Below are 288,358 nucleotides of genomic sequence, written 5' to 3' on the forward strand. Positions count from 1 at the left end.
AGCCACACCCAATTTGATCTTAAGAATGACCTAAGGAATATAAAGTTCTTTTGAAATAATGAAGTTGTCGGAGGCAATCCGGAGGATAAAGTAAGGGTGGGAACTCAGAATGCAGCATAGAAATATGTTATCCCACTGACACCAATCAATCAAGCATTCTTTGTATCAAGCAAACTTCTGTGAGACACAGTCACTGCCTCGGAAGAGTTTTAATCTTGTTAGATAGAGGTGCGTAAACTTTTGAACAGATGAGTAACGGATCAAATCATTAGATGCTAAGACCAAAACCAAACTGAAACCAAAGATTTAAACAAGGAGCTCAGAGGACGTCACCTTCACCTGGACAAACTGGTCTGTTCAGGGAGGGAAGTTCCCAAGGAGGAAAATAAAAGGTGAATCTTAATGGCTGGTAAAGATGTAGATAAATGGAAAGGAAGGAGAAAATAGAGTCCTTTAGATGGGTGCAATATTGTGCACAAAGTCAGGGAAGAAGCAATCTACATGGTGATTTTAGGAAATTATGAATGCATGTATCTTGTTGACTTCATCCCAGACTTTCAGTGCCGGTGTGTACGTGTGTATATGGTAAAGACTTCGGACACACGCGTTCCCTCTCCCACCCCATGTGCAGCCTAGAATTACAGTTGCATTTCTTCCGTTAAAGCAAGTGAGAGTGACTTGTGATGTTACGAGAACTTGTGATTTTTCTGTTAACCTAGAACAATCTATATTTAGTGTGTTCTCACTGTAAGCATTTTACGTACTAACTCCCTTAAGCCTCACAACAACCCTGCAAAGTGGGTGTTTGTATTATTCCCATTTTACAATAAGAAAACTGAGCCTCAGTGAAATTAAGTAACTTGCCACACTGGCACATCCAGAGTTCACATTCAGAACTGGGATTGCAAAGCCCGTGAACCAGAGCACCCAGTCACCATATTGCCACCAATGTCACAGTGTTACCTCTTCTATATTCCTTAATGTTTGCCTGTGGTAAACGAGTTGCTATTCCATTTATCTTCTCAAATTTTTCAGTTTTCTGGCTAAATTACACTAGAGTGATGGAATGTATTTTCATGATTGAAACTGAAAAAATTGGGGAATAGAGTTTATCAGCATTTTAGACTTTTTTTGGCGGGGGGGCAGACTTTGACGAGTCTGTGCACTTTGGTCAGCATGAAATCTCAACTGCTTGAGAATAAAAATAGCAGGTGGAGAGAGCTTAAGGGTCATCTATCACAGTGTCCTTTTCTGTAAATGTGATGTGGTAAATCCATAGAGTTAGAGTCAGGTCCAGGAGCCACGCCCTCACAGGCTCTTGGAACTACTCCACCCCTACCTCAGTGAAGTGTGAGCTTGACGTTGATCAATGAAGACGTTCTCATCTGGGTGGTCAGGGAGCTTCGTACCTAGTAGATTGCTTCAACTTTGTACCTCTGACTTCTTACCTCAATGTGAAAAGTAACTAGCTATGAACTGACATCTTTAGATTCAGAGATGGTCAGTGGTCCAGCCGCAAAGACCACTTAATGGCCCAAGTTATGTGTACAATGTCTTCAGTGATACTTCTTAAGTTATTTGGAACTCTTAGTTCACCTAAACAAATCAGAACTCCTGATACGTGTTTCCTTAACCAACTGTATGCGTGGCATAATATTTGTAATAGCTCCTACCTGTACATTTAAACATGAATGTTTCGAGAGTCCTTGTGCTTTTGAAAATATCAGTGGTTATTTGCTATTTTAATCCTCATTTATCCGTATAACAAAGTCAAGAATACTTCAGTCGTAAGAAGCTAGAATTGAGGAAACCTCACTCTTCCTTACCAGCCCCTTTGCCTCCAGTTGGCATTTAGTAATGATTAATAAAGTGGGCGGCTGGAGAGCGCCGAGGTTCAAAATGCAATTCTGTCTTGAAGGAGTCAGTTCAGCTGTGTCTACTAAAGGGCAGACGTCTGGATGTTTAGGAGTTACCTGCAGAGCTGGCTGTTGTAAATTTCCACTCAGCTATCTGGCGCTGTCGGACGTAGACCTCCTGGTGGCTCAGGTCGTCCTGTTTTCAAAATGAGGGTCGTTGGCCATCTCACACAGTTCTCGTTAAGTGAGTTCATAAATAAACTTTTTTTTTTTAAAGAGTAGCCAAGCACAAAATGTGACTTTGTTGACGTTTTATGAGACTTTGTCATGTGTCCCCTGAACCCCCAATAAAAACAATGTTGCATCAGCTGTGAGCTTGTGTTGATTTTTTGGAAGAGCATGCTCTCATAATTTGTATGTTTTCACTAGTGTGCAGCAGAGCTCGTTTCAGGATCCGTGAGATGCAAACAATCTAATATGATGGGAAAATATAAATTTAGAGGCAGTTTCTAAATGATCCTGTGTTGCTTTTCAATTAACGGCACCGGCATCTACCCAAGTCAGAATCCAAGGTGTGAGCCTTGTCTTTTCTCTTTTCACCTATCATGGCCAATCAGGTAAATCTTTTTGATTGTTTCCTTCTTTCTGTTTTGAATTATGTCTTGCTGCTTTCCATCTTTCATGCGACTATGTAAGACAGCTCTCATTTCTCACCTGGACTGCTGCGTCATGCCTCCAGTTTCTCCCTTTCGGACTGCCAAGTAGCAGCTGGGGAAATTTCTCTAAGCCGCAGACCTAATCGTATCATCCCACAATTTCAAACGTTTCACTGGCTTCCCATTGCCCTGTAAGTATCATTACACTGAAAGTCATTTGTATCCTGGTTCCTGGCCCCCCACATTCCTCTCTGGGCTCATCAAGCACCTCTTTCCCACTGCTTTTGTAGGTTTCTGCTCTACATCTTTGCCGTTTCTTACTGTCCTCTTCATCTTCTGAGCTTTCTCACACACCTAAACCTTTTACCTGGTGCTCCATTACCCCTTCTGGACCCCACCTCTTGTGCCCCGGGTCTCATCCTGGAAGTCATTTCCTTTGGGCACCTTCACCCCAACCCTCCGTGACCACGTGTGGGTGGAGAAAACGGCACCTGGGTGCGTTCATAGCATCCTGCGCTCACCTCCTATTCTGTGTTTATCGCCCAGATTACGATCACTTACATGACAGTCCCCTCCATTTGAATATGAAATTCTAGAGCTGCCTTGTTCTCCCGAGTATCCGCTCGCCATATGTGACGACTTCAATTTAAATTAGTTAATATTAAGAAAAATTAAAAGTTTGATTTCCCAGGTACACTGGCTGCATCTCAAGGGCTCAGTAGCCACATTGCCTAGTGGCCACCGTGTTGAGTAACACTGACAGAGAACAGTTCCATCATTGATAAAGTTCTGTCGGGCAATACTGTCTAAAAGACGACTACTGTGTTTTGTCATTTTCCCCCAGGCATGCTTATCTTGAGTTTGTAAAAAGTAAAGTAAAAAAGTAAAAAAGATTATTTTAGTGACCATTTTTCAATTCTCCCAATGATACTATATAACTAAAATCACACCATATGCATAGGAAGAACATCAATTCATTACAACATGCCCAGGGTACTAAGGTTTAATTGTAGCATGAAACCTTCACTGAGAATGTCTCCAATAGCTTATCGACATGTTTAGCCCAATGTAAGTGCTCCATAAATACCTACTGAATGAATGAATGACACATTTGGATACTCAGGCATTTTGTTTTATTTATTTTCACCTAGATGTGTGGAGTCTTGTAGGAGGCATGTCTTTAGATTTCCAAGAGCCTCTTCTCTTGAGGATATGGAGACAGATGATTCCCTTACATCCAGCCTAAGGATAACTGAATAGTGTCACTGCAATAGGATTGCCCATGATTTTATTTTCCTTTCTTATCTTCATTGGTGAATGAAGGTTGAGGATTGAGCTCTTTCAGTGAGTAAGATCAAAGTGAAAATGATCAAAGTAGATGCCAGATTTGAAAAAACCCTGTTTTTATAGGGCTTGACCAAAGCTCACTAATAACAAAAAAGCAAACAACCCAATCCAAAAACAGGCAGAAGACCTAAACAAGCAATTCTCCAGTGAAGACATACAAATGGCCAAAAGACACATGAAAAAATATTGCTAATTATCAGAGAAATCCAAATCAAAACTACAATGAGGTATCACCTCACACCAGTCAGAATGGCCATCATTCAAAAGTCCATAAATGGTAAATGCTGGAGAGGGTGTGGAGAAAAGGGAACCCTCCTACGCTGCTGGTGGAAATATAGTTTGGTGCAGCCATTATGGAAAACAGTATGGAGATTCCTCAAAAAACTAAAAATAGAGTTACCACATGATCTAGCAATCCCACTCCTGGGCATATATCTGGAGGGAACTCTAATTCAAAAAGATACATGCACCCCGATGTTCATAGCAGCACTGTATACAATAGCCAAGACATGGAAACAACCTAAATGTCCATCGACAGATGACTGGATAAAGAACTTGTGGTATATTTATATAATGGAATACTACTCAACCATAAAAAAGAAATAAAATAATGCCATTTGCAGCAACATGGATGGACCTAGAGATCATCATTCTAAGTGAAGTAAGCCAGAAAGAGAAAGAAAAATACCATATGATTTCACTCATATGTGGAATATAAAAAAAGAAAAAAAGAGGCCACCAATGAACTCATCTACAAAACAGAAATAGACTTGCAGACATAGTAAACAATTTTATAGTTACCTGGGCAAAGAGTGGGAAGGGATACATTTAGGAGTTGGAGATTTGCAAATGTTAGCCACCATATATAAAAGTAGATTTTAAAAAACCAAATTTCTTCAGTATAGCACAGGGAACTGTATTCAATATCTCATAATAACTTTTAATGAAAAAGAATATGAAAATGAATATATGTATGTATATGCATGACTGGGGCATTGTGCTGTACACCAGAAACTGATACATTGTAACTGCACTTCAATTGAAAAAGAATTAAAAAAAATAAAAATGTTAATGATTTCCTGAGCACCTACTATATAGATGCCAGACTCTTTGTTAGGTCCTGAAGGTGTAGGCGGGATCAAGGTGGACACAGTTCTTGAGTTCATGGTAAAACAATATGGACCATCATTTTAGTTCCTCTCCCTATGTTGTGCCCAAAGCAGGAAGTTCTCAACCTTGGCTGTGCACCACTGAGTGGGTTTAAAAAAATACTGATAACCTGGGTCCTTCCTCAAAAGAAGGATATGGCCTGGGATTTGGGATTTTTTTTTTTAAAGCTCCCTGGGTGACTGTAATATACAGCCAAAGTTAAAAACTACCATCCTGTGGGGACATAGACTGAACTCAGAAATGAAGAGCTTTTGGTAGTGATAATCGATAGCATATTAGAACCAAAAAGAGAACTTTGAAAATCATCTAACGTATCCTCATTTTACTTTTTTATTCTTCACCTTAAAAACGCATACTGAAGAGCAACTTGAGTTGTCCGGGTCAAATGGCCAGTTCATGACTGAGATAAGACCTGACCCTGGGTTTCTGACTCTTAACTCAGCGTTCTTTTTGCTACGCTAAGCTGTCTCCAGGAAATGGAAAATATAATTATCTTCAGGAGACAACCACATCCACTGTGGTCATAATTTTTTAAAGGAATAATTGAATTTCGACCACTTTTAATTCCACGTACTCAAAACTCTCTGCTAATCAAATGTGAGCACTATAGATTGCTTTTGTTAGAGTGCAACTTCTTTTTTGAAAAAATGTACATTTCATATATCTACATATATATATATACATACATGTGTATGTATATGTAACACTGTAAAGAGAGAGTTCAGTTTCCCAGCAGCCCTAACCAGATTCTTATAGATTCAAAAATCAATAATCAATATCCGTATGTTAAACTCCACACATAACTAGGAAGGACACTTCTGCCTTTAAACTTGAACTGCTCAATGGCAGAGATGGCAGTGGGAGGAGAAATAACACTGCATTGCGCTCCCGCGTTCTCCGTCTCCACCCACCTTATTACATGACATCCCATTCAGTTTAACGTTTCACATACAGGTAAACGTGGCCAGCCCGTCCCCATGAGAAAAGTTGACTTTGAAAAGTAACTACTACTGAAAAAAAAAATTTACTTCTCTTAGCTAGCATCCCCCGCCCCATTTTTAGATTTTACTCATAGATCAAGAGAATCCAGGAACCATAATCGTGGTCCAGTCTTCTTCATCCATGTAAGATCACATCGTGAAAATGTGCCTTTCCATTTTTTTAAAGGCATTAAAATAAAACTAATGTCCACGTACTTACTTCAAAACACATTTCAGTGTTTGAGAGCCTGTGCAGTTGGGAAATTCTGTTTTATTTCGATCCCAAATCCCTCACGCTGTAGTTTAATCCCATTTTCTCTTGTTCCCTGTGGAGAGAAAGAACAGCTGGTCTCCATTCTCTCTAAACTCAATCCCTTCAAGTCCTTAAAGACACCCACCTCCCAGCCTTCTCTGCTCTGGAATAAGTAATAACAGTTCCCATAAGGGACGTGTCTCTCTTGGATTGTGCATATTCACTGCCAGCCGTATCACATATATTCATGCTCATGGCATAATGTTTGTAACTAAACCACGCCAAGGCCGAGAGCAAAAACAAGCACATGTATCATTGTTTTCATGAATGAAGTTGCAGATCCAATAATAGGCACTGAATACTTAGTTGTGAATGGTAACCTTCCAATAATTACATGCCAAAATTATCATAATTTCTTTTACAATGTATTGGCAATCTGTTGCTTTTGGAGAATTAAAAATTCAGTGATTAGGTTTCAGTTTCCTTTATGCAACTCCTCCCCATGCCCTGTAATGGAATATTCCATTCGGCATTCCACAGCAGGAGCCACCATTGCTTTGACAAAAATAGATACAGTATTGGAACATTCAGTCAATGGAGTAATGCAATTGTCTGAACATTCTTTTCTGCTTTATCATTTACATTTTAATAAATCCCCGGATATGTCAAGCTGCATCGAGTTGTACACAGTGTAGCTAATAGCATGCACTTACCAGATGCAAAGAGGAAATCACACATGCAGGGCCTGCAGTGCATCCGCATTTGGCTTGTCTGTATTTTTAGATTCCTACATTTTAAGCAGGGGGACCCTTAAAAATAAAAAATGGCTATTTAGCAAAATCTTTGCTATTATCAACATTCTGTTAGTATATTCAGTTTTCTTAAAGGATACTCTGGGGAGGGGGTCCTCTAAATTGATCTAGGAATGCTAGCTGGTACCTGCTAACACCAAGGACGGCACTATATAGCTAGCAAAAAATGTGAAATCTTATCATCTTAGGCCTATTTCTTCGCCAATTTATTATTGCTCCATTCAAGAGGCTCAGATAATCACATTTTGAAGTCCTTTGACATTCCATGATGCCAAGATTTCAGGCAAACCAATCCTGTAAATGTGTGTGTGTGTGTGTGATTATTATTAACCTATTTGCATAACTTACTGCATGCATACATTGACCGCCAACTGTTTTAACATTTGAGAGATTCGTTATGCTGGTTTGACAGCACCCACCGAATATTACAGTATGGCACAGCTGCAATGGTGGAGTGAGTCTCCGCACATTGGGGGGTCCCTAAGTGGTTTAGGTATGTGCCTAGGGAGGAGGGTTCTTCCAAATGAGACTATTCAGATTAGTCTATTCTAGTAAAAGTCACATGGAGCTAGAGGCTTAAACTTAGCTCTAGTTATGTCCTTTGTACCTAGTTGCCTAAATCATTTAAGTTAGCGCATCAGAAAGCTCTCACTTTAGGCTTCTCCCCAAGAGACCAGGGTGATTTCCTGACATCAGTATATCTTAGTGTTAAACTTGTAATAGAATTAAGGACTAAAAGGGACCTTTTGTTTTTTGCTGATGCTCAGAACAGGGTCAGTGCTTGCCCCAGAGACTGTGAGCAGCATACCTCTGTCACTCCATGGGGTCAAGTGTGGTGTTGAGGAGGGTGGTATTATAGGTTATCGTAGTGGGACAGAGGAACCCAAAATGCACGGGTGCAGGTGAGGTCTTCAGTGTTTCTTGATGCCCAGAGTTTTCTCTTACTCTGCCCATAGTCTGATAACTGGTAGATTTGATGGAAAAGTGTGACACTGGCCACTCACAGCCGATAGCCAGCTGATAGTAGAATGATCACAATACCTCGTGACCTCTACAACTTCCCCATTCACTTACAATATGATCAAACACTTACTCTCATGAGGTGCTGCCGTGATTATGAAATAATGGGCTATGGCTTCGGATGGCAGTCAGTGAACCTGACCTAATCAACTAATGATCTCAGTCAACATGAGGGAGAATTTAGGAGGCCTGTCAGATAGTGAAGGTCCAAAGGCAACGTTGCAAGTTTGATTTTTGTGAATCAAAGGTTCTATGTTCTAGCGCTAACATTACTGATAATTATTTCCTTAAAAATTTCTGGAGTTGAGTTAGTGCTTCTGTAAAGTAAGAAACATGGTAATTGATGTGATCACTTCACAAAGATACTGAAAGAAAATTGGTAAAATATTTTAGGAAGACTCTTACTGCTTTGAGCATTCTCTTGTTTAACTTGTGACGTTTTAATTTTAACGTGTCCTGGTGTGGATCTCTTTAGGTCATGTTATCTGGAACTCTGTGGGCTTCCTAAATCTGGAGGTCTGTTCACTTCCCCAGGTTAGGGAAGTTTTCAGCCATTATTTCTTCAACGAGATTTCTGTCCCTTTCTCTCTCTCTCCTCCTTCTGAGACTCCTGTAATGCAAGTGTTCGTTCATTTTATGTTGTCCCATATGCCCCTTAAGCTATCTTTACTTTTTTAAATTATTTTCCCCTTTTTGCTGCTCTGATTGGGTGAGTTCCTCTGCCTTGTCTTCAAGTTGACTAACCCTTTATTCTGCTTTATCTAGTCTGGTTTTGAACCCCTCTAGTGTATTTTTCAGTTTTGTTATCGTATCTTTCAGCTCTGTGACTTTTATTGAGTACTCTTTTCTGTCGTCCATCTCTTTGTTCAAGTTTTCACTGTGTTCATCCATCCTTCTCCCCAGTTTGGTGAGCACTTTTATGACCATTACTTATAGTTCCTTATTAGGTAAATTATCTATCTCCATTTTATTTTGTTTTTCCTGCGGTTTTATCTTGTTCTTTCATTCAGAACACACGTCTCTGTTTCTTCACTTTTCTTGGCATTCCATGTTGGTTTCTATACAGATGAAAAGAACCACATCTCCCCGTCTTGGAGGAGTGGCTTTGGGTAAGAGGTGAACCTTGCTGGCTAACTCTGCCCCAGCCCTGTCGTGTCTCAAATCTTTGTACCTGTCCAAGCAGCCTACTATACTTTTAATAGCTCCTAGCAGTTGAGGATATGCCAAGACCTGTCAGTGTCCCAAAGGGGAGGATCTCAGCACCTAGATTGGCTGGAAGCCAGTTGCTCATACATCAGCTTTTAAAAGCATGCAAATATATACAGTTCTGTAGGACCACAAGTGTAAGTCCCACTGGCCAGTGACTTGGCTGTGTCTCCTGGGTGGCATTCACAAAAATTGAGACTCCAGACAAGTTTACAGGCATACCCTGGTGACGTTGTGGGTTTGGTTCCAGACCAATGCAATAAAGCAAGTATCACAATAAAATGAGTCACATGAATTTTTTTTCTCCATGCATATAAAAGTTGTATTTGCACTATGCTGTAATCTTTTAAGTGTGCAATAGTGTTATGTCTAAAAAAATGTACATACCTTAATTAAAAATAATGCTGTTGGGAAAATGGTGTTGATAAACTTGCTCAACAAACCTTCAATTTTTAAAAAGCACAATATCTACAAAGTGTAGTAAAACAAGGTCTGCCTCTGTTGGCGCTTTTCAGGAAGATGTTGGGAAGGGGGTGCCTCTGTCTACTGCTTGGGTAGTGCCCTGGGCATGGCCACCTGCCAAGAGCCATCTCGCCAATTGCCACAATCCTGCGGGACCCAGGAATGCAAGCCCCACTGGCAGCCAGAGCCAGGTGATCAAGATTACATACCATTGGCTTTCGACTACCCAGATTAGTGGAGAAGAGCAGCAAAGCAGATGCTGCTTTAAAAATTAGGATAGTTTTACAGGATGTACTTTCGACATTTGCTCCAGCCAGATTTCCTTTTAGATTCTAAATCCATAGACCCCCAATGACAAAGAAGCCATAAAGGCCATCTGGTTTATCTTTTGCTTGAATTTTCTCTGCTGGCCTATCATGGACCGCTTCACTAATCAGCAATTCCATCTTTGGACAACTCAGATAATTTAAATACTTTTTTTCTGATATCCAATTTCAAGAGGCTCTTCCATCATGTCTGCTTTTAGCCTTGGACTGTACAGTATAAGTCTCATCTGTTCTACTTATCAGTTCTACAGATATTTAAAAGAAGAAACCATGATCCTCCTAGAATCTTCTTTTCTCTGGGCTGCACACACCTTGAACCTCCATGTGCTCCTGCTGTGGTGTTGTTTTAAATACCTTGATCATTCTTGTTAGTCTCCACACTTTGACTTGTCTGTCTGCCCTTTTAACATGCTACTCAGGACTGAATGCGACTTTCTAGATGCGGACTGACAAATGGAGAGCAGAATGTGATGATCACTTTAAAAACTGTTTCCTAAGTACTGGGCTTCTAGGAATAAAACCGCATATGAGTCTTCTTGGCAACCATTTAGCAGTGTTGACCCGTATCATCTTACTATCTATTAAACGGCTTAAGTCCGTTTTGTACACTCCACTGTGAAGCACCATTTTGCTCATCCTTAGATTCAGCCCATTATTCCATCTCCCAATATCATTTTTGATCCTGATTAAGATATCTGATATTTTAGATATTTCTTTCAGAGTCATCTTATTCGCATGTTTGACTAAGGGTCGTCAGAAGCCTTCCCAAGTAACGTGTTGAGGTTAGGATCCCAAATGTCATTCCTCAAAACTATCAGCCTAACAACTGTTGAAGAAAGAAGTGAAGTTAATCTGGCTGTTTTTTTTTTTTTTGGCTTGGTTTGCTTTGGTTTAATCTCATATTCCCAATAGTTTTTCTCATCAACAACTGACGCTGGGAAGCAGCCATCCAGATGAATGATGAACAGGAAGGGAAAGTTTGGGATCAATAGTTTGCTTCAGGTAAATCAAGAGAGGGAACATATCATTTGTGAAGAATTGAGATCACTACTGCGTATATGGATGTTTTAAAATAACTGGATTTTCCTCTTTCCTGCTTTCTTTGGGTCGATAAATAAGGCTCCTTGAAAGAGGAGGTCTAGGGCAAAGGGAGCTGGGAATCTTTTGTCCATTGTCTGTGGGGATATTGATACGTCCATACCTGTTAGCTCTTATCTACCGCACATAATAAAATACAAGCAAATATGATTTAACAAAAGAACTTTGGTTCCTCACTGTAGTAACAGTTCCCTGTAGAGCAAAGGGAGTTATATAAGGTGAGTATGGTCTGGCATCTATTCAAAGGGTTTAGTTACCAGCATGCCAAAAGATACTCATCATAAGGCATTTTCAGCTCAATTCAAATTGTTAAAATGAATTGAAATTCATGAGAAAGCAGCTTCACAATCTAGCCCCAGAGGACGGAGTTCATAGCAAGGCTCCAGTGCACTCTGCTATCTGATGGTAACGTTAGCCAGAAACACTGGGAGTCTTCGTTTTCTTTCTCCTTCTGTGCTAAGGCTTGGCAATTATTTTTCTGAACCTCATTTTCTTTAGCCCTTTCCTTCTTTCCTTCCTTCCTCCTTTCTCTCTCACTTTCTTTCCTTCCTTTTTTGGTTGGCATTTCTTCTCCCTTTTATTGTTTGTTTGTTTGTTTGTTTTTTAATCTGATTTTCTTTCCACTAAATAGGAACTGTTTAAGAGCCATTGCTACTTGAGTTTGGTGTGTTCATATGGCTTTATTTCTCATGCTACTACTGTCCTCTTAAGACTTCATCTTTGAACAAACTGATGTTAAAATTTCATCTCAGCATAAAACCACATGTAGTCATCAGAGTTCTGAACTTTCTCTGAAAGGAAAAAAGAAAAGAAAAGAGCCCCTCCTTGGAGGGTTTCTGTGTTGTCTATTTTTTCCAAGTTACTGCCTCACTTTCTTTTTTTTTTAATATTTATTTTGTTATTGAAGTATAGTCAGTATGCAATGTTGTGTCAACTTCTGGTGTACAGCACAATACTTCAGTCATATAGGAACATACATATATTCATTTTTCTTTAATTACTTTCTTGGTTTCTTGGACAGGGGGTAAGAGTCAACATTTAAGGACACACTCATCCCTTTTTTTCTGTTCTGATAGCTAACACCACTCATTCTCATTCATCTCCTTGACACCACCCTTCCTGTTCTCTACGTCCCTAAGTTCTTAAATGGCAGTGTGCATCAGAATCATCTTGGAGAGCTGGTAAACCATAGATTGCTGTTTCCCATCCCCAGAGTTTCTGATTCAACAGGCGTGGAGTAGAGACCTGGGGTTTGCACCTTGATCACGTTCCCGGGTGATGCTGCCATGACTGCTCCTGGGACAACACTTGGAGGACCACTGCTCTAGCTCTAAGACCATTTCGTTCTCCTTTGATCATTTCTGCAATGGGACAAATAATACTGCTTCCCTTCCTCTTCCTTAGTAACATATCTTTCCTGAACTTCTCATCATCAGGGTGGTCTTCTTTGAACTATTTCCAAATCCACGTTTTGCTGGAGGGCTAGAACTGGATACCAGACTACAGCTAATTCTGACATAATAAAAATAACAACCCCTTATATTTCTGTGATGTATAGCTCCCAAAGGGTTAGAACAGTACTTTATAATCTATTATCTTGTTTGTCTGCCTAATATCCGTGTGATACCTCATTTTGATAAGAGAGATAGTTGAAGGAAGATTTACTGGACGGTTACCATGAAGACATGCAGGAAAAGGCTTGAAGTCAGCTTTTCTGACTCCGAGTTCACAGTTCTGTTTGAATTCTTGAAGGCTTTAATTTCTAAAATCCAAAGTCTAGTTCAGCTCATTGAATCAAGGTGAACTGCTTTGATCTGTTAACACACTGTCAAAAGAATAGAAAATTGCTTAACTCTGAGTAAAAGTTGTCAGCTATTCAGATACAAAATAATTTAAAGAATTCCTCTCAAAAAATACGAACATTTAAAACCCTTTTACCTGGTGCTTTATTTTTATGATGGCAAATAATGGCTTTTAACTGTGATCCCTTTGGCTTTCAGTGCACTAAACATATTAATTTTGGTGTAGTTTTCCCCCAGTTTTTCCTGCCGTAGTAAACTAGCCTTCTACCTGGTTCTACAAACTGGTTATGACATTGTTTTATTTTTACAGTCTTATTATTCTACATGATAGTGAGGAATTTCTACATTTGTCATTTACCTGGTTTTATGTACTACACATTCGCGAAAACACAAGTGAGAGAGAGATAGGAGGGAAGGCATTTTCTCAACATACCAATTTTATTATTCATGTACGGTATCTCGAAGTTTTTTAGCTCCTTAAGTCCCAGGGACCTCTCTCTGCTTTTATTATCCTGTTCTGTCCTCCCATCATGGTAAAGAAAATGAAGTCTGACAGCTTATGAAACAGTAAAGCTGGACTAGATGCGTTTTTCAGGGCCCTACTGTTTGCTCCTAAACCATTGTTGCACAAGTGAAGGGTTCGGACTGTTCAACTGACACACAAATTGCCATCAGCAAGGTATTAAAAGGAATCTCATTTATTACCTCCAAGGAAATAAATAACACCAATGGACTGAGTGTCTTTCATCCAAATTAGACTAACCAAATCAATTCAGATCATTAGAATACATTATATGCAATTATGTATAAATTTCCCTTGTAAATAGCCACTTACCTGCTTGCCCAGAGCAATGTAATGCTTTATGCTAAATCAACAGTTTAAAAAATTGTAGAATTGACTGGCAAAATATTTTAATGGGTTGTTACATATTTTGTATTTAATTCATTCAATAAACATTAATTGAGGACCTACTACATTCCTGGGAATACAAAGATGAATAATACATGATCCTGGTCCTCAAAATACTCACCTAGTAAAAGGAAATAGACATGTAAAGAAATGATTGCCCTTCTCTGGCTCTTAACTGCATTTGATCCAAGGAAAATTAATGGTGTGAATTTCTGGTTGATTTATGCATTGGGGGAAAAATGAAGAGACTGGTGAGTATCTAGAGAAAACTAAAAGATGAGAATTTGCATTAAGGTTCATGTTCAATGCCTTACAACGAACTTCTCTAGCAAATGCAGGTTTCGGGTTAAGCAGAACGTAAGGAGGAAGGTGGATGTGTGTAGGGGTGCTGAACGCTGTATTCTCAAGTCAAGCAGAAATGGCTTGTGGATTATCTGGACTGCTATGACTCCACTCCATCTGTTCTCATGGATTATTAAGTTAAATACATTAAAAACATTTCCAGGGGAATCCATAGCAATGGGTAAACATGTTCTCTGTCCCTAAAGACAGTTGATTTACTTAAGGAAAATATGTGGTTTCCTTTATATGTGACCATAGTTGGACTGACCCACATTTAGCTAAACATGTATGTCAAAGATGCGCTTGGATTCACCTATGCTTTCTTTAAACAAGAGTCCCATCCCCTTTAAACAGTGACATTTGCTAGCTGGACCTAGGCTGGGCTGTCTAAGACCGTGGCCCTAGTGAGGACAGACAAGGGTTTATGGAGTAGAAACTAACCTTGGCTTATTTAGGGCCTGAACTTAGAACCTCATGAATACAAAGTCCAAACCAGCCACATAAAGAGCGAGGAGATTATCTTCCAGGCACAACCCTAACACAACACATTAATTGAGATGAAATGCTGATCTTGAGACGCCCCCGCCCGGGGTGTGGGGCGGCTTGGAGGGTCACCGAGGCCTTCTTCAGACCTTTAAGAGAAACGTGGTCCTGCAGCCTGTGGGTGTCAAGCCCGTTACATGCTCAGCCAAGGGACCCGAGAAAGGAAGTGATAACCCTCTCAGGAGGAGTGCAGAGAGAAATTTTACAAGTGGCGTTCGAACCCGAAAAGTGAGTCATACAAAAACCACAAATAACTTTTTCCCGCAGTCACTCCCTTTTGCCTTTTTAAACATGGCGTGTTTCCATTTTCAGCCCATTCATCCTCTTGCATTCTCCAAGAATTTTTTGCAGTGATTATCGTCCTATTATTAGCTAATACCCATGAGTAAAAAATTCTCCTTTTCAACTGATTTTTGCTGTTGTTGTGTATAAAGTTCTCTTCTAGAGAGCTTTTAAAGTTTCGTTACCGGGCTCTGAAAACTGGCATCTCTTGCGTCGGCGAGCAGGCCGGGATCACGGCGTTGCTGAGGTTTGATTGGCTAAGTTGCCGATGGTCTGACTGCCAGTCGGCCATGCCCATTCACAGAAGCGTGGGATGAGGCAATCGCGCTTGCAGGGCGGAAGTCTTGTGTGCTTTTCATTTTGTGCGTGGCTTAGAGCCACTTTTTCTTGCATCTGGTGAAATATGTGGCCACGTGAATCTCGTGAATACTCAAGAGCAAATGCTCCAAGTATGTGCACATTTTAATTTTACTATGTAAGTGACGCAAGTGTCACCTCTGTGGGGGAAAAAAAGTGTTTGCACGTACAGCGACTTTGTGTCAGGCCAGGAGCGGTTTTGAGGGGGCCAACAGAGGTGCGTGTACAATTGAGACCCTGGCTGAGCCTCGCTTGTGAAGTTGGACGGAGCTTTCTTTAGCGTCATCCCACTTAGCGGGGACTGTGCTCAGCCGTTAGCTCTGGCACACGTCTCTTCTCTTGAGGGTCTCAGGCTCCCCCCTCTGTGCCTGTTAGAAAATAGCTGACAGCTAATGCTTCTTTCAGGTATTATTTAATAAGGTGGGGTCCTCCTGTGGGTGTTAGTGATTTAATAAAGGAGCCTTGGACCCAGAAAAGACTTAGCATCTCAGGGAAGAATTTTCCCACGATAGATTTTTCTGACACGATGGCGGACTGAAGGGTGAAGAAGGGACCTCAGGGTAAATCACTTTGATTCATGTTTCTCAACACCACTGGCCCAGGAAAGACTGGTAAGCAGACAAAGCTTATCTTTTGTACCCATAGCTTCTACTTTTTATACTCTTTGCTCTCGGGACTCTGAACACACAGTTTCTTCCACCTGCCTGCAAAGCCAAAGCCACTGAAGTTGAAACAGTGATGTCCCAGAAACAGGGTTTCTTCCTGCCAGTAAACATCTCCATTATTGCTATGTCAGCAGAGCTAGAAAAGTTCATTTAGTCCACACCGTGGTGAGGGGGTGATGGCGTACAGAAAACAGGCCACTTTTTTGGCATGTCCGTGATGTCTCCATTCTGTATCCTAAAAAGTTCACTGTGGATGTGGGATAGTGGATGCAGTGTCTCAGAATTCTGGATGCACCTTCTCCCTCTGCTTTTTCAATACATACGAATCTTGACCACTGGCATGGACCTGAGATGTCATCTCTACCACGCCACCTGCCTCCTCCCACTTGTCCAAGGGTAACCTTTAGCCATCCCGTTTGTTTTCATAAATTCAACATGACTCATATTTCCAAAGAGATAACCAGCCAGAGCCAGGGGCACAGAGAGACCAACTCTGACCCTCACATTTAGTCCCATTGAACCCCGACTCTGCTTTCCACACTTAAAAAGGGTGAGAACATTATTACATTGGTCCAGGACCCAGGCAGAGACACGCCTGTTCTTACGAAAGGCTAGGTTAGGATTTCCTGCCATCAAAATTCTTTCCTTAAATTCTAAATGGGAAAAGTTTAACTGCAAACAAGATATTTGTAAGTTAAAGGTTTATAGGATTTATTTGAGACATCACGATGCAGAGTGATGGTATAATAATCATTTCCTCTTTTTGCCTTGTGTTTTTTTCTCAGGTTATTATTCAGGTTTATTACTTATTCATTGAGCTATTTTCGCCCTGTCTCAGCCTTATCGCTCTCTTTATCATGTTCTCTGGACCATCCTTCTTACTGTCTGCCTACTTTGTTTTCAGCATACACTCAGAATTATTAGCACTGGTGCTCCACTACTTGTCATCCTCACACAGTCCTAGAAACATCTGATTGCAGGGTAGAAATGCCTTTAAATGGCTGTTCTGTTCAATCCCCTGCTGTCTAGTCACTGCTCTGCCCATGATCAACTGCCGTCATCATTCAAATCTGAACAGAAACATCGATTTCTCAAGGAAGACTTCCCTGACCTCCCCCCAGTTAGATCCTCTTCCTTTGTTTGTGTCCTTGAACTTGCCGTAATGTTTGTCTTTCTACCGTTAATGGTTTATTATAAATTATATATTTAGGCAACGATTTGATAAAGGTACGACCCTTCCACAGGACTGTGAGCTCCAGAAGGGAAAGATGGGTCTGTTGTTTCACTCACCACTGCATCCTACCACCTGGTTCAGTGCCTAGCTCATAACAGATATTGATAAATGTTAATTCATAGTGATCATTATTATTACTATTACAAATACCAAGGCTAGGATCAGCCTTGTATTTATTATAAAACAAAACCTGGCTATAGGTAAGGGATTTATAGATGTACCTACCTTTTCCTCCCTTCCTCCCTTCCTTCCTTCCTTCCTTCCTTCCTTCCTTCCTTCTTCCCTTCCTTCCTTCCTTCTTCCCTTCCTTCCTTCCTTCCTTCCTTCCTTCTTTCCTTCCTTCCTTCAATACAGCTGTCAAACAAACAACAACAAATAAACATTGCCTAACATGTATGTTTAAGCCCCCTTTCAAGCAAAGAGGAGCTAAGGAAGACACAAAAATGATTCTAATACAAAGCAGGCGCAGCTAGGTGCAGAGGCGAGCTAGAGAGCATGCGCAGCTTGCAGGACTGGGGGCAGCCGCACAGAGGAAGCTGCCTTTGCTGAGGCTGGAAGTTTCCCAGTAACTGGGACAAGCAGAAATAGAAGGGACTGTGTTCTAGATGGAGAGACGGTGAGGCCAGAAATGCGTGCCTCTGTCCCTTGAAGGCCATGTGCGCGGATAGGGAGCAGCCAGTGTCGCCCAGACTGTGACAGCAGAGACTGCAGGGAGGTCCTGGAAGGACCTGGACGCTCATCACAGGAGCTGAGATTTTTATTCTCAGGCCAGCGCCGAGCAACTGGAGGCCTGTGAGCGTGATGATCTCATCTGACGTGTGTGTTTGGAAGATTAATTTGGCCTCACTGGGTCTCAGGGTTAAGTTGGCTGCCAGGCTGATCTCGGTGACTCCCATCTCTGATGCGGGCCCTGGTCCTGTCCCTGTGTCTCAGTCCCTGAGGGCCTGGTCTCTAGCCACTGCTGCCCAGGCCTGGGGTCAGCTGCTAAGTTTCCCTGATACAGGTTGTCTCCAGTTTGAAAGTCTGCCTATCACCTGCAGAGGTGGTCTCCATGGACACACTGAATCTTGGTCTCAATACAGGGACCACTCACGACACATCTTTTGAGCCTGGTCTTGTTACTTCCATTTTCAGGTGATGAAACAGAGACTTGGCAGTGGCAGGACTGACTTTCAACCCTGTGTCTTCTGATCCCAGGCCTAGAGCTCTTTTCTGTCCTAAGTTCACAGTCTCTCTTAATAAAAATAAAAAGAATGAGTGAGTGTGAATCAAACCACAATAGTGAAAATTCACTGAGTACTTTCCACGCGTGCAGGCCCTGTGCTAAGTACCTTTACAGCCCCCAAACCATTTAATGACCAGAGAAAACTGTGCACGGTAGGTGCTATTGTTCTTTTCACAGGAGAAGAAACCATGGTGAGAGAATTTAAGTAACATGGCGGGTCAGGAAGCTGTTAAGCAGGATAGTCTAGCTAGAAACCCCGGCAGGGGCAGGCTGACTCTTGAGCCTGTTTCATGCTGTGAAATGCTGTCGCAGTTAAGGGCTGTGTCTGTGTGAAAGCCCCTCTTCATGGCCCCGGACACAGTCACTGCTCAGTGAATACTGCCTGAATGTCGGTTGACGGCTTGCATCTCAGCTAATGCTGTTTGCCTCCCACCTGTCCTGCCGCAGCCCAGTTCTGTGTCCAGTTCTCTAGATGCTCACACACGGGGGTTCATCCTGAGATGATTGGCTCAGCTGCTGGGCACTTAGGTTTGGTCCCTCACCTGCTGCCCAACCCAAGAGTCTATCTTCACCTTCCAAGCTGGTCTTCTCAATCACATTCAGCCTTCCCCCTTCTAGTGAATTACAGAGGACATTTGTCCTTCTGTACTAGCAACAGACATGGTCTGTTGGAATAGATCCACACAACCTTTTTCTGGGGAGTGAACCTTTTGGAAACCTGCGGGTTCCTCGGTCAGCATTGCACGGACTTCCAAAGAGGATTGGGAAATGTGTTTTGGAATGGCGAGCAAGTCGCTTAAAAACTCAACAAAAGGTAGCGCATTAAAAAAATATATTGCATGCTGCTGTGTAATGCTGGGAACTGTGTGTTTTCACACACATATCTCATTTATTAGTCACAACAATTATTTGAAGAATTGTCATCTCATTTTACAGATAAGAAATCAGGCTTAGACAAGTAACGATGCCCATGGCTGGAACTGGCGAGTAGCAGGTCTACTGTATAAACAGAGGTGTGGAAGAGCTCACAATCCAGCAAGCAAAACAGATAACTATATAAATAACAATATGAAGCCTGATAAAGGCCGTGATGGAGACAATGACATCCCTGTGTCCTTTCTTTGATTCCCTAATGGCAAAAAGTGCAAGCCTTAAATTAAAAAAAAATATGTATATAGATATAGATATAGATGTGGAATCTGAAAAAAAAAAGAAAGGAAAAAGACAAATGAACATAAATACAAAACAGAAACAGACTCATGGACATAGAATACAAACTTGTGGTGGCCAATGGGGAGGGGGGTGGGAAGGGACAGACTGGGAGTTTGAGATTTGTAGATACTGACAGGCATATGTAGAATAGATAAACAAGATTATACTGTATAGCGCAGGGAAATATATACAAGATCTTGTGGTAGCTCACAGCGAAGAAAAATGCGGCAATGAATATATGTATGTTCATGTATAATTGAAAAATTGTGCTCTACACTGGAAATTGAGGCAACATTGTAAACTGACGATAACTCAGTAAAATAAAATTTAAAAAAATATATAGATAGATATCACATTTAATGAAACAATGATTCCTTCCCCTCAAATCTTTATTCCTCATCTTTTAAAATCAGTAAAGAGTTTATTTAAACAATTGAGGGTCAAAGTGGTCTGCAAAGCACCCTACTGTCTACTGTTAGAAATTTTAAAAACGTGAGCAAGTATGGTCTCAGGATAATAGATGCTTCGACAAAACTGCTACAATAGTAGCAAGCAATGTAGATGCTAGAAAATTCTACAGGGAAGCTCGTAAAGCGGGTGTGTTTCGGTATGCTAGCTTCCCTTTGCACGCGCAGTCAGGGAAGGGCGGCCAGCGTGGGACAGTGCTCCGTCTTGGCAGCCGTGGTCCGCGGGCCGTGAGAGGAGCTTGCGCCCTGGTCTTGTTTACAGTGTGTCTGAGGCTTCTTGAGACCAGCCCAGCCAGATGGACTCTTCCTCTCAAATATCAGACCTGATCTTTTCAAATAAAACAGTACAAAGCACATTAAAAGCTTTGATCCAACTGTTTACTTTGTATTTGTGTGTGTTGGGGGAAATGGGGACAAAGGGAGGATTTATTGGGCCTTGCTGTGGGTGGCCAGTGCACCCACCGGGCACACTGGGGGAGAGCTGGGAGTGCTCTGAGCTGACATACTGGATCTGCGTCAGTACTCAGATTCCCGGCCGTTCCGGCTGAATTCTGTGGCCTTGCTCTGTGAGCCTCGTACATTTCAATCTTCCGCTACACGAGTCCGGGGAGCGTGCCTGAGCCAGGAGCCCTCGGAGTTTAGCTGATCAGTCCATCCCTCTTTCTCAGGGCAGGTCAGAGTCAGACACCGTCTTTAGGATTCACCTGGAAAAGAATGTTCTCAGCATCTCTGAGTGATACTTCCCTTTTCCATGAGCATGCCATACTTTCGAAGCATTTCATATAAATTCACTTATTTGATTCTACAGCCTTCTGAAACAGGTGGTTATGTATTCTTTCCCTCTCTCTCTGTCTCTCTCTCTCTCACGCACACACACTACAGACATTTCTACCACACAGATTAGAAAACTGAAATTTTAATTACAGATTAGAAAACTGAAAATTTTATTTTAGTGTTTTTTGCAGGAGGCGACTGAACCCAGGCCCTTGTGCCTGCTAAGCACGCGCTCTACCACTGAGCTATGCCCAACCCCCTCCCCAAGTAGGAGGAATCTTTAACTAACTCCTACTATATATCAGAAACTCTCAACTCATGAGATGATCCCATTAATTTTCTCAAAAGTCCCATGAAGTAGGTAAGATTTGCCCATTTTAGGAATGAAAAATACGGAAGCTCAGAGAAGCTGAAAACTCTCTGGCTCATTCCCGGTAGATATGACACGTTATCCTATCACCAGAGGGGTGGAGCTAAGATGTAAACTCAGTAGGTTGATTCCAAGGCCAGTTTCCCTGCTCCCCTCCCGCGCAGACTGGCCTGACACTACTCAGCGTTCTCTGGCTCCACAAATAGCCAGTGCAGAGGGACGATTGCTCTCAGAAAACCCTCCTTGAGGTCTGTTTCCTTTTATATTTGCTTTCGGTAGGGACAGAGAACATCTGATAAGAAAGCTACCCTAATGGTCCTTTGAGACCAGGAAACGAATGGAAATTATATGGACAGAATATACAGTGTTCCGAATGGGGATTCGGGAACCTTCTTACGCTGAGGGATGAGGAGACGGCAAACAAAGTCCAGTGTGCTTTTAGCTCAACGGAAGAGCAGCTTCGACTGCTTAGCAAACGCGGTGGCTGCAGTACCCGGAACCCCCACCTGTGAATACAGACCTGTCCTCTGACTTCTCAGCTCCGGTCACCTTTCTGCCTTTGTTCGCCCTAACCAATTCAGTCCCCAGAGAAAACTGTTGCACATAAGCCCTGGGCCTCTGAATAGCTCAGGGATGGGCACTAGAGAGGAAAGGAATTTAGGAATTCCAGTACAAACACAGTCCATAAAGCTGAATAAATTGCAGTGTCTCGTGAAATTAAAGCTGCTTCTGGGGAAAAAAACAACAAAATAAAACCCCAGTTATTCCTAGATTCCAAAAACAAATGAGGCATTTTGACAAATAAAGATAAAGCATGATTGTTGCATGTTTATCAAATAGAATTTTTAAATATCTAGTCAGTGTGTGTGTGTGTTTCAGTGTGTGTGTGAGTGTGTGTCCATGAGAGAGAGAGACAGAGACAGGGAAACTAGTACTGTAATTTTAATTGCTTGTAATCTAACTTGCCTTTTTGTTCCTTTTTTCTTTCCTTCTTTCTTTTCTTTTTTTTTTTTTTTTGTATCAGTTAATCTGTTGGTTACATTTTCAGCTTTTCTTTGCTTCTGGTTTCATTTTCAGATGAAAAAATGCTGGGCACACAGCGCTGCTGTCTGGTTGCCATGGCGACCACAGGCTATTATCCTGCCTTGTCATTCATCAAGAAAGAATTGCACTTGACAGAGGGAAAGGAAAATGCCTGCAGTCTGCAGCAGAGGAGGGAAAAGGGGTTTTCTTTTCTGCCATGCACGTAAAAGCTCTCTAATGCCCGTTTAGTTACATGTTTTATTTAGCATTATTTATTACTTGTAACGACAATAATTGATACCTGTAAAAATGCATCCCCTCCCCCCAAAGTATTTAACTTGCAATTTGTTCATTTGCCTTGCTTTCCTGTTTCAAACCTACACCCCGTGTTGCACTGCCCCCCCACCACTGCCACAAACACTGCTTCCACTCCAGTAACAGAAACAGCCCAGAGATAATATTTCCCACAGAGAGTGATCAGTGTAAAGGTAGCTAAACCAACCACTTTTTCTTCCTAAAATTGTGTTTTATATTCAACAGTTCTCCTGTCCTTCTAGTCCTAAAACAAATTAGTATGATACATAATCAATCAATAATTGAATAGAACTTTTGATTAAATGACTTCTCCAAGTGCGTAATGCCTATGAAATACAGTATTAGCAGAATGATACAAAAGTCCAGTGATCTTTCCATTAGATAATTGAATATAAGACCGTGATTTCCCTGTACACATTTGGATCCATCCCAAATCCATTGTTCTCCAAAGGCAGGGGAATGTAATTACTTGTTATTTGACTATTCCTCATCATGGCCATTTGAATTAACCCAAATTATTTCCCCAAATAAATGGCCTAATCAATATTGTATATTTAAACACTTAGGCTTATTCATTATTTTTTAAGTCTGATATTTTCCACCTCATTATTCAACTCAAAATATCTGTGTCCGGGGCGGGGGGTGGGGGCTGTTTTCAACAGCTTTGCTCTGATTGTTTTCCTGGTCTTGAATTGTTTGACTTCCTTGTGATGGTGGAGAAAGTAGTTGTCAAATAGGCCGTGATTTAAGCTGAGATCTTCTGAGCTTGGTTTTTGAATATTTGCTTGATCTTTTGTCTGAGTGATGAGAGAGGAGCTGGACAATGATGACACTTCACCTTGAGTTGGAAAAACAGCAGCATTTGGCGTCACCCGTGTGCATTTCAAATGAGCCATCCCACCTGGAGAACAAATGGGCAATGAGAGTGAGGGATAATGGACTTCTGAAGTTCAAGTTCGATTCTGTCTGCAGACAACATTCCTGCTGGAGGTCAGACTTGACCGGCACACACGGAGAGTCTGAAATCACACGTCTAGATTGCAAGCGAAACAGAGAGTTGGATAATGATCTGGTCACTTTCGGTTTTGAGATAGTTCAGATTCTCACCTTCCCACTACTTAATTATCTGGATAATTCTAGCGAGAGGAGATTTGGGGGCGGAGAGGGATAATTCTAAAAGAATTAAATCATTCCAGCTGTCAGGAAATCTGTCCTGGATTTTAAGTATTAAAATCTACATAATAATTCAAAAATCTCTTCATTTTCATCCCATCTCAGATAAGTTCCAAGAAGGCGTCCTTGCCAGCATCCTTTATATACCCTGGCCCCATGTAGAAATGTAGAAACCATGGAATGTTTTTCTTTAATCTTGACATTTGGGAGAGCAAAAGGAAACAGCTAGAAGGAGCAAAGACATGTTGCGTTTAGAATTGTGGCTGTTTCCTATTGGTTCTAAACTTTGACTTTAATATTGCAGCAACACCACTGTTCATTTCCTGTTAAACGGCAAGCCTACCTTTTGATTTTCAAATGTCCCTTAGGCTAATGTTTTCACTGAAGAATGAAATGAACAGGCAGAAACAATTAAGCGAGCAGATACAGTGAAAAGGAACACCACACCGCACTTTCACAGAAATGGACGTGTATGAAGGAATTCTGCTCGGAATTTGATCCTCTGGCGGCAAAGCTTTTTTTGCTTCTTGTCATTTTTCCTTTGCCCACCCCCGAGGCACACCACTTCCCCTTTATGGCGCGGGGGTGGGAAGAGATCTAGGCACACAAAGGAACTCCTAAATACTCACAGGCATGGGAAATATTTTCTCTGCCTGTTACTAGTACAGGATAATCTCCAAGAAAAAAAAATTCATCTAGATATTCTAAACTGCAAATGTCTTCCAAAGCCTGTTAAATGTTCACATATGTCTTTACGACATTTGTAATATGGATTGTTTATATACTCTTGATTAAGAGCATGAACATCATTAGGAAGGACCAAGTCAAAGATGGAAAATTATAAAATCAGATAAGATTGTAACCTAAAGAAAAAGTGCCTTTCTTAAAAAAAAACTTAATAATCTATGATTCTATATGTAAAAAAGAGAAATTGACACCCAAAAGTGAGCTGTTAAAGAGCCTCCTAAGTTCCATCAGGAATTAACAAGGAAGTAATTAACTCTACCCCAAACAAATCTGCCATCACATGTTTATAGCATTTTTGTCACTCTATGAAACCTATATCTTCTTTTTAGCACCAAACTGAGAGATTTTACATGGCAGGAGCTTGGCATTTCTATTTTTGGGCTTACTTTGTTAAAACAGAACCAAGTCATATGCTGTAATACATAAGAGACTGGTTTAGCAAGGTCAGGGTGCCGGAAATGCGATATCCTTGTAAACATTGCGGGAGACTCCATATTCTGATCTGACATAAGACCTGTATGACAAGTTCAAGTTTGGTTCCCATTCAAATTCAAACTTTATTTCTAAGGTAGCATGCAACAGGAAACTGCCTTATGAAGGACAGCAACACCAGAAACACGCGCAGTTTAAACCTTGTGGATCTCTTTTGTAAGGTGAGACAACACCCCAGTAATGAATCTGGAAGATGCAGGGCATCCCTGAGATTATACTGAGCGGAAGGCAGGGTTTTGCTTTTTATTGAATCCATCCCTTAGTATTTTCCCAATAAAACACCTCTCATAAACCAGGGACTTTGTATTTTTTGTTGTTGTTATGGGGATTTAAAAAAAAAAAAGCCAGTATAATAGTTTTACTCTGCAGTAGTGAAGATTTAAAGACAGCTGCTAGTAAACATAAAAGCAGCTATATAATGGCATTACAATGGATTTTTTATTTGAGATTCCAGGATGGGGTAAATTTGTTACCCTAACAAATGGCTGGTTATGTGGAAATTGACTTCACATAACAGGGAACATTTCCCTGGAAAAGAAGGCAATTTATATTGGTTAAAACACCAAACAACCACACACTTCCTCTTCTTTGTTACTTATAAAAAAAAATGACAACAACAAAAAACCCCACCTATGTAGCGTCTAGACATAAGAACTCGCCAGTAAACCATTCTTCTTTCAGGTGTCATGGTACTCGTCCTGGAGCAATTACAGAAGCACGAATGGCTTTTCAGGTATCTGTGGGAGTCATACGTGGAATGGGACATTTTCTTAATCTTATCTACAGTTATCTGTCCCCAGGATCTTTTGAACTAAGCAAACTGAGATCACCTGATGTTCTCGTTTGTCTCTGTAACACAAGAAAAGGAAAATCTGAGATATCCATGGAGGTATGTATATGTTTTGCAACACAATATTATTTTTCAGACTGCAATGTTGTATTTGCTACATGTCGAAATGACCTACAAGAAAGAAAAATACGGCAGTGGTGTCAGGAGAGAAAGTGTAATGAAATGATATACAGGAATTTATTGAGGTGGATATCACGAAGTCTTGAAACTAGTCACCACTACAATTCGAGGTTCTCTTTTTTCTGGATGTTCGTAGCAGCCTCCCCCAAAGATATGCCCACCCAGAACCTAAGAATTTGTGTAAGGGGGCTTCACAGATGTAACTAAACCAGGGCCCTCAACAGGAGACCATCCGGGGGAAGAGTGGGCTCCAAGTTGAATGTCAAGCTTCCTTGTAAGAGAAAAGGAGAGAAAAGACATAGAGACACACAGAGGGGAAGGCTGTGTGAAGACAGAGGCAGAGGTTGGAGTGGTAAGTCTCCCAGGCAAGGTGTCATCTGTCTGATGCCGTAGCTGTTTTTCTGAAAACCCCCAGCGTGGTATTAGCAAAGACATTTGCTCTACGGGCAAGATCTGCAGGTGAATCCAGGCTCCGTGGTTTACTGGAGCTGGGATGTTAGCCAGTCACTGGACCTTCCGGATCTTCCCAATCTTCTTTTGAAAAATGAGGATAGATTCACTGTACGTAGGAAAGGATCTCAGTCACTTGTGTTGATGACGATAACACACACATGGGACCCGAGTGGGCCTTGAAGACAGACGAAGGCCGATCCTCTTCATTTCTGTAGCTGCCATTTCCGAGGTTAAGTTGGTAAGGAAACCAGGGCGAGAATTTGGGTTACTTAACCACCAGATTGGTGCTCCTTTTGTCATTTTATAGGCTCTGTCCCCGTCCCTGTGGATATAAAATAAGGTCTCACCTGAAAGGTGTCATTCAACTCTGTAAAAAGGCATCTGTCTTAGAAAGGACACTGATATTAGGGTTCAGGTTAGATAATGACACTGGGACAAAGAGGTCAAAACAGAAGGTGTGAAGAAGTGGGTTGAGAGTTAAGCTGCGAGGGGCCCAGCCTCCATGTTGGCAAAAATCACGCCTGCCCCGGAGCATGGAGAGCGCAAGTGTTTTGCGGCAGCTTTCAGAAAGGGGACAGATAAGCCCTGGTAGGGTGAGAACCCTCCGATTTTAAAGCCATATTGTTTATATCCTGTCACCCTGTGTTTATTTCCCTTTTGCCGTTTCATTATAATATAATGAAAACATCTTGAAAGGGTCCACTGGCCTCAGTTTTGCAACGAGGAAATCAAGAGAAAGGTGTTGCCTTCTTTGGACCAAGGCTGGACCAGACTATGAACACCTACCGCTGCGTCTTGTGACTGTCATTCCGCTCGGTTCTTAAGCTTATGGCACCTTCCTGCTCATGCCTACGTTTCCACATTTCTATAAGCTCAGCTGCATTCAGTTTGCCCTGGACCCAGAGGATCGACTCCAGTTTCTTCAGGATGCTGTCCATAACCAGTGAGACCTACATGTCCTGGTCCACGTGTGTGTGCAAACACGCATTCACATACACAGGACTTGTCGTAGGCAGCAGTCACAGAGAAGAGGATGCTTTTTCAAGGCCCAGTTCTGTCAGAAATACTGCTTAAAATGACTACTCTGAGCCTGAGAGTATTACCCACATTTGTTAGTAAATAATACACATTTTTACATAGCTCTCTTAGGAATATTTTGAAGTTTCCTTTAACAGAGAACTTTATGAATATAGTGAAAGGATTACTTGGAAATGGAAGAACACATGCCTCGGTGTGAAGCCCATGTTAATACGCGGTTAGTCCTGGTGTCGTTGTAGATCCAATAAGTGATGGATGATTCAGTCTGTGAATATGATCATTCAATGCCACCGCCCTGGTTAAAGAGACACACGTTCACCAAGGAGTTCCAGCACTACTTGATCCAGTCTGAAACCTCGTCGGCTATTGCCTGTCACCCTCCTCCTCACTGTCCCTCGCTGTCCTTGACCCGTGGCAGGCTGTGCTGAAATGGCTCCCTCGTCGGAACGTTTTCAGGTAAGTTTCAGCCTCTGGGTCTGCAATTTCTCAATGCTCAGAGTTTGTAGATATAAAGTCACAACCATTTTATTTCTCAGGAATTTACTGTCTTTCCATGGCCTTTGCAGAACGTGTACCATTTTATTTTTTGGCCCAAGAATGGGTTCTCTGTGTGTGCGTGCGGCTCTAATGCCTGTCCCTGCTTCTGCAATGCTCTGCAGAAGGAGGGCTCATGCATTCCTTCAGTGCTCCATCCATTCAGCTCATTCGGCGAGTATTCATGGAGTCCCTGCTGTGTTCCAGGTGATGCTCTAGGTGCTGAGAGATGGTAGCACACAGGGCAGACGAAACTAATTGGCCTTCATGGTGCTTATGTTTTATTGGGTAAAATAAACAACAAAAAAAAACCCCACAATAAGCATCATAAATAAGCTTTTTTTCTTGATTAGTATAGGTAGAAGTTTATCAATTTTATTAATCTTTTTTAAAAACCAACTTGCGATTTTATTATTTTTCTCTATTATTTGCCAATATTATATTTAATTGACTTCTGCTTTTATCCTATTATTTCCTTCTGTATTCTTGCTTTGGGTTTATATTTTCTGATTTTTTTAGCTTCTTAAGGTGGACTCAGGTCACAACTTTTAAATCATTTTTATTTCCTCATATAAATATTTAAACTTGTAAGTTTCTTTGTAAGCACTGCTTTAACTTTAGCCTATAAATTTGTTGTGTTATGTTTTTATTTTTGTTTAGTTCAAAATATTTTTAATTCCTTTTAATTTTGTCTTAGACCTATGGTTTAATAAGAAGTATTTTGATTTACTTCTAAATATTAGAGGATTTTCCAAATGCTTTTTTGTTACTGATTTCTAATTTAATCTGGTTGTGCCCAGAGAATATACTCTAAGTGATTTAAATTATTTTAAATTTATTACGACTTGTCTTATGGCTCAGCAAATGATTTATCTCGGTTGTGTTTTATGATCTCTTGAAAAGAACATGGATTTTCCAATTGTTGGAGAGGAGTGTTTTATACGTATAAATCAGGTTGTGTTGATTGTTAGGGTTGTTCAAATCTTCCATGTGCTTACTCATTTTCTGTTTAATAGCTATTGTTGAGATAAGAGTGGTTTTTTTTTTTTGAGATAAGAGTGTTGAAATCTCTAATTGTGAATTTGTCTGTTGCTTCCTCCTTTTCCATCCTTCTTTTTTCTCATGAAGTTTGATATTCTCTTATTAGATACATAGCTTTTTATGATTACTGTGTTTTCTTTATAATTTTACACTTCTGTCATTATTCTCTTTATTTCTGGTAAAACTATTTTTCCTGAAGTCAGTTTTGTCTAATATTAACATACCCAGTTCATCATTCTTAGGATGAGTGTTTTAATGGTATATCTTTTTTCCCACGTTTTAACTTTTAAGCTATCTGTGTCTTTATATTACATGTGGGTTTGTCATAAACAGCGCATACTGAGCCATGCCTTTTTTAACACAGTATGACAGTTTCACCTTGTTAATAAAGTATTTAGTCCATTTACATTTCATGTGTTTATTTAAATGGTTGGAGTTAAGACCATTATCTGGCTGTTTGTTTTCTATTTGTCCCATCTATGTTTTGTTCCCTTTTGCCTCTTTTCAGGCTAATTTGGGATTCATTGAGGGTTTTATACTATTGCATTTTATATCTTCTGTTGGCTTATTATTCATACCTTTATTTATTTGTTTGTTTAGGGAGAGAGGTAATTCGGTTTATTTATTTATTTATTATTATTATTTTATTCAATGCAGGTATGGGGATCAAACCCATGACCTCTTGCATGCTAAGCATGTGGTCTACCACTGAGCTACACCCTCCCTGCCTTTATTTAGTTTTAATGATTATTCTAGGACTCACCTTATGCATCCTTAACTTATCATAGCCTGCCTTGAATCAATATCAGCCCACCTCAGATAAAACATAGGAACTTACAGTTTTCCTCCCTGTTTTGTTTCTGTTCTTCCCTATTGCCATTATGCATTTAACATCTACCCTGTGACTCCGTGCATTTTTTCCAACCTTTTCTTACCTGCTTACCTTACTACAGTTTAGATCATTTCTACTTTCCTATAGTCAAATCTGATCATCTTTCCCTCCGTTGTTAAGCTCATCCAGTGAAACTTTTTCCTTTTGGATTCTCTTTTTTTTTTAAGTTCTAGGATTTCTTTTTTGTCCTTTTGTGCTCTTCATAAGATATTCATTCTCTATTGTGTTTCTTTACTTGATACTCCGCTGCAGCCATGTTTTTCTTTACGTCTTTGGAAGGCAGCTGTGCTCGCCATTATACCACCAACGCTGCACATGTCTTTGAACATATTTATAACAGTTATTTTGAAGTTCATGCCTGTTAGTTCCATTATCTCTGTCATTTCTGTGTCTGGGGGATTTTTCTGGTTATGGGTCACGTTTCCCAGCTTCTTTAGATGTAGTAATTCCTGAGTTGATGCTGGACAGTATAGATTGTATGTTGCTGCGTGTCTGGATTTTGTTGTCTTTCTTAACCGAGTATTGAATTTTCCTCTGGAAGGGGATTAAATCAAGGTAGCTTGATTCTTTTGGGTCTTGTTTTTAAACTCTGTTAGGGCAGGTCTAGAGGAGCCTTCACGCTAGGGCTAAATTTGCCCTTCTCCGAAGGCATGACCTTTCTGGACTCTCTACCAAGCACTGCGGGTTCTCTGAGAAGCTTTTACACTCTGGTTGGTTAGAACTTGAAAGTCTCTCAATGTTGTGTGAGTTCTAGTGCTTGTTCTATTCACAGATCCCCAGTGTTTTTTTTTTTTTCCCCCAGTAGCTGTCTTTGCTCAATGGTGGTTCTGCTCACGACCTCATGGTTTCTTGTCCTGCACACGTGAATCTTCGTGTTCAAACACTCCGGGCTTCCAGTGCAGATTTCTGAAGCTCCTTCTCTGTACAGCTCCCTTTTAGCTGGTACCCTGACCCACAGGTTCCAACACAGGAACTCCAGACTCTGTTCCTTTTCTCTTCAGCCAAGCAAGACCATTGTTTTCTGACTTCCCTTTCCCTGCACTGCAGTTCAGAAAGTGTCTGCAAGCAGAAAGCCGGGGAAATTAAGGAGTTCCCCTAATTTAGCTTTTTTCCCACAGTAATCATGGTTCTACATTGCCCGTTGTTCAACAATTGAAAATGGTGATTTCCTATCTTTTCACTAGTTTTATCGTCCTGTACCAGGTACTCAGTTATCACTGGTAAACAAGTATTTTAATGCTAAATCATTTTGATTGTCAAGTTCTTTGAAGAAAAGGTATGAAACTTTTTCTTGATAATAAGAAATACTACTTTAATAATTATAATCTAGCAAATTTGGCTTTGTGTCTATGTTTGTATAAATGTACGTGTGTGTCCGTGTGTGTGTAATAGGGATTCAGTAATCACAGGGGGAAACAATCATTTAATTTTATGTATGCAGTCTTCTTATCAACTTTCTCTTAGCTCAGACCTTACTGAGGCCTGTGAGAATTATAGCTATGAGACCCAGAATGAAAGCATGTTTTTTTCTATTTTCTTGAATGCTAAACTATTTCTCTTTTCAGAATGTTAGTCACCTAAAGTGGAGAATAATTCTATTGGTGGGAGAGTTAAGTAGAGTCAATCATACCCTAATAGACCAGATAGACTTTTACATGGACTGAAAAGTAAAGTGGATTTGTTTTTTGTATGCATATGGTTGATGGAGAAGATCATTCACAATATTTATGAGACACCAGATGGAGTGTCCAGGTCAATGGAACCAAAATGGATTTATTTGATTCACAGGGGTTCCTATTGTTCAGATAACAAAAATCCATATGCATTAACTTGTAAGCAACTAGAACCAAAAATGTATCCATTATATTGAACCATATATTTTCTGGTACTTTTTGAACCTCACATTTATGATACTGTCATATTTAGCAATTTGTCTGGAGATTTCTCCTAGTATGAACAGTTACAAGATTTCTCCTTGTAAATTTTTGGTACCTAGTCATACCCTAGTAAACATGGTGAAAACCAATGTTGCAAATACATAGACTTCTTCCATAATGTAGATATGAATATTTATTGGGTGCCATTAATTTAGTTAGTCATTCAGCAAACACATTTTGAATACCAGGTACTATGTTAGGTGCTAGGAAAACAATGATGAACTGTTGTAGGCACATGATAGAATAGCTTTTAGAGAAAACCTGTATCTATGTCAAGATGTGAATACAAATGACCATTTCCATTATCTACATGTTGGACAAACCAAAAACCTGAGAACCCATCTTCCCAGTCTCCCATTCCAGAAACATGAAAGCTGTCACTCATCTCAAGGAAAAAAATCACCTGGCCAAAGAGAACTTTCTTTTTCCTTAAAGTGGAGTTGCTTTGGTACTAGTTGTTGCTGCATTTTATACCCACTAACCTGAAAATCAGTTTCAGCAATGAGTGAACGCTACAGGTTGGTAATTTTTTGGAAGCCGTGATGTCTTTGGCCTAAGTAATGGATGAAGGAGTTTGGTACCAGGAATCTTTTTTCGTAATGCTACATGGAATCAATCTTAGTTTCTACATCACTTCCAGAATTATTGTTAAGAGCTAAGTTAATTTTCCACAGTATAGCGATGTATCACATCACATACACTTGAAGACCCCTCTGGGTAATAGACTGCAGGATGGTGTATATTTCTCATCAGATGCATCTGTTAATTAGTTAAAGTTGGTAAGGCATTTTCAAAATTAAAGAAAGAAGATAATTCATTTTTATCAGCTTTGGAGTCTCTCTTCATGGGAAGTGGAAGTATAATACATTGAATCGCAGTCATAGATCTCATTGCAGCTGGCACTTGAAGCTTGTGTGGGAAGCAAATGCCAGTCAATTTCTGTGATTCTCATCTGAAAATACATGAAGCCCAAGTTGTGCTCTGGAGATTAACTGGCTTTGTCAATAGCAAATGTCCTCCTTCACCTGAGATTAGCAAGAATTCAGACCTGGTCAGGCTGCTTCTATAACTGCCCTGGATGACACTTTAACAGATGCCAGATTACAGAAACAAACAAACAAACAAACAAACAAACAAAAACCAGATGAGTGTTTGCTTTTTAACACTTTCTTTGTGTGAAATTACTTCTAGATATTTTAATTCAACTCTATATATTATAACTATAGATGTAATCTAGACTACATATTCTTTACTTTTTCCTGAAATAATTCATTGATGTCTGGGGATGTGTATATATAGTTAATAATGAATACACATATACACAAAGATAAATGTAAGCACTTTAAAATTTTGTTAATTAGTTTGTCCTTGAAGCCCGGATATCCAGGTCATGTCATGTCAACATGAAGGAAATACAATTAGTTGGAGAGGAAACATTTTCAGTATTCAGTTTTGTTTCTGCAATTTCTTTTGGTTGTTTTTTTTTTTATGAAACTGACCAATTGTTTTGATATCATATAGACATTTTGAAGAAATATGTTTGCTTGTCATTATTAAATAATTAGCTTTGTATGCAACACATGTTAATTTTATACTTTTCCAAAAGCCTTGATGCTTAAAAGACAACTTGTTAAGTTATTCATCCAACTGCAGCATATGACTGTGTTTAAAATCAGTTAAAGCAGGATGATGCCGCTACACATCTTTGGTCTTAAAAAGATAGCTAAGAGAAGAATTTCAGTTAATGTAAGGAGGAGAGTTTTTCAGGACCCATATGGCTCCATAGAGACTCTCAGGAGGTGAAGTCTACCTAGATATTTAAAACTAAGAATGATAGAAGGGATATTTTCTTTAGAGGAAATTTTCTTTAGAAACATAGAGAAAAATAAAGCTGACTCCTATAAAATCAAAGGAAGAAGCAGGCCAAAAAGCATACTAACAAGGAATTATTAATCAGATGTTGTTTAAAAACCACCTGAGAATAAGCATTATGAGTAAGAGAGTCACACTAACGTCATCCACAAACACAGAAAGTGATACGCTTTCAATACGTAATTCGTATTTCCATTTTTTGTCCTGTATTTTAAAAGCATTTTAAAAGTCAACGTGTTTTGATAACATGCTTTAATTTTGAAATAAGTATTACATATGATAAGTGATACTAATCTAGCATCTTCAGTCCACTTGGAAGCTATGAATAAGACAAAGTGTTTTGGGGTTTTTTTTTTTTTTAAGGTCCTTTCACTTTTGTCCTCAGCCTGTGATGAATATAGCCTAGGCACACTCCTACTTTTTATTTAGCCACTAGCATATAGACAGCAACTTTAAACAATTGTTTTCCATTGACTCTCGTCTTTTTTATTTTTGGAAGCCTTCCAATAGTCTCATGAAATGTAATGGCCATCATCAGTGTTGGCAGATCCTTCAAGTATGACGTAGGGTGAACAGCTTCCCTGACTTGCCTGAGACTGAGCAGTTTCCTGGGACAAGGGACTTGCAGCCCTAACACTGGGATTACCTGGGCAAATCAGGACAGCTGGTCACCAAAACTGAGGGACGCTGACTAAGGTGGCTAAAACAAGTACAACTAGTATTTTGGGGAGCCACAGCATGGATAAACCTTGAGGATATCATGCTTAGTGAAATGATCCAGTCACGAAAGGGCAAATACCGTAAGATTCCACTCCTATGAGGTACCTAGCGGAGTCAAATTCATAAAGAGAGAAAGCAGAATGGTGGTTGCCAGGGGCTGCAGGAGGGAGGAAGGGGGAGTTATTGCTTAGTGATTACAGATTTTTTTTTTTACAAGATGAAAGAATTCTGGAGGTGGGTTGCGGTGTTAATTGCACAGCTATGAGGAAGTACTTAATATGACTGGACTGTACGTAAAAATGGTCAAAATGAGAAATTTCATGTTACGTGAATTTTTAACACAATTTTTTTTTTACAAAAAAGAAGAAAGACATCCCTAGGCCATTCAGTAGGCACAATTTCTGGCACCATTTAAAGAGTCCTATATTTTCACCCGGGTTCTGATAACAGGTCCAACGAGGCAGTTAAACAAGCCCCTGACTTGACTATTCTTGGGATTTTTTCATCCATACAATGGGGAAAAAAATCCTTATTATGCAAATACTTTTTTTGAAGTATAATTGGACTTTCTCTTAAAGGCCAGCTGGATAAAACTCATCTTTTCTGCTGCTGCTGCCTCACTCCCCACAAATAAAGAAGAAATACTTAGTCGTGAAGCCAGAATGTGGTCCAGTTCTGCTGGGCTGGGTGGAGGTAGGAAGGCGCTCTGAAGCTCCCAGGACCACCAGTACCAGTGTCTGCCAGTGGTCAGAACATCTTACCCAGCAGCTTCTACCCGCATGGAAAGGCCTAGGAAAGCTGTGATTCCCCTGCAGCTCCTGACCTCACTTCTCAGATCTTTGTACTAAGTCTCTCATGTGGCAAAAATCTCTGTATCCTGATCCCAAACTGTCCTCTTCTTTGAAAATCAATCCCTGAGGCAACTGACTAGTGGAGGCACCAAAACAGAGCAGTAAAGAGCGCTGCAGCCCGGAAGACCTGGTTTTGTTGTTGTTTTGGGAGTTTTAGGGGGAAGGTGCTTTCAGAAGGAACTAATTCTTTAACTCATTCATTATTTTGTTGAATAACATTAGTCCAGTATGGCTTTTTTTTCCCCTGATTTTATTTATTTATTTTTATTGAATGAAAGATTCTTTAAGTCTATAGTGCTTTACAGTTTCCATAAGTTTCACACCCAGGACTTCATAAAATCCCATAATCACCCTTTTTTCCCCTCTACCCTTCTCCTGCCCCTCCTTCCTTTTCTCTCCCCACTAGTTTATTCTCTGTATCTATGGGTCTACTTCTTTTTTTGTTATATTCTCTAGTTTATTGTACCTTTTAGATTCCATGTATAAGTGATATCATACAGTATTTGTCTTTGTCTGACATTTCACTTAGCATAATGCCCTCCAAGTCCATCCATGTTGCAGCAAATGGCAAAATATCATTCTTTTTTATGGCTGAGTAGTATTCCATTATATAGATTATAGATATATATACATGCATATATAAAATCACATCTTTTTTGTCCATTCACCTGTTGATGGACATTTAGATTGCTTCCATACCTTGGCAATTGTAAATAATGCTGCTATGAGCATTGGGGTATCTTTTTGAATTAATGTCTTTGTTTTTGTTTGATCAGGTATATACCCAAGAATGGATTTGCTGGGTCATATGGTAGTTCTATTTTCAGTTTTTTTGAGGAACCTCTATACTGTTTTCCACAGTGGCTGCACCAATTTACATTCCCACCAACAGTGTATGAAAGGAGGACGTTAGTTTGAATTCTGGCTCTGCCATTCACTAGCTGTGGGTCCTTGGCAACACTGCCAAACCTCTCAAACCTTAAAATTCTCACTGTAAAATGGAGATAATAAGAATCTACCTTTTGGAGAGGTGGCAAGGATGGTGTCACAAATGCCTAGTGTCCTTAGTTTGTAGAAAGTGTTCAATACACATGAACATTTATTAAGATTACCTCTAGAATAGGAAAAGGCGGGCAGAGATTTTGGGCCATGGTATCAGATGCCACATAAAAATCTTCCTCAGTATCTCTGATCAGACTCTTTTATTGATGCTCCTTAAAGACATATGCAATTACCCACTGTGTTTTGGGTCTATCTCCATCGTTCCCTAATTCTGTTTTATCCCTTCATTCTCTCTTCATCTCCAAAAGAACTCCTTGTATTTCCTTTTCTTTACCTGTTAAAAATGTCATCAAAGTTTGTGATGAACCACAGCAGTCTGGCTTGAGAATTGGTCCACATAAAAATTCCAAATATAATCCAGCCCTGGATGATGTAGGTAGTGAATTATTCATACAATCTAATGAGGAACACGAGAGCATCTGTAGTCAAATAACAACTTTTCTCCAAATGACATAAAGCACATCTGAAGCAGATCACAGTGATCTCGCTTTGTCAGAGGGGAAACCAAGGCCCGGGAATGGGAAAGGACTGGACCACGTTGACCAACTTGAACAAGCAACCTAGATTCAGGCGGCACAACACTTCCATCAGGGCTCGAGACTAAGTGGTAAATCCCCATCAGCTCCCTCTCTTACCCCTATTTCCTGTAGGATAAATCGCATTATATTTAAGAGAAACACATAGATGAAAGAAAAATGCAATCTTATGAGGACACGTGGTTAGCCCAGACGCTGACGGTATAGAAGATCAACTAGAGAAGACACATGTAGCTAAATGTCTGCCTGATCTGTGCTTCCTAACCTGGCAGACGAAGTCCTCTGTGATCTGGCCCCACCAGCCCACTTTGCCAGCCTCAGCTTTCCCCACTCCCCAGCTGGAAACAGAAATCCTACGTCCCATCCATACTAACCTCTCTCCAAAGTCCCATCATTTCACACCTGCCTGATTTTGTGCATCCTCACCCTCCACCACTCTTCACTTCCTGACTTAAAATTAAAGTCTTCTTACCCCTCAGTCTTTGGCCTGAGCATCAGTGCCTCTGGGAAAGCCCCCATCCCCCTCCACCCCTCTTGGGAGTTAGGTTCCCCTCCTCCATGTCCTCAGGTCCCCAGCGCATATTCCTGTCATGGTGTCTCAGGCTATGTTAACATGACCTGCTTCCTGATCTGTCTTCCTCACCAGACTGAGCGAGAGCAGGGACCAGAGCTTTGTATCTTAAGTACCTGACATCTACGAGGCTTTCAATAAATGTTTGTTAAGGGAATTGGTACTGTTTCTAGCTGTCTAAAATGCAAGCATTTCTTGCTTGATTTCTTTTCCTTTCACTAGTAGGTGACAACCCTCACCCCACCACAGAGTCAGCATATGACCTAGCAGACTTGTATGGAATCAGTATGACTTACTTAAATTTAAAAAGAATGACAGATTGCTGGACTTGAAAGGATGTTTGGAGGTCGTTTGATCTGCTCCCCGTCAGTGGAAAATTCCCAATGTGAATTTTCTGGAAATTCAAAAATATTTTGGTAATGAAGATACCCGAAAAGGAGTAATCAGCATTAGAAATAAGGGAACGTTAAGCTTCAAGTGGGCTCAAATAGCATGTTCAGATAAGTTTGGTTTTCAGGAACCAAGAACAAAGCTTCCAACTTGTTACCCCTTCATGTTGAGACATGAAAGTGCCTGGAAAGTAATGTAATTCACATACCTATGATTCATCTACTGTTTATTCACCAGGATGCTTAGGTGTGAGAGTGATACCTGTTTAAGTTTCCTTTTCTTGACAAGGAAGTTTTTTTTTTTTTTCAGGAGAGAACTCACGTCCTAAAACTTGGGTCCTCATAGGGAAATTCCAGGCCTGTGAAGTCAATTAGACATTGGCCCTAAAACTTCCTCCCAGTGCAGGTTAATAATTCAGTGGAGGGGAAGGGGGCGTTGGGGCAGTTACAGTGCTTCGATGAGAAAGGTCACTGGCTGATTGATTTCCCAAGAGCTCAGTGATCAACATCAGAACGTCTAAGTTTCCCCACATCTGCTGTACTGTCTTCATTGGCTTCAGGTTTATGGCGTGAGGCTTAAGTGTGTAAACATGGACAAAAGCCTTTGCAAAGAAAAACACTGAACTGAAATCCTGATCACTTTGAAAAGTGGTCAGGATGCATCAATTCAAATCACGGATTGCATTATTACCTCTACGAAAACCCCATACTCAACTCTCAGAGCCTTAAAATGCCCCTGTACAAGCAGGGGCTGGCTCAGATCCTGGTTTCTGTTTCTGCATGTGGTGGAGTTCAAGATCAAAAATGCTAAAGTCAAATCGTCCAATGAGAGCATCGTTCAGAAGCTGGTGTCAGATTACCAGCTCTGCCTGACACAAAACAAGGCAAAACGACAAAACCCAGATTTCTGAAGCTGGACCGGATACCCGCAAATAAATGTGACGTCCAGCACTGAGGTCTGCTTCGCAGCGCTGATTAAGCCAGGAGCAGCCAAGGTCAGACTCATGCTGAGGAGAGAAGGCCCTTGCCGTTCATAACCTTGGGCTGAACCAAAGGAAAATCAGTACATTCAGGTCAATCCGAATGACAGGTTGAGACCCTAGAAATCTAAGAACCCATCTTGTTCTGGAATCATCCCATGCGTGTCTCGTGGTGCTCCAACCCGGGTCTGAATGCTTCTGGACTTACAAAACCCTTTCCTTCAACTGGCTCATTGTATGGATGACTCTTCACTTTAGATGATTGCTCCTTATAGTTAAGTCAGTATTGATTGCAGCATTTCTTCCATCCATGGTTCCTTTTTGAAGTGTGCATGATAAATGGAATCCTTTCATTCAACATCATTCTGTGTGTTTTAGGACCTGTTTTGTTTTGTTTTGTTTTAAATGGAGGTACTGGGGATTGAACCCGAGACCTCTTGCATGCTGCGCACACACTCCACCACCGAGCTGTGCCCTCCTCCTAGGACCTGGTTCTTGAGGTCTCCTTGGTATTTTTCTCCAGATGAATGCTTCTCAGAAGCTTCCAGTGTCCCTCATATGATGTGACCTCAATCCCTTCACTTTCTTGGTTGTTTCCCTCTGAAACGCTTTGTCTTTGTCATTCCATCCTGTAAGTGTGTGAGTTAGAATGAATGTATGGGTCTCTCTGTGCCCAGACCTTGAAGAAATCCCCAGTAGAGATGTATTATCTTCAAAGTGAACAGTAGATACACTGTCTTTCATGAGCTCTTTCCCTCCTTAGTCAACACTTGTGATTTTTCTGTGCTTATCGCATCTCAGTGGCATGTTTGTAGGTATGCGTTTCCTGGAAAATTCCTTTCTCATGATTTTCAAATTCTTACAGACTGTTGGGGGAAAGCGCCTGCCTCGGACCACATTTAAATCTCACCTCATTGCAGGCCATACAATTCATGGACAAATGAACCCCAAATGAAAATAAGGATGAAAAAGACTCTGTCCATCATTCAAAGGCCAAATGAAACATCATTGTTTTATGTGAGTGTAAGTGGAGAATGACAGGAAATTCAGGGCAGGACTAGAGAAGGGACAAAAAGACTTAGTGGTTTAGTTTTCCACAGAGAAAGGCAGATTGGGTAGAAATAGGGTATGTCTGGATCTTGGGTATATATCCACAAACAATGGTTCAAGAAGAGAATGGACAACGGTATCAATCTGTTGTTAGTTTTATGGTGATTTATTGAGCTTTTGTCTGTGTAAGAGAGAATGGTGCATTGGTTCCATGGAGAAGGTTTGCATGACATCCACTGTAGCAGAAAACAGATGGTCATCTGATCTTAATAACTGTGTTTAAACACAGTTGAACTGCCATTAGTGATACCATCAACAAAGATTTATTTGGGAAACATGGTAAAGGGACTTTCACCCTCATGGAATCTCTTCTGTTTCAATATTTTTGTGGTTGTCTACACAACACTGAAAACATCTGGATATAAACTAAACCTTTCAGTCCATCATCTGCATGGCTGGCACATGCAGTGCCAAAGAAATGAATGCAAGAGAGGAAAAATGCAACTGATGAAGTTATTTAGAGATATATAGATGGCTAGATCTGAGTCATTATTCAAAAGGTTGGTTCGTATAGACACCCACTGGGACAAAATACAAATCCAGTTCTGGTCACTTGGTCTGTTAAGACCCTACTGGTTCCTCATTACTTTCAAGAGAAGAGTCCAAGTGCTCTGTTACGGCATCCAGGTCACTTTCTTATTTGGTCTCACCCTATCATCCCAGCCCCCTCTGTCACTTCTTTTCACTTAACAGATTCCATCATCCAACTACACAGATGATGCACCAATTAAAGGAGCTTAAGTTTTTTCATGATTTCAGCATCTCTTTGTTCATGTGCGCTTGCCCTGATGTTTTCTTCTCATTTCTCTGCCTGATAAACTTTCTGTGCTCCTGTCCAGCTTTTAAGACCATGCCCAAGTATTAAGTCGTTTGCTGACGGCTTTTGCTGCCTTCCCTGAACTAAGCAGTTGTCTTCTCCGCTGTGCTCCTGTATGGCTCTGCCAAAGGACTGCTATCCCACTTTGCATTGTCATGATTTGTCCTCACTTCCCTCTTTTTGGACTATGAGCAGGGCTGGAGGCATGTCTTTTTGATCTTGACTCTCTTGTGCCTAGAATAGTGGCTGACTCATAACTGGCACTCCACAGAGGATACTTGAATGAGTTAATTCTGATTTAAACTCCTTTTCTTCAGTGAGAGAAGTGTTATCTGAATAATTCGGGGTCCTTATTCAACAATTCACTCCAGCTACACAGATGATAGCTAAAGGAATATATCTCAATCCAATATTGATTTGAGTACATACATTTAAGTAATGTGTTCAGTCAACATTAATTCATTGACTGCGTATTTTGCATTTCAGGTTTTGAAGCAATGGCAATGGAAGACACATTTTTTTCTAGTACTTGAATTATCATTCACAAAATACACTTCAGTTTGTGCGTATCTGTGATACACAGCTTATGAGGATGCCTGAACTCTCTTCGGGGATTTTCCAATTTCTCTATAATGCATACTGTTAAAAAAAGATGCAGTGAATGTTAACTTCCTAGTAACCTTCACAGAAGCTGTGTTCATAGCATGAAAAGCTATACAGGGGTTATAGAATGTCCTAAGCACCTGTTCAATTCTGGGCAGTAAAGAATTTTCCTCATATCTTTTTTGCTTTATATTTCAGTATTTGGTAAGAACACAAGTTCCCATGTTATTGTTTCATGTCTGTGTGTAGTAACATATATACCTATGTGCATATTCTGTCTACAGTGGGTATAATATATAGACACATGCATTTACATACATGTATGTACATATAGATATACATTTGTATGCAGTGAAACCGGAACAAACAGAACCACAAGAGAAAGTTGCTTATCCCTCCGACTTAGAAACATGCCAATATTTTTCATTTCTAGCCACCGAGTGTCACGATAGAACGGATGCTGTGGAGAGAAGGTAACACAGGAATACTTCCACCAGGCTTAAGGGTATGAGATAATGAACCCAGCTCCTGGGATAAGCATATTTATTGGGTTTGTTGTGTATCAAATGTAACAAAAGTAGAGGATCTGAAGAACACCCTGTGTGGTTCTCTTCACACCCTTTGATCACACAATTCCTCTTTAATTCAGATGCAGTAGAGCTTAAGTGGCCTCATTGATGTGTTAAGCGTGGAATGATTTTTGTATAAAATAAAAAAGGCTCCATTATGTGTCCAGAAAAGCCTGTGTGTGCTCGTTTGTTGAGACAGGAAGTCGGTTTCCCACACAGAACAACGGTCCTGCGATACTGCAGCACTGTGTCTGACAGAGGAGTGAAGGGAACGGAATTCTCTACCTGGCAGAAGTCGGCTTCTGGAGGAAGGGGCAGACAATGCGGTAGGGCTTGCCCTGAATGAGAGGCCTTGATTGATCTTCAGAAAACGCACCGTGCCACGTAGAGCGAGGCTGCCTGGAATACTTTTGTTCAGAAAACGTACGTTTTATAACAGACACCGGTTTTCTGAGTCTTGTTTAAAGTGATGCATCTTAGGGAGCACTTGTCACCCCCCTGAAGTCTGGTAGGGAAAGAGAGACGCTCTTTTGGAATTTTTCCTCCTAGATTTATCTCCAGGTTGTTTTTAGTTTTTCCACTTAAGTTGGTTGCCATTGTTTCTTTCTTGTTGTTTCTTTACTTTCTTTCAATTTTTAAAATTTTTTGGTTGCCATTGTTCTAAAAAAATTTTTTTTTTAGGTTTTGATTTGTTTTGTGCAAGCGTGGAGAATAGTGCTGACACCTTCCAAGGTGAAGCTGAAAAATCCATTCATGGTTTAAATAACCAGGCGTAGCTGGAGTTCCTACCTGCTAGGGGTGGACCTCGGTCTTGTCCTAAACCCCTGGAATAAACCTGATGCTGTGGTCACAAGATGAGGAGGAACAAGATTAGAATTCACCTCCGTTTCCTACTTGAAAGCTCAATCTTTTTCCTCTACCTGATGCTGCCTGAAACCATAGGAAGCAGCTAGATTCTCGCCGTCCTCAGCATGACTCGTGTGACCTCATTTCCACCCCCACCCCGTCACGGCTCTTGTCATTGCTGCCTGCCTCCTTGCGAAGAAGCCTACAGGCTTCTGTTCCTTCGCTGGGAGCTGCTGCGAAAGAATAGAGTGCATCATTGTTCCACTTGCCGGTTTTATCATCTGAAACAGGCCACAGTGAAGTGGGCCTCCTGAGAAGGACGTATGGGGACTAGAATGAGCCCAGGGCGCTTTTCCATTGGTGATGTTTACCTTATTAATATTTCAGAGGTAAGTAAATGTTCAGGGTGAAGAGCTCCATAAAGGGCAGTCATAGCAGTTACAGGTCCGAGAAAACAGTCATTAGGCTGCGTCAACTGTGTGGAGGGACAGGGTCAGAAAGGCTCTTGACAGAGGCTTCGTGAGGGAAGTAAAAGGGGTAGGCATTCCAGGCACAATCAAACTATTTCCCTGGATTATTGGATTCTTCCTGTATAGCTGTATTCCTTTCTGTCCTTCCTTTTTTTCCCTTTTTTCTAAGTATAGTTGACTTACAATATTGTGTTAGTTTCTGGTTTACAGCATAATGATTCAGTTATATATACATATGTGTATATTCTCTTTTATATTCTTTTCCATTATGTTTTATTACAAGATATTGAGTGTAGTTCCCAATGCTATACAGTAGGTTCTTGTTGTTTATCTATTTTATATATAGTAGTGTGTATCAGTTAATCCCAGACTCCTAATTTATCCCTCCTCCCTCCCCATTCCCCTTTGGTAACATACGTTTGTTTTCTATGTCTATGAGTCTGTTTCTTTGTCGTAATTCATTTGTGTCATATTTTAGATTCCATGTGTAAGTGATATCATATGGTATTTGTCTTTCTCTTTTTGATTTAGTTTACTTAATATGATAATCTCCATCCTTGTTGGCCGTATTTCATTCTTTTTTATGGCTGAGTAGTATTTCATTGTATAAATATACCACATCTTCTTTGTCCAATCATCTGTTGGTGGATATTTAGGTTACTTCCACGTCCTGGCTGTTGTAAATGGTGCTGCTGTGAACACTGGGGCTCAGGTGTCTTTTCCAATTAGTGGGAGTGGGATTGCTGGGTCATCTCTGCCCATTCTTCTTTACTTTTTCCAAATCTCTTCCTGATACAACTTCTCCTATTTCTTCCCATCATGCATGGTTGAATTTTCCCTTACATTTGAAGTTGCAATATTCTTTTGATCATTGTAACTGTGTTTATGAAAGGTTTCAGAGTCAAGGAATTTGAGGGCTTAAATATTGGGGCAGGACAAGGAATATTCTTGGAGAAGGTTCTAGAGAAAGGGTGACAGCCATTAGCTTTCTTCCTCGTGGCATCCAGATCATTCTGGATTCACCCCCGACTCCTTTATCAGCCTTTTCTATTTCGTCACAACTCACAGCAGCGCTGCCATTGCTGTGCTCCTGGTGGTTTAATGCTCCTTCTCGTGCACGTCTGGCACTCCTCTCATGCATGTCTCCGAGCCCCATCTCTCGCCCCCTCCATCTGTGTGTGTGATGCTTGGTGTGTGACTGGTGCCATGAACAATAGGACCAAATCACGTGACTTGAATTCATCATGTCAGACACCATTTTTCCTGCAGAGAATCAGTTGCTGCCCTAAAGCTAATTCTCTTACCTTGATATGATATGGTTTCTGATAACCATGGATAAAAACAAACCTTTTAAAATCTCTCTTCACCTCATGCTTATACCCTCCGAAGGCATCCTGGGCCTTTAGCACCAAAGGCATTAACCCAGTGAAAAGGTGGTCTGGAATCTAACAGCTGGATGCTACTCTTTTGGTAATGTAACTGACTTCTTACAACTCAATAACAGTTGCTTTAATCTCTCTGACCTTAAATTTCTCTATCAGAAAAATGTGTCCTTCCTCCTTCCTTCCTTCCTCCTTCTATCTTTCCTTTAGCTCCTATTTGCTGAACATCTCCATTCTCTAGGAGAGAACAGAAAAACCAAATGAAACATTAAAATAACAACACAAAGCCATTGTAATTAAATGACCAATTAACAAGAAATAGACTCCATACGCGTTTGTAAAGGGCGGTGTAAGACTATGTTATTGTCCTGGGAGAATGGCTTTCTTGGGAAGACTGGGTAACATAGAAGTTAAGAACTTGGGCTCTGGCATTAAAGAAACATGAGTTTCAGTCCTGCTAGCTGCGTGACCATGGCACATTAAAGTTTCCAAGTTGAAGTTTCCTCATCTGTAAAATGGGACATGTTAATGAAAGTATGTAACTCAAGGAGCTGTTGTGAAGTCACTGAGTGAGACCGGACACGTAAGACGTTAGGCACGAACACCTCGCATGTCCTACACACTCAACAAGGTTATTATTGTTGTTCAGAAAGGCAGATACTAGCCCTATGACCATTTCATTTCTGTTGTTTAAAAGGACAGTGATAATCCCAAGGACACAAAGGTCAGTGGGGGCTGGAGGGGGCAACACTTCTCCTGAGGGGTGTCCGTTTCGTCTGCAGAAAGGAATTCACGGAAGTTGAGGCCGGGCTGGGCCTGGGATGGGGGCGCAGTGATGTGCTGGTTAAATCTCACACTCGCGAGCATCCTTTTCTGGCTGTGAGCTACCTGAAGGCAGGGATGGTATTGCACTCGCTTCGCACCCCGTGTCTCAAGTCCTTGTGCTTAGTATGGCGTGGAACTAGACTCGCGAACTGAATTTGTTTCTGTCGGATTGCATTTGGTCTTGCCAAAGAAGAAGCAGTGAGTCTGCTTCCCTGAGGGTCATTAACGTCCGGCTGGAGCCGACTTGGGCACACACAGCCAAGGAAAGGGCCCAAGGGCTCTGAATTCCAGCTCAAATCCCCACGGCCACCACAAGCTGCCTCTGGATCTCAGAGGCCGTTCATTACTGACTAGGTGGCCTTCGGTCCGTTGAAGCTGGAATGAAAGATAACCCAAGTGCAGTACTTGGATAAATGCCTTAAAAACACAGACTCTGCAGATCATGAGGCAACGGAATGTTCCATTTAGCTTATTTTTGCTGCGTGCTTATCAGAGCCTTGAGCACGTGTCCAGGACATTCAGATGGCTGGAGTTAAAATGATTAAAGGGTGTGGCGCCTGCATTTGGCTGGCTGCTGCTGAGAAATTCCTTGGCTAAAGAAAAATAATAATAACAATCTTTCTTTTCTTCTTTCGTTCTTTTTATAAACTTGTATAAGTTGATCAAAAAAGAATCTTTGCAGTTCAAGATGGGGTTTCTTTTTCTTTTCCTCTCTGTCTTGGGGGCCTTATCTGATTTTAATCAGCACGGGCCTGAAATGATTTAAAACAGCTGAGACTGAAATACCCTTTAAAAAAGATATCTGAAGTTGGAACTGTTGAAACTATCTGCCTAGTCTACAACCCGTGTCCAAGGCGGTATGTGCCGTAAAGTGTAAATATTGGGGAGTATGAATTTACCCTTAAAACTTTCCAATGCCCTGCAGAGTTTTCTCAGCAATTTTCAAGCCCCGTTCACCGTAATACAGCCAGTTCTTGATTATCCAAAAAAAGGAAATGAATAGTGGCACAGATAATCCGAAACAGAAAAATAATCAAAATGTTTCTTATATTTCACTTTGGAATGCTTTGTATAGCTTTGGGGGATCCAGATTTTCCTTCCCAGTGACGTTGCGCTCAGGAAAAAGTTAAAATGAGTTTGCATTCCCTGAGCCCACACTAAATGGCAGAGGGGGGTGTGGCCCAGCCACACACTGGGTGGCTGGGAGAAGGAGCCTGAAATCAGGGGGAAGAATTCCACCGATAACCCAGGAGTGGGAAATGCCCACGTGAGTAATTAAGCGCTGACTGGAATGTAATTCAGTCTTGTAAATTAGTGTGGGCAATTTCCCAGCCCACGTTTTTGAAAAATCAGGTTATCCTCTTCAGAGAAGTTACACTGGTAGTTTTAAAACAAATGACCTCAGCGTCCTTTATTGCTCACAGTCCGTTGGCACTGGCACCGGGTGAAGGAGTCAGGACCCACTGCTAATGCATTCCAGCTCCGTCCCACACCCGTCTCCAGTTGAACATACGTAGGTTTCCAAAATGCCAGACTCTATACTGTAAAGTGCTGTCTCATCTGCGGAGGTGGTTACCCTTATGGGTCCTGTTTCACAGGTGAGTCAGCTGAGGCTTAGACACGCCCACTGCTTACTTAAGGTCACAAGACTAGTCACTGGGAGAGACTAACTTTGAGCCCAGGACCATCTCACCTAGTCTGGGATGAGGGTGGGGGAAAAAAAAAAAACCAGAAAGGATTTCAAAAAGGAGGTTTAGTGAACGAAAGAATGCAAGTTAGTGGGTCATTTCAGTGTCACGTGGGCGACCTCACTGCAGGACCGAGTGCCCCATGCCGTTGAGATGGGTCATGACGATCAAGCAGCATTGGATTGAGGGCTCTGAAACGGACAGGGCGGGGTTCCCGTGGAGGGAAGGGCTTCGGCAGGTACGCACAGGTGGGAAGACATCCGACGTGTTCAGAGAACCATGAGTTGAGCTGAAAAAAGAACCTGCTCCAGGTGAAGAAATGTAAACAAAAATGAAAGTGGTAACAAACAAGAAGTGTCTAAACAGCATGACAGGTCTGCCCTAAAGAGGCAGCGTGGGGAACAGGAACAGGAGGGAAAGAGACCACAGGGGAAGTCCGTTTTTGAAACCCCCTCATGTCTTCTCATGTTTTCAGAAAAGCAGTGCAGGACAATGAGTGCATCTTCCAATAATTGTAGTATTGGGAAAAGACGAGGAAAACAGGTAAAGATAAAGAATTGGTGAGGTCAAAGGCATCTGGCTGACCAAGAATCCCCAGACTCAGGTCTCCTGACTCCTGCCCTAGTCACCTCCCACTCGCTAGGCTGGGACCACGTTAGCACTGAGGCCAAGTCTCCAGGAAGCCTGGGAGTAGCTTCTGGGAAGAAAGCAGGGACTCCAGGATGCTTCAAAAGTAACTCAAGGCCTTTGGATTTTGTTAGCTGTGGACATTTCCATAGGCATCTAAGCTAATTCATATTCCTTTCCAGAGGTAGCCTGGCTTCTCTGCCCTTGACCCCTTCTTTGACATTTCTCCATCATCACCACCTTTCGCTCCATCAAGCTTGATTTATTCCCCATATAAAAAGGTAGGACCCACCGCGTGGTTTACCTCTGTGTACCATTGTCATCTTCCAGGTCTCTGCCTCTTTATCTCTGGAGCCTGAGATGTCTGTCTGCCCCGTTCCTTGGTCTAGGAGCTAATTTCCATCACTGTGGACATAACCTTAATGAAATTGGCCCCAGAACTCTGGGTTCTTGACAGCCAGTTCTGCCTCTCCTCCCGCAGGGGAGGCTGTGTTGCCTTTCAGGACCAAGGTGTTCCAGCTGCCAAGAGTGCTGACTGCTGACCTCCCACCGCGGAAACTTGCTCCCTTGCTGTCTGTCAAAGGAAACATCCTTGCCCAAGGTCATGTCCTCTCCCCAGAGGTGGCTCATAGGTAATGATCGTCCAGACCCTGTGCCACAATTCCAGACAACTGTTTAGGGCCAGCAGTGCCCCAGCATTTCCTGCAGGATCAGTTGAGCCCTTTGTTGTGAATGCACCGCCATCCCGCTCTCCTTACTCTCTCGAGGGTATTGGTCCTGAGAGCCCCTCCTAAAGAGTCTCCATTTCAGTCCGTTTCCCAAAGAGCCCGATGCGTGGCTTTCCCATCGCGCACTACGTGTTGTGACATCTGTGTTGCTGCTGTGGTCACCTGCCCCATAATGAAAGAAAAACTCACAAACTTTGAAGGGGTCAGAGACCAAGTTTTTGGTGGATTATGTGCAACAGAATTCATCAAGTCAGGTTTTTAGCCCAGTCCAGCCATTTTCTTCTTGGCCTCGGGTAAGAAGTTTACCAGTCCTATGTGCTAACATCCCCCAGTTCAAAACGGACAGTAATCCATAGGGTGGGGGTGATGGCGGAGAAAAACGCACAGATGGCCATGCAATTCCTAGAAGCCCATTAAGTGCTGGGGAACAGTTAAACTCTGTGCTGAAAGCTCCCAAATCCAGCCTCCACAGCTCACTTCCTTGGAGGTAGTTTTGAAAATCCCCTCTGCTTCATTTCCTGTGAGTTGTGCAACCACAGAATTTCTCGGGAGACTCAGCCACACCCCAGATCTTAGCCTAAACGACTGAGTTTGACACAGATTCACAGGAATTTGGCAAGGCGCTCACCCAATTTTTCTATCAAATTGGATCCAAATGTTGCCTAGGTTGGCTGAGAGTTCAGTCGGAAGAGAAGGCGGCCTGGGCCCCGCAACTGCTAAAAGGTGACATTTGAAACTCAGATGAGTTTGCCTTGGCTCTAAGAGTGGGAGGAAGTTTTGAGCCATAGTAGAGGGCAGAAGCTCTGGTCCAACTCAAAACAGTTTCTGTCTTTTTGTGGTTGTTATTTCAGCTCTGGATCTGACCCAACCTACGCACCAGGTCACCATGCTCGTTCCAAATACCGAGGCCGGCGGCAGGGAGCTTTGGGTTTCTGTAGGGTCGTGGTGTAGTGAAGAAGCAGGTTCTCATCACCTGTTACTTGAAGGCCCTCTGCAACAGAGCTGGCCCGGACAGAGGATGCAGAGCGGGATGTAGGATAAGGACTCAGGGAAACCCCTGGTTCAGCTCCTGGGAAGAGTCCCCCGAGGAGCTGGCTGCCCTGACTGAATTCTCTCTGGGTTTTCAGAAAGCGCTGGCCCCCTGCTGCCCGGAGGCGTGGCCGTGGCTAGTCCACGCAGCGCCGGTTTGGATAACGTTGTAGATGAGAGAAAGCGAGGCTCTGCTGCTCACATCAGATTTTCTATTACAACTTCTCCTTAAAAACTCCTTTTTCTTATTCTATTTTTTTTCACCCTAAGAGTGTCCATCACACTCTCCCTTCTTTGCAGGCCTCATCAACAGCTCCTCCAGAATCCCTCACCACCCCAGCACCCAACCACCGGGCTGGCCTTTCCCAAGCAGTGTCACCTGCTCTGGGCCTTTCTCCCTGCCCCCACCCCTCACCCCCCCCACCTGATCCCTGTCCACCTCCCACCACCAGTAAGATTCAGCTTTCATAGATCCTGTCTCCTAAGGCCCTAGAGGCTTCGACCCTTCAAAGTTCTAAAATATATATTTATGGGAAAATCCACTAACACTGTTGTCCAAATATGTTTGAGTCTTGACTTTGTCACTCAGATAGCAAGGAACATCGGGTAAGACTTTTTGATTCAGGATGCAGTTTCTTCATCTCTAAAATAGAGATAAGAAATACTTAACTCATAGGGTCTCAGATTAAAATTTCCTCCCATCAAAAAACACCTCTGGAGCTTCCAAAATAAGATTAAGTGCCCCTGCTCTATGCTGCTGTGTCACCCTGCAATTCACAATCTTGGAGCATGGGACTTTGCATCCAAGGTGCCTGTTCCCTTCCTAAACCTTCACTAGCCTGAGGCTCCTGAGGGCAAGGACTATAGCCAATCACGCTTAAAGTCCAGCGGCTAAAATGATGTCTAGCGTATAGTTGGCACTCAAAATATGTGTGTTGAATGAATGGGCCACCTCTGAGAGCATTTATAAATAGTGGAGATTGTTTGTCCCGGAGAGCATATTTATATTGGACCAAGGTCCTTTTCAGACCACGTCTTTCCCGGAGGAGAGACCATAATGGAGATGTCAGGTGCAGGGGGATGTTTTGAAACAGGTGGAGTTCATGGTGTCCCTCAGATGGCTCCAAGTAGGTGGCCTGGTGCTCTTCCCAGACATTCAGCTGGCCCTGGGCCCGTGCACCTGAGCGGGGATATGTGAGACTCTTAGAACTTCCTGTTCCATTTCAGTGACACCAGTTTGGCTCAGTTTTTGCCTCTAAGCTGGGATCAAATGTTGCCCAAGTGTGGAGAGAAGAGAGCGATGTCTTGGTCTCTCCCTTGACTTTCTTCCCTCACCTCAACCCCCCTCTTCTCCCATTCTTCATGGAAGTTTGCACTGGATTCCCAGGGCAAAGTCCCGTCCTGGTGGCCAGCAGCCTACACAGCTCTAAGCAGCTCACGATGGAGACCGAAAGTTGCTGATGGGGATGCACGGACATGACGGGGAGAAGGGAAGAGGAGTGAGATGCAGGGCACGTGTGATGTGGGAGATGCCCACATTCACAAGGCTCAGTGATGTCGTACAGAAAGCCTGCCTCTGCTGATGAGCCTGGTAAAAGGACAGAAGGGAAATGGATTATTTCTGTCTTGCCTTTGGGGAGACAGTTTTCCATGCGTCTCACATGTTCATGTCTGGCAAGCAGGGGCAATGACTGCCTTTGTTCTGAGCTATCTTTTCAGGGATGGTTCTACAGCAAGTAGCCTTGAAAGAAAGAGTTTGGGGTGCAGGGAAGGTAGGCTGACTACCTGTTTTACAAAATTGGGGTTCTCTAGGCTCAGGCTCCTCTCCCATAGTGCGCCCCACAGTGTGATCAGTTATCACCCGGCTCTCTCCCCATCGCCCTGTGGAAGTAGGGCCCAGGGAAACAATACAAATATATTGATGCTCGTGCTGCTCGCTGGGCTAGGAGTAGTCAAACCCTTTGTCTCTGATCCAGGCGTCTCATGTATTCTGTCCGCATCCATGAAATTGTGTCAGTTTAACATTAGCTTAACAGGAGGATGAAGCTGCAGAGCCTTCATTGTTCTTGATGCCCTCTCCTCTCTGCCTAAAGGCAATGATGAAAGAATTCACACCCTTTTTGAGATTATGGGAGCCCTGTCTCCTCTGAGAAAAAAGGAGAGACAAAAAGAACTTCTATTTACTGAATGTCTGTTTTCCAATCTGGACTGGGTTGAGCTAAGCCTTTAATACGTTAACTCATTTAATCTTCAGAATAACTTTAGAAATAGGCATCATCCTACCCATTTTACAGAGGAACACTAGGCTCCGTGAGGCAAAGGGCCTCTCCAAGGTCACACACAGGTAAAGTGTAGGTGCAGGATTTCAACCTAGACCTGTCTGCTGGGAGAGCGTCTGACTTCGGTTGTACCATTCCGGAAAGTCAGTCTTCGCTTTGTGTTGACCAGGTGACCACCCAAGGCAGCTTGAGAGATGCTAGCAAATCTGCAATCGTTTGTCTCCCTGCTCTGTTAGCTGCCTGACGATTTTGCCTGGTTCTAGCCCTGGGCCGTCCTTCAACCCCAGCTTAACAGAGCACTCTTTCCTTTTTAAATCTGATCAGACCCCCACCAATGTCACTCCTAGGTCTTAGCCTTGATCTTCTTAATCCTGGCTACTTCCCTTGTCTGTGTGTTTCATTTTTGTTTCCTACTCAGAAGCAAGGGTGTGAAGCCATTTCTCTGATATCACCACTGAACCAAGAACACTCCCCAGACTTCACAGTCCTTAAGAACCAAATTTGGTTTTCAGATGTGGCTGGAGTGATCTGCACCCAGATGCTTAGGCTCACCATCTGCTCAGAGGCTGCTCAGAAAGACCCGCCGCGTGTTCTCCTGCTGCGGACCAGCCTGCGCCTGCTCTGCCTGCAGCTGACGGCTCTTCCAGGACCTCATACCTGGGCCACATTGTTGGAAGCTGTGCTTCAGAGAGTCATAAGAGCGTCTGCCTGGACCTACCGCACAGCCGAGATGCAGCCTACACTGACCTTGTCTTATGGGAAGTGGGTCAAGGGATGGGACTCTTTTTTTGTGTCGTGCCTGTTTGGTTTTTCAATTAAGAGGGGACACATCAGGCAGATACGTGTGAGGACAAGGGAGGCAGAAACATGAGCAGCCCTCTCCATCGAGAGGGTTTGCTGGGGTCTCAGCTCTTGAATGTCACTAATTCTCTCTGAGATGCGGAACCACTAGACAACCAGATTCTTGTGGAGCTTTCGTGAGGATTATATTTCACTCATAAAAATAAATTTTGCAAATAATCTGGATGTTTGGCCAAGGATATATATATCTTTCTTTTTAGAATAGACTTAGCTTAGCAATAAACGAATATAGCTGACCTAACTCTAATTCTCTTGGAAAGAAAATTACCCCCCCCCGCCCTGTCCTACAGTACTCACCCAAATACAACAAGAATGGGCTAATTAGCAATTAATATTTTTAAATACTTATTAGCACTACCTAGACTCAGGGTAAGCAAATTTTGAAATAAAAAGAAAAGGATGAAGGGACATAGACCATGCTTTATGGCGCTCATAACCAGACTGAAGAGAAAGACAGTAAAACATGAAAAGGAAATAACCTACCGCAGACTGTAGGCGAAAAGACACATATGAACGGCAGAGACAATAAACAGGTTTTGCAGAAGTTGTGAAAAAGTGTCATTAGTCTCCGGTACCAAGACTCTTAAGTTGTGAAGACATCGTGAAATCCCACCCCTACTTCACTCCCACACTCCCTTCAAAATCCCTCTTACAGCCTCCTTTGGAAACGTCTAAGAGTCCACACAGAATCGGGCTGGGAAGACAGGTCACGACTAGCGGTGGGACTCATGTACACAAGGTGATTGTTCATCACTGAAGCCACAGCGATGAATGAGACACTAGAGAAATCTCGGGGAGGGCAAACAGCAGCGGTCTTTGACCTGAGCAATGGGGAAAGGAAAGCCAGCCTTTTTCAGAGACCAGTCTCAAGAGGAACCCTTGAGAACAGCAGAGAAAATCAGAGGAGAACAAACAGAAGACGAATCATGGAAACAGGAGGGAAAGGAGATTTGTCAGGAAATACAGGGTCCCCAATGTCAAAAGCTGCAGAAATATCTTGGAAGGGGGCGGTGAGGCAGCATGATTTGAGGGAAAGGGAAGAGCCTGGACCGCAGCAGATCACCTGGGTTAAAACCATCCTTTTGCTTTTAACCTTGAGCAAGTTGCCTTAACTATATGAAATTTCCTTGTTTATCAAATGGTCATCATATCCATTTGGCAGGATTAAATGAGATCATGGAATAAAGGGCTCCAGGCTTGCATCATGGAATATGTAATAGCTGACAATTATAAGGCGCCAGGTGTGAAAGCACTCCACATGCACTGATTCATCTAAGCCACACAACAACCTTGCTAGCTATGTTCTGTTTTCGTCAGCTCCAGTTTGCAGATAAGGAGACACAGGCTTGGAGAGTTTAAGTAAATTTCTCAAGGTCACACAGCCTGTGAGTGGCAGAAGCTGAGATTTAAACCCAACCATTCTCTTCCCAGAGGGTGTGCTCCCAGCCACCATGTTATGCTAAACTTTGGTGAATAAAGTATCCGTAAATATTAGTTCCTTTCCTTTCAAAAATAAGTGAGCTACGTTATTATTTTTTTTCAGTAGGTAGATTAAAAGTATTTCAACTAGGGCTGAGGAGACAACGTACCATAAGCCAAATATGGACCCATTGCCTCTTTGTGAGGGTTTTTACACTTTTAAATGGTTGGAAAAAATTTTGCTTTAATGTTAAGGATAATTTAATGATGAGAAAATGTCAACAATGAGAAAAATTTTAATAATATTTTGAGAGAAGTTAAAACTATATAAAATTGGAAATTTAATCGCCACCAATAAAGTTTTATTGGAACACAGGTACTTCCATTTGTGCGTGGTCTCTGCCTCTTTTGTACTGTAAAAGCAAAACTGAATAGTTTCGAAAGAGGCCCTACCGCCTACGAAATCTACAATATTTATTATCTGGCCCTTTACAGGAGACGTTTGCTGACCCCCTGGTAGAACCAAAAACTCCTTGGCGCAGGAAGAGAGGCGGGTCTGAGGGCTTGAATGTCTCAGGAATGTTGGTGCCCGCCTCCCCCCCACGCACGTCCCGGATGGGCCGCTCCCGCACCTGCGCCCCCTTAGGGGCTGATGATGGGGCGGGGAGAACGCCCTGAGCCAGGGGCTCGTTGAGTTTCTCGGGTGGAGGGAGAAGGCGGAAGGAGGCTCGCTGGGAAGGGGGAAGGTGAGCCTTTCTTTTCAGTCCCGCATTTTTTCCCTTAGTCCGAGGAGTGCTAAGTGTTAAGGCGGGCGGTGAGCGCAGGCGCCCCGGAGCCCGGGAGGAGAGGCGGGAGCCGCGCTGCGCCCCAGGGCCCCCGGCCGGGGGAAGCGGCGGTGCGTCCAGGGCCCCGCACAGGCCTGGGCCCTCTGCTGAGCTCCGTCAGCCGCCCTCCAGCGTGGCGGCACCCAGTTGCTTCCTTTCCCTCCGTCTCACTTAACGCAGTTAAACTGAAGCCAGGCCGTGGTCAGACTCCTCAGCGCGTTCCTGCCTCCAGCCCTAACAGGTGAACGGTGGAGTGCCAGCAGCAGGGCTGGGGCTGCTTGGGTCGCTTCTCTTTTAAATGTTCTCAAATTGTTGTAAAATACAGATAACACTAAAGTTGACCATTTTAGCCATTTTTAAGGGAGCAGTTCTGCGACATTAAGTATGTTCACTTATCCATTATCACCGTCCATCTCCGGAACGGTTTCATCTTCCCCCCTGAAACTCTGCATTCACTAAACAGTAACTCCCCATTTTCCCTCCCTCCAGGGACCGACAACTGCCTCCCGACTCTATGAATCAGGCTTCTCTAGGTGTCTCAGGTAAGCAGGACCATCGTGTATTTATCCTTTGAGTGGCTTGTTCACTTAGAATAATGTCCTCAGCGTTCATCCATGTTGTAGCATGCGCCAGAATTTTCTTCCTTTTTAAGACTGAGTAATATTTGATTGATATAATTCTGTTTATCCATTCGTCTGCTGAGGAACACGCGTTTCTTCCACCTTTTGGCTGTTGTGAATAATGCTGCTATGAACGTGGGCAGACAAATATCTGTTCAAGTCCCTGGCTTCTTGGTTTTTCTTCTTTTGGATATATATATCCCCAGATGGCATTGTTGAGTCATGTGATAGTAGCTCTGTTTTTAATTTTTGGAGGAGCAACCATACTGTGTTTTGTAGTGGCTGCGCCATTTTGAATTCCCACCAGCAGTGCATAATAGTTCCAGTTTCCCCACATCCTTGCCAGTACTTTTTGTGTCTCTTTGTGTGTGTGTGTGTGTGTGTTTGTTTCAATAGTAGCCACCCTGATGGGTGTGAAGTGGAATCTCCTTGTGGTTTTGATTTGCATTTTCCTAGTGATGTTGAGCATCCTGTCTGTGCTTATTGGTCAGTTGGGTGTCTCCTTTAGAGAAATGTCTGTTCAAGTCCTTTGCCCATTTTTTAAAATGGATTGTTTGTTTTTTGTTGTCGTTGAGTTGTAGGAGTTCTTTCCAGAGTCTACATATTACCCCCTTATCAGATGTAAGATTTGCAAATGTGTTTTCCTATTCCATGAGTTGCCTTTTCAGTCTGTTGATAGTGACCTATAATGCACAAAAATTTTTGATTTTAATATAGTCCAGTTTATCCGTTTTTCTTACTGCTATTGCTTGGTTTTTGGTGTCGTAGCCAAGAAATTGTCGCCAAGTCCAACGTTGTGAAGCTTTTCTGCTGTGTTTACTTCTAAGAGTTTTATGGCTTTAGCTTTTATGTTTAGGTCTTCATTCCATCTTAGATTAATTTTTATATACAGTATAAGGTAAGAGTTCAACTTCATTCTTTTGCATGTGGATGTCTAGTTTTCTCAACATCATTTGTTGAAAAGACTGCCCTTTCCCCACGGAATGGTCTTGGCAACTTTATCAAAAATATTTGACCGTATATGTAAAGATTTATTTCTGAGTCGGCTGGAGTTTTGATACTAGCAGACATGCCTCTCAAGTCAAGACCCAAGTTGTATAAACTTTTCATAGATAATCTGATTAAAGAGTCAATATATTCACGCTATTAGAACATTGGTGATAGTTCCGTTTGTGCTGGAGTTTCAAATGCATGAATCTTTAGCACCACTAGTTCATGAGTTCCTAGGGAGCAGGAACTCTCTTATAACTCAAATTTAAACTTAATCTGTATGTATCCTCTGCCTTTTATGAGTCCAGCATCACAACAGCAGTAAGGATGCAGAAACTTTTTTTTAAGAACTTGCAAATTAGTGGAGAAGCAAACATGCAAACAAACTAATGTCTTTTTGTGAGAAGAATACTCCAGAAGGTAAAATAGGGGTGTAAAGATGGAAATGGTGACATCCAACTGGAGAAGAGAGAGAACTTTCTCAGAAGTGGCCACATGTGTGCTGAATTTTAAAGGATGTTTCATTAAGAATTTGCCTGACAAACTGAAAAAATGAAGGTCAAAGGGACATTCAGAACAGAGGAACCACACATGTAGGGACTTGAAGGGGGTCCACAATATGGTTGTAGGAGGACTGGAGCGTATAAGGCCAAGAGCAGGAGAATAGCCTAGCGGGTAGGCAGGAGACAGATCCTAGAATTTGAACTTTATTATGAATGTGATGAGAGGAATTTGCATGTCTGTCCCGTAGATTCGTCCTTAGCACCTCCTCCCATTGTTTATTGAACTGAGTTTAGTCCAGTGAAATGATGGTTAGTGTTTCTTTTTCTTCTCTTCTTTTTTCTTCTTCCTCCCTCCCCCTTTCTAATATAATTTTGATGGCTTTTCTATTTTTTTCTTGGATATATCTCTCAACTAGAGTGGAACAGAACATTGGGGCATGAATTTAGACAAAAATAACAACAAAAAAGTGAACTCCTATGAGAAAACATTGAAACTACCTAGGGTAGGCTCAGTTGAGTTTCCAAATGTGTTTTACATTAGGTCGTCTCAACCATGACTACAAGTTCAAAATATTCAAAGCAACCTTATTGGAATTGGAACAAGGCATATTTGGTTTCCTCTAAAGGATTTTAAAAAGTGTAGTTAAGAGCTGAGCTCTCAGTGTAAAAATACATGAAAAGAAAGCCCCCAAACAAATTGTCCTTGTAATAAATGGCATTGAAACTTCCAAACCATCAAAAGGTGTGATCTTGTAGTTACGTCTCACTTCTAAGAACAATGCCTGTTCAAGTCTCCTCATTTATCTGGGTGGGGCCAATCAGCTGGAAGTGAGCCAAGGAAGCATTTGGTGCCATCAAAACAGATGTCAGGGGTCCATAAACTCGGATAGATTTTGCTCTTGTTTTGCACAACAGACAAGCAAACTTGGTTGCCTCATTTCTTAAGAGGATAGCATATGAGCAATATGTTAAAAGGTCACCAAAAGAGAGATGGCTAGACACAAGCACAAGAGTTCCTTTGAGAAAAAAAAAAATACTGTTGGTTTGACAAGGAGAAGAGAGAAAAAAAATTGAAATTGAAAAGTCAAACTTGAAAGTCAAAATCCACAATCTCCAATAAGAACACCCATGTACAACATTTAAGCATCCTTGGATTATTTCATAAGGAAATAACCCACCTGACCCACCTCAGTGGACGCCAGTGCATCTCCAAAGGGAGACACAGCATCAAAGCTGATGTTCATAATGATTCCTTCCTTCAGTGAGTTACGCTTGAAACATTTAGGCTCACAAAGTCGTAAAGATGAGCTATTCTGGAAAATTCACTTCTGCAGAAAGACCCGTATCTCATTCTGCCATGGTGCCTGTTAAATGAAGCACCAGACCACCTCACCTAATGTTAGCATAATTTCCTATTTAAATTTCAAAACTTTCTTGTCATAGAGTTTATATAATTTTCCCATATACTAAGTATGACCTTGGTTAAGGGTTAGTCTCCTTATCGATGAAATGATGGGAATGATACTAAGTATATCGTAGATCTGGTGTGAGGGCAAAAAGAGATAAAGTAGTGCATGGTAGCCAGCATTTTACCCAGGCAACTCTTCATAAATGCTAAATACTCTTCATACCACCAGCACCACTGCTGTTGTTGATCTTATAACAGGACTGGACCTGGGTTCCTATCCTGACTCACCACTTATGAGCTATAAGATCTTGGGAGGGTCGCTTGTTTCCGCTTCAATTTTCTCACCTGGAAAATGGAAACAAGGCTGGATAATCTCTGCCTCATGGGGTTGCTACAAGGATTAAGATGAGATGCTCTATGAAAACCCCTTAGAGACAGGCATGGGGCAAGGATTTAAGTAACCGTAGCTGCAGTTAATATTGTTGTTGTTGATATCCTCCGTTAAACTTGTAAGGATGTAGCTCTCAAAGAGCGGTTTGGGGACCCCTGGTGGTCCCTTTTGCAGGCAGTCCATGAGGTCCAAGCTGTTTTCATGGTAATAGTAAAATGTGTCTCTTTGAACCAACATTAGCATTTCCTAGAGACAGCATGAAGTGTGATGTCACTACGTTGAATGTTGAATGCAGCCTCACATTTGAGGCTCTTGCTGTGTTCTATTAAATAATAATAAGATTTGCAAAACTGTTAAATAATGTTCTTCTCTCTAGGTTTTTTTTTTTTTTTCAAAATGTAATTATTTCTCCAGAAGTGTTTTATGGTAGCCCGTGATGGGTTCATTGCTGTTATTTTTAAATGAATCAATAATTCTAAGGCTTAGTTTTAATTTCTAATAAGTGTAATGTTGATAGATATAATCCACATAAACCAAAATTCTTTGGGGCTCTCAGTAATTTTAAGAGTATAAAGGGGTTCGGATGCAGAAGTTTGAGAACCACTGTCTTAGTACATGAAGCTTCAGGGCTGTTGACATCCCTCAAGGTCACTTTCTTGAGAGTTTAGTACGGGTAGAGTCAAGTCTCAACCAGAGTTTCCTGATAATGAAACCTAGTGGTCATCATAATACATCACACTCCAAGGGCCAAGGAGCTCCCAGGTGGGGAGGGGACCATGGTCATCACAGTGCTTTTACAGTTGAGTCCTGTTGCAGGGTTCTGTGTGGTCTATTTAGCAAGACTTCACTCTAAACATGGTATTCAATGCTAATAGATGTTTTCCAACATCTTAAACTTAATTCCATGTGGCCACGCACTGCGGCACTAAATTCACATGCAGTTCTTGCCTGGTGATTAAGATGAGGACCTAGTGTTAATAGTCTTGAATTGTGGCTTTAGAGTCTAAACTGATTCCCATCACGGGTTTTCAATCTCAAATGTCAGGCAAGAATTCTCACCCGTTTGTAAGCCACTTTAAATACACTTTTCAGGAGTTCAAGACCTAATCCCTGAAGAAACTGGGTCAAGTTCTTCCCAGTCCTGTCCCCATACCACAGATAGCTAAGCTTCAGTCTTAAGGAAATACTTGGGGATGCCAGGGCACACTTCAAGGAGGGAAAGTAAACAGGGACAGCCTTCCACAGGAAAGACATTATGTGTCTCTCTTTGATTAAGCATTTGATACTTGAGTCTATTTCACTGGAACAAATTGGTTCAAGTATGTACTATTCTGACTCAGAGTTCCCACCATTGTCTTAATGCAATTTTGACACCTGCTCTGTTGCTTAAGACCTTTTGTCTCAGAGGTTTCAGATTTTTACACACATATACACATGTATATCTAATGCAGTGGGTTGGGCTGGATTGAAATCTTCAGTAGCAATTCAAAGAGTCTGGCTTATGGGGCAATGTCACAGGTCTGCATATATTATGCAGAATTTTCTGTTAAGTGCAATAGGCTTTTGGAAATTGGTTTATTTCAATCCAATGCTTATTTGACATAAATGTCACTTTTATGCTGAAGAGTCATATCATTCTTCTATTTCTGCTCCAATAATGTTAATTCTTAAAGTGTTACCCTACATGGCTACGCGATGCCAAGTATCCATCTGGAGATTTTTTTTTTTAAAAAAACCCTTTATTTTATTATTCTGATGTTCCCAAATCTAATATTGATAAGATAGAGTCATATTACCTGGATGTTTAACTATTTTCCTTTAAAGCTAGATGCCACAGTGTATGGTAGGAAAGCAGAAGTAAGCGGTATGAAATGAAAGTCATTTTGATCAAACACTCTAGCACCACAGAACGAAACAACCCTGCTCCAATATTTTGCTCAATTTAATAATTTCAACCAAATGTTATCAGATCAGTTTGTGTGGGGAACACGACGTGCCAAACAAAATAAATTGACGATTTTACTGTTGAAATAATGTGAAAGGAATATGGGGCTTGGGGGAATAAGCCTGAGCTGTACGGGGCGAGGCGAAGGCGGTTTAATTCTCTCCTCCTCCTCCAGGGAGGGTCTGAACAGAGCTGGCCGCCTCTAGCAGTAGAGCAAGGACACTGGTCCTCTCATCTAGGACTCTACAGAGGAGGCTGTTCCTCTGATGTCTTCAACCCAGCCAGCACTGCGGTTTGGGGAGAGAGGCACTCAGGGTAGTTCTAACAGTACTGACTTACAGTGAAGGATTTGCCCGCCCTCCGTTTCCCAGCCAGTATCTCAGTGCGAACGGGACACACTCCAGGCTTTAGAGATGATCCACTCGTTGACTCCTCCATCACCACCTTAATCTAAGACTTGGACACTCAGGCAGCAGCCCACTGCGACACCCACAACTGCTGGGTACCAGTTTATCTTGTCCTAGAGGGGTACCTGATTTAGGTATTTCCTGAGACACAAGACTGCACAGAGCAGGCTGCCCCGTAGGAGACTAGTCCTGGAAAAGCTGTCCAGACTCAAGGTGTGCCATCAGAGTTGTTGCGGCATGTAGGTTTCCTGAGATTTCCATTTAATTCCACTTCTGTCCTGCTTACAGTTTGGCTTCATTGTTCCGCCTTCTCTAATCAGATTTCCAATATTCAAGTGGAAGTCCAAGTCATTTTTCTGATAAATCTGGGAAAAAAAAGTGAAGTCATAATCCTGTTTCCAAGCTCCACTCTTTTCTCGGCTAGCTGGACCAACTGAGCCACGAAGTGGGTTTGGCTTCATGACCCGACTAAATAATTTATGCCTGTGTAGTCTTGGTCTTTGTCTCCAATGGGTGAAAACAGAAATGGCGATGGAGCTTTTAAACACTGCTGGTCAGTTGCCAAAAATGAACATACCTATTCAGACCTCATAAATGAACTTCAAAGATGGACGTGTTATATACATTTATGCAATTTAGTTCAACAAATAAACCATATAACCCATATTTATTGGGTGCTTACTGTGTTTTAGTTCTTGAAAATGAGTTAAGGACAGAATTACTCTGATTACCATTAACAAGCACCCTATATAGAGATGCACAGTACCCAGTAGAAATAGACTAAGCATTCTGGGAGATGCCCTGTTACTCCCCAAGTCTCCGTTGCCAAGGCTGCAACAATTAATCTTCAGAAAAGCTACAGTTTAGCACCTGTTGAATGATATTAGAGGGAATCATCTGTGTTGCAGATAGAGAATATGTTAGGGGGGCTGGACTCAAATGCATCCAGGTTTTGGTATCTTTCTCCTTCTGTTTCAGCAGACAAATAATCTGTCGCAACTTTGCGGCTTCTCTTCCGCAGCTTGGCTCCGTTCCCACGCACCGTTTTGTTCTAGGGGATGCCTAAACTGATTCCTCAGCGTCAGCCAAAACAAATGAGGAGCTTGGCTCTCGGTCTGGTCGCAGCAGCTGCTGTGATTGAAGTGCTCTGCACCTAAGACAGTGGGGCAGCTTTCTGTTTGACAGATGAACACATTTTTCATTACTAGAGAAACAGGAAGCATTGCATACTGGGCAAAAAAAAAAGAGAAAGAAAGATTTGGGAAGTTGCTTTGTTCTTTCTTCTATCAATTGTGGTTATTGTTCAGCTGAAATGTTGGTGAGGAGGTTGACGGAGTGGGAGCCTCTGGCTTCGCATCTCCTTAGACTGTAACTGTGAGCTGACAGCTGTGGGGTTTCTTGACCTCAGGTGGCCTCAGCCAGAAGGCTCCTTTGCAGATCTGCTCCGGGAGGCAGCTTCTGTTCCTGCGTGCAGCAGAGGGCATGGAGAGGCCGGGAGGTCTAGGGGAACCGTGCAGAAAGGAGGGGGAAGGAAACATTTGGCCGTTTCCATTAATTCGGTCATACAATGGAGCTGAGCTGTAAAGTGCGTCTTTGAAGGTCTTCAGAATAGCTCCTTGAGACTTCCGCGGTGATTTGGGAGCTTGTGACAGGCTCAGCGGCAGGGGGACTGGATCCAGGTTCTTCAGAGAACAGAGTGAATCTCTGGTAGGGCAACCTGGTGACAGCCTTTCCTTTATAACTTCATACTCCAATTCCTTTCATCAAAATGGTAGCCTCGGGAAGCAACCTTGATTCCCTGATTTTGTGTTGAGCCCCTAGATAAAGGTCAGTACCATTCCCTGCTAAAGAAATCCAAAAAAGCAGAAGAATATTATGAGAAGGAGAACTGAAGAGGATAAGAAAATACATAAATCCAAGGTGTGAAGTTGCAAATGACATGGCAGACATTTAGTTTATGTACTGAAGGATGTCTTCGGGGACGACAGGGGTCTAGAGTCCTCACAGATGGATGATTTCCAGACCCTCATCTACAAAGATCACTATGCCAGGAACCTCCTGGATACTGTCACCTATGGAAGTTGGATAGCCAGTCAAGGAAGCTAACGTATATTGACCAACAGCTATCTGTAAATCACTGTGCTGGGTGCTCTGTACGGTGATGCACCTACAATAGCATAGAATGTAGGCATTTGATACTTATGTGTTATATACTTAGAGAAGCTGAGACTCAGGCTGTCCTAGGTCACATGGTTAAGTGACAAAACAAGACTTCCAACTCAGTTCTGTGTATCTCCAAAGCCATCTTGGAGTTTGAGAGGTTCTTCTACACACACACACCCCTGCCCTTTCTCTCCAATATAGCAGGTCATGCATTGTACTTATGTGCTCAGTACCTTCATTAGCGGGTTCCGTGAGGCCTCACGAGCACTCTCTCACTCTTGCATCCTTGTTGCGTAACGTGCACAGTGCTTTGTCTCTGGTCCTCAGGCTAACGACTCAGACTTGCTCATCCAAATTACAAGTCTCTTCCTGTCTATGATTCCATATTCAGAAAGCATTTGATGAGGGCCTATTGGTGATGGTGACTATAATGCCAGAAAGTGAGGGAACTTAGTCAACATTCTGCAGGAAATAAGTTGCAAAACCAAGCAAAAAAAAACCCCCAAAAACCCAACTTTTCTGTTCCCCAATGAACTCCTTCCTCTTACAGATCAAGATTTAAAGAATGTCACACCTCACAGAGGCTTAAGTTTGTGAAAGCTTCCTAGGATTCCTTAGGTTTTCTGCAAAAAAAAAAAAAAAAAACTAATCAAAATTTGTTTTTATTAAAGTACTACATTTAGAATCAGCTTCTCATAGGCTTTTTTCCTTCTTGGTTTAGTTTCTCTTCTTATCTCTAAATTACCCTTTTATCTTTCTCTTGCAAATAAATTTGTTGCCAAGTTCAACCAAAGGCATTTCATGAGAAAAAAAAATTTGTGCAAACATTGCTTCGTATAAGCAGAAAAGTTATACGTATCAATTACTAAGCTGCTCAGACTCAGTTTCCTCACTAGTGGTACGGGACATCAGTGCCCACCTCTCAGAGTTGTTGTGGAATGAAATGAATTATTTTATATGAAGCATCTAACAAAATGCCAAACATATAGTAAGTGTTTAGCAAGTGTTAGCTTCTGTTACCATTAATATTGACATGAATTGTGTAAGGAATGATGCAGAAAGGATAAAGAAAAGTACAACCCTGTGGATTGAACCCAGGACCTCGTGCATGCTAAGCATGCGCTCTGCCACTGAGCTATACCCACCCCAGCCCTGCTCTGTTCATTTTTGTTCCTCCAAGATGGCTAATAAATGTCTGCTGGATAAAAAAAAAAAAAAGAAAAGTACTACCACCATAGCTTCAAAACCTTTCTACGTTTTTGTTCTGTACCTATGATTTCCTTTTACCGTAGTTTATTGACTACAGATGAAGTTTGCTTTGATACCTGTCTGCCTAAAATCCATCTCTCTATCATCAGACGAGTCAGGGTCAACTATTGTGCCTGCAGTACCCTTTTCTCAGGGAGACCACTTTGCACACAGCTCTTTTTTTTTTTTTTAATTGAAGTATAGTCAGTTACAGTGTGTCAATTGCTGGTGTGCAGCATAATGTCCCAGTCACGCATATGCACGCAGCTCTTCCTGAAGGACCACAGGAGCATCCTGGACAGAGCTGTTCTCCACCTAGTTGTCCTGTGTCCAGCTCCACCAGGGCCAACTGACTGACTTGAGAGCAAGCAGTCCACAGGCTGGCAAGTGGCCTGTGAAATTGCTTGATCTCTGCTCAGGAATAAGCTAAGCTAATCAGATCCTCTCAACTCTGCAGTTCGTCTTGGGAATCGTGGAGAAGATTAGGCTTTTAACAGTAAGAGCTGAATTCTGAAGGGAGACACACAGAGAGAGCTCATGAAGCAGAGAGAGGCCACACCCCGCAGTTGGGAGGAAACAGAAACTAAAATTGAGCAGAAGCTCTTGCTGCTTATGACTACACCCTCTCCGTGGCCTCCGGTTAAAAATCCGTGCACCTGTGAGGCTACGCTGGGCGGCTCTGAATACCCAGCCGCTTTGCTCAGGCCATGTGGCAGGTGCAGGGACGCAGAGCTGCCCTCGTACCCACCTGTTGGCTTGCTTCAGCAGTCGCCTTGCTATCGCTCAGATGCCACGTGGGAATTTCTCTCCGAAGCTTGCAGCCACCCAGGCTGCACGTGGCAAATTAGAACAGGATGCCTTCTATTTTCGAATCCTCTCAGCTTGTCTGGTATTTCTTTCTGGGGTTCTGTCATCTCCAGCCGCAGCTGGGACGGGGCCACTTCTTGGCAACCGAAGAGTGTGCCTGTGAATCCCCCTCTTTCTTCCTCCTTTGATCAGACCGTCCTCAGATACTGAATCCCAGTGTCCTCACACAGTCTCCCTCTTACTTTCTGGCTTATGGTATATGTAACTGTGGGGTTTGGTTTGTTTGTTTTTCAGTGGTTGCCCTCAAGTTTGCAACATGCATTTATAACTAATCAAAGTCCACTTTCAAATAACACTGTGTTCCTTCCTGGGTAGGACAAGTGCTTTATAACAGAGTATTCTCAATTCTTTCCTTCTGTCCCTTGTAGCACCACTGTCATTTTTTTCACTTACAGATAAACTATAATCTCCAAACACATTGTCACTATTATTATTGTGAACAAACTGTTGTCTGTTAAATCAATTAAGAATAAGAAAAATAAAATATTTAATTTTACCTTCATGTATTCTTTCCCTAATGTTTTTCTGCTCTTTCTGTAGGTCCAGGTTTTAACCTCTACCATTTTTCTTTTCTCTGAAGAATTTCTTTCAACATATTTTACAAGGCAGATCTCCTAGTAACACATTCCCTACATTTTTATTTGTCTGAGAAAGTATTTATTTCTCCTTTACTTCTGAAGAATAATTTTACTGGACACAGAACTCTAGTTTGGTGTGTAGTTTTTTCTTTTCACACTTGGAATGCTTCATTCCACTCACTCCTTGCTTCTTTGATTTGTGGAGCAAAGTCACATGTCGTTCTTGTCCATATTTCCTCATAAAGAGGGGAAGTTATTTTCTCCTCTGGCTGCTTTCAAGATTTTCTTTGTCTTTGATTGTTTTGCATTTTGAATATGGTATGCCTAGGTGTAGGGGTTTGTTTGTTTACTTTTTGTTTTTTGGGGGGGTTTGGTATTTATCATGGTGGGTGTTCTCTGAGCTTCCTAGATCTGTGGTTTGGTCCCTGTTTCAGAAAATTCTCGGCCAGTGTGACTCCAAGTATTTTTTTTCTGTCCCTTTGTTTCTTCTCTTTCTGGTATTCTCATTATACTTAAGACACCTTTTGTAATTGTCCCACAATTTCTGGATATTTCCCCCCGACCGTTTTTTCATTCTTTTTTCTCTTCATATTTTTATTTTTGAAGTTTACGTGTTGACAGATCTTCAAGTTCACTGATTCTTTCCTCAGCCATGCTGGTGAGACCATCAAGGCCTTATTCATTCTGCTACAGTGGTTTTAATTTCTAGCATCTTCCTTTGAGCCTTTCTTAGAGTTCTCTTCAGTCTCTCTGCTTACTTTACCCATCTGTCCTGGCTACACTGTGTTTTGAATCTTCCAGGCCTGACCACTTCTACATGTAAAGCCAAGGAAGTCAAATAATTCTTCTATTTTAAATACGTGGCTCTTGCAGTAAAAGGCATGGTTTTTGAAACTATTTTTCCTTGCTTTAGATCTACCCAAATCTACATAGGAGCTCCAAAGTGAGAAATTTAACTTTTTCTTGGGTATCAGCCCTCCCCGCAGGCAGTATTTTAGCCAGTTCTTGATGCTGCTTGAACCATTAGAGGTTGGGGATGATAAGGTAAACAGACTTCAGTTTTAAAATATCCTCCTGCTACATTTTTCCTCTTAAGGGATTTGCACAACTGGAACACAAAGGTGACATTGCACTGACCCAGCTGAGAAGCAAGACAGCCCTGATCAACGCTGGGCAGATGAGATGGAAGGGGCACCTCCACCCCAACCCTGGGCATCACTTTTGCAGCCCATGTGCCCATTTATTTGGCCGATCGATTTACACCCTGCTGGTCATAATCCATAGAAGGAAACCCAGACATAACCCACTTCTCCTCGAAAAAAAAAAAAAAAAACACCACAGAGAAATTTGATATACTTGGGATTGAGGAAAACTAATTGATGTGACAGCTAATCTAAAACTCCTAAGGGAAAAATCAATAAAGAACAAAATAATCTAGTCTGTAATTTTGTATGCTGTTCCCCCTACTATGTTGATCGTCTGGCATCAGTGTCATCTATTACAGATGGGAATGTTACCAACTCTAATGCCTCTGTTGATATTTCTAAAAGATTCTAATCTCATTTCAGTAATAGCTTCTGTCATTCCTAGAGACACATATGCCATAACACTCTTGGTTGCATTGACAGAAATATTAATGTGCTCAGATTTCGTATTATTTGGACCACTCCGTGTCTCTTTCTTAGTGTTCAGTTGCTTTCGCTTTACACACAATGTTGGAGCCTGGCTGCCCAACCCCAGTGCATTAGGTGTGATTCCTAAGGAACATTAGTCTTCTCATCTCTGTGTGATTTGGGTCCTTCTCTAGCAGGAAACCTTTCTATAATTCTGTGGATTTTCTCTTTAGGCTTAGTACTTCCCCATCTCCTGTTACTCCACTGAACTTGTTATGTACCGTGATCCTCATCTTCATTTTATTTCCTGAGAGTTACTGCCTCTCAGATTGGAATGGATTTATGGTCCATCCATGCATCGGTCTGATGTTTGAAACTTTCACACACCTTCTGTGCCAAATTCCTACTCTGTCCTTAAACTCATCGCCTTCCAGTTCTGTCTTTGCTGTTACTGTTACATAGACCTTACGTGAGCAGATGTATTTCAGTGTAGTTTTCACCTTTTATTCCAGTTTCACTTTCTAGTGTCATTTAGAACAATCCAAACCTTTCTTCTACTCCACGACCCTTTTGATATTTAAAATAGCTACTGGTAGCATTTACTTCATTGGGCTAAATATCCTTAGTTCTTTCTATCAGTAATCATAGAACATAGTCTTGAACTATCTCATCATCTAGTTAGTGACTCAGTATGCCTTTGAGTTACACGTCCAGCAACATTGTGGAAGGGCTGTTAGGAAATTTCCCCACTGTGGCATCAGAATTCTGGAATGATTAAAAGTACATGGCTATCTCTAACATTTAAAAAAATTAAATGGGGCTTTAGAAAAGTAAAATAAAAAGATTAAAAAAGATAGGGGTTAAATGAAATTCACTAATTCATACAATAGAGTAAAATCTCATACAATTTTCTACAAATTTGATAATGAGCATTTTTAGATGTCGTGAAACAATGGTGATCAAGTTCAGTCAGTCTGGAACCTAGTAAGTACCAACGGACTGCTCCGGAAGGCTTGGAGAATTACCTAGAAGATTCCACGATGGCTCCAGAGTGTCCTTAGTGGAGACTGGGTCGAGGGTGGTGGGGGAGGGCAATAATGTTAGAGGAACTAGAGAATTTGTCTTGAAACTCTGTCTGCATAGTATATTATGTTTTTGCCTGCATTGTATATGACAGATCAGTTAATGTAGTAAGATTCTCTAAAGATACCTTTACTCAGACTTCACCTAAGGTTAAGAAATTGCCCATTGTCCATGTCAAAGGCTATCATTTTTGTTTGGGGTAGCTTTAGGAAGTGATGGAGATTCTGGGAAGGTAAAAGCCATTCTCCCACCTGGGCAGCTGTTCGAGCCATCATCACTCTGCCTCCTCATGTGTTACTGCCTTTGTCCTATGAGATTCTGCTTTGGGTGAACACTCACTGATTACAAAAATATGCGAAAGATAAAGTCAGTCCCAACAACACAACTGCATTAACATTTCCTTGAAATAGCAAGCCTTACAGTGGTTGTAGGGAAATCCTTCTGACACACGCTGTGAAGTGTCTGCTGCCAGTTACTTTTCATTCTGGAAATGATTTGTTCTCCCTAAAGTGCTTCTGCATTTTACTGTCTCTGTGTCTCTCTGTCTCTTCCTCAGATGCCTCTGTGTTGTATCTGTATTGTGTTTCCAGAAGGGAAGAACATCCTGTTCATTTGAGTCCAGAATTGGTCATTTCCAGCCCTCCCCCCACCCCCCGGCAAATATGCTCCCATCAGAGGTACGTTTATCCCCAGAATACTTTTAAACATTCTTCCTGGCTACAGCTGTTCAAGATTTTACTCTTTAATCATTCCAGGCCCATTAATCCTAAGACTGCACATGTGATGCTTTTAAAGTGTGGTGTCTAGAACAAAATCCAAAACCACAGGTGAGGTCTGAGCCTAGCTTTCTCTTAGCTTGAAAGTCATGTAAATTCCAGATGGATATTTTGGACTTGAGAAACTGATGACAGATTGCTTTTATTAAGCATCCTCTGTAAAGAGAACATTATGTTCAGCCTTGGAGCATCAACAAACTTATAGACAGCCTTGTAGAAGGCAGAGACTCTTCCCCCAGGAATTACAACGTGAGACAGAGCTGGAAACCAAGCCACCACTTGCTGCTCATCATAAAGCCATCACCTGGTGAGGTCTCATCTACTCATATTTGCCGTCATTGAAACATGAGAGATTTAGGTTCATAATGACAGGATTTGTGCTGCAGTACGTACTTGATGCATTTCATATAGACAGCTCTTTGGGAGCAGTTTGGGGATATGGATATTTGCTTAGGGCCGTCAGTGCGCCAGCACTACCGCCTCGGATTTTTAGAGTGAGCCTCCAAATCTGGGTGGTGGTTCCTGTTTTATAAATGAGGAACCTGCGTCTCAAAGAAAGGCTAAGCAGCATGCATTTGAATAACTGGCAGGGCCAGGATTAGAGCTCAGACATTTTACTCCGAAGTCCCAGCTCTTTTGGCTAAAACAAGCTTCCCAGGAGGTTGCCTGCGGGTAAAGCGAAAATTGTGTTCCAGAAATAGCGTTAGCAATCACGCAGGCGGGAAAAAAGCATGACACGAGTAACCTACAATGGAAACAGTTCACAATTCTTAATTTTTGCCGTGCTTCTGAGCTGAAATGTATCAGATCTTACCCTAGTATTACTCGACAGATACCAGCCTGCTTTTAGGTTTATATCCCCCCGTTGTCCTTGGTACTGTCTTCTGCATGTCTTACGTAAACTGTTGGTGATTTCACAGGCAGTCTTACATCATTAATGCATGTACATTCAGCAGGCACTTTTTCGGCATTCCTTTTGCCCTAGAAATTCTTTTTTCTTGTACCGAAGTAGAAGATCCCTTTCCCCTTTTCAGTGGCGTCGTGTTGCTAAGGCAGTGGCTTTACCCTAACAGACTTGTAAAGCAGGTTGAAAGCTTTGATTCAGAGATATCTGTACATGTGCAAGGAATCATAGACATTCGAGCTGGAAGGAACTTTTAACGTCATTTACTTCAGCCGGTTTTTATCAATATGGGAACTAAGACCCAGAAAGGCCTATAGATAGAATGTTCTAGTAATATGTACCCTGTGTAGGATGACTGTGTCATTCATTTCTCAAGTGACGACTCTTTGGAGACTGAAAGGAGTACCACCGAAACGGGATGCTGGGAAGTGGGCTCTGTCCTGGGCAAGCTGGGATACACAGTTATTCTCACCTCTTTCAACTTTTATAAAAACAAAGTAAGATAGCACATGTGCAAACACCTGGATGACTACCTAGTGCATACCTAGAAAGCACAAATAAATTTCACACTGCATCTGAAGCCCAGTTGCCAGGGGCATCAGTGGAAGAGTGGGGAGTCAGGCATGTATTTTCTAGCTTCTAAAGCCGAGAGTCAACAGTAGCAGGTGAAACAAATGAAAACAAAAAGTGGCAAATCATCATCAGGTTTTAGTTCCATTTAATTTTTTGTTTTGTATCTAACACAGCAAAATTTTCTGTCACTTTTCCCCCTGTTTTATAAGTTGACTAAGTGATCCAGTGGCTTTAAGATAGAAACGTATCAATAAACAGCTGTGCAGGCTAGTAAATCCTGCCAGAAGGAAGGAAAGGATAAAGGCAGGCAGGGTGGGAAGGAGGGATGAAGAAGAGGGGTGGTGCGAGTCGTTGTGTTTCTTAAGATGTAAGATTCTGTGGAATCTGTACCCAGACAAGATGCTACACACTTTATATGGAACTTCTTAAAAAGGAAACTAGATTGAGCGCAGATTTGTAGCTAAAAAGCACCAGATTTACTACAGTGACCCCATTCTACGGCCATGTCACTGTGTAAAACTTGTTGGCACGTCTTTGTTTCAGTCTTAACATTTATTTAGTGCAGCCGGCTTTCCAAGCGTTTGAATTCACCCTTTCTCCACTTTTGCCGTAAGATTAACTACAGTTCATTCCTTAATTTATGGAATTATTATCAAACCACAGAGAGAGTCACCTCGTGTTACCTCCTCCAGTGGTAAGTTATGAGTGCCCAAAAGTAGTCAAAAAGTAACGTCTATATCAACTGATTTTCTCAGTTATGTCGTTTACAAGTTCCAAGTTGTACAAGTTTTTATTCTGTTTCCAAAAAGACATAGAAGCATTCACTTCTCTGCTCCCAAATCCAAGATGTTGGCTTCCTCCAAGGTATTTCTGGTTGAAATCTTGTCCCTGGAAAGGCAGCATGTGAACCAACCCTTCTCCTGGCCGTTTGTCCTGTGGCAATGAGGAGGTGACACATCAGGGGTTCTCCAGGCCCTTCTCCAGTTTTGACCTTTCCATCATTCCTTTGTCCTGACTGACCAGTGACTGCAGGCCCCTGCTGCAAGCTGGCTGCCCTCTAAGGACTGGAAGAGGAGAATCACCAGCTCATCAACATACCAATGATCGAAAAGGTCCAACCCAGCCGTCCTCCCCTACAGCTTCGGCTGTGCCACTCCAGTGCCTGCAAGTCACTTACACAGAAACTGGCAGCTCTTGAGGTTTCCTCCTGATGGGCTCTGTTCTCGTTTCAGTGCAATGTAAGAAAATAAGGAATTTGAATAATACTGATTATTTCACTCTAGCAAACTAATGTGGGAAGAACTACCTTCCACCACATGATGAGATTTAAAGCTCATGAAGGGCTCTGATATGTTTAATTGATAATCAAATCTGGATTTTTTTTAAAAAGTAAAACTCTAAGATTTTTTTATTTCAAATTAAGACTTCAAATACAATTTTCCTCCATAGACTGGTTTTTCTTCCTACCTCCAGTTTGAGAATTTTATTTCTAAATCGAGTTTTATTTTTCCGCTGTCTTTGAATTATATCTTCATCTTTATATTTTCTCCCAAGTACAATCAAGCATAATGCTGGGAAGTGAGCAGTTAAAATGAATATGTCTTTTATTTTTATGGTGCTATATAGTTGGCAAAGCATATTGTTTTAGTCAGGATAGGATAGTTTAAGCTGTAGTAGTGAATTAACCCCTGCATCTCAGTTCTTAACACACCAAAGTTTTATTTCTCGTCACAAGACGTATCCAGTGTGGGTGGGTTAGCTGGGGGCTGGGTTCCACGTTAGCTCTCACATCACAGGCTGGTGAAAACCCCGTCCTCTTAACACAAGCCTTTGGAGTTTGCTGTGCCAGCCTTAAATGATGTTTATTCTTCTGTGTTTTGGCCTAAATTGAAAATGCATCACTTCTGCTTATAGCACATTGGCCAGAATTTGTCACATTGCCCACCTGGGGTGAAAGTATGGGTGGTCCCTGGATGTCCTCTAAGCCACAGATGTCTGTGTCACACATAGTTATGTCAGTGTCTTCACTTAAGCACAGTAACCTTGCAGTGTGGATAACCTTGCTGCTAAGAACAATATAACAACCATTTATTGTTTCCCATTTCTGTACTAGGGATGAACTCACGCAACCCCATTATACACACCTAGAAACTGAGGCTCTAAGAGAGCAGCATGTCAGTTTGGGTCACCCCAGAATTATATGCCATGATGGAGTTAGAAGCAGAAGAGATTTACTGGGGGTGGTGTTCAGGAAACGCAGAGGGGAGAGAGAGCAGGAGGGGGCGTGGGAAGGCTTCAAACCGTAGTGGAGGTTGGACACTTGGGAAAGGACAGGAGGAGGGGCGAGCCAGCCTCAGGCTGCAGAGCAGCCCTGAGGGTCTCAGCCAGCCTGAAGGCAGCTCCAAAGGGCACATGGACAGGAGAGGAGTCTCGCAGTGGGCGGAAATGGCCTGGCCCTAGTACCCATGCCATGCTTGGTCATCGGCTGGGAACCCATGCTCTTGGCTCTAACACTGAGGAAGACCCCAAAAGCTCTGCAGCTGGAGGTTGTCAGCCAGCTGCACTCCTTGCAGCAGGTTTCCTCCTGATGGGCTGCCATATGTAGCTATCGAGAGGGTAAGGAATGAGCTGGAAGACCTACTCCGGTGTTTCGGTGCAAAGGCTTCCTGTGCTCCAGCGACACTTTTAATAAAATTATTCTATTATGAACTGGATGAAGAACATTCAGAATAAAAGAATAAAATAGTAACGGGCCATAGATTAAGGTCAAGTAGTCATGAGATCACCGTTCCTGCTTCACTTCCACTGTTCACCAGCTGTGTGACCTCCCGCCCAGTCATTTAACTCACTGTGACTTAATTCTCTTACCTGTTAGGTTAGACGATTGGGCTAGATCCGGGCTTCTTAGACCTTACCATGCTTGACCATCACACAGAGGGCCTGTAGGAACACAGATCTCTGGCCCCACACCCAGAGTTGTGTAGCCATGAGCAAGTCCCTGAGCTCTCTCGGTGTCCTGTTCTCATCTCTAAATGAATGCAGTGCTCACCAGGCCTCTCTTCAAGGACAGCGAGGAGCATAAAGTGAGAGCACGTTGTTGACCACGAAGCTCTTGGCATCAGTCTGACATTGCTAATAAGCAAGCTGTCTTGTATTTTAAGATTTTTTAAAACAATTCCAGCTTTCTGATTTGGCAACAACTTTCACTCTCCCCAAAAGACCTGAACTCCTATGGAGAATGCTCTGGCATTTATCCAGCTGTCTGTGGGATGTCCTGCACTTCTGGCCGCTGTAGAGATGTGGAAAGGGAATCCTCTGTCTCATGAACTGGCATCACAGGAGTTCCCCAACTCACATGATGTAGGCTGTCCTCTCCTGGTGAAATGCAAGTAGGAGACTCCCAGAGAGTTGATCCATGTGATGTTCTGTGGTATAGGACAGTAAAAGGGTGACATGAACAGAGTGGAAAACCAAAGCATAGTTGGCCAAAACATACTGTAATTAATATATCCTGGGAGCTCCGTTGGCTTCTTTCTCTGGTTGAAGCCTAAAGGAACAAAGGAAGGAAGGGGAAAATCCAATCCAATTAAAGAAAATGCAGCTCAGGTTAAGGTCAAGGCTGTGCTCTAGGGATCTTTCATTAACCACTTGAAGGCGGGTTCAGAATGGGTTAATATAAGCCTTGACCTCTGGCATTAGGAATATATTGTCAGGGGAAAATCAGATTCTTAGCCAGCAAAAAAGCAGGAAACTTTGTCTACACTTCACGTAACAGGTGCACATAGAGTTCATATTTGGAACATGGGGTCTGTCTGGGAGGAGGGCGCCGAGGAGTCCCGTTATATTGGGATACTTTGCTTTTATGGCTTATCATTCCCTGTAAGCAGATCAATCAATTAAATTTAAAGGCATCTAAAGACTGATTTATAGGAAATAATTCAAAATTCAGAGGGGACTAGTCTCAAAGAGTAGATAGTATCAAAAAATTTATATTTGGCTTTAGAGTTTTACCCTAACTCATTTTCAGCATATTTACCTATGCGTTACTGTTTTGTTGAAATGAATATTAAAACAAACCAACATTCTCTGTGTCCACAACACCTTGCAGAGAGTGAAGGTGGCTGGGAATTCTGTCTTGGATACATAAAGTGTGAGATCACTAACAGACATCGAGGTGGAAGTGTGGAATATATGAAAACCCTTAAAATCATCCCTTGAACACTCTACCTCCTGGGCTAGAGTCCTACAGGGTTAAACATTTCCCCATCTCCCGCTGGACGTTCCATCATCCCAGCAAACCCAGTGGATCTGAAACAAACGTCATTTCCTCCTCAACACGTCTGCTTTATTTCTGCCATTCCTGTTTCCGTGGTGGATTTCATCAAACGTCACAAATAGTTAAGGCTCCTCCCTCTCCCTTCCTACCGAGAGTAACACATGGAGTTCCATCAGTCATACTTTTGTAGCAACCATCCTGTCATCCCTTCTCTTTCCACTTCATCTGTTGCTACTCTGCCTTAGTCCATCACCTCCAGGATTCCTTCATATCTGGAAACCAGACATCTTGGCTGCAGATTGTCTCAGCTTCAGTGTCATTCTCTGCATTACTTTCATATTGATCCTTCGCAAATAGTCCTTTGCAGGTGTCCTCTTTCAGCTGTTTCTTGACTCACCATTTGCGGTAGAGACTGCTAGATGACTCCCAGTGTCCACAAATCCATTCATGATTTCTTAGAAACAAAACCCTAGACAACGTGCTTAGCTCAGAAAGCCGCCTTTCCCAGGTTCCTTTGCAATTACAGTCTGTCGTGTGGACACATTCTGCCCCATGAGATGGAAGCAGCAGTTGTGTGGGTCTTTTGAGTTGTTTCCTTCAAAAGGGGCCATTTCTTCATCCTCTTTTCTGGTGACCATATTGCTGGAACTCCAGCAACTGTCTTGAATCTTACACTAATCTTGAGGGTGGAAGTTAGCTCTGAAGGTGGCTGAACAGATAGAAGGAAATGAGTCTCCGATGACTTCGTGGAGTTGTCCTACCAACCCTGGGCTGGCCTAATTCTGTACCTTATCATTTACATTGAAAAATAAACAGTATGTTTAAGCCACTGTCCTGAGGGTATGTTCCTTACAGGTGAATGCAAATCTGGACCAATATACTGTTATCCCCAGGATACAGGGAGTTCTTAACTTGAGAGTCACTGTGGAAACTTGACCTGCCTCTAAGCCTGTCTCGGCAGCACTTCTCCTACCAGAAATATTTCTTGTGATCAAGTTATTGCGCTCCAAATGTGCTATGCATTCTCCCGTTTCTGGAATTTACCGTAATACTTCAAGGACCTTGACTTCCGTTTAACCCCACAGCATCTAGCAGATACTTTGCATTGGGACTAAAAAAAAAAAAAATAGAATTTTCAAGATGGAAGGAATTTTTAATTTCTCTAATTGAAAACTTTTTAAACAGTGAAGGAAAACTCCCTGTATTTGCTCAAATTGTATATGGTGACCAGCAGCGTTTTGCAAGACTCCAGGTGACTCGGATGCACCTTCAAATTTGAGAAGCATTTCATCTGTAGCATCTCTAATCTCATGTCATTCAAGTGCTTCTTAAGTTGCTTACAAATACACAAAGCACCTTACGTATGCTTGGACAGCTGTAATTGCTAGCAAGCCATTCCACATCAGAAGCTGCAATTTGCTTCCTGGGAACTTTCGAGTACGACTTCCCTCTTTCTGGTCTCTGGAATAACAATAAATAACACTTATCCACCACAGTTATTTAAAGATAGCTATTAGTGGGTTAAGCCTTCTCTTTTCAAAGGTGAACAACTCATTTGAATTGATATTCTTCACATAGCCTGATTTTTAGACACTTCATCTGCTTTAAATACATACAAGGTTGTTAGTGCCCTAATTAAGATACAAAACCAGAATTCAGTATTATTCCCTAAGTGTATGGAAGTAGATGCTGCAAGAAACAATGAACTGTAACTCCCTTAACCTGCGACCTATCACATGCAAATTTCAGTTAATTACTATAGTTTTGATGATGTTCTGGTGATGAACACATATTTTTAGTTGCATGAACATTATAAAAAGCCATTTTTAACGTTAACGTATATTGAGAAATACCCAGAAATCACGTCTTGTTTGTTTCTTATTTGTTTTAATCGGGATAAACTATGTGTGAGTCAAGACCCCTTTTTTTCTCTCTAGAGCGTCATCTGCTCCCACCAAAAACTAAAATACACATGCACAGATACATGTCTAAACTCTCTCCAGTGGAAGTCTCAGTTTCTGCCTTCCTGTAGGATGCTTTCTCTTGAGTAACTGGTCTACACCTCACTCAGCAGCTTTACCTAACTCATCGTTCTGCCCGTTTTGTAGTCATACATATGCATCTTACTACCCTTTCAGAGAGAAGTCTCCTTGACAGATGGAATTCATACTTCCTGTCACACTGAGCACAATGAAGAACTCAGACTAGACGCTAAAGAAATATTTTTAAATGAGTGAGTCACTTGTTTGTTCACTGGAACACAGGACATTGCTAGGTCAGACTTCGGCAGGAGTCGGGATGGACAAGTGAGAAACATACCAGAACTGCTGCTGCTCTCTTTAGGTGAAATGTATAGCTCCCTCTGGGATTGTCCCAACAAAGGCGCTGACCTAGTTTAATGGAGTATAAATATAGTGTGTTCCCAAAACGTCCCCGAACGCTAGATACACAAAAGTGTATCTTCAGTGCTTCAAGTGGTGCAACTAATACAGATTGACCCACTTAAAATGGGCCTTTTTACACAAAGTGGTTTCTATTTAAACTAGGACCATCCAGCAAAATTCTGGCTGTCTGAAGTTCAGGGAGATTCCAGCTCCTTGTCTCTGAATGTCTTTTGAAGAATTGGTGTCTACCAAAATTAAAAATCACATCCGAGAGGCGCACATCCAAACAAATAGCAACGACACATTTTACCAAAATCTTGTAGTTCTTAAAAAGAAAAGGAGGTACGTGGAGACATGGAGAAAAACATCTAACTTTAGCATTTTCCATCATTTTTAGGGTCGGTCTTTGCACAGTCTCACTCAGGACACTATATCTTCTAGATATTTCGTCTGAGGTTAGAAAGCTGTCAGTAGGCAAGTATTTTTGCCCTGATTGTGGTTTCATGGACAATCCATAAACATCAGAAACTGGGGGAAAAAATACCATCATGCATTTCTCCCAGCTGTGCAATTTTTAGAAAAAAAGTGGACCCCTTTACTGAATGAAACAGACAAGTGTAAATCTTAAGCCTTGTTAGTCGTATCTTGCCCTAATTAAAAGATAAGCAAGATTGAAAAAAGAACTATTAGTGGCACATCCTACATCCTGGGAAAGCTCACACCCGCCCCTCAACCCTCTCCTCAGCTGACCCCAGCAAAGAAAAGTTCTGATAGAGGAACTGGTAGAGGGTGACCTTCTTTTCCATTGCTCGCTCTTCTGACTACCCCTCCCATGACGCTGATGACCAGCTGTCACGCGGGAGGGCTCCACTACCTTGCAAGGACCAGTAGGACTGAGGGGCAGTCCCGGAGCAGGCTAAGGGAAAAATCAGTCTCCTATTGACGGAAGATTTGGGTTGCCTCCAATCTTTTGCTCTTACTAACAATGCTGCAACAGATACTCAAGTGTATCGTTTTGCATGTGTCCTAGTGTAACTCTAGGATACATTCCCAGAAGTGGAATAGCGGCGTCAAAGGATATATGCATTTGTGATTTTAATAGATATTACTAAATTGCCCTCCCTAGGGGTTTTGACAATTTACATTCCCACCTGCAATGTATGAAAGTGACTCTTTCCTATAGCCTCACCAACAGATTGCATCACACTTCTGGATTTTTGACAATCTGATAAGTGAAAAATAGTATCTCAGTTTAGTTTTAAAACTACATTTCATTTATGAGAGGTTTCATGCATTTCAAAATAATTTGTATTTCCTTTTATATTCTTTGCCCACTTTCCCACTGGGTTTTATCAAAATATAGGAGTTCTTTATACATTTGGGAGAGAAGGTATTTTTCTTGGTGTTTGTTGCAAGTATTTTAATTCAGTTTTAACATTCATATTTCCCTCTGTTTAATGGTATGCTTTCATGCTGGAATTTTCTTTTAGTTTTATGTAGTCAAATACAACAATTTAAAACATTTTTTAGATTTTGGTTTATATTTAGATTGGCTTTTCCCTACCTAAGCCCCAAAAGGAATCCTTCCACATTTTCTTTCAGTATTTTTGTGGTTCCATGTTTTATATTTAATTCTTGATCCATTTGGAATTTATCCTTGTTTGAGGTGTGGTATGTGAATCTAGTTGTTCCAGGAAATTTTATTGAATGCACTCTGACTTTCGATGACACTTTTGTTTACTCTACCTACCTACCTATCTACCCTATTTGGTTCTATTTCTGAACTTTCTCTGTTTTTTTTTCCAAAACTATGTCAGTCTCTTCAGGCATAAGTGTCATGGATTCATAATATGTTTAAAATCAAATAAATTATTTCTCTTCCTTGCTTTTCTATTTCAAAAATTCTCTAAATATTGCTTATTTTTTATATGACTTTAAAAAATTATCTAGCTTTTTGAAAACATTGGTAATTTTACTGGGGTTACATCATTTTTAGTTAGGTTAGATACAATTGACATCTTTATGATGTTGGTTCTCCCTATCTAAAATATGTACGTCTTTCCATTTGTTAAATTTTTACTATCTGTAGTTAATTTTATAACATTTCATTAATATGTCTTGTACTTATGTTAATAATCTTTTTATGTTGCTATTGTAAATGGGATTTTTTTTCTTCTATCATATGTTCCAACTCACTGTTGTTTGCATAGATGAAAATCATTGATTGACTCATTAATTGTATATCCCCACTGCCTTTTTTTTGATTTTATACTTTTCGCTCAGTTTATTCTCTTGGGGTTTCCAGGTTACCATCGAACACTTTCTCTTTTTTTTTCTATCATATTCTTTTTTTTTTAACAAATTTTTATTTTAATTGATTTATAATCATTTTACAATGTTGTGTCAAATTCAGTGTAGAGCACAATTTTTCAGTTATACATGAACATATATATATTCATTGTCACATTTTTTTCTCTGTGAGCTACCATAAGATCTTGTGTACATTTTTCCCTGTCAAACACTTTCAGATACCGATTGTGTCTTCCACCTTGTTTCTGATTTTGCACTGCTAGCATTTTCCTCTGTTCCAATCGTATTGGCTAGCACTCCTATACAATGGTAAATAGTGATGACTGTGGGCATCTTCCTTACGTTTTTAGTGAGAATCCCTCTATGGTTTTGCAATTACAAATGATGCTTGATTGGGGCCATAAAAGAAATATTTAATTGTATTAAGAATGTATCTAACCCTATTTATTGAGGTTTTTAAAGTCAAGAATAACTGATGATTTGAAAAAAGTAAGATTTATTGAAGTATACTTTTCATACAGTAAAATTCAGATTTTTAGGTGTAGAGCTGAGAATTTTGACACATGTATATTGTTCGCTAATTACCAACACATTAAAGACACGGCATATTTTCAACATCACAAAAAGTTCCCTTGTGACATTTTATAGTCAATGTCCCCAACATCCCCACCCCTGGCAACCGCTGATCTGATATTTTTACCCACGGTTTTGCTGTATTTAGAATTAATGGACTTTTGTAATTTATGTACAAATTCTTGTGTGAACATATGTTTTTAGCTGTCATGGGTGTATACCTATGAGTGAAATTGCTGTATCGTATGGTAACTTTATGTTTAACTTTTTGAGAAACTGTCAAAAGTTTTCCACAGCAGATGTACCATTTTCTATTCCCACCAGCGACCCAAAGGGTTCCACTTCCTCCACATCCTTGCCATAGTTTCCTTTTTTTAAATTATAGACATCCTAGTGGACATGAAGTGGTATCTCACTGTGATTTTGACTTGCATTTATTAATGACTGATTATACTGAGCATCTTCTCGTGTGCTTAACTAGCCATTGGTCTACCTTCTTTGGAGAAATACCTACTCGGAGCCTTTGCCCATTTTAAAATTGGGCTTTAGTCTTTTTATTCTTGAATTGTAACAGTTCTAAATATATTCCAGATATTGACACTTTTCCGATACACGATCTGCAAATATTTTTACCCATTCCGTGTGTTGTCTTTTCACTTTGTGGATTGGGTCCTTTGATTCGCAAACATTTTTAATTCTTAAGTCTGATTTATCTGTTTTTATTTTGGTTGGTTGTGCTTGAAGTGACATGTTTGATAAACTATTGCCTAAGCCAAAGTCATGGAAATTTACATCTGTGTTTTCTTCTAAGCATTTTATAGTTTTAACTCTGTATGTAGGTCTGATGTATTTGGATTAATTTTTGTATATAGTGTGAGGTAGGGGTCCAATTTCAGTCTTTTGCATGTATATATCCAGTTGTTCCAGCACCATTTTTTAAAAAGTGTGTTCCTTCTCTCATTCAGTTGTTTAGCACCCTGGTTGAAAATCAATTGACCATGGATATACGGGTTTATTTCTCATTTGTATTCTGTTGATCTACATGTCTGTTTTCATGCCAGTTTCACACTGTCTTAATTAATATAGCTGTGTTTTAGTAAGTTTTGAAATCAGAAAGTGTGAGTTCACCAGTGTTATTTTTCTTTTTCAAAATATTTTGGATGTTCTGGTTCCTTTGCATTTTCATGTAAATTTTAGGATAAGCTTGTCAATTTTTGTTTTAAAAGACATTGGGATTTTGATAAAGATTGCCTGAGATCTGTAGATCAATTTAGAGAGTACTCCTGGGTAAACAGTATTATGTATTCCAACCTATAAACATGAGATATCTATTTATTTAGGTGTTCTTTAATTTCTTTCAACAAAGTTTTCTGGATTTTAGTGTACAGTTGTCAGACTTCTTTTGCTAAGTTTATTTCTAAGTATTTTATTTTTATATTGTAAAGTTAATTGTTTTCTTAATTTCATTTTCAGATTATTCACTACAAATTTATAAAATACAAGTAATTTTTGTATGTTATCTTGTATTCTGTAACCTCACTGAATTTGTTTATTAGGTCTAATAGATCTTTTGTGTGTTTCTTAGGACTTTTCATATATAAGTCATGTCATCTGCAAATATAATTTACTTCCTCCTTTTCAACCTCGATGCGTTTATTTTATTTTCTTGCCTAATTCCCCTGGCTAGAACCTCCAGGAAGTATTTAATGGTGGTGGTAAGAGTAGAGATGCTTGTCTTGTTCCTGATCTTAGGATAAAAGCTTTCAGTCTTTCACGATTAAGTATGACGTTAGCTGTGTTTTTCATTGATGCCCTTTCTCAGTTTGAAGAAATTCCCTTATATTTTTAGTTTAAGGTGTTTATGATGAATACCTGTTGATTCCTAATTTCTTTCTATTGTAGTCAGAGAATAATGTCACTCCTTTTTCATGTTTTTGAGACTTTTTTTGTGATCTAACATCTGATTATCCTCAAGAGTGTTTCATGTGCTCAGAAAAAAATGTAGGTACCATTGTTTTGGGGTAGAATGTTCTAGACGTATCTTTTAGGTCTAGTTGGTTTATACTGCTGTTCAGGTCATCTCTTTCTTTGCTAATTCTCTGTCTAGTTGTTCTAATCATTATTTACAATAGGGTATTTAAGTTGCCAACTATTATCATTGAATTGCCTTTTTTCTCCCTAAATTATGTTAGCTTTTGCTCTATTGTTTGGTACATTTGTTTATAATTACTATATTTTCTTGATGGAGTCACACTTCTATCATTATATAACATCCTTCTTTGTATTGACAATATTTGCCTTAAGGTCTTTTTTTTTTCTGATATTAGTATAGTCACTCAAACTCTCATTTGGTTACTACCTGCATGGAATATATATTTTCCAACCTTTTTACTTTGAACCAATTTGTGTCTCTGAATCTAAAGTGCGTCTCTTGTGGATAGCACACAGTTTGATCGTTTTTAAAAATACATTTTGCCAATCTATGCTTTTTAATTGAAGAGTTTAATCTGGTTATATTTAATCAAATTACTGATGAGGCAGGATTGCATTTGTTACTTGTTTTCTCTACATTTGAATACATTTTATTGCTCCTCACTCCTCCAGACTGCCATCTTTTACGTTAAAAAAATATTTTGTAGAATACTATTTTAATTCCCTTGTTTCTTTCACTATCTATTTTGAGTTATTTTCTTAAAGGTTGCCTTAGGTATTAACATTCTTATTTATAGCAGTCTTGTTCAGATTTACAGCAACTTTATTTCAATAGCGCATGTTATGGACCGAATGAATTGTATCTCCCCAAAATTCATATTTTGAAACCTTAACACCCAGTGTGACTGCATTTGGATAAAAGGACTTTAAGGGGGGGGTAATATGGTGAAATAAGATCAAAAGAGTGAGGTTCTCATTTGATAAGACTGGTATTCTTATAAAAAGAGGAAGAGGCACCAGAGGGCTCTCTCCCTGTGCACAGAGAGCAAAGAACATGTGAGAGCAACACAGTGAGACGGTGGCTGTATGACCATCTCTGCCTCTTAACTGAAGTGGTCAGAATATTGATATTTACTCACTGCTACAATTAAACTCAAATCTAACGCCTTGCCAAATTTCTACTTGCACATATTTTTTGTTCCGTTTTCTCCTTTTCCTGTCTTCTTTTTTTTTAATTAATTGAGTCTCATTCCATTTTATCTCCATTATTGGATTATTAGTTACACCTCATTTTTCTTTAAAAAAAATTAGTGATTGCTTTAGAGAAGTGGCTTTCAACAGGGGGAGATTTTGTCTTCTAGGGGACATCTTTCAACGTCTGGACACATATATAGTTGTCACAACTGTGAGGGTTTATTATGGCACCTAGTGGGCAAAGGTCCAGAATGCAGGTGAGCGTCCTATAATACGAGGGGCAGCCCTTCCCAGCAAAGAGTTATCAGGACCCCAGTGTCAGCAGTGTCCAGGTTGAGAAATGTTGTTCTAGAATCTACAATGTACATATTTAAGTACAGCAGTCTACCTTCAAGTAATATTGTGTCACTTCGGGTGTAATTTAAGACCCCTGCAATGGTTTGGTTCAACTTTCCCCGTCTTACCCTTCATGTTAAATTGTGTATTACAGTCTGACTCCATTTTTGATGTCTGACTACTAGCAACTTTTAAGGCCTGCCACTTGCTTCTCTGTTTCTGCTCCACCCTGGATGTACTGATGAGAAAGCCTAAATTTTCCCTTCTTTGGCACTAGCGGGAATTTCAAACCATGCGAGCCTCAGTCTGTATAAACTCCCGCCCCAGGCCCATCCCCCAAACACCTTAAAACCTGAGCAGGTCTCTTTACCTCACTCTCTCAAACCAATTCTGATCAGCATGGGGGCCCTCTGTGCTCCCCTTATAAAGTTTCAATAGGTGAGTATTAAACTTTTTTATTAAACCTGCTCAGTATGTGACAGGTGTCATTAGTCTCAGTAGCCAAACCAAATTTGGGATGTGTATTGCTCTGTCCCTTGACAGTGGATCACTTTTTCTTGGTTTTGTTTGTTCACAATTTTTTATTAAATGCCAAGGATTATGTGTAGAAGGATAGTAAATAGAGAGGTAAAGAACATTGATGAAGAGCATAGATAAAGAGCATTATGAAATGATCATGTCTTTCCTGTGTCGGTGGAGGTGTTTTATCTCAGTGTTGACAGCAGTTGAACTGCGTTTGTATTTCGCTGTTGGTAGTGTAATCCTCAGTGCATGGCAGGCTTCCAGTTCCTTTAGTTGCGGGCTTCTGCTGCCTTTTGGGACCCGTGGGTGAAGTTTTCTCAGTGTTCAGGTCCACCCTTAGGTTTCAGCCATCCTTGTGTCTATGCCATAAAGGAGTTCTCTTTTCCATGTCCCATCTCTGGGACAGATTGCTATTGTGTTACTCACTGCTAGCTCATGGCGGGGTAAGCATTTAGTCCTCACTTCTCTTTGTGACTGTTGTATTTTGTCAGTCTTGTTGAATATCTATGAATATGATTATATTATTTTATTCTCTTTAAACCTATTAATATGAGAAAATAAGTCAAGGAATTTTGTCATATTGAACAAATTTCGTATTCCTTCAGTATACACTACTCAGTCATTGTACATTGTACATTATTTAAAAAATTTTTTTCCACCAGCTTCTTACAAATATTTTATTCAGGATATTTGAAAAAAACATTGTATAAAGAAAGGATTTTGGTTTGAAATTTTTCAATGCAGTGTTTTTCCAGATTTGCTTGAAAAATAATTTGTAAGTTAATATTTAGCTTCATAAACTAATTTGCAAGATTCCCTTCTTTTCCCGTTCTTTGGAACAGTTTAATTAGCATTGGAGTTACATTCTAATAAAGTTTTTTTTTTAAAGTTTTGACAGCATTCTTCTGTAAAACATGCTAGGTCTGGTCTTTTTTATGGGTGGATCTTTTCAGGGGAAATTAATTCACTTAGATTTTTTATTTCTTCTAGGGCAGAATTGGCAAATCATAGTTCCTAAAATATTTTCCCTTTCAAACTTACTTGCATAAAATTGAACAAAGCCCTTTCTTAAGAATATTAAAAAATTTTTTTTTGCTTATGTGAATTTGGGTGGGGGTAGTTTTGTATTTATACTTTCCCCCTGTTTTTACTGGTTAGGCTAAATTGTAGTTAATCTGTTAAATTTTGTATGAAAGTGCTAACTTTTTATGTATTTTTTTCTGTTTCTAGCTCTTTAATATCTGCTTTTATCTTCTATAATTTCATTCTTCTGCTCACATGAAGTTTGTTTTGTGGTGCTTAATTAATTTGCTTTAATTCATGTATCATTTTTGTGTTTTATGATCTACCCTTAGTTTTTGTAGTGTTTATTCTTCTTAGTGCTTCTTATATTTTGTATTTCATTTATATGATGAAATTTTTCCCTGTATTATATTCTTAAATTCTGCTAGCTCATGTTTCATCTCATCCTGTTGTTGTCTTAGCATCTTTTCTCTGGATTCGTGTATTTCTGCCAAGGGGTGTCCCTTTTAAAGACAATAGTTTCTTTAAGTTGTTTTATCTCTCTTAAGTCACGGTCACATGCTTCACCTGCTCTCTTGCAGCATTGGCTGATGAATATTCTGTATTTGTTGGTAAGGTTTTTTGTTTTTAGATATAGGATCCGTCTCAAATTTATTTTTGTGTGTAGTGTAAGGTAGAGTTCCAGTATTGTGTTTATTTTTATTTTTTGCATGTTTATCCGATTGTAACAGCATAATTTGTTGAAAAGGCTTTTCATTCTTCCATTGAATTGCCTTAGTGCCACTGTGAAAAATAACTGACCATGTACACGTGGATCTCCTTCTGGACTCTAGTCTGTTGCGTTGGTTTCTGTGTTCATTATTATGCCAGTGCTACACATCTTGATTATTATAGCTCAGTAGTAAGTCTGGAATCAAATATTATCATCCTCTAGCCTTTTCCTTCTTTGTTGAGATTGATTTGTCTATTCTTGGTTCTTTGCATTTCTGTATTAATTTTAAAATCAACTTGCTGATTTCTGCAAAAAAAAATACTGCTGGAATTTTTATTAGGACTGTGTTCAATTAATAGATCAATTTGAGAAGACCAACAAATTTGAATTTTCCAATCCATAAACATGGCTTATCTCTCCATTCATATAGGTTTGTGTTTCTTATAATAGGTTTATGTTTTTTGTTGGTAAGCTTAGGTATTTCCCCCATCGATTTTTATTTTAACATCATTCTACCAATGGCCTTCCAGTTTCTTTATTATTATTCATTATTGAATAAGTTGGATTTTCCTTCTTCTGCTCCTTGAAGGAAGTTCCTATAAGGAGAAAGATCACTGGGGAGCCTTGTAACTGATATAGAAACAGATTAGTTCTTACAAATATGATTGCTTGTTTTAGTCTTTATATAGCCCAGACTTTTCTGTTTTGTTTGTATTTTAGTTATATTGACTTCAATCACCAGTGCAGCCCACCTGAGTTTCTGACCTTATTTTGGGGAAAAAAAGGAGTAGGTCTCTTCCTTTTAGGAAGCATATTTTTGCTACCTTTTCCCCCCTGAGATTTGCCACTCCTGGGATGCTCTTTCTATATGTTTTTTCATGGCTTCATCCCAATATTAGCACCTGTTGGCAGCAGTCCTTACATAATTTTCTTATCTCTTAACTACACATATATAAAGTGTACTATGCTTTAATATAGTTTCATTTGAAATGGAGTTTTCAGAGATTTTCTTTGTTGCTTTGTATGAATTCTAGGGAAGAGATACTGAGTTATGTAGCCATGTTAATATGAGGTCCAAATTTTAATTTTTTTCAATCATATTTAAAACAGTATAACAAACTTCCTGAACAAACTTATAAAGTAAATTCTCTATGCAGTAAAGTTAGGAATTACCTTAGTGCTCTCAGTGAAGAAGGCAGGAATTCTAGATTCCCATCACCTAACTAAGAAATACCCATTTCCAATATATATATATATATATATATATATATATATATATATATATATATATCAGAAAGGCCTATTATTATACAGGATTAAAACTAAATCAATCTGAGCAATTAGCTAAAGGAAACTTCTTCAGTATATTAATTTTTCCAAGATATTTTTAGGCTCTATTCTCTTATCTTCATAGGATTTTAGAGTTCTAAAGCTGATGGAAATATTAAGAGTTAATTTTGCAGGAAATTGGAATTAAGTGCCTTGGTCTAGATGGCACGGCCACATGGCAGAACCATAGCATTTGTACGGCCCAGCTCTCAGCCGTGGGTTCTTGCACTGGTACCTGCAGGCTTCTTTACTACTTATTTCTGGTGCATTTATCTTCTAAAACTTTATTTCTAATAAATTATCAAAGATAATTTTCTTCTATGTATATGTGAGGAAGCAAATTTGAGTTGGATTAATCTGTGCACTTTTGTTAATAGCAAAACTAGGCCTCGAACCTAGGTCCACCCAAGTGGAGTCTCGATTATTCAGAGATCCAAGGATTAGAATAATCAATGGAAATCCCTGTTTCCTCCCAATGAATACATTTATTTCTTCTTTGAGAGGACTGTTTTAGAATACCTGAAATTGCTTTGATTTCGAAACCCTAGGAAACAAGAATCTGAGTATGTAAGGCATTAAAAATTACCCAGCAAACCATCTTGTTGGTAGCCGCTAAAAGAATGCTTTCTAATGGTTTTCACCATCAACAGATCCTGCTGAGAGTAGTCTATGCTCTGATGTTCTCCCTTCCTTTTCTTCTTTCTGGACTCTCCTTGACACTTTCCTCGGTAATCCAGCTTCACACAAGGTGGTGAGCGGCTGATAAGTCCGAAAAGCAGTTGCAAAACTGAAGGATGTAGGACAAGGTGAGAGACATCACATAAGGACAAAGCAGGAGTTGGGAAGACCGAGAGGGTCGTAGCAGCTGGAGGTTAAGGGAAACGTAGGGCTGTAGAAACAAGAGACTCACAGAGCCTGTGTATAATCCAAGGCTGGGAAGATCAGGAACCGAGCAGGCAGCAAGCACAGCAAACCCATGGTTCTAGGAGCAAAAAATGCTTAAAACTGAAGGAGATACCAATATCAAGGAGAAACTAGCTTGGGGTCCGTGGGTACAGGGCCACCATTTTTGCGCAACTCCAGGGAGCATCATTCTCATCACCTACAGTGGAGAGCAGGTCAGCCACATTAGGAAACTGGCCAGTGTCTTTAAAAGGTTAAAGATGAAAGGTGGGCTATTAAGCTCTCCTCGTGACGTCTACTGTGAGACGTGTTCTGGGGGGAAATGCTGAAATTCACTCGAAGGTTATGTCTCCGCAGGACAGTCTGGACATTAGCAGAAATCAAAGTAATAAACTAAGGGACTTAACCTTGAAAAGAGGGAAATGTTGTGGGCAGGGGATGATTTGGGCCATCCTGGGCTCCCTGACACCCCTGAATGGGTAACATGCTGCCTGGGAGCCTTGGTCCCAAGTCTGGTAATTGCAGAGTCTTTGGGAAAACATTTCCCCCGCCCCCTCAGCACCCCAGCTCAATTCACATGCCTTTAATTTGGTGTTTTTTAATTCAGCTCCAAGGCTGTCGTCAGCCATTTTTCCCTCTTTCTTTTAACACTGACCACCTTGTTCCCTTTTATACCCTGAACAGAGCCAAGCAGTGTGCATTGAAATCCAACATCCTTTGTGTTGTTTGAGAAATCTGAGGCTGACATCTCCGGGCCTTTTTTGTTTCTCTTGCCTCTCTCCGCCGTGACCTGCCAACTCCTTTTGGCTCTCCTGGGCTTTCGTCATGTCCCGTATCGATTGCTACCCTTTTCTTTATGTGTGGGATGCTCAGGATGAACCCTGCAGCACAGTGACGCTGGCTTTGGACGTGGTCAGGTCAGCCTCCGACCTCGGGCACAGAGGTCCAGTGATATTTCACCAGACCGGGGTTGTTGTTGCATCAGCAGCTCATAAAGGGGCCAATTGATTTTTTTTTTCCCAGACTGCTATTCTGAATTCACAAGGTCTTTTCTGGGATTTCATTCTGCTTCTTTAAACGCTTTTTCTGCTTCTTTCCCATCTTAGACCTTGTGATCCTCAGGTACCCGGTTTGCTAATTACCCCCAGTGCTGGCACCTGACAGCAGGTGGCCACAGTTCTGTTAATTATGTCCCCAGGCTTAGGAATCTCTTGTAATGACATCCAATCATCTACCTCTGACTCTTGGGCTGAAAGCAGGTTGCAGGCATGCTTCTCTTCCCCTGAGCTCTTAAATCTATTCTTCTGGCCCAGCACCTTCAGATTCATATGCTGTGCCTTGAAGGTATATGATAGGATAGCCAACTCAATGCCTCCTGCAGCATCCAGTGCAGTCACAGACACTGCGGGCTCGAATGAAGCGGGATTCGAGACCCAGCCAGCGCCACATTGGTTTACCAGTCACATAGACCAACTGGGAAAGCGTTACCAGAGGCATTCTGGGTAGACCTATAGTAGATTAAGGCCCTTTTCTTGTCTCCTTCCATCCCCTCTGACCCCAGTATAAACAGTCCTTTAGCCCAGAAATTATAGTTTTCCATAAACAGTAGAAAAAACGATGAAAGGGAGCCATGGTTAATTCCTTCACATGCAATGACGAAGACTGTAGTATCGAGTATTAGACACCTGGGTTTCCAGAGAAGTAGATCTAATCAGTTATAATATTTCATTCCGTGAGTGCCTGGGCCCCTGGTTCTCATCCATAAAAGGGGGGAAATATCTATTCCTTTTTTGGAAGTGAAGTTTGAAGAGAAGCCAAGAGAATTAATTGTGCGATATTTCCAGAAGGCTTGGTATTCCGTGGAGGCAGGTGCTGTGTGCGTATGTGAGAACACACAAAGATAGGTAGATATGCAGATAATTCCTCATCGATTGTTTCAAGATACTGGAAGAAATGAATTATGGGGAAGGAGAACTGTTGAGCAGGGAGTTTTTGGTCAATTTGTAGGTACTTTAAAGCAATTGTGATGGATGTGGGAAGAGAAATCAATGGAGGAATATCAATAGGGATTTCGCTGTAAACGCAACCTCCTAACAGCCTAACCGGTCGTCAGAAATGCTGCCTCTCTGTAACGAGGGCGAATTAAAAAGGGCGAGTAAGGTCTTTTCGTGTAAGTAATAAAAATGAAACAAAACACATGTCCTTGGCTTCACAAATGATGAGGCAAGTAAAGGGGAAAGTAGATAAAACTGGTCGTGGTTGGGTCAGAGGTCTCTTAGCTGGGCTACAGCTACAATCACAATTTCCATTTGCATCAAAGCTTTCATGTGTCGTTGCAGTTGACTCTCATAAAGTAGAGACCGGGTCAGTGTCCCTTTCTATATATTCGAGGAAGCTGGCTCAGAGGGCTCACCCAGGATCACAGGATGTACACACAGGAATGTTTGAACTTAACCCCCGGTCATTCTTGCGGAGCTAGGGCACTGTCCGTGAGTCCCCACTTGCTCTGGGAATTGGGTGTTTCCTCTGAGGCCCCAGCTCTGTCCTAAGACACGGTCCTCTCTCTCCAGAGAGGCTTCTTCTCGTCGGTCCTTCTTCAAAGACTTGGTAACGTAGGCCCATCTGATGGCTGTTCTCTGGAAATAAGACCTCCCTCTGGAGTCAGCAAATGCCCCACGGCTGCCCTGACTGGTGATGTGCCATTTGGCCCTGGCGGGTCCCCAGACCCTCTCTGCAGCTGCTGCTTCCCTGAGCAGCCTGCCAGCCTGGGAGCTCCGGTCATTGCCCCCTCGGAGGTAATCCCACAGGAGAAGGGGGATAAGAAGGAAGTAACTGGGGAAGCTGCCTGAACAAATGGATGCTAACAAGTTCCTGGCGACTCTGTAGTTTCCCCTCCCACGGAAGGCCAGCCCTGCTTCGAAATCATTTAGATCTTCTTGCTGAGCTCCTTGTCCCCTTGCCCAGCACTCACATCTGCACTGGTACAGTGACCCTCAAGAGGGGCTGTGAATTTGTACTTGCTTTGAGGGCGTCTCCTCTTTCATGCTCCTGGCTCTAGTTATCGAGCTCTTGGTCCTCTCTTTCTCTCCAGTTGTCTGAAATCATCTCAATTGATTAATTCCCCGACTTCTACTTGCCGATGTATTTGGGAGCTTTGGCTCTCAGATCAGGGAGCCACATTAAAGCTGCTGTTAAATGTGCAGGCCTGAAATGTACGTCTGTAACGACTCTTGTGCCCGCCCTTTGTCCTGGGTTTAGATCTCGGGAAAAATCATCACCGCGTTAGCGTCCCTCCGTCCCACGCCCATCGTCGTGTCTTCTGACCGCTCAGAGACTGAGGGAGGGTGGCAGTGGTAGGGATTTATGGCTCTTCCTCGGTGCGTGTGAATAAACGGCGCCATTCCAGTGAGATCCGGACTCATACAACAGCCTCTCCCCGCCGGCTTGGCTGCGCTCTCTGTTCTGCAGACAACAAAAGATGACAGGTTGTTAAGTTCCAGCACCAGAAGAGAGCAACTGGCTTCCGTTGGCAACCTGACTTGTTAACTGGCAGTTCCGAGAAACAAGACTCCCTGGGTCATCTAAGGACAGGCAGGGGTTGATGAGTTTGAAAGAGGCGGTGACAGCAAAGAAAGGGTAGATTACGGTTCTGTAGCCCTGCAGCTCCCGGTCCCCCTCTCCCTTCGCGCTCGCCTCCTCTCCGGGGCTCTCGTGCCGGCTCCCATCCCCACCCTGCTAGTAGGGTCAGATTGTAAGAAATCTAAGAAGCTCTCCTATTTCCTGAGTAGCTTCATGGAAAGGACCCCAGACCAGCCTTTGTGGCTACAGGAGTTATCTCCTCAGTGAATGCCTTTCCATCCTCCACAGCAAACCTGGCCAGCTTGTGAGCATCTGATACTAGTAAGGAACAGAGTGTACCTGCCTGATTTTTTCAATGGGAGACTCCCAAAGGCTTAATTTTATTTATTTTATTTTTTATTATATATTTTTGGCAAACGGTTTGCTTCTTTTTTTAAAATATATTTTCATTGAAGTCTAGTCAGTTTGCAATGTTGTGTCCATTTCTGGTGCGCAGCACAGCACTTCAGTCATACATGAACATACATATATTTGTTTCCGTATTCTCTTTCACCATAAGTTACTACAAGATATTGAATATAGTTCCTTGTGTTATACAAAGGCTTAATTTTAAGTCAATATTCTAAACCCAGTTGGGTCACAAATTGTTTTTAATAAATGTTTTGTTGAAAAAAAAAAAACCAAAACACTTCATTTTGGAATAATCTTAGAGGTGCAGCAAAGTTGCAAAGATAAAACAGAGGTCCCGTATGCCCTTCACTCGGTTTCTAGGAGATCAGTTTTCATATTTGGCTACATTTAGACTAATGCTTTAAATAGAGCCAAACCAGACATTCAGAACATTTGAGTCCTAACTTGAGGCCACATCTCTTCTCATAGCGGGGATCCTTAACTTCCACCCGGTCCCTCAGTCCCTTCCCAGGTTCTAGGCTGAGCCTGACCAGCGTGGGAGGAACTTGCACGGACCCAGCCACGTATTCTGGCCCTCAGCCACAGGTTGCTTTTGGGGACAGCCCAGCCGGGCCTTGGGTCCCAGGTCTGAGCAGACTGCATGTTGGACATCTGCCTCATTCACAGGCGTGTCCCCAGTAAGGCTCCTTCGGGGCACCGGAGTCAAGAACCATGTGCTTACCTCTCTACTTGAGGAATAGCTCAGTCCTGTGCCCTTGACCTTTGCCTGTCCTTTCAATGGCTCCCAGGGTTCCTGCCCCGCTTCTGCTACTCATCTGCATTTATCCCGATGCTCTCAGTGGGCCTGCGTCACGACTTATTTGAAGTCAGTTCTATTGGTTCCACGCATTCCAGGTTCTGTGTCCTGGCTGTTGGACTGAACTTTCTCTCGACGCCTCCTCTTTTGAGCGGACTAGTCTAGGCCCATGTCCGGCCTTTGCCAGGGCTTCCCCAGTCCGCTGAAGCTGACTGGGCCGCGTGTGGTTACATCATGGGTTATGAGGATACCCACTTTATCCACTTATTTTTATACACACATCTACAGGCGGTCACTTTTTTAGGCTCCATAGCTGAGGTTTATGGAGATGAATAATAAAGCCATACTTTCCAAGAGCTTGCAGTCTAGCAGTAGGGACAGGCGAGATGAGTGAGGACTGCCACACAGCAGAGCGGTTTCTGTGAGAAAGCTAGCCCAGGGGGCTTCAAGAGGTGGGACTCAACTCTGTAAAAAAGAGACAGATGGGAGGAAAACTGGTTTGAAGAGAACAATAAACAGTGTCATTTTGAAGATACATTTGAAATAACAACAGGACATCCAGATGAAGATGTCCATTATGCGTCGGAAATAGAAGCCTGGGGACAGGAGAGGTAGGTGGGCTGAGCTTTTGGGGTTATCAGAAGATAAAGGCAAATTGAATTCCAAGGCCACTCAGAGATCACGGATAGAAGGAAAAAGGGCTAAAAAGGGGGGCCTGGAAGAAATCAAAACTTAAGGGATAAGGGGGCCAATACTGAGTATTTCAGAAAGCATCCTCCAACTTGAAGCATTCAAGGTATATGTGGGAAGAGGCATTTATTCACATCCTCTCTTCCCTGCCCCTCAGCTCTCTTCCTGTTGTGTCATCTGCCCGTGCAGAAAGCAGTTGGGTACCACTCTCCACTTTGCTGAAACAAAGAGCAAGAAAGCCAAGTGCCGTGGCCTCCCCTATTAAGGTGTGAGAATACTTGTTCTCCCCCAGGTTGTTGTGGGTGTTGGGGAAGGTGGAGGAGAAGCTGGGCACATCCACAGTCCCTGCAGAGATTTCACTGTCTTTGTTCGTAATGTGGGGGTGAGCTAGGGTCACCGAGTGGCCCTCTGAGAAAGGCATTCTATGCCCCTGAGACAGAATTTCCCTGGTAATCACCGAAGAGTGATTGGAACTGGTCAATGTTCAGGTTCCCCAAAACCTCCCAATATAATAAGGACCCCCAGATAGCCTGGTGAGCAAAGAACAAATGTGTCCAGAGTATGGACAAAGTAGCATTCTTATTACCGTACCGTGGATCCTGGCAGCTCCCTGTTTTCAAAGCTAGTCCACAATCTATACGTGAACCTTGGTTGTCTCCCTGGGAAATTTGAGAACACGATGTGGGTTACTCTTGGGTCTCCTATCTGAAAACATTTCTTTAAAAATCTCTTAAGTCTCCAGCGAGAGATCAGATGTTCTCACTGTGCTCTCAAGCCACTTCTGTCCATCTGACCTGGAGGAGGCCCTCTTAGGGGTATTTTTAAGTAGGACAGATGACTTATTGTCTGGCACCAGGGTATCTAAAGACTGCAAGCAAAGACTGCCCTTATCCCGTTAAAAGAGAAGCCCAGAGCCTCGATAAGGCAGCCTGTATCTATGTGACTAGATATCCTGGAACAAGTTCACCTAGAGACAAAGTACAGGAACAGGCCAGTCCCTGCTGACAATGGGACCCACTGATGCTGCAGAGAGTGGGGAGAGGGCTGGAAACTGGAAGGAAGTCTGAGAACTGCGCGAGAACATCGCTCTGGAATGCAGGCGTTTTCTCAGCAGCCTGGAGAGCTTCCACATTGTTTGCCCTAAAACGCTTCTGCAATCTTGTGCCTGAGAAAAAGGAAAGAGGATTCGTTACCTAACTTGATCTTCTTAGCACCCCTCTAAGGAACAGATATCAACATGCCCAGTTTTCAGAAGGGGAAACAGAAGCTTCATTTCTTTATCCAGCAAATATCTCTGGAGCACCGTAACTACCAGCGCCTGCCAGATGACGAGTATAAGGTGACCTTTACTCTTAGGCAGCTCGCAAATCTGAGGGAGGCAGAAATAAGCAAACGAGTGAATGCAAGTTCAAATTTTTAATAATGCTAAAGGATAATGGATATGGTAAACTCTATTTTTGTTTTCAAATTCTGGGCTGCCCCTTGTTCTGGTGCCATTTTCTGGGGGATGAGGGGCACCTCCCTGATTCTTTCCCAGTAAAGAGTGTATTCTAACCTCACTGAGGTCAAGCTTGGATGTATAATGTGCTTTGACCGACGTACTGTGAGTAGAAGTGATCTATTCCGTATCTGAGCAAAAGTTTCAAGAACTACTTTGTGGTTTTGTCATTGCTTTTTTTTCTCTCCCTGCCTCAAGAATTGGGTGTCCCAAATAGAGACTGCTTTTTCTACCATCCCTAAATGAAGATGGCACATGAAGGAGAACCTCAGCCCTCCTACAGCCAGTGAGTTCGAGACAAGAGTGAGAAATAAACTCTTTGTTGCGGGACGCCACTAAGATTTAGGGCTACTTGTTACTGCAGCATAACCTGGTGAAATCTGACTAGTACAATGAGGATGTTTGCACGTTAGGGTGGGGGATAGAATAAGGCTTTGGGAATCATCTCTGAGATGCTCAGGAGCTGACTTTTTTATTGACTCTTCTGAGGTCACTGTGTACCCACTGTGTATAGTAATTAGGTTTCCCCAAGTCTATTTAAGCCTTTTCTCCACAAATGACTCTGTATTCACAAAAGGGCTGGATTCTGCACGAAATTCACAGAGCACATAATGGAAAGAAGCATGACTGCATTTCTGTGCAGATTGATGAAAATTTCAAACAATTTCTCCAACATTTATGTTTGGATTAAGTCTAAAGCATGTTTTGCCTCAAGCTCCTTGTTCCTTAATTTTAAAATCTGTATGGATCTTCAGGGAAATGGAATCCATATGTTTCTCATTCCTTTACCCTTACCTCATCAAAATACAGTTTGAAAAAAAATCACTTGATGTTTTAAGCTCTTGAAATCGTATTTTCCTTCCCAAATTGGGAAGCTGCCTTTCCTGTGGTCTCCACCTCAAAGGCAAAAACTATGGTCTTCTTTTCCTGGTGTGGTGAGGTCCCCGGATCGGACTACTTCTCTCTCTTGGCCACAATGAAAAGTCCTCCAAACATGTCCTTCATTTTCATTACCGCGTTGCAATCTGCCAAATTAAACCACAGTGTCCAGTCATTGGAACAAGACACATTTTTTTTTCAAGAAAATGAAAGATTCAGAGCCAATAGTCCAACATTTCTCCAGGCATCTACTCTTTTCATTGACCCTTGGTCCTTTTCTTTGCAGCTGGGTCAGCTTCAATATCTTATATCTTATTTCCAGCTAATAAGAAAAGTAATTTAGGAATCTTTCTTCTTTACTATTTAGCCTTTTTGGCAAGGTGTAACTAGCGCTTTGTCCTTCATCCTAGCTCATTATTTTAATTTCTGTCCCTCAACATCAAGCCATCTGTATTTTCCCAGGCAAGACCTGTTTCTGCTTCTTTTCAGAGGCTGTTCTCACCGACTGGGATGCCTTTATCCTTCAAGTCCACCAGGTGCCTTCCTACTCCTCCTTCCAGATTCTTCGAAAAAGTATCTTACCCTGTGATCTCCATCTAATTAGGTGCTTCACCTCCAGTGCTCCCACATGGCCAAGCACATACTTCCAGTAACATTTGTCTCATGGTGTTATAATTTTTGTACACAGAGTAATCTCCTCCAGTAGACCCTGTCCTATTTGAGGGCAGGGAACAGGGTTCATTTGTCCTTGTTTCTTTCCATCACACTGCCAAAAAAGAGACCTCCATCGCTGTTTGCTGGTTGTAAACAGGGCATAATATGTGCACAGCTAAATGGCATTTAATAGCCATTGTTTGATCTTTAGTACATTGAGATAAAAACTATGTATATTCTGGATTGGGGAAGTGGGATTCAAAATTTCACAGATAAAAATTTAGTATTTTTTCTAATTATTTTTTTAAAAAAGAATACTCCTGCTGAAATGAAAAAAGCAGAAAGAGAAGTAGAGAACCAACCAATTATCCGGAGAATGCAGACAGTGTAGCGTAAGCCTGGGTGGGGTGAGCGGTCTGTTCTCAGCAGCTCTGTAGCTCTGCACGTTAATTATGCTTTTACAACTTTTCTGAGGTTGTTTTGGTTTCTTTCCCCCTCCTTCTCTAGGCCTTGCTGCTAACCCAGTTTAAGTCTCAGAAAGTGCCGAATTTTCAACAGTTGAAGAGAAAGTATAGTTTCTGGGGGAAAGTAGAGGAGAGAGCAGGCAGATTTTTCCATGACTCTTCACATTGAATTATATCTAATCTGTATCCATATACATGTGAGATAAATCCACATCTAGTTATATTATACCTCTGTCACATATATATATAGATACATACCACATTGTATATGTACCTTCATAAATATACATAACATATGTAGATATACATATAGAGAGAGAGAGATGTAATATTGTGTGTGTGTTTGTACATGTGTGTCTGTGTTCATTTGACCTTGGGTGTGAATATATTTTCAGGCCAATTTAAATCCAAACTGCCTAATTACCATGTTGCCTTAAAGGAAAAATTCTAGATTGACTTTGTATGGAAGACAAAAAGAATTTAATGAATTCAGCACCCATTATTACAAAAGTAATAAAAGCTGGTTGGATTCTGGCCTTAATATTTTGAGTAGCAGAAAGAAGAAATTGATGATTTTTTTAAAAAATGAGAAATGAAGCAAATCATTCAAGCAAAATAGGGTATCTCCTCCTGAAACAATGAGGCTCAACCAAAAACCCCCTTCCCCACCTCTCCTTGCTTCAAACTTTTGAGAATCTCTTGCAGAATTTTGTTTGGTTTGCTAAAACCATGGATTGGGGGGCAGTCAGGGGAGAACTAGAGAGATAAACTTGATTGAGTGTGTCAGAGTCAGAAAATCTTGACTCACAGTAAACCTGTGAGCACCGGAAAGTATGAAACAGTGATTGTTATCTCCTAAAGAGTTTTACTGTCATCAATGCCCAGAGTAAGCTGATGAGCTGGGAGTGGGTGACCTTAATAGATATAACTGTGTATGGGTTCATTGTACCATGAAATTAAATTTTAAATCTGAATTGATGAACAAAAATGCTGGTTTGATATTTTTGAACAATAATTTTCGTAGTTTTGTAACTCTTTCCTTTCCATGAGAATTGATCTGAATTTGGGACTATGCAGGGAAGCTTCCTGTTTCTAAGAATGTATCTGAGTTCTGCCACTAATTGGTGCATTATAATTATCCAAGTAAATTGGCAAATCCAATGGCCTCTTCCCAGCCATCTACCTACCTGCTCTCTCTTGGAATTGGCCATTGTTAACCATTCGCCTCTTCTGGAGTATCTTCTCTCTGACTTCAGGACAAAAGCTCTTCCTAGTTGCTGTGTTTTCCCCCCATGTTACCCAGATAGTCCTGATCTCACTCCCTCACCTCCCACCCCTCTTTATCCCCTCAGCAGTCTCATCCTTTCTTCTTCTTTAACCATCGCTGCTTCATGTGACTCCCAAATCTATGCTCTCTGTTTGGCCTCTCATCTAAGCACTCACCCCACATTCTTAATTACCTTCTTGATTTCCACATGAGTGTTTTCTTAGCATCTCAGATCAGTATGGTTAAAACTCAAATCATCAACACTTTCTTCATACCTGCATCTGATCCTGACATCCCAGTAAAGAAAGAACAAGACACATGGAAATAAAATTCAGAAACTTCCAAGTTCTGAGCAGTGAAGAGCTAGAGTTAGGGGATGGGAGGCATTGACAAAACTGTGCCAGTCCCTCTATAGGGCATCTTAAGGATATCTCTTCACTTGTGTCTTCACTCACTTACTATCCATTCACTCACCCATTTATTCATTCAATTATCCATCCATCTATCCATCTTTCCCTTCCTTTCCTCATTCATTCAAAAAGGCTTAATTCTGTCCTTTTTATTGGTCAGGAATACAAACATGAGTAACACAGAGTCTCTGACTTCAGGGAATTTCATAGGAAGAGACAAAAATTGCATTAAACTTTCCAGATGCTCATAGAAATATTCAAAATTTGGGATACTAAGTAAGAGATGGTCAGTCTCCTGGAGGGAGATCCATTCAGGAAATCTTCAGAAATAGATGGCACAGGATACCTTTTAAAAGATGAGCTGGTGTTCATCATGTGCATGAGCCCAAGATGCTGCATGAACAAACACCAGGATCTGAAACAGCTTTGTGTCCTGAAGCAGCAGAGGATGGGAGACACTGAGAGCTGGAATGACAGAGGTAGGCAAGGCCAGATGGTGAAGCTGGTTGCACTCATCATGCATAGGAGTGTGCATTTTATCCTGAATCCTTGGGGAGTCACTGAAGAGCTTGGGTTGGGAAGCCCCAAGCTGGGAAAGTACAGTTGTATCTCCTCCTTGGGTTCCTGCTACCACCACTCTGCCGAATTTTCCTACTACTGTTCTGGCTTTAGTCTCTGTCTGACCGAGGAGAGAACAGCCTCCCCTTCTTGCTTCTCCTCCTCCCAACTCTTGGAACAGCTGGAATAGTTTCCAGTTTTCAAATAGAACATTACTAAATGCTAAAGGGACAGAAGAGGAAATTGTTACAGAAATGTCATCTGTAAAACAATAGTCTGGTTTCCCAAGTACAGATGTATGAGTCAACTATTCTGCTAGAAAGAGCAAGGAGATTTACACGGTTTCCAAATCTCTTTCTACTGTTCACACTACTCTTACCACCAGTGTTATGACTTCTGCCGCCACCACCATTACTGCTGCTGCCATCACCACCACATATATGTTAGCAATTTAGCAGCTAACAGATGTTAAATATATCTCTCTGCAAATCACCATGTTGGTTGCTTTATTGATAACGTCTCATTTATCCCTCATGAATAAATAAATAAAATTGGTGAAATATTTATCAATATTCAATTTTAAGGATAAGGAAACTAAAACTCAGTGATGGTAAAGGAGCTTCTCCAAGGTCACACAGCAAGTACATGACAGAACAAGGGGTCCATATCAACTGGTACTAGTAGGTTCACAGGGTTTTTGCTTCATGTATGGCAACCAGAATCATTCATGCAAAAGTGCCTAGTTCACTGTAGCTTACACTAAATACTTGCTGGACACACCCACGCTCTTGTCCTTTATGCTGCTAAGTGTCTTCCCTTCTTTTTTTTTAATTGAAGTACAGTCAGTTACAATGTGTCAATTTCTGGTGCATAGCATAATGTCCCAGTCATGCATATGTACACATATATTCATTTCCATATTCTTCTTTATTAAACGTTATTACAGGATATTGAAAATAGTTCCCCGTGCTATACAGAAGAAATGTGTATTTTTTTAAATCTATTTTTTATATATAGTGGTTAACATTTGCAGATCTCAAACTCCCATATTTATCCTTTCCTACCCCCTTTCCCCAGGGAACCATAGGATTGTTTACTATGTCTGCGAGTCTGTTTCTGTTTTGTAGATGAGTTCATTAGTGTCCTCTTTTTTCTTTTTCTTTTCTTTCTTTTTTTATATTCCACATATGAGTGATATCATATGGTATTTTTCTTTGTGGTTTACTTCACTTAGAATGATGATCTCCAGGACCATCCGTTTTGCTGCAAATGGCATTATTTTATTCTTTTTTATGTCTGAGTAGTAGTCTATTGCATGAATATACCACAACTTCTTTATCCAGTCATCTGTCAATGAATATTTGGGTTATTTCATGTTGGCTGTTGTATACAGTGCTGCTATAAACATTGGGGTGCATGTATCTTTTCAAATTAGAGTTCCTTCCAGTTATATGCCCAGGAATGGGATTGCTGGATCATATAGTAAGCCTTTTTTTTAGTTTTCTGAGAAATCTCTATACTGTTTTCCATAGTGGCTGAACCAATATTCCCACCAGCAGTGCACACATCCTCTCCAGCATTAATTGTTTGTGGACTTTTGGATTATGGCCATTCTGACTGGTGTGAAATGATACCTCATTGTAGTTTTGATTAGCATTTCTCTCATAATTAGTGATACTGAGCATTTTTTTCATGTGCCTATTGGCCATTTGTATGTCTTCGTTGGAGAACTTCTCTTCGTTTTAGTTCCTTTGCCCAATAGAGTACTTCACTGAGATGGTAGAGTAACTGCTCTCATCTCAAAGCGCTTCCCTAGAGCTAAGACTCTTGTAATTCCCTTGAGCAGAGCATTTTATGGGAAAGGATGGGTGGGAGAAGTGTTGATCTGACATGTGGTTGCTTATATGTGGCCCAAAGGAAAATTAATAGATGAGATTCAAATGTGTTCTGCTTTTTGTCGTTCTCTTGGATTAAGGGCTTGTGGGATAGAGGGATATAGTAAAAAACAAGAACATCCTTTTCTTGTGTGGTTTTGAGAGGATTCTTCACGCATTGTTGAGGGGTTTTTTTGTTTTGTTTTGCTTATTTTCTAATAACTGAACCAATTAAATTATCTTCAGATGTAAAATAAAATAATCAATCAGTTCTGGATTTACTATAACACTGTCAATGCAAGGGATTTCCAGAAGCCACTGACTACCTCCAGGACTCAATCTCGGGGGACTTCCTGCTGGAGCTGAAGGCAGACTGTGACTGTCCCTTTCCTCAAAAAGTGAGGATTATGGTGACAGTTCATTATCATTGTCAATGTTTATAAAGCACATGCTGTGTTCTAGGCACATCTTCAAATGTTTTGTGTATCTCACAATAACCTTACAATATAGGAATTATCATCCCCATTTTTGAGATGAATACATTAAAAATTTGATAGTTGAGTAGCTTACTCAAAGTCACAAATACTTAAGAGGCAGAGCCGAATTTCAACACGAGATCAGACTCACTTCCAAGCCTCGCATCAGCATGTCAGCACACAGGGCTACGTGAACCTTCATGGACCTGCTGGGCATATCACATAATATTCTATATATTAGCTTTTTTTCCCCCTAAAATGTAAAACACTCTGTGATTCTGAAACACAGCTGTCCACGCGGGTCCTGGCAGATGGCTGGGGGCTACTCTTCCGCACTGGTGATACTAGCATTAGTAAAGGCTCCTAGTGTTTCTATTATTCCTGATTCCTTTGATATTTGTTTCTTTTACCCATGGGGGTTAGACTATCTTGCCAGTCAGTGGGAGATCTGAAGGCCTAGGGCTGGAATGCAGGAGATAACCTGGAATGGTCGGCCACAGGGATGGTTAGACTGGCGTGTGTTGGAGAGAGGCAAGGCTCAAGGGCCTGAAAAAGCAATCAAGGGCCCTGAATGCAGGGGCCAGAAAAGGGAGTTGTACCAGTGTAGGCCCTCCAAGAAACAGATGCCAAACAGAATTAAGCTGCAGGACAGTTACTGGAGGAAACACCTGTACATGATGGCACATTGAGTAAGCAGGGAAGGTTTTCAGATGGCCATGCTGGGCTGACACCTGTGAAAGGAGGAAGCAAAGAAAGGAGGACTGGGTAGGAAGACTCCTGGATGGTAGCACAGCACAGAGAAAGCTCACCCAGTCTGACGGGAGCCCTGACCACAGGTCCACTAGGGCAAGATGCCCTTTTCTAGTGCCTCCCATGATCAGTCATAGGCTGGGAGCACTGCATAGAGACTGTGGCCTTGGCACCAACACTGTGGAGCATCCAGAGGTGCAGCATGTGAAAGCTGTCAGTCAGATGCACACCTCGCAGTGGGTCTCTTGAAGGCAGGTCTGAGTGGCTTATCTCTGTGGCTGCCACAAAAGTCAGATTTTGTCAGAGAAGGCATGGAGTCTGGCAGAAAGGCATCAGAATCAGAGTACGTTAGAAAGAAGTAAAGTGGATGGGAACATATTATAATAATATTAAAATTACACAACCATTTCTAAAGACCCCAGAGGACATTCACAACTTAGCTCTCTGGCTGGTGGGGTTGTGCAGGTGCCCAGCGAGCTTAGGTGCCAGGGCAGAGTGCTTGAGGCTTTAGGAATTGTCTCCAGCTCATCCCACCAAACCCAGAAAAGAAATTTTGAGTCATCCACCCAACTCCCTGTGGTCAACTAGAACCATCGCCCCACGGTTTCTCCTTTCAATCCCTCTTCAGAAGGCTCCTCATGGAATTCCAGCACAATGCCCTGCACACAGCAGATGCCCTGCAGGCACAGCCCAGGGTCTAGTACAGAGGCTGGAAATGGTTGTTTCCCAGGTCTGATAGCTCCACTCAAGGTGGAAGGCCATCTTTAATCCCTATCCATCCTTTGGGCTTTTCCACTGTTTTCTGACTTCAACAGAATGTGCTCATTTAAGAAGAAATACTTTGGGGTCTTATTGTGAGCTGAAGGGTTTGGAGCTAGTCTTTATCTTGGGCAAGGAAATTTGCTGGATTTGGTAAACAATACAATTCAAGGGACCGGAAATCTGAGTCAATAGGTGTTTTCTTCAGAGATCAATACTAACATATTTAGTACTGTTAAACGTCCTTAAATATGTATTGGTTCTTTTTATTCTCAGCTTAAAATTATTCTAAGTGTATTCTGCAAGCAAATGAGTATTTGGAGCTGATGTATGAATGCCCTCATGTCTCCAAGCGTGGGTGGGTTCATTCACAGAAAGAGGAGCCAATGAGCTGCACCGAGCTGTCTTCTTATGACTCTTGACATACATCATCATGGAATTCTCTCCTGTTGACTAGGTGGTCACATGCCCTTCTAATGCCATTAGACATTGAGAATGTGCGTTGAGCAAGAGCTGTGGGACCCTATCAGCAGCAGTAGTTGGACACTGTCGTCTTGAGACTGGAAGGACTTTAAGAAGTAAAATGGCAGCATGCACTGCTACTGACAGCCTATGCCTGGCCTCCTTTCTGGAATGACTTAGGTCTACTTGGGTTAAGGAAGAAAGAGATGACTTTTTAGTTACAGGAATGAGGCCAAGTAATAAATATATCTATAGACTAAAGGAGGTCTATTTCATAATCTTTGAGATCTCTTTTAAGGCAAAAGCCCTAAGAGACTCATAAGTAAAAATGTAGAAGGTAATTATATTTAAAAAAAAAAAAAGATCAAGTTCAAGATGTTCATCCACTGCCAGACTTCCATCAGTGGGTTTACAGAAGTTTATACTCTACGTACAGATGTGACTATTTGAGTTTTGATTAGAAAATTCTTTCCTGGTCTAGAGTATATGATAGCTTCTGTCCCTAGGAGAAAAGAGGGGCTTATGTCTATTAAACGCTAGGAGATTTCGCGTTGGAGTGTGAGACTTGGAGTCGCAGACTTGTGATCAAATTCTACCTGCCCCTCTTCACAGCTCTCTACCTTTCCCCACCTATAAAACAGATGCAGCGAACATGGGCCTCACATGGCTGATGTGAACATGAGAACTGTGATGCACACTCTTGCTAATAGAATGTGATAGAAAAATGGCAGTCCCCTCCCTATCCAAAGGCCAGAATCAGAATGGATTTTCTCATCTTTGTGATTCTCCTTAATTTCAGAGGATGAACGGATTGGGCTTTTGGGGGTCACGGGAGACACAGGTGAAACCAAGTACAAGAGAATGGAATTCCCAAAGTGTGTGATGATGTCCCAGAAGATTACATACTCAAAGGTGAAAATCAACACCCCTCTTCTCCAGTGGGCACACCTCTCTAAGAGGGAAAGCAGGCTTCGCGCACGGGAGGCAGAAGAATGTTCTCCACGTATATCTGGCAGCTGCACTCACACGTGGATCCAGGGACAGATTTCATGATCCTGGAACCAACAGTGAACATTAGCTCTGAGAGGTTTGCAGAGAAGTAACAGTAAAGCTTAAGACTCATGACACTGTCTGGAAGAATGTCTGTAGATCCACATGATAGCATAGAAGGAGCTATAATATAACACATTTTAAAAATGCACTATATTAGTAATCAGTTGTGTGTAGTGACTCATTCCAAATTCAGAGGCTTAAAACTGTAGACATTATCTCACAGTTGATGGGGTTCAGAAATCCAGGAGCAGCTGAGCTGTGAGTCTCTTGTGAGTTGTAGTCCTGGTGTTGGCTGGAGTCACAGTCATGTCTAAGCTCGACTGGGTAAGGATCCACTTCTAAGATCACTCATACGTTTGCTGGCAGCCCTCACAGTTGTCTGTGGGCTGCCGGGGTGTCATCACATCATAGATGCTCATGACATAGCAGCTGACTCCTCTCAGAACAAGTGATTCAAAGGGAGGGTTAGAGGGTTAGGAAGTGCACCCAAGACAGAATCTACAATCTTTCTATAACCTAATATTAGAAGTGACATCTCATGATTTCTACTCTATTCGACTCAGTAGAGGTGAGTCACTAAATGCAGCCTACACTCAGGAAGAGGGGAATGAACTCCACCTCTTCAGCAAAAGAGAATCAAGGAAAGTGTAAACATATTTTGAAAACCACCACATGCATTGAAGGGAAGAATTCAATTAAGGAACTGAACTGGTGGTCATGCTATAAAAGATCTTGGATGGAGAGGAGACAATAAACTCTGAATGGACTCTATTTTACCCATTCCGAATAAGAAGTTAGTGTGATCTCAGACTGTCTGGATGAGCCTGCTATGTTCATAGAGCACATTTCCTTTTCCCTCTGGGCGCAGAGCTACAGGCTACATGTCCTAACCTCCTCTGCAGGTGCCTAGGGTTGTGAGTTTCAGTTCTGGCCAATGAAATGTACAGAAGAGCTAGCCACCCTTTCTAGGTCTGTGCCTTCCACATCTTCTTTTTTCTCTACTGAATAGAGATGCCAGCTGGAGATGTTCAAGGACTTAGTGGATGTTGGATACATAAAAGAAAGTAGCCCAGGTCCCCAGAAGAGCGATTGAAAGTTTGCCTGACAGGCACATCTGATTTGAATCCACATGAGCAAAGCTAAACTTTTATTTTTTAAACCTTTGGAGCTCGGATGGTTGTTTATTACAGCAGCTAGCATAACTTATTCTAACTAATCCACTATCTTTTAAAGGAGGTGGTTCAAATGTAATAGATGAAATAATATTGTCTGTAAGATCCTCTTAACACGAATTAATACAATTATATTCATCTAAGAGCTTTTTAAAAACATCAAGATCAACTTGTAAAATGATTACTTAAAACATCTGCGGTGCCCTATGACCGATCAATTGTTATTGTTACTCTGATTCTTGGAATGTAATCTGGGAAAAAGACCAGTAGCTTTTGCTTCCATACTGATTATGACATGGAATCCATTGTAGAGCATAAAATTATTAATCAGCAAACCATATATAATCTGCTTGGCCTTGGGGAAAGTCAGCTGGTAAACAACATAGGAGAACGGATAAAGGTGTAGTCTTTGGAGTCACCCAGAGTTGGTATCCTGTCTGGTGTTCCACTTCTATCTTGTGTAACCTTGAATTTCTTACTCAGTTTATTTAAGTCAGTTTGCTAATCTATAAAACAAGAACGATGATGATGATGATGATAACAGTAATAACAATTATTCCATTTACCTGATAAGGTTGCAGTCAGAATTAATGGAGATAATGTATGTGACGTACTTAGAAACTACAGATGATAAACTGTCCAAAGAGTGTTAGTCATTATTATTATTCTTGTTGTTGCAATTTTGTTATTTTGGAGGAGGAAAATCAATACTTTGCTAGTCTCTTTTGGTTTTTGAGGAGAGAGAAATATGGTTATGATTAAAATAGAAGTAAAGATTATAATTAAGTGAAGAGTCAAAAAACCTTTACCAAAGCTAGTAGCAACAGTCTTCTACAGGTCCTGTGAGGACAGGTGATAGGTGAACTTTGCAGGAAAGCATAAGAAACAATATCTTAAAAGCATATTTGGTGGGGAGGATACAGCTCAAGCGCTAGAGCACATGATTAGCATGCACAAGATCCTGGGTTCAATCCCCAGTACCTCCTCTAAAATTAAATAGATAAATAAGTAAATCTAATTACCTCCTCCCCAAAAGTAAATAACAAAAATAAAATAAAATAAATTAAAAATAAAAACATATTTGCCAGATGCAAGAGTTTTCAGTCAAAATCTAGGAAAGCGATCATCACTTAGACATCCCTGTCACTTACATTGTCCTCTGAAGATGCTGTTGTCATGAAGTGAGACGCCCCAGCAAAGTGGATAAGAAAAGTGAAGAGAATGTTCAGAACCTGTTGAGGTGGCTTGGCTGCCCCAGCTGCCCCAGAAGGAGCAACTGGTGGGGCCAGTGTATTTGGAGGGAACGGACAGCTCAGGTGTGTGTCATGCAGGCATCATGTGAAGAGAGAGGATGGTCCATCTTAACAGGCAGCAGGAGCTCAAGAAGAAATTGAGGTAATTCTCCAGGTTTTGTTGGAAATATGATTGCAGGAGGTCAGTCCAACAGGTCAGGCCAGTGCAGCAAGCTGTCAAGACCCAGGGGCTCTAGCCAAGCTGGTGTGGTTTGAGGCAGCATCAGACTTTGATGGCTGAGGTTGGAAGGGACATTGAGGCAGAAGGACAGTTGTAGAGTCTGGGGCAATGGGGAAGACTAGGGTTGGGGAGCACGGAGTAAAAAATAGTAAGAAATATTGTGACTGCCTCGTCACACCGGGAACTGGATCAAGTTGGCCAGCCTCTGCCAGAGATAAGGGTCTTGATTCATTTCTTTCAGAAGTCAGAATTTCCCACAGCCTATAGGTTAGTGTCATCAAAAATATTAATGCAAAAATTGACCCCTGTTAAATATAACTCAGCAGAGAACTCATAATACCCTTAAATATTGAAATGGAAATTGACAACATTTAACATCATTTTTTATTTTTAAAACACTGTTAATAAAATGGGAATAAATGAATAATTGCCTTAGCATAATAAAATTCATGAATTTTATCCTAAATCTGGCACCAGGCTTGATAGGGAAAATATATAATGACTTTTTGAAAATAAAGACCATGATCATTTCAGGTAGAGAATATTGCAATCCTTAAGTAACACAAGAGGATCAAGTGGAAAAACTATGACAAACAATAAGTCAATTCAAGAAGATAGATGTATTAGTTATCTCTTGCTTCTTGACAAATTATCCCAAAATTTAGCAGCTTAAAATAATGAACATTTATTTTCTCATACAGTTTCTGAGGGTCGGAATCTAGGAGCAACTTAGCTGGGAGGTTCTGGTTCAGGGTCCCACAGGAGGTCACAGTCAAGTTGTTGGCCAGGGCTACAAGCATCTGGAGATTTGACAGGGGCTGGAGGATTTGCATCCATGATGACTCACTCCCATGGCCGTGGACTCACTCCCTTGGCTGTGGGTATGAGGCTTCTGTCTCCCCCAAATATTGGCCTCTGCTCTTTCCCATGTGGGCCTGTCCTCAGAGTTGCCTGAATGTGCTCACAACATAGCAGCTGGTTTCAAAAGGAAGCGCAAGGGAGCAGGAAGCAATGGTGACCTAGGTTGTGAAGTGGCACCATCACTTCTGCATTAGAAGCAAGACACTCAGTGTATACACTCCAGGGAGGGGAAATTAAGCTCCACCTCTGGAAAGGACAAATATTAAAAGAATGAAATGCCATCACGGCACCACGTCCTATACCACCGTGGTGTGTGTTATGTAATTCATATATAAAATCAACAACAACTTTCCCAACAAGGTACTTTAAAAATATAATGGATCTAAAAAGAAAACGAAATTGGAAAATGTACAAAAGACAAGAACAAACAATTTCATTTTGAAAAAGGAAACCTATACTGTTAATGAGCATATAAAAGATGCTCAAATTCCTTAATAATTAGGGAAATTATAATTATAAAATACTCTTTTATACCTCCTCAGATTGGAAAAAAAAGTTAAAGTTTCACAATACTAAGCGAAAGCCAGGATGGGGGATGTAGGAAGCCCCTAAAAAAGGCTGGTGGAAGTATGTCACCTTCAGCACAGCTTGACACCATCTGGTGAGTCTGATGGTGACTTAGCACACAACCCTTCAATTCCACTCCCAGAGAAACTCTCTCTTCCTCTCTCTCCCTCTCTCTCCCAAGGATGTCCCTAGGATTATTGTTTTGAATAACCACAAGAGAAATAGGACACCCTAAATGAACATTTCCAGGAGGATGGGTAAATCCATTGTGAAATAATTATTCAATGTAATGAATGAAATAGAATTAAACATACCATTATAGATGAATTCTCACAAATCTATCTGAGCCACCAAAGCAAGCTGCAGCAGAACACAATAATGTAAAGTTTAAAACCATCCAGAACAATTCCAGGTGTTGTTTAAGAATACCTGCTTATGCAGTAAAAAAAAAATACTGTTAAAATGCATAGGAATGATACACACCGGATGCAGACAATGGTTACTTCTGGGAAAGAATGAAAAAGATGTGACAGGGAGAGGTAGACGGGGATTTCAACTTTATTAGGAATGTTTTATTTATCAAGCTAAGTGGTAGTCACATGGCAAGTGTTTTTTTTTTAATTATGTTTTTTAAAATATCATTTCATGGTATATTTCATAATAAAGTTCAAAGTAAACATAATGGAAGAATAAAATTGCAACAAGAGAGGAAGTTAAAATACCTAACAGTTAAAATAAACTCAGACTGGAGAAGTGATAGATGTAACTACATTTTTTTGGCATGAAAAATGAAACATAAATAAAATTTAAAGATTAACAAAAACTGGGGGAAATATTCCCAAGGGCTAATATCTTTTGTACACCCAGACTTCCTTGTTAAAAATGCTGTGACCAGCAACCCAGATCCGTAATAGACTGAAGTCATGAACTGTCAATCCACGGAAATATAAATAACGTTTAAAGATATGAGAAATGCGAGTGGAAACCATGAAATAATATGTTTCCCAATTAGATTATCAAGGATGAAAAGGTTAGTTTCGACGTGAGGAAGGAGTCACTCGCATGCGTGTTTGCCCAAATTGTATGGGAGGGTATGTTGTCACATTGTCTACAGAGGGACATCTGTAATGATCTATCAAAATGTAAACAGCCCACATCCTTTGACCTAGAAATCCCACCTCTATAAATTTCTCCTGGTGATATACTTGCACATGTGTGGGATGATTTATTACATTGTTTGTAATTGCAAAAAATGGGAACAAATTAAATATCCCTTGATAGGGGCTTGGGAAAATAAAATATGACACGTTCGTGGAACTGAATACTAGGTAGCGGTTTTAAAGTGGGGTCATCGCTGTGTGTATGTTGAAGAAGGATCTGCAAGATAAATTGTAGAGCAAATAGTGTTACGTGGAATGGCATGTATGGTACCGTTGGCAGAGGGGAAAAAAGCGCAGTGTGCAGAACATTCCTGAAAGCAGGGGACTTAAGCTAATAATACTGACTGCCTCCAGTAGTATGGAAGAACCCTGAATTATACTCAAAAACCAACAAAAACAAACTCTAAAACTAAGAAGCTAAGAAAACTGACCTAATTTAGCACAGAGGTATTAATTTTAAAATCTCCAGTGCTAGCCATTTGAAAACAGAGAAATATTGCTGATGTGCAATTCTGGACCTAATGACTTGCCTGTTAAACCTCAACATTTCTCTCCAAAGGTCCTGCTATGTGTCCAGTCAGAGAGAGGGAAAGAGAGAAATGTGCCTTGTAATCAACACAGCCCCACAAATCCAGTCGGCATCCAGGAAGTGCTTACCTCGCGCTTCCTGAGTCATTTCTAATGAGTGACAGTGATAGCAGGGTAGGAGGGCTCAGGTGGGTGTCGGGAAGGACATCAGTGTAGGCCAGGTCAATTTTGATTCATTGTGCATCAGACTTTTCACTTTTCCTTCCTTTGCACGTTTATCGCAATTAGTGAGGAATTTGGATCATTGAAAATACAAGTGAGTTGGCAAAACTGGCTTTAGATCCCTTATGTAAACAGCTTAGAACTGGAGATCTAGATGGAGAGAAACGGGGGCCATCTTCAAGAAGATGCTAAGAGACACCCCTGTTCTCAGGGATACAGGGACACATGCTCCGGGAGTGGGACAGGAGCTCAAGGGTGGCGGGGGGAAGACGGAGCAATCCTTACCAGAATATGTAAAAGGAGAGTTTGCCTTTATGTTGACTGCGTAGTGAAGGGAGTATAAAGTGAGTAAAGTTGGGTACGGCTCCTCAACAAATGTTTTGTGGCTCTGGAAACACAAGGGAAGCTATGTGATTTCGGAAGCTCTGTGATTTATTATATAGGCAACAGAAAGTTGAACATGGAACGTTTGTTGAGCACTTACAATGCGCCTGGCACCGTTCTAGGTCTTAGTCGAAACAAAATGCAGCCTTGCCCCTTATGCTGACTACACTCTAGTGGCCAGGGCAGAGGGGTGGATATGGAGAAAGTAGACGACACATAAATTAGTAAATACACCTAAAAGATAATGTTAGGTAATGAATAATCTAAGAGTCAGCTTGCGATGGTAAGGGAAGAGAAAGACAAGGGGTAGTGAAAGAGTAGAGGCTATTTTAGCTAAGTGGTCAGGGAAGCCTCTCTGATAGATAACATTTGATTGGAGACCTGAGGAACGTTAAGAAGCAAGTCATGAGGATAAGTGAGGGAAATGCAAAGGCCCTGAGGTGGAAGCATGATTTTCCCCACACAGGTAAAGGAAAAGTGTTCAGAAAATATGGATAAGAAACAATTGACACCAAAACATACTTCCCCTATGATTGTGTGTGTGTAGAGATACGTATCAGTAAAGACTCCTGAAAAATACAAATCCTTACAGTGCTTCAACGAAGGGCTAAAGACTGTTTCTCAGGGCAGACAGCATCTTCTAACTCCTTGTGTCCGTTCCAGCCGTGCTTGGTATATGTAGAAACAAAATCTGATGTCTAAATGAATGCATTTCTTGGAGACTGTTTTATCCATCATTAAAAAAAAATGAACAAGGTGGCTGTTTTTGAAAAACTAATTTTGAAATAGCACATTGCATCGTAGGGTTTCTTAGAAAGACTTGACCTCAGCTCTGGGCCAGCACAAGATATAATTAGAGAAAGAAGACAGGAAGTTAAATTTTTCTAATCACCCAATATCTGCTACATATTTGTACAAGTGTTATCATGAGCCAACCTCAGAACAGCCCAAGGAGGAAGGTATAGCTGTTCCCATCTTGCAGTTTAGAATGACGAGGCCAGGGAGATTCAGCTTCCAGCCCAGCGACCCAAGGCCAAGAGATGGTAGAGCTGAACAACAGATCTTCGGACTCCCAAGTTCAGACCTCTGACCACGGCAGCTGGGCAGGGTCTACTCTAGACCTGCCCGCTCATGCCTGGCCGTGTTTGAGTACCACTTTGCAGTACCCTCAGTGCTTCTTCATTTTCTCAAACCCTCGCAGTGAGCCCCCTCATGGGAGCTGTTCCCTCTGCTACCCCGTGTCATCTCTGTGCACAAAGCTCACCACAACCCTCTTACTCATGGTGTGACTCCTGGCAGGTCATTTCACCTTTCTGAGTCTTATTTTTGCCATGTTTTAACAGAGGTAACTATGTGTTGGAATTGTGCCGCAGGGCCATGACATCTGCGGTCAGCGTCTTTGGACCAGTGTCTGACAGATCTGGCAGGTACTCAGTAAACGCTGGGTGGAATCTATTTGTGGCCACCTTGTGTCTGGGTCCAGCTAATGATGGACTCACCGGATGAATGAGCCCTGGACTGGTGACCAATGATGATAATAGCATAAAATACTGTGCCTCCCCAGTGACATTTACAGTTTCACATAACTCAGATTAATTGCCGACGGTGTGAAGGCCAGTCACAGTCGCCAGAGAAGACCTTGTTGATTTCCCTTACCTTGTCATTCAGCCGCAAAGCAGCCTGTTTGTTCAGAATTCACTGGGTCATGACTTAGGCTCAGAGTAAATTTCACGTGTAGGCGGACTGTCACACATTGAACAAAAATCTCCTCCTAAGAAGAGACCAGTCTGCATAGGGAGCCCTCAAACTTAAGGTTCAGAAAAAAAAAGAAAGAAAGAAAAGAAACCCTTCAGAACAGCTTGGAAGTAAGTCAGTCTAGTGAGCCATGTTTTCTGAAATCCAAGATTTGCCTTTTTATGCAGTAATTTCATTTTCTTAATCAACTTAACTGACAGCAGGAGAAGGAACTAGACAGGGAGTCTAATAGGTGAGTGTGGCAGTTTGTGGGGTTCCATAACAAAGCACCCAACAGGGGGCTCTAAACAACAGACATTTGTTATCTCACTGTTCTAGAGGCTGGAAGTCCAAAATCAAGGTACCAGCAGGACCGCACATCCTCTGAAACTGGCAGGGGGCACTCCTTCCCTGCCTCTCCTAGCTCCCGGTGTTTGCAGCCCTTGACGTTCCTTGGCCTGCAGGTGCCTCCCTCTTGTCACATGGCATCTTCGCCCTTTGTGTCTCTTCTCTTTTAAGGTCGCCTGCCATATCAGAGAAAGGGTCTACTCTACTCCAGTGTTACTTCTTCTTAACTAACTGCATCTGCAGCAGTCCTATTGCCAAATATGGTCACATTCTGAAGCTTAGAACTTTCAACCCATAACAGTGGGTCACTAGCCTTCCTTGAAACTTAGAGGGATACAGAGCCAGAGGGCCAGGCAGGGGATCTTTAGCTGCAGAGGGACTGTTCCCCATATCCCAGAGCCTGTGATGGCATCAGGGGCTAGAGGTCACCTCTCCCTTCTTTCCCCTTGTGGAAGGCTTGCTTCTGCAGATGCCACCCGTCTCAAGCTGGGCTGCTGCATTCCCATGACCTAGAGCCACAGAGATGCAGCGTTGGGAGCCCAAGCGAATGACCCTTCTCGGTTTCCATTTTAATAGCCAGATTTTTATTTCAATCCTATGTGTGAGAAAAGCATATTAAGGGTACCTAGCACTGATTGTCGTACTTATATTAGGTTGAATCATATGACATTTCCATTTTTATAGATAAAAATGGTCAAGTATTGGCAATTTCACATGATTCGACCTGTATATCTCATTAGCTGTCACTGATGAGCCCTGCTTGGCCCTGTTTTATTTAAACTGGTCCTACTGCAGAGCGCAGGGAACTATATTCAATACCTTGTAATAGCCTATAATGAAAAAGAATATGAAAAGGAATATATATATATATATATATATATATATATATATATAATTGAATCAGGATGCTGTACACCAGAAATTAACACGTTGTACACCAGAAATTAACAAAACATTGTAAACCAACTATAATGCAATGAAAAAATTCAGAACAAAATACATATCAACCAAAAAAATCACTTGTGAACCATGAGGAATAGCTGCTTTGCTCTATTTCTGTGTGATATTTAATCTGAACACTAAAAGAAAAATACTACTTTACGCCACTGCAATATATTAAACAGAATTACCTTTAACATTAAAAAAAATTGGTCCCAAGACTTTGAATTTTACACAGGGCCCAATCCTGCCCTTATACCCTACTGGGGTGCCACTGAGAATGTCTGCATCCTACCTTGTCCAGCACCCCTATGAAAGGCACACACTCAGAAGAGAAGCAAGGATTGGGGGATGCACAGAGATCTGGATTCAAGTGACCCCTCTGTTATTTCTAGGATTTGAGTTTAGGGGGCCAATTATGTAGGTTTCTTTGTGTCTCAGAATCCTCATTTGTGAAATGGAGATAAAACCTTGTAGGATTCTTGTGAGGATTAAATTTTAGATGCATACTCAGCACTCAGTAGGTGTTCAACAAATTTTGTTTCCCTAAATTCATGTCTTCCATGCCCTCTCCTGTAATTCCTAATGGTCTGAGGAACTGCTCAGAGACCATGGGAACACCTGCAGGCCTATAGAGCAAATAGACTACTTGGCGTGGACAGTAGTCTTCCGGCTCCTACAGCAGACACCGGTCTCAAAAAATACACCTTGAAACCCAGTTCCTGGAAGACTCAGTCATGACGTGGTCTTCCCACATCTCACAATAACTGAATTGCATTTGGACTGCACACACGATACGCCTGTGTTTACATCAAGTATCATTTTCCAGCATAGGTGTTCCCATCCTTTTATCCATCAGGACACACATGACATTAACATAAATTAGCATCATGTGGCACACTCTTTGGGGGCTATCCAGACATCCCTAGCTCCCTGTAGCCACACCTTTCTCTCCCACTCCAGAAAGGAGATACTGAGGGTGACATTCTAGCGATAATCTTCCTAGATTTTTTTTTTCCAATTCCGTTTTCTACACGCATTAGCAAATCATCCACAAATGTTATGCTTGTAACCCCCCTGAAAGTTGTGTGCGGTATGATACTGAGGTGGACAGCCTTCTAAGAGATGCTACTGTCACGAGCATTCAGAATGGTTAAAACTCGCCAAAGCCACTAGGCAATTCAGATCCAGGGAGACAATGGCAGTCTCCTACATCTCATTTAGATGCTTCTAGGTGCCCTGACCCAGAGTGAATGCCCAGAGTCAGGATAATTGTCTGTGCATGCTGAACAAATGGCTCTATTTCAATGACAGTGTCTTGGCACAAATGGTACTCCTGCCTCCACCTCACAGAGGCAGAGCAGTGAGGTATAAATAAAACCACCCCGGGCTCCTTGTCTTCCAGCATATTCTGTATGTGCAATATTGCTACTGGTATAATCAATGATATCTAACCACCAGAAGCAGTCTCCCACATCTTTAGGCACTTAAGCATTCTATTCAGCGAGTCTCCTCTCCCCTTCGGTCAAAGCCATTTATTACCAATTGTAAGTAATGTGACTACAGGGGATGCTACCTGGGGCCACTGGAAGCCTGCCATGGTTTACAGCCCTTGGCACATACTCAGACATTGTAAATTAAAAAAAAAAATTCTTTAAGCCAAACCCAAACCTTTTATAATTGAAATTATAATAAATCACACCTCCTAAATTTTCCTGGAGGCAAGATTCAGGAAGGGTCTCCTCTCTCTTCTGCCAAAGCACTTCTTGATAAGGGAGAGAGACCAAGAAAAAGCAGAATGAGACTTCAGCTGTGCTCAGGGCCAAGGTAGGGAGTCTAAGATGTGATCAGTTCTTAAGCCATGGAGGCCAGGCATAGGGAAAGGGACATGGGAGCACGCTTCTCCCCAACTTTAACCATCAGTGGCTCCCATTGCCTGTCAAATGCGGCCACGCATCTGAGCAGAATGCATGCACAGGGCCCTCCAGGGTCTGCCCACACCTGACGCGTCCCTCTGTGACAGTACTCACCTCACCGGACCATAGCTGTTTCCTTGCCTTCGCTATTAGACAGTGAGGCCCTAGGGGGACGGATCGTGACGTAGTAAACTTTAATCCTTGGTACCTATCCAGAAGCCCAGGAGGTGCTTAACTCTGACTACATGAGGAAACTGACCCTGGGTTAAAACTACACAAGCCAACAGGGCCAAGTCAAGAGACGTGAACCTCGGATTTTGCAGAGTCTGAAGAACTCATGGGCAGGTCCCTCCCTTCTAGGCACTATTTCAGGGAAAGCTGTTATAAAACATGCCCACCATACAGTGGGTTTTACCGTTTCTCCCCCAAATGCACCTCAATCTGCGATCCCTTCTGAGTCCTCTCTTGGGAGGCTCTGTGAATATTTTTAAATGGCTGCACTTGCTCAAGGAGCCTCTTTTGGAATTGTGGTTGGAGTCAGTTTACACACCCTGCAAGCCTTTGTAGGCACATGATTTCCAAAACAATGTTCCCCCAGCCTGACTGCCCACCACGTTCATGACTGCCCACCACGTTCATGGCACGTAGCTCCAGGGCAACTTTTAGTGGCTTCCAACAACAAATCCACCCTCTGAAGAAGATGGGCCGCAGTGGAAGGTATTTCAGAGACAGCGCCAAGAGGGGTCCACACACGATTCTAAAGAGGAGTTCCAAAAGCGCTTGGAGCAGTTCTTCATTATCTTAAAAATAAGCGTATGTCTATCAAGGAGATTACCTTGAAGGCAGTAGGCCTGGTTGAGGATTGTGTGTTCCAACGTGCTCCTTAACAAGAACCAGAACTTGCTGAGCGTTGACAGTGGCTCAGCACAGCACGTGTGAGTGTGTGTGTGTACATGTGTCTGTTCTCACTGAATCGTCCCAACGACCATTTGACTCACAATAGCAATCGTTAGCTTTGACTGCGTGCTGACGGCGGGTCGGGCACTAAGCTAAGGGCTCTTTCATTTTAATCCCCATTTGATAGACAAGAAAACTGAGGGGTTAGAGGGAAATTAAGTACCTTGCTAAAGGTCACGAAGCCAGCAGAGAAAAAGTGAGACCCATGGACAGATTTGTCTGACTCACTCCTAGTTACTCTGGTATATACTCTGTTAGAAGCTCTACTCTCAACCACTGTGATGTGACCCCTGCATTTTTATTAAAGTATTAGGGATGTATGTGGTACCTCTCTCCATCCTAACTCATACTTCTTTTTAATCAAAACATTGCCTCGATCGGTGCTCGATAAATACTAGTTGAACGCAGAAGCCCATGTTTGTGACAGTGATCCAAGCAAGACCAGGAAGAAGGCGAAGAAAGACAAAAGGCCGAAGTGATACAAGATGACTCGCTCATCTCACCCCCAGACTAAAGCCAGGCTCGGAGCACAGAGCAGTGAGTCTCAGAGCAAGTGCCTGGCGGGCCTCCTGCCAGCTGCGGCAGGCAGGCGGCTTTGCGATTCATCTGCTGTTTCGTTCCCAGGAAGTCCCTGCAGGGCCCTGGGCCTCAGTCCCTCCATCCTTGCCTTGAGAATGGGTACATACATCCGCCTTTCCTCTTCAGCCTTCACCCATGCATATTTATAAAGGGCTCTAGAATCCTGGTATCCCATAAAAATGCAAAGTACGATTATTATTAATGATACAGTTAGCAAGAAGGACATTTGTTATTTCTACTCAATTGGTTTCCCCCGGGAGCAGAAACACTTCTTTTTTTTTTTTTTGCCATAGTATTAATGTGCCGTCTTGGCAACTTTGATCATCTGTCATTTTCTTTTTGAGAAAGTTGTGCCACTGTTTCGGGCAGCACCCTGCCTTCTCCTCCGCAATATGGACACTATCTTGCTTCATGGTTTAGTTGGAACTAGGGATCTTTATTTGATTTCTGGTATCAGGAAACAATTTATTAGGATCAAGGCAGTTAGGCTACGAGACTTCCTTTCTTGCCTGGATAGTCACTAGTTGAGAAGGCAGTCCTGGCTCATAAATCTAGTTTTATTTCCCCATCTATTCACCTGGAACTAAGTGATTTTTTTTTTTTAAGGCAAAGGGGAGAACACATTTCCTTATGTAAGCAGTCTTCCTCCCGCTCGCAATCACTATTGTTTCTTAGACAAGCCAGTGAGCGGCTGAAGCAGGGAGCCATTTCTATTCCATGCATCACACTTGTATTTTCAGAGTTTACAGAAAAATACTGCGACCAATTTGGGATTTCCCTGTAATGATCCACTTCCTCTAAATAAATCAGAATGGATTCAGATGTGAATTTCAGAGACAAAAGGGCTTCCTGCAAATATCTCTCTTCCTATGCCCTTCAGAAACTACCTTGCCTTTCTTTTGGCCCCCCTCCCCCGCTCCCTCCCCCCAAGCCCTCCTCCCCGCCTTCCCCTCCTTCTTAAGAAGACTTTCCCAGGTCCCTCTTGGCTGTGGTTGAACGACGTTGGCTCCTGTCCATGCCGCAACAAAGACCTGGCATTCCAGCTGTCTGCGTCTAATCTCCAGTGTCAGCTCTCGTTAATGTGTGAGCGTGAAATCAGAGGGGGCAGAGCTGCACGGAATATTAAAACCATGATCAGAATTCCACTGAAATGCTGAGAGTCTGCGAGCACCATTAGAGGAGGCTGTCAAATCAAGGCTTCGCATTAAATAAAAGAAAAGATTTCTATCAGAGGAAAGTACAATCAGTGAATCGCTGAGCTAAATTAGCATTTTTTCAATTGGAGATCGAAGTTGATTTATTGTTCTACACGACATTAATGTAACTATGTGCTTGACCTGCTAAGGCAGCTAATTTTTCATTTAAATGGTTTCTTTCCTTCCCGGTGCAAAGGCTGCAATCATATTTCAACTTTGCAGAGTGATCAGAAAAGTCGTGGAATGCTGCAGAAATGTCTCCGGGCGGCCTCCCCTCCCCTCCCCTCCCCTCCCCGCTCCTTCCTTTCCTTTTTCCAACTCTAGCGCCTTCCCCCTCCCCTCCCCTTCCCCCCTAACCTCATGGCTGGTGGTCAAGGTCACAGAGGAAGAGTAATCTCAAAGCCACCAACTTCAAAGCTGCCATCAAAGAAGCCCCTACGTAGCCAGTGAATTAAAAGGGACTAGGGGAGGGAGGGCTCTGGGCACTGGCGTTTCATATCTACAAGAAAGGGCCCTTTAACTGCCCCGTTGGTACAGCCCAACCTGGGGCGCCCACGTCCAGTTCTCCCCTGCCAGCCGCTCAATACGTGTCTCTTCTCATCCTCCCAGCCCTCTCCCCGCCCCGCACCCATCGCCTGAAGATAATATACATTTCCAATTAGCAGACCGCATTCGAGTCATGGGCTCTTTTCCTGCCCTATCTTCCTTTTGCTAAAAAGCTGGGCTGTCATTAATGAAATCCTGCAGTTCTGTTAATCCGAGATACAATGCTCCTTTTCTCTCTCTCTCTGTCTGTCTGACTGTCTGTCTCTCAGGGTCTCCCGAACATAAAAACTACAGTTACTCCAGCTCCTCTCTTCTGTTTAGATTCCTTGTCATTTGTCTTTCATTACGTACCTGATGCGGCACAGTAGCCTGGAAGTTCCCGGACACAGAGGGAAAGGGCGCGATTATATTCCTCTCCTCACCCCCTGTTTGCAAAGGCAGCTGGCATTTTCTGTTTCTCTCTCTCTCTGTCTTTTTTTTTCTCTCTAAAGCGCATTGATTTTCATCTCTGGAAGGTGATAAATAAGTTTTAGGGTACTTGCGAGGCCCTAACATTTAGCAAGCTTGTTAGATTTTAAGCTAGCTGGGAGTCCTGCAAGAACCCTGATGGATGAGATTCCAGCATTTATCTGCAATGCCTCTTATGAATTAATTCACTGTATCCCACAGTGAGAAGAAGGCAGGCCGTGGGGATGGGTGGTGGGTGGTGGGGCTGACACCTGCCACTCTTTACCAATATAAATAGTAACTTTAAAAACAAAACAGACATTGGACCCATGACTAGTGTTTATATTTTATCTTTCTTCCTCCCAGCCCCAAACATCCTCCTTCTGAAATGACAAGTGGGTAAATTTCTGTATTGAGGGGAGGCAGGAGGGTATTGTCAACCCCGTGGATCTGAAGGACCTTAGGGTATCAGGCTAGGGACTGGAACAGTCACCGCACACAGGGCTGACTGTGGCCAGAGGAGGTAGAGACTAGCCCCCACTCTCCACCCCTCTGGCCTCTGTAACACAGGTGGGGTCACTCCGGGAGTCAGAGGCGTAGAGGAAACCTCCGCGCCCACTTCCATCACAATTGGACCTAATTGGCCCCCCTTGGTCAGCTCAGAGACCGTGGATTGAACGGTCAGGATGCTGCTCTTTGCTCTGACTCAGTGAGAGGGCCTCCTCTATACAGGTGAGGGTCTGAGCAAAAGACGACTTAGCTGGCTGCTGAGCCAGGCTCCACTTGTCGTGTCATATCTGCCGCCATGTTTTCCAAGTTGCTCACCCTTAGTCATCAATTACTCCATTGAGGTCACCCCATCTCTTCCCCACATGGATGATCACTTGGATCAACCACTCTGAGAAAGACATGTGGATTTCATCCTCCAAAGGCAGTGAGAGCGTGGTCACTAGATACAGAAAAAGCTGCTCACTGGGCGCACGCTCCTCTCCGGGATGGTCTCCTCTGTGGTTCTGGAGCAGGAGCCAGTGGCAGTTGACCAGGGCTTCCTCTGTCACCTGACAATCCACATTCATTAGCCAAGAGGTGGCGTCACAGCATGCTGCTCTCATATTTCCCACCTGCAGGGCGATGCCGTTACAGAACCAGCCTCCTGCAGCACCCGCATGCACAACTCCATGATTTCCTGCACTCACGATGTCCATGGCCACGTGTCTCCCAAACATAATGCACCTCTCCTGTGTGTGATAATCTTCTTCTAAGTATAGTTGGATTCATGGAATCAAGGACCTTGAGATGATCTGGGTCACTTCTGGTTCACTAGGGCACAAAATAGAACCCCAGCACCCAGAAGAGATCATGCAGACATTTTGTCAGTCAACCCACATGGCCTGTAAGGTGTTGGGAACTCAACAAGCAACAAGAGCCCCCGAGACTAGGAGAGACCAGGTCTGGAAAGAGACATGTTCTTTCTTTTCCCCCATATATATTTTTTTCTTGAAGTATAGTCAGTTTACAATGTTGTGTCAATTTCTGGTATACCACATAATGCTCCAGTCATACATGAACATACATAGATTCGTCTTCATATTCTTTCACCATAAGTTACTGAAGATATTGAATATAGTTCCTGGTGTTATACAGTATAAACTTGTTTATCTACTTTATATATACTAGTTAGTATTTGCAGATCTAGTACTCCCAATTTATCCCTTCCAATCCCCTTCCCCTTTCCAGTAACTGTAAGTTTGTTTTCTATGTCTGTGAGTCTGTTTCGTTTTGTAAAGAAGTTTGTTTGTCTTTTTTTTTAGATTCCACATATAAGTAATTTCATATGGTATTTTTCTTTCTCTTTCACTTACTTCACTTAGAGTGATGATCTCTAGGTCCATCCATGCTGCTGCAAATGGCATTATTTTATTACTTTTTATGGCTGAATAGCATTCCATTATATATATGTATACCACAGCTTCTTTATCCAATCATCTGTCGATGAACATTTAGGTTGTTTCCGTGTATTGGCTATTGTAAATAGTGCCGCTGTGAACATTGAGGTGCAGGTGTCTTTTTGAATTAAAGTTCCCTCTGGATATATGCCCAGGAGTGGGACTGCTGGGTCATATGGTAAGTCTATTCCTAGTCTTTTGAGGAATCTCCATATGTTTTCCACAGTGACTGCACCGAACTGCATTCCTACCAGCAGTGTAGGAGGGCTCCCTTTTCCCCACGGCCTCTCCAGCATTTATTGTTGGTGGGCTTTTGAACGATGGCCATTCTGACTGGTGTGAGGTGATACTACATGGTAGTTTTGATTTGCATTTTTCTGATAATTAGTGCTATTGAGCATTCTTTCATGTACTATTGGCCATTTGTATAACTTCATTGGAGAATTGCTTGTTTAGGTCTTCTGCCCATTTTTGGATTGGTTTGTTTTTTATGTTATTAAGTGGTATGAGCTGTTTATATATTCTGGAATTTAAGTCCTTGTCAGTCTCATCTTTGCAAATATTTTCTCCCGTTCCGTAGACTGTCTTTTTGTTTTGCTTATGGTTTTTTGTTCTTTAGGGCAGGAAACACAGGGGGAAAACCCATTTGGTAGCAGAGGCAGACTCTACAGAAGGTATCCAAGACACTATGGTCAAAGAGCCTGATTCAAGAATTCTTGGGGAGGGTGTTGCTCAGTGGTAGAGTGCCTGCCTATCACGCATGAGGTCATGGGTTCAATCCCCCTACCTCCATTAAAAATAAATAAAATAAAGAATTCTTAGCATCAGAGACAAAACTCAGTGGACATTTGGAAGGAGGGTAGAGCAAAGGTTGAGGTGAGTGGATCAGCCCTTTCAACACAAAAGCTCAACACACCCAAGTCTACCCCAGAGAGAAGAACATTGTGGTGAGTGAGGCAACAGCAGAGACCCGACCCCAGCTGGGTCTGGGGGACAAGATCCAGTTCTCAAGGAAAGTGAAACCGCTCCAAGAACAGGTGTGTGGACGAACCGAGCAGTAGATCCAGGGCAGCAGCCCCGACCTGAGAAGCAGTCCTCTCCTGCTTCCTCAGCTTTGGACGAGCTTCCTCGTCCTAACAGTACGACCACATAGGGCTGTTGTGAGGATTACATGCTTTGAGGTCTAGACCCAGATCTGTGTGTTTGTGTGTATGTATTAGATCACACCTGCACATTGAAAGCCACATGGGTCATTCAGCACCATCAAAATACTCAGGGCTCATTCCAGGTGAATCATTTATTTTTTTTAATAAAAGAATGAAACAAACATTTATTAAGACTGTCACCCAGGATGCTAGACACTTCTGTATATTATGTACTTCATTCAGTCTCACAACACTCATTCAGTCATCACAGCTGCCCTGGGAGGGGCATATGATTACCTCTCCTTCCTAAGTTGAAGAAACAGAGGATTAGGGAGGCCTGAGTAACTTCTCCCACGTAAGACACCCAATCAGGGTAACAATATTGAAACTCCAGTTCCAGGATCTGAGTCCAAAGGACTTGGTCTTCAAAAATACTAGGAGGACTTGAGGCATCTTTTCTCAGCAGTGGCTTTCTGTAAAATTGAGCCTCAAAGCATTCAGAACAGAGATCTTAGAGAGAACCATCCGCAGCGCAGTAACAGAGTACACTCAGGTGGGAGTATTTGGAGACCAATAGCTAATAACGAGCATCTCTTGAACACGCGTTGAGTGCCACGCGGTGTTCCGAGTGCGCAACTGCATGGATTGCAACACCAACCCTGTGAGACATGTTCTGCTATTATCCACATTTTAAAGGTGAGGAAACCTAGGCCCAAAGATACTAAATCACTTCCCCACAGTAACACAGTTGATAAATGGCAGACTCAGGATTTGAAGCCAACCAGGTCTGGACTTCAAATGCCACGCTCCTAGCCCCCATGCTCTGCTAGCCTGGAGGAGAATGGAGCATGATTCCTCGTCATTATCCTGGCTCATTAAGGAGCTTTAAGAAAGGCACACTGGAGCCCTGCAGCTATGTTTGAGCCAAAAGAGATTTTCAACGCAAAAACTTACAAACTTAATTATAAAGTTGCCTTTTGTGAGGTTTAGGCCACTAATAGACTTCCTCCTCCTGTGAGGATTTTCCCAGAACCAGGGAAGGTCTGGTCCTACAAGCTTTGGGGGAGGTGGGGCAAAATAAAGGCAGGGGAAACAAGGTGACAGCAGGCACTTGGATCAAACACCTGGAGTGGAGGCACAATGCTGTCGGAGCCCTGGGCAAGGAGTGTTTAATTCTCACTGTGGGAAGAGTGGTGAAGTCAAAGGAAATGCTCATATGCGGGCCCTGGAGGAGAGGGAGGGGTTTCCACAGGGAGCGAGTGGAGTGAGCTGCACCCCAGGCTGAGGGCTATGCAGGAGCAAAAGCAGAGAAACTATGGACTCTTAGAAGGCAGGGTGTGCAAAGGGCTCGCCTCTGTGTCCTTCGTGGTGCCTCCTTTAGTGCCTGGCTATGCCTGGATCACAGTAGGTGCACAGTACATGCTGAATGGATCGGACAGACCGTGCTTTCATGCACACATGAGTGAGTGAAATCAAAGTGCGGGCCACGTCCAAGTAACAGCACGTCATCCCATGTGGCTGAAGCTGACCTCGCAGGGCACTTACGGGGATCCTGGAGGGCGGTTTAAACAATGAGCAAGTCGGGTTGCTGGTGGTCTCGGCCTCCTGTCTCTCGCCGTGCCACGGCATCCTCGCGACGTGTGAGAGATTTGTTTGGAGTGGGGGAAGCATATTTTTGTTTGCATTTGCTTAGCACGTTGCTGTCGCACATTTTGCTCTGAGATGTAAAGTCATCTGCATGCGCCGGTTGTGCAGTTAGAGAAAAGTCAAAACAAGCGTCAGGCGGGTTGTCAGCCACATGGCCTGGGCAGATTGTCACACTCCTTTGCCCGTGATCGCTGCCACCTTCTCTCTCCTCTTCCCTCTCTTCCTCATGCCCAAATCCCCACACCTACCTGCACAGCCTTCAGTCCCAAGGGTCTAATGTCTAATTGGCTTAGTTAGGTGGAAGAAGTGTCTACACAGACTGCAGATCCAAATCCACTGAATGGCAATGCCTACACCGTTCACACCTATGGTCTCACTGAACAAACTTTGCATCAGTCTTGACTGAAAGGAGGTTTGGGTTAAGAACCGCCAGGAAGCCATCCTACCCTGCATCATAGGGTCTCCTGAAAAAAAGAATTTAGCAGTGTGCACAGGCCAACAATAATATTTTTATTTCTTTATGTCATCTAGAAATATCCCTATTCCTTCAGCTCCACCTCCACCCTTAGGTACGAAAGGGACAATCGCATCCGGTGTCAACGCTGAGATGATTATTGTCCCAAAGAACACTGGCTCGTGTTACCAGGAGAGATAGCTGTGACACAAGGGAAAGAGTTAGTAATTTGGAGTCAGGAGACTTCATTTTGAGGACCCAATCTGTGAAATTTTGGGTAAACCGCTTAATTTTTCCAAATGCATAGGTGATATAAAATGATGATAACTTATCACAGGGTTGAAGGAAAGATCATTTATACTCATTCATTTATTCAAAACATCTTTCGTTAGTGCCCATTTTCTGCCAGAGACTATACCAGGCTTCGAGAAAGGGCAGATGGCAAAGCAGATTTAGTTCCCATCCGCATGGAAATTAGAGCCTCCAGGAAGAAGAGAGGATCAACAGGTGGGATGATGGCTGTGAAGGAGAAGTATGGGTGTTTGGAAGGGTGCCTTCGCCAGGAGGGAGAAGAATGTGTGAAGGTTCTGTGTCACCAAAAGCGTGATGCGTTCATGGAAAGGCAAAAAGCCACAGATGGACAAAGGATCACAGAGAAGGCACACAGTAAGCAGAAGATCACTGTACAAATACGAGGGATTTCATTCTAACAGAGATAATATCTTTTGTGAAAGATCATCTCCAATGAAGCTCCTGGCAGATTGGCAAAGGAGGTGTTTAGAGATAAAAGGGACCATTTCCACTTTTTCTCACATCTCATCTTGTAGGCAGTTATCTCTGATTAACATCCGAAGCTAGATCCATAGAAGAAAGTAGAGCAAGAGCATCCAATCCACCTACAGGAATAATAAACAGGGAAGCTTGTGCAAATGCCGGCTGCCTTCTGGATGCCCTCTGGCAGTATTCAGGCCAATCATGCCCAGGTTCACAGGCTGGAAGATTTCATTCCACATATATTTTCCTGCTGCCACATCAAGGTCCTGCCATCCAGCACTCATACTTGTCCACTTATTTTGTCTTTGTTTTAAAACACTGAACCAGATGCTCATTTACGATGTACAAGGACACATCAAAAGTCACACACTAGTAGGTGGCTCAGATGTTCCCCACCCCTTGCTCCAGGACTCTCACAGCCTATGAAAGATAGTCATTATGGCCTTTGGCCATTTCTAGGTGCTACTGGAAGGGAATCATGCCTGGTTAACCATCTGGGTGTTAGGAAGTTCCTTTCTACTTCCAGAGAACCAGAGGTCCATGGAAAAGACTTTCAGGGTCTTCTAGGACCCTTCCTACCCAGTTCAGGTGTCTCTTCTGCAACAGCCCTAACAGGTCGTCACTTGGTCTCTGCCAGTGACTGAGGAGCTCACTACCTTGTCAACACACCTGCTCTATGGTTGAGCCACAGTGCTTCACACATGCCACTCCATGCATGGGTCTTAGCTCTTCCTTCTGCTAACCCAGAAAATAACTCTGTTCCTTCATTCCACATGCATTTATCCAGCATGTTCATGGCTCCCTATTATGTGACAAGGTTACACAGGAAGACATGTAGAATGAAGCTTCCTTCTCAAAAAGTCTACCACCCAGTGGATCTGGGACCCTCCCTGTGTGTGTTTGCCAAGGCTGCCGCAATGAAGTGCCATCAGTTGGGAGGCTTCAGCGACGGAAATTTATAATCTCACAATTCTGAAGTCTGAAGTCAAGGTGTCATCAGGGTTGTTTCTTCTGAGGACTCTTCTCTTGGCTTGTAGACACCACATTCTCTCTCCCTGTGTGTGTGTGTGTGTGTCTGTGTCCTTGTCTCGTCCTCTTATAAGGACACCAGTCATTGGATTAGGGCCCAACCTAATGACCTCATTTTGACCTAGTGACTTCTTTAAAGACCCTCTCTGCAGATACAGTCACGGTCTGAGATCATGGGAGTTAGGGCTTCAGCATATGAATTTGGGAGGGAAGACACAATTCAACTTCTTAACACTCCTTTTTCCCCTTCCTACTCTAAGGCAACTCTTAAAACATTAAAAATATACATCATGTCCTTTCCACTAAGCTTTTTCTTCTTGAGGTTCACCGTTCTCAGTATCTTTGCTTCTTATTCTAATATATGGCCACCAAACCCATCACTCTCTTTGTTATTTTCCGATAAAGACACTTCTGTTTGTTAGTATATCCACTGAAATGTGGGGTCTAATAGGGCACAAGGCGATTGGACTGTTGTCTCCCTTGATCTGGTAACGTTAAATAACCATCAGTGTAACTTGTGCTTGGGTGTATGTTTTGGTAACCGTCTTGGACATTGACTCATAATGACTGTGAAAACAACCAAAGAAAGTCCTTGGACGTTACAGACTATTGTTTGTCATGTGAGCTTCCATTTTTAGCATTAGTTTCTTTGAAGTAAAGTGTAAAATGTTTATGTTAAAGAACGAGTTGACCAGGATAGAGACATGAACAGTCTGGAGGCAGATTAGAAACAGTACACCTGGCAAGCCAGCCTTCTATGAATCAAACCCCTTGAAGACAGTGGTTTAATCAGGCAAGAACCTACCTAATTGCATTGTCATTAGGCCCACATTACTCCATGTTACCGTGGAACAAATTGTCCAGTGCTTTGATAAAATTCAGATGCATATGTCTGTGGCAGCATTTCCCACAATGTGTTCCAGGCAACACCGGATCCTGTGGAATTCTCCAATCATGGGTGATCAAAAACTGCTCAAAGCAGTGGGACTATTCCTTCTTGAAGACGTCTAAGCTACAATGTCATAGAAAAGGCTTCCAGGTGTTCTAGAGGGTAAAGAACCTGTGTAACTTTTTATAACACACTGTCTCACAAACTTATCCAAACATGGAGCTGTAATATCAATAGAGCCAGCTTCTGTGCAGTGTACTTTGGGGAACACTGGTTTCTAAGCGGAGCTAAATTCTCCCAATAGAGGTTTTGTCTTCATAGATTTCCCTAGCCTTCTTAGAGCTAAGCAAATGCCGAAACATTTCCTCTGCAGCTCTCGCACTGTCCTCTGGGCCTATTTTTTACATTTTATTTTTATTTTTCTCTATTCTTCCTTTGTGTTCCTTTTTCTGCGCAAGTAGCATTTCCACCAGTTTCCTTAGAAACACCGAAACAGCAGATCAGATCGGCTGATGGAACGCACCATCCGGGCTGTGTACTCCACGTGGGGTCTGGAACAGTGTCAGGTCAGAGGTTGTGATTACAGTTTAGAGGATGCTCAGATTTGTGGAAGCGATGGGGTTTGAGTTTCATCAGAATGGAAGGTCTGGCCAAATTGCCTGCGCTGGAGGGGTGCCTGTGGGTGGTGAGTAGGGAAGAAAGAAAGAACATTCTAGCAGTGATGCTTCATTTAGTATTGGACGTTTACTCTGCACTGCACACTGTACTAAGTTCTGGACAATTACAAGCAAATGATCCATATTCCATTAGAAGAGTTCATTGTCCAATGAGAGAGACAAACAGGTAAATAATTATGTCAGGATGATAAATATTATAAGGCAGGTTTAAGATGTTGTTGAATCAAAGGAGAAAAATTATGAACTCTGCCCAGAATCTCACTTTTGCCTCCATTTTCAGCCTTAGTACTAAATGTACAAGGAAGTGGACACTATGTGCGTGATAGAGACTCCGTCAGAAAGGGTAAGGAACTAAGTTACCAGATGTCTCCAGTGCACTTAAGCTTCCCACCTGAAAAATTTGTGTCTGAATCAGGGAAAGTCAGAAAGCACAGATTCAAGGGACCAGCAAAGATGATGTCATAAAGCCCCTAAAAACAAAGACTTCTTGGTTTGATGGCTCTGAATAGTCATTTTGCTCAGTTCACTGCCAGCTGTTGTACCTGGCATTTGTATGTCCCTTTACAGCTCACAAACTGCATTCCGCCTATTGCTGTCAACAATCCCGTAAGGCTCTTTAGATTGTCCCAATTTATAGATGAGGAAAAGAAGCCCAGTGTCACAGGTAGGACAGCCCCCATGGAAGTGGAAGGAAGGAGAAATTAACTCCCCACTTCTTCAGACATCAATTCCATTTTTCTTTGAAATGAAATTTCTGAGCGTATAAGAGAAATACCAGAGGAAAAACATATTTAGTAATTTCCCCAAAGGTACGTGATGGGAAGGGGATACCCAGAGAACACAGGGTGATGGCAGTCCTTAACCTGGATTATCAAGAAAGACCTGCAAGAGAACGTTTCCTTCCAAAAAGTTCAAAGTAGTTTAAGCGCAGACATATCCCAGTGACAGTCCCCCAGCTGAGGAGCGTGACGGCCTTAATTTTACAGATGAGAAAACTGAGGCATCAAAGGAAAAGGTGAATTGTCCAAAGATATTTTCTAGGATGGAGATCAACTCCATCTGCCCCTCATCAGATAGGAGGGTAACTCGGGTACAGCCAGGGGCCACCAGCTCTCACTCACCTGCTGAGACTCTCTGGGTAGATGTCCTCTCCTACCCAGAGATGAGTGGTCAGTGGAAGAGACCTTTGTTCAGAAGAAGTCATCCCTCACACTGCAGCCACTTTTGACAGCAAGGAGAACCAGGATGCGAGTGCCTAGGCCTGGCGTCCCAATCTCCAACAACCCTTTTTTTAATCTTATCATTGAGAAAGATATAAAGAGAGGGGCACACAGTAGGGGTGAGTTAACATAACCTTTCACAGCCTCTCGCCTATCCCATCTTCCTCCTCCCTCTCGAGCTCTCTGTGTTCTTGGCATAATTCTTTCTCAACAGCCCCCTTGGGCACCTTTCTACTCATTATTCTGTGTGCCTAGACAAATCTCCAAACAGTTCACTCCTTCCAAACCCACCTAATCTAACATGTCAGGGGATTTTTACCAGAGAACAATCAAGCGTTTGCCTGGGGGACTGACTCATGGACTAGATTTCTTCTGTTTTTATAACATGAAGGAAGGAACGTCATCTACATCAGGCCCCTGGGAACCCCACTTAATAGGCTGTGCGTCAGGGAACTTTCCAAAGACTGCTTTGGAAGATGTCCTCCATGCTGCTGGAATGTTCTTTGATCATCTAAGCAATTGCTAATGTCTACTTCATGTCTCGGTAGCTTCTTGTTGTTGACCTGGGGTCATTCTTTCATTCAGTGTATTGAACATGTTCTATGAGACAGGTCGTTGTCAGAAGGTACGCAGCAGCTATAGTGCACCTTTGTCTCATCAGAGGACAGAAGGAAGTACCCAGGAAGGGCATATACAACTCAGCTATTTTTGTTAGTCCGCAGTGTTTGGGAACAATTGCTCAGAGAGGTCCATAGGAGGTCTTGTTCCAGTTGATGTGGTCAGAACATCCTGCAAGAAAAAGTGAAAAGGAAAGAAAATCAAGTGTCCTCCTCCTTAAATATGGTCCAATCTAGTCCAATCCTTTGGCTTCACCTTCCCTGAAATTAGGAAATGGTGCTTTCCGTGGTTAGCCCCTGGAGATGTAAATAGAAGGAGTGTAGTCACCCTCAGAAAGACACAAGGTAACCCTATAAAGTAGCATTTCTTCAATTTGAACAGTGTATGGATGCCTTTTTAGAGAAAAACAACTCTCATGTAGCCCCATGTTGACTTCAATTTATTTTATTTTAATGGTTCCTAAATATGCATATATAACCGTAAAAAGTAGGCATAAATTCCTCATGCGTATAGCCTTCATGCAGTGCAGTCAAAATTAATTTGCAAATTGAAGACAAACAAAACTAAAAGTTAATACTGGAATCATTACCATTAATTTAGCTGGACCTAGAGCAGCCTGGTGGAAATTAACATTTGCTCATAATGTGAGTGTGAGTCCCAGAGCTACGGTGTATGTTCCTGCTTTTGAGTTTGATCTGCCTGTGCTGTTACCTGCTCCGTCCCTTAAATACGAACATCCTGAAAAGCCACCTGTCTTCAGTACACGCTGAAGTCCTCTGGTTTTCACCAGCGTGTGAGTGAATTTGACCTCACCCCTTTTCTCACTAGTGAAACTGGTACTGCTTGGCCCTAACACAGATGCAGCCGGAGCACTGGAATCACAACGGCAGGACTCAGTTCTTCCAGATGCTCCAGAATACACACGTATGTGTCTTTAAAATCATCAAAATGACAAGGTTACATAGGAAACCTCTCATTAAGAACTTTTGACTTTCCAAGACTACGCCTGTAGTCTCCCTTGAGGATCCTATATTCCTGCTTGACAAATATGACCAAGGAACCACCCAAGCTGCTTCTGTCAGAGCCCGTAATGACCCAGGTCCCGTACCGCTGCCCAGCAGAGCTGGCTATGCCGGCATCACAGAGATGTGGGAGACGAGGGAGGAGGCACGGCTGCTCAGACTGAGCCATTTCAAGAGTCTTCCAGATGGAAATCAGGCAAAAACTCAGTTCATTTGGAATATCTTGCACTTGCTGCAAATGGCTGAGAGATTATTATGATCTAACCCTGTGTAGGATGCTTTTATGGGATGTTATAAAAGAGAAAACACACACACTGGGTAGCAAGAGAGCCAGGATGACATAATGGCCTGTTTCATCTGTAATTTCAGTGATTATATAAATGATGAATAAAATCCAACTACAAGTGCTTTTTTATTAGCTTCTCGATGGGGGGAGATCTGAAAGCTTGACCCCTGGAAAGTAATAGCCTCCTTTAGAGGTACCCAGAGCTGGAATAAGGCTGGGAATCTGGACTTTGACCTGAAGCTCTTAAAGAGAATACTGCTTATCACTCCCCCGGGGACAGAGAGAGTTTTTACAATGAGATCATCTTACACTGGAGAAGTTGTATAGATGACTCTTGAAAATCAAAGGAACCTACCCCAAAATGGCTTCTGTCAGGGGGCGGCTGAGCTGTTCACCAAAGGCCTCCTACCTCGACTAGGGCAGAGAAAGAGCGCAGAGGTCATGCTGCTGATATTTGTGACAAGGAACAGGGGGTTCTATCTGTGTATGGAGGATACTGGATAGAACCAGACCTGAGTCATTCTCCCCAAAAGTGTTTGAACTCAGATCAGTTCCCTAAAAGCCAGCAAACCAACTGCTGGGCAAACTACCTAGCCATACAGCACGTCAGATGTCCTCTAGCCAGGGCGACCACAATCTGCGTTCTTTCCAAAAGAGTGAGATCTCTGGGTAATACCTCTGCTGGGCTAGCCTCCCTGGGGGAGGTACTTCGTCATGCTGGGCTGAGGCTGTCTAAGCCTGTTGCCCGTCAGGCATTTGTGGTTGGCAGCAACATCACTTCTAGTGCTACCTGATTGAACTAAGAAGGTAACTGCGGCCTATCTCAAGGGATGATCTAGGTGTCAGTAATTCACCAACCATTCAGATAATCTGGGGCCTTGTTCCCTAACAATGGATTCAGCTAATGTGCACTGAAGGGTGGGGGGCAGATGAAAGCAGCCCTCCTGGGTAGAAGCGGGCAGTGGAGAGAAAGGGTTTGCACATCTCTCCACCTCAGAGGGTGATACCCAGTATCCATTAGAGAGACGCCTAACCATCTGTAGCTGTCGAATCCAGACTGCCCTCTTTTAAGATCCTATTTGTTTTCTTGCCAGATCAATGCTCTTATCTGTAATTGTGTGGACCCCCAGCAATAGCCAATAACCAGTTAACATGCAATTCAATTTCAGAAGAAAAGAAATGTCTTAATTCAAACATTTATTGTACAAAGGAGAAAATGCCCTTAGTGAAATTGATGGAAGGAAGCTCAGAGCCTATAACGTGTTAATCAGCTTGCCTGACTGGAGCAAAATGATAGCAGGAAATAATACAGGTATTAGAACAGACAAACGCAACTTAGCTCAGTCTTTTGATTTTTAACCCTGGGTCTGGTGATAATGGTTGTCAACATGCCTAGATCTAAACTAGCATAACAGTCGGAACAATGGTCCAAGTTTCTAGTGCTCCCATTGGTCGTAACTTCTGATGAGAGTGATGCTCCTCTGCCTCCTATGTTCTTCAGGTCTTGGTCCCCATCCCCAGATGCCCATTAATCTGTCATCAGACCCCATCCTTGATTTTTTTTTTATTTGAAATGGTTGCAAAGAAAAATTTCTACTTATTGAGACACTCTTGTATGTACAGAGGCTGTGCTCTGATTGACATTTTTGTAAACAGCCGAATCTCATCTCCATACCATGCGCCAACACATTTGCTTATGAAGCAAAACATCACTGAAAGTGCTCTAAGCAAGTAGGAATTTTCAGCTGAGAAAAGAGAATAGCTAAGTCTTCACTAAGCCTGTATCCTCCTTTTCCTGGCCACAGAGCTAGACCACACCCTCTCCTTCCTTTTCCGTTGGGTGTAGCCATGTCACTGACCTCCAGCCAGAGGAATTGAACCTGCGTGAACAGAAGTGAGGTGAAGATGGCTTCGCTTGAGGGCTTAGCCCTAAAAAATCTCTCACCTACCATTCTTCGTGTTCCTTTCTTTTGCATTAACTTGACACAGATTAATAATGACAGTTTTGGAAGTCAAAGTGTTGATGGGAGACATGTGGGTCCTTGAATCATCATTTGGGAGAGAGCTGGGCCTCAAATGGAAAGGCCTACTTTATACTTTATCTGAGAGAAGAGTAAACCCTTTCCATGTTAGAGTAATGTGGGGTTTGTTTGTTACAGCAGTGAGCGTAAACACTGATAATACAATGTGTTCTACTGAACATAATGGGAAGGGGAGGTGATAGTTCCAGATTTCCAAGCTTTAGGATGTTTTTCTGCCAAAATGAGTTTTTTAAAAAAGACCACAGCATCTTCATTTGCTTTGAGATTCAAATTCCTTGTCTGAGAAACCAAAAGGAGAGAAAGAGAGAATTTTGGACTAAATCTTTGTGAACCCGTATAATTAGTGCTCCTACTTTTCTGCTCACACAATTCAAAATCCTCCCTTTTATTGCGAAAGAGGAAATGAAAACCATAGGACCTTATAATGCAAAAATCTCCATTTTCCAAGTAAGATGGAGAAAAGTCAGAAAACCAAGGCAATGTAGAAACTGAAATAAGCGTGAAATCTATTAGAAATTAAACCAGCTAGTTACACCTGGCTTTAACATTGCTTTGGGGCTTTTTATTGCTACATAGGACTATGTAACAAAACGGTGTATTATGAAAAGAAGGAAGAGTAGAGGGAGAGATGGAAGGGGAGAGTGGCAGAGAGTGCTGAAACTTGAATAGGAAGCGAAGCAACATTTAGCATTCGTTCCATCCCTCTGTAACCAGCCAACTCTGATAACGTGACCCCACCTGTTAACGAAAAGAGCTATCGTTTGGTTCCTGCTTGTTCGACCATGGCTCCTCCAACAAATGAGTCTCACACGTACGTAGACACGAACTCCCACACAAGCAGACTTAGAGACAGCGGGTCATAATTTTCCTTCAGCATTAATTCCAAGAATTGCTGCACTGTTAAATTCTGTCTTCCAAACAAACTTAACCTTCGTGTGTAAGTGATTTAGCATTACATCTCTTCATATTAAGGAAAAAATAATTTTCTGCAACACACAGTTTCTAATTAATCCCCAGTATGAGATGTAATTTACATTAAATGTTTAAAACGTTCCCAACACACCTTAATCCTCTAATCCTTTCTCTTCTCAAGAAGGGTCTGACAAAAATCGGCCATTTTTCAGCCCAAGAGAGCTGAGACCCATCATTCAACAATACGCTGTTTTTGTAAGTAGCTCCCCTGGTTGGCATGACTCTGCAAAGCACTGTGCAATGCCAAACACTCAACTCTCTGGATTAAAAGCACAGTAATTCCATGAAGTTTTTTGTTCTGAGTTGAGAGAATGATTCTGTAGTGAGTCACACTTCTTCAGACTTATCAGAGTAGCATTATGTTAAGTATTTCATAGAATGATCTTTTCTCTCCCTCTCATGAGACAAGGGAAAATTCAAGTAGTTTTGTGGATCTCGCCTGCAAAGTTTCATAACTAAAATTTAGTTTTAACCTCAAACATTAAGAAGATTAAAAAAAACTAACTGAATTTTACAGAGAAATGGTCTGCCTCAATCTGGCTCTGTGGCTAAAAGAGTTTCAGTAATAAGAAATATTTACTGTTCCTTGGTCCATGAAACATTGAGCATGATCAAGAATCAAGATTTCAACCACAGGTACAGGAAGTGGAGAATGAAGACGCAGTAGGATTTCCCCATGCCTTCTCTCTCAAATGTCACTGCCTTTTATCCAGCACGGACAGAAGGTTAAGAGCCGGAGCTCCCAGGAGCTCTGAGCTTGAGTGCCACTGGTCCCTGAGCGTTCTCTGTTGAGCTGTTTAATCAGACACAAGAGAACAAGTCCAATCTCAGAGGGGGAGGCTCTGTGGCCAGATTCTGGGTGTGTTCTGGACTCAAACCATAGAGAATTGAGTATGGAAATCACTTGTGACATACAAGTCACACTTCTTCCCAGTTGCCTATTTATTTAGTGCCTTGTTTCATTCCACACAGCACTGAAACAGATCCTGGTGTGCAGAGCGGAGAGACTATAAACTGAAATTAGGAAATAAGAATTGAAAATCAGAGTGAAAAAAAAAGGCAATGCAGATATGCTAGCCATAACATGGATGCTGTGACAATGTCATGTTCGATCCTGGCAAAAAGGAACTGTAATCGGGAATGTTCTTCAAGCTTTCTGTCTGACTGAGGTTCTTGAAATTTTAGAAGATGAAGAAAAATGTAAAAATAATTTTTAGATAATTTGTAATCCTATCACAGAGAGATTTAGAACTCTTGATATTTTGTTTGTGCTTCCTCCCAGTGTTCTCTATGTTTCATGTGCATCTCCCATGCCATTAACTACTTTATGTAAATATGATTTGTAATGGTCTTAAAATGTTACCTCATACGGACATAATTATTCCAGACGCTTCCTTATTATTGGACATTTTGATTGCTTCTAATAATTTGCTATAATAAATAAACTGATAATGAAGAGCCTTACATATAATCTTTGCAGACATTTCTCATAATTTTCTTTACAATTCTTACAAGTGGAATTACCAGGAACAATGGTTGAAACTTCTCTGTGGTTCTTGAAAACCATTGTCAAATCACTTTCTAGAACATTAGTAGGCATTTCCATTTTAAACAATGACTCCCAAGAGCAATTTCTGAACATTCTTTTCAAGATAAAGTAGTAGTTTTAAAAACTTCGCTAACATGATAAGTAGAAAATAGCGTTTCATTATTTTTGTTCTTTGATTTCTAATGAAATGGAATTGCTTTTTTCCCCCATATTCATTAAGTATTTGATTTATTTTTTGAAGGATAGCCTATTTATGTGCTTTGCCAATTTCTGTTTAATTTTTAACTTGTTTGTAATTGATTTATATCTTTCTGCTTTTTAATATAGTCTTTCCACATATTTTATTGTAGCTATTTATATTTCTATTCTTGCTACACTTTAAGTGGGTTCTTTTATTCCTTATATTTACTAAATTTTTATAGTTGAAAAATAACCAAATATCATATACGTACTTTGTGACCCACCACTTGAGTCGATGCTAAATTATTCTGAATTATTCTAATTCCAAAGTATTTTGAAAATTATGAATATTAAGTTTCTTCCTTTTGAATAACTTTCCTTATTATGTAAGCCTCTTCCCACTCACCTCCTGCCAATTTTAATGAGCTTGATATTTGTAATTGGTTTAAGATATAGACTCTTTCCCACATTAAGAAAGAATACCGTTTGTCCTACTTCACTGTGATTTTCTTTTTCAATATTGGGTACTAAATTTTATCAGATGTGACTGATAAAATCTTGGGGACTTTTATGCTGTTTTAAAAATTGAAGTACAATTGATTTACAGGGCTGTGTTAGTTTCTGGTGTACAGCAAAGAGATTTGATTTTATATTTAATTATATATGTATATGTGTATATAAATTTTTTTCGGATTCTTTTTCATTATAGTTTATTACAAGATACTGAATGTTGTTCCCTGGGCTACATAGAAGGACACTGTTGCTTATCTATTTTATATATAGTAGTTAGCATCTGCTAATCCCAAACTCCTCTAACTCCCTCCTTCCCCTTTGGTAACCATGAGCTTGTTCTCTCTGTCTGTGAGTCTGTTTCTGTTTTGTAAACAAGTTCATTTATATCATTTTTTTAGATTTCACATATAAGTGATATTACATGGTATTTGTCTTTCTCTGTCTGACTTACGTCATTCACTATGATCACCTCTAGGTGCATCCACGTTGCTGTAAATTGGTTTTTCATGTTTTGACTTACTGAAAGACACAGTATTTTAATAAACTTGGATTCTTTTATTCAAGAATTCGCTCTTGTGTGTCAAAATGGGATTTTTTTTCCAACCGTACTGTTTAACTTCATTTATTAGTTTATTGGTTATTTATCAGTGTTTCACTTTGAATTTTTTATATCCACAATCATAAAATCAAAATAAAATTCCACAGTATTATATGCATTATAGGTCAGATTTTTGTATCAGTTTTATATTAAATGAATTAGATATGTTCATTTATTTATTTAATTTATTTAGGTTATTTCATTTATTTAGTTAATTATTTACTTTATTAAATGAGTTAGATATGTTCAATAGTTTTCTCTGTTCTTGAACTTTTTATAGTTCACATTACTTTTACTATTTTAAAGAACTCATTAGTGGATCTATCTGTCCCTGAAACTTTTATCTGATTTAATAATCCTTAATAATTCTTTGAATTTTTTGCCATATTATTTCATCTGTTCAAACTTTTCATTTCTGTTTGAATCAACTTTGATAATTTGTAAATTCCCCAGAGATTTTCCATTTTATTGTTTTTCAAAGTAGCATGAAGTTTCACATAGAGCATTTTCATTAAAATTATTTTAATAGCACATATACACATATGTAGCATTATATATTGTTCATTTATTTATTTTAAGTGTGATCCATTTTTCTTTATTTTCTGATTAAAATGTCTTCTCCTGATTTTTTTTTCTGTTTTCTAATTTATTTTTTCCTGTTGTTATCTTTACTATTTTATTCCCCCTGCTTTCCTTAGATTGATTTCAGTTTTCTAGCTATTTGACAAAAATTATTATGTATTTTTCATAACTAAATTATTTTAGTCAATGAATTTACTTCTAATTAGAACTTTGGCCATATCCTATAAGTTTTGGTAGACAGTTTTCCTTGTCATCATCTTACAAATAGATTGTGATTGTAATTTTTATTTCTTTGGTATACTCACCCAAGGATGATTAAACATGCCTTTGTGAACCATCTTAACCCCTCAACACACACACAGTACTTCTTGGTCTTTGTTAATATAATCTGAACTTTAAAAACATTTTTCGAGAATGTTTTCAAGGATAATTCTTGACTTCTGCCCTCAATTTTATTACCAAATGTACTACAAATGATACTGTTAAACCCTTGTTCTACTTACTGTTTAAAGTCTTAAAAGAACTATTCTTGATCCTATCGTATTTTACAAATTAATCGTTCTTATATAACCTTTATCTCAATGCTATTTAGTGCTATGAGCTAAACCGTCAGATTTGGTAGCGTTAAATTAGTCTGCCCAGAAAACAAGTTTGAAGTAATGTCCTATAGAGATTCTAACTGTAAGCAGCAATGGCTATTACATTGGCATCACATTTACGATGTTTTTACCACATTTGACACAATTCTCCTTTCATCAGATGAACTCCTACTTTTCCTTCAAAACTCAGGAGAAAAACAAATTCAGCTGTTTCTCCTTCTTCATAAAACCATTCTTAATTTCCGGTTTTCTTGAAGGTCCTCTCAGGACTTCCCAGAGCGTCCTGTACACATCACTACCCCGCTGTGTATACTTACTGCTGGTTTTCTGTGACTGCTTCTTTACTAAGTGTTTGGTGGGGCACGGAGTGGGCAATGCCCGGCATAGTACTGACAATTTGTAGATGGCTAATGAAGGTTTTGTTGAAGGAGTTAAACTAATAAAAGGAAAACTCAAGCAAGCGAGCGATCCTTTTGAATGGGCAGGAACTATTATCTATTTGTCCATCTCCTCTGATTGGCTTTTTAGTCTTAGTGTTGCAGACAGAAGAAGTTGGAAGGACACCTTCTTATGAAGTCAGAACGAGACCTCCCTGTGAATTTAGAAAGGAGAACTGGGCTTCAGGAGAGTGGCCACCATGACATGAATGGATGAGTTCCTCTTTGCCGTAGAGACAGGGGTCACAGTACGTTGTGTGATTTCTGGGAACTTTGTAACTTGCCCCCATCTGTTATTATTGGTTTGCCCTCTTCCATTATTTCCCCAATGGCAGTTTTCAGCAACACCCTCATCTCAGAATGGTCTCTTCCTACTTCAAGCCTAGGTTCATGTTGCATCTCCTCCTCTCTGTCTCCCCTGACCACTGCCAGGGCAGGAGGAGGGACCCCCCTCCAACTCTGAACTTCTTCTCCCTCTAATGACCTTACCAGACAGTTGGCTGCTAACACGTACTGTTTTCTACCGTCTTTTTCCTCATTAACAGAGTTTGAGATCTTTGAGGATGGGTGGAAGACTGCTTTCTCATCCCTCAGAGTTTCTTGCACAACACCTTGTGGATTGTGTGTACTGCTTAAGTGTGACAATGCACATGTGTATAGATGTGAACCTATATGAGTGTGTACAGAATTACACACCACACAAATACCTATTTCAAAAACCTTCCACCCAAAACAAAATCAGAAGAAGGGTGATGTGCAGAGTTTTTGTGCAGGGAGGGTAAAGTGATCCCAACTCAAAAATTTCCCCCAACACATACAACTTCACTTCCTTCTACCCTGCCTTCGTATCTAGAAAAAACACTCCAAAAACTTTGCCTCCTGTCTTTTGGGAAAGGGAAACACAATCAGTTGTTATTTACCAAACTATTTCTGTTTCCTTACGTTGAGATTAGACCAAGATTACCTGGAGAGAGCTTAAAACACTGTCCCATAATCATCAATAGTCACAAGAAACCTTCTGACACGAGCGTTTACTCCTCTGCATCCCCAAAATATACATATATACGCATACAAGTCATTGTCTGGAACCCGGAAGTACATATATAAACCCAGGCGCACATATGCACCAAGACACATGCTCATATGTATTATGCATTCCTCTCACGGACTTGGGAGGACCCTCCTTGACAGCGTAAGGATGCAGCTTGAGGGCTCTTGGGGCACAGTAGGTTTCTTATACCAGCTGGCATCAAGCACTGGTCCAGGCAGGCAGAAGGACCATGTGGCTGAATTTCAGGGTAATTAAGGATGTAAAAGGAAGCCCTGAGTGCCACTGGGCACTTAGCAGCATGTGCAAAATTCTCCCAGCAGGGACCCAGGTGGGCATGAGGCCAGCAATCTTGCCATCCCCTGCCACTTTTGGCAAGTGAGGCTGAGCCTGCTCTGGGGAATGTAAATGTAAGAACGGTGGTGGCAAAGAAGATTCACATTAGGCAGCCAACACGTTTTGCTCTGTCTGCCGTAGTGTCAGTTGCATGCTGTTCTCCCCTAACTCTGTCAGCTCTCCTTAACAGTCCACTGGGGTGGTTCCCTCTGCTCCCAGCCGGGTTATCAGCACAAACAGTTGTGAGTGAGATGTGGTCAGCAGAAGCTGCCCTCTGGCTGCTCATCGTCTGACCTAAGCCTGTGGCTCAGCTTGTGACTCTGGCTAGGGCATTTCCCTCCAGGTCTCCTTTACCTCGCATCACTTCTGTCCCTCAGTTTTTGACTGGGCTCCGTGGTCACAGGACCCTTCCCCAGCATCACATAATAGCAAAACTTAGAAGTCAATGGTTTTACCTCCTCTGAATGTCCCTTGCTTCACATCTTAACTCAGAAACACCTTCAATGAGAATTAATAAATATGTCACTGATGGTAGAATGTTAGGTTTTGTAATCATTGGACCAGAGAACGATGTTTGGAAGGCAGTCTTCCCAGAGCTTCTTGATTATTTGTAGGGTTCACTCTAATATTTTTATCCCTTTTCCCAGCCCTACCTCCTTAGAATTGCCTTGGTCCTAAATTTCCCTAAGATGTACCAGTGTGTACGAGGCTACTTTAACTTCTGTGCTTATACAAGTGGATGCCTAAGAAGCTCTTCTCTTCTTGTTCTTTGGAAAGAACATTCCAAGAGAGCATGAGAGAGTCAAGATCTTTATCACAACTGAAGAGGCCGTTCGGTGTCAGACTCCTGTCTACGTCTTTAGCTTCAGCCTCAGTTGCAGATTATACTTCAGCCACGCCAGTCAAACTCCCTGTAATTTACTGCCTCTAAGGCCTTCTACTTGCTGTTTCTATCACCCAGGAATGGCCTTTGCCCAGTCTCTTCCTGTTTACACATCTTCATCTCAGAGATCTCGTGGCACCCTGTGCACAAATTTCCTAGAGCACTGAAATTTAAGAACACAAGGACAATCAGCTGGTCATGTGGTGTTTTAAGACTCCTCTTCAGGAAAGAATATGAGAAAACAATTTTATAGAAACAGAAGGAAATGGGAAGGGGCAGGAAGTGAGTGGACGCTAACACTTTGTTGTCTGCTCTATCAGGATTATATTGACAGAAAATGGAAAAATGTTAGTGGCTTATGCAAAGCAGTTTATTTCTGTCTCATACAGAAATCACTCCAGGCTGGTAGTCCAGGACTAACATGATAATTCTGTTCCGACACCACCACCAGCTTCCTTTCCCTTCACTGTTACACCCTTGCCCTCGTATACTGTGGTCCAAGATGGCAGCATCCTCGCTCTAGGATACAGAAAGGAGAACGGACAGAGGAGAATTGAGGGAGGAGCACAAACTAGCCACCTCTGTGAAAAATCTCTAGAGGGTGCCTCATGTTTTGGCTGACATCACAATGTCCAGACACCTGGACATACTATCAGGGAGTTGGTAAAAGTAGTCATTATTCTGGGAGAGCATATACTTAGCTAAATTCTTATTACATTGAAAGAAGGAAAGAAGGGGTATTAGAGGACAACTAGGATAATATTATCCCAGTTTTAAGGCAAGCTCACTAGCCAAGTACATCAGATTATGCTAGACTATTTCCTTTAGAACCGCATGTAGGTACTCTCTCACCTCTCCTATTCAGCGTGATACTGGAAGTCCTAGCTAGTGCAATGTGAGAAGAAAAAGAAGTGAAGTATTTAAAAATAAACACGTACATTTGCCTAACTGATCATCATTCATTGAGAGAACTGTATTAGCTTTTTAAAAGAATTGAAGAAGACCAAGACAAAGTCCTGTAATGCACATAACTGAAGCTAATTTTTTGATGGAAACTGTGCCTCAGGATCCATTGCTAGTCAAAAGAAGAGGTAATGAGTATTATAAGGCCAGTTTTACAATAGATCTGTCTCCAGAAGTACAGACTTGCACATCCATCTGCCTACAGAAAGCATCCTCCTGGATTCCCATAGATATTCACGTTCATCAGCGAGCTAACTTATTGTCTCCCAAGGCCACTTCTCCTCTGGAACTTCCTGTCTACAACTATCCGAATCACCATTCATAAGGCTGTGCAAGTTAGAAATTGAGGCTACATCCTTTATCTGGACTTTCACCTTGACCTCCTAATACTAATAAACTACCGAGTTCCACGCATTCTGTCTCCTTCCTCACATTTCCACCAACACTGTCATTACATCACTCCAAGCGACCGTCATATGTAACCTGACCATTGTTGCTGCTCTGATCTTGTCTTCTAGGACTGGCACAATTTGACAGGAAAAAAAAAAGGAACTATAATATGATGTCTGCTTTACTGGAAATAAGAGCAAAGTGCAAAAGAAACTTGGAGGAGGGAAAAATTAGTTCCAGCTTTGATGGGCATAGGCTTCTGAGAAATACTTTGAGACAGAGGAAAAATATTTTCAAAGACAAATATTGGCTAGGAAAGGACACTAAGTAGAAGAAACTGCATAAGCAAAAGTATGTTTTCCAAAATCAGGGTAGTCTAGACTGAGAAGACTCTTCTGTGCGCTGTGTACTAGTTTGCTGGGGCTGCCGTGACGAAGTGCCACGGGACTGGTGGCTTCAACAATACACGTTTGTTTTCTCACAATTCTGGAGGCGAGAAGTCAAAGATCAAGGTGTTGACAGGGTTAGTTTCTTGCAAGCCTCTCTCTCTGGCGTGTAGATGGCTGTCTTCTCTCTGTGTCTTCACAAGACCTTTCTTCTTTCTGTGTGCATGTGTGTCCTAATTTCTCTTTTTTAACAGTAAGCAGCGAAGTCAACTTTTTTTTTCCAGCTTGGGAGATACGGCCCATTTACTTACTTGTTTTGTTGTATTTTTAGAGTGTACAACATGACTATATATATATATATTTACATTTATATACATACACATGCACACATACCTTGTAAAATGATTACCACAATCAAGTTAATTAACACATCCATTACCTCACCTGTGTGTGTGTGGTGAGAACACTGAAGACCTACCCTCTTAGCAACGTTAAGTGCATAATACAGTATATGGTAACTGCAGTCACCATGTTGGAAATGTGCACCCTTTGACTAATATCTCCCCCAGCCCCTAGGCTCTGGCAACCGCTATTCTACTCTGCTTCTATGGGATTGAGTTTTTTAGATTCCACATGTAAGTGAGATTACGTAATATTTGTTTTTCTGTGTCTGGCTTATTTCATTTAGCATAATAGCCTCCAGTTCCATCCATGTTGTTGCAAATGGCATGACTTCCTGCTATTTATGGCTGAATAATATTCCGTTGTATGTATATATCATGCAGTGCAGCCTTTGACAGACGCTAAGGCTGTTTCCATATCTTGGCTATTGTGAATAATGCTGCAGTGAATGTGGGAATGCAGATATATCTTTGAGATACTAATTTCATTTTCTTTGGTTCTATACCCAGAAGTGGGATTGATGGACCATATAGGAGTTCTAATTTTTATTTTGAGGGACCTCCGAATTGGTTTTCATGATGATTTTAACAGCTTACATTCCTAACAGTGTACGAGGGCTCCCTTTTCTCCGTACCCTCGCCAACATTTGTTATCTCTTGTCATTTGATAATAGCCATCCTAAAAGGTATGAAGCGATATCCCGCTGCGTTTTTGATTTGCATTTCCCTGATGATTAGTGATGCTGAGCGCCTTTTCTTACACCTGTCGGTCACTTGTATGGCCCTGTGCCCAACTTTTAATCAGTTTATTTTTTAAATTTTAGTTCAGTTTGCTATTGAGCTGTATGAGTTCCTCACATTTTTGGATATTAACGTCATGATACATGTCTTGAAAACATTTTCTCCAATTTCATAGGTTGCCTTTTCATTGTGTTAATTGTTTGCTGTTACAGAAGTTTTTTTGGTATGATACAGTCCCGTTCATTTCTTTTGTTCTTCATTGTTGTGCTTTTGGTGTCATATCCAAAAAGTCCATTGTCAAGTCTAATGTTAGGCAGGTTTTTCTCTCTGTTTTCTTCTAGGAGCTTGATGGTTTCAGGGCTTATGTCTTTAATCCACTTCAAGTTAACTTTATGGTATAAAATAGGGTCCAGTTGTATTATTTTGCATGTGGGTGTCCAGTTTTCCCAATGCTGTTTATTGAGGAGACTTTCTTTCCCACTGTATAATCTTAATGCCCTTATTAAAGATAAGTTGGCCATGTATGTATGGGATTTATTTCTGGGTGCCCTATTCTGTTCCACTGATCTAAATGTCTGTATTTATGCCAATACCATACTGTTTTTAATGAATATAGTTTTGTATATAGAGACTGAAACCAGGAAATTTCAGCTTTGTTCGGCTTTCTCAGTATTGCTTTACTACTTAACTCTTTTGTGTGTCTATATGAATCTTAGGGTTATTTTTTTTTCTATTTCTGTGAAAAATGCCATGGGATTTTTGATAGGTGTTACATTGAATCTGTAGATAACTTTGGGCAGTGTGGACATTTTAACACTATTAATTATTTCAGTCCATGGACACAAGCTACCTTTCCATTTACTTGTGTCTTTTTTCAATTTCTTTCATCATTGTCTTGTAGTTTTCAGGGTACAGCTCTTCCATCTCCTTGGTTAAATTTATACCTAAGTATTTTTTTTGATGCTATTGTAAATGGAATTGTTTCCTTAATTTCTCTTTTAGATAATTCCTTGTTAGTGCACCTAATCTTCTTTTTTTAAAATAAGGACACCAGACTATTTGATTAGGGCCCTAATGACCTTATTTTTAACATTCTTAGGATTAGAAGTTCAGTACCTGCATTTTTAAGACTTAATTACCATATTTACCTTTTTGTGGCCTCTCTGTTAATTCACATCTAGTTAGCAATTATCCATACAATTCATTCAGTTTTTAAAGATATATTGCCTTAAAGACTCCATCTCCAAATACAGTTACATTCTGGGGACTGGGATTTCAACATGAATTGTGCAAGGACAAAATCATTCCATCACAGGCTGTTATATTTCAGAGTCTTGGAGGAACTAAGCTAGAAAGGCAGGTAGGAGTCAGATTGTAAAGAACTTTGAAGAAAGGAATTTGGACAGTTTCCTGAACTAATAAAGAGTTACTTTAAGCAAGGATATGCCTTGATCAGACATGCATCTAAGGTCACTGACAGTATGAGGTCAGTAGCCCACACAGAGGAAAAACTGGAGATATGAAGGTCATTCAGGAATCTACTGTAGTGGGGTGAGGTAAGGATGATGAAGGTCAGAGTGAAGACATTGTCTAAGGGGTATGGAAAAGAGATGAGAAGTTTGAGAAACATTTTGTTCATAGAACTGAAGGGACTTGAATGGGAAACCTAGAGACCCCGGGTCTCTAGCCTGGTTGACTGAGGACGGTAGTGTCATGAATTAAAATCTAGAACACATGTGGACTCTGAGGGGTTACAGATTATCCAAGGAAGAAGGGCTCTGCCGTCTAGGAGAGACAACTGAGTTGAAGGCACAGCACAGATGTGATAGTTGAGGTCAGAGTTGAGATCAGTCTGGGAGTGTGCCTGTGACAAGGGAAAAAACCATCCAAAAGAGGAACCATGGAGAAGTGCAGCACTTAAGGGGCAGGTGGAAGGGAGAAGTCAGAAAGAGAGGAGGAAGAACAGAAGAGTGTCCCAGTTGTCAAACAGGAAAAGTTCAATAAAAACCGATCAAAAGGTCAATCAAAAACAGCAGAGTGAGAGAATTTAAAAGATGCCATTGAAGTGGGCTTCCCAAAGAGAAGTTATGGGAGAGGAGTGGAAATAGAAACTTGATACAGTAGGTTTGGGAGTGAAGAGGAATTTGGAGGTAGGAAGACAGGATTTAGACCATTTCTAGAAACCTGGCTACGAAGAGAGGAAGGAGCTAGGAGGCAGTTGAGGGCGAGTTATGAGTTGCCATCCCAGCCTGGTTTTCATTCCCATAGAGTAAGTAATTACCAGGTGGGGAATTCTGCCCCATACCTTCTATCAGAATGACAAGCTGTGTGACCTCCATCTGTGTTGCCACAAAGCCCTCCTTTGTACCTCGACAGTGAACTATACATACTTCTGTCTCAGGATTGATCGATCGATTGATCGATCGATCGATCTATCTATCTATGGTTCTTGTTCAAATCTTGTCTTCCCGTATCATACCATTAACACCTCAACAACAGAAATTGTGTCTGATTCATCTTTATAGTCCCTGTGTTGTATACATTGTATAAATGTGCTGAGGAGGAAGGGGGGGGGGAATAAAAGAATTAAGGCTGGAGCATTTATTCTGGGCCAGGTGCTGTGCTAGGTATCTTTCTTGAACTAATCTTTATGCAGTCATTATTATCGCCATTTTACAGCTGAAGACACCGAGGCACTGATATAGTAAGTGGCCCGCCCAAAGTCGCGGAGTTAGCAAACAGCTGAGCGTGCATCTGAACTCAGGCATTCGGAATCAAAAGCCCGTGTTCTCAACTGTGTAAAATCAACTGTGTTATTTTTAAAATTTAACCTATAAAAGGGGACATACTGGAAATGCTTTGACATATTTATTTTCTAAAAGAAAAAGAGCCAAAGCCAACAAGAGCTACATTAGATCTGCTGAACTGCATCTCGATCGCCTTGCATGGTGCAAAACAGACCATATGACCATCCCATCACTCCTGGAGTGTCGCGTCCTGTTTAGCTGTCAGGTTTGTTGGTTTCTTAAATCAACCAGTCACAGACCATCACCTAAAATATTTTTCACTGTCAGGTTCTAGAGCATAAAATTAGTCTTTATTGCTTTGACTATTACTGATTTCAAAGGCCAAGGATCATGTAGCAATGGCAGCTGAGCCGGGACCAGAAGGGCTCCCCCAATGAAATGAATTTTTTCTGATGGCTTTCGTTGGAGTGCTGATGTGAAGGAATTGTCTGGGCTCTGGGATGTTTCCTTAGGGCTGGGAAGGCCAGGCACGTGGACTGCTTTTCACCCTCAGTACTTCTTCCTGTGAGCTGGGCCATGTCACTGAGTCTGGGCCCACGCACTAGGCACACAAGGGGGGTCTTGGCCAACCAGACCTCTGTTCAGGGTTTCGGGTGCTGGAATCCTGGGGGTCTCCAGGCTGAGAGTCAAGGTGCTTCCCAGGCAGCCTCCAAAGCAGTAAGTCTCCCCAACAAATCACACAAGAAGGAAACAAAGTTGTCGGTGGCTTTTCTTTCCAATGGTACCTATTCTGAGTATAAAGAGAACCGTTGGCTCCATTCATAAAATTGAACTTAGATCAGCCTTGGTTCAAGATAATGGAAAAGGTCAGACCATGTTTCAACTTTTCTCTGAAGTCACTTACCCTTTCCTGATCTTTTACTAATTATCTGCTCCTGTCACCCTGGCCTCAGAAGAATTTCTGTAGCAGTCTCAGTGGGTTTAGTGAAAAATCTCAAGGCAAAGGTGCACTTTGAAGGACAGGAGTGGAGAAGGCCCGGCTGGCCTGCTCCCCGCCACGTGGATGTCTTCTGTAATAAGGACCACGTGTTGAGGGCTATTTGTGAAGCCTCGTGTCTAAGCCTTCAGATGTATCCCCTGCAGTATCTCCTTGACTTTGACACTACGGGAATCCATCACTTTAAAGATAAGAAAACTGAAGCTTAGAGAGGTTAACTGTTGTTGTGGGATGAATTGTGTCCCCCTAAAAGATATATCGAAGTCCTAACCCACAGTACCTGTGATCATGACCTTGTTTGGAAATAGGGTCTTTGGAGATGTAGCCACGTTCAGATGAAGTCGTTAGGGTGGGGCCTTAATCCAACAGGACTGGTGTCCTTATAAGAAGAGGTAATTCGAACGCAGAGGCGGACATGCACAGAAAGAAGATGGTGTAGAGACACAGGGAGAAGATGGCCACGTGACAACGGAGGCAGAGACTGGAGCGGCACACCTGCAAGTCAAGAAGTGCCAAGGATTACAAACACCAAGAGCCAGAGGAGGCAAGGAAGCAGTGTCCTTCCAGATCCTTCAGAGGGAACGTGGCCCTGCTGACACCTTGATTTTGGACTTCACGCCTGCAGACCTGCGAGACAATAAGTTTCCATTGTTTTAAGCCATCCCATCTCACAATCCTTTATTATAGCAACCCTAGAAAACTAATACGACTGTCTGACCCCAAAACCCATGTTCATAGCTTCTACGCCTTACTGCCAAAGGGCCAAGGCAGCATCGAGTAGAAACAGTCAATGCTACCTCTTTTACAGAGAAAGTGCCCTTGGATTCTGCCTCCAAGGATGAGGGTGAATTTGTTAGATGAGAAAGGGAGGAAAGAGAAATTCAGGACAAGCATGAAAGACAATGAGAGAGGATGCTGTGCTTCAGGAATAAATATGGCTCATACCTGGGGTGAAGGAGCTGTGCATGGCAAGGAAATGCGACCATGCCAGACACCTCCACCTTCTGGGAAAGTCCTCGGTGCAGACTTGCAGGTGAGCTTCCATGTTGGGGTGCATCCAAAGAGAAAGGATGGCTACAGCCTGTGCTTGAATCATGGGGGCTGCTGCCCTGCAGTTTAATGCTAGAGCTTTCGTGGCAGTGCATCCTTCTGGCATAGTCAATGGACTTAGCCGGGGCGAGCTGGAAGATTCCATCAGCAAAGGAATCCACCAGATAAGGAACGTTTTCCTTCCTTGTCATTAAGCACTGGCTCTTAATTAAGTTGTCTTCCGCCCACTTGATCGGAAAAGAATACTAAGAAGTGCTTTTCCGGGAAAATGTTTATTTCTCCTCCCATCCCCTTAACAGCCACCCTCCTTCCCCACCCCCAGCATGTCTAGTCGTGCAGGGCTGGTGCTGGGAGGTAAGTAAGCCGAGGGACTGGAGAGGAGTGAGCCCCCTTTATCTCAGTGTGGGTGCAGGTGTGTGTGCGGGGGGAAGGGCACCGCCCCGGACCCTGGTGGGTGCAGAGACAGTGCTCAGAGCATGAATCACGGATGCAGTCAAGCTGGGCTTCGTGATAACTGCAGCGAATCCTTTAATCTTGCATAGAGAGATGAGGTCACGCGCCAGTTATTAGAGAATATCCCTTTCGCACCTCTAGATTCCAGGCTTTGCCTTGTTTCCACCAGTAAAGACTCTTTTATTAAACACTGTACATTTTGTTACAATTCAGGTAAAGTTAATTTAAATGAGGCAAAAGACCTCATAGCCATTTATAGCCTGTCTCTTCCTTTGCTTCTGCCCCATAGCCACGCAGTCTCAAATGCTATCAATTTTCTTTTCTTCTTTCTTTTTCTCCTTCCTGTCTGTCTCTTTCCCTCCATTTTCAGCATGTAGTTGACACTCACCTATTCACCCTTGAAGTCGCAGCTCGTACTTCACTTCTCCTGGAAACACTTCCCCGACCTTCCCACCTCCCCTCCCATGCTGGGCTGGCCAACTCAGGCGCTGCCTTCCCGATGCTTCAGTTAGGAGGTGGATCACAATTGGCTATCATTACTGGTTGACCCTCCTCTGTGGCTGCATGACAAGCCACCTTACAACTTAGTGGCTTAAAACAACAATTTATTATTATTGTTCTTTCTCACGGTTCTGGAGTTTAACTGAGCTCGGCTACATCCCCGTCTCTGGGTCTCTCCACAGCTACTCTCAGAGGGTGAATGTCAGTGGTAGTCAGGGCTGGGGCTGGGACCATCTCCAAGGCTTCGTCGTGCACATGGCTGGGGCCCAGGCTGGGAAAACTCAAACAGCGGGGGCCCTTTGGGCAAGTCTCCATCTCTGTGTGGCCCTTCCTCATGGCCTCTCCTTCACAGCAGCTTCAAAGTAGCCATACGTCTTACACAGCCACTTAAGGCTCCCAAAGGCACGTGTCCCAAGAGATAGCGAGCCAGGAAGAGCCCGTGTTACTTTCTGTCACTTAGGCCAATCACACAGTGCCACTTCTGCCACAGTCCTGGACCACCAGCATTCAGTGGGGAGGGAATATAACTTGCCTACGAGATAAGATCTAAACCCTTTTGCATGACAAGAGTTTAGTCAAGGTCTTTTGCAACAGCTTCGTGCTGACTCACTATTGATCAGTGACACCTGACGTTTTCATGCTCCACAGCTGTGACCATCTTGCCCCTCCTGACCTGGGGTTTCCCCTCTGACCTACCTTCTCCAAACCTTCTCCATCTTCTCAAGTCACTTATCCTCTTATACCACCTCCATAAACCTTTCTTGACCACCCCCCCCCAATAGAGGGCTCTTTGCCCTCTGTTACTGGCTGTGCCCAGTTAGTTAATCAGGCTCTTTACACTTCAGCTTTCAAAGCGTTACGGTTGATGTAAGGGGCTGACAAGTTCCTTGAGGACAGAGTCTCCCACAGCAGCTCATGTGGCACTACGGAGCTATTCACATGGCAAGAACAGTACCATTTTTTGAACAAATTAATTAATTAACAATTAGGTCACTCCTCCGCCTGCCTTCCTCATGCGAGGCTTTTGTGTTTCTTCGACTGAGCGACAGGGGTTTGTTGTAACTTTCCACTGATCTCCTCTGCCTGCGGTTGCTGGGCTGCGGCTCTGGGTTCAGCCCTTGCGTGGGCACCCTGCCCCCTCCACCATCGGAGCCCAGAAAGTGAGGAAGGTTTGGATGCGCATGGAGTAACCACACCATGATACTTTTATTGGTGTTTATTTTGTGCTGGAAGGTCTGTTCCGACTAAAGCCAAGCAGGACCAGATGTGGCAGGCGGAGCTCTGTAGCCAAATCCATTCTTAGCTCCATTTTATGAAAAGAGGAGGAAAGACAACAGGACTGTCAATGCTAAGAGGGGTTCTGGAGATGCCAAAAACCTCACACCGACCCTTTCCAAACACAGACCACTGGCATATTCCTGCACAGCGGTCTCACACCAGCAGCACCCACGTTTTCATCTGCTTTGCCCCTTGGGCACCTCTCCTATCCACCTACTTTCTGCATCCCTTGGCCCAGAGACCCTCCAGCCTCTCCCCATAGCCAACACACTCCATCTCCTATTCTGCTTGTCAGACTCAGTCGCTTGAGGAGCAGGCAGGCAAAGAGGCGACCATTTTCCCTTAAAGAAAAGCAAGAATAAAATGCCTATTATGTGGCCCCGAATTCTTATTTCTGGGTCACAGTTCACTGAGTCCTAGAAGCTTGAAATTGAAGGAGACCCTAGAGATGACCTAGATCATCTCTTTATCTCTGCTGCATCTGATGACAGACCACCCTGGCTTGCTTGATACACAGCATCAGCTTCGAGAGGGAGGACCTCCCTCCACAAGTTACTTGACAAGAGACCTGGTGGCATGTGGCAGGGAAGCTCTGCTGGCAGAGGGGCGATAGAAGAGTTTGCCTTAAATGTGATGGCTGTTTGTATTTTACAGTCATATACCCCCAAGAGAATATGAAGAAAACTTTAGATCATCTTTTCCAGAAAAGAGCATATAGACGTGATATTCTGCATAACTTTTAATAGGTTCGAAGACGCCCCAAACCCATCTGTAGATGCCAAGAATCCCTGATGTAATGTTGTTTTTGAGAACCAAGCAAATGAAACTGGTCCATGGACTAAAACAACAGTTACGTTAATTTGACCTTGGAGAAGAAAAAAAATCAAGCCTTGGAAATGGAAAATTGTATTTTCAATTGTTGCCCCACACATCCCTCTCATCACCCATCTGGGCCAACTGTGTCTCAGAGACACTAAGATGGTTAAAAAACAGTGAAAAAAGTGAGGCAGCCTTGCAAGTGATTTTGTGGGGCCACGTATTTCCTTGACAGGCTCGCCACATTGTGTGGAGAGATGCCACCCTCCTCACCATTGTGTGTTGGCAACTCCTAGGATTCTGAAGGCTAATGATCTTATGAGCCCAGAGCTCACACATGTTGCACCTTTCAAAACCTTCACTTCTCTTTTGTTTGCAGCATTTCCCAATGACTTTTAAGTAAGTGTATTCTCTGTTGGCAGGAATGAGAGCATAAAGGGGGAGGTTTTCGTGCGTTCTTACCAAACCAGTGCCTTGTGTTTCTTGGTTGCTGACTGACTGGTGGGAACCTTAATGGTCATAGCTGCAAAGGAGAACCCAGTTAAGTGCTGCCTGTAAGAACAAACCTGGGAAGGTTGCGTGGCACGTTCCATGGTATATTTCTTCAAAGCTTTCTTAGGTGTCTGAGTCTGGCTCCTGGAAGGGGAGCTGTGCTTTCCGAAGAACTCCGTGGACAGGGAGTTAGCCCCCTGGGATGAAACAATGTTGACAGCTGGGCCAGACATCTGGGGACGGGGAGACGTGTTGCGATGATTCTCAGGATCACTTCCTACTGGCACTGAAAAGAAGTTTTCTAGGATGCAAGGTGAGACAAGACAAGAAGCAGAGCTCCTTTCTCAGACCTCCTTAGCTCCTTGGTCTGAAAGGAACTAATCCATTCTTCTGCCTCCAGGCAACATGACCTTCAGATAGATTGGTTTTTTTGTTCTGCGTTTTTTTCAGCATTTCCAAAGGACATTCCAGCCTTCCTTAACCTTGCATTCCAGACTCTCCCAGTGCCTATTCTCAGGAAATACTTCCTCAGGTTTAACGTAAACCCCTCTCCCCGCAATGGGAGACCACTGGGGTCCTCCCAGGATTCAAAGAACAGCTGTCTGGCCCCTTGCCAGTCACACCACTCCGCGTTCCTATTGTTCGGGGGAGGGAGCGGCTCTGGGCGTGTGCGGATCGGCCCCTACCACCCGGGAGGAACCCGGTCCGAACCCCAGGCTCCTCTGAGGAGCCACCATGCACACGGTGGGCACTGCTCTCCGAGGAGTCTGACAGGATCACCGATGACTTCTCACGCTCTGAAATCAGAAGTCTCGGCAGGGGCTTTGAGAGATGACTTGAAAGAGTGTTCTGCATCTTTATGGTGCTTTACCCAACATTTGTGCAGACATCAGTTCCACTGCAAGTGTAATAACCATCATTTTAAAGACAAGGAAATGGCTTCCACAAGATTGGCTCAACCAGCATTTACACAGAGGGGAAGAGGGGAAGCCACGAGTTGGACCTCAGATCACGAATGCATCACATTCAGTGCTCTCTCCACTACACCAGGGGTGCTTCCTGGGGAGAAGATAAACCATACAGCTCTTCTCTTTGCAATCCTTAGTTTAAGGAACAGAAGCAGATACACAAGGAAATGGCTTAAAGACGCATCAAAAACCATGAGCACATGGAAAGTCTTGCTTCAGTCACAAGAACCGTAGAATGGGTGGTGTGGTGGGTAGCAGCAAGGGCCCTCCCCCATCGCAGGGTGGTCCCAAGGGGCCATAGAGGTAGACAGTCCTGATTTCCCAACCCACCTCTAATACACGCAGTGTCACCCAGGACAAGTTCACTCATCTCCGAGCCACAGTTTCATCAGGTATGAAAAGAGGATAATAATACCATGCTCACGGGGTTATTTGGAGGAGTAAATGAGATGATTAATATAAAGCTCTCAGCACAGGGTCTGACAGATCGGAAGAGCTAATAAATGTTAACCAGTAACTATGCATATTACGGCATGAATAGAGCAATGAAACTGAATGGAGTTAAATCAGGAAAGATTTCATGGAGGAAATAAAAGTGCAGGAGGAATTTGGAAAGCAGGATTGGGGCTGGGTGAGCAAGATGAGAGAAGGCATTATTTCTTTGCCCTCAGCCTCCCATAGGCACAGCTATGCCAGTCTTTGCACGTGGATACCCACACTGTGTGTCTCCACGGATGTTCACATTTGTAAACACACAGGAAAATAGCAGAATGTCACAGGAGCAGCTGTGGATGGATGGCTTACGGAGACATGGGGAGATGCCAGCATTAAAGCAAAGTCTATCCTGGGATGAATAGCTTCAATGTAACTCCATTAAAAATTGAGTGTGCCATAATGTTGAGCTATTCTTAGTGCGAATATCTTCTTAAAAGGTTAAGTCTTAATAACTTGGCTTGCTCACCATAGATCAGCTGCTTCTGATATAGATGAGAGAGATGACCTCTCTGAGACTCTACAAATTATTGGAAATAGGGAGATTGCAATTCTTGGAACTTTCCTATTGATCGGTTGAGTAAATCATCTGCTAAATGGAAATCTAATTTGAAAGGTAGACATTTAATGGGATTAATAAGCAAACTGATTAGGCAAAATGTTAGAATTAACCAAAAAAAATGCCCTAATTGATTGGAAATGTATAAACAGGCCCCAAAGAATAAGGAGACTGAGAGGGAAATTACTGGATGCTTTTAGGAAGGGTAGCAACACTGCTTTTGACATCTGCCCAGTCCAGGGTGGACTTGTGGAGTACAAGCCGCAGCACCACAGCTGCCTCCAAAGGCACGTACATCAGGATGTATTTCTGTCCACGTACGACAAGCCCTTTAAGTGCCTGGACTGAAAGATTGTGGGAAGTCCACCCTGGGCATCAGTGCCACCAACCCACACGGTGGCTTTCCGTGGCTAGGGAAATGACGCCAGGTAATTCTGTAGACAGGGCTGCCCTGCATGTACCTCCTGCTTGAACTGTTGGCAGCGCCATCTGGGAACCAAGTCCATAACCTGCTTTCGAAGGACACTCTTCACAGACAGGTGCTGAAATACGATACTTGAGAGGAAAGTGGAGACAGGAAGAAATCACATCCATTTAAAAGCAACGCTGTGCCTGTCACTTTCCTTACGTTGTTTCATTTCATCATCATAGCAGTTCTGCAAGATAAGAATTTTTAAGCTCATTTTACAAGTGATACAGCCTAGTGGCATGGCTGGGGCTTGAACCCAGATCTGACTGATTCCAAAGGCTAGGAGTCCAGGGTCTTTCCACTTCATAGTTTTGCCTCGAGAAGATGGACTATTGCTTAATTTCACTGAGATGTTAGGCTGGATGTGTGGGGCTGGATTAAGCTAGGGCTGCAAAGTTGTATTCAGATCATGAAGTGTGTGTTTCATGTAAGAGATGAGCAGGCCACGGGCAGTCAAAGAAGGCTGTAGAATGGGGTGAGGGTGGGATGAGCAGAATTTTCCTTCTTTCTTTTAAGAGGATAATTCTATATAGAAGAGAGTAGGAAAGACCAAAATAAAAGCAAAAAGGAGAAAATGCCTAGTTCTGGCAAGTTAGTAATAAGGTTTAAAACATTTTTAAAAAATTTTAATTGAAGTACAGTTGATTTACAATGTTGTGTTTAATTTTTTATTATACAATTTTTTAAAGGTTACGTTGTACTTACAGTTATTACAAAATATTGGCTACATTCCCCGTGTTGCACAATACATCCCTGAGCCCATCTTGCACTCAGTAGTTTGTACCTCCCACTCTCCTACCCCTGTAGTGCCCCTCCCCCACCACTGGTCGCCAGTATGTTCTCTGTATCTGTGAGTCTGGTTTTTTGTTGTATTCACTAACTTGTTGTATTTTTTTAGCTTCCACATATAAATGTTATCATACAGTATTTGTCTTTCTTTGTCTGACTTATTTCACTCAGCATAATGCCCTCCAACTCCATCCATGTTGCTGCAAATGGCAAAATTTCATTTTTTATGGCTGAATAGTATTCCATTGTAGATATACACCACATCTTCTTTACCCACTCATCTGTTAATGGACACTTAGGTTGCTTCCATATATTGGCTGTTGTAAATAGTGTTGCTATGACTATTGGAGGTGCATGTATCTTTCCAAATTAGTGTTTTGGTTTTTTTCAGATATATACCTAGGATTGGTCTCGTTGTGGCTTTGATTTGCATCTCCCTGGTGATGAGTGACGTTGAGCCTCTTTTCATGTGCCTGTTGGCCATCTGCATTTCCTCTTTGGAAATTGTCTATTCAGTTCTTCTGCCCATTTTAAAATTGGGTCATTTGATTGTTCTGATGTTGAGCTGTGTGAGCTGTTTATATATGTTGAATATTAATCCCTTATTGGTCATATCATTTGCAACTATTTTCTGCCATTCAGTTGGCTGTCTTCATTTTGCTGATGGTTTCCTTGGCTGTACAAAAGCTTTTAAGTTTAATTAGGTCCCATTTGTTTATTTTTGCTTTTATTTTCTTTCATTTAGGAGATGCATCCAAAAAAGTATTGCTGCAATTCATGTCAAAGAGTGTTCTGCCTATGTTTTCCTCTAGGAGTTTCATGGTATATGGTCTTACATTTAGGTCTTTAATCTATTTTTAGTTTATTTTTGTATATGGCATTAGAAAATGTTAGTAATAAAGGTTTGGACCAAGATGGTAACCAAACGACCTGGAAAACATGTGGCAGATTCTGTTTTCCAAAAATAGCCGTAAAAATATTTCCTATCCCATGTTTTCTTCGAGAAACTTGTCACTCCCCATCAGGAAGTAGAGTCTATGACCACTCCCCATGAACCTGGGCAGGACTTTGTGACTTCCTCAACTAATAAGGTGTGACAGAAGTGATGCTATGTGACTTCCAAGACTAGGTCATTAAAAGTGGTATGGCTTCCACCTGGTTCTCCCTCTCGCTGGATGCTTGTCTTTGGAGGCCAGCCATTGTCCTGTGAAAGACCAGGCAACACAGAGAGGCCCATGTGGAGAGAAACTGAGGCCCCTAGCTGTTGGGCCCAGCTCAGCTCCCTACCAGCATCAAGCACCAACGTAACTAGCCATGTGAGTGAGTCATCTTGGAAGTAGATCTGTCAGCCCCCAGTTGAGCTGCCAGGTGATGCTACATGGAGCAAAGACAAGCCTTCCAAACTTGCAAATTTGAGGGCAAAATAAATGATCATTGCTGTTTGAAGTTACTAAGTGTTGGGGTGATTTGGTATGCAGTCATAGATAGCCAGAACAAAGAGGGCCAGTGAAAGAAGGATTCACTGGTATATCAACCAACAGGCATAGTGATGAATCCTGGCCACATGGTAATAAAGGTCAATTTTATTTACTTGATTGTGACTCCATTGCTCTGAGGAATGAAGAGTTTAGGGCTGGGCAATATGTGCATCTATGTAGAACCAGGTAATAAAGTATTAATCATAGCATTTCTATAGTATCCACTCTAATGGGTGGAGGTGGAGGTGGAGGTGGAGTTAGGGAAGCAGATAATCATAATGCTGAATGACCCAATGGAAAGCAAACCTGCATTGAGAGTGTACTATATTTTAGGCAAAATGTTAGAACTTTCATACTCCTTTTCTCACCTAATCCTCTTAAAACTCCTACAGTCTTACTTTAATTTTACAGGATCAGAAAAAGTTAGAAAACTGATTTTTAACAAAAACACCTCACATCAGTGAGTGGTGGGGGTAAGATTCCAATTCAAGTCTGATTCCAGAGCTCAGTCTTTTTCACTCCATCATCCTACAGGTTTGCCAAAGGTGACTTCTCTGCCTTTTGCACACATGTGTTATTAATAATTTTTGAGTTTGTTTGGAGTGGATTCCGTTTTCTTTCGCAGCAGCATATCTATTTACCTTTCTTGGCTACTATTTTTTTAGCAAAAGAATTTGCATTCCTGAAGCATACACGATCCAACGGTGTTGAAAGCAGATGGTCCATAAGTATGCTACGAGGCACAGGGAATCGAAATGAAAAGAAAATGTTGTCACACTTCTGGAGTGCTGTGATGGCTTGTATGTGCGTCCACAGATGCAGTGTATGTCATAAAGAGAAGTGACTTTTTCTTCTTTATTAAGTTGGCCATTATCTTTATTAAAGGTGTTCTTTCAATCAAAGCTAATACATTTTACCCAATGCATGAGTGTCTTGTAAGCTGAAGTGTGGAAGATAGCATTTGTTGTGCAAAGCATGCCTGCCCTGATCAGCCTGCTTTAGAATTCTGTTGGGGGCTGATGACTGTTTAAATGGGAAGAGTTCCTTCAATTATTTCTCAGAAGGAGAAGATGTATAGAAGGCAGGATGTGAGACTGTCTCCCTCTGAGCATCAGAGGGTTCAGTGATTGGCAGATGTGGGCATCCAGATTCCTCCATTCTGTCCTGGCACTGCCACTGCACGTGATGACCTGGCTTAAGTCATTAACCCCCTGTTTTTCTTATTGGTTCCTAGTGGACAATAACACCAAAGCAGCCCCGCTGAAAACAAGTCAGTTCTTCGGAAAAAGTCATCAGTATTTGTGCAAACCCAAAAGCCCTTAAACAACCCTCTCTGTTCCCATTTTTTCCCCCCTGACAGCAATGCATTCCTTCCCTCAGCGTGCAATTTTCAAAACCTTTGACATTTCACTGCACCTCATCATTGCCCTCATAGTGGATCATGCCAATTTGTCAGTTTTAATCTGTCTGGAAACGTGCATCTGTCAGCATAAACCTTTTTATTTCTTAAATGTTGATACAAAGATTTCACACATTGATTTTTGTGTAGCTCTGATTTCATGCAAGCTAAGCAAACAGTGACAGGTTGGTACTTGGGTAACGAATGCTCAATCAGATTAATACAAATCAATGGCATTGGCAAGTTTCGATGAGGCACAGGGGGTGGGGGTCTGGACAGCCTGAGCTGCCAGAACAAGACAGATGGTCAGAAGCCGACACTCTCACCTCTTTATCTTGATGGGCTCATTAGCAGATTTCTCTCCTTTGGGTCTCATTTGAGTTTCTTGGCTTTAAGTGGCACCCCATCATCTTGGAAGACAACCGACGTACCCTTTTCACGACCTGGCATGGAGAATATTCCAGTGCCCAGGGTCTGTTCAGCAGCTTGGATGGCTAGGACTCAGGCAAACGAATCTAGAGTTACCATTTATCCAATAAGACCATTGGGGTCCAAAGAGTTCATATATCCATGTTAAGAAATACTTTTCTACAAACTGCTATTTATTGAATGTCAAGTCCTGTAGCAGGCATGTTATTTTATTTCTCACAAGAAATTAGGAGGCATATTCTAGTACTTTTGTCCTTGCTCTTACTGCAGCTAGGCTACTTCATCAGGGAGAAACCAAGGATTAAGGTAGTTGTCCGAAGGGACACAGTCGGGGAGCAGTAAAGGCAGAACTTGACTCTAGGTCTGTAGAACTGCGAAGCCCGGAGGTTACCCACTGCTCTCGTGTGCAAAGGCAGATGGCTAAGCCGGTGGGCGGCTTTTCTGGTCCTGAACTGGCTCCTCTCCTTCATTCCTTCCTGTGTCCCACCTCACTTCTTACCCTCTCCCTCCTTCTTGCAGGCATCAGTCTCTCAGTCCTCTCATTTCTCCCTTTTTAAAAACATACCTCCATCCTCAGGCTCTTTCTCCTCTCAGGCTGGCAGTGGAGCCGGGGCTGGTAACCAGGGCTCCCCTCTTTCCTACTCTTGCTCTGGATGCCCACCATACAGGAAGAAAACAGTACATGACCAAAAGGTTCAGAAGTCCTGTAGGGTTTTTAAAGTCATTGATCTATCAAATAGAGGTCATGACTTCCTCTGTATTTTTTTCTTCTCCATTATAATTTATTACAAGATATTGAACACAGGTCACTGTGCTATACAGTAAGAGCTTGCTGTTTATCTAAGGTACTTAATTTTTTTAAAACATTTTTTATTGAGTTATAATCATTTTACAATGTTGCGTCAGATTCCAGTTTAGAGCACAATTTTTCAGTTATACATGAACATATATATATTCATTATCACATTTTTTTCTCTGTGATACAGTATAGCACAGGGAAATATATATAGTACTTTATATCTGTTAATCCCAAATTCCTAATTTATCCCTCCCCATCCCTTTCCCCTGTGGTAACCATCTTTTGTTTTCTAGGTCTGTGAATCTGCTTCCATTTTGTAAGTTCATTTGTGTCATTTTTTTAGATTCCACATATAAGTGATATCATAGAATATTTGTCTTTGTCTGACTTATTTCACTTAGTATGATAATCTCTAGGTTCCTCTATGTTGCTGCAAATGGCATTATATCATTCTTTTTCATGGCTAAGTAGTATTCCATTGTAGAAATATACCATGGCTACTTTATCCGGTCATCTGTCAGTAGACATATAGGTTGCTTCCATGTCTTGACTATTGTTAATAGTGCATGTATCTTTTTGATTTAGTTTTCTGCAGATACATGCCCAAGAGTGGGATTGCTGGATCATATGGTAACTCTATTTTTAGATTTTTAAAGAACCTCCATACTATTCTCCATAGTGGCTGTACCATTTACATTCTTACCAGCAGTGTAGGAGGGATCCCTTTTCTCCACACCCTCTCCAGCACTTATTATTTGTAGACTTTATAAATGGTGGCCATTCTGACTGGTGTGAGGTGATAACTTCATTGTAGTTTTGATTTGCATTTCTCTAATAATTAGCAACGTTGAGCATATTTTCAGGTACCTATTGCCCATATGTATGTCTTTGAAGAAGTGTCTATTTAGGTCTTCTGCCTTTTTTTTGATTGGGTTGTATGGTTTCTTTCTTTCTTTCTCTTTTTTTTTTTCAGTTGAGTTATATGAGCTGTTTACATGTGTTAGATATTAATGCCTTATAGGTCATATCATTTGCAACTGTTTTCTCCCATTCAGTTGGCTGTCTTTTCCTTTGGTCAGTGGTTTCCTTTGTGCAAAAGTTTATAAGTTTGATTAGGTCCCATTTCTGTATTTTTGCTTTTGTTTCCATTGCTCTAGGAGATGGCTTACTTTATATTATCCCATAGGTCTTGTATGTTGTTTTCATTTTTTTTTCATTTGTCTTTCTGTCTACTGTCCTGACTGGGTAATTTCCATTATTCTGTCTTCCGAATCACTGTTCATTCTTCTGCATTATTTAGTTTGCTATTTATTGTAATGCTTTCATGTCGGCAGATGAGTTTCTTAATTTTAGTTGACTCCTCTTTATAGTTTCTAGTTCTTCAGTTTTTTTTTTTATTATCTCCTTTTTGAACTTGGGATCTGATAGGCTGGAGAGGTCTGACTCGTTCTTTCAGGGGATTTCTCTTATTTTAATTGTGAGTGGTTCCTCTGCTTCTTCATTTTGCTAGTATTTCTCTGGCTGTGAATTTAGGAGAAATAGTTATCTACTGTCTTCCTGAAGGGCTGTTTCTACGTGGAAGCATCCCTGTGCAGCCTGCACGTGTCTCATTTGTGGTGGGAGGGCTGTTTTCCGTATGGGTTCCTGCCACATCTTTCCTCAGTGCGTGCTGGTCACTATACCCTGGTAGGGGGTGTGGTTGGTGTTGTGGTGACCAAATCCTGCACTGAATGTTCAGCATGTTTGCTCTTATGGTTGTCACAGCCCTCTAGAGGGCAGGGTCTGTTCCCCAGTTGTTGGAATGGAAGTCCCCAGATCTGGTTCTGAAATGTGGTGTGAGGTGGGTGGGACACAAGTGCTTCTGCAGGGAGAGGAGCCACAGAGTATTGATCCACCGGGAAGTGAGTGCCGTGGCATCACCTGTCAGCCATTACGTACACTCACGAGGTGCACTGTTGTTGGCACTGCCCTCAGCCCTACCTCAGCTGTGGGAATGCAGGCCATTGGCCTGGATGTCCCTCAGGCACTGTGCTCACAAAGTCCCCAGCACAGATGCACCAAAGTCAGGCACCAAGACATGCATAGTTGCACACCTGGACCCGCCAAGAGAGCTAGGGAATCAGCCCAGACCACAGCCTTGCCTCCACATGTGGGCAACATGCTGGTGCCTGCCTGCTCCCAGAGCTTATCGAGGCAAAGCCACGCCCACTGTGAGCATGCTGAGAATGCGGCGGCCATGGGGGGGCCCTGCCCCTCCCTTCGCACGTGTGTTAACAATGGCGCTTCTATGGCAGACCTGGGCTGTGTCCTCCACACACCCGCAGTAGTGGCCCAGACCAAATTCCTGTTCCTTCGGGCCGTCCTCGTCCCTGGTCTGTTTGCTGAAGCCTGTTTCAGTGCACTGCCCCTGTGCGCACCAGCAGACGCATGTCTTGGGCGACAGAGTGCAGCGAGGTGGCCAAGGCTGTCTGTGCTGTTCTCTTTCTGTCCTTCCTGCTGCACGCTGGCGGCTGCTCTCCTCTGTGAGCCTCTGAAACGCCCTATCTGTCCCACCTCATCTCCTAGCTGGTGAATGGGGCTCCCAGGGTGGGGGGAACTTTGCTCTGTCACAGCTCCCTCCCAGGAGTGCAGGCTCCACCCTGATTACTGGTTTTTTTTTTCTTTCTTTCATCCTACCTGGTTACATGGTGATCTTTTTTTGCAGCTTTGGTTGTAAGATCTTCTGCCAGCAATCAGTATGTATTTTGTGAGAATTGTTCCACATGTAGATGTATTTTTTTATGTTTTTTAAATTGAAGTATTGTTGATTTACAACATTGTGTTAATTTCTAGTATACAGCATAGTTATTCAGTTATACATACATATGCATGACTTTTTTTAAGGGCACTATTTTTCTTTTTTTATTGAGGTATAGTCAGTTTACAATGCTGTGTCAGTTTCTGGTGTACAGCACAATGCTTCAGTCATACATGAATATACATATATTCATTTTCATATTCTTCTTCACCATAAGCTACTACAAGATATTGAATATAGTTCCCTGTGCTCTACAGTATAAACTTGTTTATCTACTTTATGTATACTAGTCAGTATCTGCAAATCTCGAACTCCAGTTTATCCCTTCCTACCCACCTCCCCCCCAGCAACCAGAAGTCTGTATTCTACGTCTGTGAGTCTGTTTCTCTTTTATATGTAAGTTCACTTGTCTTTTTTTTTTTCGAGTCCACAAACATGTGGATCAATGGAACAGAATAGAGAGCCCAGAAATGAACCCACAAACTTTTGATCAATTAATCTTTGACAATGTAGGCAAGAACATAAAATGGAATAAAGACAGTCTCTTCAGCAAATGGTGTTGGGAAAACTGGACAGCAGCATGTAAATCAATGAAGTTATAATACTCCCTCACACCACACACAAAAATACTCAAAATGACTTAAAGATTTAAACATAAGACAAGACACAATAAATCTCCTAGAAGAAAACAGAGGAAAAATATTCTCACATACATCTCAGCAATGTTCTCCTAGAGCAGTCTGCCCAAGCAATAGAACTAAAAGCAAAAATAAACAAACGGGACCTAATTAAACTTACAAGTTTTTGCACAGCAAAGGAAACCATAAGTAAAACAAAATGACGACCTACGGAATGGGAGAAAATATTTGCAAAAGATGAGGCTGACAAGGGCTTTATTTCCATAATATATAAACAGCTCATACAACTTAATAACAACAAAAAAACCCCAACCCATCCAAATATGGGCAGAAGACCTAAACAAGCAATTCTGCAATGAAGACATCCGAGTGATCAATAGGCACCATGAAAAATGCTCAGTATCACTAATTATCAGAGAAATGCAAATCAAAACTATAATGAGGTATCACCTCACACCAGTCAGAATGGCCATCATTCAAAAGTCCACAAATGATAAATGCTGGAGAGAGTGTGGAGAAAAGGGAGCCCTACTGCACTGTTGGTAGGAATGTAGTTTGGTGCAGCCATTACGGAAAACAGTGTGGAGATTCCTCAAAAGACTAAAAATAGACTTACCATATGACCCAGCAGTCCCACTCCTGGGCATATATCCAGAGGGAACCTCAACTCAAAAAGACACCTGCATCTCAATGTTCATAGTAGCACTATTTACAAGAGCCAACACATGGAAACAACCTAAATGTCCATCAACAGATGACTGGATAAAGAAGTTGTGGTATAGTTATACAATGGAATACTACTCGGCCATAAAAAATGATAAAATAATGCCATTTGCAGTAACATGGATGGCCCTGGAGAATGTCATTCTAAGTGAAGTAAGCCAGAAAAAGAAAGAAAATTACCCTGTAGACGTATTTTTGATGTGTTTGTGGGAGGAGGTGATCTCCATGTCCTTCTATTCTGCCATCTTGCTAGTTATGTATGTATGTAATGTGATTTCCTAGTTAGTATCTTGAGTTCTCTGTCAATTGGCTTGGCTACTTAAGTTAGAGCCAAGGGAGATTCAGCCTGAAAGAGCTGCTAAATACGGGATTCTTAGACCTACTTCATAATCTGTATCCCAAGGATACAAGGATGAGTCACTTCGGCATTTTGTCAATTCTTTGCTCCTGGTCAGCTTCTCTAATTGAGAATAACACTTCTATCTCTGGGCCTGAAAGACTGTCTATTTTGCTTCAAACTCTAGCTTTGCAGATGCCTTCCAATACTCAGAGAAACCTCCTCAGCCCAGCTGCCAGTCTCCCATCCTCTTTCTGTATCCTGGAGGTTTGCCAGCAGAACACTCACCAGCCTTATCCCAACACCGATCCTACTTTCCATCTGTTCTGTCCTTGGTTGTTTAAGGAACAAGACCCCATCCTTCAACCTACTCAGTCTCTGAGCTTTGCTGCATTGTCTCACAGTCATCCTCTGCACTTCTTTAAAAAAAAAAAAAGCTTCTCTATCTTAAATTCTTTAACACTACTTTCCTAGTTTCCCCAACTCCATGGTTTCTCTTCTGTTTTCTTCCTCTACCACTGCCTAAGGTGTAAACTCCACTTCTCAGGCCTTGCCTTCTGCTTTTCAGCTTTTACACTAAGTGCCCTCAAGAGTATATCCGGACCTGTGGTTGCAATCACCACTGTAATAATGATTCACAAATCTCCACACTCTTCTTAATTCCTAATAGCTTTCTATGGGAAATTTCCACTTGAAGATTCTACCATTGTCTCTAACTTACCATGCCTAAACTCCCCATTTATGTTCACAGCATCACCATCCTTCCAGGCTCATTGGCTTCAACTTGAACACTTTCTTTCTCATGAAGTGTATTCCTTTATCCATGTGTGAACTCATCCACTCACTTATTCACTCACTCACTCAATAAACATTTACTAAATGCCTATTCTGTGTCAGGTTCTGGGTGAGGTACTAAAGGTAACAGAAGTAAAGGATATATCGAATCTAACATTGATGATCCTCCATCCTTGAGGAATGACCCCTATCAACATTTTCTCTCATGGTTTCCAACAACACCAAGTGCTTTAGTCAAACTGATTTCCTGTGCTTCAGGGTAACATGTTCTTTCTTACCTCTGTGTCTGTATCTTGTCATTCTTCTTGCCCAGAATAATTTCCTTAATCTTTCTGTCAACTGTAATCAACATTTCCTTCAAGTCCCATGTATTTTCAAAATCTCAACATAATGCTCTTTTTCCCTTCTTTGAATTCCTATAGGATTTTGTGATTCAATTGTCCCCTCTTCCCATTGTGATCACAGGAAGTAGAAAAGCATGCCAGAGAATGTTTTGGTAATAGAAAAGCCATAGAATCCTTTAATGGAGTTGTCATAAGCAAGGGCATATTTTCTGGGTTAGGACACGATTAATTCAGCCATTTATTCATTCAGTTCTGAGCTCTGTGAAAAAAAGGCATGGGCTTCCAGAGGGTTTGAGGCCAGTGCCAGGGAGCTGGTTCATGCTGATGGTTACTGTCAGATCTGCACTGGCCTGGCCCTGCTGGTCTGTAGCCTAGTGTACAGCAAAGGGATTCGTGTGTGTGTGTGTGTGTGTGTATTCAGATGCTTTTTTCCATTGTAGGTTATTATAAAATATTGAATATAGTTCCCTGTGCCATACAGCAGGTCCTTGTTGTTTATCTATTTTATATAGAGTAGTGTGTATGTGTTAATCCCAAACTCCTAATTTCTTCCTCCCCCTTCCCTTTTGGTAATCCTAAATTTGTTTTCTGTGTCTGTAAATCTGTTTTTGTTTTGTACATCAGTTGATTTGTATCATTATGTTAGATTCCACATATAAGTGATATCATATGATATTTGTCGTTCTCTGACTTACTTCACTTAGTAACCTCTAGGTCAATCCATGTTGCTGTAAATGGCACTATTTCATTTTTATGGCTGAGTAATATTTCATTTTATATACATACCACATCTTTATTCATCTGTTGACAGGAATTTAGGTTGTTTCCATCTCATGGCTATTGTAAATAGTACTACTATGAACTCTGGGGTGCATATATCTTTTCAAATTAGTGTTTTTTTGTCTTTTCCAGATATATACGCAGGAGTGGGCTTGCTGTATCATACAGTAACTATTTTCAGTTTTTTTAAGGAACCTCCAAACTCTTCTCCATGGTGGCTGCACCAGTTTACAGTCCCACCAGCAGTGTAGGATGGTTCCCTCTTCTCCACACCCTCATTTATTATTTGTAGACTTTTTGATAATGACCATTCTGACTGGTGTGAGGTGATATCTCATTATAGTTTTGATTTGCATTTCTCTAATAATTAGCGATGTTGAGCATCTTTTCGTGTGCCTATTGGCCATCTGTATGTCTTCGTTGGAGAAATGTCTGTCTAGGTCTTCTTCCCATTTTTTGATTGAGCTGTTTGTTTTTTTGATACTGAGCTGTAAGAGCTGTTTGTATATTCTGGAAATTAATCCCTTGTTGGTCACATCATTTGCAAATATTTTCTCCCATTCTGTAGGTTGTCTTTCCATTTTGTTTATGGTTCTTTTGCTGTGCAAAAGCTTTTAAGTTTAATTAGGTCCCAATTGTTTATTTTTGCTTTTATTTCCATTATGCTAGGAGATGGATCCAAAAAACTGCTGCAGTTGATGTCAAAGAATGTTCTGCCTATGTTTTCCTCTAGGAGTTTTAGAGTATCCAGTCTTACATTTAGGCATTTAATACATTTTGAGTTTATATTTGTATAATGTGTTAGAGAATGTTCTAGTTTCATTGTTTTACATGTAGGTGTCCAGTGTTCCCAGCACAATTTATTGAAGAGACTGTCTTTTCTCCACTGTACAGTCCTCCTGCCTCCTTTGTTGTAGATTAATTGACCACAGTGCATGGGTTTATTTCTAGGCTCTGTATCCTGCTCCATTGACCTATGTGTCTGTTTTTTTGTGCCACTACTACACTGTTTTGATTATTACAGCTTAGTAGTATAGTCTGAAGTCAGGGAATGTGATTCCTCCAGCTCTGTTCTTCTTTCTCAAGATTATTTTGGCTATTTTGGGTCTTTTGTGTTTCCATACAAATGTTTGTATTTTTGTTCTAGCTCTGTGAAAGATGCCATTGGTATTTTGACAAGAATTGCATTAAATCTGTAGATTGCCTTGGGCAGTATGGTCATGTTAACAATATTGATTCTTCCAGTTCAAGAACACACATATATCTTTCCGTCTGTTTGTATCATCTTCAATTTCTTTCATCAATGTATTATAGTTTTCAGAGTACAAGTCTTCTGCCTCCTTAGGTAGGTTTATTCCCAGTTATTTCATTCTTTTTGATGCAGTGGTAAATGGGATTGTTTAATTTCTCTTTCTGGTAGTGTGTTGTTAGTGTATAGAAATGCATATATATCAGTTTTGTATCCTACAACTTTATCAAATTCATTGATGAGCTCTAGTAGTTTTCTGGTAGCTTCTTTAGGGTTTTCTATGGATAGTATCATGTCACCTGGAAACAGTGACAGTTTTACTTTGTCCTTTCAAATTGGAATTCCTTATACTTCTTTTTCTTCTCTGACTGCTGTGGCTAGGATTCCCAAAACTATGTTGAATAAAAGTGGTCAGAGTGGGCGTCCTTGTCCTGCTCCTGATCTTAGAGAGAATGCCTTCAGCTTTTCACCATTAAGTATGATGTTAGCTGTGGGCTTGTTATATATGGCCTTTATTATGTGGAAGTAGGTGCCTTCTTTGCCCACTTTCTGGAGGATATTTATCATAAATGGATGTTGAATTTTAACAAAAACTTTTTCTGTTATCTATTGAGATGATCATATGGTTTTTATTCAACAGTTTGTTAATGTGCATCATGATTGATTTGCAGAGAGTGGAAAACCCCAGCATCCCTGGGGTAAATCCCACTCGATCACGGTGTATGATCCTTTTAATGTGTTGTTGGGTTCAGTTTGCTGGTATTTTGTTGAGGATTTTTGCATCTATGTTCATCAGTAATATTGGCCAATGATTTTGTTTTTAGGGGGACATTGTTGTCAGATTTTAGTATCAGGGTGATGTGGCCTCATAGAATGAGTTTAGAAGTGTTCCTGCCTCTGCAACTTTTTGGAATAGTTTCAGAAGGATAGCCGTTGACTCTTCTCTAAATGTTTGGTGGAATTTGCCTGTGAAGCCACGTGGCCCTGGACTTTTGCTTGCTGGGAGTTTTAAATTACTGATTCAGTTTCAGTGTTGGTAACTGGTCTGTTCCTGTTTTGTTTGTTTTCCCCTGGTTCAGTCTGGGGAGATTGTACCCTTCTAAGAATTTGTTTATTTCTTCTGGGTTGTCCATTTTATTGGCATAGAGTTGCTTGTAATAGAGTCTTATGATCATTTGTATTTCTGTGGTGTCAGTTATAACTTCTTTTTCATTTCTAATGTTATTGGCTTGGGCCCTGTCCCTTTTCTTCTTGGTAAGTCTGGCTAAAGATTTACCAGTTTTACTTATGTTTTCAAAGAAAGAACCAGCTTTTAGTTTCATCAATCTTTCCCTTTTTATGTTGTTTCTTTTCCATTTATTTCTGCTCTGATATTTCTAACTTTGGGTCTTGTTTGTTCTTTTTTCAGTTTCTTTTGGTGTAAGGTTAGGTTTTCTCATTTCCTGAGGTAAGCCTACATCACTATAAACTTCCCTCTTAGAACTGCTTTTGCTGCACCCCATAGGTTTTGGATCATTGTATTTTCATTGTCATTTGTCTGTAGAAATTTTTTAATTTTCCCTTTGATGTCTTCTGTGATCCATTGATTGTTTAGTAGCACATTGTTTGTTAGTAGTCTCCAAGTGTTTGTGGGTTTTGCCATCACCCCCCCCCCGTTTTTATGTGTGTAAAATACACATTTTGACCATTTTCCTTGAACATTTCAGCAGTATTAAGTACATTCATAGTGTTGTGCAACCACCCTCCATCTCCAGAACTCTTGCAAAAATGAAACTCTACGGCCACTAAACAATAACTCCCATTCCTCTCTGCCCGCCAGCCCCTGGCATACCAGTCAGTATCTGCAAATCTCGAACTTCCAGTTTATAACTTCCCACACATTTCCCCCCTGGTAACCATAAATTGGATTTCTAAGTCTGTGAGTATGTTTTTGTTTTGTAAATAAGTTCATTTGTCTTTATTTTTAGATGCCACATATGAGTGTTATTGTGTGTGTGTGTTTTCTTTCTGGCTTACATCACTTAGAATGACATTCTCCAGGGCTAGTCATGTTGCTGCAAATGGCATTATTTTATCACTTTTTATGGCTGAGTTTAATAGTCCATTGTATAAACATATTACAACTTCTTTATCCAGTCATCTGTTGATGGACTTTCAGGCTGCTTCCATGTCTTGGCTGTTGTAAATAGTGCTGCTATGAAGTGAGAAACAAGGTAATCCCTGTAAGAGAGATGGTGAAGAACCAGGAAAGGAGCATATTTCCTGAGTTGGAGAGATAAAGGTGAGTTTGGGAGAAGCCAAAGTGGGTAGAGAGAGGCTATAGGTTAAGGGTAGAGTGCAGGCCTAGCATGCAGGACGTCCTAAGTTCGAGTCCAGAAGAGATGATGCTCCATGACCTGTACAGGATGGGACTCTGGCCAGAAGAGCTGTGTTGGGTAAGCAAGAAGGACATTTCTGGGATTCACTCCTTCCAGGTTACTCCCTGCCTTATAGGAACACGGTGCTAGATGACCGCTGAGGCTCTGCCCAACTTGGGGCTTTTTACCAGATCCTGTAGAGACAGAGATGAGGCCTGTACCTGCCCTGGTTGTACCTGTTTTATGGGGATTGATTTGGCTTTGGCGTGGAAAGATTTCTCTTTGAACCCTGCCTCTGACCCTCACTAGCTGTGCGATCTTGGGAAACTTTCTTCCCCTATTTAAGTTACCGATTTCTCCCCTTTAAATAGAAGGTAATAATTCTTCCTTTTCTTTGCTGTTTGGAGGATTAAGTAGATTGATAAAGTAATCTAAGAGGAGGGATGGGGGAGAAAGAGAGGGGTAGGGAGAGAAAGAGTCATTCATTTTCTAGGTCAGTTTAAGCTAAGCTTTTCAAGAACAAGAACAATGAATAGAAATGAAGAAAATAGCAAAACAAAAACAAAAACTGTACCCAAGGAGGGGTACCAAATTTTAACTTGTACCCGCGGGTAGTATACAATGCTTCACCCTTAGGCACATACAAGTCTTCTTATAATTTTGTAGTGCCTCCTCATGGTCTTTTCCCTGTGTGAGCACATGGGGCTGCACTGCAACCAGATTTTCCATGTAACCTGTGTGAGGTCATTGAATGATAAAGGATCTTCTTGGCCCATGTTTCCCAGAGACCCTGGACAAATGGGAAATGAGGGTGCCCTAGATAATGGTGGGAGATGGAAGAGCCATGGTCCACTAAGTCTGCCTCATAGACATAGACCGGGGGGGGGGCAAGGAAGGGTGAGGAGGGAGATTACTTGGCCATGGTAAATTATTTTTATCCTCTAGAAAATGTATAGTTGCTACGTGTTTGTAAAACAAATATGGAGGATATGTAGAAAAACTTTTCTGTGATTTTCACTTTATTATCTGCCAATGACTAGAACTGGGGGACCCAGTCCTATCTGCACCCACTACTCTCCTTAACCAAATGCTCTGTTGAAGAGAGAAATGTCATGACCTTGAGGCAGTATCAAACACTAACCAACATCCTAATATGAAACCTGACATCTTTTTGATCTTAAAAGTCTTACCCTACCAACTATGCCATAAGTACTTGACATCAAGTCATGTCTTAATGCAGTGCTGGTCTCAACAAATCATTACTTGAAGGGTTCACCAATAGTCCTCCCTCACCAAAATTATTCCATTATTTGTGTTTATGCTGTACAATTATCAGCCAACCATGGCAAATCAAAATAATTGGCTTTCAATTGGCTAAACAGACTTGTTAACACACTGAATAATTATTCAGCAGTAAGTGAATCAGCCTAATTTGTTTCACTGTAGGTCACAGATAACACATCATGTTCCCATTATTTTAAGACATTGATATGAACAAGAGATAAAGTCAAAGACAATGACTTTAGCACTAGAGGAAAGACAAGTTAATTTAAAGGCAAACCATTCAATCCAGCACTGTGTCAGCTCCTTAAGGGATAATGAAAGTACAGTTGCCCTGCCCTCAAGGAGCTTCGAGTCAAATTGAAGATTCAAGACATACGTGGCCATTGGTAATGGTAATAATAAAAACACTATAGATTCAAAACCAAAAGATGTGGACTAGAAGGACTTCTTTTAAAACTAACGTTAATAAAACAGAAAAATGTATACCCCCAAATTAATATACTAAAATGTCAACAGTCCTTATCTCTGAATGATTATATCTTCATGCAGCTCATTTCTGTACAGATAGGTATTTTCAGTAAAACAAGATCACACTGTAAGCTTATTTTTTATAGTCGACAATATATTATGAACAAAATTGCAAATATTCTTACCAAATTGTAGATTATACAAAGCTAGGAAGCAGAGCCGTTTCTGAAAGAATCATCTTGACAGATCTTACCAGAAGAGAACAAGGGCCAAAGGAACAAGATTAAACTTAACAGAGATACTTCTTAAGTCTTTAACTTAGACTGAAGGCCTCTCGGTCTTGGTTGACTGCAGCTATGCTAGGACTCAGCAGTGTCACTGGCTTTCAAAACACTAATGTAACCTAAGCTATTTCAACAGAAGCATGGTACCCAATAATAGGAAGGAAAAGTGTGGTCTGACCATATCTTGAGTTCTACACTCCATCTTATGACCTGAGTTGGTCAAAAGGACAGTAAGCAAGATGAAATTATGTCATGTGAGTCATAATTACAACAGCTAGATGTGCTTAGCTAGAAAAGAGAGACTTTAAGGCTCCGTGTGTGCATGTGTGTGTGGAAATTCTTAACAACATGTATAAACACATACACAAAGAGGAATAATGTGGTATATTTTGTGTCACTTCAGAAGGCAAAAATAGTTGGACAACCCTGAGATCATCCTCACAGCAAACATCTGAGCTGTCCAACAGTGAAACAGACTGTCTTCATGGTGGTGAGTTCCCCTTTCACTGAAAATACATAAGCAGAGGTATAGGAAGGGATGTTGTGGAGAGATTTCCTGCCATTGAACTTGAAGAATCCTGTGGTCCTTCCCATTCTAAGATTATGAGATACAGTAAAACAATTACTAAACTAAATTAATTTGACTCTTGATTTATGTACACATACAAGTATAGGACTGTATAAAATTATCTAGATTTTAAAATATTTAGACCTTGGAAACTTTCTCTTAAAAATATATCTTGAGTTTAAATCTTAAAAAAAAAAAAGTTCCTGATTACTTCTCTGTGTTGTACTGGAGAAAGTGAATTCCAGCTGTGCCTCATATTAGCAGTAGGACCTTGAGAAATATGGTTACAGTATTTGAGTCTGATTACCCCTACTTTACAAATGAAGAAATAAGTGACAGTCAAAGGAGCATTGTGAAGATTATGTGATTGTGATTTATGCGATCACAATGCTTGGCACATATTAGCTGCTTAATACATAGTAATTGGTGGTATTATGATTATTATTATTATGCTGGCCTTTCCTATCTCTTTCTCAGCATCCCCTCCCTTTCATTTCTTTCTCACCAATGTCTCTCCTTCCTCCCTAACTTTATCTTTCAAGGCACTGTCAGTTTATGTCTATGTCAGTATATACCTGTCCCATCTCCCTGTGATTCTGAATAGGGTCTAAGGAAGATGAGACTGGCAAGGGTGTGCAAGCAACAGGATGTAAACAGAACAACAGGAGAGAGAAGTGAGACAAGACGGAGCAGGAAGGGAGAGCAGGCCAGCTCTTTTCCCTCCTCCAATTCCCCAGTCTCCTCCCCCACCCCAACCCTGCCCACCCCTCCAAAACAACAAATACCAGAAGGAAGACCAGTGGAGGCAAAGATGCCATCAAAGGATGAGGAGTGGAAACACTGGCAGAAGCAGGATCTCACACTGGGAAGTCTCCGAAGGAAGTGAAAAGCCAGAGACAAACCACCAGGCCCAGAGTGGACGGAATGAAAAAGGTAGTTGTCAAAAAGACAGCTAACACGTCTCGGAGAACTCTCATTTTCGGGGCCTTGGTGAGCTTTGCCTAAGCTTCAACTAAATGGAAATCTAAGTAGCTGAGAAAGAAGCCAGTGCATAGGAACTGACATAATGGATTCTACTGACTCCCTGAGAGATACAAGGGACCTTCTTAAAAGCATAGTATTTTACGTGACCATTTGTCAGGCTGCCTCTGGGTGAGTGAGCTTCTTTGGGCGACGTACTTGGATTGGCTAATCTTAGTGTTTTGTTTACAGTGCACCCTGCGTTGTGCCAGAAATCAGCTTTACTGAGCAGTCAGGGAGGGGAAAGAACATAGGCACCCACCCCCGTCTCCTTTCTCACTAGCTGAGTCCCCCACCGAAATCCAAGTCCTGCTTTCCTCTCCCCTCCACTTGCCGCTCCACACCATCACTTTCTCCATCAGCGCCCTTGTGTGAAGGAACTAAATCATTCTTCTCTCACGGGGTCATCCAGGCATTTACCCAATAGACACCACCCCCCTCTTAAAGGCCCTCACTTCACCCAGATTGTCCTCCCATTGGTAGACCTTCAGCTCTGTGAACTGGCATCTTCCACCTCTGTGATCAGTGCTGGGCGTTCCCCTTAGGCCCCAGTCCGAAGTGATCTCCACTCCTCTCCACCCCTTATTGTCTTCACCAAGTCTTTAGTGGCCTTGGAGCTTGCTAGGAAACCCAGATGCAAAGGCCCAAACTCAGAATTTCCAGGAACAGAGCCTGGCAATCTATCTTTTCCCAAGCCCACAGCTGAGTCTGATATACAGCATTGTCTGTGAACCATCGGGCTCTGTGCAGTTATTCAGGACTTACTATCAAGTGCCATGTATTGGATATTAATTTTCAAAAAGTTGGGTCTAGCCTCCAGAAGAAAACCATGACGTCCTAAACTGGCACCATCACTCTCTCTCTTCCCTTGATATTTATCTTCCCTGGCACAGGAAGAGGTGCTCAGGAAATGTCTTTAGATGATACGATAAATTGGGTTTATAGGATGACGGGTTAAGGAGGTGCTGCTTTTACATGACTCCATCTTAGTAAAGTTGCAGAGCCTCCCCGTCTCTAAGCACTCAGCCCTGAAAGATTTACTGGAGGGACTGGAATTCTGAGAAATTTCCCAGCCAGCTTTCCCTCCCCCGGCCGTCCACACCCCCCACCACGTCCAATACCATGATGGTAGTGCTCCCTCACTCCCCGCAGCAACTTACTCCTCATGCTTCTGACACCACCTCCATGAAACAATTTCTTAAGTTCTCATTGAAGTCCTCCATCCTCTCCTGATACTTCACCCTGCAAGAGAAGAGAAGTCTAGAGCACAAGAAAAAGGCAATGTGACCATTGGGATGGGTATAAAAGATCTAGAAGCATATAAGCAGCTGCCTTTGATTGGAAACTTGCAGATACATCCAGTGACATAACTGAAGTGACTGGTCATGTAAACCCATGAAGAAAGAGGACTGAAAAGAATTCTTCAGATACATCTACATTTCGTGGATGGGAGTTAAATGACTTCAAGGTAAATTCCGCATGCGTAATGGGAGTCTCAGAGTCGAAATGACAATGTTAGACATGTTTTTTGGTGAGAACATAAGATGACTGATTGTGTAGAAAGGTTTTTTTGTTTTTTTTGACTCAAAGTGACCTAGGTCTGTGACTTACACTTTCTCTTGGACTGTGGCCTCAAGTAAAGAAGAACAATTCCATGCAAGTCCATCTGCACCTGAGAGAGAGTGAAGCTGCAAAAATGCCGAGTTTTTTGTTTACTTTCCTGGCATTTATTATTTTTCAGTAAGCAGACGTGCTGGGGGCTATTTGCTATTAAAATAGTTTCAATATACCAATGCCTATCAGTTGACTCAGAAGCTCACTTCTCAGATCCAGGTGAACTGCTGACTGTGAATACATACCAGTTCAAATCCTACTCACCCTTCAAGATGGAGTCAATTCTGACAAATCCGAACACATCCTCTCTTTTCAATCTCTCTTCCAAACCTTGAAATAAAGGCATGCCAATTTGCTTGCTCTTTCCTGCACTTAATTTGCCATTTCTGCCGCCAGTTCCATAGACCCTCTTCTCCCCACCTGTGTCCCTCTCTCAAGTCTACCTACGTTTCAAGGCTTGGTTTGGGCAACGTCTCTGTGACGGGGGTTTCTCCAGCAACTTGTCCTCCAACTGCTCCCCTCAGTCCTTCAAACGCCACAGCACTGAGTCTGCTACACTGTTCTTCATTTCTAGGTGTCTCTTCAGAGTGACCTCAAGTGTATCTGGATTTTGCGAGCAGACAGATATCCCTTCCCCACTTAGTAGTTTTGTGACCTTGAGCAAACTACGCCTCAGTTTCCACTGTATAAAATGGGGATAATAGAACAGCATCTTCACAGAGTTTGGGTGAAGGTGGGTTAAAGTCACCGCTGGTTCAGTGTTAGATATTATCACCATTATCAGTGTCTCTGCAGGGATGCCTGGCTCAGTGGCAGAGGAGATGGCCTCACGGTGCACAATGAAGCCCCTGACTGTGGTCGCCAGCGTCTGATCTAATCTGTGATCTCTCTGTAACCTTCTCAAAGCTCCTAGTGAAAGAAAACATTTCCATACATACATACATACCAACTCACACACCTTCTTATTTGTATATAAGGTAGGCACCCATATACATCTTTCTATCTTCCAAAATTAAATTTTTCAATGAAGTCATCAAACAAAATGAAACTGGCTGGCTGACGAGCACATCCCTTTGGTAACTCTGCACCTACTGAAAGTGCCACCTGGGCAGGAGATTTTTATCACTCTACTGATCCGTCACATGGGAACCGGGAATTAGTTACCCAGAGCTAGCTTTACTTGGAAGCAGCCTGGGAGCGGCGTTGAGAGGAGTAGGGGTCTCTGTCCACAACACCTCCCTCGTCTGCCTGTGGAGGAGCTCCCACTACTGCAGCTGGAGACTTACTGCTCTGGGACACGCCTGTAAGTATCTTTATTAGAGAGGACCCACCTGCAGTCCGGTTATGGACTCACTTGTGTCCCTGCAAACTCACACGTTAAAGCCCTAACCCCTAGTATGACTGTATTTGGAGATGAGGGATTTAGGGCAGTAATTTAAGTTAAATGAAGTCAAAGGAGTGGGGCCCTAATCCAATATGATTGGCGTCTTCTATAAGAAGAGACAGACTCCAGGGATGCCTGTGCACAGAGAAAATGTAGCTACGTGAAGACACTGCAAGAAGGTGACCTTCTGCAAGCTAACGAGAGGCCCCTGGAGACACCCACCCTGCCAGCACCTTGATCTTGGACTTCCAGCATCCAGAACTGTGAAAAAACAAATTTCTCTTGTTTGAGCTACCCTGTCTGTAGTAATTTGTTATGGAAGCCCTAGCTGACTAGTAGAGGTGCAAATCCTGCAAATGATAAATTCTCCATATTAACATTAATGTCTTCAAATAGACCAAATGGGTAAGACCCCCCTGATAACCACAAAGGGGAGCAGAAGACGGTGCTGGAACTCAAAACAGACCAGTTTAGCTGGAAGAAGAGGTTCTGAGAGTAGATAGGGAAGAACGTCTCAGCCTACAGAGTGCTGCCAAGGGAGGGCAGGTGAGGACCCGATGCAGGAGGACCCGAGGAGGACCAGCTGCCCTGGGCAGCTCCTGCTTGGTGTCGCTGGGCAGTGTTGCGGTGAGAGGGTCATAGGTGATAGGCCCAGATACCCACTTCCCTTGCAGCTTACCCTGGCTGTGGCAATGTGGTACCAAGGGACTAGAACCCCGCTGGCTGCTTCCCCCTCACTGTGACTCTTGCCTCACCGAGTTCTCATTATCAAAGCCCGATTTCCAGGAACTGGTTCTGATCTGATTCATGGGCTACACTTAAGCTGCATATTTGAAGTAATTAACTATGGTGATTGGAAGTGTTGTATTGGAATTCGTTGGGCGGTCTCAGCTCTCTCGGAGCCATCTCTCTGCAGTTTCTCAACATGTTTAAGAAAAATACAGACAGCAGTCAGATGATGGGGTCAGGGCTCGAAGGAGTCAGGACTTGAGAGAACGGGACTCAGAATTTTTTAACTGTTTTCATTCTACCTCTGCATTCCCAGGCATCTAAACAGCACCCAAGTACCTCTACCATGGACAGCTGAATGGTTCTGGTCTGGCAGTGCAGAAACCTGAGTTCAAGACATACCGATGGAAATGACTTTAAGTTGATTGTTTTTTAACGCTGTAAGTTGCCAGCCTTGCAGGTCTATGTTTCTTAATGATAAAGTATGACAACTTTCAGGCGGTGAGGTTTTCAGAGACACCAGAGTCTAGAAATCTGTATTATAATCCTTGCACATCCTCACTAGCCTTGTGGCCTTTGGCATCCGTGACACTTTCCTGTCTAGGTCTCAATTTACTTGTCTGTGAATAACGGGGATAAACTTTACCATCTATAAAATTCCTTCCCATTCCAGAATTCTACGATGCTATGGGGGAGAGAAACGTTGAGGGCGAAATCAGGTTACATGCGTGCGCGTGCGCACTACCCCAGCGCAATTAACAGCCGCGCGGCGTGTTCGCTGAAACAGGGCGATGGTTCTTGCTCGGTCTGTTTGACTGCAGGCAGCACTCCCTCCTTGCTACCGCACCTCCACCCACACACTCAGGAATGCCAGCCAACGAAATGTGCGACCTTTGGTTAACAGTGAAAATATACACGTGGACTGGGGAAAAGCCCACTCGAGGGGAGTTACCTGGACGAGGTAGGCTTTAAATGACGTATCCCTGGAAAAAGGCAAGAAACCACCCCACGTGCCCCTCTGGCTGCCCTGAAATGCCGGGCAGCGCACAGTCACCCTGAGGAACTCACCGGGCAGCAGGCTGCGTTCACCGCTGCAGAACCGCCGTCCTCCGGCACTTTGGCGCTGGGATACAGCGCACATGCCCGTCCTGAATTACAGTCAACGGGACACAGCGTCCGCTGCAGATTAAATAAAAATTTACCAGGTGAAAGCCAGATGTGATAAACTCTCCAACTAATAAGAGGATTTGGAAGAGTATATTAAAATGGGGGGATAAAAACCCCAGCAAAAACAAGGCAAGTATTGAAATTTACTACGTGGGGCCTTTAATTAAGACCATCTCCTTAAATTACATTCATTTCTCTTACCCCTTTCAGGGCAGTCCGGGGTGAATAATATGTTTGTTCCTGGCTGAAGAGGTGCCAAGCTGAAAGGTAGTTTTTGGTTAATAAAACTGATCTGAGCTATCAGCCAGAAATCCTGTCTCCCTGCAGAGACCAGGAGAAACTGACTTACCCCTGATCTTCAAGCACAACAGTACCTACAGATCCACCGCAGCTTTCATTTTAAAGGATACGCGAGGCAAGTGAGAAATAAGAGTAAATGACATTTAGATCTACTTTTTGGTTCCCCGAGCCTTCTCCTGCCCGACCTAACATTGTGCTGACATGCCGGTCTCACTGCTGTCCCGTGTGGCCAGTACACAGATGCCAGACAAAGCATTCTAGAAACAAATTGTTTTTCTTTCCTACACAAGAACTAGCAATGGCTTCTTATTGTCTGTAAGAAAAAAAAAGAAATCTCACTCAACACTGACAGGACCTTGAATAATCAATTGCTTTATCTCCCTGTCTTCCTCTCCCTCCTCCTAAGCTCAGCCCCCAAGACATGGAAACAACCTAAATGTCCATCAACAGATGACTGGGTAAAGAAGCTGTGGTATATTTATACAAAGGAATACTACTCAGCCATAAAAATAATAAAATGCCATTTGCAGCAACATGGATGGACTTGGAGAATGTCCTTCTAAGTGAAGTAAGCCAGAAAGAGAAAGAAAAATACCATATCATGTCACTCATATGTGGAATCTAAAAAAGAAAAAAGAGGACACTAATGGACTCATCTACAGAACAGAAACAGACTTGCAGATATAGTAAACAATCTTATGGTTACCAGGGCACAAGGGGTGGGAAGGGATAAATTTGGGAGTTTGAGATTTGCAAATGATAATCACTGTATATAAAAATAGATTAAAAAACAATTTTTGTCCTGCATAGCACAGGGAACTATATATTCAATATCTTGTAATAACTTTTAATAAAAAGGAATATGAAAATGAATATATGTATATATATGCATGACTGGGACATTATGCTGCACACCAGAAACTGACACATTGTAACTAACTGCACTTCAGTAATAAACAAATAAATCGCCAGGGTCCATATCCCCAAAGCTTTCCAAAGGGAGCGGCTGCCTGGATAACTTAGTAACGCCTCCTTTCGGTGTCCACCTGAGGAGCAATGGTCCTCCCATGCTGTTGCTTCTTTTCACTTCTCTATCTGGCTGATGTTGGGGGGAGCCAAGTAGGTCAGCGACACTTTGCAAAAATGGAGTCGTGATGAAAAGACATGTTCACGGCCACACACAGCCCCTTCCCCGAGTCTACCTCTAGAGTAGAAAACAGCTCAACATTAAATATTAACGAAGTGAACTTGCTCAGTGCTACAGTCACCCACAGCACAGTTTCTAAAACACACTTGCCCGTTCCCAAGCCTTCTAATCAATGAGAGGAAGTTAGGACCGTGTGGCATTGGAGACAGCGCTATCAAGCTTGCTTTAAAGGAGTTCCAGAAGCATGGTGATCGGAGCAAGTGAGGAACACTGAGGGTGAAGACAGTGTATTCAGTACGTGGAGGCAGTTGGGTCAGGGAGGGAGAGAGAAGTTAGGGAAGTAAACTTGAACCTCCTAGGGGACTGGTGCCTTTCTCCAGAAGTACAGCCTCATCAAACTCTTTACAGTGTCTTATTTGGACAGAACAGGTGTGGGGACACCTGCGTTTTAGCTTTGGTTCCTCCAACCCTCTAGCTGGCAGAGGTCCTGAGGTGGGGAGAGAGGTGGGGATAGGAGCAGGGTCCTGAGCTGGCCGTTACACCCACGCAGGGAGGAGAGAAATGCCCCCCCCCCCGCCCCGGCTTCTGTGCCGTGGGGGAGGAGGGCGAAAGACCTGGAGGTTAATTCATGGTGACCACTTTGGGAAGAGCCTCAGCATGTGATCTTGACAAGACTTCAGAATACCTTCAATAGCTTTGAGAAGAGAACGGCAGAAACGTTAACTTCCTTTTTGATCCTTTTATCAAGAGTAAATAAAGGTCAACTTGGCAGGTTCTCTATAGCAAGTCCCCCTTCCTGAGACCCAGAGATGAAGTTTGTGATTGAGAGAATTCAATAAACACGAGGAAATGTGACCCGTTTGGGAACAAAGGTCCCCATGGGCTCCTCTCCAAAGCGAACCTGACTCTAGCCTGAAACTGTCATGAGGCTCGGCCAGGGGAACGCTGAGCCCCAGGTGAGCCTGTCCTGACCCCAGGACCGCAGTGCGTTTCCCTTTCAGAGACACTGCCCTGGGGCAGGAAGATGAGAAGACAGATACAGCAGCTGATGAACGGGCAGAGTGAGGCTGGCCGGCCTTCCAGACTAGGTTCTCCCAGCATCCCTGTAAACTGTCCAGATTGTCTTAAGGTGGGATAACAATGTGGCCCTTACCTTACTCACGGGCTCAGTGTCAAGATGCCAGCATTTCACCTGCCGTCCAGCTAAGCGGCTGTGTGAGGGGTCTCGCCCGCAGTCCCGGGTGGTCTAGGATCAGACAGTCCACCCAGGGCTTCCACTTGGCAGGTTGTCTGAAAAAGAAGTGAACTTTTTATTCAAATAGCTAATGGCCTCTAAAAAGATGAACTAGCTATTTCTAATAAAAGCTTTCAAAAAATCTTTTAAATTTGATCTTCTGTGTGTGCGTTACCTAGTCAAAAATAGTTATTTCCATTTTGAAAATCTAAGCAACAATGTGGGAGCTTTGCCACTCATTTTTAATGTAGTACTGTAATATCAAGGCTTATCTTTATGCATCTGTCTTGATTAAATTGATCCTTTGTGATTTATTAGCACTCTCTTACTTCATAATCAATAACCTTCCCCGAACATTCGTGCACCCGGGGGCTCTACTGCCCAGCTGGTGGAATGTCCCTTCCATTTTTCAGTCCACGTCTTTACCTGTTCCCAAAACAGTCTCTTCCCAGCTTCCCTCCACAGAGAGAGGGAAAAGCTTGCTTGCGTTCTTGTCACTTGCTCATTCTCGTGTCCTGCTTCCTCATATATTACACTCAGTTCAGTTTAATTCAGCCAACGTTTATTGAGCCCCCCGCCCCCAAGTGTGTGCCAGGAACTTCCCTGGCACCTGGGGCTACAGAAGTGTGTGAAGAGCAGCCCCTGCCCTCAGGGGCTTCTAGTTCCGTAGAGGAAGACCCCCATCACAGACCTTTTGTCCAGCAGAAAGGGCTATTAAGAGGTCATTTACAATAAATCCCTTCATTCTACAGAAGCTGTGACTAAGATCCAACAGAGTAAAGTGATTTCCCCGAGTCCCGCCTTCCCAGCGACTGAGAAGGACTGGAGTTTAGATCCTGCGGTTCAGAGTCTAGGTTTTGCTCCAGCAGGTACTGGTCGGGGAACGAAAACAAGAACAGAACTTCTCTGTGCTGCTTTATCCAGGGAGGAGAGAGATGTGAGACCCGTCTCCGTTGCATGGCTCTGATAATTAGGATTAATCACTAAAAAAGTGATTTTAAAGTACATAAATGTTAAAATTCAGTATTTTATAACCTGAAAATTGATATTGGACATTTAGAAACTTTGAAGCAATTAGACCGAGGCAAATATTTAATCTCCTAATCCCACTCTTTCCTGCCTCCTAATCCTCTTCATGTGCTTTTAAAGTTGAATGTTGGCTCTAAATGATCCAGTCAGATCCAATCTTACGTTTTTTTTTTTCATGGAGGTACTGGGGATTGAACCCAGGACCTCATGCATGCACTCTACCACTGAGCTATACCCCTCCACTCTTTTCTTTTTTATGGTTTGAAAAGATTATAGTTGACTTACCTAGACTGCAAAGATTATAAATGACTTTTTAATTTTACTTAGTTTTATTGGGGTATAGCTAATATACAAAACACTGCACATATTTAATGCACACAATTTGATAAGTTTGGTCACATGCCCCAAAGTGCCTGTGAAACCATCGCCATATCCATCATCTCCAAAAGTTTCCTTGTGTCTCTTTGTTTGTTTTATGTGATAAGAACACTTGATACGAGATCTGCTGTCTTACTCAGAGTTTTAAGTGGACAACACAGTGTTGTTAACTCCAGGCACCATATTGTCTATCTCCAGAGCATATTCATCTTGTGCAGCTGGAATATGATACCAATTGAATAATTATTTCCCATTTCCCCCATCCCTTAGCCCCCGGCTACCACCATTCTGCCCTCTGCTTCTGTGAGTTTCACTATTTTACGGACTTCACATCAGTGACACCATGCTCCCTCTGTAACCGGCTTTTTTCCCTTAGCATGATGTCCCCCAGGCTCATCTGTGTTGTTGAAAATGGCAGGATTTCCTTTTTTAAAAGGCTGAATAATATTCCATTGTGTGTGTGTGTGTGTGTGTGTGTGTGTGTATATATATATATATACCCATAATTTCTTATATATATATATACACCCATAATTTCTTGAGCCATTCATCTGAGTTGTTTCTGTGTCTCGGCTATTGTGACTAGTGCTGTGATGGACAGGGGAGTGCAGAGAACTCTTCAAGATCCTGATTTCACATTATAAACTGACTATACTTTAATAAAAATACATACATACAAAAAAAAATCCTGGTTTCAATCTTGGGGGGCATATACCCAAAAGTGGGATTGCTGGATCCTATGGTAGTTGTATTTTTAATTATTTAGGGAACTTCCATGCTGTTCTCATAGTAACTGGACTACTTACATTCCTACCAACAGTGTTAAAGGGTTCCAATCTCCCCGCATTCTCACTGACACGTGTTACTTTCTGCTTTCTGACTGCCTCATCCCCTGGACATGTCTTCCTCTTTTCTGCACGCTATTTCCAGAGGGTTCCTAAGGGAAACCTGGCTAGCCTGTGATTCCTCCTACATATTAGGCGCACTGAGGACAGAACCATCTCTTCTGTTCCCTGTTTGTCTTCTACCATAGCCACTCCTTTATGTGGTGCCCTTTCCTGAAAGATCCAGGCTTTTAACCAGGCTGGAATTTTCAAGCACAAGCAGCCAGCCAGCCTTGGCCTCTCTGGAGGGATTTCTTCTGCTGACCCCTCTCATGCGTTTGTGTTTAGAAGCACCTCACCCCAGTAGCCCAGGGGCGATCTCAGAATTTATGAAACACCCTTCAGGGACTTGTTTAAAACCTTTTGTGTCCATAAATTCAGAGCAAATAATAGCCTATTCCATAAATGTCATGAGGCCTTAGAGATGATCTCATCCAATTACAGACGAGACATCGAAGGCTCAGGGAGGTGAAATAAATTGCCCAAATGTATATAGTTACTTGGTGACAGAACCAAGCTTGGAATTCAAGTTTCATGAAACCCACTGCAGTGCCTTGTCCAATAAAGCATACTTCCATTCAAATTAGAAATCTTTAAGAGTAATAAATTCGTAATGAATATTCACTGAGAGCTAGGAGGCAAGAGGCTTCATGCTAGGTGCTGTGGGGGATACAAAAATGAATAAGATGAACTTCCATCCTCTAGGGGCTCACAGCCAAGGAGAAGAGAGAGAGACGGCTCTGTACTTCAAGGCAGCTTTTGGAAAACTGCAATAGAGATTAGACACTAAAAGGCTGGAAGAGATGAGAATGGGGCTAATGTTGACTCTAGAGATTTAAGAAACCTAGTGGAGGTTTGTTCTGAGCCTTGAAAGACAAGTTGGACTCATGATAGAGGCCATGGAGATGGAGAGCAGGCTAGAACAGCAGGACACAGCTGGAGAGGCAGGTGGGTTTCCGAGCTCCCTTCTGATTTCACTAGCTCATTTGGGAAGGTGGCATCTGCACTTCTCATGACTGGGTGCAAGGTTTGGCACTTGGGGCTGGGCTCAGAAGTCTAGCCTCTGATCCACATCCAGTAGTAGCACAACAGTTTACTGACTGGTCAGAAACCTAGACTGTCTGGGTTCATATCTCTTCCCCATCACTTCTGAGCAGTATGACTTTGTGCAAGTTATTTAAGCTTTCTCTGCCTCCATTTCCTCGTCTGCAAAGTGGACGTTATAACACTGTCTATCTCATACATTTGTTGTGAGAATTAAATTAGTTAATATAAGTAAAGTGCCTAGAACAATGTCTGAGACACGGTAAATGCTAGATAAATGTTCTTTAAAACAGTCCTGTCTGACTCAACACAGTAGGTTCTTTCCAATCAAAGACTCTCTGCAGAGGCAGAGGACAATAGTGAAGGGTTCCTAGTTGGTTACTCAAATAAGGAGAGAAGTGTCTTTGTACCAAATTGTGTGATAAATTCATGAAAAAAGAAGCTTGGGAGAGTGTTCATTACCGTTGCCCCGATGCCCTGACTCACCTCTGCCAGCAGATCCCAGGCACCTGCGGTGACCCCGTGTGATGCTCCTCACCCCGAGATGATGGTTTTGGCCTTACCCGGAAGCATAGTCCGTTCTTGATAATGCACTGAAGTCACGTGGGAGCTTGATTCTCCACAGCTCAGAATAGATCCTGACCTCGCTGTGGGTTCCCTGCGCTAATGGTTTTGTGTATTCCAGACTGCATTACTGCCAGGAATCGATTTTTCAGCTCTTTAAAAACAGTCTATTTTGGTCATCTTTTCTCCACACTTAGAGATGTATTTATTTCCCAGAATGTGTAGTGACTCTTAGACAAAATAAATTTCTGATTACTGAAATGGAAGCAATCTCTTGCCCAGTTGTCAGGAAAGCTAAGAGGTCTTCCTTGGGAAATTCTTCTGCAGGTCAAAGCAAAGGAAATTCATTTCTCTAACGTGGAGTCCCAAACTGAAACAGTGTAACATCCAACTGAGATTCAGAAACTTCTGTAAAAGCTCAGGTATGTAGAACTCAACAGTTTATGTAGTGGTGCGATCCAATATGGTAACCACTAGCTGCATATGTCTATTAAAGACTTGAAATGTGGCTGATGTGACTAAGGAATTCAGCTTTATGTAACTTTAACCAACTTAAAAACCACTACTTTTGTAAACTGACTGTTCTTCAATAAAAATATACATATACAGGAAAAAAAAACCCACTACTTGATTCAATTACTGGAAAACTTTTTCAGTTTGGGAAAAATTGGGAGATATAAATCTACTTAATTATAGATGATGAATAATCTAAATATATGTCAAATATTTTTGATTAAAATTTAACATCCAGATTGAGATGTGCTGTAACTGTAAAATATATTGGATTAAAAAACTTAGTATTAAAAAATGTAAAAAATCTCCTTAAGAATTTCTCCCAATTGATCATTTGTTGAAATAATAATATTTTGCTTATGTTGGGTTGAATAAAATAGATCATTAAAATTAAGTTCACAGAACATTTCTTACTCGCATTTAATGTGGCTTACAAAAATTTAAATAATTTCTGTGGCTCACATTATATTTCTACTGGACAGCACAGTTACAGAGCAATTTCATACCAACCCATTTCTTTTTCACAACAACCCCAAGAGTTGCTTAAAACAGGTACAGTTATCCCTATTTTAAAGATACGGAGACAAAGATTCAGGCAGTTGTATCTTACCAAGCCTTGGAATAAGAGGCAGAGCCTGACTCCAGGGTTTCTGATTAATATTCAGGGATCTTCCAGTGCACTGGGTCAAGTTGAAACTACAGATGAAACTTAAGACAGGCCTCTTGGACTCTTAGGCTGACCCTGTTAATTCTGTGCTAAGCAACTAAAGGGAGACTAACATACCTTGAAAGAATAACATATCCCAAACAAAGGTCAAACGAGCATGCACACATAGAAACAATTGCAACATGTGAACTGTGTTTATCTTGTCTTTATGACTGTTTGGGGACCCTCCAGCAAGCATTTCCATGCAATAAACAGGGTATCCAATGTATCATATGCCATTCCTCTGTATCTTGCAGATAAATCTGGGCAGTGAGGTTTGCCCAATAATTGCAAATCCAACAACAAGCTGACTAATTAATTAGAGGAAGTTAAAATGTAGGCTACACATAACAGCGAGAGGAAAACCATAAGGAACCAAAGAGTAAAGCAAGAAATGTCCAAATAATTAATTGGAAAAAAAATAAAACTTATCAGAAGATGATAAAAAGTAGAACTTAAAAAATGAAGAGGAGCAACATGAATGGAAACATGAATTATTGTAAACTGTCACTTCTCTCTCCAGCCACCAATAGGGAGGATTTAATAAAGGAACATGTTAAACGGCACCATAGGGGTGAAATTAGCAAAATATAAATTGTGGGAAATGCTATAGAACTAAAACAGTATATTTCAAGACAAATACAAAAGAAACAGAGAGCTAACATGGAGATTTAAAAAGACTTAAAAGACACAGTAAGTTTGTGACTCTTATTTGAATCCTGATTTTTAAAATTATTTTATTTTTAAAATTATTTTTAAAATTTTAGTCAACTAAAAATTTGACCATTAGATATTTGATGAGGAATTATTGTTGAATTTTTCAGCCATGATTATAGAATTATAATTGCATATATGCTCATGGGAGTTTCACTGGTGTGTGTTTGTGATTAAAAACATCTGTAGACCCACAATCTGGGAGAAGGCATTTTGCTGGGGCACAACACTTTAGGACTTGGACAAACCAGAATGCTTCCACCTTGGTGGGACTGGACAGCAGTGGGGACCAAGATGCTGAGGGAGTTTGAAGCTATGGTACCATGTCATCCAAAACATAGTGGAAGGCCCTGGCATTATTTCTGCTGACGCACTGCAGATAGGGTTCCAAGCGAACCTCCTGACCACCTGCAAAGCATTATCCAGGGGTCACATCCATGGAATTATAATTTTTAAAGAATCTATCTTTTAAAGGTGCATTTGACATTTGTAAAATATTTACAAATAATACATGCCTGAGATTTGCTTCAAAATACTGTAAGAAGTTTAACTCTGGCAAAATCCTAAATTACTGATAGTTCTATACAGATAAAAAGAATTGAAAAACAGAAGAATGTATACCAAGTCTCTTGCTGGAGACCCAATTTTCTTTTAAAAAGCTTGTTACCCAAGATTTCTAAGATTCTGCTTTTGGCTACGATAGAGTAAGTGGTATCAGACTAGCTCTGTCACTTTAATGACTAGAAAATTGGTCAAAATATAGGAAACAAATACAGACTGTGACCCTAAAAGAAAAGATAAAAATGAATTTAGCACAACAACTGCTTTTGCTTTTTGTGTGAAGACATATTTCAGAACATAAAGCTGAGAGGCAGGTTCATTAGCAGAACAAGGCATTCTTGTTGAGTTGGGAAAAGAGAACTCCAAGTCTAGGGAGGCTGGGGTGGCTACAAGATGCAAGGTGGAGTATTTGAGAGTAGGAAGCTATGCTGAGAAAGAACTCCAGAAATCTAGGAAGGGATCTCCTTGAGCTTTGTGTGAATACTAAACTATGGATACACAGGATAAGACCACACAAGGCTTGGTAAAGAACAAATACTAAGAAACAATCAGTTACCAGGGAACTATAAACTGAACAGCTCCTAAAACTCACACAGGATTGGAAGACATTCAGATTCCATCCAGACAAGTGAGAGACCTCATTAAACACTTCGAGAATTTCACCGAGACACAGAAATGCCCTGCCTTAATGGTGAGACTAAAATCACTCTAGAGTGAAAGCGCCCAACATCACCCTAACAAAGCTTAAAAACAAGCCTCAAAGAACCAACCTGAGCAAGTACATTAACTGCTTGTCAGAATAAAACCCAACACTTTCAAATCAAGGTAACAAAATTCAGACTCTCAACACATAGCATCTAAGTGTCTCAAATCCAATCAAGAATGACTAGACATATGGAGAAACAGGAAAATGTAACTTCTATTCAACAATAAAATCAGGCATTAGAAACAGATCTAGAAATGATATATATGTTGAAATTAGCAGAAAACACTTTACAACAACTATTATAAATATGTTAAAGAATTTAAAAGGAAACCATAAACACAGTGGAAACTTCATACTGCTTGTGGGCATACATCTAAAAAAGCCGAGTACAATCTACAGTGACAGGAGGCAGATCAGTGGTTGCCTCAAGGTGCTGGTGGGACATTAATTTGAATGGGGCTCCAGGGATTTCTTTTTTTTTTTTTTTTGAGTAATGGAATATTCTATAACTCAATTGTGGTAGTGATGAGACTCAAATTTCATCAAAATGGAGACATCAAATTAGTGCATTTTATTAGATATGTAAATTATATCTCAAAAAAAGTTGATTTAAAATGCTCAAAAAAATAAAAACAAGTGGAGGAAATTGAATGAGGGTGCAAATGGGCATAGACTGGCCATGAGTTGATGATTTTGGAGGCTATATGATGATTTGCTGTTATTCAGAATTCCCCCTAATAATTAAAAAATGTTTCTGATTTTTTTAAAGGAAAAATTGGCTGCCGGTTCTGACTGAGGGGATATAATATTGCAGTTGATTGTTTAAGCTTCTCCATAAGCCTCTTCTCTTTCTAGAAATTTATTTGTCTTTTACATCCCCAATTCTCTTTTCTTTCCCATTATCTCCTCAAAGACGTGCATTCTAAGTGGTCCACGTCCTCGGGTATTTGTGTATCTTTGAAAAACAGTCTTGCCTTTGATATATTTGTATTTTTTATCTATATGTATTGTATTGTGCAGTAATCTCCTTCTGTTCTTTTTGTTTCATTCAATGCTGTTTAGAAGCTCATGTGTCTTCTTTATTGCCCTGACTGTTGAAAGGGTTTTACAAATTCATTCCCCTAATGAGGGATGATGCCTCAATTGCCTCCTATTCCTCACTTTACCAAAATAAAATGTTTTTAAAATTTTGTACATGACTTAAGCATTTGTGTACTGATTTTTCTGTGGAATTTAGCCAGTAGTGGACATGCCATATACATACCTAATTTCCATGAGAACTTCTTCCACCAAACCTTTATGTCTTCCCATCCTAGTCAGAGTATAATCCAAAGTCTTCAAGTACATACAATGCCCTTGTTATCTGCGCCCATTTCTCTCTCTTACTTCATTTCCTCTTATTCTCCCTTTAGCATCCTCAGATCAAGCCACACTAACCTTGCGGTTCCTTAAACACCTTAAGCATGGTCTCGGTTCGGGTCTTTGTGCTTCTGTAAACTCTGCCTAGGACTCTCTTCTCCAGGGTTTCATCCTGTATCCCTCACGGGTCTTTGCTTAAATGTCTCCTTCTCGATGAAATCTTCCCTAGGCACGAAATTTAACACTGTAACTGTTTCCTTTTCCTCTAGCCTTCTCCTAACACCTTATCCTGTCTTTCTCCATATCGTTTATGAGTATGTGACATATGGTAATTTTATTTTTAATTGTGTTTGTTATCTTCTCTCTCCACTAGATGATAATCTTAATGAAGGCAAATATTTTAAATGCTTTTTTTTTTTTAACTCACTGATGATTTCCTCAGCATGTAAAATAGTTTCCAGCCCATTGTTGGCACTCAAATATTTGTAAATCGAAATACTGCCAGATTCATCTTTAGAATGACTATACTGGTGTTTTTTTTTTTGTTTGTTTTTTGTTTGTTTGTTTTACTGTGAGCAAATGAAGATTTTCATCCCCTCATTCTAGTCAAATGTCTGGTGTTGCATAACTTTCTAATGTTTACCAATCTGCTAGATATTAAATGTTATCGTATTTTTGGTTCGCTTTTATTTTTTCTCATCACTAGTGAAGTTGAGCATTTCCTTATATATTCGTTGGTTATTTGCATTTTCCCCTTTGTGAATGTTCAACTTATTATTTTTCCCATTTTTTTAATTGGGTTTCTCATTTGCAATGTTGATTAGCTAAGTTCTTTGTTTGACCATTCTAGACATCAATCTTACCAGTTTTTAACATCAAAGTATCTTCTCCCCATCTGTTTCCCATCTAATCCATGGTGTTCTTTTATTTTTGTTTATGGTGTCCCTGATAAAACAATAACAATTTATTTTTATATGCTCAGACTCATCAATGTTTGTTTTATAATTTTTTCTTTTAAAATTAACTTTATTGAGGTATAATTTACACTTAGTAAATGCACCTTTAATGTGCCCAGTTCAGTGGTTTTTGGCAAATAAGTTACCTATTGTAACCACATAAAATCAAGACATAGTACATGTCCATCACTTCAAAAAATTCTCTCCTATTTTTTAAGTCGATACCTTACCCCTGGTCTCAAGAAACTGATCTGTTCTGTCACTATAGATTCATTTAGTGTGTTCTAGAAATTCACATACATGGAGTCCTGCCACATATACTTTCTTGTATCTCTTGCTTTAGCCAGATGAGGTTTTGGACTTCTGTCTATGTTGTGTGTATCACTGCATTTATCCCCTTTCCTGCTGATGGGTATTTGAGCTCTTTCCAAACTGGGGCTTTTATAAATAAAGCACTGAGAACATGCATGTACAAGTATTCTTGTGGACATATGTTTAAATTAATTAGGGTAAATACCTAGGAGTGGAATTGCTGTGTCACATGCTAACCATATGTTTAACTTTATAAGAAACTGCTGAACAGTTATCCAAAGCGATTTTGCTCAGATCTACCAATTTTCCCCCATTTGTTTTGTGCTTTGGGGGTCTTGTTTAAGAAGTCCTTCCTCACTCCAAGGTCACAGATACAGTCTGTATTCTTTTTTCTATTAGCTTTACAGTTTTATCTTTTACATTTAGGTTTTAATTCATCTGCCACTCACCTTTGTAAGTGGCATGAGGTAAAAATCAAATTTTATTATTCTGTATAGAGTGAGCCAGTTTTGCTCGTGTGAATGAAAACAATAAATCCTCATTTTATTTTTTGTAATAAACTTTCTTATTGAAATATAAAACCCATACAGGAAAATGTACACATAAATGTGGAACTGAAGACTTTTCAGGGTGAACACATTCATGTAACCATTGTCCAGATCAAGAAATCAAACATCACTGAGAGTCCAGAATCCCCCCTTATGCTTTGTCTGAATCATAAGTACTTTCCTCACAAGTTACCCTCATTACAGAGATGAGAACATTCTAGCTCAGAAAGGTGAAGAGATTTGCCTCAACACACGTAACAAATGGTAGACCCGGGATTCAAACCTGAGTCTCCTAAAGATGAGGGCTGTTTTCATTTCCACAGTCCTTCTCCCAATATTAGCTACATTTTCATACGTCTTAAGACTTCTTCTCAAAGTTAGTACCACTTTTCCATTTATATTGATGACATTTTTAAAGGTCAGCGAATGGAGTCAGGTAAGTGGCTATTTGGTCTCCTTGCCATACATAGAAACTTTCTAAGTTAAAACTACACTCATTCATTCATTCATTCACTACCATACACTATAAGAGGGATAAAGAATTAAACATAGCCCCTCTCCACCAGCAAAGTAACTACAAAAACTGCTGACTTTAATATAAAGTAGGATGACATGAGTACTAAATAAAAATATGGTGTCACCCCCTTCCAATTTATCCTACCCCCAGCCATCAAAGTCATCTTTCTAAAACACTAATCTAAGCATGCCTTCCTCCCAAAGACCTTTATTCTCGTCCCATCCCATATTGCCTACGGGATAAATTCCACATTCCCTGACATCTGACGCCTGCAGACCTCCATAGGTAGAATCCTCACCCCTCAGTGGTGTTGAAACCAGATGAACCTGGATTTGAATGCCATACCTGTCCCTTACTAAGTGTCTGGCCTTTGAGCACATGATTTAACCACTCTCAGGTTCACTGTCCATATTTATAACTAGGTAACTTTCTTCGCAGAGTCTGTAAGGTAAACGGAGATAATGAACACGATGCACTTTGCCCAGCGCTTGGCACATGCTGGGTATTTTGTGCGTGTTAACTATTAGATAGCAAATCATTTTGAGCTACTTGTAATTCCCCAAACTCAATGTTATCCAACAATCACTTTTGCTTGGGATGTTCTACTCAGCCTCTGCCTCTCATTATTTTCTGTTTGGTTCATTTCTACCTGAAATAGCTGCCCTGGAGGTTTGGGTCCCCGGGTAAGGAGATTCACTGGAGATGCTCCCTATTAAAGGGAAAGAGGAGAGTTTTGTAAGATCTGGAATACAGAGCTGGAGCTCATGATGTTCCTACTGAGGATTCTATTTTGTGTGAGCTCTTAAAAAATACCAGATAATAGAATTAAAAAAAAAAAAGGTAGATGCGAATATACAGCCACATCTGGAAAGAAAAGGCACAGGGCTCTTCGATGCAAGTATTAAGCTGGTATTTGTATTTGTATTATGGTGATTGGCTTTACCTTCTCGTTTTGCATAATCTCTTTTTCAATGGTGAGGAGTGTAATTTCCCTTCAGTTCATAGAATAGTACTTGGAGAGGACAGAGAGGAAGTCTCTGCATTTTGTGAAAGAGAAAATTACTGGCACCCCTTTTGTTCCCTTAGGCGGGATTTGGATGGATTATTCATACTTAAAAAGGAAGGCGGCTTTTAACCTTAAAAAAAAAAAAAGAAAAAGAAAAAGAAAGAAAAGAAAAGAAAAGAAAAAGAAAAAGAAAACTCTTTCATTAACACAGTGCATTGACATGTTACTAAATCTAAGGAATTTTGAAGGATAAATTCCCAGACTTTATCCAAAACATGAAACAAATTCTTCAAACACAAGCTGCCAAGCTCATCAACTTGTTCAGATCCCTGCAACTTTAGTCTCACCAAACTGCTCCCTTAGCTCCTCAATCGGCTGCTTAACCCTTCCAGGCTGACTGGGGTGCTAGGCGGGGTGGGGGTTGGGGGGGTAGCGGGGAGGAGAGGGAAGCGGTGCTGGAGGGACTGTTGAACAAGCTCAGAGCATTGGCTCCTCTTGGAAGATCAGACTTCTGGAATCGATTTGGGTCCAGAATTGCATTACCCAAGGAATGTAGAGTATGCATTCCTTGATGGCTTGTGAACCACACTTCCTGAAGCTGGCCACCAGCCAGAGCTGAGGCCATCAGTATCTTAAAAATGAATTCTTTATGAGACAAAGAACAATCCACCCAATTTCTGAAATCACTGAAGTAGAAAAAGCTTGTCTGTTAGTAACCTAAAACCTGGTTGATGTTTAGACTTCTTTGTATTTCTAGTATGGGAGGGGATCGAATGTCACCCCCAAAATGTCTTTTCCTTTCTACCAGCAACCATTGTAAGGCACTGAATAGCCTGGGATTGTATCTTACTGAAACCTAACCGCTCTACTCAGAAGAGAAACCTCTGTCAAAAATACTGCCCACTAAGATGAAGGTGATGTGATGATTCTGTCTCTCCAAGAACTTAAAGTCTAGGGGCAAGATGAGACAAGTATCTCTGAAGGATGCTTCAAAATCCAAATAAAGCGATAGTCTGGAGGGGTATCCTGCCGAGTTTTTGTAGGAAGAGGTGAGTGGTGGAGACACAACAGCTGGAATGTTCTCCTTGTCTCTAGTTGAGAAAAGATGGGGATGCAGGCTCAGAATCAGGAGTCAGCAACATTAGCTGTGGGTGTGCCTGGCTGGAGAGAAGACATCCTAGCCTGCGGTTATGGCAAGGTATGCACGATGCACGGGGCAGGGATATGTAGGGGCTCAATTTTGCTTTATTTTTGCAAGTAGATTATAATTATCCTTATGGTTATTTTCTTACTCCCTGTTTAGGCAACGAGTATTTTCATTTGATGTCTTTCAGATTATCTTATTTCATGTCTGTCTCCTGTTTGGATCATTTCCTTCAAAGTCAAAGTTATATCTCTTGAAAGTGTGCTGCGGCCCATTCAAATCATTTTGGCTCTCAAACTGCAATATCCTATAAGTCACCACGCTGAGTAGCTCTCCTTTATCCAAAGAGAGAAGTGTATCTTTTGCATCAGGTGACGCACAAGAGGGGGCCAGGCTTCTTTCCCAACAGTTGAGTAATTGGTCATCCAGCACTCCGCAGGCATGTCCACCAGTTTTATCCCTCACTACCGAATCCTGGCAACTTAAATGATAGAAATTATGATGTTTTCCCATCAATGCACATTTTCACATATATTGTCTACTGAATTCCCCTTTCTATTTATGAAGAGGTCTGAGGAAAATTCACCTGAAAGGTAAATACCTTATATTCCTTAGTGTCACCATTAATCACCTATTCAGCCAATTCCTCATCAAATCAATAATAAAAAGTAACATTCTCAGAGTATATTTGTTAATATTCTAGTGAGGCCAGTGTTTCCAAGTAAACCCCTAATATTGATCCCAATGAACGGAATCGGACCAGTTACAAGGGAACCCAGAGCCAGCCTGAGGGGCTCATTCTACATTGAGCTAATCTTTTATGAGTTTTTTCTTTTTTAATTTCCGCTTTTTAAAGTAACACAAGAACTGTTATTTTTTTTCTTTACCCAGTCCCTAGATTGAATTTAACCAATGAAATTAAGTTAGCTTGAGTATAATTATTTGAGGATATGGAAAGTGTCTTCCATAGTCCTTTGGTGAACAAATTAGGGACTAAGTGAATGAATGAATGAATGAATGAATGATTTTTTAAATGAAGGTGCTTTCCATTAGGGGTGGGCTGAAATGGTATGAAATGGTTGGAGATGGTAGTAAACAAAACTGGTTAAATCACTTGGTGGTGTATCTTAAGTTGGTGTTAACAAGAGTGTTGTGGAAAATCATTAGTCCACTTGATCAGAAATCAAAGTAATTGTACTTTGTATTGTCATGGACTACTGCAAACTGATGCAACTAACGTTCCACCGAACAGTATTTTCCTGGGCTTTTGAAAGACCCCAACATTTCACAACATGTCAGCCCAGCAGGGAAGACCCATTAAAGATAATCTGATCCAATCCATATGTTTAGAAGGAAGAACAAAGGCCCAAGGAAGTGCTACAACTTGCCGAATGTCACACATTTACTGCAGAGCACTACGGGTCTCCTCTTCCCGACCCAGGTAATGCTCCTTCTGCTCCACTGGGGCTCCATGCTATGAAATCATGGGAAGGGAGACGAGCCAGGCCGAGGAGGACTGATGAGCCCAGGATGCAGGACTGAGAAGGTCTACTGAGGAAAGGCTGAGCTGGTCATAAGGATTCAGGAGCAATTGAGCAGTGACTGAGGGATGTCAAACGAGAGTGCAGAGAGCCAGGGGACTCTATCTAGGTGAAGAAAAACGCAAGAAAAGCTTTGTTGGTCAAAACAAAACGAAACAAAACAAAACATGGAGGGGAATGTTACTAAAATCCGGTCAGTAACCTCCACGGCTGCAAAGATCTGCCCAAATGCAGCAACATCAGAGAAACTTGAGTTTCTACCGCAGTTGGCTGGGAGAAGGATAAAGTGGCCTGAGAGCTTCATAGCTAACACTGCTAAGTGAGACACCATGATCCCCAGTGATGCCAGAGCAAAAATAAAACTGAGGACCACAAAGAAATGACAGGGTGCTCAGATCCAAGCCGAACAAAAGGGCAGAGAATTGCCAGGAGTTGTTTTCAAAGAAAAATATCTTCACCCTCATGTCAAGGATAGGAAAATCACAAAGAAAAGAAAAGAGATGGTGTTGAGATTTATCGTGACATGTTACTGTGGCAGGTAAAGGCCAGGCGGCAAAGAGCGTGGTGTAGAAGAGAATTAGACCATTTTCATAGCATGAAAAATATGGGGCTGAAGTGGAATGTGAGGGAAACATTTCAAGTCTCAGGCCAGAGTTTGGGAGAGAGAATGTCTCAGTGCCCCACTGGGAGGAAGTGGCACCGCAAGGGGTGGGGTCAGCAGAACCGTGGGATAAGAAGAAATGCTCCCCACAGTCGCCTCACCCAAACTCCTGGGTGGAACTATTAAAATTCAGATTCTGCCTGAGGGCAAAGCAGCAGAACATCATAACCCAAAGGAGAGAGATGAAGCAAGGTGAAATGAATGACATTGGGCAGATGGGCCCTCCTGCTTCAACCACACGGTGCTGGGATGGGCGCGGGTCAAAAATGTGTAGTCGCTCTGGAGCCAGAGCTGACCGATTTGGCTGAGATGGCTCAGTAACCATTTGGTTACCATGTGTGTAGATGCAGCTTTGCTTAATTACCTGGATGTTTGGGCTACGTGAGGTCAGAAATTTGGAAAATGAGAAAAAAAATCAAAGTAATTGACAAGATGATTTTCTCTTTGGGTTTCTGCCCCCAATGCTTTCTCATCATTATCCTTAAAATCAAGGAAGAAAAGCATGAAGAATGTACATATATAGTTAAAAAAAAAGTTATGTTTCTGTTTGGGTTTGTGTTTTTTTTTTAGCTTTAGGCTGTATGTCAAAGTTATGTCCGTCTGTCACAGGTAAAAGGAAGGTATTTACGGCACGACATGAGAAATCTCCTTAAAGTTTCCTTAGTGCAATTTCGTCTGACTGATTTATCAGAAACAAGCCTCAAGGAGTCCAGTGTGCAGAGCGAGACGGTGAAGTGATCAGACAGGTCTAAGTTAGAGTGGAGTGCTTTCCTACAGCAGCCCAACACCCCCCCCCCCAAAGAGTTGGACAAATTCTTACTTTAGGAATCAGCTCACACCAGCTCCTTGAACAGTTGGATCTTGCAACTGGAAACCACAAGATTAGGGATGAAACTGTTCAGGCGTCTCTGTAACAGCTACTTGAGCCATCGCGGGCCCCCAGAAGGCGGCTGGAGCTGCGTGGGAGCGTCTGCTGCCAAAGCCTCTTCCTGACTCCATCTGTGCCACCAGCACTAACATGACACCTCCTCGGCAGCTCTGGGCAGAGCCCAGTTCTGACACTTTCAACACTCAGAGCCAGTCGGATGCAGAACCTACTGTGTATGTTGGTGACATGTCATCCTCTTTAATCCCTCTGACATCAGCCAGTCTGCTCTGTCTTTCCTCCAGCACTTCTCAGTGTGGGTCCCAAGGCGCTCGAAAAACAAGACAGGAAGGAGCGGAGCCCTCACGTCATGGAGTCCGTCCACAGGAGATGAGTCATTTGTGGGAAAATATTAGGTGTTCTAAGTGTCCTCACCCCATCCTCTCCTGCTGTCAGATTTCTGGTCCTGCCAACCTGTGCATTTGATTTCTCCACACCCTTTGCCCTGATGAAGAGAATCTGGGGAAGCTGGCTTTGCAGCCCCTTTCAGGGACACTTCAGTCCTCCCCTCCAAGCCGCCAGCCCTTCAGTCAGAAAACCGCTGCTCTGCTGCCTTGCATCCCCTTAGAAGTTTCCCCCTCCCAGTTTTCTTCTCAAGGTAACCATCTCAGGTCTCTGAAAAGCACTCTAGACATCTGAAAATGTATGAACATTGAGTGAGAAAACCCAAAGCACGAGAACCTCCTCGGAAGACAGGAAAGAGAGGACATCTCCCAACTCCAAAGTATACACGGCATGGTTCTTCCTTTTCAAAGTGACTCGCCTTCAGACTTGACCGTATAAATAGACAGGTTCTATGACTATTGCGGAAAGAGCCCAGTTTTCTTCTCAAGGTAACCATCTCAGGTCTCTGAAAAGCACTCTAGACATCTGAAAACGTATGAACATTGAGTGAGAAAACCCAAAGCACGAGAACCTCCTCGGAAGACAGGAAAGAGAGGACATCTCCCAACTCCAAAGTATACACGGCATGGTTCTTCCTTTTCAAAGTGACTCGCCTTCAGACTTGACCGTATAAATAGACAGGTTCTATGACTATTGCGGAAAGAGCTGAAGTTTTATGTCTGTTTTGAATGCCTTTCTTAAAAAATTTTGTAACATAAAGGTAAAAATTATCAACGATCCAACCCTTCAGAGATAGTCACCAATTGCCAAAATTCTGTTTTCTTCCTATGCCCTGTCACCGGCAGCTAGAAACTCACATTGAGGACAAAGAGGAATCAAGGAACCCATGTCCCCCTCCCAAAAGCTGAAATTCTTTGGGGTCGGGTACTTCCTCAGGGTTCTCTGCCCCCATCGTCTCACAGGCACACATACACACAGTAACAGCATGCTGTGTGGACTGGTGGGTGTATAAAAAGATTACTAAGAGGAAGAAAGATTTAAGTTAGGATTCAAAGAATTGACTAGAAATATGGTTCTTGAGCCTCATGGGGAGTGTGTGGCATTTTTTTCTCCCTTTTCTTTGGGAAAGGAGACCTAGTTCCACCACCATGCCAGTGGAGGAAGCCCCAGTGGCTCTGATGTAGGAAGAAGAAAAAAACCAGTCCTTTGGGCTAAAGCTTTGTGGTTGCTAGGGCAGGGAGGATTGGAGATGAACATTAAATTAGAAATGAAATTGAAATTGTAAGACAAATTAAATTCAGCAGACGGAACTGTATTTACTAGTGACTGAAAGTGAACAGAAACAGCTTCTGTCCAAGACATTGCTAAGAGGCAAAAAAAGGAAGCTTGAACATCTTCCTATGAAGCTTTTTAATGCTTTTGCAGGAGTTTTTGCACATAGAAAAGATTATTTTGGGTTGAAAAAACTTGACATATTCAATTTATTTAATTTATAAATTCAAACACTAAGTTCAAATTATAAATCTTACGGAGTTATTTATATGTCTGATAAGTTTTAACAATCATTTTTAAGGATCTATAAATAATGTTTGCTCCCATTTATGAATGTAGCAAACTAGACACTTTATAGTAAACTAAATTTATAGATGTAATATATTCTAATTCCTTTCTAATATTCAGTTGTATGGCTCCACAAACAGAACCTGTATGAGTGCTACTTCTTATGTATCTTAAATAATTCTTATAACTTGAAAGTATGGTGACCCTAAGATTTTCTTATATGGCCCGATCCTTTGCATAACATTCAACTTAAACCTGCGAGTCTAAATTAATTACTCAATTATATTGTTTAAATTGAAGTTATAAGGCTATTAATCTGAGATAAATTCTACAAAATATTTAAAGTATATGAGATATATGTACAGATTCTTTATTATTATAAAGTTATTAAAATTATGGGCTTTAGTCTTATGTATTTCTATACTTAAACATTTTCCTAGGATTAAAAGATGGACCATCGTTCAAGAAAGACGGTAACTTGAGGTTGCCTACCCATAAAGAAAGACACTTAACCACTCCAGATAATGGAATTTCCTTAAAGCCAGAAATACTGGCCAGGTAGAAATCTTGGAACCCTGGAAATCAATTAAGAACACCCCATAACACTGAACCCCTCTTTGAAGTATTATGAAAAGGTTTTGATTATCTGACTACTCTCAGAAATGCACATCTTTCTTCGAGACTAAACACTTGATTAGACTTTTCATTTCTTGCTCTCAATTAGGGCATTTTTATTTCTAGTATTCTGCTTGTTTTCCCATCAAATTCATGGTATCATTTTTTTTATGACATAGTATTACCCAAAGCCATTTCCAAACTGATCTCCTATTTCTTAAATACATAAAGCATGGCTCTTGTATAGGTTGTGTCTGATATTCCAAAATCTAAATCTTTACATGAATTTTCTCATTTTGTTTTGTTTTGTTTCTATTGGTTCTTCTTCATGTTAGTTTGTTTTCTTGTGAGCTTAATTACTGGCAGAATGCTAGTCTTTGGACTTGAAAAGAAAAATTGCAGGAATGATCTCAGGCCTTCCCTGTAGAACATTTGCATTTTCTTCTGCCAGGTGTCCGGGAGTACCACCAGTCCAGGACCGCCATATATATAGTCTCCTATGAGACACCTCACCTTTTTGGGCTCTGGATTTTACTTCTATACCCGACAACTCACATCAAAACAATAGTTTAAATGAGCAAAGACAACTTTGGGGCAAAAGAAATGTCCATATTCAGCTTTTCTTTCAAGATTTTTGGTTTCTCTTCAGCTTATCTTATTGAGTTCTTGATATTTTACATTCTTTTCATGAGAGAGTTGGTCTGCATATCCTAAAAACAAAGACTTTTGAGTTTATGGGATCTTGCTTTATTCAATATTACTTGGACCATAAAACTCTTGAAGATATTTTAAAATACAGCCAATTGAATTAGATTTTTCACATGGCCTTAGCTGACTTACAGCCCCAGATTATGAAGACTTTCTTCAGATATTATAAACTATAAAATATGATTGAAGGTAATAAATGGAGGAAAATGAAGCATCTGTAGTTGTGCACCACCAAATACTACAGGTGAGACAAAATGCTCCTAAAAATGTATTAAATCAGGAGCATTTGTCTTATAAATTTGCTTCAAATTATTTATTTTTAATGTCTCCAAGTTATCTCATTATGTAACTAGACCGTAATTATTTGATTATTCACCTTTAGTCAACCATTATATTTTCCAGTTTTCCACTATAACTAACACTGTGTTGTATTTGTACATAAATCTGAGAAAATCTATGATAATTTTTTAAATACAAATATGTTGAAATGAGGTTACTTAATCAAAGGATGTGAGCATATAAGTCTCTCAACAAGCATTGCCAAGTCACCCTCCAGTGAAGTGGCTCCAATTTTCACCCTCCAGCAATAAGACCTGAGTTTCTGTTTAAATAATCCTTACCAACATTTGTTATTGTCACTGAAAAATATATGGACCTGCTTATTGGAAATGTGAAAAAAAAAGAAGTATTTTGTTGTTTTAATTCCAATTTCTTTCATTATCATGAACTTTTTGACTAAGCTTATTTATTAGCCATTGAAATTTCTCTCATAAATTATCTGTTCACTTCCTGTGCTTTTCTAAATTTGAATGTTTATCATGTTTCTTACTACATTAACTTTACTAGTTAACTTACTATAATACTTCATAAATTAAGCTTTCACATAATTTGCAAATACTTTTATACTTTATGTGCCTTTTAGATTGATTTACAATACTTTATCACATACAGAAGTTTGTAGTGAAAGAATTTTTTTCCTTTATGATTGCAATAATGATGATTGATTGTCAGAACATTCATTGCATATTTAATTATATCAATAATTTTGGAGACCCAGAATGGACAAAACAATCTTGAAACAAAGAACAAAGTTGGAGGACCTACACTTTTGACTCCAAAGTGTACTATTTTAAAGCTACAGTTATCAAGACAGTATGGTAATGGCATAAGGATAGATGTAAATCAATAGACTAGAACTGAGAGGCTGGAAATAACTCCTTACAGTTAAGGTCACTGATTATTTGGAATGATGCCAAACTATTTAAATGGGAAAACAAGGTCCTTTCAACAAATGGTGCTGGAAAAAATTAATATCTACATGTAAAAGAATAAAACTGGACCTCTTCTTTGAACAAAATTGACTCAAAATAGAGTGTAGATATGAATGTAAGAACTGAAACTATAAAACTCTTAAAAAAAAAAAAAGTAAATCTTCATGACCTTGGGTTAGGCAATGATTTTTCAAATACAACAACAAAGGCGCAAACAACAAAAGAAAAAAAAAATTGAACTTCATCAAAATTTAAAAACTTTTGTGTTGCAAATCAAATCATAAAAAAATGTAAAGATAACCCATAGAATGGGAGAAAATATTTGTAAATCAGATATCTGATAAGAGACTACTTCTGCACGTCCACTAGGATGGCTACAATCAAAAAGACAGATAAGAATGTGGGTGAAATTGGAACTCTCCTCCACTGCTGGTTTAAAATGAGAAAGATGCTTGGTCTAGAAATTTCAAAGATATTAAACATATGGTTTCCAGATGACCCAGTACTCTACTCTTTGTGTTACCCAAGAGAAACACAAACATATGCCTATACAATGACATATACATGAATATCAAAGCAGTATAAACAAAAAGTAGAAACAACCCAAATGCCTATCAGCTGATAAACTTTAGTAAAGCTATACAGTGAAAATATCATTTGAGAACAAAAGAAAATGAAATACTGATATATGCTGCAGCATCAATGAACCTTAAAAACATTATGCTAAGTGAAATAAATCACACACACACAAAGAACATATATTATATGATTCTATTCATATTAAATTCCCAGAATAGACAAATCTATAGAGACAAAAAGTAGATTAATGGTTTTCAGAGGATAGTGGAAGGTGGAAATGTGGGTGACCACTAATGGGTATGGATTTCTTTTTGGAGTGATGAAAATGTTAAAAATTAGATTCTGGTGATGGTGGCATAACTCTGAGTACACTAAAAAACATTGAATTTTACACTTTAAATAGGTAAATAGTATGATATGTGAAATATATTTCAATGAAGTTGTTAAAACTAAATATTGGAAAGTAACTTGATAAACTTCTAAATCTATTCATGATAGAAACAAACCTTGCAAAGTGAGACTTCATTCTTTAACACAATAACCATATCAAACCAAGATCATATTTCAATGTAGTTAGTGGTGAAATACTGAAGGCATGCTCATCAAAAGGATAAAAAGTGCACTAGTATTTGACATATTTCTGATGTACAGAACCAATGCAATAAAGCAAGAAAAAGTAACGAGGTATATATTTTCAACATTCTTAAATGATATCATTGTCTATATATAAAATGTAATATAGAAAAAATAATGTAAATTCTACACAATGTCTTCCAAAAAAATAGGAGCAATGGAAATACTCTCCATCTCATTGCATGAGGCTAGCATTACTCCAAAACCAAAGACATTACAAGGAAACTATAACTGGTTTGATAAACAATTTTCAAAAATCCTTAACAAATATTAGGAAATCAAATATGACAATATATAAAAAGGATAATATATCATGATCAAGAGAGATTTATAAAATGTTATGATAAATCACAGAGAAAAAATGTGACAATGAGTGTGTATATGTCCATGAATGACTGAAAAATTGTGCTGAACACTGGAATTTGACACAACATTGTAAAATGATTATAAATCAATAAAAATGTTAAAAAAAGAGAGATTTATCTTAGAAATCCAAGACTGGCTCAATATTCAAATATAAATCAATGTAATTCCCTATATTAATGGAGTAAAAGGGAAAAAAAACCCCATGATAACCTCAGTATATGTACAAAAGGCATTTAAGGCAAAATGCAACATTGTTTTGTGATAAAAATTCTCAACAAACTAAGAATAGAAGATAACTTTCTTAGCCTGATAAAAGACTCTTACCAGAATAACCTTAAAGGTAAAAAACTGAAGGCTTTCCTCCTAAGTTTTGCAACAGGGCAAATGCATCTTCTTGCAGTACTCATTTTCAAAATCATACTGATGGTCTTAATCAGTCAATAAAGTAATGAAAAATAAGTAAAATTTATATAATATTAGAAGGAAGGCACTGTTTCTATTTACAGACAATTACAAAAATACTACTAGAATCAATATGTGAATTTAGTAAGGTTGCAGGTTAATTTTTAAAAATTTTATTTCTACATACTAGTAACAGATAATTGGAAACTGAATATTTTCAAAATACTATTTGCAAAATCACCAAAAGATAAACACTATATAATACTTGGGTGTAAGTGTTTCTAAAAATATGTGCTTACTGTCTATGCTGAAAACTGAAAAACACTTTGAAAGAAATCAAAGATCTAAATAAATGGAGATACTTATCATATTCATGGATTGGAAGACTTAATATTATTAAGATTTCAATTCTCCCCAATCATCTATAGATTCGACACATTCCTATACATTTTCAGGACATCATTTCCTTTAATTAGTCATAGGGAATGTTTACAGCAGTAATCCTCAAACTTTTTTTTTTAGTTACATATCGTTCAAGAAAAGGGTAAAAAATTTGAGGCAGAAAAGAAATAGGGAGGGTGCTCTTAATGGCAGAGGACATGAGCAGATCTCTACGGCTCATATTAATAAGGAACCTAGGAACGGAACCCTTCGAGATCAATCTGCCCAATCAATACCCTAGTAATATAAACAAGAAAGTTGAGTCAAAGAGAGTTGATTGAACTTGTCAAAAGTTACACAGCCTCAACATTTGTGGCAAGGCCCCAGAAGAGAAGTCACCTGACTGCCTTATCCAATGACTTCTCTAAAAATAATAAATTACATATTTATGAAAAATTATTTCTACGTGCCTAGAATACCTTGAAGCCTGGAATTGTGACTTTTTTTGGTTACCCTGCAGTACTTGCATACAGCAGGAAAACAAAAAGAGTATACTAAATTGAGTTCAAAGAAATGTACAATGAATTGGTTTATACTGAGCAGTTTATACTTGCCAATTCTCAGATGTGGTTCATGGAATTCATTAGAAGTCAGTCTGACCCTGGATTATCTGGAACCAAAAAATTATTTGGAACCAAGAAAGTGCTTTACATGATCAATGGTAATGAATGAAAAAGGAAAAAAATGTAATTCAAAATCACTGCTACCAGAGCATAGGTGAGAGAAAATCAGATTGAGATTTTCTTGTTAAGACTTAAGGGGAGTGTCTTCAAAAAGTCTTTAATAAAAAAAAAAAGCATCCCATTTTAATTTCAGAGAATTATCAGGGAGGAGTGTGTCGTTTACCAACCCAATGCTTACTGAACAGTGCCAATTCTGAGGACCAGCCCTACTATAAACCAGTGCCCCGTTAAGCTTGCCAATATGTGGAGAGAACTTGGTAAAAGAAAGTGTTCAGGGTCACCCCAGGGCTTGTGAAGAAGAGCTATTCTCTGCCTGATTTTAGAGGACTTCCCCCCCCCCATGCCCAGGAAGTTTGAGGGTACCAGTAAAATGAGAAGACACGTATTTAATTCCATTGCTGGATACCTGCTTCACCAGAAGATGCCTGTCGGGCTACTGGATGTGGTGGACACAAGAACTAGGAAGAGCTGACATAGCAGGATTCTACCAGTGATGAGTGGGGACAGGATTGGCACCCTTTGTTCTCAGTTTTGAAGAGATTTGGGAAATAATCCTACATGCCTGTGGACCACGTGCTACAATCTCTCTGCAACCGACACAGCAGGTTGAGAACAGCAAAACACCAGAGATGTGAAGCAAGATACCACCTCCCGGGAGTCAGCAGGAAGGTACGGCCAAGTCTTACAAGGCATCACCAACGACTAGGGAAGCTGCTTTGGAAGAAGTTCCTCATCAGTAAGGCATGTGAGATGAACCATCCATGTGCTTAGAGTTCACAGACAATGAGCTAGAATAGCCACCAGGACCATCCCAGGGCAAGACTGCAACATTGCCCAGTCAAAAAGAAAAGTTGTCTTTTTTTTCCCCTTTCTCCTGTCCCAACACCTGAGAAACTACTGCCAGGAGGAGGAAAAGGGCAAAGCTACCTGAGAGCCAGGCCATACAGCCCTCACCCTCACTCCAAGACGGTCAAGTCCAGCACCGCATGGAGGGGTAGAGACCACTTTGGATGTAACATGAGATGGAAGTTGTAAGATGAACGTGCTGAATCTCAGAAAATAGATACCTAACTACTTAAAGAGCCCAAAGTGGAAGAAGTTATAGAAAGTCCAAGATAATATTCCGTGGGTCACTATCCAGGATGAAAAGCAAATTCAGCATGAGGACAGTGATAGAAAATTAAACCCTTTGAAGTTTCTATCTTCAGCAAAACTCATCAATAAATTGGTTACATATATTAATGTATTATATATAAATATAACACTAGAAAATTACAAGTTTTAACCTTCCCAAGCCTCTCTCCATCTCCTTGGTTCTTAAATAAAAATTGACCAGAGAGAAAGAACAAGTCTCTCAAATACCTTCATTGATCATGGTCCTAGCTATGACTAATCTCCTAATAAACTTCTCATTCGACTTCCAATCATGTAAGTTTTGTGCCTTTGACTCATCTTTCCATTTACAACCTCATTTAGCCCTTAGACCCAACATTTGGCACAACTTCCCTGGACATGACCTTTGGGTATTTTTCTTCAACTATGATTCATATTTTCCCTCCAGTTTCAGAGACATCAATCATCCTGGGTCAGCGTCTCACCTGATTTGGCTTGACAGCTGGACTTGCAGGCTACAGTGCCACTCGTCTGCCAGAGCTCCCATTAGTTTTGATCTAGTCCAGACTTAAGGCGTCATACCACGCGAGAACATAAACAAGGCTCTTTTACCAGAGAGACAGGCTTCTTGTTGTTTTTGTTCTTAGATCTTAAATTACTGTCTGATGCTCTCTCCAGTGTCCAGATATTCCTGTATCTAAGGAATTTGTCTTCTGTATACCTTCTTTGGTGAGATGTCTAGTAAAGTCATTGGTCAGAAGGTATCACAAAGGGTTTGCCTCATTAGGACCAAGCTCTGTCCAACATTGATAGCTAACAGAAACATGCTCCAGTAGCAATAAATATGAAACTAAGGGTACTTACTTTTATATTTATTCAGAAAAGTCATTCAAATTAAGAATTTATAGGTAGGGACTTATTTTTAAAAGTACCATAAACATTAATTTTAACTAAAAACAAATAGAAATATAAACTTATTTGCCAATCTTGTAATATAGGACCACAACAACTCCTTTGAGTATAGATCTGCAGATCAGTGTTCTGCTTAGTTTTTACTGTATAAATAACACACTATGCTTGTGTGGGGGCAGAGGGTAAATGAGAAAGCTCTGTACCTTCCCCTTAATTTTGCTGTGAACCTTAAACTTCTCTAAAAAAAAAAAACCCTTAATTTTTAAAAGTGTATCATTTATGCAATAAATAGTTGGAACCATACAGTATTTAGCTTTTTCAGATTGGCTTCTTTCACTTTGTAACTTGCAGTTGGGTTCCTCCATATTTTTTTTTATGGTTTGATAGTTCATTTCTTTTTAGTGCCGAATAATATTCCATTATTAGGAGGTAATGCATTTATTTACCAACTCACCTACTGAAGGACGTCTTAGTTGCTTTCAACCTTTGGCAATTACAAATAAAGTTGCCATAAACATCCATTGGCAGGTTTTTGTGTGGATAATTTTTCAATCCCTTTGGTTAAATACCAAGCAGCTCAGTTACTAGATTGTATGGTAAGAGTATGTTTAGTTTTGTAAAAAAAAAAACAAAAAACCTGTTGTACCATTCTGTCTTCCCACCAGCAATGTATGAGAGTTCTTGTTGCTCCACATCATGACTAGCATTTAGTGTTGTCAGTGTTCTAGATTTTGGCCATTCTAATAAGTGCGTAGTGGTATCTATTATTTTAATTGGCATTTCCCTGACACATGATGTGGAGCATTTTTTGTGTGGTGGTTTGCCATCTGTATACCTTCTTTGGTGAGGTGTCTTGTAAGCTCGCTGGCCCAGTTTTTAATCAGGTTTTTTTTTTCTCTTATTGCTGAGTTTTTCTGTATTTTGGATCATAAGCCTTTATTAGATATGTCTTTTGAAAAAATTTTCTTAGTCTGTGGCTTATCTTCCCATTCTCTTGACATTGTATTTTGCAGAGCAGATGTTTTTAAATTTAAAGTAGTCCAGCTTATCAATTATTTCTTTCACGGATTGTACCTTTGGTGTTGTATCTAAAAAGTCATTGCCATACCCAAGGTCAAGTAGGTTCTCACCTGTTATTTTCTATCAGTTGTATAGTTTTCATTTTACATTAAGGTCTGTGATCCATTTTGGGTTAATTTTTGTGAAGCGTGTAAGGTGTGTATCTAGATTTTTTCCCATGTGGATGCCCAGTTGTTCCAGCCCCCTTTGGTGGAGGACTATCTTTGCTCTATTGTATCATGTTTGCTTCTTTGTCAGAATTCAGTTGACTATATATTGGTCTGTTCATGGGAATCTCTGTTCTATTCCATTGATCTAATTCTTTCCTCAATACCACACTGTCGTGATCACTTTTGCTTTCTAGTACGTCCTGAAGTCTGGTAGTGTCAGTCCTCCAACTTTGTTCTTCTCCTTCAGTATTGTGTTGGCTATTCTGGGTTTTGTGCCTCTCCATATAGACATTGGAATCAGTTTGTTGATACCCACAACATAACTTGCTGGGATTTTGATTGCAATTGGATTGAATCTACAGATCAAGTTGGGAGAAACTAATGTCTTGACAATATTGGGTCTTTCTATCTATGAACATAGAATATCACTCCATTTATTTACTTCTTTGATTTCATTCATCAGAGTTTTGTCATTTTCCTCATATAGGTCTTGTATGTATTTAATTAGATTTCTACCTAAGTATTTTACCTGGGGGGAGTGCTAATGAGGATGGTATCGTATTTTAATGTCAAATTCCACTTGTTCATTGCTGATATATAAAAAAGTGATTGACTTTTGCATATTAATCTTTAATCCTACAACCTTGCTATAACTGCTAATTAGTTCCAAGGGATTTTTTTTGTCATTTCTTTCAGATTTTTCTGTATAGATGATCATATCATCAAACAGACAGTTTTATTTCTTCCTTTTCAATCTGTATATCTTTTCTTTTCTTGTCTGACTGCATTAGCTTGCACTTCTAGTATGATATTAAAAAGTAGTCATGATAGGGGACACCCTTGCCTGTACCTGGTGGGAAAGCTTCAAGTTTCTCACCGTTAAATATGCTGTTAGCTGTAGGTTTTTGTAGATAGTCTTTATCAAGTTGAGGAAGTTACTCTCTATTCCTATTCCTGAGAATTTGTTTTGAAAAGGTCTTGAATTTTGTCAAATGCTTTTTCTGCATCCATTGATATGAGCATGTGATTTTTCTTTTTTGCTGTATTAATGTGATTGATTACATTAGCTGATTTCAAATATTGAGCCAGTCTTGCATACCTGGGATAAATTCCACTTGTTCACAATGTGTAACTCTTTTAATACACTGTTGGATTTGAGTTGCTAAAATTTTGATGAGAATTTTTACATCTTTGTTCATGGGAGATACTAGTCTATAGTTTTTTTTTGTTTTTTGTTTTCTTTCTTATGATATCTTTGGTTTTGGTACTAGGGTAATTCTAGGGCCTCATAGAGTGAGTTAGGAAATATTCCCTCTACTTTGATTCTCTGAAAGAGGTTGTAGAGAATTTGCATCATTTCTTTTTTTAAATGTTTGATAGAATTTACCAGTGAACCTGTCTGAGCCTGGCTTTCTGTTTTGGAAAGTTATTAATCATTGATTTCGTTTCTTTAACAGATATAGGCCTATCTAGATTGTCTATTCCTTCTTATATGAATTCTGGTAAACTGTGTTTTCCAAGAAATTGGTCCATTTCATCTAGCTTAGCAGATTTGTGGGCATAAAGCTGTTCATGATATTTCAAAAAAATTGTTCACTTAATATCCATAGGATCTGTAGGGGTAGAACTTTTTCATTTGTGATATTAATAACTTGTGTCCTCTTTATTTCTTAGTCTGGCTAGTGGCTTACTGATTTTATTGATCTTTTCAAAGAAGCAACTTTTGGTTTGTTGATTTTATCTATTGATTTCCTATTTTCAATTTGATTTCTGCTCTAATTATTATTTCCTTTCTTTTCCTTACTTTGGATTTAATTTGCTCTTCTTTTTCTAGTTTTAAGGTAGAAACTTAGATTATTATTTTAGATTTTTATTTGTTTCTAATATATGCATTCATATATTAGAATGCTATACGTTTTCCCCAAAATACTACTGTCACTACATTCTTATCAAAACACATTTTGATAAGTAGTGTTTTTATTTTCATTTAGTTAAAAAATATCTTAAAATTTCTCTTGAGATTTCTTCTTTCACCCTGTTATTTAATCTCCCCATATTTGAGAGTTTTCCAGTTATCTTTCTGTTTCTAGTTTAATTCCACTGTATTCTGAGAGCAGACATTGTACAATTTCTATCTTTCAAATTTGTTAAGGTGCATTTTATGTCTCAGGATGTGGTCTATCTCAGTGAATGTTCCATACAACCTTGAAAAGGATGTGTACTCTGTAGTTGCTGGTTGAAAAACAGTATACTTTTAAAGCATCATTCACAATCTCCAGTTTTGTTCCTTTAAAATGAAGCCAGAACTTAAATTTGTTTGTAAAGAAAGCTAAGTGTAGAATTCTAGATTTTTAAGATATTTTTTAATCAAAATTGTTACGTTGTCTCTCTCACATCCAATCAACAGTATCCTAAAATAACTTGTCTTTGAGTCTTACCAAAATATTTCAATTCTGTTTTCAAATAAACACTTTTTTACATTCATAGCCCATTGCTTTATGTAATATCAAATTAAATTTTATAATTATAACTCCAAGTACAACTGGAATAAATAAGTTTGGGAGTAAATTCAACTGACTCTTAGTGAACATATGATTTTTCTGAGCAGAATTGCATAGGCTTACTAAAAAGTCGCTTACTAGTTACAAGTACATGCTATGGGCATCAGTCAGAATGTCTTACAGAGAGAATGAAGAACGTCCATTAACCCAGCAAGCCAATTAAGTAGAGTTATGTTGAAAGATCTCCTACTATACACAATATTAATAGCCATCATTTATAAAATCTTTATGCTTTGTAACATGCTATCACACGCATTACCAGACACACACATAACACTCTTGGCAAATCCCTTTTTATCAAATGTTTACTAAATGTAACAAGCAGTACTCAAACCAGATCATGAATGGTTGTTTTTATAGTTATTTCTCATTCTCTCTACTTCATTTTGATTTTATTAGGATTGCGGTGTCTTTATAGCTTTGATCTTTCTCCAATTTCCCAGAAATCTTCCTCACTTCAAAAACTGAGACAATTTAAGGTTTCTAGTAGTTTCAAGGAAAGAATAAAAATGGAAATTCTTGAAAACACAAGGTGACAGTAGATTAAGAATTAAGATGTGTAAAAGAAATCGTGTAGTTAAATTCTTAAAATTGGGGAAGTCTTCATGAAAGATGAGAGAGCTCTCTGTATTAAACTTGGAGTAAAATGATAGCCATTTATGATTTCAGTCATAAGGGGGAAGGTGAGAAGGGACAGTTCCTCCAAAGTGAATGGTATGAGCGGAACATAGGAAGGCATAGGATGCTTTAAAATAGAGGGTTTGTGAAAGGGCAAAGGGAACAGGAAACTCAGAGAAAGAGAGTTTAGAATATGTTACAGAGCACAACTCACAACTCCAAAAGTCCAGAAGGAAAAAACGGCCGCATTCAAAGGCCCATTCCTGAGACACAGAGGAGTAACCGTCTCCAGAAGCCACCGACGTAGATTTTACTGGGTTTAGATTTTCTGAGGCAAACTGAGAAAGATGTATCTTTTCTGAGTCTAGTGGTTTCAAGTTTTTGAAACTAAAGCCTCAAAGACAGAAAAACAGAATCGTCAGGCCACCCAAGCAAAGGCGTGGAGCCTCCCGCCCGGCCGTTTATTCTGGCCATGTTTTGGGGCATACGACAGTTGTTTGGGGTGAAAACTTGGGATTCCACAGCAAGTGTAATATAATATAGATATTATTGTTAAGGAAAGTTTGTTTTTATAGTGGTCAAGATTTTCAATAATTAAAAGGGTAATCAAGTGGTATCATTTGGAGATTCTTTTGGCAGAATTTCTCAGTGAACTATGTGGGTAAACTAGCCTTCTCTTCATAGGATATTTTAGAATCTAGTTTACTATAAAATATGAACTCTCAAGTTAATAAACAGGGTGGCATTTGGTGCCAAGGATTAAATATTTACTGGTAAAATATACAGTGATGAAAAGGATTTTCAAACAGGCGATAAATCAAACAGTCTGAGCTCTATATTAAATATTATTTTTACCAGGGGAAAAAATAAAACTTAGCCCAAGGAAAAAAGTTAACCCATTGTTGTGGCTTCCTGGGGCTGAATTTGCAAGGATCATCAGAGATTCCTTTTAAAACCCAGATAAACAGCAGAGATTTTTAGGAAATGATTTGTTTCTCTGCTGAAGTAAGGCATACTAACATTTCATCCTTCACTCAGCCATAGCTGGTTCTTTCACAGACCTGTCCCATCTCCTATTCCACCCATCTTGTCTACCCTGAGGAGTCTATTGCACAATAGTTAAGAGCATATGCGCTACATTGGTGAAATGTCTATTTAAGTCTTCTGTCCATCCATGGCCAAGAAGCACATGAAAAGATGCTCAACATCACTAATTATTATAGAAATGCAAATCAAAACTACGATGAGGTATCACCTCACCCCAGTCAGAATGGCCAGCATTAAAAAGCCTACAAATAATAAATGCTGGAGAGGCTGTGGAGAAAAGGGAACCCTCCTACACTGTTGGTGGGAATGTAAATTGGTGCAGCCACTATGGAGGACAATATGGAGAATTCTCAAAAAACTGAAAATAGACTTAGCTCATGATCCAGCAATCCCACTTCTGGGCATGCATCCAGAGAAAACTCTAATTCAGAACGACACATGCACCGTAATGTTCATAGCAGCACTATTTACACTAGCCAAGACATGGAAACAACCTAAATGTCCATCGACAGATGACTGGATAAAGACGATGTGGTTGGTATATATTTACAATGGAATACTACTCAGCCACAAAAAAGAATGAAATAATGCTATTTGCAGCAACATGGGTGGACCTAGAGATGATCATACTGAGTGAAGTAAGTCAGACAAAGATAAATATATAATATCACTTACATGTTGAATCTACAGAAAAAAGATACAAATTCTATTTACAAACCAAAAACAGACTCACAGACAGAAAACAAACTGTGGTTACCAAATGGGAGAGGGTGGCAAGGGATAAATCAGGGGGTTGAGGATTAACAGACACACATTACTATAAATAAGATAGGTAAACAAGGACCTACTGTATAGCACAGGGAACTATATTCAATTTCTTGTAATAACATAATGGAAAAGAATCTGAAAAGAAAAATACATATGTATGTATATGTATAACTGAATCACTTTGCTGTACCCCTGAAACGAATATTGTAAATGAAATATGCTTCAATAGAAAAATGTTTTGAAGAAGCACATATGCTCTACAGCGAGTCCACCTAGTTTCAGATTCTGACTCTGACAATTTTGAGCTGTGTGACCGAAACTCTCTGCTCTTCAATTTACTCATCCAGAAAATGAATATACAAATAGTACTACATCATAGGTTTCCATATGGATTAAATGAGCTAAAACACATGTATATACATATATACAGCACTTAAAACACAGTCTAGAAAATAAAAGATTCTCCACATTGTCCTTCATCCTCTTTAATTATCCAAATATTACCCATCTTTCAAAATCCAGCTTAATTCTTTAACGAGCTTTTGTTTTGATCAATGCAAACCTTCCCTAAGTGAGCACAGCCTCGTAGATTTTCACCTCTTTTAATATCTTATTGCTTATTATGCATTATTTCAAATCGGCTCAATCTCCTAGAGAGACAGAGAGGGACTAACTTTTTTTTCAGATCTCTTTCAGCTAGCTCTGCCTCCAGAAAAAGAATATATCAATAATACGTGCCCACAAATTGTGCACTTATCCAGGGCCTAGTATGTGCTGAAAACTGAACACAGTCTCCCTCCTCCAGCTCTGACAGCGACGGAGGTGGGTGCAAAGTGTGAAGTATGTTCCCTGTGCGTTGGCGAACGCCTGGTCTGAATAGATCTGCTTTTGATAAACTATCATTAAAGACTGAGGGATGAGTAAATAGATGGATCGACATGAGACCTGAAGGGGGAGAAAAAAAAGAGACCTGCAGAACAAAAGAGAAGAGTTTGCCTCTGGAAATGATTTAGTACACAAAGCAGAAGTAACTTTGGGAAGATATCGGCTTTACATCATCTGTAAGGCGTAGGAAGAGACTATAAAAGAAGCATGAGTGGAGATGAAAATCCAAGGGGCAAGATGCTGGTTAGGAATATGGAGGGAAGAGAATTACTGCGGTGAGGAAGTGCGGACAGAGAGAGAGAGAGGAGGAGAAGGAGAGGTGGATGCTGTGATTCTGCTCTGCATTTTAATTCTATTTCCTTTCAACTCCATGTTCATGGAGAGCAGCTAAGCGATTTTCTGCAGCCTGAGACTTATGTTCCTAATTAGACTCATTTATGCAACAACATTAGGAACATGCAACTGGTGGAGGCAATAGAAAGAAATGGGGGACAGTCAAAGGTCGATGCTTTGCCGGGGCAAATAAAAAACAGTAAGAATGGCTGAGTGCGATGCTCTCCTCGGTTCCTTGATCACTGTGACGACAAGAAACCCTACGCAGTGGAACCTCAGGATGACAGGTCTTGATCAAGGACATTTTAGACATGCTCCTGCTTCAGCATAGGGAGCTCTTCTTTAAAGTCATCCCCAAAAGATAACTTTCCTTGTATGTCTCCAGAGAGGAAGAGTCCAGTTTTATGAATGAGTTCTGCCAGTGGAACTATTCTGCCAATCATACTTCTACCTGAGATGCTATATTCTGCCAAGAGGTTTTCCAAAGAAGTGAAAGCAAGCCACAGATGGTTGACAAGATCTCTTATAAAAATCACTGGCTGGGAAGTCCTAAGACCTGAATTTTAGTTCCGTCCTTCCTTATTAATTTCTTCGCTGATTCTGTCCGCATCACCCAACTTCTGAGGCTTGGTTTCCAAAGCCTGAAAAGGACCAGCGTTAGCTTATCACCCAAAAGTGAGAACCACAAAGCAGTCACCAGGAGCACTCTTGGTGTATCTGTTATTTCTTCTAAAGGTAATAGACTTGAATGGTAAAACAGTTAAAAGGTAAGTTTCAAAATTAACAGTCAAAGTTCAAATGAGGATAGAAATTATGCAGATAATGCTAGTTTGCCTCCCTGTTCAGCACCACTTCCCACAGTCGCATCTAATGCCTCCTGCAAATTAAACTCCTATAAATGCTCAGCCTTCTAACTTACTTTCAGTTTCCTGGATTCCTTTATGCATTCTGCATACACGTCTACCTATTTCTGTTTGACCATATTAATACCCATCCCAAACAGTTTTCCCCCAGGGGGACTAACCCATGGTCCCATAATGACTACGGAATTCTACAGAACCCAGAGTCGAAAACGATGACCTCAGAGATGATGAAAATGGTTCCAGTTTGTTGAAGACGGGAACACAGAGAGATGGAATCCTATCATGAATTTCCAAAGGGTGGTAGCTCTTAAGCAGCCTCTGTGACCTGATTTTCCCAATCTGCCATGAGGTTCCACTTAAACACACAACAGACGCACACAAAGCCTCAGCAATTGCCAAATTATATTATTTTAACTAGCAGACCAAATCTGAAAGCCTTAGGCAAAAGTTTTCACAAAGCACACACTGGGGGAAACGCCAGCTTAGATGACGATAGTTTTGATTAGGGGTTTGCCCACATTTTAAATAAATAAATAGTGACCCTCCTTACCACCCAGAATGGTTTTTCCTTGAATGGAGTTATTACTTAATGGAAAGACAAACATGGAAATTCAGAGCAGAAGTGTTTTACGCATTGATATTAAAACATGAGAAATGAACCCAGAAAATGAAGAAGTCGAGGAAACAGCTCCTTGTCGTCTGCTGCTTCCCCTTGGTTCTACATCACGCCCCTTTACATGCTCTTCCCTCAGCCTGGGGTAGACCCCCTACCATCCCCCTGCCTCCTGGTAAGTTCCCCATCTTCAGATATCCCTCCTCCGTGGATCCTGTCCCAGCTCCCTTATCATCATCCTTTCACCTGAGCCTGCATCTCTGACTCTGTCCTGCATCACAGCTCATCTCACGAGGCAAGAGCACGCGCCCTGGAGTCAAGGTCCCAGGTCTCAAATCCAGGCTTCCTTGGGCACGTTACTGAACCTCGTGCCTCATCTGTCAATTGGGATGATAATAACGCCCTCTTTGGGGTATGTTGAAGAATTAAAAAGACAATCTACGTCCAGGGTTTTGTGCAGTGTGTGGGACCAAATAACCAGGCGATATGTGGCTTGCTTTCACCACATTTTTTTTTCATTTCTCTATTTGGGTATATTTTATTCACCTTTGTATCCTCAGCAGCAAACATGGTACCTAGCACAGTGTGGGCACTTAAAAAAATTTTTTTCATTTAACAAATGAATGACTATATACAGTGCCTCACACTTTAAAAAACTTTTCATATATGTGGTCTCATTGGCACTGTCCTCCAACCCTCAGAGAAGCAAGGCAGGACTCCTCCTTGGGAGGAGCACCTTTCTCTGTCTCCATGCACAGCTTCCAGTCATGGGACACCCTCTGAGCTCGAGGATGATCAGAGGACCAGATTGGACCAAATAAACGATTGCTGGTGATGTTGCGGTTTGAGGAAAAGACCAAGGGGCAGAAAACAGATGGAGCAATTTCAGGCGATGGAAGCACCGCTGGAAAAGTTTAGCAATGCCTGGAATTCTAGAAGCTGCCCTTATCCAGTCCTTCCTTCCCTCGAGTTTTTCTTTTTAAACAACATTATTGAGTCATACGATTGAACACAGCATCACCAGCCCTGAGTTCTAGGTCTGTCTCTGCCATTGGTAACAGTGGGCAAATCTCTTAATCTGAGCTTCAAAGTCAATTAAATGGGAACAATATTACCTGCCCTGTTTACCTGAGAGGATTGGGGCAAGGAGATTTCGTAAACGACGAAACAAATACAAACCATCAGTATTCTCTGTGTCCTGGGCAGTAGACCATTGCCTTGGTATAGATGAAAAGCTGGCTTGGACCCAGCACACTGCCATGTGACCAGTACCTAATCAGTACAGACTCCCTCTCTTGCCAGGTTCTCAACTTGTGTCCTGAACCTTCGGCTATTGCCCCACCTCACAATCTCCTTCCTGACCTACTGCTGATCTCTTTGGCTCCCACCCCTACACATACTTCCTGTCTGTCGCCTGAGATTCTCCCCACGCCTTGGCTGACCTTGGCCCACCTTGGATACTGCTCCCCGAGCACGGTTAGCTTTGAACCACCAGCGTGACAGGAACTTTGGCTTTTCTGGGTACTTTGAACATGACAAGGATGGGCATACGGACCCAAGGCTCAGGCCAGGTCCCATGGTCAATGAGAAACTGCTGCTTCTTCGGTCATTTTGTGACCTCTTTATTCTGCCTGCTCAGAACATGTTTTTCAGAGCATTTTCTGTTACCCAATAAGTCTCAGCAATGAAGTTCAAAGCCAAGCCTGAGGACAGTCCCTGCTGGGAAGGGCTGTTAGCATTTTCTAGCTGTATTAGTTTTTGTATTGATGATGAGGGAGTTCCCATGAAGTTCAATCACTGGGCACTGTCCCCAGAGCTCAAGCCGCTCCTCTAGAGAGTGGCTCTAGAAAAACTGAATGGAGAGAAACCAGGGTAGATTCTGTCCTCGTGCCTGGGGGCAAATCTTTCACTGGCAACAGGGGGAGTGCCTCCTTCACCCCCTGCCAGGCATTCTTCTAGAACCTTCTTTGGCTTCAAGAGTTTTGCCCTGTTTCTGCTACAGCCCACAAAAGGCATCTTCTAGGTCTTCAGAGAGATGATTTACAAGTCAGAGGGAGTCAAAGGGTGAAGTGGGCTTAGGAGGGTAAAATCTTAACACCCTACATGGGAAACTAAAAATGTAGAAAGAGGACTTGGGGAAACCTGCTTCAGTTCCCAGGTAACTGGATTCGGGTCCATCAGATACACAAGAAGGGCAGTGGAAGCCGGGGGCCAGCAAAGGCAGAAGCAGCCCCTCCCTCAGACGTGGACTCGGATGCGCCCTCCCTCCTGCGGCCTGAGTTCACTCCTGCCAGGATCCCCTGACAGTCCCGCCCGCCAGCTGTCTGCAGCTGTGTGCCTTCCAGCTCCTCACAGCTGGCTTTGCAAAGAGAAAACGGCCTGGAAGGCAGTTTACCTTAGGACATGCCATGTGTTAAAACAGGGTTCTAAAAGCAGCTATTAAGCAGAGTGAATTGCAGCGTTAAATACAAAAGGTGCACTCAGCCCAAGGCCTTGGGGGCGTTTAGTAGGTCCTCACTCAGTGAGTGGCAGGTCTTCCCTTCATTTCCTTGTCTCTTCTACCTTACATTCATGCTGAAATGCAGAACAGTTGGAAATACTGTAGAGCATTTTCCCGGGGGGGCTCCAGAGTCCCCTTCCTGGTGCTCACGGATGCTCCTGTGGGGTGCACACACGTGGGGGCCTGAGTTTGGGAAGAAACCTCCCTGGGGCTGCAAGAAAGTTCTGTGCATGCACACAGAAAGCACGACTCGGATAGCCTCCTAATATCCATCTGATCTGGCCTACATTCCAAGTTCAAGACCCTGTAGGAGAAGAAGGGGTTTTAAGGGTCTTTCCCCCCTGAATCAGCCTGGGAGTTGAGTTTCAAGCTTTTACGAGGCAGATCGGGTTGGGTTCAATAACCCAATTAGAAGTGAGTCCTGGTGCAAACAGCCGTCCCCGCTGTACCCTGTTTTCATTTAAATCAGATGCTCTGCTTCCCGGACTGTTCTTAGTGACATACATTTCAACTCTTGACTCCGGGTTGCTTTGAGTATGAAGCGCAGGCGGCCGGTGGAACCTCACTGCATAAACAAGGGGGCTTGTTGTTGTTTAGAATGTTTTAAACGCCATAAACTCCCAACCTGCCTGCTTTTCAAGGTTAAGTTCATGTCTCTGCCAGGCTGTTTGTTCAGAGCTCCATAATTCTAACAGACAGTGAGGGGGAGATTTGGAAATATGCATCTATATTATATTATGTTATACTCCTTTCCTCATGTACTTATTCCCCTGTGACCTCAAAGTGATGGCTTGTTTGCCCCTTTTTTTTTAATCTGTCCCTTCCTTTCCTCCTTCCTTCCTTCCCTCTTTCTTCTCTACCCTTCTCCTCCTCCAGTCTTTATTTCCGGAGCACCACCTTCTGTCTCAAGACACAGCCTCCCTTCCGCCAGGTTACATAAACATCGGGCAGCCTGCTCTCTGTCCCTTGGTGAAACACCTTCTTCCAAATTGTGTTTTCCCTTAAGATTTGACTCCTCAGAAGTAGCGGAGCTCAGGGGAGGCTGGCAGACCCAGGCATGAGGGAAGAGAGACAAAAGAATCTTGTTTGGCAAAGTCGCAGACACACCAACAGTAAATCTCACCAAAGCCCTTTTCAAATCTGGAATGATTTTCATGCAGCTGACGAAGGTCGGGTTGTTGAGCTGTGCCTTCCGGCTTCCTGATCCTCTCCCCCCTCGCCAGCCCCCACCTCTCCTCCTCACTGAGCGGAGAAACAGAGCGCACAGGCACTTAAAGGAGGAAAATGGAGAAAGAAAGAAAGGAGTTGAAAACCCGAGGGAGAAGCATACAACATCTTGCAATTTTGGAGTCAGGTACAGACCCGGAGGCTGGGTGGTTAATATCTTCCCTGCCTTGCAAACTCTTTGTCTTTCTGAGCCCCTGGGCACTGGCCCACTTGGGCTGTGAATTCTGTTGTCCCTGGTCCAGGTCCAGCCCCAGCCCCCTAGCCTGGGCAGATTCCACCTACATTCCTTCAATGCCCTGGTGGGGAGGGGGACTCCGGGGGACTCAGGGGAGGGGGAGGCAGGGCAGCCCCCGGGGACCGTCGGATATACAAGACTCTGCATCATTGCTAGGAGTTTAGCCTGTTCGTTTTGAAGTCTGCCCAAAGTTGCAGAGTTGAAATGCCTGAATTTAACACCACTTCCCTCACCACACGCTCAGCCAAATGTCCTTGGCTTTTCAATAGACCTAACCTCTTGGCACTACTGAGTCTTGATGTTTTGCATTCTTTTTTCTCACATATTTAACCCTCAACGGGCCCTTCTCCGACTGAAGCTTCATCCACTATGCAAATGCCTTACTTCCTGGGAAGAGACCCTCCCTTCCTCCCTCTCTCTTCCATCTTCTTTTCTTTCTTTCACTTTTTCAGGAGTGGGGAGGAAGAGCCAAGGAGGAGCCCTTGGAAACTCTGCCCAGAGACAAGGCATCTCAGGAGTGTGTCCAGTGCAGGGTGTGGGATGTGGGGCATGCAGCACTGGTGTGGCTTAGCCACTCGGCCCAGAGAACAGAATTCTCTTTCCGCAGCGCTCCCCAGTTCCTCTGTGCGGTACTTGTTGAAGTAGCTTCAGAAAGCTAGAATCTGATCCTCGTCCCCAGGCTTGTCCCAGGCTCTGGCACCGACCACAGTCTTCAAGTGTTGCTCCTTGAGTAGCAAAATGGACTTATTGTTGAGTTGTCCCCTTGTGCCCTTACAAATGCCCTTCAGGAGACCTTCATCTCGGCCCGTGTCTACCACCGCCAAGTCCCTCTTTTACTGCCAGCTAGGACTGGTGTTAATTTTCATAGCTTTGCCTCCGCTTTTTAACCACCCTGGGTTTCACCCCCCGAGGAAGCCCAGTGGACTTGCCCAAGCGCAGGCCTGGTGGGGAGCGGAGCAGCAGGGCACACTGATGCGTGCGCCACTGTTGTTTGCACACACGGGCTGTGCCTCACTGAAGACAGCAGGTCAATTACTGTAAGTGAACAAGCAAATGTGATTTTACACGGACAGTATTTTTTTTCCCAAAACCAGCCCACTGTGAAATCATAGGATCGATCCAATCATTTTTCAGGTTTTTTGGTTTATCTATTTTTGTTTTGTCATCATAAAGCTGGTTTATAAAGGTTTACTCTTAAACCTCAAGTTGATCTTTCTTGATCTCCATGTTTCTTCAGCAAGAAGCCCGTTCGTGGAGTTCAGCTGCCAGGAGCTTGCTATCTTTCATCCTTTATGCCTGCGAACAACCGTGATTATTGCAGACCTTTTCAAGAACTTTCTCTGCATCATGCAGCGTGCGGAGGGCTTCTTACACAGCATCTTGTTTAATCTCCAAATGACCATATGACGTGGCTGCTCTGCTAGTTAATTTCACAGCAGTGGAAGCTAAGGCCCACGTCGGTATGTCACCCGCCCAATGGCTCTGGTTGTTCACCTGTGTCTTCAAGCACCTTGTGGGAAGAACATTCTCTTCCTTACCCTTCTGTCCACCACGTGGCATATATTGTCAGCTCTGCACACAGTGGATGCCAGATTACTACCTGTGAATAGCCACTTCCCAAGAGGAAATTTTAAAAACAAAGACAAAGAGACAATCAAAGCATGTTGTATGATTCCTTCCAAATCTACTGTCTTGAGGTCCCCTACAAACCACTCCCAGACTCGGACGGAGTGGTGGTGGTTCTGCAAGAAGCTAACAGTGACCGTGGCGGTGTCTCTCCCTTCAGATCTCAGTGCCACAACTGGGGATTCCAAACCCATGGCTGTGAACTATCCGTACAGACATCCACCATCCTCTGTCAGCTAAAGTGTCATCTTTCTCCTGGCTCATATTATAAACCTCTCAGCTCTATGTGAGAAAGAAGTACTTGGCTGGGTGTAGCACGTCTGCAGGAGCCATCAAGTGGAGCAGATCCTGGGTGTTTATGTTTTTCCAGGGCTCAGCATGCCAATTCCACATCAGATAGCTTCTTAGGTCTAAAAACCCAGATGTCACTGGCATTAAGTCCACGCATGGTCAGGCCACTCGAGGTGGCTGTTCTCTTGCTCTCTAGACATCCATCCCCTGCTCCCCCAGCGCCTACTTCCCCTCTGCCCTACTCACAGGACCGACCCCCTACATACTTGCCCCAGACGCCAGCTAGGGGTTGTTCTATCCAAGGGGTGGTGAGGGGCGTGCCCCTGTGCTGGTTTCCCTGGTAACTGATGAGCCAAGCCGATGTCAATTCCCCCTACAACTGGCAACCTCTTTCTACCCTCAAGAGCGAAGACTGCCTCCATGTCCTACTCACTGTCCACCACACACAGTGGGGTGTCACTCCAGGACCATGCCTCAGATGTATAAGATCGCCCTGTCCATTAAACCACTGCTTCTCTGTTGCTGACTCCAGGCTCTTCTGCCTTGAAGCTGGGGTGCAGACCAACAGTCTTATCTGTATCCTTGAAGTCTCTTTCCCTTGCCATCCTCCACATCATTGGTTAGAACAATAATGACCAAGAAAACACAGGGTCAAGCCAGTCTTCAGTGCCCCAGAATTAAGTGGAGCTCGTGCTATTGTAGTCCCTCTGTCTTATCAGTTCATTGGAAATTGTTAGTGTGTCCCTGAATTATGTCTCAGATTTCCGTTGTTGGCTCCGTTTCCAGCTCAGGCTCAAAGGAAGTCCCATGCCTAGTTCTCTAGACCAGCTGAAGATACTTGCCGCAACCCACAGTGACTAATTAATTTGGTTTTACCCTGGATGTAGAGTTTATCACAAGCTGAATAACTCCAGTTCCATCTATCGTCAGAGGGTACCCATTGCCCAGGTTGGCTGCTGAGAACCAGAAAGGGCAGAGGAAAGAGGAAAGGCCTCCCCGGAACACTCAGTTACTCCAAGAAAGACTCTTCTAAGAAAGAGTCAAGGCCAGTCGTGCCCTTCACTGGAACAAGAGCCAGAGACACAAGAGGAAAGAAGAGACAAGGTGGTCCTGACACCCAGGAAGCTTCAAGACTCAGACGGCGGCATGAGCAGAGGAATAGGATGCGCCACCACAAGAAGCAGAGGACACAAAGAAGACATGACTTTAATAAATTGCAAATTATACACACTAGCTGTCTCTCCTCTGTCTACCCAGTGATGACATCAGACCATGGGCTAAAGCGTGAAGCCAGAGGGGTAGATGGGCCCAACAGCTGGTCTCACCGCCTTGGCGTGCCTCTTGGACTCTTCAGTTTGAACCCCCCTTGTTAGTTTGCAGCAGGGAAGAAAATAAACAAAAAGGCAAGACGATTAATTCAGTGCTGTCCTCCAGATTCTTCCAATAAGGTCACAGTGTCGCAATGCTTCATCCTCTGACCTCACCTCTCCGGACTCCCATCGTCACGTGGAGTCCTTTGTCATCCTTCCTTTTTCAGCTGCTGTTTACTCTGGGCTTCTGTGCTTCAGAAAGCTGACACTTGGGATGCAGAGTGACCTAGACCTCCCTGGCGGGCTGCTTCCCTTTCGGTCCCGGTTAGGTGGGTTGGGCCTGCCCCCATCCCTGTTGCTGGCCCGCTGCCCTGCTCACCTGACCAGTGGCACAATGGGAGACGCCGTAAGTAGGTCTCCAAGTGGAATCACAAGGGAAAGATGCGACGGTCTTGAAGAGAAGGCCACACAAGTAAGAAAAGAAATGGAAGCAGGAACAATGATGCACCCTGACCAAACATGCGATCAAAGGAAAGGCTGAGCGAAGAGAAACTGGAGGGCTCCAAGACAGAGATGTGGGGGGGAGTGTCCCTACTCCAAGATGCTGCTTGAATTCACTTCCACTGAAACACCAAACAGACCTTTTAAAAGCCCCAAGCTAGAGCATGAGAACACTGGTTGGGAGCTCAGACTCTGCCTGCTTCTCAGCACTGCCTCTCACCAGCTCGGTGACCTCAGGGAAACCACTGAGTTACAGGTTCCTGTCTGTAAAGTGGGGACAGTCCTACCTACCTCCCAGGAATGTTTCAAGGTTTAAATGAGATCACAGCCCGAGCACTTCTCTAGCACCTACTATGTGCCAGACATTGCTCAGGAACTTGCCCGAGGTCATACAACTAGGAAGCGGCCAAGTGGTGATTTGACCCCAGGGAGGCTGGTGCCAGTCTGTGTCCTTATCGACCGCACCTCTCACTATAACGCTCATAAATCACTCAGCCAGGTGCCTGGAATATGACAACAGCATCGTACATGTCGGCTATCATTTATCATTATTTGCCTTACGCCAGGCGTAAGAAAAACCTTCTTGTCAATAGGGACTGGGGGACAAGAGAGGCTCCAGGTGCAACGCCCGGAGCGCTGAGTGCCAGCAAAGTCGTTCTGGGAGAATTCGTGAAGAGAGGTTCAGCTGTTCCCTGGAGCTGTGTCTAGCTTCTCAAGTTTTCTTGGTTTAGCACCGTCCTCTCTTCTCTTTTCCAAGACTGACTCAGAGCTCCGGGTCTCAATGGAGAACCAGAGATGATCCTCACCTTCTCATTTTATACACAAGTGCATTGAGATCCGAGTTATAGCATCTGATCACAGAAGCTTTGTAAATTAGCGACAAAGCTGATCCTTGAACAAAAGTCTCCTGATGCCCAGATAATGCCCTGCTTCTTAAACCTAGAGCCAATGTGTACATACGCCAGATTTTTCTAGATTTCAAAGTGTCTTGTCCATTGTGTGCTTAAGTGCAGTCCTCTTCGCTAAATAAGTGATTGAATTATTGATTAGGAAAATATGGTTACGACAATGATTCATCACATGGAAGACAGTTACAGAATCTCTCTCTCCATTTCCTTCTAATGGCCCACAGGGGTGGGGAGGTGGAGCCTAAATCAAAAGGTCCCTAATTACCTACCACAATCCCTTTGGTCTTCCATGGTCCTGAGGTTTGAGGACCTGTTTGGCAGCGCTGAGACCCAAAAGCCCACATTGAATTAGGTCATTCAAGTGCTCCAGGAGGGACATGAAACATTGAAATTAAGGACCTCCTTCCACTCCTCCCAAAAGACCCTTCGCCTTTAAGGACTCCTTTTAAAAGCCAGCGAGTTTTCTCTGATCCTCCCTAATAAAGTGCCCCAGCCGCAGCGCTCCCCTTCCTTATTTGAGATCTGTGCAGTCTCATTAAATTTGATGTGTCGCAGAGGGCTTGGCCACGTGAAAGGGAGGCTGTGGGAGCAGAACTGGAGGATGCCAGCTTTCCTAAGGAAACGTAATTCATTACGGCTTTTCAAAATGGACGCCCCTCTGGCTTCCTGCTCCATTGATTTCTCCCCCTTTGCAAGTTACAAGCAAAGGGCCAGCTCAGCCTGCAGATTTAACCCTTATTAACAGCCGTTTAAATTAGAGATGCGGTTTGATGGAGAGACAGGAGCCTTCGCAGATCCCCACTCAAAGGAAACCGAGAAGAGATGATTAAAGATGAAAAAGGATGCAGTCGGCTGGGGTGAGGCTGAAGAGGCGGCATCTACCCCCGTCCGAGGAGGGGCTCGCACCGCTGTTAAGTAGTTTATCCAAATAATGTGGGTCTACTTTTCCCTGATTAAATATTCATGACCTACTCCTTCCTCCCCCGCCCTTTGGAAAGAGTAATGGAGGAAGGAATATTTGCTCTTCTAGGTGAAGTGATGGACAGGAGGACCGAGGCAGACCGCCAGCAGGCTGGCTCCCGACCTTGACCGCTGCCTCCTCGGCAGGAGTGATGTAGAGCACCTTGGGACGACCTGCTGGGCTGCAGGCTCCCCTGAGACCCTGGAGCGAAAACCTCAATGCTTTGGTGCCCCTGCATGGCAGAACCCGAAGGAGACCAACCTGCTCCAGGGTCCGAGCCTGCAGAACAGAGACCAGACCCATCAGGCAACGGCAGCCTCCACCTCTGTCTGTGGGGACCAGTGCATGCAGGGGCCCCACAAATAGCCAGGGAGAAAAACTGCAAGAGCGGTGCTTGGATAAAGGGAGGAGGCAGACGTCCAGGACGGGGCTGCTCCCCCCAGCCTTAGTTCCAGTTTTACGTGCAGCCTCGGAATGCCTCAGACTCCTTACTAACCCTTCGTGGTCTCAGGGGTACCACTGGCATTGTTCCTCCACATTTCTCCCTTAGCAAAAGAACGTGGGGCATCACACTGGGTAAGCAGACAAAGCCAGACTTCCCTGCGCATTGGGAAAATGAGCCACGAAAAAGACACCTCAGGGAAGGATGTGGACAACGTGTCCCCTCAAACAGCAAAGCCCACTCTGTTCAGATAATGCTAACAACCGTCACCTTCCCTCTAAACATAAAGACAATAACCCTCAGGATCAGGGTCCTAGCGTCTGGAAAATGCATGTGTGCCAGCACTGCTGTAAGAACGAAAAAGCAGCGAGGTGGCTCTCTCACGCTCATGCTCTACAAATTTATTTCCCTGACTTGCAGCATCTAACTCAAGGAATCTAAAGAGAAACATTCTATGATGAAAATAAAAACAAGAGAGGCTTAAGTAAACCTGGCGCTGACAGCTCTGGCATTACATATTAAGTGAACGAGGACATCAGCTCACTCGGTTCTTACTTTACTTCATTTAGCCGAGGTGCATAGAAGATTTTTGCGGGGGGGGGGGTGAGTCTAAATTTTATCAGAGCAGCCCAGAGAGCAAAAACGTCAGTACACCCTAGTTTTCACTCCACAAAGAGTCATTCTCTCCCCAACCCCAAGTCCCAAAATAAAACAGGAATATATAGAACGCATGGCAATGCCCCTCCACATCTTCCTCCGCTGGCTTTGGTGACACTGACGCAAGTTTTTCTGGGAGACGCAAAGTCTACACAGACGTCGGTATAAATAGGGTTTTCTTCAAACTGTTTGGAAACAAAGTTTTAAAGTATTCACAGTGTCAGAGAAAGTTATGCCAGCTTGTTCTCTCAGAGATAAAGGTTTCCCCCTTTTCTGGGTAACTGACTGACACCATCAGGGGAGTGCGCCCAGATGAGGCACTGGGAAAATAAACTATGCATTCCCAGCGTATGTCCAGTCCAGGGACAGATGAAGGGAGGTACGTGCCGTGAGAGCTGCCAAGAACTTTCAGGTTCAGAACAAGTGTCCAAAGCAAGACGCAGACTTGGCAAAAGCCCTTTCCTCTTAATTTCAAACACGCGCATATGTGCAGGGAAATGTAATCCCTGTTTTTTTCTGAGACGCTTTCCCTTTCTAGAACACCCAGGCCCTGCTGCGCAAGCACGCACCACATGAAAAAGCAGCTCACGACGTGGAGGCAACTTTCCCGCCACACGAGAAGTTACTCCCACAGCGGGAAGGAGGCGTGTGCTGTAAGAGGTCTTTGGCTCAACTACACCCTGTGCTCCCACAGTGGACTAGTTCTCTGACCCCTGAAAATGTACGGGATGATAAATGTAAATGGGGGGACTAGGGAAGGAAAGAAAAAAGCGAAGTGCTGTTACTGAGCATTTAGTATGTCCCAGAAAGTGCTTAAGAACTTAACATACTGCCTCACGTTGTCTCATTTAATCTTTGCAACGACGCTCTGAGATCAGTTATCTCTTCTTTTTTCACTTAAAAATGCAGACCCCAAGGACCAGATGGGTTGGCTAAATTCCAAGGCCCAAGGGGCTGAGCAAGGGCTGGGATCACAACATATGACTAGTTGTGAAGCCGCTCTCTTTCCATCCTACGACACTGCCTCCAGCGGCAAAGGTCTTTAGAGACCACAGAACCAAACTCTGCCGAGGTCACAAAGGCCTGGAAACCAGAATCTTGATTCTTAGCGCAGTCTCTTTGCATAATAGCAGGACAAGTGCTGTGTTCGCTTCAAAATGCTTGTTTGCTCCATTCTAAAATGAGTCCAGGAGTCTCCTGCTACAACACTTAGCGCCAAGTGCAGTCAGACACAAGCCATACTATGCAACAGTGATGACAGTGATCAGTCATATGGGCCAATTATTTCAACAAATAGTTACGTGTGCCCACTGTACTACAGAGATCCTCGGGTAAAAATACACACCCATCCAGGCGTAGCCTCAGCCTGGCCTCCTATCCCCATTCCCAGTACCCTTTGCCTACTGTCCACCCAATTACATTGTTATCATCAGAAGCTAAGAAAACATCGTCAAAGCAAAAGCAGACATAGATACTCACACAGCGGAGAGGCGGTTTGAATTCCCACAATGGAGGTAGAAGGCATGGTCGGCAAACTCCTTCCCTGACCACTAACAGGCACCTGCAACCTTCCCCTGGCCTCAAACTCAGTCTAACTTCAGCTGAGCTCTCTCTGCTTCTAGTTGAAAGCACAGAGCCCGCCCACCTTGCTTTCTTCCCCTGCTTTCCGCTTCAGTCAGCCCCACCTGTAGCGAAATCCATTTTCCATCCACCCGTCATAGTCTACACCATCTTCCCAACTAGCCTCTTCTTCGGTGTCGTATGGAATCCTGCTCTGAGTAACGAGCAAACGCCCGCGTAGCGGCAGATCCTGACACCAGCCTGCTGTCCACCTCTGTCTCAGATGGAAACGTGGCTTTCCCTTCACTGTAAGTGGCTCTCAGACCCCTTCCCCGTAGCTGTTTCTTCTTCCCCGACCCCAACTCAGAGGTCACATTTGCTCTCAGCTTACCTTGCGGAGCACGGTCCTTCCGCCATCACGCAAGAGTCCTTCTGCTTTGCAACTCTCGTCTCTCCCTCCTTGTTGTACCTTTCCGACCCTCTACGCCTGGAACACCCGAGGCGCCATGAGCACGCTAGGCTTTTATGGATGACAGATGACCTAAGCCTCGCGAGATCTCCAGCTCCTCACATCAGTGACTTTCACCTGCCTTCTGTTTCACCCAGCAAAACAGTGGCTCTCCAAGTATGGTTCTTGGCTCACTCACATCAGCATCACCTGAAACTCGTTAGAGATGCACCTCTCAGCCCCACCCTAGACCTGTGGAATCAGACTCTTTAGGGGCGGGGCCAGCAATCTGTGCCCTACCAAGCCCTCCAGGTGATTCTGATGCGCAGAAGTTTGAGAACCACTAGTGCAGAGGATGCCCCCACCATGGACCACGGCATTAACTGGAGCTTTTCGACTCTTAAGATCTGTGCTTCACCAACGTGTCATCATTTTTCCTATTCTCTCAACTTTGTTAACCTAATATTTGCCACGGTCTAGAAGCCTCTTCTGGCCTCACCTTCACTCAGTCTGGACCCCAGTCAGCCATTTCCATGATGCCTCTAAGACTGCATTTGCTACTTAACTGGTAGCCTCTAAATTTGGACTTTTGGCACAAGCTATAAAATTGTGCTGATTGATTCCAAGCTAGCTATCTTATCTGGGCCACTGCTACTGGTTTATAACCTCAGTATTCATTTCTTTAGGATCTTTTCATTTGCTCTTTATGGTATTTCCAACAGTTACCTGCTTTCATCCATACTGACATTTCTACCTAAACTTCTACACTTTCAGCCAATGGTCTTGACTCTCAGTTTACTAAGAATAAAGTCACCCAGGCAAGTGCCCTCACTTTTCACCCACTGCTTTCCAAGTCATCTCTAGAGCTGCTTCTCCTGAAGTAGAAGCATTCTCCTCTCTTGGACTCTGAATCTTCTCACCTATGACTCTACCAGAACCTCGCTCCTCAGGAAGCCAGTGGAATGCAGGGCCTCCAGAAGGGATGTTCAAGACCACAACTTGCCAGAGGGTAGAGGAGGCTGTCAGTGATGAATAGTGCCACATGCCAGAACCAGGTCCAGCAGAGTGAAACTGAGGGAAGGTTATTTTCTTTGGACCTTTACTAGATAACCGGTTCCAAGATTGCTGTTTTAGTAGAAGGGTGAGGACGAAGACAGATTGGAGGAGGGTAAGAGAATAAAGCAAGGATGTAAGGGGGTATACAGCCCACTATTAAGAGAAATTCAGCCATGTAGCAAAAGATGAGAGTAGAAATGTAGCTAAAGAGACTGAGGACTCAACAGACAGCCTTCTCTCCACCACTGCTGAGATCTAGGTCTGTTCCATGCAAGGGAAAGCGGTCAGCAGAGAAGAACAGAATAAAGACACTGGGAGGTGGGATAATTAAAGGAAAAGGTCCTGCAAGGGACACAAAGACGTGGAACAGAGAGCAAACCTGGAGAGGCTGTTCATCCGGACTCTTGGCTGCAAGTGACAGTGTATCTTCATCAACCAACTCAGGCCAGACAAAAATATCCCAGCTCACATGACCAGCAAGGGGAGGGATGTCATTATACATCTGCCCAAACCCGTAAAATGTACACCACCAAGAGTGGACCCTAATGGAAACTATGGGCTTTGGGTGATAACGATGCGTCAGTGTAGGTTCATCACTTGTAATAAATGCCCTGCTCCAGTGGGGGAGGCTGTGCCTGGGGGGGGGGGGGGCAGGAGGCATATGGAATGTCTCTGTAATCTCCCTGTCAATTCTGCTGTGATCTTAAAACTGCCCTGAAAAATAAATAATTATATTTTAATAATTTAAAAAAGACTTTATAGCAAAAAATTAAATAAATAATGTCAAGTGTCATAACCCGAGTGTAGAGTGTGGTCCTTTCACTATGTCAGTATGGGAGCCGCGAAGCTCAGCAGAGGGTATCCGGACTAAGGCTGGTCTCCAGTGAGTCCGTAAAAGAGATTCCCGGTCTTCATATGGCTAGGTGTAATGAATTAAAAACGCAGTAAATTCTTTCACGTGCCTTTCACCAAGAGGTACAGCCTACGGCCCCTCCCCTTGTGCTGGGGCTGGCCTGTGATGGTTTTGCTCTCCAGAGTGTGTCAGAAGAGATACTGTGTTATTTTCCAGTGTAGCCTTTAAGAGAACTTGGTCTCTGGGAGTCCAAGGTGCCAAATAAGAAGTCAGCTGGTAAGATCACGGGGAGAGGCTCTGAGCTACTTAGGGATGGAGAGGAACCCAGCCACCCTCACTGAGGTACCAAGCATGTGAGTGAAGCTGGCTTGGGCTCTGACCAGCCCCCAGCCAAATGCCACCAAGTGGCCCAGTTGATGCCAACCAGCCAAGCACTGCCCAAATGTCTGACAAAATTGTGTGATAAGATACAGTGGAGTTGTTTAAAGCCTCTGATTTGGGGAGCAGTTTGATGTGCAGCAAGAGATTCCTGGAAGAGCAGGCAAAAGCAGAGAAAGGACACTGCAAGTTCTGGAAGCAATCAGCAAGAGACTGGAGATCACAGTGCAAGGGCAGTCCAGGGAGGGTGAGGGATGGATAGGCATGATAAATGAGCAAGTTGATGAGGGGATGAAAGCACGTGACAGATCTGCTCTGACTTGTGCTAGGATGGACACTGCTGGCTTCCCAGCTCCTGGGTTAGCAGCAGATGAGATAGTCTGCTGACACTGACAGCCAGCAGCACCTTGAGACCCTCACACATGATGCTGTGCCCTCAAGGTGCAGAGGGGAGATGGACACAGCTGTGGTGGGTACCACAGCAGGTCAAGGAGTGAGGACCTCAAGGAATTCATGGAAGATGTGGGGATGAAGAAGACCTGGATGCAACAAAATGGTCAATGAGAAGGCAGAGGGTGTTAGCATCTCGATGAAAGTAAAGGTCAGCCTCTTAGGGAGTGGTTGTGAGTCAGAGTCCATTCATCATTCATTTATTCACTCAGCAAATACTTCCTGAGTGTCTGCTGTGTGCCAGTGCAATTCAAAGCTGCTTGGCATCTCTGCCTGAGAGTAAGACCAGGAAGGGAAAATGAAATTAATCAGGTCCACTCAAGAGAAGTTGAAACTAGTGGACAATGTGGTCTTCTGCATCTTCTATGAGACTGAGTTATGTTTCCATTGCCATTAAGAATCGAGGGTTTATCATTTCCTAATTATTTAGACACACTGGCCTCTGAAATATACCATCTTCAGAAGGATGTTAAATACTTTTTAAATGGCCCAGGCCCTATACAGATTGTAAAGAAAACCTGACTTCTGACCACTGCTGTCAGTCGAGAATGATGCACTTCCCCTTCCTGCACTTGTGTAATTATCCTGACAGATACGATGCTGACCACTCCTGTTGAGTACTCGTTACCTTTAGTCAACTGGTAAACATTTACTGAATACCTACTGTGTGCAAGACGTCAGGCTGGGCCCAGTAGAAACAATGATCATTAACACCTGTTGCTTATCTTCAAGAAAAGCTTGGTTTAGGATGAGAGAGAGGGACCCATAATCTGTAACAAAACCGTGTGCCAAGGATTAGGGTTATGAGGACATACTGTTCACAGTATGGGTTCAACTGGTCAGCCATACGGTGCTATTGTTACAGGAGAGATGGAGGAGAAGTTATGTCAATTGAATGTCTACTATTTGCTGAATATTTTACATATGTCATCTCATCCACTCCTCACAAGAGTTTACATAGTAGGTATCGCTTGCCCCAGGCCCTGTGGCTCAAAGAAGAATGCCACTTGCCCAGGGGAGGTGTTTAAAATCCTGGGCTAGGATCTCTCTCTCCAAAGCGCATCTATTTCCCCAATATTAATAATAATAATTTATTTGTCTATGTCTGTCTCTTAGGTCGGTTTGTATTCACTTTAAGGGTAAGAATCTCACCCGATTCATCTGTTTTCCTCCTTTGTCAAGTATGTATTAGCTCATCAATAAATGTGCATTTCATAACCAAAATGAAGTACAAGTTTAACAAAAAGAGATTCTCTAGAAGCACACAGTTGGGATTCAGTTGTAAGAAAAAGAATGAGAGAGTATGCATGAATGAATGAATGAATGAATGACTCAAGGCCAAATGTGCTCTTGGCTCAGGACATTTGCACTGGCTGGTCCCCCATCTGGGATGATTTCCCCCCGAATTGTTACATGGCCCACTTCCTCGACACTCTCTTCAGTTCTCGGCTCAAATGTCACCTTATCAGTGTGACCTTCTCTGGCCACCCTATGTAAATAGCAACTACCCCTCCAGCTGTCACCTCCACATCCTGACCTGGCTCCATTTTTTCCCACAGCACTTACGACCACCTGACATGGGATATATTTGCCAGTCCTGTCGCCGCATCCTGTCCCTGCACTGGGGCACACACCCAACGTGGGCAGGCGCCTTCTATGTCCTGGGTGCTGGCTGCCACCCCAGTGTCGTAGGTGGTCAGTGAATATGTTCCGGAAATGACCTTGACGATTAAGCACAGTCGTAGAAGTCAAATTCCTTCCTACTCGTTCTCTTGTTTTGCCTGGAAAATCGAATAATTTTATGAACCCTTTAAACAGTCCTGTGTTCCAGAAGTAGAGTCTTTCTATGAAAAAGCTCTGAGGTTGTCTTGCCTTTTCTTGTACGTCTTTGTCATGAACACACACGATGGGGTTCTGCTGGGACGGGTCTCTGCTTTTCCCATGTGTGGAAGCTGGAGATAAAACAGCAGGTCCAGTCTCTCCTCGGTGAACTGAAAGGTTAAAAGGCGCTCTTTCTATCCCTAAGAGGAGGGTGTTTTGACCCTCTCCACTTCTCTCCTCCACATGACCCTTCGATTTTGGTGGAAGTTTAGAAGTTCAGTGAAATACTGTTTTGGCCACTATGATATTAGAAGAAGGAAAGGCAGAAACTGTGAAGGTTAATGTTGACTTCATAGCAGGACAGAAGAGGTGCCAACAGCCGTGTTCGGGTTTTCCCTGTCTCCTGCGGATAGCTCACTGTCGAAATTCTTTCACTATAAAGGAAAGGCCATTCACTATCTTATGCAGGCTCTCTTTTTGTTTTGTTTTGTTACAGATAATTAGAGAAAGTACTCATTTCAAGATAGCATTGAAACATAACACTGTAATCATATTCACTGCAATGGAATTTTACCTTGATGATATTATCTACGTGGCAACCAGTCTCATTCCCCAGTTCTCTGTGTCTCTAATTACTTGGAGAAACATCCTGACACTGTGATATTTAAGGGCAGGTCCTATGTGACTAGGATGTTAACAGACTCTTAACGCAGAACCCTTAGGATTAAAATGAAGGCTAAGTGACTGAGCTCACGTGCCCAGCTGACTCAGTGGTCATACTTCATACGACGCTCCACAGTTCTCACGTTGTCATCACCACTCTCGGTATTAGGGAAAAAGTCCGAACTGGAATTTTCTCCAAATCACAGGTGAGCTTCCAAGAGGATCAACAATGTCTTAAGGTCGCAGAACTAGAGAAGATGCAGCCCACGAAAGGCCGGGGCTTTGGGCTCCTATGGCCTCCTCAACTGGCTGCAAAACGGCCCAGAAAAGGTGAAGCTGTGCCACGGGCTTCAGGCCTTCCCTTCCCTTCGGGACCTAATTTCTGGATCTCCACGTCAATAACCTGTCCCAGTTTGGACCGTATTGGAAAAAAAGTAAGAATTTGGGGAGATGATTCAAGATGAGAGCAAAAGTGGGAATTGCGCCCCCAGAAACCCGTGCCTGTGACTGCCTGGGGGAAAATTCTGAATCCTACACTGAACAGAGGGGAGCAGAAGTCCGCAGATGAGCTCCCTGCCAGAGCAGCCTGATTTCAGGTCTGGCCAAGCATTTACTCTCAAACTCTCGTGGATTCAGCCATAAATCATTGCTTCCCTGCTTAAATTCTTTCTCTGCCAAGAGGAGAGTTATTTACTTTATGATTAATAGTTCCCTGAAGCTATTCATGTAGGCGCATTTCTTTATCATCTCTCTCCTCTCTCTCTCCCTCCCCCCACCCCCCCTCCACCTCACACCCCGCCTCATTTCCCCTGTTTCATTCTCTCTCTTTTTATCACGGCTTTTAGATCCTCAGTCTTGCTTGGGATATTCTTTTCTATCACTGCATTAAAAATGACCAAGAATTGGCACCTAAAAGCAACACAAATTTATCACCTCGAAGTTTCCGTAAGTCCGAAGTCTGGGGAAAGCGTGGCTTAATTCTCCATGCAGGGTCTCACTGGGCTGAAGTCAATAAGCCGCCTAGGGCTGTACTTCTTATCTGGGTCCTCTTCCAAGATCACTGGTTGTTGGAAGAATTCGTGTCCTTAAGGTCATTGGACAGAGATGCCCATGTTCTTGCTACCTGTCAGCCGAGGATGGCTCTCTGTCCCCACGTCTGCTGGCAGATCCCTGTCACGTGCTGCCACGGGCCATTCACAACGCGGTGTTCGCTTTCTTCGGGAGCAGCTGGAGACTGTCTTCCTGACTTCCTCTTCTACAACCAACTGGAGAAAACTTTGCTTTTAAAGGGCCAATGTGATGAGGTCAGGCCATCCACTGTGCCACGTAACACAACCCAGTCACGGCAGTAAAATCCATCGTTGACCCCATCCCAGCGCTGATGTAGGGCGTGCATACCAGGGGCCTGGGGAACCTGGGGGACCATCTGAGAAGTCTGCCTACCACACCTGGCGGCAGTGTGCTCCCTTTATGTGGCATGCTGTATGCACACAAAAAAATCGTCTCTTTTTCTGTCCTCCTACCTGAACCATTCTTCATTTGTCCTCTGAGACGCCAGTTTCTTGAATCTAACTCTCTGGCTGCCCGTCTGGAAGCTGCTGTGTTGGTTCTTCCGCATCCCCCCAAACTCTAAATGTTGGCCCTGCTGCAGGATGGGGAAGTCACCGGGGATCCTCGTACCTAGAGCACCGGAGGAGCCCTTACCGCCAACATCACCGTCACCAAGACTGCCAAGACACTAGACCTGCTGATGGGCAAAGAAGGTGTCCACAGTGGTTTGATCAACAAGAAACGTTATGAAATGGCCTCCCACTGTGGCGGGCATCCCAGAGGCCTCGTCTATCTGCATCGCCTCCCTGTTCTGTACCCCTCTCTTTCCCACACACACACATACACCATTTTTATTTGGGGGGCCATTACCCCACACCCCTTACTGCTGCCAAAACCACATAGGCAGGGGGCTGGGGCTGGATGGACAGACAGCTCCCCCCTACCCACACCCCTCCTGTGTGTGGCTGGAAAATTTTTTAGTTTGGAATTTTTTTTTCTGAGTAAGAAAGATTCTAACAACAACAACAAAAGTCCTCTAACCACATCTATTTATCTAAAGCGTTCCCTACAGCTCTCTCGCCCCAGGTTTGCAGTACCATCAATATACGATGGCTCGCGCTCTAATTTAACTCTGAAGCTCAGCCCGAATCCCTGAATTCCTGATTCACACACCCAGTTGCTTCCTTAACATCTTCCCTTGGGGTCCAGTAAGAACCTCAAACTTTGCATTTCTAAAAAGAATCTTGATTCTGACTTTCCTCAAACTCTTTCTCTTCAAGTCCTCCTTGACTTCAAAAATGGGCACCTCCTCCATCTTTAACTCCTCTTTGTCTTACGTACCCTACAGCCAAAGTCCCTTGGCTCCTCCTTTAAAATATGTACAGAAGCTGGCCATTACTGACCTCTACTGCTGACAACCACCTCGCCTGGATTTCTGCCATAGACACCTAACTACCGTATTTATTTTTATCTTTACCCACCTCCCTTCCGCATTCCAATCTGTTTATCACACAGCAGCTGGAATGATCCCTTTAAAACATCAGATTCGTCCTGCCATCCCTCTGCTGAAAGTGTGCCAATGACTTCCCATCTCATCCAGAGAAAATGCCAAAGTCTCCACTTTATGAGCTGTCCCCCAGGCCCCCTTCCGCTCCTGTTCATCCTCACTCCACTCCACCACCATACCCTTAATGCCCCCATACGAGCCAAGTGTGTTCTCTCCACAGGACCTTTGCACATGCTCTTCCTGCCACTCTTCTTCCAGGTACCCATGAGGCTCACTTCCTCACTCTTTTCTTCTCTGCTCCAATAATCACAGAGAGACTCTTCCCATAACAACCTTATATACGAGAACACTACCCTTGGACTCTCTATCTCCTGTACCCTGTTTAACCCTCTTCATGGCCCTGTGACCTCCTGATCTATGAGGCAGCTCGTCTTTCCCATTGTATGTGTTTACTTCTCATCACCATATTAAAATGTAGGCTCCGTGACAGAAGGGACTGGGCCAGTTCACCATTGTGTCCCAGAGCCTTGATCAGTAATATCAGAACACAGTAAGAATATTTGCTGAATGAGTGAAAAATGTCCAGTCACTTACCCGTCAGAGAAGATGAATTTTCTCTCCATGGTATTTCATCATAGAAAATATTACGGTGGAAGAAAGAAGGCTTAGGGTAACCTTGTAACTCTTTTTAGAGAAGGAACAAATTCAACCTGTACGACACCAGGGTGAAGACAAGGGAAGGTCCTGATGGAAGAAAGGTGTTCAAATGAGCTCTGTATTTTCTTTCCTCTCAGCGGCTAGAGAGTAAGTCTGGTCACGTGTAGTAAGCTTGATGGAAACCAGAGCTGTTCTGCCTCCCTACCCTTTATTCCACAAGCCAAACTCGATTATACCAACCTCTCTGTCTTCATTTTTATGACTCTCTGCCAGGTCTGCCCTCCCCTCAACTTCTCAAAACTCTATCCATCCTTCAAGATCCATCTGAAGCACCATCTTCATCATCAAGGAGTTCCTGATCTCCCCCAGGTCCTGCGTGGCCACTCCTGCCTCAGGCCTCCCACAGCGCCCCGTCTTAAAGGGCAATCACCACTTCCTCACCTCTTTCTCCTGCCACACTTCCCAAACTTAGAGAGTTTGGTGTTGTATTCTCTCTCTGCCAAAGCAGTTGGCATCATGTCTTAGCAGAGAAGATGCTCATTATACGTTTGTGGGATGAGACTGCGTTGATCCGGATTATTGCATTTCATTGGGAAATTAGGCGTTCAGCTAGCAGACTGTTCTGTTGTGCCTCCAGGCCTCGGGGACTGAGCAATAATCATCTGAACTTCAGCTCCATGGCCTGAGACCGCAGTCACCTGTCCAGCTGGCTAGGAGGGAGCGCTCAACCAACTGAGGAGGCTCTGATATTGTCGAAAGCAAGGGGGCAGTCAAGAATGAGCAAAGGGAAGAAATCCTCCTTATAAAGAGTGCATGAAACCTCCTCCTTTCCATTTCATGCTCACTCACTGTATTTTTTTTTAATGTACTTTTAAAATCTTTTTGAAAGCAACATCTTTTCTATTCAAGTGGAATAACACAGTTCACCCTGCGCTGCCCGTGGTCCCTACTGTGCTTCCAGGGGAGGTAGCAAAGGGCTACTTTCCTTTACGGCCTTTGATTTGTTCCTGCTACATCCTGCAATTTCCATCCACACCCGAGAGCCAAGTGCAGTGTGGGGCTAATTAAACACTGTAATTATCCATGAGCTAGGGCCCAGACGCAGAGAGAAAATCTAACACATGTCTGATTGTAATATCAGGTAAATACTCGAGATGTGTGACTGGTGAAATGCAAAATATTCTATTCATTTAATATTCTTGATGAATAGTGAATTAGTCTAATCACATTAGCTATTCTATTCATTTATTAGGTGAGAGTGATTAGAAGTGAATAGCTGCAGGAAAAAACCCTCTCAAGTTGCAAAAATTAGACTTCGATAGTTTTATTATGTTTATTTTCAACTGAGGGTAATTGTCTGTAGCTTTCTCTGCGACTAGTCGACACCCCTCCCTTATCTTTGCCCCTTGAAAAACAGAGTACAGATTACAAGTGTAGAGAAAGCAGATGAGACAGTGCATACAAAAGCTCGTATAGATTGTACAAACATGTAAAAATATTGCATGTAAACATTGCACTTCCAAGGACATAACCACATATTTTTTTCTTTTATTTTGGGAGGTATAATTGACATACAATAAAATGCATAAATCTTGCCACTATGGAAAACAGTATGGAGGTTCCTCAAACAACTGAAAATAGAACTACGATCAGACCCTGCCATTCCACTCCTGGGTACGTATATCTGAAGTCAAAACACTAATTCCAAAAGATGTGTGCTTCCCAATGTTCACAGCAGCATCATTTGCAAGAGCCAAGATAATGAAAGCAACTTACGTGTCCTCAACAGAGGACTGGATGAAGAAGATGTAGTGTATGTATACAGTGGAAGGTTACTCAGCCATAAAAATGAAGGAAGTTCTGCCATTTGCAACAGTGTGAATGGACCCAGAGGGTATGCTGCCTGGTGAAATCAGTCAGAGAAAGGCAAATACTCGTGTTATCACTTACATGTGAAATCTAAAAGATAAGACAAACGAATAAAACAAAACAGAAACAGACTCACAGACATTAAAAAACAAGCGGTTACCAGTGGAGAGAGAGAAGGGGGAGTTGGGGAAGAGGATTAAGGGATACAATCTACTAGGTATAAAATAAAAAAGCAACAGGATGTGTTGTGCAGCACATGGAAATGTAGCCACTATGTTGTAAAAACTTTAAATGGAGTAAATCTCTAAAAATACTGAATCACTATGTTGTACATATAAAACTAATATAATATTATAAATCAACTATACGTCAATTAAAAAAAATTAAGTGTACATCTTAATGAATTTTTACCTATATATATGCCCACATGAGATATAGTTCAAGGTACACATTTCCTAGAAAGTTTCCCTTGCTCCCTTCTCCAGTCAACACCCATCCCCTCCCCAGAGGTAACAACTACTCTAACTTCTATTACTGTACCCTGGGTTAGCCAGTTCCTAAGATCAGAGAAATGGACTCATACAATCCCATATTCATTTTTAAAGAACAGTATAAAGTCATTTCAATCCTTCAACGTTAAAATAATTCATACATACGTATCATGAGATATTTCAGACACAACAGAAAAGCATTTGGGAAAGCCCTCACTTCTTCAAAAGCTGTTTATTACTAAGCAAATCCCGCTGGATCTTCCCTACTGGCTCCTCCAGATTCTCCCTCTGTCCCTCGGCCGCCTTCTCTGGGCTGCTGGAGGCTGGCCCTTGTAGGCTGCATCAGGGGACCCCTAGCCACTGGGGTCTGCTTGGGAGCTGTCAAGCAAGGCACAAGCTGTAGATGAGAGGGCAGCATGAGCGAGGTAGGGGTGTTCATTCCCCCAGCTCTCTCCCCTTGGGTTGCTTTGTGAGAGCATCACCTCAGGCAGCCCCTCCTAAAGCTAGCTACTCTCTCCAGGTGTAGAACGGCCCCACTCCTTGACTCTTCAGGGCTGGTCACAGTTCCCAGCTAGGGCTGGGTCCCTGGTTGCTTCAACGTCTCTGGTTGGCTTTCCTCTATCCTTCCCACACCTTCATAAATAATTCCTCCATTAAACTCTCCTCAGTTGCTCCATTTCAATGTGCTGTCTCCTGCCCCTCCATCTACGTTAGGTTTTCAGTGTGCTTTTTAGGAAATACTTTTGCATCCATCCTGTGCGCAGGCTAGTACACCACGGGTGATAAACTGTTTCTAAAAGATCTCTTTATTAGCCTCCTCCTCCTCATCAAAGCACACATGTATCATCCACGCACCCAATTCACCCAATCTTTAAGCACCATAACACGTGATCCAAAGTCTGTAATATACTGCTGTCTTGAAGCTTTTAAGTTACTTTCACCATCTGAACTTACTTTAGCTCTATGCCCAAATCTGCCTTGTTGCAATTTGAGACCTTGTATGTACAGGTTCTTTGGAAAAGCCATTTACTTTTCTCAGCAAGCCTAGCATGTGCAGGGCGCAGATAAGAAGGACTTTGCCAAAACGTCACATGGTGCAAGAAGAAACTGGAAAGAGTAGTTTCAATGCTGGAAAGCGAAGGTATGAGTTTGACATAAGACAGAGAAGGTCAAGGGGCCCTTGACACTTACTGGCTCTGCTAAATGCCAGGCACTGTGGTGAACACTTAACGGATTGAATTAACTCTCACATTAGCCACATGAGGTTATGGGCTTAGTGTTATTCACAGATGAGGAAACTGAATAGGTCCAAGACTTAAATCCACTGTCTATTTGGGATCAAAGTCCCAAATTTCTGGCTCTGCCATCTGGGAGACTGGTCTTCAGCCCGAGTGGGTGGAACCCACACAGCTACAGTGGAACAGAAGCCCAAGGCGGAGAAGAAATTAGTCAGAAAACAACTCACTCATTTTAAGTGTCCAGATCCCTAAATTCAGACAAACTACACTCTGGGGTGTGAAGAAACTCAGAGGTGCTGTCAGAGCCCTTGACTTATTTAAAGAACTGTCTGGGTGGTAGATGGGGGAGGTGGGGATTCATGTGGACGCACAGGAGAAAAATGTTTTTGGTGGACATAAGAGCATGTACAAAGGTCCTGAGGTGGGTGCATATTTCACCAGGTTTAAAGAATAACAAGGAGATTATGACAGAAACCGGATGATCGCACCCAGGTCAATGAATAGGAAAATGGACAGAAACTAAGACAGATTGTGTAGCATCTTGGGCCCTTAAGGCTTTTTTATTTTGAGTGAGATGGGAAGCTATGGGAAGATACTGAGCAGAGAGACATGATATGACTCATGTTTTAGGAGTTTCACTCTGGATATTGTGTCAAGAATAAACTATAGTTGAGTAGAGGCGGAAGTAAGGAGACAGTTAGGAGGCTGTTAAGTTAACCCACATGAGAGAGGATGGTGAACTGGGTGAGACTTAGTGCGTCAATAGAATGGTGAGAAGTGGTTAGATTCTGGTTGTATTTTTTAAAGTAGAGTTGTTAGCATTTGCTGTTGGATTGGATGTAGAGTGTGATAACAAATAATGCGCCAGAGAGAATCCCAAAGTTTTAGAGATAAGTAAATTGTAGAATGTAATGGTCACTTATTGAAATAGGAAAAACTTCATAGCAGCAGATTTCAGGGGAAAAATCAGAAGTCTGGCTTGGGATGTGATGAATTTTAGACATCTGTTAGCCATCCAAGCAGACTTGTTCTGAAGGTCATTGGCTATGAGTCTGGCTTTCAGGACAGAGGTCCCAAATGGATATAGAAATTGGGGAATTACCAGTATACAAATGATATTTAAAACCATGGGATTAGATGACCCCCTCTGTCCTTCCCCTAAGTGTGTGTGAATGGAGAACTGAGCTCTGCGGCACTTAAAGATTTTGAGGTCATGAGAAGGAACTACACCCCCAAAAAAAATGTTTGAGGAAGAACTGCCCATGAGGAGGGAGAACCCGGAGAGAGTGGTACCCCAGGGACTAGGGAAGAGAGAGCTTCAGATGATCAACTGTAGCTGGTGTGGCTGATGGACCGAGCGAGATGGTGCCTCAGAATCGCCTATAACTTCCAGCAATGAGACGGTCCTTCGCGACTTCGACTAAAGCCTTGATGAGGGAGTGGAGACAAAGATCCCACTGGAGGGCGTTCAGGAAAGAATCGGAGGACAGATGATGGAGACAGAATGTATAGACAACTCTGTCCGTGAATTTTGCTGTAGAGAAGATGGTAGGAGTAGGGTAGTAACTGCAGCGGGTGGAGGGTGAAGGAAGACGGTCTTGGTTGGTGGTTTGGTTTGAAGGTGGGGACTGCCCCATCATGTTTTCAGCCTGGCAGGAATGATCCCGTAGAGCAGAGTCACATGTTGATATGGGAGACTGAGGGAATGTCCATGAACTGGGTAAAGGACAGGAGTTCCAGCACACAGGTAGGAGGGGTTCCTTAGAGCTGACCAGAGTCATTTCTAGCTTCTCTGCTTTGTATTTTGCAGTCCCACAAAGAATTTCACGAGCGGAAACCTGAGTGTTTTACAGCTAATATTAAAAAAAATAATTGATAACTATTTGCTTTATGTGTCCCTCACAGGTTCCTACAAGCCATTTTACCCCATCTTACTAATAAGGATAAGGCTTGTAAAAGTTATATGACTTCATCAGGTTCTCAAAGCTCATATGAAAACCAGGTCTTAAACTAGGTCTGGCTGATTTCAGAGACCATAAATGTTCCATGACATCTGAGCCTAGAATTCCCCCAGAGGGGCCACCACCTAACAAGAAAGGGACAATATCATCTTAAGATGCCAGACAAAGAACAGCACAACCAGCACAAACCTAGAGAATCCCTTGTGCAAGCACTGAGGAAGCAAGAGTAAGTTATGTGTCTGGACCATCTGCAGAGAAGCCTCTGGGGAAGATGTGATTTCATCGACAGATTTTAGAGGCAGACAGTGTTATAGGAAGGTCCTGAGAGGAGCTGGACCTGTGTGGGCTGATTCGTCCTGTGCAGATGAGAGGGAGCAAATGTTTCCACTTGAAAGTGCAGCAGAAGTTGAGAAAAGCTTTAAGGGACTTCTTTAGGTTTTCAGGCACTTTAATGAACATTAATAAGCCCCTATCATGTGCACAGCACAGGACTTCATGCTGTCACTCTCCCAGAAGTCACAATTTGAATTCAGCATATGGTTTCTAAATACTGTGTCAGGGTTCTCCAAAGAAGCAGAATCAACAGTACCTAGATATAGATATATAGATCGGATACAGATTTATATATATATATATATGGTTTATTTCAAGGAATTTTAGGGCAGGCCAGCAGTCTGGAAACTCAGGCAGCTGTTGATTCAGCAGTTTTGAGGCAGAATTCTTTTCTTTTTTTTTTTCCTTCTCTGGGAAACCTCAGGGTTTTTTTCTTAAGACCTTCAACTGATTGGATGAGGCCCACCCACATTCTTCAGGGTAATCTACTTAGTCAATCAACTGTAGCTGGTAACCACACTTACAAAATTCTCATCACTGTCAACACCTGGATCATTGCTTGATTAAATAACTGGCCAGTCTAGCCCAGCCAAGCTGACCCATAACACTAACCATCACAGTATCCTATTCGTCCCCAGAGTTATGCCACAGAAGCCAGAAAGCTAATACTTTAGAGATGTTTGCCTCGTAGCATTGCTATTTCCTCCTCGGAGTTTAAGCTGTAGACCAGTGAGAGGCGAGAGGAGGGGGCTGTCTCCGAGTCACAATACTATTAAGGTGGTTTATAAAGGTTCCAATTCATCGTAATTAATTTTTATTGCTTCGAGGCAGAAGGCTGGCGGAGCGAAAGGGCGTAATTTCCTAAGTCAAAATAACAAGGAAGTAAATACAAACAGTCCCCAACTTCCCAGGAGCAGGTCACCGTCTCCAGGTCTCGCCTCCTGGAATGAAACACAGACCGGAGCGCCTGTTGCTACCCCCTCAGCCCAGGCTCTTGGCTCCCTCTTCCCGCCAGTTTTCCAGGAAGCTAACCTGGTTTCAAATATCCCCGATAGCCCCCGAGCTCCTGCAAGAGACACTGTCACGGCCCTTGTCAATCAGATCGAGTGTAGATTTCGGGTGTTAAAACAGTGCCCGCCCCCAAAAGACAAGAGCTTCAGCACGCGGCGGCCCGGGGAGGGGAGCCCCCGTTGGTTGCGCTCGTTGCAAACAATGAAACGTCGCACGGAGGCTCTTTGTTCAGCTCCGCGCCGGAGCCCCGGCGGGCCGAGCAGGGCAGGCGCATGTGCCGGATGTTAAGTCTCACTGCAAAGCCGCTGCGGTGCCGGGATGACGTGGGAGCCGGCTGGGTGCCGCGGGTGGGAGGCTGGGACTGTCCTGAGCATCCGTGCGCAGGGGCGGGAGGCACAGGCCACGGGGCCCTGGGCAGCGGGGGCATTTTCTCTTTCAGAGGGTGAGGCAGGAAAGGAGGACTTGACTTTCTCCGGCCTGAAAGCCTGTGTTGGGATTTCAGGAGGCTTGAGTAATGACCGCTGTAGGTTTCTCGGGGAGGACTCATTTATCTAGGTGCCAGTGGGTGAGCCTGGCTTCCCAAGCTTGAAAATTTAGATTTATTGGGTGCCAGAAATTGTACTGGGCACCATTTAATAGGCCCAGGCACCATGAAGGTGAGGGTGGGAAGATACGAGTCAAGAGGGCAAGAATGGATGTGGAAGGGACTTAGTGTGAAGAAAGACAGCGAAATCTGATTAGCGTCGGAAGAGGCTGGCCGCGGAGGGCGGGAAATACACGACTCTGTAGAAACCAGTGGTTTATGAACAGAGCCGAGACCAGATAAACCTGTGGGAAGAGAGAGATGGAGAGAGAGAGAAACAGGCTCCTGAAGTCTGCAGAAGACGAACCTGCCTTTAGAAGAGGGGGATCGATTAAAAAAGCCATTTGCTGGTTACTATATATATATATACACATACATACACACACACATATATATGTGTGTGTGTGTATATATATATATATATATATATATATACATACATACATATTTATATCTTGTTCAGCCTCTTGCTCTGAAACAGAAGAAAAGCTTTGGGATTTATGGAATGTGGATTTACATAGAGAGATCCTGGAATATATAAATACTCGGCTGACTTCTAATGTGAAGAGAAAGGCGGAGGGAGGCACGTTTGCAGGACGGAAAGAGCAGAGGGAAGTGAAATGCAGACCCTGTACTCCGTGCCTCATGCCCCCAGTGAACGTGGGGAATTCCTCCCCCTTCCTCCCCCCGTTCTTCTATGTCTTCATTATTTTTATCTGTTTTCTCCCTGGGGCTGGGGAAGCAGTGTAAAAATGACCTCTCAGGCTTTGAGACATTTTAAACAACAACAACAAAAAAAAACTATGTAATGCAACACAGCTGATCTGAATTTCTCTACTCACAAGCATAGACATGCATTTGATGTACTGTGTTCCTTCTCTGGGCAAGGCACTGCATTAGACTCATCGGTGGAGGAGTGCAGGGTAGGCACGTCGTTTGTTCCTTCCTTCAACAAATACCTGGGAGTTAATAACCACCATTTCCCTCAAAGTGCTCCCAGCCTTGTGGGGGGAGATGGACAGGTAAATTCACAGGCCCGGCACCCAGGAGACATGAAGGCAGGCCAGCTGCATTAGACAGAAGAATCACGGATGCCTTCCTGGAAGAGGTGACTTCCACACAGGCTGTGAGCCCCTGGAACTCAGTGGTCTGCTGAAAATCACATTTCTCAGGCAACAACCCAGATGTTTGGGCTACATGTCAGCACACATGCAGGCATTTGGAAACGCCTGGATTTCTGGTGATTAGATCCAAATGCCCAACAGCACTTGTGGAAAAGAGAGGACACATGTACCTTGTAAATAATGCAAGCATGTATCACGTAAGAATTGTTTTTATGAGCCATTCTTCTTCCACCAGGACAGAGATCATCAAAATTCTTCACTATTTATTATACATTAGTTTATTACTTGCCCTCAATTACGTGGTGAAATTTATATCTTTGCACATGGCCAGGGTGGTAGGCCCCATGGCCCAAGGCAATTAGATAAGGCCTTAAAGAAATCAGACTGTGAACAAGGCAGAAGTTTAATAAAATCTGAAACCCACAGCTGTCAAGCTCCATGAAGCCCCGTGCTCACAAATATCAGGCAAACATCATTACAGAATTGGTCAGGGTAAGAAGCGCTGGCAAAAACTTTGCATCCCATTTTGGTGACAGGTTTTAAGACTCTGTGGGTACGTGTGTGTGTGCATGTGTGTTCATGTAGAAACATGGTAGAAGGGGGGAGAGGGAAATTGTGAATCAATGCTTCCTTTCAGCTGTCCCCGGTCACTGGGTCCCTTATTTCCCTCTCCCTAATCACCTTCTTACCCCACACAAACCCCAGACAGCTCAGAAAGCTCAAGCCCCCCCCTCCTCTGGACACCCCCTCCACCCCCAGGAAAGTTTACTCTCTTATCCCTAGTTCACATAAATGTCCTTCCCCTGGAATGTTTTAATTGAAACCACTAATAGAGCCTACGGCTGAAAGATTAAGTCCAGATCATGGTGGAACTTCTGGAATGAATAGGCAACAAGGATGGATGTTTGGGTGTGAGAAACGGGAGAGAGGCTTTCCTGATTGATGGGGAAAGGTAAAACAAAGAAATGGTGTTTGAGCACCTGGATAAGAGTAGGGCTACTTCCTGCTACATCGGGCAAACATTCGCATCCTCTTGCTTGGAGTCAGTCTCTGTCTCCCAGAGCCTTTTGAATCGCCTAAATAGATCCTTATCAGATCGCATAATCGCATATTAGCAACTCGCTTCTGGCCATCTCTAGACAGTGAGCTCGGCAAGCCAGAGGACCACATCTCCCCAGGTTCTAGCACGGTGCCTCGCTCGTACTTAGTGCCCCGTGTTGAAAGCTTTCCAATGAACAAAACTATTCTGGATCAGTTTCTCGCCTGCAAAGTGCAAGTTTATCCACTCGTCCATCCATTTATTTACTCGCCGTTTACTGGCCAACCTGCTAGGTTAAGTGCTGTAGGAAACACACACATGCATAATCTAGTAATTTATCTAAAATGATTTTCTCTGCCTGCCTCCCAGAACCACAAGGAAGAACAAAGAGCTGGTGGGCATGGATGAGCTTTGGAAACTGCGTGTGCTACCTGCGCTAAGGGGTGACCTTTATTCTTACTTGTTACCTGTGCCTGACTGATGCTACGTGCTCTCCTGGCCCTGCAAGGGTTATTTCTGCAGATTCCCCCCCCCCCCATCTCCCTTCCCCGTAGCTCCCAGCAGATGTATTAAGTGTAATCTTGGAACTATTCCAGGTTCCCTCTTTAAGACTCAGAATGTTCAATATTTCCTGCACGCAGCAGGCTCTCTGGCTTGGCTTGATGCCCGACACTCCGAAGGGTTCACTCCCCAAGCATCCCTGTTGTCTGAGAGTCCCAGCCTCAGCCTGTCCAGGGTGTTCCATCGAGCCTGCTTGGGAAGCAGGGGCAAGGTCCCAGCAGAGGCTGCCACTGCAGTCCCACCAGCTCGTATCAAGACTGCCTGCTGCCCCACTGCCCCTGAGGCACCAGCTGAGGACGGAACGTTTCACTCCCGACTGCCCCTCTGCTTCCTGGCTCAGCCAGAGCCCTACAGGCGGCAGGTGGGACGTTGGGGCTGCCCTGAGGCTCTGGCTTGGTTGATGGTGGAATTAGCACTTTTGAGAGGTGTCCACTGGAAAATAGGTGAACCGCAGCAAACTGAGCCCCCTGGACCCTTGCCGAGATAATATCATGGAAGTTAACCCCACCTGCACCATGTGGCTGGTAGGACCCCACCTGTTTCTGCTGTGAAAACTGCCTTCCCGTGACTGCTCAGGGCTAATGCCTCCTCTTTTTTATAGCAGAAGCACACATGGAGTTGAATCTTTCCCCAAACTCTGATGGGATGGAGAAGGAGAGGATTCGAAGGGATCTTTGGGAACACTTCCACGTGGACCCACCATCCCCTCTCCTCTTCTTTCCTCCCTCATTTTAATTAACTTGCATAATCACTTGCACAGGCTGAACACATGTGACACTGGACTCATGTTTACATTTAAATGAGAACCAGTTTTGTGCTTTTAAATGTGATCTTTTCCCCCTACTTTCCCCCTACTCTTTTGTCTTTCTTTTCATTTAGTCTTCCATCTCCCCTCCTTCTGTTTCTTTTTCCTCCAACCCTCCCACACGTGGTGAGTGACACGGTCACTGTGACCTCCCTCCATCAGATAACCACCCTCTTCCCCAACCACATCAATTCAATCGAACAAGTAGATTCCGCAGCAGAAAGGAAGGAAACTAAGATACATTGAGCTCCTCCAAGGCGCCAGGCGTAGTGCAAAAATGCAGAATGCAGACAGACCAACTCCCTTGTGCACACAAAGCTCACCTGTAGCCTTGGAACCAAGCTGGTACCATGGCACCTACCTAATACCGAGACCCATTAAGGCATTGAAGGCACATCGGAAAGGGCAGGGTAAGAGTGACAGAGACTCTTAAAGGGCGTGAGATGCAGAGCCCAGCCAGTGAGGAGAGTCTCTCATAGACGGTCACTGTGAGAGAGGGTTCCCTCTCCTCATGGAAAGAATTGCAGTCCCGGGTTCAAGTTCACACTCTGCCCTTAACTGACCTTTGTTGAGCCATAACCTCTTCTGCCCCTCAGATTCCTCGTTTATAAACCAGGACAAACTGAACCAAATAACCTATTATATCTCCGGCTCTGAAATGCCTTGAATCTGTGAATCCTTCCCTGATCTTTGCTTTGTGACCCACATCACGACAAAACAGTATTAAAATGGACCGTGCATCAGGTAGATGTCAGCTGCGTTGATTTTTTTCAAGAGACCAGACCCCTCCATTCTTGTCATAATGGTCTGCACTGGGCGCCCTCATGGTTTGTAATCGTTCTTGGTACGTAGCGTGTGTCTGACTACTAAAATGCAGGACTTTTCTCAGCACTTGGGTCCACGCTATTTAGAAAGACAGACTGTTATTCATTGTGTAGCCATCCTTACTGGAATCCCGTTCAGAGCTGAGTCGCTTGAGCTAATGAGAGAGACCTTTTATCAAACCCTGGAGGTCAGCAGATGTGGGCTTTATGGGAAAAGTGAAAGAATGGGGGAAATTCCATCATGGTCATGAAAAGGCACTTCCAGTAAACTCTGTCATCCATCAGGGGAGAGTAACAGGTTGCTCTGGTAGGTGGCAAATAGAGAGTCTTTATAGATGCTGCGTGGATGATCGGTTTTCAAAGGTTGAAAGAAACAAGGAGATATACCAAAAAGTTGCGATAAGTGAATGAATCCTCCCTGAGGATTCCAAAACCTCTGTGTGGGCATTACATAACAAATGAGAATTGTCAGATTTAGAATATAATTGTTGGTATTTGTTGCAAAAACAACAAGGCTCCTGTTTATCAATCCTGTTACCTTGGGGGGAAAATATTACCAACCATGATTGAGGTTTGCTCTCGGTCCCCATTTGCAATGACTGCCCTGTTCCTGCTCCACACTCTAGCCATGGTTGGCCATAACCATTTCCAGAAAAAGACAACTTCCCAGCTCACACCCCGGTGCTCGTGTGCCTCTTCCCTCTGCCTGGAAACCCTCCTGTCCTCACCGCCCCACTTCCTTACCTGCCGGCTCAATCCCCCCGAAGATGGGATTGTTCCCATTTCTCAGCTCTCACCGCTCTTTGTTTCCATCTCCCTTAAGGCATTTATCATCACTGTGCTCTTTGGATCACACGAACCTACCTAGTTCTGGCACTTTCCTTTAGAGGAAGTCTGATATAATCTGCCTGAGGACATTAATAGTCTCATTTGGCTTACACTTCTTGATAGGAATAGGCACATGGGACTACTCATCAGAATTTTTAAAATTTAAAAGCACTGGTGATGGTCTGTGTTCCTTACCCCTACATGGCTGTGAGCACCTTGCAGGCAGCATCATGCATACACAATCTGCATTTCTCTCTCCAGCACAGAGCCTGGCACGTGGTGGGAAGCAATCAGTGTTTGTTGAATTAGACGGAACATAATAAAAGGACCCCTTGGTGCACTCACACATTAGCAGAATGCTGGAGATGGAAATGTTCACCAAGCTGACATCTCTCATTTTCAGCTGAAAAATAAAAGACACATTTTACATTGAAAAGAGAAGCCGTGGCATGTGCAATCTCATTTGGAAGCTCAGATGGTTTACTTTAATAAAGACCCATCACTAGCTGTTATCTTTCAGGAAATTGTTGCCAAAGAAATATACCACGTTGGCTCTTTACAGTTGTAGGTATAGATTCATTCTTTCATTCAACAAATATATCTGAGCATCATCGTTAGGGTTGCAGCAGTGGAACAAGGCAAGGTTCTTAAACTCATGGAGGTTATAGTCTAGAGGAGTAAACCAATGAGAAATATGGTTGAGTGATACAAAGACAATAAATCAGAGTGATAACAAAAGTGATGGAGAGATCAGTATTTTAGGAAGGACGGATGGTCAGGGAAGGTTGTTTGGAGGAGATGACTACTTGACTTGAAGGAGATAATTAAGTGATCCATGCAAGTATGTGAGGTGAATGTATTCCAGGGAAAAGGAACAGCATGTGCAAAGGCTCTGAGGCAGGAGAATACTTGGTGTGTTTGAGGAAGAGAATAACAAGGAATACAGTGTACCAGAGAGGACTGAACAGGGATGAGGTTGGGACAAGTGGCAAGAGATGAGCTCAGAGCAATAGCAGATGTAGGAAGTTAGGATACGGTAGGATTTGGATTTTGCCCTGAATGGTTGCTTTTGGAGGAAGCAGAACTGAAGTGTGATGTGATCTGACCTACATTTTAAAAGCATCACTCTCACTGCTGTGTTGAAAACAGACTGGGAGATAGAAGTATTAGGTAAGTTTGGAGACACTGGAGCCAGTTAGGAGGCTCCTGTAATCGTTCAGGATGCTGGTGGCTGGGACTAAGGTGGTGAATTGGGGGGGGATGGTAAGAAGTGATTGGGTCCTGGACATATATTTGAAGATAGATCTACAGGCTTTGCTGAAGGGTTGGCTATGACGTCTGAGAGGAAAACTCCAAGGTTCTTAGCCTCATCAGCTGGAAGACTGGAGTTGCCATTTACTGAGATGGAGTAGATTGTGGAAGTAGGTTTTGGGGTGAGGGAGTTTAATTTGGCATATGGTAATTAGGGGCTACCTATCAGTCATGCAAGAGAGATGTGGAGTAGGCAATTAGATCTATAAGACTGGGGTTCAGGAAAGATGTTCAGGCTGGGTATATTCAGGTGTGAGTTGCCAGCAAATAGTGTTTGTATTAGTCTCCTTGGGCTGCTGTAACAAAATACCCACAGACTGAGTGGCTTAAACAACAGAAATGTATTTCTCATAGTTCTGGAGGCTGGAAGTCCAAGATCAAGGTGGTAGCCAATTCAGTTCCCTTTGAGGGCTCGTAGCTTGTAGACAGACATCTGAGCTCTGTGTCCTCACATGGCAGAGGGAGAGAAGAAACAAGATCTCTGTTGTCTGGTCTTATAAGGGCACTAATCCCATCATGAGACTCCCACCCTCATGACCTCTTCTAAACTTAATTTCTTTCTGAAGATTCTGTCTCCAAATGCCACCACATTAAAGGTTAAGTGTTCAATACATAAATTTGGTGGGGGACACAATTCAATCCATAGCAGTATTTAAAGCCATGTGCATAGAATTGAATGAAGAGAAGAGAAAGGAGGAGAGGGAAGGAAGGGAAAGAAAGAAGGGACAGAGAAAGGAAGGAAGAGGAGGAGAGGGAAGAATGAGAGGTTTAGAGAATGGAGCCCTGGAGTGGTAGGAGACGAAGAGGCAGGACCAGTGAAGATCTTAGAGGAGGAATGGCCTTCGGAGGAAGGAGGGAACCAAGAGAGTGTGGTGTCCTGAGCACCAAGTGAAGAAAGAGTTTCAAAGAAGACAGATGATCACCTGGGGTAAATGGGATGGGGATACAAATTGACCATGCATTTAGCAACGGGTAGGTCAAGGTGACCTTGACAAGTGCAGTTTTGTCAAGTGATGGAAGTGAAATTCTTACTATGGTGGGTTCAGGAAAAAGTGAGACAGAGAGAAAAGGAACAATGAGAATCAATCACTCTTTCAAGGCATTTCACTGGGAAGGGGAGCAGAGAAAGGCATGATAGCTTGAAAAAATCAAACACTTCTGCTTTAGCTGAAGAACCACCAGGAAAGGACTCTCTGCCTTCTTAGGGCACAGCCTTTACTCACACGGTGGGGAGATGCTCCAAAGAGCTCATCATGTGCCTATGGTTTCGAACTGCTACTCCATTTACCCACTAAAGTCACAGAAGGCACAGCCTTCCTGAAGGGCCCCAAGTCAGCAGCCCCTTATCAGCTGGAACAACTAACCACCACCTGTCACCTTGCCTTCTCTTCCTGCCTGGGCCTGTGGGCACAGTTGGGTCTGGCCACCAGCATGATGATAACTCCCTGTAGGTTGGTTGGAAAACCTGCAAGGAACTTGAGATCTGAAAAGGTGAAGAACCCAAAGCCAGTCGGGAAAACATATTGTGAGCAAATCTCTGGTCAAGGAGGATGGAGAAAGAAGAAGAGGGATATTAAAGTGGACAGATAGATATAAACAGAGCCCCAGCTCCCTGGATCCCAGAGCGCTTGAGCACCTGGTGGCCATCTTGGATAGTTTCAGCCACATCTTCTAAATCTGCATCAAGGGATGTCATGAATTTATATTCTTTCCTGACAGGTGTTTCCTCATTAAGCCTGGACGGCTTAATAGCTACAACATGCTTTGTCTGCTTTTCAACTTGGCCTCTTTAATGGAGGCTTGAATGTTGGCAGGAAGTGGCTCTTAGACCAAAGTGAGACTTAGCTGTTTAGTTTAATCTCACCCAGCTACTTTTTGCTGAACACCTACTAGGGCTGGATACTATGCTGATTGGTGCAAGAATACAACCTTAAAAAGAAAAATAGAACTTGCTTCCATTGGAGTTCACAATCTAGTCAGTAGTTCTCAATCAAGGGTGATTTTGGCCCCCAAGGGGCATTTGGCAATGCCTGGAGACACTTGATTGTCACTACTAAGGAAGGGTTACTGGCATCTAGTGTGTAGAGGCCACAGATGCTGTTAAACATCCTATAGTGCACAGAATAGTCTCTAACCTCAAAGAATTATCTGATCTAAAATATTAATAGTGCCAAGATGGAGAAACTCTGATCTACGGGACAAGACAGCACGCGTACGAATAACTCTAGTACGAGAGATCGTGATGGGTAACAATTCATGTACCTGAAGAAATCCTTCAAGCTTTGTAGAGAGACGGCATCTTAGATTCAATAGCTAGATGCCACTAGCAGTCCCGGGAATGACATCTAGGGAAAACAAAGCTCCAGCAAGTTCCTGCAGGGGTGTACGTAAGGATTCGTATGGCCTCTTAGAGGTAACAAGGCTCTTTTGTGTATGTGGTTATGTTCCATCCTCTCAACAATCCTATTTAGAGGGCCTCCATCTATTTGAATAATTGTGGCTGAAGAGCAGTCCTCCACTGTGTAGAGAGGCCATTCTCTCCAACATGGCTCAACCAATCAGACGACCAAATTGACCCTGGCAGTCACTGATGACAGATGCCCCAGGCAGACATCCATCACTCCGCAACAAAAACAAACGGAGTGGGTGTACCCACCTCTATTTTAGAAGTGGAAACTGAGTGTTAGTGACATGACTAAGACCTCGCTGCTCTGAACTTGCAGTGATTTGACTCACACCAAGGCCTTCTGACTCTGGATGCAGAACCCTTTCTACTACAAGAAGCTGCCTCAGTTTCCCCTAACAGCAGCAGGCGTCAGCACCATTGTGGAGCTTAACAAATCACAAAGTGACTTTCACGTACTTCCGTCCTTCTTCTCCCCAGGTGCTTCTGTGGGTAAACGCCTGGCAAGGAGTGGAAACTACATTGTGGGTTTAGCCTGATGGAGGAAAAGAATCTGCCCCCTGTATTTTTACCAGCCACATTGCATCTCATTATGTTCATCAGGAAATCATGGAGGAAGGACAGCTACAGAGTCACCTGGCAACAAAATGGAGTCAGACGAAATGGTCTCTCCAGGAGCACCACATTTATGTAGCCTTAAAAAAAAAAAAAAGACTCAGGGGAATTCGATTCAAATATTAAATGGCTAAAAATGACCAAGTTAAAACTGAGCCACATGATTTTATTTAAATACAGGTGGTCAGGTTTTGTTTACATCTACAGAGCATAACTGCTGATGCAAAGTGGTGCCCTATACATATAAACCAGCAAAGCCATTTTAGAACCCGGAGTCTGAAAGAGTCTATATAAATGCAAATTACCAACCAAAGGGAGCATAACATCTGTGGATGTGAAAATGCGACTGCTATCTCCTCCCTCCTCCAGCTCAGGCTGGCCCCTGTGGGCTCACATGGCTTTCTCTCCTTTGGGGAGTCTCTGGAGCATGGATACGGCAAGAGATCAAAGTAGCGGCGGGGTGACAAGTCAGATGCATGAAGACTCTGTCTCAGCGAGATCTGGAACCAGATCTCTCCTCTCTGCTCACTTCCACCCCAGCTCAGAGCTCTGTGGGTGGAGAGATCGTGGAAAGACTGTGTAAACTTCTAATCAAAAGGGCTTGAGTTCAGCTGATGTACCTGTGACAGTTAACTTCTCAGGGCCTCAGTTTCTTAGTCAGTGAAAGGGGGATAAAGATCCACACCTCCCAGTATTTCTGCAAGGATGAGATGGAATGATTTATGCAAAAGCATTTTAAAACCTTCAAAGGAACATGACATGTAAGACACTGACCAAAACTCACCCTGGAAAGGAAATCAGCCAAATGGGTCAAAGGTTGAAAGCCAGGCAAGGAGCCAACTTTGAGCAGATGACAATTAGAACCATAGTATCCCAGTTCTCTCTACTCATAACTGAAACCAAAGAAAGTTCAGGAATTAGAAGCCTGGGAATATCTGCAATGATTGTCATGGCTGTAGTTAGCTAGTCTTTTGACTTAAAAACATGTCAACATATTGTTTAAAAAAATTTTAAATTCCAAAGATCCATTTTGCAGAAAGCTATATAATCGCTTCTCTGAAAAAAAAAAAAAAGCAAACATGGCCTTATGGATCTGTCCTATGATTATACTTTAAAGTGAAATATATAAAGCCTTAACCTATAGTCTGCTGGCAGTGTACCCAAATCCTTTACTAAAGTGTTTACAGAAATTTGTGCCATTGGCACTTTCACAAGCGTAGGTGTTAATGGAACAACATATAGCAAGATCATAGCAGAAGCAGCCCTGGGCTAGGGTAGGGGACACAAAGTATTGCTTCTTGTTAGCTATGTGACTTGGAGCAAGTCGCTTTACCTCTCTGCACTTCTGAGAGGTCAATGGGGATGCAAAATGGGGATAATAGCCCCAGGAATAAATGTGATCACATTATCCACATCTCAGCTCAAATGTCCCCTGCTCAGAGGGACAACAGTGGATGCTCAGAATCTCCCCTTTCAGGACTGACACATCATTTCCCTAACTGCACAGAGTGTTGGCCACTCACAACTGGGCCCCTTCACAGACTGCCCTCAACAGTCCACCTCATCCAAGACCTCACTCACCCCCACCCAAGGCAGCCAACGTACAATACTGGCCGAGAAGAGGGTCTGAAGTCCATCCCTCATGCCCCAACTCAGAGTGCTCTGCAGGGCTACCCTGGCTCCGAAGTTCCCTGTGGCCTTGGAGGTTGAGGCTTTGTTGTGACTATGTAACAGCCCAACGTCTTTCTCTTCCCAATCCTACTTCCTGTACTCCCCTGCAGATATTGACCCAAAAAGAACTCCGCAGTAGACTCTCTGTATGCTGAGCTGCATCTGAGTCATCTGACCTGCAACGGGGGCCCTTCCTGGCCACTCTCCTCTGGTCACTGTAACCTACTGCTCTTGTCACTATCTGAAAAACACCATTTCTCTATTTGCACGTTTATTGTCTGCCTCCCTACTCCTAGTATATATGCTCCATGAGGGCAGGATCTGTGTGTGTGTCTTGCACACCATTGTATCCCTAGACTCTAGCACACAGTAGGCACTTACTAAATGCTTGTTGAATAAAAGAGTATCAGCTATTAAGAGCTTCCAGTTTAGTTGAGTACAATGCACTGTACAAACGTCGGCTTATGTATTTTTAAGAACTCTGTGCCTCAGAAAGGCTAAATTAGAGATAGTTGATAAATACGCTGTAGGACTCAACCCGTGAATCACTCACTTATCAACAAAATAATGGGCTTTGCCTCAGTTGACATTTCTGTTTGCAAACTAATGGCATACTTATTTAACTGTCTCCATTATGGGTCCTCAGTACATCCAAACAGTATTTTTTAAACATGAGAAAAAAAGCAACTTTAAAAAAAATTGGACACCATCACAGTGCATTTGTAGGCACCAGCAAATATCATTTATATAAACTAACAGCTCATAACTAAGGAAACAGCCATCAATAAGATGAACAGATCATTAGTTCAAAAACAAAAAGTTTTGTTGTAGGCTGGAGCAATGCATGTGTTGATTCTCTAAGGCTCTGGGTCTTAAAGGCTTCAAGTCAGGAGATCTGGGCTCCAGTCCAAGCTCTGCCTCTAACTCGTCAAGTGACTTGGGTCAAGTCACTGCATCTTGCTGGTCCTGAGTGTTCTCATCCATGAAATGAGAAAGATGCTTCCCTCGTCCCTTTTAACTTTGCAATTCTGTGTACCTATATTAGCTGATTGATGTATGTCAATGATAACATTGATGTCAAAGAAGACAACATAGGCTATTCTATCAACTATATTTAGCATAAACCTAAGAAGTCTTATAACCTATAGGATATTTGCGGTAAAAAGTAGACAACCTATGACTGATTACTTAACTTGGCTGTCTGAGTTCACGGTCATACTTAAACTGATTTTTTTCTTGAGACTGAATTAATAATTTCCTAAGAGTTAAAAGCAAATAAACTTGAAGCCAGTGGATGACAGAATGTGTATGACTATCTTTGAACTATGGGGGAAGGGTCTACTTTTCTGGGCCCAGGCAAGCAGTGTTTTTAAGAATGTTCCCTGCAAGAATCTCTTGAGAAGTGCAATGGTCCCCTTTTCTCAAGTGTGTGAACTACGTGAGGAGGCATCAGACCCCATCTGTTAATGCTTTCTATTTTTGAGCCCTTGCTCAGAAAATTGCGACTTTCTGCTTCCTTTTCTCTCTTCTCCTTCACAGCACTGTCTCCCTTCCTCTCGTTGTGGTCACGCTTCAAAGTTCCATCCTCTTCCCTCGATGAGGTCATCCGCCTACATAGTTTGATTATGTGCAAATGGCTCCTGTGACAGTTTCTCTAGCTATGATCCCAAAATTTATAAAACTCCTAGTCGCCTAGTGGACAGTGTCACTAGCTATCTAACATCCCAAACTCATATCTAAATAGAACTTAGCTTTTTCTTTATCATCCCTGTTTACCTTAAGCTGTCCTTGTTCCTCACTTTCATCACTGAGGCCGTGGTAACACTCATACTCAAGTTCTTGCTTCCGGAGTCTAAATAGTCACTAAGTCTTTCCCTTTTTTCTTTTCACTATCTTCTGCCTATGACCCACTTCTACTGCTTCTATGCTAATAGAGGTTTTGAATATTATCCATTCAATAGTCAATAACACTTAAGATTTGCCCAACTATTCTAACATTGAAATAGGCAATAGTGTGGGAAAAAACCATATAGATCTAGCCCACTTATAAATTAAGACAGTATAAAATAAGACAATATTAAATAAAACATGAGCAAAGCAAATCAAGCAATGAATAAAAAGGACTTTGTGATCAAATTGGGTTTGCACCTTGAATTCACATATGGCCTAACATTAGAAATTTGATTAATATAATTCATTACATTAACAAACCAAAGAAGAAAAACAATACACTAATACCCATAGACCCAAAGATGCAGAAAAATATTAAAAATTAATAAGATGGTGGGAACAGCTCCGTGACAGAGCATATGCTTAGCATGCATGAGGTCTTAGATTCAATCCCCAGTACCTCCATTGAAAAAAAAAATTATAAAATTCAACATCCATTTGTAATTTGAAGAGGGGAAGCTTAGCAAACTGAGAAGAGAACTTTTTACATCTACCAAAAACTTCCTTCAAACATCATTTTTAATGATCAAATGTCAAAAGTTTTATAGAAAAGATGCTGAAATTCACACTATTGACATTAAAACTTTATTATAGAGGTTCTAAGCAGGATAGTAAGAAAAGCCAAAGAAATAGCAGGGATAAGGCTTGAAAAGGAAAACAAAACTGCTAGTACTCACAGTTGGTATAATTCCCTATGTGGAAAAATAAAAGAATCTACAGAAAAAAAAAGTAGATTTAATAAGAGCATTCAATAAGATTGTTGGATATAGTATAAATATACAATAATTAATTGCATTCCCTTACAAATCAAACAACAAAAAAAATAAATGTAATTAATACCAAATACCATTTACAACATCTAATATAAAGTACCAAATAATCTCACAGAAAATGTACAAAATATTTAAGGATGAAATATTATTGAAAAAAATACTTAAAAGATCTAAATAGAAAGGTGTACCAAGTTCATAGACAAGAATACTCAATAACTTCAATATGTCTGTTATGCCCAAATTAATCTTACATTCAAAAAATTCTGAAGTCCTAACAATGTTCATGGAACTTGAGAAGCCAAATTCTATAATTGTATGAAAGAGCAAGGGGCCAAAAAAAGGCCAAGACACTCTTGGAAAAGACTTGCCCAAACAGACTTCAAGACTAATACTGTAGGATCAGAAAAGAGATGGAAAAATTGGAAAAGAAAAAAAAACAGGCTTCGGTGCTCAAAACTAGATTTGTGTGTATGAGGAAACTTCACACAGAATAGAGGAAATGTTGCCAATCAGTGCGGAAAGAATACGCTATTCAATAAATGGTGCTAGGGTAACTATGATATGGGGAAAAAAAAAAGCATTTCTACCGCATTCCATATCCATTCATGATAGAAACAAAAATACAAACATTAAAGTTTTTGGAAGAGTTGTAGGAGAATATATTCAGGGCTTTGTGATGGGGAAGAAATTCTTTAAAACTCAAAGTACAAAAAGCATGAAAGAAAATATTGATTAATTGGACTATATTAAAATGAAAGTATCCTGTGCCTCAAAAGATGCAAATACAGGGATTTGGGGTTATGGCAGAATGAAGAAGTGGCTCTTCAGAATTCTCAAAATCAACCACTTTAAGGTTTTGGAAATCAACCAAAGGTAGACAGTGAATTGGGAAGCATTTATTCTTGAAAAGCTGCTAGAACTTTGGGTGAGAACTGCAGGATTATGTGGTCTAATCATCTGGGGCTGTGTCCATTTCTTGCCCCAGCTTGGTTGGTAGGAATTTTAGTCTTGCCAGTGCTGGGCCAGATGCAAAACCAGAAGCTTTGCTGCCAGAGGGAGCCGGCTGAATTCTGTGGGAAATAAATGGGGAAAACCCACAACAGCTTGCTAGTCCAAGATTGCAAACTTAGATGTGGTGAGTGGTAGACCAGACAGAAATTTAATGGAGAGATCCGGGAAATAAGAAAGCCACAGAAGAGCTGAAATGAACTCCCCACACATACCTGAGTGACTGAAAAACTACAGACATGTGCAAGGAAGATCCAAGAAAGTCTGGAGGTAAAAGCCATGGCAGACCTGAGAACTGGTTGCCAGGGTAAATCACTTCTCAATTCACACACAGATCAATCAGCACAGGGCAAAAGAGTTTCCCGATCAAGCACAATCTCTGCCCAGCCGTTGGCTGGCCACTAAGCTCTGCGGGGGGGGGGGGGGGGAACTCTAGGAATCCAGAATAAAATTAAAATAAGAATAAAGCATTTTAACAGATACCTTAATGACTACACATTTTAGGGGAAACAGTTGCTCCACATCCCCACCAACACTTGGTACAGTTAATCTTCTTTATTATAGCCATTGTAGTGGGCATTTTGTGTTATGTCACTGTTCTTTTAATTTATATTTCCTTATTGACTAATTATGCTGGGCATCTTCTCATATTCTTATTGGCCATTCATGTATCTTTTTCAGGGAGGTGTCTACTCAAATCATTTGCCCATTTAAAAAAACATACATACACTGATGGCGGGGATGAAAAATGGTATGGTCATTTCTGTAAAATAGTTTGGCGGTTTCTGAAAAAGTTAAACAGCAATTCCACTCTGAATATCTACCCAAAAGACATTAAAATACATATTGACCCAAAAATTTGTACACAAGTGTTCATAACAATATTGTTCATAACAAAAGCTGGAAAAAATACAAATCATGGGTGAATAAACAAAATGTGGTATATCCACACAATGGAATACTATTAAGCAATTAAAAAGAAAAAACCACCATTACAGTCAACTTCAGTGGTGAACTTCTGAAATACTAGATGAAAAAAGCCAGACACAAAAAACTACATATCATATACTTCCATTTATATGACATCTTTAGAAAAAGCTTAACTAGGGACTCAGAGCAGAGAGACTGGGAGGTAAGAGTTTAGATTGACTGAAAATGGGCAAAAGGTAATTTTTAGGGGTCATAAAAATGCCCTAAAATTGGATTATAGCAATAATCACCCAATCATAAATTTACTAAAACACATCAATCAGTACATTTTATGACAAGTGAATTTTGTGGTATACAAACTATATTTCAGTCAAGCCTGTTTTTTTCAAGCCATTGTTGGAAAAAGTTAAGAAGTCAAGTTCTAGAGTGGGAGAAGGTATTTGAAATGTATATAATCACAGAAGGATTAGAATCCAGAATATATAAATTTGTGAGCATATATATATATACACACACACACACATACATATATACACAGATTTTATGTATATGTATATATGTATATATATAAACTCTTACAAATCAACTAGAAATAGAAAACAATTTTGAAAAAGAGGAGGTGGAAAAATTATGAACAGGTAATTCACAAAGAATACCTGAACACATAATAATAAGCATCTAAAAGACAATCAGTGTCATTGTAATCAAGAAAATATAAATTAAAACCACAATGAAGTACAAAGTGGTGCCAGAAAAAAATTTTAATTTGATCACACCAAACGTTGGCAAGAATGTGGAGTAACAAGAATTCTTAAACACTGCTGGAGAGACTATAAATAAGAACAGTCACTATGGAGAGCAATTTGGAATGTCTCATGATGTTGAAGACGTACACCCTTCTATTCCAGCTATTCCATTTCTGTACACACACACCCCCCATGAAATTTTCACACATATTCCCATAAGAAAAAATAAACAAGAACATTCATAACAATGGCTAGTTTTGGTGTCAGAAACCTGGATTAAATCTTATCTAAACCATTCATCCTCTGACTAGCCTCAGACAAAAGTTCTTTAACCCTCTCTTAGCTTAAAATTTTCCGTTACTAAAATGGGGGCAACCATGTCTCCCCACCAAAAATACTGTGCAGATTAAAAGAGAAAAAAAAAGTTTATGAAGAATGTAGCGTGACATTTGACACTTACTAAGACCTTAAGAACATCCTTTCCCATCTCTCTGTGTACAAATGGACGTTCACATTCTAAACTGACTGTAAGGAATTCCTTGATTTTAAGCAAGGCAGAAGCCTACAGTGAAGGCAACTGTGCTCTTCCAAATGTTTAAACTCCATTTCCTCTCTTCTGGTGCTTTCCAAAAAGTGCACTCCGCCACACCTCCCAAAGAAAAAGTATGTCATGGAGAGAGGGAGGCAGGGCCACTGAGACAGGTACCGACTTAGGACACCATTGATTACAGCCTTTCCACCACCTGGATCTTAGTATGAATTAAATATAATTATGCTTGGCTTAAAGCAGCATATGGATTATACTCAAATGGGTCCAGGTAGCTTTAAACGATCGATGTGCTCGTGTATGTTCAATAGGACATACTGATTCCTGGCCCTTAAAAACTTCTAAGACCATCTTAGTTTAGCTTGCTGGAAAAGACCAATTATGTTATGGAGGTCAAAGTAAATATCTTGGCCTTTTCTTTTTTAACTTTACAAAGAAGCTCATGGCAAATGAGGTGAAAATGTGGTTGAATTTATGAGTATGATGGAACATCACCCTATTACAAATGGATGCCAGGTGGGAAGGCTGATTGGTCTGGATGAGCCCTAATGAAAAAAAGAATTATCTAAATGGACATCCCAGATTCAGGTCAGAATTGGGACCCACACAGAGCCAGCGGGAACGCTGAGCGCAGAATCCCTGGATGGGAGGGGAGGAGCTCAGCTCTAACCCGGGCTCGGTCACTAGCTCGCTGTGCCATCCGGGAAGGTGCCTCTTCACAGCTTTCGAGGTCTCGGCAAACTCAGTGGTCTGCCTGCCGCCTCTTGATCTGGGATTCTCTAGCTCATCCCCTCTTTCTCAAACCCTGCTTGTAGAAGTTACATTCCTCCAGGTCTATCAAGACACCTTGAGAACAGAGAAACTGGTACTGGACATAGGGCAAAAATGAAGCGTGGGAGACAGGCAATGTCCAGAGGGATTTGAAGATGCATACGAGCTAGATGTGCATAAAAATAGAAATGCATTTTTAAGTTGCATTTAATTGGAGTGGATACATTAAACCAAAATAAGGCCCTCACAGGAGGAGGGTATAGCTCAGTGATAGAGTGAGTGCTGTGCATGCTCGAGGTACTGGGTTCAATCCCCAGCACTGCCATTATCAATAAATAAGTAAACCTAATTACTGCCCCCCCAAAACAAACAGAAAAGGAAATATACATCAAAATGAAGCCAAGTCTAAGGCAGGATGCCTACTCTGTAGTCTTAACTCCTGAACGAACTAGCTGTGTGACTTTGGGTCAGTTACTTTTCTTCTTTATGAAACGAGGTGTTTGAGCCAGATGGTTTCCAAGCAAAATAATTTGATGAGTCAAAAGAAAAGTGAATAGTACAGAAAGTATCTATGAACCTTGAGGGACCTGAAAGGAAGCAAGCCATGGTGAGAAGTGGGCAGGTTTCCATCCTACGGCCTCTCTGTTCCCCAGAGAGCGTGCCCTCCCCGTTAGACTTCCCAGACTGCGCTGGCGTCGCCAAAGGGCTGCTGGGAATTTCTCTGCACAGCCCTGTTCCTAAATGAACTCCCAGGAGATTGGGGGATGGAGGAGGGTGCCAGTTTTTAAAGCAGGTCTGATATGATCCAGGACCTGATAGGGTTTCAGCTGCCTGCTTTCTGGCAATTTGCGGAGAAATTAAAGAGATTCTTGTAGAGGTTAAATGGCTCAAGTCCTAGGGAGGGGATGCTGTTGCTCAGAAAGAAACACAAAGACGAGATTCATCTTGCTCAGGAATTATAAATAGAACAGTCAGATTAGATTCGGCAGAGGAATGGGGGCACCACAAAGGAGCCAAGTTCTCTCCGAATAAAGAGGCAAGGCTCCAAAGACTCCCAAAGCAGGCTTTCAAAAGGGAAAAAAAGAAAAGATGGGAAAGAAGAAAACTTAAAAAAAGAAAAATGGGACTTTTCTTTTAACCCGCCACTTCTTTCAGGCAAGAAGGCAAAATCATCAGTTCCTGAAAGAGAGATTAAAAGTAAATTATCACCCCATAAGGAGTCGTTCACTGTAAAAGGAATGAAAATAGTTTACTGCTCCACGGAAAATGCAAGCTGCTTCCAAACTTTAGGTTAAAAACTTGGCAAACGGAGCTTGGCCTCCCTGTGCATCTGTCTTGGGGATGTTTACCCAGCGGATGGAGATATTGAGATGGGCCTGGTCTTCAGGTTTGTTTTTTGTTCTGCATAAGGTTTCCATCAGATACAGTCTGCAAACTGGTGCGAGCCAGGAGGCTGCTGGAGGCAAGCCCTGGTTTAACAGCAGCCGGCTCTGCCTTCACCAGGACTCTGCTTGGTAAGAACAAAGCCCTAGTGCGAGACCACGCTGGAAACAGCACCAGGAGACGGCGGGCGGCACACAGGCTTCCGCCTCAAAAGACCTTTCCAGGTCTGCTTCCAGCGTGAAATGCCATATGGCCTTAGGCAAGTCACTCGACCTCTCTTAAGCTACAGATTTTCCATCTGTTCGTCAGTCAGTCTGGCTTCCACCTACATCCCGAAGTTGTTTGAAGGAAGTAATATAACATGTAAGTTCTGCAGAAATGCCATCAGTAGTCAAGGTGAAAACAGATCCCTTCAAGGGGACCCTAAGTGCTTCCTACAGACCCACAGGTAACACAGGCTGCTCGGTCACATTACGCATTTCCTGTTCTCCACAGGATGTCACCTAAATATCTCCAGTCTCTCCTCTTCTGAAAGGAAATCCACCGAGGCAATAAAACACAGAGATTAAGAGCGTGGATTTTGACTAAGACAAGCTAGCGTTGGAATCCCTCCTGTCTCCCTCATTAGGCACACAACATTGGAAAAGTTTTCTTAAACTGTGTCGGTTGACTTCACTGTAAAATGGGAATAATGCTGGCCTTACAGTTTTGTTGCAAGGATCCGTAAAAAGCAAGAATGTACACAGAGCACACAGCATGTGCTCAGTGAAATATGGTGTTGTTTTTAATCATTGCCCACTACCATAGTCACCAATTTTACTGTCTGTGGATTAAATCAGACAAGTACCCCTTGATTTACTTATATACCTCTAACTGCAATGTAAGTTTTTTTCTTTTATTAAAAATATCTTTTTTCTTATTATAAAAATAATACATGATTACACTTGAACATCCAGGAGGATGGAGTAGGCATACGTTTCCCTATTCCTCTACCAAGTACAACTCAGAGGCCTGGGACACTCACTACGTAACATAAACAGAAGACTCTGAAAGGTGGAGAGGAGATGGAAGACTGTCCAGGGACCTCAGGACCCCCAAAAATGACACAGTGTTGAGTTCCCAGGTTTTCTTTGTGCTTCATATACCCCAGGCGTGGGGTGGAAGAAGTCAGACACTCAGAAATGGCAACAGGCAGAGATTAAAAATAGCCAGAACAAAAGCCTGTTCTCCCTAGCCAGAGGACCGGGAAGGAGGGGGCCTGGCAAGGAAAAACACTTTAAGGCAGTAATTGCTCTACTCCTGCCAAAAAGCACAGAACCCACTTGGCCCCATCCCCACCCATGCCAGCAGAGGCCAGTGGGGAACCTAGACTTCCATCCTTGTCAGGCTGTAACTAGGCGCCTAACACCCCCGTCAGGTGTTGTCAGAAAAGGCCAAGCGGGAAGCTGCGACTTTTATCCCTGCCCTGCGATGACAACCCTCTCACCACAGTGCCGGTGGAAACTTCATATGAAGCAAAGATGGACAGGACTGAAATGTGAGAAACAGTTTTACAATAATAGCTGGAGATTTTAATAACCCACTGTCAATAACGGAGAGAACAACTAGACAGAGCATACGAAAGGAAACAGAGGGCCTGAGCAACCAATAAACCAACTGGATCTGACAAACATAACCAGAACTCTACCAAACAACAGAATACACAGTCTTCTCAGGTGCACACAGGACCTTCTCTAGGATAGAACATATGTTAGGCCACAAGTTAAATGCTGATAGATACTTGAAAGGTAGATGTCACACAAAACACGTTCTCTGACTGCAATGGAATGAAATGAGAAATCAGTAACAGAAGGAAAACTGAAAATTTTACAGATCTGTGGAAATGAAGCGATACACTTTTGAACAATGGATCAAAGAAGGAAGCAAAAGGGCAATTAGAACATATCCTGGGACAAATGAAAATGAAAACACAACATGACAAAACGTACAGGATGCAGTGAAAGCAGCACAAAGGGGACATTTTATAGCTAAAATCGCTTACTTCAAAAAAGAAGAAAGATTTCAAATCAATAACCTAAAAATACAACTTAAGGAATTAGAAAAAGAACAAACTAAACCCAAAGCTAACAGAAGAAAGGAAAAGATTAGAGTGTAGATAAATGAAACAGAGAATAGAAAGACAATAGAGAATATTGACAAAACCAAACACTGGTTCTTAGAAAAGATCAACAAAATTGATGAACACTGTAGGCAGACTAAGGAAAAAAAAGATGATTCAAATGACTAAAATTAGAAATGAAAGTGGGACTATTACTACTGACACTACAGAAATAAAAAAGATTATGAGTATTACTATGTTTATAATAATACTATTATAAACAATTATACACCAACAAATTGGGTAAGCTAGGTGAAGTGGACCTATTTCCAGAAACACAGTCTACGAAGACTAAACCATGAAGAAATAAAATCTTCAATAGACCTGTAACTAGTAAAGAAATTGCATCAACAGTCAAAAATCTCCCAGCAAAGAAAGGCCCCAGCCCTGATGCCTTCACTAGTGAATTCTACCAAACATTTAAAGAACACTGATTCCTCTCAAACTTTCCCCAAAATATTGAAAAAGAGGGAGCATTTCCTAACTCATTCTATGAGGCTAGCACTGTCCTGATAACAACGCAGGCAAAGACACTACAAAATTACAAGCCAATATTCCTTATGAACAATGATGCAAAATCCTCAACAGAATACAAGCAAACTGAATTCAGCAGCATATAAAAAGGATTTTGTACTATGGCCATGTTGGATTTATTTCTGGAATACAAAGGTGGTTCAACATGCAAAAACTGATGAATGTAATACATCACATTAATAAAGTGAAAAAAAATGATCATCTCAATTGATGCAGAAAAAGAATTTGATAAAATTCAATACCCTTTCATGATAAGAACTCTCAACAAATAAGGAACAGAAGGAAACTACCTCAACATACTAAAAGCTACATATGAAAAATCTACCACAAAAATCATACTTAATGGTGAAAGACTGAGAGCCTTTCTTCTAAGATCAGGAATGAGATAAGATGTCCACTTTACCACCTGTTTTCAACTTCTATAGTACTAGATGTTCTAGCCAGAGCAATTAGGCAAGAAAAAGAAATTAAAGGCATACAAATTAGAAAGGAAAAGTATATTCATCTCCATTCACAGGTAATATGATTTTATACATACAAAATCCTAAAGATTCCACACCAAAATAAAACTGTTAGAACAAATAACTTAATTCAGCCAAGCAGTAGGATACAGAATCAACATGGAAAAATCACTTGCATTTTTATACACTAACAATGAACAATCTGAAAGGAAATTAAGAAAACAATTATATTTACAATAGCATCAAAAGAATAAAATATTTAGGAATTAACTACAGGGGTCAAATACTTACACAACCTAAACTGCAAAACACAGCATAAAGAAATTAAAGAAGTTAAATAAATGGAAAGATGTTCCATGTTCATGGATTGGAAGATTAGTATTGTTAAGATGTTACTGTTACCCAAAGTGATCTAAAAATTCAATTTAATCTCTCGTAAAATCTGAACAATTCTTTTGCAGAAAGAGAAAAATCCATCCTAAAATTCAAAGGAAATCTTCACAGACTCCAAAGAGTCAACAATTTTGAAAAAGAAAAACAAAGTTGGAAGACTCACATTTCCTGATTCCAAAACTAACAACACACGTAAATATGACAACTTAGATGAAATGGATCAATTCCTTGATAAACAGAAACTACCACAATGAATCTAATATGAAATAGGTAATTTGAATGTCCCTATAATATCAAGAAATGGAATTTGAACCTAAGAAACTCCCCCCAAATAAATTTCTGGGACCAAGTAGTTTCAGTAAAGAATTCGATCTAACATTTAAAGAAGAATTAAGATCAGTTCACACAATCTCTTCCAGAAAATGGAAGAGGAGAGAACACTTCACAATTTATTTTATGAAGCTAATATTACCCTGATCTCAAACTCAGTCAAACATAGTACAAAAAAACCCCCAAAACTACAGTCCAATATCCCTCAAGAATCTGGACACAAAAATTCTTAACATGAAATCATTAAATATAATTCAGAAGTTATAAAAAGACTTAAGCACCATGGCCAAGTGGAGTTTATTCCAGAGATGCAAGGCTGGTTCAATTTTCAAATACCAATCAATGCAATTCATCATATTAATGGAATAAAGCAGTAAAATTACATGATCATATCAATCAATGCAGAAAAACCATTTGATAAAATTCAATACCCACTCATATTTTTTTAAAAGCTCTTGAAAAAACAGGACTGGGGAACTTTATAAACTTAATGAAGACAATCTACAACAAACCTATGACTAATGTTACATTTAATAGTGAAAAATGCTTTCCTCCTAAGATCAGGAAAAAAGTCAGAGTATCTGCTCTCCCGTCTTATTCAGCATAATGATGGATGTTTTAAATAATGCAATAGGCAAGAAAAGGAAATAAAACACTTACAGATTGGAAAGGAAAGAGTAAAATTAACCCCATTTGCAGACAGCATGCTTGTCTGTGTAGAAAATCCCCAGAGAGCTACTGAAAGAACTCCTAGAACTAGTGGGTTCAGCAACATAGCAGGATACAAAATAAAGATAAATTTATATATATGTAAATATATATATATTTTTATGAGGGGGAGGTAAGTCATTTTATTCATTGATTTCTGCTTGGCAGAAGTTCTGGGGATTGAACCCAGGACCTCTTGCATGCTGAGCATGCAATCTAACACTTGAGCTACACCCTTCTCCCGTAAATATATTTTTCTATTACTATACACTAAACAATAAACATGCGAACATTGAAAGTACAATACCATTTCAATCACTCCAAAAAACTAAATACTTCTGTGTCAGTCTAACAAAATACGTACAGGACAAGTATGCTCACAAGCACAAAATAATGATGAAAGACACCAGATAAAATCTAAATCAATGGAGTGATATATTACCTTCATGGACTGGAAGATTTAACGTAAAAGAGATGTCATTTCTCTCCAAATTTATATAAAAGTTTTAATGCAATTCCTATCAAAATTGTAGAAAGTTTTTTATAGGTATAAACACTTTACATATTGACAAGGTTATTCTAAAATTTAGATTGAACTTTAGACATAGACAAGATTATTCTAAAATTTAGATTGAAGAGCTAAAACAATCTTGAAAAGGGGGAATAAAGTAAAAGGACTCAGTCTACCTGATTTCAACACTTTTTGTACAGCTACCATAATCAAGACGGTACGGTACACTGGCAGAGGGACAGACACATAGATCAATGGAATAAAGAAGCCAGAATAGACTCACACAAGGATGTCCAGCTGGTTTTTCTCCCCCACAAAGGTGCAAAAGCAGTTCAATGGTGGAAGGACTGGCTTTTCAACAAATAGTCCTGAAACAATTGGACAGCTATACACAAGGGGAAGGAAAACAGGAGAAAGAGGAGGACAAGGAGGAGGAAGAGGAGAGCCCTAAGTCCCATTCTTTAAACAAAAATTAAGTCAAAATGGATCACACACTTAAACATAAAAAGCAAAATTATAATTTAAAAGCACAGGAGAAAATCTTCGGGACCTAGGGCAAAAAGATCCTGGACTCGACACCAAAAGCACAATCCATAAAAGGAAAAATAGACAAATTGGACTTCATCAAAATTACAAGCCTCTGCTTTGTGAAAGTCCCTGTCAAGAGAAGAAACAGACAAGCTACAGAGCAGGGAGAAAACATTCGGAAACTACAAACCCAACGAAGAGCTAGTGTCTAGACTACAGACAGAACTCTCCGATGTCAACTCTAAGAAACAGACAGTTCAATCAGAAAATGTGCAAGAGACATGAAGAGACATTTCTCTAAAGAGAATGTCCAGATGGCAAATAAGCCCAGGAAAATATATTAGCCATCAGGGAAACGCAAGCGGAAACGACAAGGAGGTAACACTGTGCGCCTCGCTCCGTGCTGGTGAGGCTGCAGGAAGGCTGGACCTCGCACACACGGCTGGTGGGAATGTAAGACGGCACGGCCACTCTGGGAGAGAGTGTGGCAGTTTCTTTAAAAACGAAACACACAACTACCATATGGCATAACTACCAGAAATTGCACCCCTGGGCGTTTATCCCAGAGAGATGAAACCACTCACACAAAAGCCTGCACACAAATGTTTACTGAAGCTTTATTAATAATAGAGAAAAAAATTGGAAAGAACCCAGATTTCGTTCAACAGGTGAATGGTCAAACTACTGGTGGTACTGCTCAAGAATGAGTTATTGCTACACGCAAAAACATGGACAAATCTCCAGAGCAGTGCATACTGTAGGATTCTATGTATATAAAATTCTTTGTATGACAAAATTACAGAAATGGAGGAGAGAGGAGGGGTTGCCAGAGGTTAAGGAGGGGTGAGAGTGGGAGAGGAGGGTGAGTGTGGCTATGAAAGGGCAGCAGGAGCGATTTCGGCCGATGGCATCCTCCTGGCTGTATCAGCACCAGCATCCTGGTTGTGATACTGTCCTATAGCTTTACGAGCTGTTACCACTGGGGGAAAAACGGGCCAAGAGTGCGTGGAATTATTCCACGTTATTTCCTGCAACTACATGTGAATCTACAATTATCTCAAAATTAAAAGTTTAATTTTTTCCAAAGTAAAAGTAATTTTAGAAAATCTGGACTCTATAGATATATAGAGAAAAATAATAAAAATCATGTGTATTGCCACCACTAGGAGATAAACACTTTTTAATTCTTGGGCATATTTAACCGAAGTTTCAAAAATCTTTCTGAGCAGTAACGATTTCAAAGAAAGATTAACTTTCGTTCAGTGGAAGCATCCTATGCCCCACCTCCTCAGCATGAAATTTATTTTAGCTTCAGAAACTCCTTCTTCTCCTGCAACGGCCTCTCTTACTCGGAGTTCTCCAAAAAAAACAGAACCAGTAGGAGATACAGTTACAGATAGGCACATAGACACAGGTGAGCCTTGAACAACACAGGTGCAAAATTGAGGACGCAGAGGGCCAACTGTAAAGTTACATGCAGATGCAACAGCAGTGCTCCCAACCCTCATGCTCTTCCAGGGTTGACTGCATATATAAAGTAAGAAACTAGGGAGGGTGAGAAGTCCCAAGATCCGCAGTTAGCAAGCTGGAGATCCCAGAGAACCAATGGTATATTTCAGTCCAAAAGGCAGCAAGTTCCAGACACAAGAATAGCCAGTGTTTAAGCTTGAGCTCAAGGCCGCAGGCAGGAAGAGACCAATGCCCCAGTTCAAGGCAAGCAGGCAGGAGAAGTTCCCTCTTCCTCAGCCTTTTTGTTCTATTCAGACCTTCAACTGTTTGGCCAAGGCCCACCCACAATGGGAAGAGCAATTTGATAACTGAGTGTAGGGATTCAAATGTTAACCTCATCCAGAAACACCCTCACGGACACACCCAGAACTCGGTCCAGTTAAGCTGACGCATAAATTAACCATCACATGTCATTCTCTGTCCCACCAATGAATTGCCAGCCTTCTTCTCCCAATTCTGGCTAATTTCCGGAGAGGTTTCTTATCTAAATACAGACAAGTTCAAATTCTGCTTTGTTTATAAGAACCAGTGAGATCATAGCAATGATGCTGTAGACCTTGGCTGTAGTGTTCTCCAGCCAAATAGCCTCCATCTGGAATGCATCTCAAGGGAGTTACTAAGTGGCAGTACCAGAGGGAAACAGCCCACAGGGAACGGGGCAGGAGGGTGGCACTCATTTTGTGATGTATCAGACGAGGGATGTGGCACAGCCTGGTTGTGGGACATGCGTGCACACACACGGACGCACACAGGCACACACAGGGAACTGGCGGGCTGTCGTGCTAGCTGTTCGCTCACTTGTTCTGTGGTGAACAGCTCGGTCTGGGTGGTGCAGACCAACATGGGGACACTTCAGATGAGCTTATTCTACAGAAAAGTATCGCGCTCCCTGCTGCCACGCTGTGTGTCAAATTCTTCAGCTATAAATTGGGCGTCTTTGACTTGTCTTTAGCTCATGGAGGCGTTCAGAGGTGTAGGGATGTCCCTGAGCCCTCCAGCTCCTTACAGAAAACCCGCATACACAAATCAAAGGCCACTGCGTAGGAAACAAATTTCAAGGTCATCAATCACCCAGATCCTTATGAGACTCTCTGTAAATATTTAATAAAAGTAGACAAATGGCTGGCAATGTGAGGATGCAGCTTGCAACAGAGTTCTAATAGAAGAGAACTTACAGAAAACTAAGACTCAGATGGAGCACCTGATAAAGTGATTCTGTTTTGGCCAGACACCTCCACTGCTCTGCAAAACAACTTCCCGACGGCTTATTTTTCATCACATGCTCGCGTTCATCTACTCTATGGCTCAGTGACTGTACTCCTGGCATTCGCCCCAAATAAATAAAAACATGTGTCCACCAAAAGACTTGCACAAAGACATCAATAGCAGCCAAAATACCCCAACTCTTTAAACAACCTAAATGTCAATTAACAGGTGAGTACATAAACAGATTGTAGCATATTCATGCAACAGCGTGGTTCTGTGAAATAGAACAGAACTACACAGTAATATGATGCAACACACAATGAAAAGAAAGACACAAACTACAGAGATAGGCAACCACGTGACTGGATCTTAAAAGCATTAATGTGGAGTTAAAATTTAAAAATTAGGGGGAAAAAAACTAAGAAAGGTAGCAGGGGTATTTTCTCCCTCCCCAAGACTGTGCATAACACCATGTATTAAAATACATTATATTCTTCAGAATTTGAAAAAATAAAATAAAAATAAAAGCATTATATGGAGTCAAGGAAACCAGACATAAAACAGTACATACTGCATAATTCCATGTATATGAAGTTGGGTACAGACAAAACTAACCTACTGTGAGAGACGTCAGAACAGTGGTGTGTCTGGCGGTGGGGATGGGGTTAGAGTTAGTGGGAAAGTAAATAACTGAATAGAGAAATGAAGGCATGTTCTGAGTTCATGGAGAGGTTTTATCTCTTGTTTGGGTGAGGTGGTTTCATAGATGTACAGAATGACTGAACTCACCAAACCGAACACCTGAGATCAGCGCACACTATTGTATGTAAATTAAATCTTAATAAATAAGTTTTTAAAAAATTGCTGGACTCACCCATATCCAGGGACAGGAAAACTTTCTTCCCACTGAACCAATTAGGAATGGGCAGTGGGAAACCAAGTACTGTCCTGTTTTGATTGCATCCTTCCATTGTGCTTGTTGAAAATAACCATTAAACACACTACTTATTTTGTCCAAGAGAGGAGGAAAGGAAGGAAGAAAGAGGGTGTCTGAACCCCTCCCTGACTTTTCCTATTTAATGCCCTGACTTCTGTCCCCCCAGCCCTGGACTCCATCGTTGGAGCCATTTAACATTTCTACCTCTTCTTCCATCCCAGGTGCCTGATGCTCTGGTAGGCAGCCCTGAGAGGTCTGGCTGAGTGAGGATAACGATGTGGGGCAAGCGGAGGATGATGCATACACAGGACAGTATGTAACCGAGGGTTAATTTACATGGGGCCAAAATTAGAGAAAGCTCTCTCCAAGGAAAGATGGGGGCAAGGTTTCACCGAGGCAATGGGATAAGTGTGCTTCAAACAACTGGGAGAACTTTCACCAGTGGAGACACAAAGGAGGGTAATTTCAACAGAGGGATCATAACCAAGGGTGCAAAATCAGAAAAACACCAAGCATGTTGGGGAAATAAAAAGGACAAATGGTAACTATTATTTGTTGAAAATCTTTGCTTTGCCACCAATAGATGTAAACATCTGTTTCCTTCTGTAAACTTTATGACAGCTCCTCATTACACAGATAAGAGGACAGAAGGAAGCCAGGGAACTTCCTCAAGCTTTCTTAGTGAACAAATGCCAAGCTGGACTTTGACTCCAAGTCCACAGCTTATGTGCTTGCAAACTACACCATCATGTCACACCGGATTCAATCATAGAAGATTACAACAGGGATCTTAAGGGCTTTTTAGCAAAAGGAAAGATATCAACTAATTTATTAACAGATTAATTAAAACAGAGCTAAGAGGTTGTTTCAATATATTGAGGTGATACGGAATGAAAGGACCAGAACATAGAGACCCTTGAGTAAAAAGTTCTGGAGTATGAATTATATTGCAAGTACAGAGAAGTCATTTAAATTCTCAGAGCAAAACCATGTGAATTTAAAAGAACTGTTTGAAGAATAATGTTCCAGCCATGATGAACAGGGCGAGCAGGCGGGAACCCACTGCAGAACAGCAGGTGAGAGGACATAGAATACTGTGTTCGTTCAAACAAGGGACCATTTAGTGGTCTATATTAAGGGACAGTCATGAGGAGGGAATAAAAAAATATCCAAGAGACATCATAAAAGAAAGATGCTCAAGGCCTAGTTTCTAATAAGGTGAAGCGCTGAGCAAGATGAACAAGGAAAGGAGAAGAGGGTTTGAGAGGTGAAGCCTTGGTCCTGGGACAATACTGCTTTCGTTACAGAAGTCAGGAAGGAGGGGAGTGTGGTTGGATCATGTACAGTGTATTTAGGGTTTGAGATCTGGTGAGACAGACAGACAGACAAGGTGAGATCTGCGTGTCACTGGTAGACCAAGGGGAGACGGAGATCAGAAAACCAAACTTTGAGCATTGCAGCCTCCTGGTTAAGTGCTTCGACTCAAGTCAGACAGAGCAGGTCGGGATTTGACACCTGCTAACCAGCCTCAGTTCTTCCTATAAGAATGAAATAATGAACATACCTGGTTTACAGGGTTGATGGGAGGATTAAAATGCACAGGAAGCACTCCATAAATGTCAGCTCTGGTAAGGCAGGGCATGCATATATTTGGGGAGAAAGACATGGAAGGGAAGCCTGGAAGACCCAGATGAGGAAAAATCAGAGAAATATGGAAAAGACTTAGAATAGTGCCACGTGGACTATGCCTGGGGATCTGGAGAGACTGCTAAACAAGTCGGGTGAGGTCAGAATGGTCTACTGCCAGGGGTAAGCAGGAGACGAAAGGAAGCACAACTGGGCTTCAGGGGCTTAAAGGAACACTATGGTTGGCGTCACAATGGAGACAAGAGGTGCAGACAAATAAGAAAGGCCATAAAAGGGAAGAGAGACCTGGAAAAGATACTAGAGAAAGCCCCAACTCTAACGAAGACTTATTTTCAAAATCAAGACTGAACAATGATTGAAAGCAGAAGTAAATCAAGTAAAGTTCCAGCAGAAAAAGAAACATAAAATACACTTTGGAGAAAAATAATTAAGGGACAAAACCCCAGACAGAGGCAGAGAGTCATGAAGTCAAGGGGGAGACATGGATGAATGAGCCTGAAAGGTTAAGAGGGAAATCTCTTACCCGGGGAGGATGGAGAAGAGACAAAGAGAGAAGGAAAAAGGACTTTGGTACTTGGAGGTGCTGTGGATGGCGGAGGAAGATGTGACCCCAAGGCTAAACCAGGCCAGTCCTTTGGATTCACCCGTGATGAGCAAAACTAGTGGCTTCAGGCCACAAGGAAGGGAGCCAGCCACACCCCTCATTCCCACTGGACCGCAACCTGAACATACACACACGATCTTACTGTCAAATGGATCCTTGTTCCATACAAACACATGGAATCCACACAGGTCGTTCTCAGAGCTTCTCCCCATTGTCACCTCTCCAAAGTCTTGGCCCAGATGCCCAGCAACAAAGATTGCCAAGTAGTCCCATAATACTACAGTAGAAGTTGAACTTTTAGGTGGTAGACTTGGTGAGGGGGGTGCCTCCACCAAGCTCCCTCTGGACCAGTGATTTCCGTGGAAATTATAAATACCCTGATTCTCTGATGGATGTGGCTCTGAAGCCTGAGTCTTACAGGGGCCTCATTCAGCATTTGGCAATCCACTGGAGTATGTGGTACTTGGCATTTTCATGGCTCCATTATTTAAAGGGCAATTCATTATGTGCAATGGAAACAAATAAAACTCTATTTCTGACATTTTTAAATCTGAACCCTGAACTCTCAAAAAACCTTCCAGTTTCAAAATAATTATTTAAGCAAAGCCCTGGTGTATTCACTCTAAACCACTGAGAAGCGCTCCTAACGGCTTGGTGATGCAATCTCCAGTGCTCAGGAGACTTGAGCACTGGAACTTCCCTGAAGAATATAAAATAGTCCCCTTCGTTTCAACCCATTAAAGGCAATCTTGTCCTCACAGGCCTCAATCAAATTTGCACAGCAACTAGTCCTGCACAGGGTTTGATACATTTCTTAATTATAAAACAACTTTGTACTCTGTTGGCCCTTTCAGATGGGTTAAGAGAACGTTAATTACCTCCTCCTGAGACATCAAAGAGGTTTTGTTTTTTTTTTTAAGTCCCCATCTTAGGGATGAATAAAGCAAGATGTAGAGAGGAACTAACATTTATTGAGCACCTACTACGTGTTAAGCTCTATTTGGGGTTATTTGCACACGTGTGAATAAGCCTGTAGGTAAATAATTAACCCTGTTTTGCCAATGAGAAAACACATTTAGAAAAGTTAGATGAACTGTCACGGTCACATTGCTAGCAAGTCTGCCTACTTGAGTTTGGGAGTGGGGTGTCTCTCGAAGGTGACTCCCTTATTTTTTTTAATTGTGATTATTACCCATCACTTTTGAGCACCTTCTGTGTGCCAGCTGGTGTGCTAGGCGCAGTGAAGAACAAATGGCTGACTGGGTTCTGGTTCCCGGAACAAACAAGAAACAAACAACTCCTCTATGTTGCTGCCACGATCAAACCAGCCAGAGCGCTGGGGGGAGTACAGAGCAGGGAGCCCCTAGTTCAGCCTGGTGGGTGCGGCCCGGGGAGTTCACACAGTCTAGGGTGGGGCTCCCTGGGATTCAAATCCCCTGGAAATAACCACCTCTCCCCTTCACCCTAGTCTTAGGCATCACACCAGGAAGGAAGCTGAAACATACCAGAAGCCAGCCCCACCAGAAAAACCGCCTAGGCGTCCTCCTGGCCGCTGGCTTTGGCATCAGAATATGCCAGTCGCCTTCTTCCCATCCTCTGACTCAGGCAAACAGCCCAGCCTCCTGCCCTCTCCGCAGAATCCCTCCCTCCTCCCCTCCCGCCGGTCTAGCTTTTTTTTTTTTTTTTGTAATCTTCCTAAATTGCGCGTTTCATAAGACCTGCAGGAAAAAGTCAGGAAATGAGGTTTAGAGGAAGACGGAGGAGGAGAGTAGGGGGCCTGGAGGGGAGGTGGGAGGAGGGGAGCAAACTACAGGAGAGCAAGTCTTTCATTATCGCGACCTGTTAGGCACATCCTCTCCCTCTCCCTGGGCCACCCTCTCGCTGGATGCGAGCCATCCTCCGGGCTAATGAGCAGAGCGCGGGAGATAACTAATCCTAATGCAATTACCGCTCGCCAGTGCACTGATAGGTTTGAGGCGCTCCCCGCGTGCCCCGCAGCCTGAGTCAGGCTCGTGCAGATGTGCCGCGCCTCCTGTCTGAGACGTTTTGACAGCTGTACACAGTCCCGGGCCCCCTCCCCCTGACAGCATCCCGGGAGAGCGATCTTTTCACAGCGAGTCCCCGAGCAGCCTGTCGGAGGTGAAATGAAATCTTAGCAGCGTGAGGGAAGCCCGGCTCGGGCTGTGCGCAATCGGCCGCCGTCTCCAGGGCGGCGGTGGAAGGAGCGGAGGCGCAAGCGGGCCCCCTCCTCCCCTCCGGCCGCCCTCCCGCCACCCCCGCCGCGTCCTGCGAGCTCGCGGGCGTCTCAGCCGCGGTGAAGAGCGCCGGCGCGCGGGCCGGGCCCTCTCCCGGCGGGGCGCGCGCTCCCGCGCTAGGGGGAGGGGTCGCAGCACACACGTTCCTTTGTTTGGCCCGACCACGTGCTCTGTTTGCACAGCAGCATGTGGTACCACTGGAGGAAATCGAACCAACGCTGAAAGTTCAAGGAACAGCCAAGCTCTGCTGGGAAGCGGCTGGGCCGGGGCCGGGGCCGGGGTGAAGTGATGGAGAAGGAGACAGGCCCGACTCCCTCCCGGAGATGCGCGGGGGTGGGGGCACCGCTGGGGCACAGGCCCTTCTGGATAAAAGGGACCGCAGGTTTCTGGCACCGAGCACACACGGGGAGGGTCTTCTGCAGCCACCAGCCCGTCCTGTCTGGGATGGGAAGCGGACGCTTGATGCTGACAACCATCTCTTGCATTTGAAAGAGCTTTATAGTTGATAAAGCTTTCTCACGACTGTTATCTCATTTAATCCTTACAAAAACATATGATGCTAAAGCGCCTCTCCTTTTTGGAGTAAAGAGAGAGGGAGGGAGGAAGGGCTAGTGCCCCTGAACCCTTGACCAAGTGGTCCGACCCTCCAGGAGGCCCAGAGGGGCGGCAGCTCCAAACATGGCTGATGGCAAAATGCATGAAACAGAAATCGTTTGTCTGCCACACATTTCTCTCTCTCCATCTCTCTCACTCTTGCTTCTCTCTCCTCCCCTCTATCCCATCTTTTAAAATTACAGAATACATTCTTGTGGGTTTTCTTTTTAAAAAGCCAAACAATACAGAAATGTATGAAACATACACATAGGATGTAAAAAGGGAATGTTGTCCAAAATCCAGGTTCTCAAAGATAGCCATGGTTAAGAATTTCAGTTATTTCCTTATTTTTCCATGCATCTTTATTTTTTTAAGGGGAGGAATCTCACTCCACATACCACTCAACTAAGTCTTTCAATTTAGCAATATATCAGAGGATAGCTTTCCAAAACAGAATATATAAATCTACACCATTGTTCTTTTTAACAGTTGCATGCTATTTCTTTGTATGAATATACCATTATTTAATTGCATAATTAGATGGTTTACAGTGTTTGTTTATTAAAACAATGCCAAACTAAACACAGATGATACATAAATACATGTGATGTAATCATATACAGATATACTGTATTTCCTTATATAAATGTATAATGCCCATTGTGGAAGTATTTTAGGATGAATTCCTAAATATTGTTAATTCAAAGCAGTGTTGGGTCAAAGGTAAAGCACATTTTAAATTTCAATAGGCATGGAGAAATCGTTCAGCAAAAATGTTACACTAATTTACAACATATGTAAGAAAGTTAACTGTTAGTGTACAACATTAAGACATTAACATATGAAAGTTAACTGTTTCCACAAACACGTGATCTGGGTATTTGTAAATCTTTGTAATCCTTGCTGATTCAATAGGATGAAAATCTGATGTTTTCAGCACTGAGGTTGAGTAGATTTCTTATATTTTTAACTGACCATTTGTTGTTTTTCTTCTATAAATTGTGTCCTTTGCTGACTTTTTAATTTCCTTATCTTTTCTTACTGATTCGAAGACATTCCTTTGAATACTTTATAAAAGATTTTTTCCCGGTTTGTTTTTCACCTTTTAGTTTTGTAACACAGAAATTCTAAACACTTAATGTAGTTAAATCTGTCACTCTTTAGCATTCCTAGTTTTCTTGTCATGTTTTAGAAAAACTTTTTCAAACTTCCAAAAAAGTTAAATATTCTGCTATATTTACTTTTTAAAACTTTCTTTTAACACTTATTAAGTAGATTTTTATTGAGCAAGTACCACATGCCAGACACTCCTTTTAAAGCTGGATATGTAGACACAGTTCCTGAATTCATGGAGGTTATTCTCTAGAGTGAGAGATAGATAGTAAGCAAACAAATGAATGAATGGGTAAGTAATTACAAATTCAAAGTACTATGAAGGATTAATGGAGAACAACAGAGAACACCTAGTTACAGAGTGGTTACAGAAGGTGAGATTTCAACTAAGCTCTGAAGGATGAGAGACAGCCAGTCATGGGGGTAAAGATCACTCCAAGCAGAAGGAACAGTACATGCAAAGACCCTAAGGAGGAGAATAATTTGGAGTATTTGAGAAACTTAAAGACAGTCAGTGTAACTGGAATTGGTGAGGAATATAGCGAATCAGAAGATAAAGAGCCTGGTAGACCAAGATGAGGAAGAAATTAGTAGGTGCCCTACTGACACAGTAGGTATCAGTTTTATTCTAAATGCAGTGTGAAGCCACTGAACAGTTTAAGGGAAGAAATTAATGATCTAATTTATGCTTTTATGTTTTGAGTTATTTAAAAGAATGATCTGGCCTCCTTGAGAATGACGTAAAGCGGGTGTTGGGGGCCTCTGGGAAAGAGTATGGTAGCTTGCTGACAGTGGTCATGGGAGGCAGAGAGATGGGAAGATTCAGGATGCATTTGGGAGGACATCGACCTGACTTGCTGATGGAGGAGATGTGGGTGATGAGGGAGAAGTGGGAGTCAGCATGGTGTCTAAGTTTTAGTTTGAATAACTGGGTGGATTGTGGTGTCATTTCCTCACAAGTGTCGGTTAGAGAGGACATGGTGGGAGGGAGAGTCTGGGGACCACACTCAACACATTGAGTTTGAGATAATCGTGAGATATCCAAGTAGGTAGTTGGCAGTGCAAACCAGTCGAGGATATAAGGCAGAAAACTTGGAGAGGCTGATATCTCAGAGATTAAGAGAGGGGAAAGGGTAAACAGCATCCAGTGTTGAGAGAGGCCGTTATATACGAGACCAACAAGAATCCGTTAGAGTTGACAACAAAGAGTCTACTGACGACATTGACAGGAGCAGTTTTAGTAGAACGAGGAGGCAGAAGCTACTACCCTAGAACCATGGCAACCTCTCTGAGAGAAAGCTTGAAATTTAATAGTGACTTGCATAGACACGATGCCTGGACCTGGTGTTTTCAAACTGTGTGGGACATTCGACTCATCTAATTAAAGTTACAGTTGCCTGAGCCCCAGCCCCAAAGGGTCTGGCTCAGTAGTCCCAGGGTCGATATTTTAAATACGTCCTTCAGGCGATTCTGATACATAGCCACATTTGAGAGTCCCTGCCTTACCCAAGGAGAGATTTCTCAGAATGGATTTCCAGGTTCTGTGTTTGATTGAAGGAGGAAAGATTTAAGGACAGAAGGCCTCTTGATGCATTTCAGATCCGATCAGAAAAGCAGCCGTCTTTGATGGAAACAGTGGCTGTCCAGAATAATACATCCCTTGGCCTCATACTCAAGTGTTTTAACCTGAACATAAGTTGGATTCACTGAATTTAAGCGGAACTCCATACTTTTTCCCTGCCTGGTTGGATATAACCACAGGTAGACTCAAATATCATTCCATGGGTCAAATTCCTTTTTTTTTTTTAATAAAGATCTCCCCAGAATTGAAAACTGTCTCATTTCCGTTGTTCTTCTAATTGACTAGATGGTCTAAGACTGAGGCTATGTCCTTAAAGGCAAAACAACTCCTGGTTTGGGAATTCAGGGTCAACTCCCTTGTATTTGAACCACACTGTCAGCAAGCACTTCACATATATTATCTCAATGAATCCTCACGTGCACCTTTCGAGGCAATTACTTTTACTTCTATTTTATGGATGAAATACTGTGACTGAAATAAATGATTGTGAAATAAGTTATTACAAATGTATCAAAAATAGCATTCCTCAGGTATGTATAGATTTGACTGTATTATCCCAAATATAGGGGAAAAAAATGGCTGCTTCATTGCCCAAATGGTTGTGACATTTGCCTCCCCTTAGCCTCCTGGCCCTGCTGTGTAGATCAGGTTGTTAACAGCCTGGGTTCCATCACCAGCTGGATTTTTCTCCTTCTGCTGCCCTGACATGGAGCACAGTGCAGTGGGATGTACATATGTGAGCTCTGGGGTTCAAATTCTGGCTCTGCCCCTTGCAAAGTCGCCTTGGACAAGTTATTTAGCCTTTCTGGGCTTTATTTTCCTCATGTGTAAATGAAGGATCTCCCAGAAGGATGCCTGAGTGTTACATGACATGGGTTACAAATACAGTATGCTCAATACCCAGTAACTATTATTATTTACAACAAACCCCATTACACCCCTCATACAAATCACAACTCCACCCAAAATCTCCTGTAGGATATATTATTTGTAAAATTCTTTTCTGGGAGGCACTGCTATTTCTTACTTTTCTCTAACCCCTGAAGGAGCTAATTCAACCATGTTCTGTCCCTCTCCTGAGTCCCACCTAGCCACCGCCCCTTCATAACGTCCTATTTTGGATCCTGAGAGAGATGCTGTATTCAGACTCATACTCCATTCCTTTCTAAATCCAGCATTAAAACATGGACACAGTTACCGAGGAGAATAGAGGAAAGTGAAGCACTTTGCCAAAATTAACAACTTCATAATGAATACATATTCAAGTCTCTGGTATCTAAAAATATAATATTTTCAAACAAAATGAGAAGACAGAAGAATTTGTTGCAAATCAAAGAACAAGGAAAAAAACCTGAAAAAAAAACCCCAGCTAATGGAACAGAGATAAATAGTTTACCAGATAAAGAGTACAAAGCATTAATAATAAGAATGCCAAAGAAACAAAGTCACTGATATAGAGAACAAATTAGTGGTTATCAGTGGGGAGAAGGAAAGGGGAGGGGTAAAATACGGGTAGGGGATTAAAAGGTACGAACTACTATGTATAAAGTAAATAAACTACAAGGACATATTGTACAACACAATGAATACAGCCAATATTTTATAATGACTATAAATGGGATATAACCTTAAAAGTTGTAAATTGCTTGTTGTACACCTGAAACTTACATAACATTGTCCATCAACTGTACCTCAATAAAAAATAAAAAAGAATGCTAACTGAACTTGGGAAAAGAATAGATGAACACGGTGAGAATTTTTAACAAGGAACGAAAAAACATTAAAAAAAAGAACCAGAGAGCGGAAGAATACAGTAACTGAAATGAAAGACATATTGGAAGGAATTAACAGCAGACTAGGCAACACGGAAGAACATGTAAGTTGTCTGGAAGATGGAATAATGGAAATTACCCAATCAGAACAGCAAACAGAAAAACAAATTTGTAAAAATGAGAATGGTTTAACGAACCTCTGGGACAATATCAATCATACAAACATTGACATTATAGGGGACCCAGAAGGAGAAGAGAGAGAAAGGGATAAAAAATGTAATTGATGAAATTATGGCTAAAAACTTCCCAAACCTGAAGAAGCAGATATCCAGGTAAAGGAATCAGAGAATCCCAAAGAAGCTGAACCCAAATAGACACACACGAAGACATACTATAATTAAAATGGCAAAAGTTAAAGAGAGAATTCTAAAGGTAGCAAGAAAAAGACAGAGTCACATACAAAGGTGCTTCCATTAGGCTCTCTGCTGACTTTTCTACAGAAAATTTGGAGACCAGAAGGGAGTGGCCTGATATATTCAAAGTGCTGGAAAGGGAACACCTACATCCTAGGACACTCTACCCAGCAAATTTAGCATTCAAGATCAAAGGAGAGAGAAGGAACTTCTCAGACAAGCAAAAACTAAAAGAGTTCACCAACACTAAACTGACCATAAAGGAAGTGTTAAAGGGTCTTCTCTAAGTGGAAAAGAATAGGCTACAAGAAGAATTTACAGGAAAGCAAAAAAATCGCATTACAAAGGCAAATATGCAGTAAAGGCTGTGGATGAACTACTCAAATAAGCTAATACAAAGGTTAAAAGACAAATATTTTGTAAAATCAACCATAATAAACAGTTAAGGGGTAAACATGAAGATGTAAAATATGACATCAAAAATATGAAAGGGGGAGGAGGGGAGTAAAAATGTAGTATTTTCCACAACACCCCAATCACCTGGTCATGTAAACAACAGTTGGGTACTTCAAGAGATGGAGAACTCGAAAGCAGCCCAGTCATTCCCTAGCTTTGATTAGTAGGAGCTTCTTCCTTTGTCCATTTAACTCCTAAAGCTTTCATCCTACCCTTAATGACCACAGAGAACCAGCCTTTCAAATATCTAGCAAATGCTGGCAGAACCTTCTTGAGTTTTCTCTCTCCCAGCTACCCATCCCCAGATCCTTCAGTTATTCCTTACCTACTACGTTTTTTTGGTTTCTTCATCATCTTGCCCACTGCCCTCCAAATACATTGTTTATCTCTTTCCCTCTTAAAGGATGGCACCCAAAACTAAAAGCAAAGGTGGGATTTAACCAGCACAGAGAGCCAGCTTATCCCCACTTCTGCTCTCAATACTGTTTCTTTTACCCAATTAACATTGTACGCATTTAGATACACCCAAGATTCAGAAGGTGGCAACAAGGTGATGTCCATTCCCCTGAAGTCTAGTACTGCCACTGATTAAGTACGGCGGGGGAGACTTTGGGATTTTCTGCACCAGATTAAAGTTTCCTAATCACCAACTTTACGGCTGATGAAAGACAGTTGTGAGGACTGAAGTGGCTTCCTGATTCCGGGTTTTTTTGTTTTTATTTGTTTTGTTTTTTTATTGAAGTATTGTCAGTTTACAATCTTGCATCAATTTCTGGTATACAGTATAATGTTTCAGTCATACATGTACATATACTTCTTTTCATATTCTTTTTTATTATACATCACTACAAGATACTGAATATAGTTCTTTGTGCTATACAGTTGAAATCTGTTTATTTTATATATAGTAGTATCTGCAAATGTCAAACTTCCAGTTTATCCCTTCCTGCCCCATTTCCCCCTCCAGTAACCATAAGTTCATTTTCTATGTCTGTGAGTCTGTCTCTGTTTTGTGGATACATTCATTTGTATTTTTCTTTTTTAGATTCCACATATAAGTAATATCATATGGTATTTTTCTTTCTCTTTCTGGCTTATTTCACTTAGAATATCAATTTCCAGGTCCATCCATGGTGCTGCAAATGGCATTATTTAATTCTTTTTTATGACTGAGTAGTATTCCATTGTAAATATACCACAACTTCTTTATCAAGTCATCTGTTGATGAACATTTAGGTTGTTTCCATGTCTTGGCTATTGTAAATAGTGCTGCTATGAACATTGGGGTGCATGCATCTTTTCGAATTAGAGTTCCCTCTGGATATATGCCCAGGAGTGGGATTGCTAGGTCATCTGGTAGGTCTATTTTTAGTTTTGTAAGGAATCTCCATATGCTTTTCTATAATGGCTGCACCAAACTACATTCCCACCAACAGTGTGGCGGGGGGGTCCCTTTTCTCCACATCCTCCTCAGCATTTATCTTGATTCCTGTTTTGAAGTCAGTAGTGAAGCCTCCTGATTCTTCTCCTTACTGATCATGGCAGAAGTAGGAGCTCCCCTGGCAGAGAAATTCCACAGTATTGTCCTAAGAGTCATTCCTGGAGGCCCAACCTAGAATATGTTTCATCCAGCACATCCAACAATTCTGTAATTACCAAATGCTTTATATTAAAATATTTTGCTGCTTGAAATAGATAGAGTGCTTTCTGTTCCCCATAATTGTATACTAACCATCTTGAACAATGAGTAGAACTTCTCAAGACAGAAAAATGATAGCAACTTAAAGTGTTGCTTCATATTCATGTGTATGTAATATCCATGGGGCTGGAGTATGGATGGACAGATGGTTGGACTTGTGGATGGATGGATACAGGAGACACTATCTTCCTGTCTCCACTTGTTCACCCCATCAAATCACAGGGTAGCAACACTGGCTGGCATCTATATTACTGGCCAGAATATGTAGTTTGGCTACAATTATAAATCCTACTGTATTGATCAGGATTCTTGGTTACTGGGGACAGAAATACAACTCAAAACAACTCAAGCAAAAAAGGGGGATTAATAATAATTGGACAACAGAAAAGGCAGGAATGGTTGTGACCTTAGGGACAACTAAACCAGGGATCAAATGTTCTAAAGAGTCTTTCTCTTCATCTCTCATCTCTGCATCTCTTTAAATATTATATTTATTGTCCCAAACTATCTTACCCAACAGAGTGTGGTATATGGCTGCCAGCTACTCCAGATTTATATCCCAGATGCTCCAAAACCAGAGACAAAAATGAAAGCCCTCTTCTCTCAACTGAAATTTGAAAAAACCCAAGATAAAACTTCTGAACGTGGTTTGGATCTTATATGCCCATCCGCTGGACCAATCACTATGGCCCGAGAGTGAGGCACTATGGCTAGCCCAGCCTGGACCACAGGGGAGTGGAGCCTATTAGCAAGAGGAGGCGGGAGAACAGACACTGAGCGCACAGAGCAGGGCTCACCCCCAAACTCAAAATGTTCTGGATGATTCACTAATTGTAGCTGTTAGGCTTTTAGATGTTCACTCTTCTCAGAGGATTTAAAAACCACATGACTCCTACATTGAGAAATCTGTCTCGGTATTACTACTCTGGTGAACATGTTTCTGAAAAATTTCATCCATGGATGGCTTTGGTCATAAGGCACTTAAGATCAGTTATTTGTCCACATCTACCATTTAGAATCTAGAAATAATTTGTAAAATGGCCTTTGGGTAGGTAGAAGAGGCATTTTAAAAGTCAAGATACAGGGATGATGAAAAAGTCCTGGAGATAAACACTGGTCATGGTTACACAACATGGTGAATATACTTACTGCCACTCAATTGTACACTTTAAAAATGGTTAAAATATTAAATCTTGTGCCTATTTGACCACAATAAAAACATTTGAAATGAAGTTAAGTATCTAATTTATTTGTCCATTCATGAATTCATTGATTTTACTTCAGTCTCAAAGGAAATCTAGGGTGTATGGGCATAGCTGTGGAATAATGGGATCCAAAATGGTAGGGCTGGGATGCTCTCAGTGCCCTCAGCTCTCCGAGCGGAAATCCACGGCGCCATCGAATTCCTGGGCTCAAAGAGTTAGCACAGATCATCTAGTTCATCTTCCACTTGCCACAAAAGACCATTTCACTCCATCCATCAAGGACACCTAATTCATCCTAGACACAGATGCTCAACTGGTTCAGAAGTGCCACTGACAGTAACTGCCTCCCCAGGCTTCATAAGCCAAACTGAGGTGTGGCCCAGACTGGAAAGGAATCCTCTTGTGAAGGACGTGAGGACAGTGTCCCCACCCCCTGCCATGTCACAATGAACCAATGGGTGTTTTCCTTCCAACCCGCAGAAACGCTATTAGAGGAAAAATGAAGTCTTCCATGCTCTTAACCTTAAGAACCTGAAACTGCTCTGAAAGAGGAAAGAGGAGGCATAATGTTTTTCTTCCCTAAAAAACAGCAAATGATAAGCTCACGGAAGGCTAAGCTGACCTGGTAAAGTTGTCTGTGATCAATTGAGGCTCTAGAAACAGAGAGATGAAAAATTCACTGCTAGGCCCCCATTTCCCTCTGTCAGGGCATCAGGCTTTTGGATAGCTATTCAAGTCTCCGATGAGACTAAGGCTATCATGGAGAAGCCAGCCTTCCGAAAAGAATTAAGGGTATTTCTACAGAACTGGGTTAAGTCAGAGATACTCTCTGGTCAATTGGCCATAATCTGTCATCTTTCATGTGCTTTTCATTTTTAGCTCTGCTGAGATCTCTTTCTTTTATCAAAAAAAAAATGAAGAAGATTTTTGGTTTATTGTTTATACATATTGCATTACAGAGAAATCAGAAAGTAACTAGGGGAAAAAAAAGAAAGAAAGTAAAAACTCCCATTATGCATTCCTTTAACAGATTTCATTGAAAGCTCACTAATGCCAGGCTGATATTACAGTTTTCTGTCATTGTAACAAACTACCTCAAAACTTAGTTCCTGCAATACCAATTAATTTTGCTCACAAATTTTGTGGGTCAAGAATCAGGGAATGACTCAGCTGGAACCAGGTGATGTTTGCTGGGCTGGAGGACTGGAGGGTTGACTTCCAAGATGGCATCTTTACACACATGTCTAGAACCTCAGTGCTCCTTGGCCATTCTGTCTCTCTCTCTCTCCCCCAACATAACGTCCCTTTCTCTGGGGCTTCTCCACTTCGTCTGGATTTCTCACCGCAGGGTTGTCTCACAGGAGTCAGGCACCTTAGGTGATGATTAACTTCCGCAGAGCAGGTGTTCTAAGAAACCCAAGTGAATGCCTTACAAGTCCCTGAAGTCACTTCTGCCAGGTTTTATGCATCAGAGTGAGTCAGTAAGGCCAACCCAGATCCAAGGGAGGGAAGGAAGAGACTCTGCCTGCCCGTGGGGGTGTGGCATGCGGACACGGGGAGGAAAGACTTGATGGTGGTCATCCTGGAGAAGAGCTACCACACACAGTGCTGGAAGATTCTAGATACAGTCTCTGTCCTCACAGAGGAAGAACGGATAACACAAATAAGAATCCAATTCCTTGCAGGGAGACGAGAGGTAGGCTGCAGAGTAGGAACACATGGAAAGAGAACCCAACCCAGACTTGAGAGGTCAACAGAGGGTTTCTGGGCTGGAAAA

General features: G+C 42.0%; 2 long non-coding RNA genes across 7 annotated transcripts in view; both read left to right on the plus strand.

Annotated features, from left to right (window-relative positions):
- Positions 1-2,225, plus strand: part of LOC140685365 (uncharacterized) — a 12,786-nt gene extending 10,561 nt beyond the window's left edge. Inside the window, exon 3 of the long non-coding RNA XR_001459387.3 lies at positions 1-2,225. This exon is cut by the window's left edge and continues 670 nt beyond it. This is a non-coding gene — a long non-coding RNA (uncharacterized lncRNA).
- A 52,611-nt stretch (positions 2,226-54,836) lies between these two features.
- LOC140691098 (uncharacterized) lies at positions 54,837-179,891 on the plus strand. 6 transcript variants are annotated; one of them, XR_012066560.1, is made up of 8 exons: positions 54,837-54,964; positions 55,532-55,584; positions 170,079-170,201; positions 172,717-172,803; positions 173,486-173,814; positions 175,254-175,369; positions 176,311-178,068; positions 178,450-179,891. It is a non-coding gene; the product is annotated as an uncharacterized lncRNA (long non-coding RNA). The 6 variants fall into 6 exon arrangements; XR_012066559.1 differs by having other exon boundaries at positions 176,311-176,818; positions 177,945-179,891; XR_012066558.1 differs by having other exon boundaries at positions 176,300-179,891.
- Positions 179,892-288,358: the final 108,467 nt, after the last annotated feature.

Source organism: Vicugna pacos, chromosome 33 (assembly GCF_048564905.1).
Source record: "Vicugna pacos chromosome 33, VicPac4, whole genome shotgun sequence".
NCBI lineage: Eukaryota > Metazoa > Chordata > Mammalia > Artiodactyla > Camelidae > Vicugna > Vicugna pacos.